Source organism: Pristis pectinata, chromosome 30 (assembly GCF_009764475.1).
Source record: "Pristis pectinata isolate sPriPec2 chromosome 30, sPriPec2.1.pri, whole genome shotgun sequence".
Taxonomy (NCBI): Eukaryota; Metazoa; Chordata; class Chondrichthyes; order Rhinopristiformes; family Pristidae; genus Pristis; species Pristis pectinata.
In genome coordinates this window covers 3,529,161-3,817,518 of record NC_067434.1, presented here as the reverse complement: position 1 = coordinate 3,817,518, position 288,358 = coordinate 3,529,161, and the positions used below count along the sequence as shown (strand labels likewise).

At 46.9% G+C, this 288,358-nt stretch overlaps 3 protein-coding genes across 4 annotated transcripts; all 3 read left to right on the top strand.

Annotated features, from left to right (window-relative positions):
* The first annotated feature begins 10,550 nt into the window (after window positions 1-10,550).
* On the top strand, window positions 10,551-21,301 carry LOC127584730 (fatty acid-binding protein, intestinal-like). Of its 2 annotated transcripts, XM_052041638.1 has the most exons (5): window positions 10,554-10,721; window positions 12,483-12,588; window positions 17,137-17,309; window positions 18,796-18,906; window positions 21,089-21,301. In XM_052041638.1, exons 2-5 carry the CDS (start codon window positions 12,522-12,524, stop codon window positions 21,137-21,139), a joined length of 402 nt encoding a protein of 133 aa, XP_051897598.1. In that variant the 5' UTR covers window positions 10,554-10,721; window positions 12,483-12,521; the 3' UTR covers window positions 21,140-21,301. The 2 variants fall into 2 exon arrangements, with proteins under 2 accessions (XP_051897597.1, XP_051897598.1); XM_052041637.1 differs by lacking the exon at window positions 12,483-12,588 and having other exon boundaries at window positions 10,551-10,721.
* A 26,433-nt stretch (window positions 21,302-47,734) lies between these two features.
* Window positions 47,735-122,555, top strand: tm9sf3 (transmembrane 9 superfamily member 3). The gene is made up of 15 exons (XM_052041606.1): window positions 47,735-47,951; window positions 58,865-59,060; window positions 70,543-70,665; window positions 80,904-81,064; window positions 83,551-83,628; window positions 83,941-84,072; window positions 87,289-87,455; window positions 90,729-90,823; window positions 101,046-101,176; window positions 107,862-108,001; window positions 110,834-110,902; window positions 113,351-113,497; window positions 114,398-114,481; window positions 115,328-115,404; window positions 121,216-122,555. The coding sequence occupies exons 1-15, from the start codon at window positions 47,868-47,870 to the stop codon at window positions 121,281-121,283; spliced, it is 1,752 nt and encodes a 583-aa protein (XP_051897566.1). The 5' UTR covers window positions 47,735-47,867; the 3' UTR covers window positions 121,284-122,555.
* Window positions 122,556-129,976: 7,421 nt separating this feature from the next.
* On the top strand, window positions 129,977-254,207 carry LOC127584610 (tolloid-like protein 2). Its single transcript, XM_052041400.1, has 21 exons — window positions 129,977-130,263; window positions 179,245-179,355; window positions 190,843-190,917; window positions 202,310-202,453; window positions 204,315-204,432; window positions 205,377-205,555; window positions 206,999-207,104; window positions 209,867-209,991; window positions 217,281-217,396; window positions 223,317-223,419; window positions 226,920-227,036; window positions 228,082-228,227; window positions 232,144-232,339; window positions 240,743-240,868; window positions 241,396-241,556; window positions 241,850-242,030; window positions 243,709-243,834; window positions 245,698-245,825; window positions 247,423-247,636; window positions 248,836-249,086; window positions 252,806-254,207. The coding sequence occupies exons 1-21, from the start codon at window positions 130,143-130,145 to the stop codon at window positions 252,938-252,940; spliced, it is 2,979 nt and encodes a 992-aa protein (XP_051897360.1). The 5' UTR covers window positions 129,977-130,142; the 3' UTR covers window positions 252,941-254,207.
* The last annotated feature ends 34,151 nt before the right edge of the window (window positions 254,208-288,358 follow it).

The window sequence follows — 288,358 nt, the reverse complement described above, 5'->3', positions numbered from 1 at the left end:
TCTTGGCATGCTGGCCTTCAGTCAGGGCACTGAGTATAAGAGTTGGGATGTTATGTCCCATTTGTACAAGACATTGGTGAGACCACATTTGGAATATTGTGTTCAGTTTTGATCACCCTGCTGTAGGAAAGATGCCAATAATCTGGAAAGAGCACAGAAGAGATTTACAAGGATGTTGCCAGGACTCGAGGGACTGAGTTATAGGGAGAGGTTGAAAATGTTGGGACTTTTTTCATTGGAGTGTAGGAGACTGAGGGGTGATCTTATAAAGGTGTATAACATCATGAGGGACACAGATAGGGTGAATGGGCACAGTCTTTTTCCCAGGGTTGGGGAATCAAGAACTAGAGAACATAGGTTGAAGGTGAGAGGGGAGAGATTTAACAGGAGCCTGAGGGGCAACCTTTTTACCCAGAAGATGGTGAGTACATGGAACGAGCTGCCAGAGAAAGTGGTTGAGGCAGGTACATTAACAACATTTGGAGAAATACATGGATAGGAAAGGTTTAGAAGGATATTGTCCAAACGCAGACAAATGGGACTAGCTTGGATGGGAATCTTGGTCGGCGTGGACCTGTTGGGCCGAAGGGCCTGTTTCCATGCTGTATGACTCTGTGACAGAACTAGATTATGCCCCTAAGAAATAAGAGAACAAGTTGCCAAAAGAAACTTGCGTGGATGATTAAAGAGTGAATACTTGCAGAGGGTCAGAAGGTCTTGGAAGGCTAGTGAAGAGCAGTGTCTGCGGGGGGGGGGGGGGGGGGGGGGGGGTGTCCCCTGTGTGACCGGCCATGGAGATGCCCAGGGTTACAGCAGGGAGGTCTCTGTAAGGACAGGTGCAGCCTTTGATTAAGCTGCACCGCCCATTCTGCTGCTCCTTTGGTCACATGAAGCCTTCTCTCTTTCGGCCTGGAGTTAGGGTGACACCCCAGCCACCCACCACCACCAACAGAGCAGTGAGTGACAAACCCAGAGATCAGCACCCTGAAATAATCCTGAGGCTGGGAAGCTGAGTCTGACCATGACCCTGACCTCCATGGGCAGGGCATTCAGGATAGAGTCATAGAGTTTTGGAGCACGGAAACAGGCCCTTCAGCCCAACTCATCCATGCCAACCACGGTGCCCACCAAGCTAATCCCAGTTTCCCCCATTTGGCCCATAGCCCTCTAAACCTTTCCTATCCATGTATTTAAATAGCAACATTTAAAATCCAAATGTCTTTTAAATGTTGTTATTTTACCTCCCTCAAACACTTCCTCTGGCAGCTCCTTCCATATACGGACCACCCTCTGTGTAAAGAAGTTGCCCCTCAGGTCCCTTTCAAATCATTCACCTCTCCCCTTAAACCTGAGCCCTCTAGTTTTTAGTTCCCTTTCCCTAGGAAAATGACTGACTGTATTTACCCTATCTATGCCTCTCATGATGTTACACACTTTGATAAGGTCACCCTCCAATCTCTTACACTCCAAGGGATAAAGTCCTAGCCTGCCCAACTTCTCCCAATAACTTAGGTCCTCAAATGCTGGCAGCATCCTTGTAAATCTTCTCTGCACTCCTTCCAGTTTCATGATACCTTTCCTATAACAGGACGACCAAATCTGTACACAATACTCCAAGTACAGTCTCACCAATGTCTTTTACAACTGCAAAATAACATCCCAACTCCTATAAGTGCCCTGAATGATGAAGGCCGGTGTGCCAAACGCCTTCTTAACCACATTGTCTACCTGTGATGCCGCTTTCAGTGAACTATGTACTTGTAACTCCTAGGTCCCTCTATTCTACAACAGTTCCCTGGGCCCGACCATTCACTATATAAGTCCTATCTTTTACCTGCATCTACCTATCACCACCTTATGCCCACCCCCACCTCCCCTCTTTTGTCCACCTATCACTGCTCTGCTTTTCCCTCCTAAATATTGGGCTTCCCCCTTTTCCTATCTTCAGTCCTGAAGAAGGGTCCTGGTCCGAAACATTGACCACCTGCTTTTCTCCACGGATGCTGCCTGGCCTGCTGAGTCCTCCAGCATCATTGTGTTTTTCATCTAGATTCCAGCATCTACTGTCCTTTGTTTCTTTTGTAAGTCCTACCCTAGTTTGACTTCCCAAAATGCAAAACTTCACATTTATCTGAATCGAAAGCCATTTGCCAATCCTCAGCCCACATACCCAGCTGATCGAGACCCCCTGTAAGTTTTGATAACCTTCTTCAGTGTCTACGGTACCACCTATTTTAGTATCATCCGCAAACTTACCAACCGTGCCTTGTACGTTTCCATCCAAATTGTTGATATAAATAACGAACAACAAAGGTCCCAGCAGTGACCCCTGTGTCACACCACTGGTCACAGGCCTCCAGTCCGAGAAACAACCTTCAACCATCACTCTCTGCTTTCTATCATTGAGCCCATTATGAATCCAATCAGCTATCTCTGGATCCCATGCGATCTAACCTTCCAGACTATTCTGCCACACAGGACCTTGTCAGAACTCTTGCTAGAGTCCATATAGGCAATGTCCTCTGCCCTAATCTGTTTTCTTGGTTACTTCTTCGAAAAACACTGAGAGATCTGTCAGAGGCCACCCTCCAGTCTTCCAGAACTTCACCCATGGTTAAAGACGAAGCATCTATCTCTGCAAGGGCCTCTGCAGTTTCTTCCCCAGCTTCCCACAACGTCCGAGAATGCACTCGGTCAGTCCCTGGAGATTTATCCATCTCAATGCACTTTAAAGCCACCAGTACCTCCTCCCTGGTAATTCGTACGTGGTCCAAGACATCATCACTCCTTTCCCTCATTTCTTTAGCATCTGTCATCTTCTCCACCGAAAAAAACTGATGAGAAATTTTCATTAAAAATCTCGCCCGTCTCCTGTGGCTTCACAGATAGACAGCCATGCTGGTCCTTAAGGGGATCTATTCCCTCCTTAGCCACGCTTTTACTCTTAATATACCTATGGAATGTCTTGGGATTTTCCTTAACCCTGCCTGCCAGGTTCATCTCATACCCTCTTTTTGCCCTCCTGATTTCCGTTTTAAGAGCATTCCTACACTACTTGTAGTCGCCGAGGGATTCACTTGTTCCCACTTGCCCAAACCCAATGTACAGCTCCTTCTTTTTCCTGACCAGAGCCTCAATATCTCTCATCAACCAGGGTTCCCTAAACTTGCCAGCCTTGCCCTTCACCCGAGTAGGAACATGCTGCTCCTGGACTCTCAATATCTCACTTTTAAAAGCCTCCCACTTGCCAGTCGTTCCCTTACTAGCAAACAGTCTCACCTGATCAATCTCTGCAAGATCCCACCGAGTGCCTCCAAAATTGGCTCTGACCCAGTTTAGGACCTTAACCTGTGGGCCCGCCCTATCTTTCTCCATAACTATTTTAAAACTATTAGAATTATGGTCACTGGACCCAAAGTGCTCCCCGGCTGACATTTCGGTCACTTGCCCTGCCTCATTCCCTGAGAGGAGGTCCAGTGTTGCACCCTCTCTAGTAGGGCCCTCTGTACATTGATTAAGGAAATTTTCTTGGACACAGTTAATAAATTCCACCTCGTCCAAGCCCCTTGAACTATCGGTGTCCCAGTCAATATTGCGGAAGTTAAATCTCCCACTAATATTCCCCTAATCTACACATCTGCTCCTCTGATTCCCACCAACTATTGGGGGGCCGACAATACAGTCCCATCAAAGTGAACCTCCCCTTCTTATTTCTAAGTTCTACCCATGTGGCCTCGCTGGATGATCCCCCAGGAATATCCTCCCTAAGCACTGCTCTTATGTCCTCCCTCATGAAAAAGGCAACTCCTCCTCCTCTCTTACTTGCACCTCTGTCACACCTGTAACATCTGGATCCTGGAACATTGAGCTGCCCGTCCTGCCCTTCCCTCAGCCGTGTTTCTGTTATGACTGTGACATCCCAGTCCTCAGAGCCAATCCCCACCCTGAGTTTGTCTGCCTTACCTGCAGTCTTTCCTCTCCCTTTGCTGTGCTCCTGGCTATCTTGACTACTAAATTTGCTCTCGTCAGCTACAGAATTATTCCCTGATGTCTCATCAGCCTCTCTACTGCTCAGAGTCCCACCCCCACCCCTTCCAATCTGGTATACACCTTCCTGGATAGTACCAGCGAATCCCTCTGCCAAGATATTGGTCCCCCTCCAGTTCAAATGCAACCTGCCCCACTTGTACAGGTCACCCCTGCCCCAGAAGAGATCCCAATGATCCAAGAGCCTGAATCCCTGCCCCCTGCACCAGCTCCTCAGCCACACATTCATCTGGCCCAACTTTCTTTTCCTGCCTCACTAGCACATGGCACTCCGGAGATCACGACCCTCGAGGTCCTGCTTTGTAACTTTTCCTAACCCCCTATACTCACTCTGCAGGACCTCATCCCTTTTTCTACCTATGTCATTTGTACTAATGTGTACGACAACCTCTGGCTGCTCACCCTCCCCTTTGAAAATGTTCTCCAACTGCTCAGAGACATCCCTAACTCTGGTACCAGGGAGGCAACACACCATCCTGGCATCTCTTCTGTGGCCACAGAATCTGTCCCCCTAACTATCAAGTGTCCTATCACTATTGCCCTGTCTGACTGCATCCCTTCCCACTGAGCCTCAGAGCCGGTCACAGTGCCACAGACCTGACTGCTGCTGTTGCCTCCTGAAAGGCCATTCAACCCCCTCCCCATCAGTATCCAAGGAAGTATACCTGTTAGTGAGGGGAATGGCCACAGGGGAATCCTGCACTCTTGCCTTTCCTGGTGGTCACCCAGCTACCTGCTGCCCGTACCTTAGGTGTGACCACCTCACTAAAACTTTTATCTGTGATGCTGCTGAGGGCGTCCAACACCAGCTCCAGTTCCTTCACTTCACGTGGTCAGTCAGGAGCTGCAGCTGAACACACTTCCCACAGGTGTCGTTACCAGGGCCACTGGCATTCTCCCTGATCTCCCACATCCTGCAGGAGGAGCACGCCACTGCCATTTTGACTGCGCTATGTGTGAAAAATAAAGAGACCTTACCGGTCCTTACCTGTACCTCTGCTCAGCCTCCTCACCAAAGCCTCAGTACTTACCACTCAAACACTGGCCTCTCTCACTATGGCCACTCCAAAATGGCCACTCTGCTATACCTTATTTTCTTTTTATTGGCTGATGTGCCTCAGCACTTCTCAATCCTTGCTCCATAGTCCAAGCCCATGATGTCTGCATGGACTATTACATCAATTTAAACTCATCCCATTTGTCTGCACAAGGTCCATGTCTCTCCATTCCCTGTTTTTACGAGTCCAGGTTGCTACTTGATGAGTATCCCTTTAAGGTGCCTGAATGGTAGTGTGTGTGGCTTTGTCTGACTGCTACGAGTGGGAGCTTCTATGATTGGAATGCTGCAGGTGTCTGAAGGAGGATTAATTGAAGTGCTGGCAACTGCAGATATATCTGTGAGCTGATTCTTGAACCCAGCAACATTGGTATTGGTATTGGTATTGGTTTATTTTTGTCAATTGTACAGTGAAAAACTTGTCTTGCATACCGATCGTACAGGTCAATTCATTACATATTGAGGTAGTACAGAGTGCATTGATGTAGTACAGGTAAAAACAATAACAGTACAGAGTAAAGTGTTACAGCTACAGAAAGTGCAGTGCAATAAGGTGCAAGGTCACAACAAGGTAGATCATGAGGTCATAGTCCATCTCATTGTATGAGGGAACTGTTCAATAATCTTATCACAGTGGCGTAGAAGCTGTCCTTAAGTCTGGTGGTACGTGCCCTCAGGCTCCTGTATCTTCTACCTGATGGAAGAGGAGAGAAGAGAGAATGCCCCAGGTGGGTGGGGGTCTTTGATTATGCTGGCTGCTTCACCAAGACAGTGAGAGGTAAAGACAGAGTCCAAGGAGGGGAGGCTGGTGTCCGTGATGCGCTGGGCTGTGTTCACAACTCTCTGCAGTTTCTTGCAGTCCTGGGCAGAGCAGTTGCTGTACCAAGCTATGATACATCCAGATAGGATGCTTTCTATGGTGCATCGGTATAAGTTGGTGAGAGTCAAAGGGGACAAACCAAATTTCTTTAGCCTCCTGAGGAAGTAGAGGCACTGATGAGCTAAGCACCTGGCCCAGATGGTGTCCCTGGCCATGTGCTGATCAGCTGGCAGAAGTATTTGCGGACATATTTAACCTCTCCCTGCTTCAGTCTCAGGTTCCCACCTGTTTTAAGAAGACCACTATCATCCTGGTACCAAAGAAAAGCAAGGTAACATGCCTCAATGACTACCGAGCAGTGTTTCTATTGTTGCTGGGACGTAACACTGTCTGTTCATGGGTCTTTCTAAATGCCTCTTAAACTTTGCTGTCGTATCTGCTTCCACCACCTCTGGCAGCCCGTTCCAGGCACCCGCCACTCTCAGTGTAAAAAAAACTTGCCTTGTAAATCTCCTGTAAACTTCCCCCTCTTTTCTTAAATCTGTGTCCTGTGGTATTTGACAGTTTGGCCCTGGGAAAAAGCCTCTGAATGAACCTGTCTATGCCGCTCATAATGTTATAGACTTCTATTGCCAATTCTACAGCTGTAAGTCCAGTCTGTTTCCATGGAAATATGTGTTTCTTCAACCCCTTCAAATTCTTGCTGGTGCAATTACACAATTACCTCAACCATGGGGGCGGCACAGTAGTGTAGCAGTTAGCGTAACACTATTACAGCGCCAGCGACCCGGGTTCAATTCCGGCCGCTGCCTGTAAGGAGTTGATACGTTCTCCCCGTGTCTGCACGGGTTTCGTCCGGGTGCTCCAGTTTCCTCCCACGTTCCAGAGATGTACAGGTTAGGAGCTGTGGGCATGCTGTGTTGGTGCCGGAAGCGTGGCGACGCTTGCGGGCTGCCCCCAGCACATTCTCACTAATGCAAAAAGATGCATTTCACTGTGTGTTCTGATGTACGTGTGACTAATAAATAAAATTCTTATATATATCTTTATTTATAAGGTCGCCTATTTGTGCTTTTGCAACTCATCAGACTATCCTATTCACAGGATGTTATTTCTCAGCACATCCTTATCTGCTTGTTCTGTGCTCAGGGTCAGCTGTGTTGGCACAGCTCCACTTTCCCACGTTGATACTGACCAGGTGTCGATCACAGGCTCTCTCGCTCTCTCTCTCTCTCTCTCTCTCTCTCTCTCTCTATTGTTGAGTGCATCCCTCTGGCTGCTATATTGGTGACAGGGAAGATCAAAGTACAAGAAAAGGTACGAAAGGCCGGTGAGATAGAACACAGAACACTACAGCACAAGAACAGGCCCTTCAGCCCAAAATGTTGTGCCAAACTAATTAAACTAGTAATTAAACGCCTAACTAAAGTAATCCCTACTGTGTACACAACGTCCATCTCCCTCCATTCTCTGAATATTCACGTGCCTATCTAAGAGCCTCTTAAATCCTTCTATCATATCTGCCTCCACCACCACCTCTGGCAGTGCACTCCAGGCACCCACCACTCTCTGTGTAAAAAAATTGCTCTGCACATCTCTTTTGAACCTACCCCCTCTTACCTTTAAATGCATGCCCTCCAGTATTAGACATTTCGACCCTGGGAAAAAGATACCTGCTGTCTACTCTATCTATGCCTCTCATAATTTTATAAATTTCTATCAGGGATAGCAGGTATATGGTAATGGTCAATGAAAAGAAATTTGCAAACTGTATTAGGAAAAGAATACTTTCATGAGCAGTGTGGTTCCCCTGATAAATAACAATAAGGAGTTGGCAGCCGGGTTAATTATTTTGTACCATTATAAGAAGAGGTCACTGCACTTTACCTCCTCAGGAAACCAAGGTTTAGACAGCATTAGCACTTGCCAAAATTTATTTAAGCAAAATAATGAAAAATAAGAAATGAGCGATGCTACTGTGACAAATCTTCTGGATCAGACAGCTTCCATCTAGAGATTTTAAAAAAGTAAAATTGTGAAGCCCAAACCACGATCTTCCAGAATTCTCTGAACTTAGGAACCGGCCCTTTAGATTTAAGTTTGCATACGTCCCTCCAGTGTTTATTTGCTTGTTTGTTTGCACAGACTTGAAAAGCATCTGATGAACTGAAGGTTAAGTTTGACAATCTACTCAACCCCCACTGGGCTTGCATGTCACAGAGCCTCGGCAGCTCCTGTTCACACACGGGCCGGTGATGTGATGAACAGATTGCACTTCACACTTGCAGCAGGTCAGTTCTTTCTTTCTTGATGTGAAAGATTCAGCCAGCCCTGCTGTGTGTGTGCTGAATGGGATTGAGCTTCCCATAGCATTTTGTGCAAATTGAAGCCAGGTAGTCTCGTGTGGGGCCTTTGATCAAGGACATTGCAAGTTGGGTTCCACAATTTCTACAATGCAATAGTGAAACAATACAATACTGCTTACGTTATATAATATCATACATTATAAAATTGTACAGATACAATACAATACTGCTCTACTCTCTCTACACTCATGAGTGTGTGGCTAGGCACAGCTCAAACACCATCAATAAATTCGCCGATGACACCACTGCTGTTGGCCAAACCTCAGATGCCAGTGAGGAGGCGTACAGGAGTGAGGTAGATAAGGTAAGATAACATTTCTTTACTAGTCACATGTACGTCGAAACACACAGTGAAATGTATCTGGATCAGCTGGTTGTGTGGTGTCGCAACAACAACCTCACACTCAACATCAGCAAGACCAAGGAATTGATTGTGGACTTCAGGCAGGGGTAGTCGAGGGAACACACACCAGACCTTATTGAGGGGTCAGCGGTGGAAAGGGTGAGCAGCTTCAAGTTCCTGGGCATCAATATCTTGGGCCCAACACATTGATACAATCACAAAGAGGGCACGCCAGCAGCTCTACTTCATTAGGAGTTTGAGGAGATTTGGGATGTCGCCAAAAACTCCTGCAAATTTCTACAGAACATTCAGACTGGTTGCATCACTGCCTGGTGTGGAGGCTCCAATGCACAGGATCAAAAGAGGCAGCAGAGGGTTGTAGACTCAGCCAGCTCCATCACGGGCACAACCCTCCCCACCATCGAGGACATCTTCAAGAGTTGGTGCCTCAAGAAGGAGGCATCCTTCATTAAGGACCCTCACCACCCGGGACATGCCCTCTTCACGTTACTACCATTGGGGAGGAGGTACAGGAGCCTGAAGATGCTGTACTGCTGCCACGAAACAACAAATTTCACAACAAATGTCAGTGATAATAAACCTAATTCTGAGATGGCGTGGGTTCTCAGCAGTGGGGAGGCCCTGACATGATAAAAGGCACTGTACAGAAGGGCCCCCCAACCTTCCCTGTATAAATAATAAGGTTGTGACCTGAGACCCAGCAAGTGGGACTGATCTGACCCCTGGGACATGGCTGGCACATGTAATCCAGCTCAGACCTCTCTCTGGGGAAACACAGACAGGCAGCCCAAGCCCACTGTGTGCCTGAACCACCCCAGGGGAAAATAAACAGCTGATCGGCTTAGAAATAGGAAGCACTTTATTTGAGAGTGAATCAGAGAGATAACAAGTTATTCTAACTGGTCTTTTTATTTGGGTCAAAAAATTCCCATCAGCCATGTGTGATCTTCCTGTGTGTATATTAACCTCATGTTTCCTGCATCAAAATGGTGGCTGCGCCTTGATAACAATTTGGTAACAATTTAAGATTTCCTGAAACTGTGGGAAAATTCCACAGAGATGCAGGTCTCTCTTTCTGCTGTGTGCTGGGATTGCTGCAGAGATTCCGGACTTTGCTAAACTGCGACGTGAGACGGATATTTCTGGGTGTAGTATCAAGTTCAAGTTTATTGTTGTCACAGACATCCATACACAGGGTATAAATGCCATGAAAATTAGCGTTTTGCAGCAACAGAACAGTACATTACAGGACAAGGACAAACAGAAAGACAAACATAAAGTTAACATTAACTCAAATTAACTTAAGTTATACATAACTTACATGTGCGTAAAACAAACAATAATGACACTAGTGCAAGATTGAGAGAAAGAAAAAATATATAGGTAAGGTACTGTTAAAGTTTTTCAGGTGGGTTCAAGCACCTGACGGCACTGGGGAAGAAGCCGTTGATGAACCTTGAGGTGTGGGTCTTCAGGCTCCTGTACCTCCTGCCTGATGGCAACATTGAGAAGAGGGCATGACCCAGAAGGTGGGGGTCCCTGATGATGGATGTTGCCTTCCTGAGCCATCACCTCTTGTAGATGTCCTCAGTGGTGGGGAGAGCTGTACCCGTGATGGAACTGGCTGAGTCCACCACTATCTGTAGCCTCTCACATTCCTGTGCACTGCCAATACCATACATCCGTACACTGGCAACTGTACTAACTGTCTTGCCAACCCTCCCCATGCACCTGTATAGCGAGGGTTAATAAAGTTGGCTGACTTCTGCTTTCCATTCCATTCTGCTGAGTGTTGAACAGTTGTCAATGAAGCTGGTCATTTATTGGAGGATTCAAGTCCTGACAACACAACTCAGCACTGACATCCACTCCCTTCCACCTTCAACTTGTCTCTTGTTGCTTCAAGGTCTGGGCAGGCCAGGACTGGTTGCTGTGTACTTTAGGCAGTTGAGAACAAATGGTGAGCTACAGGTAAATCAGGAATCGCCCGTGACAGCATGATCAGGTGTGAAGCTTGTAAACCTCCCAGATCCCTGCGGTACCGAGGTGTGAGCAGCTGCAGCCGAGGTGAGTACTCCTTTTTACTGTGCTTCCATCGGTGGTGTTCAGCTGTGGCTGCACAGAACCGGCGGGGGTGAGGGAAGGGAAGGGCCCTCTGGGTGCCTGTGATTCCTGCAACGAGGAATGGTAGAGTTGAAAGTACCTGAGACACTCAGCAGGGCACCGCTGGGCAGTAACAGGCCAGCAAGATGCTCGGGGCCACAAATCATTCTTTTATTTCAAAAGTAAGCTTTATTCATGAAAACATATACAAGAAATACAAAAAAAAAGTCCTTTAAGATTAAGGTTAAGATTTCTCTATTAGTCACATGTACATCGAAACACACAGTGAAATGCATCTTTGCATAGTGTGTTCTGGGGGTAGCCCGCAAGTGTCGCCATGTTTCCGGCGCCAACATAGCATGCCCACAGAGCATGCAGGACGTCCCGTGCTGACCACTGCCTGAGGGACTTTTGGTCCAAGGTGTTTTCCTGAAGGAACTTTTTCATGGATAGGTAGTACAGCAAGGTCCAATGGACTGGGACACTGTGTAGTAACAAAATCAGACCCTGTTGTGTGAAATCGTTCTTTTCTGTCTTAAGGATCAAGGACTCTGGACACGAGCTTTGTAGACCAAAACTAGTTTAATCACAAAGGCAAATGTGGGACAGAATGGATGAGAACAGACACACATGCACTTACACGCAGGATACCATGAACAAGAGAGGGGATCGCAACTAGTTTAGGATACACACACACACACACACACACACACACACACACACTAATACACACAAGCATACAGTAACAATGTACAACTTCAGGATATAACCCCTCAATGCCTGACCCACACTAGCATTGGCTCTAATATTACCCGGAGTCTGAGTGGAACACTCCCAGACCATGTGGTGATGCACTCTTACCAGTGATCTCTGCAGCGTTGTCTCACTACTCCTGGGGTCATCAAAAAAGGGAGAGCTGGGGGATTGAAGCCCTTTTTATGGTCCTAGGAGGCTGGGTGGAGCCTCACTGTTGTGATTTAAACGAGCCAATGGTGTGGGAGTCAAAGACAAAGGTTCCTGCCACAGCCAATGGTCAGGAAGGTTCAGAGCCAAAGGGTACTGGTCAGGCAAGTTCAGAGTGGTCAGGCAAGTTCAGAGGCAAAAGGTACTCTCACGCCTGGGGGGGGGGGGGGGCGTGGTTCTGCACCTTGATTGACAGTAGTATCACTTCCGATCAGAGGAGTAATGCTGTCCTCCAGTCAGCGGACGTCAGTGTCGTTACTGTCATGTGACAGCCATGTGGCTTTCTCACAACAGACCCATCCTTTGCAACACCAGGGACAGGTAGAAACTCAGCACATAGTGACACGTGGTGTGTGTGTGTACTTGGGTTCTACGTACAGGTTAATGCAGCCACACATGAGGGGATAGAAACAAGTTATTCCCTCTGAAGTGTGGACCAATAACTACAGATCATAAATTCAAAAATCACTGACAAAAGATCAAGAAGGGAAGATAAGGAGGCTTTTCCCCTCATGTCATTGTTGGGAACTGACATGCTCCTGAACTGATCCATCGATAACTTTCACACTAAGTTCGTGAAATACTTGAGGAGCTTCCAGTACTAGGAACAAAAGGTGGGTGTGTGGGACAAAGCCTTTGAATGAGCCTGCACTGATAGAACAGTCTGAATAGCCTTCCCTTGGGGATATAGATCTGTGATTCCATCTCAGCAAGTTGGACGTGAGCTTCACAAACAATCTTAACTCTGGCTTATTTTACCAGGTCAGCATCAGAGCTTATAGTTCCAAGAAACACTGAGCCATGGCTTTCAATGGAGATTGGAAAGTCTGTGAAAATGATAACTTTGAAGCTTTTCTCATTGCCTTGGGTAAGTCAGTGAAGCCTGACCTCCAGAAAACTACAATCAAAGACTAGTTGGTGTGCTAATGTGTTGTTGATGTACTGGAAGTTACCAAACATCGCCACCTCAACAAAGATTGTCAAATGTCTCAGGGAGAAACTTAACATTTGAGCAAATAGTTAAAATTAAAATGATGTCGCTCAGTGTTTAACAAAAAGTGTAACAACATGGATGAGCTAACAGTATAAGCAGATATAAGTGTGTTTGGTCTTAATTATGAAGATGTGGGATTGTTCCCAAGATTGCAAACTGGATGCTCTATGGTGTTTAACTTTTAGTTCCTCTGGAAAGATAGACAGATTGAAAAGTGGGACATATGCTAATAATACAGGGTTAACTAAAGATAGGAGGCCAAAGGATTTTATTCCAGAAAGTTGGAGTATAGAATCAACCTCACTGAAGTTAAGCAATAACACTACTAGAAGTAGCTTTAAATGTTCCAAAAATAATTATAATGTTGCACAAAGTACAAATCACACAATTAATCAATTGGGGATACGGCAATGTCTGTGGCGAACTTTAATCTTCATGTATAGTTGGCCAACTGAATTGACAAAAGTATTATGGAGAATGAGTTTTCCAGAATGCTATGTCTAAAACTAATCATGGAATGGGGTTACTTGGATTTGATATGTAGTCCTGAGATAGAGTTAATTATTAGTAAGGTATCCTATGAAGAGGAATGATCATATTACATCATAGAATATCAATTTTTGTGTTCAGAGTGATGTGGTCGTCAAAAATAGACTTCTGAACTGAATCCATGCCCACTTCTAAGTTACAAAGAGGTTAAGTTAGATTGGGTTATTACCTTTAAGAACATGAAGACATATCATCAGTGGTAAACATTCAAATAATTCATAATCCTCAATGAATAAATATCCTGATCAGGAATAAACACCTGAGGAAAAATTGTCTGACCATCAGCAGGTAAATGTATTAGTGTTGATGTTAGAGAGGTTCAAGAAATTGCTAAAGAAAGAGAAATTGGAACATGCCAGTAAATTAGCAAAAAAAAGCAAGAGCAGATTAAAATCATTTCTACAAAGGAAGATAAACATAGATCAGCAGGAGTAAATGAGGATCCACCGGATACAATGGCAGGAGAAATTAGAATGGGGAATAATGAAACAGTAGGTATAAACAAATATTGTAATCTGCCTTCACAGTAGAAGATAGTAAAAGTGTAAAGGGTTAAATGGGGAATCACAAATCTAGTGGCAGTGAGGCACTTAGTCATTGATAATTTCAAAGTCAAAGTTATATGCACAAGTACATGTGTGCACAGGTGCAATGAAAAACTTACTTGCAGAAGCATCACCAGCACAGAGCATCAGATAAGCAGCATTCACAAGAAAAACATAAATTAAACATAAATTACACACAATTTTTGCAAGAAAGAACACAATTAGATCAAAAAAAAAACAAAGTCCATTGTAGTGCAAAGTGATCATGGTGTTGCTAAACTGTAATGATTAGGGTTGTGCCGGTTGGTTCAAGGACTGAATGGCTGAAGGGAAGTAGCTGTTCCTGAACCTGGTGGTGTGAGACTTCAGGCTTCTGTACCTCCTGCCTGATGGTAGCTGCAAGAAGGTGGCATGGCCCGGATGGTGGGGATCTTTGATGATGGATGTTGCCTTCTTGAAAAACGTGCTGCAGAAATTAACATCTAAAGGCTTAAAAGTCTATTGGACGCGATGCTCTCAGTTGAAAGAGTAGCTGAAGAACTTGTAGAAGTACTGGTTTCCATTTCCAAAACTGCTTAGATTCCTGCATTGTCCACTTGGAAAGGAGAGAAAACAGCCAACGCTTCAATTACCTAACATCAGAAACAGGGAGGATGCCATTGTCAGATCTATGGTGTGGAGCAATTTTTGAAGAGATCTCCAAACTTCAATACTTTTGACTTGTAGTTGTGTTTCCTAATTTTGTGCACTCTTGAGAGGCCTGACAATAATTTTTAGACTACGCCCTCTAATCATTGATTCCCCAACCAGTAAAAATTATTTATTTCTTTATCTGTTCTCCATTGTGTCTTGAAAACTTTAACCAAGTTGTCCTTTGGTCCAAATACAGGGGCTCCAAACCCAGTTTGTCCTCAAACTTAACCTGGAGTCTAGATGTAATTCTGGTAAAACAAGGGCGGCATGGTAGCGTAGCGGTTAGCGCGATGCTATTACAGCATCAGCGATCGGGGTTCGATTCCCGTTGTTGTCTGTAAGGAGTTTGTACATTCTCCCCGTGTCTGCGTGGGTTTCCTCTGGGTGCTCCGGTTTCCTCCCACATTCCAAAGATGTACAGGTAGGTTAATTTGGGTTTAAAATGGGCAGCGCGGACTCGTTGGGCAGGAAGGGCCTGTTACCACGCTGTAAATAACATTTAAAAAAAACTCTTCACACTCAAGACCAATGTATCCTTTGTAAACCATGATGACCACAGCTATACACAATCCTTTTGGTGTAGTCGAGTTAGGCCTTGTCTCAGTGCAACGTGACTCCTTTCAGACCTTTGGATATAAAGACCAATATTTCATGAGCCTTTTAGATTATTTTTATACCTGTTCAAAATATTTTAATATCCATGGGAGCAGTAGCTTCTTTGGGCTCCAATGGGAGTGGCACAGTGGCACAGCTAGTAGAGCAGCTGCCTCACAGCTCCAGAGACCCAGGTTCAATCCTGACCTCAGGTGCTGTTTATGTGGAGTTTACACGTTCTCCCCATGACCATGCGTGTTTCCTCCAGGTCCTCTAGTTTCCCTCCACATCCCAAAGACATGGTGGGGCATTAATTAGCTCATATACTGTTAATTACCTCCTAGTGCAGGTAAGGATCTAAAGAAGCAAAAGAACAGGACATGATGGACACGTGAATGAGAATAAGTGGCAGGGTTGCAGGGAAACAAGAGGGTGAACAGACTTGCTCTACTGGGAGCTGGCATGGATCCAATAGGCCTCCTCCTGTGTTTAATGAGTAAATTTCTATCTTTTCACCTTAGATATGCTTCCTTTTCCTTTTGACTAAACTTGCAATATCTTTTGCAAACCGGCTGAGATGAAGGGTCTTGACCCGAAACATCAACTGTCCATTTCCCTCCACACATGCTGCCTGACCCATTGAGTTCCTCCAGCTGTTTGCTTTTAGCTCCACATTCCAATATCTGCAATCTCTTTTTCTCTCCAGTTTGCAATATCTCTGGTCATCTTAGGTTCCCGAACCTTCCCATCCTCGTCTTTCTCCCTCACTGGAACAAGCTGTTCCTGAACTCTAACCAGCTGGCTTTTAAAGGATTTCCACAACTTATTAGCACAAATGAAATTTTATTTGTCATTGCTGAATCACTTAGCATGTCACTACACTCATTTTTAAGAGCCCCTGTGGTCCTGAAAATTGCAAAAGAAGCAAAGATTTTGTGTTGTTTTTAAACATCTTCTGAAGTCCTTTCCACTGCCCCCTCGTTCTAGTTCTTACTGTTTATTTTATTATTTGCTCCTCCCCCAGTTTCTCTCCCAGTCACCAGATTTTGCATTAGTTATTGCATTTTTTGGACGATTTTCTTTTACTTTTATGTTGGCCTTACCTTTTTAATTATCCTTGCCTTTTAGGTTCTTTGTCTCATTGAATATTTTTTTAACACCCACCGATCTTCTGTTGATTTACAAGAGGAAATATTTCTGCACACAAGAAGCAGTAGAAAGTTGGAAGTCCTGCAAGTGGCAATTCCTGATGCAATTAAATTTTAATAGATTTTCTAACCAAGTTAAGGGATGCAGGGACAAAGTGGTTCTATGGAGCTAGGTGAAGAACAGACGATATCTCACTGAACAGTGGAATAGAAATGAGGGTCAGAACAGCCAACTTCTGTTCTTGTGTGAAGGTCACCATCACGGAGGATATAATGTCAGGTGATCACTGGGCCAGATAAGGAGGAGTCAGGAGAAGTTGTGGGTGGGTGGTGCCAGGTGTGGTCGCCATCCTGTGGAAGCTGATCTGTTTCCGAGGAAAGAAATGACCAGACTGGGGACTAAACCTTCATCCATGGTCATAGCCCTTCCTCCCCTACCTCTGAGAACCTCCCTGTCCTACAATCTATGGTAATGCCTCTCCTTACCTCTGAGAACCTCCTCCTGCCTATAACCCCACCACATTTCCAGAGCTAGCCTTGGGCATTCTGGATTTTAATCATTCCATTACTTGGCAGTCACTTCTCGAGTTGCCTCACCCTAAGCTCTGTCATTCCCACCCTGAACATCTCCACCTCAACTTCACTCTGCTCCTTTAAGCAGTTTCTTAAAACCAACCTCAAGAACAAGCTTTTCATCAAAGCTTTCCTGGTAAAGGTGCCATGCAAATGCAAGATTTTGTTGTCATATTCCACACTTCTGAATCCCAACTTCCCAGAGAGCCCCTGTTTCAGCAGGTCTGGCCTCAGAGTGCTCTGTGTGCTGTACTCTGACCGTGCACTCAGTCTGCCTCAGGTGAATAACTGGCGTGCTGCTTTGTGCTGTTGTTGTCCAGGTGTTCCTGAGAAGCAGCGAAAGATGGTGCTGGATGACAGGCTAGAAATGGGCATAAAGCAAGAAGGAAGCAAGTTCACAATCGTTGAGAAAAGCTGCCTTTGTACTAAGACTTCGGAGTGGTTTTTGGATGAAGAATTCGAAAACATCCTTGCTGACGGGAGTCAGGTGAAGGTATTCCAGCAGGAATAAACGATCTCCTTCTCCAATGCTCCCCCTTCTCCAATAGCGCTGATGCCCGTTGGTCACCTAGTTCCATGTGGGCAGGGCCCTCTCAGCTTCTCGGCCAACGCTCCACTCTGTGTGAAGCACGGAAAAATTATAACCAGGCTGGTTGGTTAGCCACTCCTCTGGTGTCACTTCATAACTCTCTCCCTGCTGCGATATTTGGTACAGGAAGTCCCCGACTTACGAACGCCCGACTTATGAACATCTGTACTTACAAACCGACCTTCGTAGGCCTGGCCCCCGATCCTACCACGGCGGCGGTACACCTTCTTTGGCCCAACCCCCGGCCAAGTGAGCATGTGCAGTCGGGGAACCCTGGGCCAAATGCGCATGTGTGGCAGGGGCCATGTGCGGCCACGATCCCCGGCCCAAGTGCACATGTGCAGACACTGTTCCCAGTTACACACAAAATCGGGTTACGAACAATCTCAAAAATGGAACTTGTTCGTAACCTGGGAACTTCGTGTATTGGTTTATTATTGTCACACATACCGAGGTACAGTGAAAAACTTGTCTTGCATACCATTCACACAGATCAATTCATTACACAGTGCATTGAGGTAGTACACAGTAAAACAATAACAGAATACAGAGTAAAGTGTCACAGCTACAGGGAAGTGCATTGCAGGTAGACAATAAGGTGCAAGGTCATAACAAGGTGGATTGTGAGGTCAGGAGTCCATCTCATCGTTAACTCCAAGGCCCGATTTAAATCACAATGTGGCTTCCCATCCATTTTAAGCAGGAAAGTAAGAGGAAGCCTGTGGACTAGCACTGTAATACTCCTCTACCCACACCACCCACAGATCTCACAGATCAGATGGAGTGAGTTCACAGATGGAGTGACCTGACCCCCACCTTTACTGTGCTCCAGGCCCTCTTTCATATTGTTCAGCCTGGTTGCAAACTCAAAATTACCGCTTTGTAAACTTTCAGTTGGCCATCGTGACCTGCTATGCTCACGTTAAAAGTGACCCCGCTGGCTTTGTGGAGGTGTCCTTGTTGGCTGCTGAGTGAGGCAGGTTAAGCTCCCAAGGGCTTCAGGGGAATAAATGACCGCACTATAGTGTTACGTGGTCACTGGCTGATTTCCGTCAAGTGGGTAGGGTTAAAATTGCACCTGAGATTAATTCTTGTAATGAGGACTAAATCAACCTGTCAACCCCAGCCAGTGGAGTTGCTCAGCCGTCCCAAGTCACACCTTCTGCACAGCACAGCAACACAGTGCAGCATATTAACAGTGGTGAGCAGTATTTAATAGGGAAGGCAGAGGCAGCGGATGGCCAGAGGGTCTCCCAGCGATCCACAGATGTCCTTATCGAGCCATGTTACCGGACAAAGCACCAGCAGCCAGTAAACCTCAGGGGCCTGTAGACGTCGCCATCAGCCCAGGGCAGGGAGCTCGAGGTATAATCCCCTCTTTCTGTTTCAGGGAACATTTGTCTTGTCCAAGCCAAATTGCCTAACTGGACATTTTAAGAAGCTTTCAGATGGAAAAGACTTTACCATCATCAGAGAGGTTGACGGTGATACACTGGTGCAGGTGGGTCAGTGATGGTTTGTGATTTACTAGAACCCTGAGCAAACAGGAAGCTGTGGGCCTGGTTGGTGGTTTGGGTTGTGGCAGGCAAGGCTGGTGGGAGGAGCCAGGCTGAGCCCCACAAGAGGACTGAAGATCCCAGGAGACTCAATAGGACAAATTTCACTGTAATTGTGGACATCTTATGAAGTGATACTAAATAACTGAGAGGGAGAAAGGATCCATTGCTCACATTACTTGCCAGTGTTTGGGAGAATGAGAGGTAATCTCATTGAAACTTGAGAAACAACAAAGGACTGAGCTCCTCCAGAATCATGGTGTTTTTCATCTCATTGACACTTAGAAGGGCTCAGCAAGTTGTATCCAGAGAGGAGGTTTCTCCTTACTGAAGAGTGGAGAACCAAGGGCTGCAGTCTCAGAACAAGGGGCAGGCCATCTGGGATTCAGATGAAGAGAGATTTCTTTATTCAGAGGGATGTGAAACTTTGGAGTTTCTACCCTGGAAGGCAGTGCAGGTTCAGTGACTGAGTCCATTCGAAACACAAGTCAATGGATTCCTGGATAAAGGGAATCAAGGGCATGAGGATAGTACAGGAAAATGGCACTGAGGTCAAAGATCAGCATGACGAATGGCAGGCAGACTAGGGATGTATGACTCCTCTACCGATCTCTTCTGTTCTGTTCTAATACATGGTTTGCTGTTCCTGAATTGTCCATGTTCTGAAAGCAGCGCCATCCTCATCACGTGAATCAACTCCAACGGCAATACCCACTCCACTGAGAAAATAATACGACCTAAGTTAAAAAGTTAACTCTTCACACCTTCCGCCGGGGAGAGTGAACATTTCCACTCCCTGTCCAGAAGCTTTCCTTCTCAAACTCTTGCAGTGACCACTGTACTTCAGCACATCCACCAGACCGGAAAACCTCACACCTTCACATCCAAGTTCCTGCCTCCACCAAGAGGAAAATCTGGAAAAGAGATGGGTGCAGGGATAGTAACCTGAAGAATCTGATGCATAATGTACCCAGACCGGCTTTTCAAAGAACTTTGAGTTTCCAGTTCACCCCAGAGACAGACCTATCCCCACCGGTACTGTACCCAGTGTATTACAGTGGCAGACCTATCCCCACCAGTACTGTACCCCAGTGTTATACAGTGGCAGACCCATCCCCACCAGTACTGTACCCCAGTGTTATACAGTGGCAGACCCGTCCCCACCAGTACTGTACCCCAGTGTATTACAGTGGCAGACCTATCCCCACCAGCACTGTACCCCAGTGTTATACAGTGACAGATTCATCCCCACCAGTACCGTACCCCGGTGTTATACGGTGACAGACCCATCCCCACCAGTACCGTACCCCAGTGTTATACGGTGACAGAGCCATCCCCACCAGTACCGTACCCCAGTGTTATACGGTGACAGAGCCATCCCCACCAGTACCGTACCCCAGTGTCATACGGTGACAGACCCGTCCCCACCAGTACTGTACCCCAGTGTTATACAGTGGCAGACCCGTCCCCACCAGTACTGTACCCCAGTGTTATACAGTGGCAGACCCGTCCCCAGCAGTACTGTACCCCAGTGTTACACAGTGGCAGACCCGTCCCCAGCAGTACTGTACCCCAGTGCTATACAGTGACAGACCCATCCCCACCAGTACCGTACCCCGGTGTTATAAAGTGACAGACCCGTCCCCACCAGTACTGTACCCCGGTGTTATACGGTGACAGACCCATCCCCACCAGTACCGTACCCCAGTGTTATACGGTGACAGACCCATCCCCACCAGTACCGTACCCCAGTGTCATACGGTGACAGACCCATCCCCTCCAGTACCATACCCCAGTGTCATACGGTGACAGAGCCATCCCCACCAGTACCGTACCCCAGTGTTATACAGTGGCAGACCCGTCCCCACCAGTACTGTACCCCAGTGTTATACAGAAGGAGAATAGATGTTATACAGTGACAAAGGAAAAGATACTGACTGGAAATCCCAGACAAAGGGAAAGGAATGGACTGGGTATCCAGATTTGAAGAGAGTCTGCTTTCAGGACAGAGAGAGGGGGCTGCATGCATTGCTCCAGGTGTAGAAGGCAGGAGGTGAAGGAGATAGAAGGATACACAGTGAGGAAATCATCTCCCTCCTAACTAAGTATCTTTTCTTCTAAATATAGGTCATTAAGATTGACGGACAGGAAGCCAAAAGAACCTTCAAGAAACAGTGAAGGGTACTGATCAGAGATGTCACCAAGATCCTGATATAAAACAGTTCCTGTGTGTGCGATAGTGTTCTGCACCTGGCTGATCAAACTCTGTTTGCCGATCTTAATGTGCAAATTTGTTGTATTACTCTATGTGCAATAAATGACCATGGATTGATAACATTATGCAAATAGGAGAGAACAGATTCCTAACCAATAAAAAGCATAATGAAGTAAAGCCACTGTTGCTTTACTAATTCCTTAAAGGGACAGCCACAGTGCAGTTGTTGCAGCTTTGCTTCAGTTCAAAATCTGCTTCAGGGATGAGCATGCTATTGAGTACTGAGGGACTGCACAGCTGGACAATGGGTTAAAGGGACCTGGTCTGATCTCTGCACCATAATAATAATAATTAAAACAGAAACTCAATCAGTCACCCAAACCATCTTTCCAGGTGAAGCAGTGATTCCCTTGCACTTCTTCCAATCTAGTACACTGCACTCAATGTTCACACTGTGGTCTCCTATACACTGGAGAAACCAGACACAGATCAGGTGACTGCTTTGTGGAGCACCTGTGTTCACTCTGCAGGAGTGACACTGAGCTTTCTGTTGCTGCCACTTTAATCCCCCACCCCACACCCCTCTGACCTGTCTGTGGCCTCCTGCACTGTTACAACAAGACCCAATGCAAGCTCGGGAAACAACACCTCACCTTCCATCTGGGCATGTTACAGTTGTTTGGACAATATTGAATTCTCCAACTTTAGATAACACACTCTTTCTTCCAGTCTATATTGGAACCATTTCCACCTGTCATCCTTTCCTCTCTCCATCTCTGTGTACAGTCTGGTCTGCTGAATATCACAGAGATTCTCTTTGTTTCACACATTACCCTCCCCAACTTTCACTGCTAGCTAGACTAACTTGTTTTTCTCTTTCTCAGATATGATGAAGGGTCCTTCATCTGAAACATTAACTGTTTCTCCCTCCACTTAGTTTTTCTAGGATTTTCCATTTTCTGTTTTATATCACGTTGGTTCAGTTTTCCTTATTCTACTCCCATAAGTCTGTCCTGCTGGGAAGAACCCACCACCTTACCATTGACAACTCATTACACAGACCAGAAAACTTAATGTGCTGGTAACTGTCCCCATTATACCATTTCAACCTGTCCTATCACAGACATCCTTCCCCCACTTTCTCTGCCACTGAAAACTATCTTGTATCTCTCTCTCTTCCTCAGTTCTGATGAAGGGTTGCAGACCCAAAAGATTGACTATCTCTCTTTCCATAGAAACTGCCTGATCTGCTGAGTTTTTCCTGCTTTTTCTGTTGTTACTTCTGTGGTGGTGTCTTATATGTTTAGTACATGCACAGGTCTTGCTTCTGGCCACTCTTGTATTGCTGGACAGGTTTGAGGCACCAGATGGGCTTCAGGAGGAAAGGAAAGGGGGCAGTTGTGGTGGACTTGTGGAGAGGTGAGGGGTCAAAATCATAAATGCTGGAAGACCAGCAATGAGGGGTAGGTTCTTAGCTTAAAGGGCACCAGACTGCAGCCAGTTCCAAGAGCTGTTTAGGAAGGTTCCCTTTGTGAATGTCTAAAAGTAGGGCTCTTGCTCAGTGTGAAGGCCTGCCTCCGCATGTGGATCCTGCATGGGCCACACGTGCACAGTGAACCTCCAAGCAAGTGCCATCCAGATCTGCGTCCAAAACACCGAGGAGCTGAAAATGACTTTACAACCTTCAATACCAACATGTTACGACCTCGTCTACTGCATTCGGTGCTGTCGATGTGACCTCCTCTACATAGGCGAGACCAAGCGCAGACTGGGCTACCATTTCACAGAGCACCTATGCTCAGTCCACAGTGGTCATCCCGAGCACCAGTTCAATTCCCCTTCCCACTTCTACACTGACCTGTCCATCCTCAGCCGTCTCCAGTGCAAGGCCCAACACAAACTGGAGGAACAACACCTCATAGTCCGCCTGGAGAGTCTACGACCCAATGGCATGAATACTCAGTTTTCCAATTTTAGGCAACCCTCCTTCCCCCTCCCCCCTTCTTCCCCCTCCCCCCTCCTTCCGATCCCCCTCCCATTTTTGTCCTCTCTCCCTTATACCCCCACCAGCTCCCCGTCACCCATCGTCCCCCTCCCCCTCCTGGTTCCATCCACCCACTGCACACAGACAATTCACCCACATGATACCCCCCCCACCCACCATCTGGTTCTGGTTCCACCCGCCATCCAACCCCCTCCCCAAACGGTGGTTCCCATTCTCACCTCCTTCTCCAGCACTGGTGGCCCTCTGTGTTCCTGCTTATCTCCGTCCAGCCACAGTCTCCCATCTTCACACTGCTCTCCCCCCAACGTGCTCCATCTGTTTTTTTCCCTTTTCCCTTCTCCCTGTCTCCGTCTCCATCTCTCATTCACCTGCTACTGTCTCCCAGCTCCACCCCCGCTCCCCTCCTCTACCTGACACAACCTGCCTGTCATCCTACACCCCTCCTCAGTCCACCTCAGACTCCTTTCTCACTACTCCCCGTTGCCTCTTTATGCTGGCCATCTCCCCTCTCCACTCTCACTCCTGATGCAGGGTTTCGACCTGAATCATTGACAATTCCTTCCCTCCCACAGATGCTGCTCAACCCACTGAGTTCCTCCAGCAGATTGTGTGTTGCATTGAGGCCCCAACTCCCATCAGTTTTACAGTAGAAATTTATTGCATTGTGCATCTGAATGTAACACTGCATCATAAGATTTCTGCCCCATTGCCCGGTCAGTTTCAGGTATCTTATTACTCAGACATAAACTGCATTTCCAACATCATAACTCCTGCACTGACAGAAAGACTCAAATCAGCATCCAAAATTTATCCTCAGTCCTAAATGGAGTTGAGGGGACCAATTGGAAACCACAGTGCAATTCACCCCTTTGTGTAATCTCACTAACTCTATTTTAAGGACTGGGTTTCTCTTGTAGGTATTGCCAAAGGAGCTTTCGCCTCTAATTACATCAATCCGTCTGTGTGCCTGGTGTCTGACAGAAGCCACTCTATCCCTGCCTGCAGGACTGTTGTAGGCCTGGCGGGAATGCCCCTCAGATTGGCTCTAAGATATTGGAGACACAAGAGACAGCAGACGCTGGAATCTGGAGCAACACACAATCTGCTGGAGGAACTCAGCGGATCAGGCAGCATCTGTGGAAGGAAATAGGCCGTCAACATTTCAGGTCAAGACCCTTCATCTGGACAAAAGGAGCAGAAGGGAGTTGCTGGGGCAGGCTTGTTGTTTCTGTCTGTAGAGTGAACTTCACACTGCCATTGCTGGGCCTCAGTGCTCTATATTTGCTTTTATTTATTACTTTTGTAACTTACATTGCATGATATTAGAAAGTTCTTCAAAACTTTAGCAAAAAGTTACCTGTGTCTATAATGTTGAACCAATGGCTCTCACTGTGAGTGCACTGTACAAACATCACAGTGTCTGTTTTTATGGAAATATATGCAGCTTTAAGTCTGTCCTATTTTTCTGTTTTGAATTTATTTGGACTATTACCTGCACTGCAGACCAGTTTATTTTTCACCTAATTTCCAGTTTTATCCACTTTGCCTTTTAGTTCCTAGTATTTTGTTTCTATCCTTGTTTCTTCCTCCTCAGTCTCCCCCCTCAGGTTCCCCTCCCCCTACCATTCCTATGCAGATCAACAGGCCAGCACCTAAAGTGTCCCTGTGAGGACATTGGTTCCAGTCCTACCCAGGTGTAACCCATCCTGCTTGTACAGATCCCACCTTCCCCGTGGACATCCCCAGGTCCAACCATGTCCCTGCCTTTGCTGAATGAAAACAATGAAAAAATACCCATCTGCCCTGATGCAGAGTTTGGACCTGAAACATTGACAATTCCTTTCCTCCCACAGATGCTGCTCGACCCACTGAGTTCGTTCAGCGGATTGTTTGTTGATCCGGAGACGAGCTGCACGCCATGAGTAGTTCAATTGCACAAGAGGGGATTTAATAATTAGGGGGACAGACAGTGAAGAAGATTATCAAAAATTACGGGGAGATCTTGATCAGCGAGGTAAGTGGACTGAGGAATGGCAAATTGCATTCATTCCAGATAAGTGTGAGGTGTTGTCCTACACTCATCTCTGGAGCATCTGGATAACAAAGACACCTACATCAGACTTCTATTTAATGACTACAGCTCCATCTTCAACACCCTAATTCCAAACAAACTCATCTCCAAACTCCTAGACCTAGGACTCTGCACCCACCTCTGCAACTGGATCCTTGACTTCCTGACCAACAGACCACAATCAGTAAAGATAGGCAACAACACCCGGTGCTCCACAAGGCAGCATCCTTCCTATACTCACTATGCGCTCACAACTCTCTGGCCAAATTCTGCTCTAACTCCATTTATAAGTTTCCAGGCGACACCACCCTAGTGGGTCAGATCTCAAACAACAACGAGTAAAGATATAGAGAATTTAGTCACATTGTGTCACGACAACAACCTTTCCCTCAGTGTCATCAAAACAAAAGAACTGGTCATTGACTTCAGGAAGCAGGGAGGAGCACACGTCCCTGTCTGTATCAATGGTGCTAAGGTAGAGAAGGTTCAGAGCTTCATTTCTGGGTGTAAATATCATCAACAAATTGTTCTGGTCCAACCACATGGATGCTATGTCCAAGAGAGCATACCAACACCTCTACTTCCTCAGAAGGCTAAGGAACTTCGGCATGTACCCAAAGACCGGCACCAATTTTTACAGATGCAGAATATGTGGATGCATCACAGCTTGGTATGACAACTGCTCTGTCCAAGACCGCAAGAAATTGCGGAGAGCTGTGAACACAGCCCAGTCCATCACACAAACCAGTCTCCCCTCCATTAACTCTGTCTAAACTTCACACTGCCTTGAGAAAGCAGCCAACATAATTAAGAACCCCTCCCACAGTGGTCATTCTCTCTTCTCCCGTCTGGCAGAAGATACAAAAGCTTAAGAGCACATACCACCTCACTGGGTGAGTTTGGAATCTCCCTTCACTGAGTAGGTCAAAGACACCACACCCCCCCCCCGCTCTTTATATTGTGTGTCTGAGACAATGCTTCCCAAGGTGGTCTCAAGCTACCCTTCACTGAGTGCGTCTGGGGCCTCCCTTTACAGGTTGACTACCTTCCACCGGATGGGCCTGGGACACTTATCCCCCGGCTGGATGTGAGGGATCCAGGGTAGGGAAGGTTTGGGAGGTGCTCTGAGACCATTTTCACCAGGTGAAGACCTCCCTTCACCAGTGTGGGCTGTAGTAGGCTGGGATCCACTTTCAATGATGAAGGTCAGGTGCTGGGACCATCACCCCTTCTGGTGTCTGGGACCAACTGGCCCTGGAGTCTGGAACCAGCCCCACCATCCTGAGTAGCTGGGACCCCCACTCTCTTACATTTTGTACCACCTTCCCTATTGTGTCTAGGATCACTTCCCACAACACTAACCTTCCCCCCCCCCCACCACCCCACTGTGACTCCACCATATAGGGTCCATGACCACTTCCCACCAATGCAGCCATCCCTGACAGGCTCAGATTTTATGGACCATTTCTGACCTCCCCTGAGAAGCTGCCCTCTTGAACAGTTGCAGTCTGTTTGAAGAATCTGCTCTCACTGTGTTGTTGGGAAGGGAGTTGCAGGATTTAGACCCAGTGACAGAAGGCACAGTGATATATTTTCACAGGAGTGTGATACGTGGCTTAGAGGGGAACTTGGAGCTAGGAACATTCCCATGCCCCTACTACCCAGATGATGCTGGAGGAACTCAGCAGGCCAGGCAGCATCCGTGGAGAAAAGCAGGTGGTCAACATTTCAGGTCAGGACCCTTCTTCAGGACCCTTCTGTCAGTCCTAAAGGAGGGTCCTGACCCGAAACATTGACCGCCTGCTTTTCTCCACGGATGCCGCCTGGCCTGCTGAGTTCCTCCAGCATCGTCGTGTTTTTCATCTAGATTCCAGCATTTGCAGTCCTTGGTTTCTCACCTACAACCCAGGTTTTCCTGGAGGTGGAGCCCATGTGTTCAAAGAGTGAAATCTGATGCCTTCCTCCTGGCCCTCCCAGATTTCCACTATTTACCCTTATTCCCATCTGTGTCTTGCTTTTAGATTGTTAAATGGAATCTCACTCACCAAGCTATGTCAGGCCTTTACCTATATCTGTCTCTTCCACTAAGCTGACTCTAGCATCCTGGTGCCATATCCTGTTCTTTTCATACAGTGTTTACTCAGGCAGCACACATTAGTAATCACTCCACTGTTTAATCACTGAGATCAACAGTCTCTCTGTACTTTGTAAAATTGCATCTTCTCTCAGGCAATGTTCTCCCATGTCATTGAGCATAATGCAACAACATCAATGTCCCTCAGGAGTCATACTCTGCCTCAATAAGTAGGAAGCTCCATCACTGCTCAGAAGGAAACTTTGTCCTTGTTCTCCCCGGGTTACCAATCCTCCTGGGTAGTCCTGGAATCCTCCAAGAATCAATGATTGATTTTGTGCACAGCAGAGGGAAAAACTCAGAGAGGCATAAAGCCAAAATATTTCCTTTTTTTGCATTGAAGAGCATTCAGTGTCCAAATGACCAGGGGAAGGGAATGCCGTGATGAGTGACATCTCAGGCGGCTAATAGTGGCTGAAGATGGGATGGTCGTACAGAGATAAATCCAATCCTGTCTCTGACTGCTTCAAGGTGCAGGATCTGTGGGCAAGGGGTGGCCCAGACACGGACAAAGGCCATGGTTATCTTTGGCAGCATTAGGAGGTAATGCCAGGGCGCTAGAGAAATAATGGAGGGGTGGGACTGTACGTCTTCAGTATGCAAGTGGAGGTTGAGCTCGTATCTACTGCTGACAGTTTTTCCTTAGTGCAGCACGTTGACGTGGATGTGGGGGAAAATGAGAGCTCGAAACTGAGAGGCTTAATGAGCAAGCTTCCTCCTCTTAGATGTAGAACACGTTTCTCCCTGTTATGTGTTCTGTTCTCTGGTAAGAACAGAAAGTAAGCAGCAAAAAATACCTGGCCTAGAGCTTCATCAATACAGTGCAAGTTTACAGCTATCTAAGGCCAGTCCAGGTGAATCCACTCCAGGTCTTCCAGGTCTATCCTTTAAGCAATCACTTACCAGGTGGCTCCACTCCAAGACCGAGGAATCGCAGCCACTTACCTCGGAAGCGTGGCAAGGGGACTGGACTGCAGGTGAGGCTGAAATAGTGTGGCTACAAGACCCCCCTCCCCAGCATACTACTAGCTAATGTCCAAGCCATTGAGAACAAAGTTGATGAACTAAGGGCAAGATTGACATACCAAAGAGAACTGAGGGACTGTTGTCTACTATGTCTCACCGAAACGTGGCTCACACCTGCTTCACCTGACTGTGCCATTCAACCTGAGGGCTTCTCAATCCACCGAATGGACCGTACAGCGTCCTCGGGCAAATTTAGAGGCGGAAGAGTCTGCTTCTTAATCATTAACATGTGCTGCTCAGACGTGACGGTCCTGGCGAGCTCCTGCTCACCCAGCCTGGAATATCTATGGTGAAGTGTCGACCATTCTATCTGCCAAGGGAGTTCACTTCAGCTATCCTGATGGCAGTCTACATCCCACCACAGACGGACATGAAGCTCAATGAGCTATGGTCTGTGGTCAATAACTATGAGACAGGATACTCTGAGGCCCTCTTCATTATTTCAGGTGAATTCAATCAGGCTAACCTCAAGAGCATGTTACCAAAGTACTATCAGCACATCTCCTGTCCCACCAGGGGCCCTAACACCCTTGACCATTGCTATACAACCATCAAAGATGCCTTCTGAGCCCCCCCTCACCCTCACTTTGGTAAATCGGACCACCAGGCTGTGCTCCTTCTCCCCGCATACAAACAGAAACTGAAACGGGAGGGTCCGGTACAGAGAGTCGTGCACTGCTGGTCTGAGGAAATAGATGAGCTTCTACGTGACTGCTTTGAGTCAGTGGACTGGTCCATGTTCAAAGACTCAGCTGCCAGCCTAGATGAGTATGTCACCACCATCACAGACTTTATCAGCAAGTGTGTGGAGGACTGTGTACCAAAGAGGACAATACGGGTGTTCCCAAACAGGAAACCATGGATGAACCGGGAGATCCACTCCCTACTGAAGTCGAGGACTGCTGCATTCCAATCAGGTGACCCTGACCTTTGCAAGAAATCGAGATATGACCTCTGTAAAGCTATCAGGAATGCTAAGAGACAATACCAGTTCAAAAAAGAGTCTCAGCTTAGCCATCAGCTGTGCCAGGGCTTACATGTTATAACGGGCTACAAAATGAAGTCGGGCTGCATAATTAACAACAGCGCATCCCTTCCTGATGAGCTTAATGCATTCTATGCATGTTTTGAACAGAAGGGGAGTGGTTTGTCACCACCCACCCTGACAGCCTCCAATGCAAGTGAACCCGTGGTCACTGTCGAGGACATAAGATCAGTCTTCTGGAGAGTGAACCTGAGGAAAGCATCTGACCCAGATGGTGTCCCTAGCCAGGTGCTCAGATCTTGTGCTGATCAGCTGGCAGGAGTATTTGCAGACATATTTAACCTCTCCCTGCTTCAGTCTGAGGTTCCCACCTGTTTTAAGAAGACCACTATCATCCCGATACCTAAGAAAAACAAGGTAATGTGCCTTAATGACTACCGACCAGTGGCTCCGACATCCACCATCATGGAGTGCTTTGAGAGGCTGGCCATGGCACACATCAACGCCAGCCTTCCAGACAATCTCGACCCACTGCAATTCGCCCACCGCTGAAACAGGTCACCATCTCCCTGGCCCTACACTCAGCTCTGGAGCATCTGGACAGTAAAGGCACCTACGTTAGACTATTGTTTATTGACTACAGCTCCGCCTTCAATACTATAATGCCAAGCAAACTCATCACCAAACTCCGAGACCTGGGACTCAACACCTCCCTCTGTAACTGGATCCTTGACTTTCTGACCAACAGACCGCAATCAGTGAGGATAGGCAGCAATACCTCCGGCACGATTATTCTCAACACTGGTGCCCTCAGCCCTCTACTCTACTCCTTGTATACTCTTGACTGCATGGCCAGATTCTGCTCTAACTCCATCTGCAGGTTTGCAGATGATACCATAATGGTAGGCTGTATCTCAAATAACAATGAGTCAGAGTACAGGAAGGAGATAGAGAGCTTGGTGACATGGTGTCATGACAACAACCTTTCCCTCAATGTCAGCAAAACAAAAGAGCTGGTCATTGACTTCTGGAAAGGGTGCAGTGTACATGTACCTGTTTACATCAATGGTGCTGAGGTCAAGAGGGTTGAGAGCTTCAAGTTCCTTGGAGTGAACATCAACAATGGCCTGTCCTGGTCCAACCACATAGACGCCACGGCCAAGAAAGCTCACCAGCGCCTCTACTTCCTCATGAGGCTAAAAAGAAACTTGGCATCTCTTTGACACTCACCAACTTTTATCAATGCACCATAGAAAGCATCCTATCTGGATACATCACGGCTTGGTACGGCAACTGCTCTGCCCGGGACCACAAGAAACTGCAGAACCGCAAGATGCAACTGCAACAAGCACAGCCCAGCGTGTCACGGAAACCAGCCTCCCCTCCATGGACTCTGTCTATTCCTCTCGCTGCCTTGGTGAAGCAGCCAGTATAATCAAAGACCCCACCCACCCGGGACATTCCCTCTTCTCTCCTTTTCCATCAGGCAGCAGATACAGGAACCTGAGGGCACGTACCACCAGGCTCAAGAACAGCTTCTATCCCACTGTGATAAGACTATTGAATGGTTCCCTTATACGATGAGATGGACTCTTGACCTCACAATCTACCTTGTTTGACCTTGCACCTTATTGTCTAACTGCACTGCACTTCCCTGTAGCTGTGACACCTTACTCTGTATTCTGTTATTGTTCTTAACCTGTGCTACCTCAATGTACTGTGTAATGAATTGAACTGTATGATCAGTATGCAAGACAAGATTTTAATTGTACCTCGGTACAAGTGACAATGATAAACTTATACCAACACTGGCAGCAATCGTGGTCATTAGGAGCCAGGGTGCACACCACACATAGTTAAGGCAAAAGAATCATGTGTTACGAACTAGGTTACTATTGGTGAATGTCCCTTTAAGATAGAGCATAGTGGTTTGTGTGTGTGCGTGCGTGCGTGCGTGCGTGCGTGCGTGCGTGTGTGCGTGTGTGTGTGTGTAGGGCGTGCCGACGACAACAGAAGATAAAGGACGTAATGACGTTTTTGAAGCAGTGAGTCAGAGTCAGTGGGAGAAAGAGCAGAGAGAGAGAGAGACAGCAGCCTGCTAGTCTCTATCGATGGATGAAAAACAGTAACTGTGTCTGTCACTACAATCCACGTATGGATTATTGGAGTAATCCGGTGGAGTCCACGTTGTCGTTAACCTGTAGAGGGAAACAGGTATTTGTGTGGACGGCCACATCTCGGATGCTTTTCGGGGTGGCAGATACTTCGGAACAAAGCAGTGGAGTCCACTTTGTTGCTGACCTATAGAAGGAAGCAGGTATTTGTGTGGACGGCCACGATTCGAGTGCCTTTCGGGGTGAGGCAGATGCAGTGGAGTAGTCACTGCTGAGTAGACACTGAGGTGTCGTATGGGTTCCAAAGTGGAACATTGGGATTTTGTAATCTCTATTTTTTCTCTCTACATCTACATCTTATTTTCAGTCAACGGTGGTTGTTGAAGGAGCCTTTGCTCTTGTTTCACCTTACGGCCTGCTGAATTATTCCTGCACTTGGAGCTTGGGAATTTGCCACACACACACTATGAGTTTAGTTTTTGGGGTTAATGTTTAAGATTTAACATTTTTACTTCTAACATTCTCTCATTTTTTCTTTTATTTTTCTTATTATCATACGTAGTTATTAATAAAGTAGTTTTTAACACTGATACGTGACTCGGTGTATTTCTTTTGTTGCTGGTTCTTAACACATGATGCAGCACCATAGATAAAACAGGCATAAGGACCTTTATACATGTAATTAAGGGGACAACTATTGCTTGAAACCTCCCCTGTGTAAGCTTTGTCCTGAGCCTGCACTTAGTAACACCAAGCTTTCTGATCATCCTTAATGGGTGCTCTTACTGATGCCCTGACCAATTCTCTGACACAACCACCGGTCTCTGACATTACTAGTGAATTCCCAGAGAAAAACACTGCACACGGTCGCCAACCGATCACCACAGTTATTATTAAAACAATACAGAACAACTGATCCCTTGACTTAATGAACAATACCTGGAGTAAGACTGGTTCCCTGTCACAAGTGTCAATTCTCTGATACATGTTTCATTCCCATTTCCCCAGCCATCCTCCTTTCCCTCTCTCCTCAGGGCTATTACCCTGGGATGTGGGGAATCTGATCTGGTAGTCACATGACTTTCAGCCACCTGTCACCTTACAAGAGTCTCCCTCGGCAGCCAATCCCATTCATGTCACTGCCTCAGTCACAGTGATTGCACTCTATGCTCTCTGACCCCTGGCCATGCTTGATCCTGTAGGCCATCATGTTTACAGGTCAGCAGTGCTACTTCAACCAGAACTTCCCAAAGAGTGGGCAGGCAGAGCTGTGAGGGAAAGTCTTCCTACAGATGGTGTCTGGCAATGCCAAGGTGTTCATGGTTTCTGGTTTGAGGAGTTCCTTGAGGTTTAATCATTTCACATGTAATCAAAATGATCTTGTATTTGCCCTTAGAAATTATATACTTATTTTAACAATAATACATTCCCTTCATGAAAAATTCAACCGGTGAATCTCCACAGATACACTGGCCAAAATATAGGCCAAACTCAACACTGCCCTCATGATGGTAGCACTAAAAATGCAACCGTTGCCCATCCCCTAAGATATTGTTTCTTGGCCAGGAAGGTCAGGAAAGGCAAGGACTGAATAGAAATAGTCAGAGAAACAAAGGACTACAGATGCTGCAATTTAGATGAAAAAACAACAAGATGCTGTAGGAACTCTGCACGTCAGGCATTATCTGTGGAGAAAAACAGATGGTCAATGTTTCAGGTCAGGACCCTTCTAGGTTAGAAATAGCATGGCTTTGTGCGTGGGAAATCGTGTCACGCCAATTTGTCTGAGATTTTTGAAGAGGTGACGAAGAGGTTTGACGAGGGCAGGGTAATGGATGTTGCCACCATGGACTTCAGCAAGGTCTTTGAAAAGGTCCCACATGGTAGGCTGGTACAGAAGGTTAGATCACATCGGGTCCAGGGTGAGCTAGCTAATTGAATACAAAATTGGCTTTGTGGGAGGAGTCAGAGGGTGGTAGTGAAGGGTAGTTTTTCAGATTGGAGGTCTGTGACCAGTGGTGTGCTGCAGGGATCGGTGCTGAGTCCACGGTTGTTTGTCATATACAGTATATGAACGATTTGGATGAGAATGTGGTTGGCATGGTTAGTAAGTTTGCAGATGACATAAATTGGTGGTGTAGTGGGCAGTGAAGAGGATTATCAAAGATTACAATGGGATCTAGATCAACTGGGGAAGTGGGCCAAGGAATGGCAGGTGGAGTTTAACTCAGACAAGTGCTGGGTGTTGCATTTTGGTCAGTTAAACCAGGGCAGGACTTACAAAGTAAAAGGTAGAGCACTGGAGAATGTTATAGAACAGAGAGACCTAGGGGTACAGGTACATAGTTCCACAAAAGTGGAGGGACAGGTAGACTAAGCAGTGAAGAAGGCATTTGGCATGCTTGCCTTTGGTCAGAGCATTGAGCGTTTGGCCTCCTTAACTGCCAGAGTGAGGCAAAACACCAGCTAGAGGAATAGCAGTTCATATTCTGTCCACGATGCTGTGCTGAACCAATTTAACTAGTAATTAAATGCCTAACTGTACGTATCCCTTCGGCCTACACAATGTCCATATCCCTCCATTCTCTGCACGTTCTCTGAGCCAATCTAAGAGCGTCTTAAATAAAGTGCAAAACCACACCTATGGCTGGATAAAACTCCATTTGCCATTTCTTCACCCATATCTGCAACTGATCTCTATCCCGCTGTATCCTTTGGCAATCTTCTACACTATCCACAATGCCACCAATCTTTGTATCATCTGTGAACTTACTAAACCACCATCCCCATTTTCATCCAAGTCATTTATATATATATCAAAAACAGCAGAGGTCCCAATATGGTTCCCTGTGGAACACCACTAGTCACAGACCTCCAGCCAGAATAAGTCCCATCGACCACTACCCTCTGTCTTCCATGGGCAAGCCAGTTCTGAATCCAAACGATCAAGTTACCATGAATCCTGTGGATATTAATATTCTGGATGAGCCTCCCATGCAGAACCTTGTCTCACTAAAATCCATGTATTCAACATCCACAGCTCTACCTTCATCAATCACTTTCTCAAAAAATTCAATCAAGTTAGTAAGACATAGCTTGCCCCGCACAAAGCCATGCTGACTGTCCCGAATAAGGCCATGGTTTTCCAAATGCTCATAAATCCTATCCTTAAGAATCCTCTCCAGTAACTTCCCTACCACTGACGTGAGACTCACCAGTCTATAGTTTTCAGGATTATCATCATTTTCCTTCTTGAATGATGGAACAACATTAGCTACTCACTAGTCCTCCAGGACTTCACCTGTAGCTAGAGAGGACACAAAGACCTTGGTCAAGGCCCCAGCAATCTTATCTCTTGCCTCGCTCAATAACCTGGGGTATATCCCAACAGGCTCTGGGGACTTATCCACCTTAAAGTTCTTTAAGAGACCCAACACTACCTCCTTCTTTATCTCAAAATGCCCTGGGATGCATGGGCCACACTGATCTCACTATTCTCCAAGTCCTTCTCCTTGGTAAATACCGATGCAAAGTATTCATTAAGGACCTCACCCACATCTTCCTTTATCCTCGAGTGGTCCTACCCTCTCCCTAGTTATCCTCTTGCTCTTGATGTATGTAGAGAATGCCTTGAAATTCTCTTTAATCCTACTTGCCAAGGACTTATCATAGCCCCTCCTGCCTCTTCTAATTCCCTTCTGGAGTTCTTCTCTAACCTTTTTATAAACTTCTTTAGCTTCCTAAACCTTACATACACTTCCTTTTTCTTCTTGACTAAATTCACCACCTCTCCACATCCAAGGTTCCCTCACCCTGCCATCCTTGTCCTTCCGTCTTACTGGAACATCTCTGTCCTGCAGTTGGTCTTTAAACACCCTCCACATGTCAGATGTGGATTTGCTCAAAAACAGCTGTTCCCAATTAATTCTCCCCAGTTGCTGCCTAATACTCTCATAATTTGCTCTGCTCCAATTTAATGCTCTCCCGCAAGGTCCATACTTATCCTTATCTATAGCTATCTTAAAACTTAAGGAGATGTGGTCACTGTTCCCTAACTGTTCTCGCACTGAAAGGTCAGTCACCTGCCCAGGCTCACTTCCCAACACCAGGTCCAGTATGGCCCCTCCTCTAGTTGGACTATCTACATACAGATTTAAGAAACCCTCCTGGATGCACCTAACAAATTCTGCCCCATCTAAACCTCTTGAACTAGGGAGGTCCCAGTCTATACTGGGGAAGTTGAAGTCACCCACGACAACAACCCTGTTGTTTTTACACCTTTCCCTAATCTGCCTGCATATCTGTTCCTCAATGTCTTGGTGGCTTCTGGGGGGTCTGTAGTATAATCCCATCAGACCTATTGCACCTTTCCTATTTTTGAGTTCTACCCATATAGATTCAGTGGTGAGCCTCCCTTATGACCCCTCTGATTGCAGCTGTGATACTGTCCCTGATTAATAGTGCAACTCCCCTCCCCACCCTCTCTATCTTTTCCAGAACATCGAAACCCTGGAAACCCTTAGGCATCCAGTCCTGTCTCTCTCTCTCTCTCAATTAAGTCTCTGTAATGGCCACAACATCATAATTCCACGTACTGATCCATGCTCTGAGTTTATAAAGTCATAGATGCCCTTAGAGTCATAGAGTTAGACAACACGGAAACAGGCCCTTCAACCCAACTGGTCCATGCTGACCACAGCATCCTCCTTCCTAGTCCCAGTTGCCCGTGTTTGGCCCATAACCCTCCAAACAAACTCCCCTCCATGTACCTATCCAAATGCCTCTTAAATGTTGCAATTGTACCCGCCTCGACAACTTCCTCTGGCAGCTCATTCCAGGTACTCACTACCCTCTGTGTAACGAAATTACCTCTCAGGTCTCTTTTAAATCTCTCCCCTCTTATCTTGCATCTGTGCCCTCTAATTTTGGACTCCCCAACCCTGGGGAAAAGACTATGACCATCCACCAAATCCATACCCCTCATGATTTTATAAACTTCTATGAGGTCCCCCTCATTCTCCTTTGCTCTGAAGAATAAAGATCCAGTGTGGACAACCTCTCCCTGTAACTTAGGCCCTCCAGTCCAGGCAGCATCCTTGTAAATCTCTTCTGCACCATGTCCAGCTTGACAATGTCTTTCCTATAACAGGGTGACCAAATCTGTACACAATACTCCAAGTGCGGCCTCACCAATGAATTATATAACTGCAACATAATGTCCCTGCTCCTGAACTCAGTGCCCTGACTGATGAAGGCCAGCGTGCTGAACACCTTCTTCACCACCCTGTCTACTTGCGCAGCCGTTTTCGGTGAACTGTGCACTTGTACTCCCAGCTCCCTCTGTTCCACAACACTCGTTAGTGCCCTGCCGTTCACTGTATAGGTCCTACCCTGGTTTCACTGTCCAAAATGCATCACCTCTCACTTCTCTAAGTTGAAATCCATCTGTCATTCCTCAGCCTATCTCCCTAACTGATCAAGATCTCTTTACAATTCACTGTAACCTGCTTCACTATCAACAAGACCCCCTAATTTAGTATCATCAGCAAACTTGCTAATCATGCCATGTACGTTCATATCCAAATCATTTATATAAATAGTGATAACAGAGGTCTCAACACTGACCTCTGGGGCACCCCACTAGTCAGGCCTCCAGTCGGAGAATCGACCTTCAACCATCACACTCTGCTTCCTATCATTGAGCCAATTCTGAATCCACCTCGTCAGCTCCCCCTGAATCCCATGGACCTAACCTTCCAGATCAGCCTGCCATTCAGGACCTTGTCAAAGGCCTTACTGAAGTCCATATAGAAAACATCCACTGCCCTACCTTCATCTATCCCCTTGGTTACCTCTTCAAAAATCTCCAAAAGTTTCATCAGACGTGACGTCCCACACACAAAACCATGCTGACTATTCCTGATCAGGCCTTGACTATCCAAGTGATGGTAGATCTTGTCCCTCAGAATTCCCTCCAGTAACTTCCTTACAACTTAAGTCAGGCTCATTGACCTGCAGTTCCCTGGCCTGTCCTTGCTACCCTACCCTTCTTGAACAAAGGAACAACATTAACCACCCTCCAGTCTTCTGGAACTTCACCAGTGGCTAACGATGAAACAAATATCTCTCCAAGGGTCTCCAGAATTTCTCCCTCACCTCCCATAAGGTCCGAGTGGTGGTGGTTGTGGTGGTGGTGGTGGGGTGGGGGGGGTGGGGTGTGGTGCTCTTGGTCAGGCCTTGGGGATTTGGGGATTTGGGGATTTGCCACCTTAATGTGCTTCAAGACTGCAAATATCTCCCTTGTAATATGCACATGATCCAAGACCTCACTAATTACTTTCATTTCTCTGGCATCCACAATATTCTCCTTAGCAAACATTGATGAGAAATGTACCTGTCCAAGTACCTTTTAAATGTTGTTAATGTACCTGCCTCAACCACTTCCTCTGGCAGCTCATTCCATATACTGAACACCCTCTGGGTGAAAAAGTTGCCCCTCAGTTCCTATTAAATCTCCCCCTTTCACCTTAAAACTGTCCATCCTATCATGTAGTCCTGTAGTCAATGATTCCCCAACCCTGGGAAAAAGACTGTGGTCAAACCCCCTATCTATGGCCCTCATAATTTTATACATATCTATAAGATCACCCCTCATTCTCCTACGCCCCAATGAAAAAAGTCCCAACCTGCTCAACCTTCCTCCATAACTCAGTCCCTCGAGTCCTGGCAACATCCTTGTAAATCTCCTCTGCACTCTTTCCAGCTTAATGACATCTTTCCTATAGCTGGGTGACCAAACTTGAACACAATATTCCAAATGCAGCCTCACCAACATCTTGAACATGATATCACAACTTCTGTACCCAGTGCCCTGACTGATGAAGGCCAGCGACCTAACTGCCTTCTTCACCACCCTGTCAACCTGTGACTCCACTTTCAGGGAACCATGTACTTGTACTCCTAGGTCCCTCTGTTCTACAACACTCCCCAGGGTGCTACCGTTTACTGTGAATGTCCTACCCTCATTTGTCTTCCCAAAATGCAACACATCGTACTTATCTGAATTAAACTCCATTTGCCGTTCCTCGGCCCACTTACCCAACTGGTCAAGATCCCTCTGTAAATCCTGATAAGCATCTTCACTGCCAACGACACCACTTATTTTAGTGTCGTCTGCAAACTTACTAATTGTGCCTTTGTATAGATGACAAATAGAAATGAGCCTAGCACCGAGCCCTGGGGAACACAGCTAGTCACAGGCCTCCAAACTGAAAAACAGCCTTCCCCCATCACCCTCTGCTTCCTACCATCAAGTCAACTTTGTATCCAATTCGCCAGCTCTCCTTGCATCCCATGCGATCTAACTTTCCACAGCAGCCTACCATGCGAAACCTGATCAAAGGTCTTACTGAAGTCCATATAGACTACACCTACTACCCTCCCTTCATCGACCTTCTTGGTTACTTCTTCGAAAAACTCAGTCAAATTTGTGAGACATGATCTCCCACGCACAAAGCCGTGCTGACTATTCCTAATCAAAGCCTGTCTTTCTAAATGCTTGTATATCTTATCTCAGAATCCCCCCCATTAACTTCCCTACCACAGATGTTAGGCTTACTGGTCTATAGTTCCCAAGTTTTCTTTAGAGCCATTATTAAATAAAGACACAACATTACCCAACCTCCAGTCTTCCAGAACTTCAGCTGTCGTTAACGCTGATGCATATATCTCAGCCAAGGCTCCCGCAATTTCTTCTCCAGCTTCCTACAGTGTTCTTGGATATACTTGATCGGGCCCTGGAGATTTATCTACCTTCATGCATTTTAAGACATCCAATATATCCTCTGTTGTAATACTGACTATCCCTAAGACATCCCCATTAACTATCTCAAGGTCTGAAGTCTTAATATCCTTCAAGTCTTCAATACCTCATGTAAAAATTGAGGAGAAATACTCAGGGAGGACCTCGCCTATCTCCTGCAGCTCCACACAAAGATGTTCACTTTGGTCTTTGAGGACCCTATGCTCTCTCTAGTTATTCTTTTTCCTTTAATGTAAAATCTCTTTGGATTCTCCTTTATCTTCTCTGCCAAACCTATCTCATTCCCCCTTTTTGCCTTTCTGATTTCCTTCTTGAGTACACTTTTGTATCCCCTACACTCCTCCTGGGATTCTCTTGATCCCACCTGCCTGTACCTGACCCATGTCTCCTTCTTTCTCCTGACCAGAGCCTCAATATCCCTCGTCATCAAGAGGTTCCCTGTTCCCTCTAACAGGAACATGCAGACCCTCAACTCTCGATATCTTACTTTTAAAAGCCTCCCACTTGGCAGATGTCCCTTTGCCTGCAAACAACCTACTCCAATCAACTTGTGCAAGATCCTGTTTAATACCGTTGGTCTTGCCGCAATTTAGAACTTTAACTTGTGGACCTTCCATAACTAATTTAAAACTAATAGAACTATGGTCACTGGTCCCAAAGTGCTCCCCCACTGTCACCTCAGTCACTTGTAAATTAGTAAATTTGCTCAATTGGTTTATTATTGTCACATGTACTGAGGTGCAGTGAAAATCTTTGTTTTGCATGCCATCCATACAGATCATTTCATTACAACGGTGCATTGAGGTAGTACAAGGGAAAATAATAACCAAATACAGAATAAAGTGCTACAGTTACAGTTACAGTTACAGAGAGAGTGCAGGGAGACAATAAGGTGCAAGGCCACAACAAGGTAGATTGTGAGGTCAAGAGTCCATCTTATCGTACTAGGGGACCCTTCAATAGAGTCATTGAGTTGTATAACACGCAAAAAGGCCCTTCCGTCCATATGTGTCCATGCCAACCAATATGTATATTCAAGCTAATCCCGTTTCCCAGCACGTGGCCCATTTCCCCAAACACATACCTGTCCTGTAAATGTATCTAAAGTACCTGCCTCAATCGTTTCCTCTGGCAGCTGGTTCCACGTATCCACCACCAGCTGTGTAAAAAAGTTGCCCCTCAGAATCTTATTAAACCTTTCACCTCTAACCTTAAAACTATGTCCTCTAGTTTTCGATTTCCCAACCCATGAAAAAAGACCACTCACCCTATCTGTGCCCATTATGATTTTACATACATCTATGAGAGAACCCCTCAGTCTCCTATGCTCCACGGAGTAAAGGACAGGCCTGTCTAACCTCTCCCTGTCCACGAGTCCTGGCAACATCCTTATAAATCTTTTTTGCACTCTTTCCAGTTTAATCACATCCTTCCTAAAACATGGTGACCAAAACCGAACACAATACTCCAAGTGTGGCCTCACCAACATATTGTACAATTGCAACATAACCTCCCAACTTCTATATTCAGTGCCCTGACTGATGAAGGCCAGCGTGCCAAAAGCTGCCTTCACCACCCTGTCTACCTGTGACTCCACTTTAAGGGAACAATGCACCTGTACTCCAAGTTGCCTCTGTTCTACAACAGTACCCAGGGCCCTTCTGTTCAATGTAAAAGTCTTGCCTTGATTTGTCGTTCCAGATTGTAACACTTTGCACATCAGAATTTAACTCTATTTGCCATTCCTCAGCCCACCTACCCAGCCAATCAAGATCCCGCTGCAATTCTTGATATTCCTCTTCACTGTCTATGACACCACCTGTCTTAGTGTCATCTAAAAACTTACTAACTATTCCTCATATATTCTCATCCAAGTCATTAGTATAGATGACAAATAACAATGGGCCCAGCACCGACCCTGGGTCACACCACTGGTCACAGACATCCAGTCTGAGAAACATCCTTCCATCATTACCCTCTGTTTCCTACCATCCAGCCAATTTTGTACCAGTTTTCTGGCTCTCCTTGGATACCATGCAATCTAACCTTCCAGAGCAGCCTACCATGTGGAACCTAATCAAAAGCTCTACTGAAATCGATATATACTAAGTCTACCACCCTCCCTTCGTCAACCTTTCTCATCACTTCATCATAAAACTCAATCAAATTCATAATACAAGATCTCCCAGGCACAAAGCTATGCTGGCTACCCCTAATCAACCCCTGCCTTTCCAAATGTAAGTGCATCTCATCCCTCAGAATGCTTTCCAGGGTGTTAGGCTAACAGGTCTATAATTACCAGGTCTATCCTTACAGCCCTTCTTAAATAAAGGCACAACATTTGCTATCCTCCAGTCTTCAGGCACCTCGCCAGAGGATAGCAACATTGCAAATATCTCTGCAAGGGCTCACGCGATTACTTCCCTAGCTTCCCATAGTATTCTTGGATATACCTTGTCCGGACCTGGAGATTTAACACATGCAACTTAACACATGCAACACCTCTTCTACTGCAATATGGACTGCTCCCAAAACATCTCCATTAACTTTGCCAGGTTCCCAATTCTTCACATCTTTCTCCATGGTAAAAATAGTGTTCTAACAACAGGATAGAAGCTGTCCTTGAGCCTGGTGGTATGTGCTTTCAGGATTTTGTATCCTCTGCCCGATGGGAGGGGGGAGAAAAGAGAATGTCTGGGGTGGGTGGAATCTTTGATTATGTTGTCTGCTTTACCAAGGCAGCGAGTCCATGGAGGGGAGGCTGGTTTCCGTGATGTACTGAGCTGTGTCCACAACTCTCTGCAATTTCTTGCCGTCTCAGGCAGAGCAGTTGCCATACCAAGCCATGATGGATCCATGTAGGATGCTTTCTATGGTGCAGCTATAAAAATTGGTGAGGGTCAAAGGGGACATGCCAAATTTCTTTAGTCTCCGGAGGAAGTAGAGGTGCCCGTGTGCTTTCTTGGCCATGGTGTCTACGTGGTTGGACCAGGACAGGCTATTGGTGATATTCACACCGAGGAACTTGAAGAATCAAAATCAAAATCAGAATTAGATTTATTATCACTGACTTAGATGACATGAAATGTGTTGTTTTGCGGCAGCAGTACAGTGCAAAGACATAAAATTACCATAAATTACAAAAATAAATAAATACTGCAAAAAGTAAGGAATAATGAGGTAGTGTTCATGGGTTCATGGACCGTTCAGATGGCAGCAGGGAGGAAGCTGTTTTGGAACTGTTGAGTTTGGGTCTTCAGGCTCCTGTACCTCCTCCCCAATGGTAGTTACAAGAAGAGGGCATGTCCCGGCTGCTGAGGGTCCTTAGTGATGGATGCTGCCTTCTTGAGGCACCGCCTCTTGAAGATGTCCTCGATGGTTGGGAGGGTTGTGCCCGTGATGGAGCTTTTACAAGTCTACAACGCTTGGCAGCCTCTGCAGCCTCTTGTGGTGTTGAGGTTGTCTGGGAGACTGGAGTTGATGTGTGCCATGACCAGCCTATTAAAGCACTTCATGATGGTGGATGTCAGAGCCACCAGGCAGTAGTTATTAAAGCACGTTACCTTGTTTTTCATAGGTACCGGGATGATGGTGGTCTTCTTAAAGCCGGTGGGAACCTCAGATTGAAGGAGGGAGAGGTTAAAAATGTCTGCAAATACCCCCACCAGCTAATCTGCACAGGATCTAAGGACAGGCCGGGGACTCCATTGGGGCCAGATGCTTTCTGAGAGTTCACTCTCCAGAAGACTGATCTGATGTCTGCAACCTTGACTGTGAGTTCAGATGCATTGGAGGCTGTCAGGGTGGGTGGTGACATTCCAATCCCCTTCTGTTCAAAACATGGATAGAATGAGTTAAGGTCATCAGGAAGGGATGTGCTATTGTCAGTAATAGAACATAGAATGCTACAGCACGGTACAGGCCCTTCAGCCCACGATGTTGTGCTGACATTTTATCCTGCTCTAAGATCTATCTAACCCTTCCCTCCCACATAGCCCCCTATTTTTCTATCATTCATGTGTCTATCTAAGAGCCTCTTAAGTGTCCCTAATGTATCTGCCCCCACAACCTCTGCTGGCAGTGCGTTCCACACACCCACCAATCTCTGTGTAAAAAACTTACCCCTGACATCCCCCTTATACTTTCCTCCAATCACCTTAAAATTATGTCCCCTCATGTTAGCCATTTTCGCCCTGGGAAAAAGTCTCTGACTGTCCACTCGATCTATGCCTCTTATCATCTTGTACACCTCTATCAATTCACTGCTCATCCTCCTTCTCTCCAAAGAGAAAAGCCCGAGCTCACTCAACCTATCCTCATAAGACATGCTCTCCAATCCAGGCAGCATCCTGGTAAATCTCCTCTGCACCCTCTCTAAAGTTTTCACATCCTTCCTATAATGAGGCGACCAGAACTGAACACAATACTCCAAGTGTGGTCTAACCAGAGTTCCATAGAGCTGCAACATCACCTCGCGGCTCTTGAACTCAATACCCCGACTAATGAAGGCAAACACACCATACGCCTTCTTGCTGCCAGAACTTCATTTTGTACCCCATTATAACGTGTAAGCCCTGCCACAACTAATGGCTGCTCTGGGACTCGACTTTGGACTGGTATTGTCTCTTGGCATCTCTGATAGCTTTATGGAGGTTGTAGCTCAATTTCTTGAACAGGTCAGGGTCATCTGATTTGAATGCTGCAGTCCTGGACTTCAGTAGGGAATGAATCTCCCAGTTCATCCATGGTTTCCGGTTTGGGAATACCCTGATTGACCTCTTTGGTACACAGTCCTCAACACACTTGCTGATAAAGTCTGTGGTGGTGGTGACATAAGTGATCTACATTGGCTGCTGAGTCTTTGAATACGGAGCAGTCTATCGACTCAAAGCAGTCGTGTAGAAGCTCATCTACTTCTTCAGACCACCACTGCCTGAGATTCTATACTGGATCCTCACGTTCCAGTTTCTGTTTGTATTCAGGGAGTAGGAGCACAGCCTGATGGTCTGACTTACCGAAGTGTGGGTGGGGGATGGATCAGTAGGCGACTTTTGTGGTTGTGTAGCAATGGACAAGGGTGTTTGGGCCCCTGGTGGGACAGGAGATGTGCTGGTAGTACTTTGGTAACGCACTCTTAAAGTTGGCCTGGTTGAAGTCACCGGCTATGATGAAGAGGGCCTCAGGGTATCCTGTCACAGGGTTGCTGTATCCTGTTTCAGGAATACCTCAGGGTTTCCTGTTTCCAGTTCATTGAGTGCAGGCTTCACGTCTGCCTGAGGTGGAATGTAGATTGCCATCAGGACAGGTGAAGTGAACTCCACTTCACTGTTAGATATTCCAAGTCCGGTCAGCAGGAACTTTCCGGGACCATCACGTTTGAGCACCATGAGGAGTTGATTAGGAAGCAGACCTGTGCCCATTTCCCAAGGGTAGGTTGAGCTTTGCCCTCTCCCCGGTAGGGCCTTCAGTATATTGTGTAAGGAAACTTTCCTGAGCACACTTAACAAATTCCACCCCACCTAATCCCTTAGCACTATGGCAGTCCCAGTCTATATTATGAAAGTTAATATCTCCTACTATAACAACCTTATTATTCATGCAACTTTCTGCAAACTCCCTGCATATTTGTTCCTCTAAATCCCACTGACTATTACAAAGCCTATAGTGCACTCACAACAAGGTGATCATCCCCTTATTTCTCAGCTCCACCCATAAAGCCTCACTGGACGATCCCTCAGTAATGCCATCTCAGACCACTGCCGTGATGTTCTCCTTCATCAGAAATGCAACTCCCCTCCTCTCTTTCCTCCACCTCTATCCCACCTACAGGACAATTACCCTGGAAGATTTAGTTGCCAGTCTGCCCCTCCTTTAGCCATGTTTCTGTAATGACTATAATATCCCAGTCCCATGTAACTATCCACGCCCTGAGTCCATCCACCTCACCTGTCAGGTCTCTTGCATTGAAGTAAATGCAATTTAATCCAACAGTCTTTCCTCACTCCCTGCCATGTTGTTGCCTGTCTCGTCTCCTGATCTTACTGTCACTGAATTAGAGTCATAGAGTCATAGAGCACTACAGCACAGAAACAGGCTCTTTGGCCCATCTAGCCCATGCCGGCCTGGTTTTCTGCCTAGTCCCATCTACCTGCACTCGGACCATAGCCCTCCTTAACTTCTGTCTCAACCTTCAGCCTCCCATCTGCCTCAATTCTGCTTTGGATTCCTCCCCCCCACCAATCTAGTTTAAACCAATCTCTTGCTCCACCCTTTCCCCTCACCTCTTTACACTGGCTATCTCCCCTCCGTCTTTTAGTCCAGATAAAGGGTTTTGACCTGAAACATTGACTTGATTTCCCTCCACAGATGCTACGTGGCCTGCTGTGTTCCTCTGGCAGTTTGTTTTTTGCTCCAGATTCCAGCAGCTGCAGTCCCTTGTGCATGAGTACAGGAGTTGGGGTGTCATGTTTCAGCTGTACAAGTTGTTGGTGAAGCCACACTTGGAGTTCTGGTCACCCAGCTATAGAAAGGATGTCACTAAGTTGGAAAGGGTAGAAGATTCACAAGGTTGTTACCTGGACTGGAGGGCTTGAGCTATAAGGATAGGCTGGGACTTAATTCCCTGGGGCGTAAGAGACAGATGGTGACCTTATTAGAGTTTATAAAATCATGAGGGGCATAAATAAGGTGAATGTTCACAGTCTTGTTCTCAGAGCAGGGGAATCCAAAACTAGAGGCCATAAGTTTAGGGTGAAAGGGTAAAGATTTAAAGGGGACCTGAGGAGCAACTTTTTCACACAGGATGGTGGGTGTGTGGAACCAGAGCCAGAGGAAGCTGTGGAGGCAGATATAATTACAACATTTAAAGGAATAGGTATATGGATAAGACAGGTTTAGAGGGATATGGGCCAAACGCAGGCAAATGGGACTAGCTCAAGTCGACAACTTGGTCGGTGTGGACAAGTAGGGCCGAATGGCCTGTTTCCGCGCTGTACGACTCTAGAGCTCTCAGAGGCGGAAGGGCATCTGTCCAGATTCACCCTGAGCAGCTGTACGACAAAGTCACGGAGACTTTGTGCTGGCCTGGCTTGCTGCCATTGCACACAAATTGGTTGAAATTTCCGTTAAAACTTCGTGAACTGTTCACTGTGAGTATGCAGAATGATGACTGATAATGTGCTAATGTTAAGTCATGGAATAACATGTGAAAATATTGACTTGAGCTTCCATGCTTATATCTTTTACAATTTATTATGAATAAATAATATTTTAGAAATAAAAAAAATATGCTGTGCCCAGGCTGCTGGAAAATGATGAACGCAGTGAAAGCCTCTCCTGGTCTGCCCGAAACTCCCCGGCGGTGTGATGTGAGCCGGCTCACTCAGAGGTGCAGGAATGCGAGTGTGTGAGGCAATGGGACAGGGTGCAGGCACTGCAAGGGTGAAAGCTGAGGGCTGCCTGCCCACTGATTGTGTCAAAACTCCTCCTAATGATCACTGGTGACACGGTAATGTTAAATAACAGGGCGACATGACAACGCTGATTTGGATTTGGTGTGCAGAACATGTCTCGGTGGGGTAGGGGTTGGGGGTGGGTGAAGGGGGGTGGGGGGGTTGGGTGAGGGGGATGGGGTGGGGTGAGGAGGGAAGGGGTGGGGTGGATTGGGGGTGTGGGGTGGGTGAGGGGTGTGGGGGGTGGGTGAGGGGAGGGGTGTGGGTGGTGTGGGGGAGATGGGGTGGAGTGGGGGGGTGGGTGAGGGGGGGATGGGGTGGGGGGTGTGGGTGGTGTTGGGGGGTTGGGTGGGGGGGTGGGTGAGGGGGGTGGGTGGTGTGGGGGGATGGGGTGGAGTGGGGGGTGGGTGAGGGGGCATGGGGTGGAGTGGGGGGTGGGTGAGGGGGCATGGGGTGGAGTGGGGGGGGTGAGGAAGGGTGGGGGGATGGGGTGGAGTGGGGGGTGGGTGAGGGGGGTGGGGAGGGGTGTGGGTGGGTGAGGGGGGGTGGGGGGTGGGGAGGGGTGTGGGTGGGTGAGGGGGGTGGGGGGGTGGGGAGGGGTGTGGGTGGGTGTGGGTGGGTGAGGGGGGTGGGGAGGGGTGTGGGTGGGTGAGGGGGTGAGGGGGGGTGGGAAGGGGTGTGGGTGGGTGAGGGGGGTGGGGGGGGTGGGTGAGGGGTGGGGGGGCGGGGGGGTGGGTGGGGGGTGGGGAGGGGTGTGGGTGGGTGAGGGGGGGGTGGGGGGGTGGGTGAGGGGTGGGGGGGCGGTGCTGATGTGGACGGAATCTGCAGAGAACGAGCCCAGGCAAGAGCCGGAAGCGATTAATTCCGCTGCGCCAGCTGGCCCCGCCCCCTCCGCCGTGGCCCCGCCCCCTCCGCCGGCGCCGGCCCCGCCCCCCGCCCCGCTCCGCGGAGCGGCCGATGACGTGGCGCTGCCGGAGCCGCTCGGTGGTGCGCGCCTCCTGAGGCCGAGCAGGGCGAGGCGGGGCCCGAGCCGCAGCCGGAGCCGAGAGCGCAGCGGCCGATCGCCAGCTCAGCGCCGCCGACATGCCGCTCTGGACCGTGCCTCTGCTGCTGGCGTGTGTCGGCCTGAACGTGTGGCGCGGCCGCGCCGATGAGCACGACCACACGGTAAGACGGGTGGGCCCCGGACCGCCTGGCTCCCGCTGCCCGGCCGGGTGGCGCAGGCCCCGGGCCGCCCCCGACCCTGGCGGCCGATCGCCCAGCGCCGAGCCCGACGGCGCGTCCGCTTCCTTCCGCTGACCTTCTGCGCCGGCGGCCCGGGGAGCGGGCCCGCCCTCGGCGCCCGCTCTGGCTTTGGGCACGGCCTCAGGCCCGAGGCCTAGCGGGCGGCCTCAGGCGGCGGATAGTGTGGATGTGGCGGCTGAATGGCCGAGGTCGTGGCTGCGCCCAGGCCCGGCTCCAGCTGCCCGGCGCTGTCGGCAGCAGGGGCCGCGGCCGCGCCGGTGTAACCCCGGTGACAGCGGTGTTGTCGCTGATGGAAGGGCAGCTGGCCTCTCATTCCGGGCATTAATTTTCTGTGTCGAAGGCTGTGTCAGATGTTTGCTGTTGGCTCTTCATTCCCCACAGCACCCACCGCCGTGTGTCTGCTGACAGCTCGGGGACGTACATGTTGAGCGGGAGTTAGTCGGTTCTGTACACCGAGACAATTAAAGGACATTCAAGCTGGCTCTGGTGAATTGCATGTCATCAAACTCAGTTCCTATTGAGTCTGTTATAATGGCTGAGAATTTTTTCAGTTATCCGTATCTTTCCCCATCTTGAGATCAAATAGTATGAGGACAGTCTTGACTTCGAGGAGATATAGTCATACAGCACGGAAGCAGGACCTTTGGCCCATTTGGGTTGGTGAATGGGCGGAAATTAAGCAGATGAAATTTAATCCTGAGAAATTTGACAGTTTGTTAGGAAGAATGAACGGAGGCAGCATAAACTAGAGGGCACAGTTCTGGAAAGGGAACAGGAACAGAGGGTTCTTGGGTAGTTGATGCATACAAATCCAGCCATAGAATGCCACTGGAAGGTAGTCATGATCAACCTTAGTTACAGCTCCAAGATTTGCTCCACTTGTGCCTGAAACTGAAGCATTGCCTCTGGAAACAGGTTTTGGAGAGGTCGAAGATTTATTGAAGTGATTCTGGGGTGAAGGATCTGGATAGATTGGATGTTGTGAAGGGATCCGATAGAATTAGTTTAAATAACTGAGAGTATGGACAGGTGTTGGATTAACAGTTCCATTTGCCACAGGGATCAAAATTAAGGGACACAGAGTGAAGCTGACATGAAGAAACAAATATAAGTAAACAAGCTTTTATTTTTAATTCAGACATTTTCTAAAGTTGGAATGTACTGGAATCTGGGCATTGCTTGCAAAGCCAGCACTTATTGCCTATCCCTACTTTCTTGTCAGAAGCTAATAGTAAGCCATTCTTGCACAACTGATATCCATTATATCAGCACTGTTGGTTTGTTCTGTATGGTGCCTTCTCGAGCATTAGGTGCTGCACATCCAGGCACCTGAGAAACGCTTCATCACATCCAGATTTCACCATGTAGATGGTGGAAAGGCTTTGGGGAGTTAGGTGTTCTTAGGAGTCACTTAATGTAGAATACTCAGCCTCTGAGGTGCTTCAGCTGCAATGTTTATGTGGTCCAAATGAGTTTTTGGTCGATGTTAACCACAAGGATATTGATGGTAGTGGAGATGGATTGATTTGGGATTAAATTTGGTTTAAAAGAGAACTGCATTTGTACCAAGAGGGAAACAAGTTGCAGGGTTCTGAGGGGGGCTTGGGAGTGGGACTAGCTGGATTATTCTCGTTTTGAGCTAATGTGGATCTGACAGAATAAACTTATTCTATGCTGTTACCACTCAATGGTTCTGGGAAATGCATAGGTCGTGACTGTCATTGAAGTAACTGGTCATTCTTAACAGAACACTGATACACTGACTAGATATGTTGCATTAGATATGAAAGTGTTAACTTTTCCTGTTTCTTGATAGAACATTGGAAATGTCTTGTATTTTATGTGTTCAGTTGTTGTTTGTTAACTGAGTTCAGTTCTGGCAGTTGGACTACCTGCAGTGGACTTTGGCAGTGGCTCATCTTGGATTAGCAGATAGCAAAATATCAAATGGTCTGATTACTTGTGACCTCCAACCTTTAGAAATGAGTGTGTTTTGATTTTGTAGAGTCAGAGTTACACGGCATGGAAACAAGCCTTTTGGTCCAACGTGCCCATGCTGACCAAGGTGCTAGTCCCATTTGCCTGCATTTGGCCCACATCCCTCTAAACCTTTCCTGTCCATGAATCTTTCCAAAAGTGTTTTAAATGTTGTAATTGTACCTGCTGCCTCTGCCACGTCCTCTGGCAACTTGTTCCATATACCCATCACCCTCTGAGAGAGAGACTTGCTCCTCAGGACCTCTTTAAACCTTTTCCCTCTCACCTTGAACCTATACCCTGTTAGGCTTCCCTACCCTGGGAAGAAGACTGTCACGATCCACCTTATCTCTATCTCTCATTTTGTAAACCTCTTTAAGGTCACCCCCTTGCTCCAGGGAAAAGTCCCAGCCTATCCAGTCTCTTCTTGTAACTCAAGCCCTCCTGTCCTGGCAACATCCTTGTGAATCTTTGCTGTACCCTCTTTAGCTTAATTGCATTCTTCCTATAGTATGGAGACCAGATCTGCATGTAATATTCTGGGTGCAGTCTCACCAACATCTTGTATAGCTGTAATGTGACATTCCAACTCTTGTCCTCATACCACAACCAATGAAGGCAGGCATCCCATACGTCTTCTTCACCTTGTCTACCTATGTCACCACCTTCAGGGAGCTATGCACTTGTACCCATAGTGGTCACTGTTCTGTAGCGCTCCCCAGGGCCCTGTTATTTACTGTGCAAGTCCTGCACTGGTTTAACTTCCCAACATGCATCACCTTGCACTTGTCAGAGTTAAATTCCATCTACCATTCCTTTGCCTTTTTTCCCATTTGATTTAGATCCTGTTGTAACCTCAGAACCATCTTCACTGTCCACCACAAACCAATTTTGATGTTATCCAAATCGTTAATATAGATAACAAACAACAGAGGACCCAGCACTGATCCCTGCAGCACACCACTGGTCACAGGCCTCCAATCTGAAAAACAACCCTCCACTGCCACCCTCTGATTCTGTATTTTGTATCCAATTTTGTATCCATTTTGCTATCTCCCAGGATACTATGTGATCTCACCTTACGGACCAGCCTACCATGTGGGACCTTGTTAAAAGCCTTGATAATGTTCAAGTAGGCAATATCTACTGGCCTGCCCGCGTCAATACTCTTGGCCACCTCTTCCAAAAAAAATGAATCAAATTTGCTATGCTGACTATCCCTAATCAATCTTGTCTTTCCAAATGCAGATAGATCCTCTCAGAAACTCCTCCAGTAACTTTCCCACCACTGATGTTAGGTTCACTAGCCTGTTGTCCCCTGGCTTGTTCTTGCAGCCCTTCTTAAATAAAGGCACAACGTTAGCCACCCTCCAGTCATCCAGTACCATATCTGTGGCTAAGGAAGATACAAAAGTCTCTGCTAGGGCCCTGTAATTTCTCCCCTTGCTTCCCACAGTACTCCAAGGATGCACCTCATCAGGCCCTGGGGACTTGTCCACCTTTATGCGCCTCAAGACTGCCAACGCTCCTCTTTTGTAATATTGATATGACACATACTCTTCCGTAATATTAATCTCTTGCTTGAGTATAGGGTCAGGCTTATTTTGACAATATATTAATTGATATATTTTACTCCATTGTGTTTGTATGATGCTAGGAATGCTGGCATTTATTTTCTATCTTCTAATCGTCCCTCAACTTGGGTAATAAGAACTCACTACATGAGATTGTCTGAAGTCATATATAGGTCAGGCTAGGTAAGAATGTCCCTGAAGGACATATGAGGACCAAGTGGAATTTTATGCAAATCTGGTAGTTTAATGTATTTTTAAAATTTCTTTTAAAATTATCTTTACTTTTTAAATTCTAGATTTTACTTTGTTGGAAGTCTGCTGGTACAGTTGCATATTTTGCAAGTAATTGGAGCTTTGAAATGGAAATAAAACGTGGAGATGTGACACAAGCTGTGACTTGGTGAATAAGGAATGAACATTGAAGGGGCAGGCCGATGGTTTGGAGGGAGCTAGATTTGGCATTCTGATTTGTTTACAGAAATAGAAACAAAGTCCAATGCAATATGCCAGTTTGCATATATTTTGCTTATAATGGAACAAAATATCTTGCATTACTTTCCTGGAGTATTATGAAGCAAACTTTCTTGAACCACAAAGCCAAAGCTTGGTGTGAGAGGTAAATTTAAGGACTGCCTCAAAGGCAGGAAGGTACGGACACAGGTGGTTTTGGAGTAAGTTCCACAGCTTTGGGTGTTGCCAAATGAAGACATGGCCACTAGTTGTGGAGTAATTTAAATATGTGATGATCCAACAGCCAGAATTGGAGTATCATTATCTTGGATGGCTGTAAGTCTGTAGATCAGAGGTGGGTTGGGTGGTGTTGATTATGTTATAATGGAAAGATTTGAAAACAAGAATGAGAGTTTTACAATTTGGGTGCTGCTGAACAGGAGGGCCAGCATGGTTCCATAAGCACATGGGGGAGGGCAAATGGGATTAGAGGACAATAAGATATAGGAGCAGAATCAGGCCATTCGGCCCATTGGGTCTGCTCCACCATTCAATTGTGGCTGATCTTTTTTTTGTTCTCAACCTCATTTTCCTGCCTTCTCCCCCTTACCAATCAAGAACGTATTAATCTCTGCCTTAATACACCCAGTGACTTGGCCTCCACAGCCCACCGTGGCAACAAATTCCACAGATTCATCCTCTAGCTGAAGAAAGTCCTCCTCATCTCAGTTCTAAAGGGGCATCCCTATATTCTGAGGCTGTGCCCTGGGATCCTAGACTCCGGGCCAGCCAGCACATCTTTCTTTAAATGGGGGCCCAAAATTGTGCACAATATTCCATATGTGTTCTGACCAACACCTTATAAAGTCTCAGCAGTACATCGTTGCTTTTATATTCTAGTTCTCTGGAAATGAATGCTAACACTGCATTTGCCTTCCGTGCTGCCAACTGAAGCTGCAAGTTAACAAGGGAATCCTGAACTAGGACTCCCAAGTCCCTTTGCACCTTCAATTTCTGAATTCTCTCCCCATTTAGAAAATAGTCTACTCCTTTTCATCCTACCAAAGTGCATAACCTTACACTTTCCTATGCTGTATTCCATCTGCCGCTTCTTTACCCACTCTCCTAACCTGTCCAAATCCTTCTGCAGACTCTATGCCTCTGCAACACTACCTCCATCTACCTTTGTATCGTCTGCAAAATTGACCACAATGCCATCAACTATCAAGTTCAAGCATTCAAACCACAACTATCCCATCTATTATAAATATGGACAAAAGAAATAACCAGAATAAATCGCAGGCTGTTCTCGAGGGAATTAGAACTGTGGTCATTGTGCATTCATGGTGAAGGGACTGAATGTTTAGTCATATTAGTCAAATGGAGATACAAACAAAAGTTTTTAGAAATACTTAGCTGCTCAGGCAATATATGTGGAGAATGAAATAGAGTTAAAGTTTTAGGTTGCTTAATCTTTTATCAGATCTAAGAAAAGTTAGAAAACAAGCATGTTTAAGTTTTAAAAGAGTGTAGAGAACATAGGAAATGTCTGAGCGCAAAGATTGACTGAACAATGTGGTGCTGGCTGAGAGGGTGCTGAAGTCTTGTTGATCACAGCTGCTTTCTGGAGGAGTTACAAATAGAGGAAGATGAATGAGGACAGAGAAGCGAATAATAACAAAAACTGCTGGAATTGATAGACATAGGGCACAGCTTTTGCTGGAAATCTGGGAATAAAAGTAGCTGCTGGAAATACCCAGCAGTTGTGGCATATCAGATAGGCTGCTTTGTCATGGATAGTATTGAGCCACTTGCCTGAATGATTGAAGTTTCAACAAGATCAAGTGACTTGAAATAAAAACAGAAAAATGCTCCTCCAGTAGCATCTGTGGAGAGAGAAGCAAAATTACTGTTTCAGTCCATCAGGTCGTTGACTTGCCTCTACGATATATTGAGTTCTGTCTCTGACTGGAAGATCATTGATCTGAAACGTTAACTGTTTCTCTCTCCACAGACACTGTCTGACCAGTATTTACAGAATTTTCGGTTTTCATTTCAGATTTCTGTAACGTGCAGTTTTCTTTGCTTTTCAATCACGAAGCACAATGCATTTCAGGGCAAAGTAGCCAGTTTGATTGGTTTCTGTGACCCTAACAGTTTATGCTGTCCAGCACCAATAGGGCGAAGCTACAGAGGCACTGCAGCATTTACCAAGGCTGCTTTGATAACATTAGCCAAACTTCTATTGTCTGGAAAGACAAAGGCATCGGTTGCCTGGAAATATCCAGGCTTAGATACTATATCTTGACTTAGAAATATTATTGATTCTTCTGAGCTGCTGCGTCATCATGATGGCCACTCCACCCAACAGTATTGCTTTTGCTCCAAGCACTGCAACAAGGTAGGGAGGCAGCTGACTACAGTAAAGCTCCAATAATCCGCCATCCAATTTTTTTTCAGAAATCCTGATACTTCAGTATCTGACTTGCCTGGTTCATTTTCCCATTTTCCTTTAAGATTGCTTGAGGGCCCAGTTCCTGTCCTCCCTTTAAGCTGACACAGATCACTTGAACAATTATTGCCTAATATCTTAAAAATAAATGTTGAAGTATTAATAGGAGGAATTTTCAATATTCTGGAAAATCTGCCCGTGTGGTACCACCAAAGTACTGATTATGCCGGATTATCAGAGTGTCAGTACACCACCTCCCCAAGGGGAATTAGGGTAGTTGTTAAATGCCAAGCTTGCCAGTGATGCCCACATTCCATGAGAGTACAGATAAAAGTAAGAATAATTGCTTAGTCCTAGAAGAGTACACTTCTGCTTGTATTCCTTGTTTGTGGAAATTCTCTCGTATATTGTATTAATAATTCAACTAGTATACCCAGTCATTTATTGTTTAATGTTTACACTTGATTGGCTTGATATCCAGTGCTAATTTAATATAGAGTGGGGAACTTGTGAACTAATACAAAGCAGCTGTTTATGAAGTAGCAGTTATACACCTAGCTTTGGTAGGTGCAAAAGTGTCCAAAATTTTGGAATGTCTTATTTATTCTTCATCCTTGTGTTGTTTTATTTTACATATATTCATTAAAGTGTATTCTTCCTTGCATTTTAAAAGTTTACAAGTACTCAATTAGTTCAGCACAACATTGTGGGCCAAAGGGCCTGTTCCTGTGCTGTACTGTTCTGTGTACGTCATTTTAAACAAGTTTCTCTCTCAGAAATTTGGTGCTTTTGTTTATGAAGTTAATCATGAAGAGCAATATAATTAACTGTGCATTCTATGGGGTAAGTACTTCCTCCACCCCACCCTTGCCTTCATTGTCTCTTAAAAAAAAATCAGGTTAATTTTCAGATGCATAGCAACTGCCACGTGGAATAGAAGCTAATTTCCCAATTATCTGGCAATACATCAATTGCTACTAAGCTGCAAGTTAGTCTGTGTATATTTAAAGATAAGGAGGGCGGGGGAAAATATCACTCAGTGGTAAGATTCAGTAACTCTTGTTCATGCTTTTGTTTATATTTTCAGTAAATTTTCTAGAGAGTGAGATTAGGGATTCAATGGAAAACTAGAAAAAGGGAGATATGTTGAATCATAAATTTTCATGGTGGAGGACACTGCAAACATCCAAAGATTTCTGCTGGGCTAGTTTTAAAGACCGTGGAAGATCTTGTAACAATTAGTATCGTGAGGAACAAGGTATTAGAAAATATAATGGGACTAAATCTAGACAAATTTCCAGGTCCCGAAGGCCTGCAACCAGGGAATATAAAGGAAGCAGCTGTAGAGACAGTGGAGCCATCAGTTGAGGTTTCTCAAAACTCAGTTCCAGGAAGGGACCAGTTGACTGGAAAACCACAAGTGTGACTTGATTGTACAAGAAGGGAGGAAGACAAAAAGCAGATAACTACGGGCCAGTTGGTTTAACATCTGGCAAGACAGTGGCATCTATAATCAAGGTAGAATTAGTTAGTCATTTAGAGAAGCTTCAGACAATCTGCTGGAGGACCTCAGTGGGTCAAGCCACATTTGTGGTAGGTGGGTGATGGTTGGAGGTGCACGTTGTTCAACCTCGGCTACAGCATCTGGTTCTCCTGATGTGGCCCCTTCTACAATGGCAAGACCAAGATTGGATTAGGTGACGGATTCACAGAGCACCTGTGCTCTGTCCGCAATGGCCATCCCGAGCTCCCAGTTGCATCCCATTTCAATTCCTCTTTCCGTTTCCACACTGACCTGTCCATCCTTGGTCTTCTCCTCTGCCAGAATGAGAAGTGACACAAACTAGAGGAACAGAATACGACCTCATTCCAGTTGGGTAGTCTGCAACTGAATGGTATGAATGTTGAATTTTCCAATTTTGGTTAACCCTTACCTCTTGTATTCCCCCACCCCCAACCCTTTTGTCCTTTCGATCCATCTCTGTTCCCCCTATTTTTTGTCTGCTTTCCCAAACCAGCAAAGTACTGAGGGATCTAGGTATTCCTATGCACAAGTAGCAAAAAGTTAAAAGGCAGGTGTATCAAGTGGTTAGGAAGGTAAATGGCATATTGGCTTTTATTGCAAAACATTTGGACTTCAGAAGTGGAGAAGTATTGTTCCAATTGTGCAGTGTACTGATGTAATGACTAGACTAATTCCTGGGATGAGAGGGTTTTTCTGTCATAAGTGGTTAAAATAATTAAATCAAAGTTCTTTGGAGTTCAGTAGAATATAAGATCCTTGGGCACTGACAGGGTAGACATGGAGCAACGAACAGTCTACTGGAGGAACTCAGTAGGTCAAGCAGCATCTGTAGGAGGAAAGGTGCTGCTCGACCCACCGAGTTTCTCCAGCAGATCGTTGCTCCAGATTCCAGCATGTGCAGTCCCTTGTGTCTGTAGGGTTGATGTTGAGATATTTTCACTAATTGGAGAATGGATGTAGTTTCAAGGTTAGGGGCTGTTGTTTTATCACTGAGTTGTACAGTAACTTCTCACAGATCGTTGGGGGTATTTAGAGAAGTAGATAAATTTCTGAAAGATCCGGTAATCGAGGGCTATATGCAACTGGCACAGAAGAGCTAAGATCTGGGACACATCAGCCGTGATCATACTGAAGGGTGAAGCAGGCTTAAGAAGTTGAGTGGCTTACTCCTGTTACTTTCTGATAAATTTTCCTTATGCCTTCTCAATGCATTATACAGCATGGACAATTGAAGTTTTTAGTAATGAAGTTCAGATTCCTGGTAGATTGAAAGCTAAGTAACCAGAACTGTATTGCTATGACATGAAAAACCTTACAAGACAGAGGAAATCGGGCACATCAGACTGTAGTTTGGAGTCGAGATTTGAGGTCAATTATATGCTCAAGAAAGGCAGAAGAATGGTTTCTAATGTAATATGGCATTTAACTGGCATGTATGCAGGCAGTTGATTAACAGAGGAAGACTTTTTAGGGATACCTGCTTAATGAGGCAGAGTTTAAAGGAGCAAGTGGGTGTATTGAATGGGAAATCCTGATTCTGAGTTTTGATTCTGATCATGAAGATAAGAGATGCCAAGTGTGAGAGGGAAGATTCCTGGCGGTGTTCAGGGAAGAACAAACCAATTGTTTTGCTGGTAGTTTGAAGGATATTATGGAAGCGCTTTTGATGACTGATTTTAGACCATAAAATATTGCACCAGAATTAGGCGATTCCATCCAGCGAGTCTGTGTCCATCATTCAATCATGGCTGATTTCTTTTTACTTTTCTCAAACCTATTCTCCTGCTTTTTCCCCGTAACCCTTAACTCCCCCCCCACCACCAATCAAGAACCTGTCAATCTCTGCCTTAAATGAACTCAATGTCTTGACCTCCACAGCCCTCCGTGCCAATGGATTCCGCAGATTCATCACCCTCTGGCTGAAGAAATTCCTCCTCATCTCAGTTCTAAAGGGACTTCCATTCTGAGCACATGCCCTCAGATCTTAGAACACTTACTGAACAATTAGATAAAGCATCTGTACATAAATCTACGATCCGTAGTTTTGCTGATCCTCTTCAGATCGTGGGAGAAGGAGTCCCACATTAAAGAGAGCCAGGGTTGAAGCCTGTACTTGTTGCTAGTTAGCTGTTTGCAGCCTTGTTATTGGTTGGGTGTTAGACTTGGTTTGAGTGTCCTGGTTTTCATTTGGAATTCTGCTTGTTCAGACATCAGGGAGGCAAAGATAAGGTATTAGTTTGAACAGTCCATGCTAAATGGGTTGCTGACACTTGCCCTTGGGTAAGGAGCTCACGGGGTGGAATACTGGTAGGTGTACAAGTATATGATAAAAAGGCATCAAAGCCTTCAAGCTTGGTGTTGAACCTACACTTGCCACTGTAGATTGCACAGTGCAGACTGTGAATTGCTGCACAACTCAGTAATTCAGTGGTTTAAACATCGCAGAGCATTTGTTTCTACATAATGTTGTAATAATTACATTTAACAATACAATTACAGTAATTGTGGTGGGGTAAAAATCTACATAATGCTTCAGTTTAAGATTGTGCCTCTTGGAGGGTTTCCTTTGTTTCTCTTTTTTAACCACCTGCAGTACTGATTTTGTAGTTTCCCCTGGTGTAGAGTTAGATTATAAATGACTGCCGACAAGCCAAAGATGTTCTTCAAAGTGATTATATATGCCCCACTTTTGATGGTTAGCAAAAACTTGCTGTTTATTTGGGAAGTCTGTCTTTAGAAAATTCATAGTATTTTACTAAAAATGTTCAATTGGTCATCTCATATTGGAGAAACCATTAATTTGTCTAAGTATAACTGAACCACTGGTAATTTTAATCTTCTGATTTTTTTTTATTAGTATGAAGATAAAGAAGAAGTCGTCTTATGGATGAATACTGTTGGACCCTACCATAATCGGCAAGAGACATACAAATACTTTTCCCTACCCTTCTGTGCAGGGAAGAAAAAGACTATTAACCATTACCATGAAACTTTAGGAGAAGCTCTTCAAGGAGTAGAGCTGGAGTTTAGCGGTCTTGATATCAAATTTAAAGGTAGGGATTTTTTCTTTCTATCGCTTTCTTTGATATCATTCAAAGTACATGATGGAAAATATCAAATATAAATTCAGTTCCAAAATACAAATCTCGACCCAAAGGATGCAGGCAAAGCTGAAAACAGCCAAAGGACCTTGCTAAGGATGTAGAGGACTGTAGCTCTGATTGATACCCAGCAAAACCAAAAGTATAGCCTAGTCAATGAGCAGAAGGGAAAAGAAACACCAGTGGAATATGAGGCTCAGGACCTCTGGGAACTCCTTCCAGCAAAGAGATGGGCAAAGATGGAAGTCAGAGTTGGAGTTGAGGGGGTGTTGTAGAGTAGAATGACAATAAGGAAGAAACCTCTGGTCTGGAATGCTGGGGATGGATGGGGTATGAAAAGTTGTGAGGCGCACCTGTGTTTCAAGTTCACAAGTAGTAATGAACCTGTCTCCCAACTTTTTATAACCAACTGATACATTGCATTTGGTTTCTTCATCTAAGTCATTGATAGAGGTCATTGTGAACAGCCAAGGCACCAGGACTGATCTCAGCAGTACCCCATCAGTTAGAGCTTCCCAACCTGAAAATGGCTCTGTTTTGTGTCCTTTAATCCACATTGGTATACTACCTTTAATACTATGTCCTCTAATTTTATTTAAATTCTTGTGTGGCAGTTTATTGAAGGCCTTCTGAAAATACACCAGTACACACTTGAACTGATTTGCCCTTATCTATTCTGCTGGGTACAGCCTCAGGAAAAACTAATGCCTTTGTCAGACATGGTTTCCCTTTGTCCACTTGATTCTGCACAATCTTATTATTTTCTAAGTGCTCTGTTACCACTCCCTTAATAGATTTCGGCAATTTCCCACTGCTGATGTGAAGCTAACTGTTCTTTTGTTCTATTTGCTATCTCCCGCCTTTCTTAAGTAATGTGGTTACATTTTGCTACCTTCCATTCTGTGGGAGCAGTTTTAGAATCAGTGGAATTTTGGAAGATGTCAACCAGAGCATTTACTTCCTCCACAGTCACCACCTTCAGAACTCTAGAATGCAGGTTATCAGCTCCTGATAGTTTATAATCTTTGAGTCCCATTAATTTCTCAAGTAATTCTTTTAATGCCAATTTCTAAGGAGTCCCCATTCACTCTGTACCCACAGTTTGACATTGATTTCTGGGGGAGGGGAGGAATCTGTACTTCTCGTCAGTCTAGAGCAGAACCCTGTTAAGTTTAGCCAATTGTTTCCTTTTTGTATATCTATTATTAACTGAGGAAAGATTGGATAGCCATGGCTGGTGCTTGGTTTGCTTTGGAATAGAGAAGGCTGGAAGTGAATTTAATTGAATTTAAGGGAAGTAGATATTAAGTAGACCTATTCTCTTAACATATAAAAGCCAGTGGCCACAGATTTAAAGTAATTTGTTGGAGGATTAGTGGAGAGGATTTTCTTTCATCCCAAGGTCTATAATTCATTGCTGGAAAGGATGTCACGGCAGAAACCTCCTAGGGTTTGATACTTGTATCTCAGAATCAGGTTTATTATCACTGACATATGTCGTGAAATTTGTTGTTTTGTGGCAGCAGTACAGTATAAATTACTAAGTTACAAAAATAAATAAATCAAGCAAAAGAGGAATAATGAGGTAGTGTTCATGGACCGTTCAGATAACTGATGGCGGAGGGAAAGTAGCTGTTCATGAAACGTTGAGTGTGGGTCTTTAGGCTCCTGTACCTTCTCCCCAATGGTAGTAACGTGAAGAGGGCATGTCCCAGATGGTGAGGGTCCTTAATGATGGATACCGCCTTCTTGATGCAGCGCGTCTTGAAGATGTCCTCAGTGGTGGGGAGGGTTGTGCCCGTGATGGAGCTGGCTGAGTCTACGACCCTCTGCAGTCTCTTTCGATCCTGCATATTGGAGTCTTCATACCAGGTGATAATGCAGCCAGTCCAAATGATCTCCACTATACATCGGTGGAAATTTGCAAGAGCCTTTGGTTACATACCAAATCTCCTCAAACTCCCCATGAAGTTGAGCCGCTGGTGTGCCTTCTTCGTGATTGCATCAATGTGTTGGTCCCAAGATACTGTAGATCCTGAGATGTTGACGCCCACGAACTTGAAGCTGCTCACCCTTTCCACCACTGACTGATGTGTGTTCTCCCAACCTCCCCTTCCTAGAGTCCACAATCAGTTCCTTGGTCTTGCTGACATTGACTGCGATGTTTCTGTTGCAACACCACTCAACCAGCCGACTCAACTCAACTGTAAATTGCAAGGTGGCAAATGACAGTAACTGGATGATGGCCTCTTTGAACATTCCTGATTTGAAGCTAGAAATCTGCCAATTTAGGAAACATGTCAGTATTGTGCAAGGCATATGGTTAATAATTTGCTGATTCGTATTGAATAGAAGGTTATTTTGGGGGAATGTTCACTGCTTGCAAAGGCATCATCATCTACCCATTCCTAGTTACCTTGAAGGGGACTACCATCTTCAACTGAATAGAACATAGAATAATTACAGCACAATTCGGGCCCTTCGGCCCACAAAGCTGTGCTGAACACATCCCTACCCTAGCAATTGCTAGGCTTACCCATAGCCCTCTATTTTACTTTGCTCCATATACCTATCTAACAGTCTCTTGAAAGACCCTATCGTATCCGCCTCCACCACTGTTTCCGGCAGCCCATTCCACACACTCACCACTCTCTGAGTAAAAAAAAACTTACCCCTGACATCTCCTCTATATCTACTCCCCAGCACCTTAAACCTATGTCCTCTTGTGGCCACCAATTCAGCCCTGGGGAAAAGCCTCTGACTATCTACCCTATCAATACCTCTCATCATCTTATACACCTCTTTCAGGTCCCCCCTCATCCTCCGTCTCTCCAAGGAGAAAAGGCAGAGTTCCCTCAACCTGCTTTCATAAGGCAATGTTAATGGTGTTCCCATAATGTTTTTTGGGAACAAGTTTGACCAGGGCAGAAATGAGATACAGCACAGAAACAGGCACTTTGGCCCACCATGTCAATTATCCATCTATGCTAATCCATTTACCACCACTTAGTCCGTAGCCTTATATGCATTGGCGCTTCAAGTGTTTAGATACTACAATATTGTGAGAGTACCTGTCTCCACCACCCACTTGGGCATTGATTTCCAGATTCCAACCACCTGAGTGTAAAAGCTCTTCTTCAGATCCCCTCTAAACCTTTTACCCCTTCCCTATGGTCTCCATTGCTCTTCACTCTCAACCGCATTACTGATTTTTGCATCATCTGCAAACTAACAGTCATACCTCCTATATTCATATCCAAACTGTTAACATGTAAAGCAGTAAGGGTTCCAGCACTAATCCTGGTGTACCACTGGTCATAAGCTTCCAATCACAAAAACAACCCTCCAGCATCATCCAGTGCCTCCTGTTACCAAGGCAGATTTGGATCCAATTTGCCCTGACTCCCTTGGGCTCTAGACCTTTGGGACCTTGTCAAATGCCTTACTGAATTCCATGTAAACTACATCAACTGCATTGCTTTCATCAATATATTTTATTACCTCTTTGAAAATGTTAAATTCGTCGCAGACAATCTCCTCCTAACAAAGCCATGCCCAATATCTTTGATTAATATCTGCCTTTCCAATAAATTTCCTACCACTAATATTTGACTCACCAGCCTAGAGTGCAACATATACAGTACCCTTATTGAGTAAGGTCAGCAGGGATAAGTATTACCTGGCTTACCTCTGCTGACCTTATTGCGGCTCGGTGGTCGGGTCGCGCGTTGTCGGAGTGGCGAGGCCCAAGATGGCGTTGGGCCTTCGTCTTCCCCCAGCGACGGGGAGGACCCGTGCGCGGGAAAAGTTTGATGACGTAGCGCATACGTCATGTCCGTTTTCGGTGGGCAGGAACCGTTCCTCTTAAAAGGCCCGCACAAGGCGGGAAAATAAATCAGTTTTTGTTCTGCAGCCCACTGACTAGTGTCTTGCTTTCACATCGCGGTAGCAGCTGCTACATTGGATTTTGGACCCACACAATGGACGACAACGCAGCAGCCAATGCAGTGGCACTCAAGCTGCCCACCTTTTGGACGCTTTGGCCCAGTGTCTGGTTCGATCAGGCTGAAGCACAATTCCAACTTTGGCAGATCACCTCCAACTCCACAAAGTACTACCACGTGGTTAGCTCTCTGGACCAGGAGACAACCGCCCAGGTCGGAGACTTCATCCAGTCTCCTCCGGAGGAGGATAAGTACCCGGCTTTCAAAGACCACCTTATTTGGACCTTCGGCCTCTCCCATCGCAAGCGCGCCGCCCGCCTGCTTCATCTCGACGGCCTGGGGGACAGATCCCCATCGGCCCTAATGAACGAGATGCTGGCCTTGGCTGAGGGACACAAGCCTTGCCTCATGTTCGAACAGGCCTTCCTCGAACAACTACCCAATGACATTCACCTGCTGTTGGCCGACGCCGATTTCAGCAACCCACGTGAGGTAGCTGCCCGGGCAGATGTCCTGTGGAAGGCCAAACGCGAGAGCGGGTCGTCCGTTGGCCAAATCGCCAGGCCGCGAGCCCAGCGCCTACCTAAACCAGTACCAGCAACCGAGCGACCACACCCCAGAAACAGACGATGACACTGGCGACCAGCTGTGTTTCTACCATCAGAGGTGGGGCGCGGAGGCCCATCAACGCCGCCCACCCTGCAAGTTTCAAGGAAATGCCAGGGCTGGCCACCAACACAGCCTCCTATTTGTTCGGGACAAGCAGTCCGGGCATAGTTTCCTCGTCGATACTGGAGCAGAGGTCAGTATTTTGCCCCTGACCGGCCGTGACACTCGTAACAGGCAACGAGGTCCTGTACTTAATGCCGCAAACGGACTTTCGGTACCCGTACAGTTCAATTACAATTCGGCAACAGCCATTTTACCTGGAACTTTACCCTTGCTGCTGTCACCCGGCCGCTCCTGGGAGCTGATTTCCTTCAGGCCCACAACCTGTTAGTTGACCTGTGAGGGAAGTGGCTAGTGCACTCCAGAACTTTCCAAACCTACCCCCTGGGAGAAGCCAGACTACCAGCCTCGTGCCTGGACTCCGTTTCCCTGTCTGGCAATGAGTTCACCAAGCTCCTAGCTGAGTTCCCATCGGATTTGGCACCTCAGTTTACAAATTCGATGCCCAAACATGGGGTGTAGCACCACATCATTACCAGGGCCACTCCTTCATGCCTGAGCACGACGACTACCTCCAGACAAGCTCTGCCTGGCAAAGGAAGAGTTCTGCCACATGGAGGAGCTGGGGATCGTTCACAGGTCAGACAGCCCCTGGGCCTTCCCCCTGCACGTTCCCCAAAGCCACCGGCGGGTGGAGGCCCTGCGGCGACTACCGCAGGTTGAATGACGCCACCACCCCAGACCGCTACCCCATCCCTCACATCCAGGACTTCGCAGCAAACCTACACGGGGCCCACATCTTCTCCAAGGTGGACCTCATCCGGGGATACCACCAAATCCCGGTCCACCCTGACGATGTCCCCAAAACTGCGCTTATCACTACATTCTGCCTCTTCAAATTCCTTCAAATGCCGTGCAGACTTTCCAGCGGCTGATGGACGCGGTAGGCTGCGACCTGGACTTCATGTTCATTTACTTAGATGACATACTAATCGCCAGCCGTGACCGCCAAGAACACCTTTCCCACCTCCGCCAACCGTACTCCTGTCTCTGTGATTTCGGCCTCACTATCAACCCGGCCAAGTGCCAATTCGGACTTGACTCTATCGATTTCCTCGGCCACAGAATCACCAGCGAAGGAGCAACACCCCTACCTGCCAAGGTAGACGCTATCTGCCATTTTGCCCGTCCCAACATGGTCAAAGGCCTACAGGAATTCCTGGGGATGGTCAACTTTTACCATCGGTTCATCCCTGCAGCAACCCATCTCATGCGCCCTTTGTTCTTGCTGATGTCTGGCAAGGGCAAGGACATCGCCTGGAACGACGGGGCTGCGGCTGCCTTCGTTAAGGCCAAGGACGCCCTGGCAGACGCCGTGATGCTGGTACACCCTAGAACAGACGTCCCAACCGCCCTCACGGTGGACGCATCCAACACCGCGGTTGGTGGAGTACTGGAACAACTAATCGAAGGCCGTTGGCAACCCTTGGCATTTTTCAGCAGGCACCTTAGACCACCCAAACTGAAATACAGCGCTCCTGCTCGGGAACTTCTAGTGCTGTACCTGGCAGTCCGGCATTTCCGGTACTTTTTAGAAGGCAGGCCTTTCACCGCTTTCACTGACCATAAGCCTTTGTCCTTCGCCTTCTCCAAGGTCTCCGATCCCTGGTCAGCTCGTCAGCAGCGACATTTGTCCTACGTTTCCGAATTCACAATGGATATCCAACATGTCTCCAGAAAGGACAGTGTCATTGCTGACGTGCTTTCCAGAACGACCATCCACAGCCTGTCCCTGGGTGTTGACTACACGGCCCTGGCTGACGCACAGCAAGCCAACGACGAGCTGCCCAGCTACAGAACTGCAGTCTCGGGCCTGCAGCTCCAAGATTTCTTAGTCGGTCCAGGTCAGCAGACCCTCCTTTGCGACATCGCAACAGGTCAACCCCGCCCTATAGTTCCTGCAGCCTGGCGGAAATGAGTTTTCGACTCGGTACACGGGTTGGCACACCCATCCATCAGACCAACTGTTCAACTGGTCGCCAGCAAGTTCGTCTGGCATGGCCTGCGCAAACAGGTCAGTGAGTGGGCCAGGACTCGTCCGCACTGCCAGACATCAAAAGTCCAATGACACACCAAGGTCCCGCCCCAGCGGTTCGAGTCTACCTGTAGAAGGTTCAACCACATCCACGTTGACCTCGTTGGTCCTCTGCTAGTTTCAAGAGGAGCCCAGTACCTCCTTACCATCGTGGACCGGTTCACGAGGTGGCCAGAGGCAACCCCTCTATCTGACATCACGACTGATTCCTGCATCCGGGCACTGCTCACAACTTGGATCTCATGTTTTGGTGTTCCGGCCCACGTCACTTCAGACAGGGGCACCCAGTTTACCTGCAGCCTTTGGTCTGCATTAGCAAACATGCTAGGGACGCAGCTGCACACCACTACGGCCTACCACCCTCAATCAAATGGGTTGGTGGACGTTTCCACCGCCATCTGAAATCAGCCCTGATGGGCCACCTGAAAGGTCCTAACTGGGTCGACGAACTGCCTCGGGTCCTGCTCGGCATATGCACTGCCCCCAAGGAAGATCTCCACACTTTGTCAGCTGAACTCATGTACGGTGCACCCCGGTCATCCCAGGAGATTTCATACCTGCCCTTCGGGGCCAAGAAGAACAGCCCACGGCAGTCCTGGAAAGACTGCGCGAGAGGCTCGGCAGCTTGGCACCGATTCCCACTTCGCGGCATGGTCAAGCCCCATCCTGTGAGCCCAAGGAACTACGAGATTGTAAGTTCATTTTCGTTCGCAGGGGCACACCCCGGGGACCGTTGCAACGACCATACGAGGGGCCGTTCCCAGTCATCAGGAATAATGGGTCCACCTTTATTTTGGACATTGGGGGCACTGAAGAGGTTTTCACGACCGACTGCCTCAAGCTGGCCCATTTAGATATACAACAACTGGTTGAGGTCCCAGCACTGCGACGCAGAGGCCGACCTCCTAAGCAATGGCTAGCACAGCCCGCGAACCTTGGGGACTGTATCGCCAGTTCTGGGGGGGTGTTGTGTAGCGACTCGCCATCCCAGCAAGGGAACCAGCCCGGCGGTCGGGTCGCGTGTCGTTGGAGCGGCGAGGCCCAAGATGGCGTTGGAAGACCAGTCTTCCCCGAGCGGCGGGGAGAACCCATGCGCGGGAAAAGTTTGATGATGTAGTGCATACATCATGTCCGTTTTCGGTGGGCGGGAACTGTTCCTCTTAAAAGGCCTGCGCAAGGCGGGAAAATAAATCAGTTTTTGTTCTGTACCCCACCGACTAGTGCCTTGCTTTCACATTGTGGTAGCAGCCGCTACAGTACCATATTTGTTCCCCTCTATTCATCTGTGACCAGTGAAGATTAAGAAATCTTTTAGGGCCCAGCAATCTTCTCCTTTGCTTCTTTAAGAGCAGTTTAGGATACATCTCATCAGTCCCTGGGGATTTATAAGCCTTTATGCCCATTTAGGCACCTAATACCTCCTTTTTAATGTTAAAGCTCTGGAATTCCACTGTCCTTCCTAAATTCTCCAACTATGTTCTCAGTGAATACAATCACAAAGTATTCATTTAAAACCTCACCTGCATCCTCTGGCTCCCCACACAGCTTGCCATTTTGGTTTCGAATGAGCCCTACTCTTTCCCCGATTACCCTCTTGTCATTGCTATGTTGTATGATTTGATATAGGCTTTGGAGGTCTGCTGTGAGGAGACTTTAGCTTTCAGGTTTGCATCAAGTCTGTAGAAAGGGTATATCTAGAAAGTTGACTTGGTTTTATTTTGTTAGAGTTATTGAGGCAAGGAGCACCAGGTTCAAACAAACAGATTGGGTATGGCTCTAAATTTATAGCACCACGAATTGTTTAAAATTCATGTTTTATTTGAGTGCTGCCTAAAATGCTGCTTTACACAGAACCAACTGATGAAGTTGGGGAAATACTACAGAATCTTGCTACTTCACTGTTCTTGGGTTATATCAATGTGGACTGGGGCTTGTGCACAAGTTTGTTGCATAAGACCATAAGCTATAGGATCAGAATTAGGCCCATCAAGTCTGCTCCACCATTCAGTCATGACTGATTTTTGTTTTAAACCCTATTCTTCCGCCTTCTCCCTGTAATCCTTAATCCCCTTACCCATCAAGAACCTAACAATGTCTGCCTTAAATACACCCAATGACTTGGCCTCCACAGCTGTCTGTGGCAATGAGTTCCACAGATTCACCACCCTCTGGCTGATGAAATTCCTCCTCGTCTCAGTTTTAAAGGGACGTCCCTGTATTCTGTGGGTGTGCCCTCGGGTCTTAGACTCTCCTACTACTGTACAGTCTTCGACAGTGTATGGAATGTTCCTTGCAGACTTGTATGGCATCAGACAGAAAACAGGTAGGTAGTTAACCAGAAAGAGATCCAGACACTTGTTGTGGATGTGCAAATGGAGTGGGATGCACCCAAGGTTGCAAAAGAAAGTAAAGGTAGAAATGCAGACCTGTTAGCCACAGTCCTCTAATCCTCTAGATAGAATGGCCTGGGAACTAATAGTTGCAAATGTTGCACTCGTTCAGAAAAGGATAAACGTGACAATTCCAAATCGGTCAGCTTATGGTCATTGAGGGAAGCTCTTAGAACAGTAATCGAGGACAAGATTAACATGATTTGGACAATTAGAGTCAGTGCAATTTAAGGAAAAACTGAGATTGAATAACTGTGATGCAGTGACCATGAAGATGGTTGAAGGCAATGCAGTTAATTGGTGCATGCAGTCTTCCCAAAAAAACTGCATGTTAACAAAATTAAAATCCTTGTGACAGGAGGTTATCATGAATAAAGAATGGCTAAGTGGTAGAAAGTGAGTCGAAGTGATTGATCTTGTTTTTCTATTGAAAGAAGTTATGGAAGAGTTCTCAAATGCACTTGCTTGTTTTGATGTATGTTAACAGCTTGGCAAAAAGGCATAACTTAAGATATTAAGTGAGGTGAAGGTATTGTAAATGAAGAGATAACGAACTTCAGGAGTATTGAGACTGTGATGGAATTGGTGCACAATAGACTAATGAAATTTAAAGCAGAAAAGTCAGATGATTCATCAATCAAGACCAGCTGGTCAGAATTCAGGATCAACATATTCCTGTGAGGAAGAAAGACAAGGATGGTGAGGTTTGGGATCTTGGATGCAAGAGATGATGCAAATGTAGTCAAAAACAAAGGAAGCATATCTAATGTTTAGGAAGCTGAAATCAGACGGTGCCTTTGAGGAATATAAAGGAAGCAGAAGAGAACTTAGAGGGAATCAGGAGGCCTAAAAGGGGCCATGAAATGTCTTTGAGTAGGACCCTCAAAGGCAAAGGAAGGAATTTATGCCTGGAGCCAGAGGAAGTGGGCAAGGTATTAAATTAATACTGCATTGGTATTCACCAAGGAGGACATGGAGGATAGCTATCAGGGAGAGGTATGCTGATATTTTAGAGTATGTTGATATCAAGAAGGAGGTGGTGTTGGGGCTCTTGAAGAGCATTAAGGTGGATAAGTCCCCAGGGTCTGGTGGGATCTATCCCAGGTTATTGAGAGAGGAAAGAAGATTGCTGGGGCCTTGACCGAGATCTTTCTATCCTCTTCAGCCACAGGCAATGTCCAAGACTACTGGAGAAAAGCCAAGACTGTTCCTCTGTTCAAGAAATGCATAGAGACAAACCAGGAAATTATAGGGCTGTGAGCCTTACATCTGTGGTGGAAAAATTATTGGAGAAGATTCTCAGGGGTAGGATCTACTTGCATCTGGAAAAGCATAGACTTGTTAGGGATAGTTATCATGGTTTCGTGTAGAGGAGGTCATGTCTTACAAATTTAATTGAGTTTTTTGAGAAGGTGACGAAGATGATTGATGAGGGCAGGGCAGTGGATTTTGTCTACATGGACTTTACTAAAGCTTTCGACAAGGTCCCTCTGCTGTCGAGCCTTGTGAGCATTCTGTGTTTTAATGAGATTTCATCTTCTAAATTCTAGAGAATGGTGAAGTCTCTTTGATCTATATTCGTGCTAAGATCCTACTCATTCGTAGTATTGACTTTTTTTCCTGCTGTTGGAGCTTCAGATTTCCTTTCCATTCTCAATCAGTCCAGATTGCCATGCTTTTCATTGCTAAACATTTCAGTCTCCTTGTCCACTTCATAGATGCTACAGATTCCATCCACTGCTCATCCTCCATCATTCCAGCACAACTTGCAGACATTTCAGTAGTTGTGTCTCTTACACTATGCAATTCCTTTCTTAAATATTTTAGCTTTTTCCCATCCTATCTCAACTTTTTATGTTGCAAAAAAGCCTATCTTTTTGTCAAAACCTTTAATTAGTTCCTCAGTGTCTCTGATATTTTAGATCTTTAATTCATCTTTTTGAAGCCCCTTGAGATGTTTCCTCTTTCAAGATGTGCATTTAATTGCAGGTTTTTCATTGTACTGGTGTAGAAATTGTATTTTGTGGTAGAAAATTAGATAAATGGAGAGACTTTTGGATGCTGCTTCAGATCCCAGAAGTAAAAGGATAGTAATACTAATTGACTGCAGTTGTTTGATAACTTTATGAAACTTGCTTCTGGAATTGTCGGGGGAGAAAACCTATTAAGGTCCAAGTTTTGTAAAATATTAAGGTCCAGATGTAAGAATGATAAAAGTACAATGCAATAGGATACACTAATGTTGTGGCGAGATCAAGTTTTTTTGTATACTAAAATATATATGTGCATGTGTGTTTGTGATGCCAATTGATAAAATTTAATGCATTTTTATTTAGATGATGTCATGCAAAGTACTTACTGTGAAATTGACCTGGATAAACAAAAGCGAGATGCCTTTATTTACGCTATCAAGAACCACTACTGGTACCAGATGTACATTGATGATTTGCCAATTTGGGGTAAGTGACTATTAGATTCAGTTCAATAAAGTATGTTTACAAGGTTGTAAATTAAGTCTTATTTCCTCATTTTTTCATCTATTGCATTTCAAAACATTTCTTAACTTCGTATATAAAAGATCTGGCTTGAAGCTTTCAGCCATATCTCTTCACTTTATTTTCCCAATCAGCAGAAATATCTTTTCTGTACTCTTTCTCCACAAATATCTTAAACCTTAAGTCACCCTTTGCATTTAGAGTTCTAGGGAAATCAGTCCTAGTTTGTATAATTTCTCCTTGTAATTTGCTTCTGATCCAAATCATTTACACTAATCCTAAATTAATCAAACAGCACAACACGTCCTTCCACCTAGTACTGTGCCAACTCATTTACACTGATCCCATTTTATTCTCCCCACATTCCCATCAACTCCCCCTAGATTCTATCACTCACCTACACTCTAGGGGCAGTTTACAGTGGTTGATTAACCTAACATTCAGCTCATCTATGTATAGCTGCTACTGACTTCAAACCACTTGCTTTGTCAAGCTGTAGAGGGAGGGGGAAAAAAAATCAATGTTCCATTAGCCATTTTGATTTTGTTTTCAATACCTGTCCAGGACTTTTAATGAATTATGTGCCTGGAATTTAATGGTTGCATTTATGTTGTTGAAAATGTTACATGTTTTTTAAATCGTTAGTAAATACAAGGTATAATTGGGGTTCCAGCTTATCCCTAGTCACATCCTGCCAGTTGGAATACATGCCCCAAACCCTTCCTGTGTCTTTTGCTATGATGTTAGTTTCCTAATCAGGTTTGCAATTTACTCTCCATCTCATGAGCTTCATCTTTAACCATTTCATTTGGAACTTCATTGAATGACTTCTGAATTACCTTGGAAGTAATGCAACAGAGGTTCACAAAATTGATTTCTTAGGTGAGAGGCAGAAATTGGGCCACGATGTCTTGGAGTTGAAAAGAAAGAGGAAAGGTTCACTCAGGGTTTGGCTGCATGGATGCTAAGGTGCCGTTCCTTGGCTGAAGAGCCTAAAATCAGGGGCTATAATCTCGGGTAGAGATTATCTGTGTATCTCTGAGATGAGAAATTTCTTCAATAAGATGCTGTTGAATCTTTGGAATTCTTCAATCCCAGAAGACTAGCTTCATGGGTAGTCAAAGGAAGCTCACTCGTGTGATTACTGGGATGAGAAGAGATTAATTAGAATCATTGAATATGCTCAAATCTGAGGTTGATAGATGTTGGGGCACTAAGATATGCAGTGGTTGGGTGGGAAAATGGTCGAGAATTTGCCATAATCTTGTTGAATGAAGGAGCAAGATAGAAGGACTGTATGGCTCAGTCTTTCTATTTTATGTTCTAATTCTAAATAATATCCATAGATAACCCTCTGTTCACTACTATAAATACCACCTCAAAGATATTCAGGTTTGTTAGGCATGAAGTGCCCATAATAAATCCAAACTGCCTTTATCTGATCAGTAGAGCATTTCAAGATGTTGAGTCATTTCTTTAATGATAGGTTATTAATAATTTCTCAACAATTCTAGGAAAGACATTGGGAGTCGTCAGTTTAATAGGAATAGATTCAAAGCAGCTGGAAATGAGTGTCATACACTGCAGGGAGCATGGTGAAATTGAGAAAGTGAAGAAAGACCTGGATTCAGGTTTAGAACAGTAGGAAATGTTTGCTTTGGGCATGAGAAAATATATGGATATGAAAAAGTGTTTGTGTGCAGTTTCTGTTGGCATTTTCCCTGAGCCAGTAGTGTAAAGTTGATAATCAGCACACTGAGGCCTTTGGGACTCAACTAGTCAATTTTCCAGACTATTGGATGTTATTAATATCCAAAATATTTTTAAATCACTTTTTTAAGATGTTACACAGTATTATAATAAGTTGCAGCTCCTTTCAAATGGCGTAGATTGGTTGGAGCTGCAGTTGGACTCACTGAGGAACTTGCAGAGGCAGAAAATGTCACAGATAGGAGCTTTGGTAAGAGCTGGATAGTAGATGGGTGACTGCCAGGAAGGCAGTCTATCCTTTGCCCCTCAGTAAATCTCTCAGGTTGTCTTTCTGCCTCTTGCACCAGGGAAAAAAGCCCCGTCTGTCCAGTCTCTCATTGTAACTCAACCACAACCCCCCACCGCCCCCCTGCACCTCCCCCACCCCCCCCAAGTCCCAGCAAGATCCATGTGAATCTTTTCTGTACCCTCTAGTTTAATCACATCCTCACTACTATATGATGTCAAGAACTTCACACAACGTTCCAGGTGCTGTGTCACCGATGTCCTACACATGATGTCCCAATTCCTATACTCAGTGCGCTGACTGATGAAGGCAAGCATGCAGTACACCTTCTTCAGCACTTTGTCTACCTAAACTATGTACTTATACCCCTAGGTGTCTCTGTTCTACAACATTCTCCAGGGCCCTGTCATTCACTGTGTAAGTCCTGTTGTGGGTTAACTTCCTCAAAGGCATCACTTTGTACTTGTCTGAGTTAAGTTCCATCTGCTATTGCTTTGCTCATTTTCTCGGTTAATCTAGATTCTGTTGGAACCTTGGACAACCTTCTTCAATGTCTGCTACACCAAATTTTGTGTCACCTGCGAACTTGCTAATCATGCCATCTATATTCTCGTCCAAATCCTAAATATATATGACAAACAGCAGGGGACCCAGCACTGATCCTTGTGTCACATCGCTGGTCACAGGCCTTCAATCTGAACAACAACCACCCTTTGAGTAGTACCACCAAGGGAATTTTGTATCCAAGTGGCTAGCTCATCCTGGATACCATGTGATCTTGCCCTCTGGACCAGCCTACCATGTTGGACCTTGTCTACCGCCCTGCCCACATCAATTTTCTTCGTCACCTCTTTTAAAAAAAAAACTCTCTCAAAATGGTGAGAGACTGTTTCCCACACACAAAGCCATGCTGACTATCCCTAATCCGTCCTTGCCTTTCCAAATGCAGGTACATCCTGTTTCTCAGAATCCCCTCCAATAACTTGCCCACGACTGATATTAGCCTCACCAGCCTGTAGTTCCCTTGCTTATCCTTGCAGCCCTTCTTAAATCACAACATTAGCCACCTTCCGGTCTACTGGTACCTCATGTATGGCTAAGGAAGATACAAAAATCTCTGCCTGGGTCCCAGCAATTTCTTCCCTTGCTTCCCACAAAATCCTCGGGTACACTTGGTCTAGCCCAGGGGCTTATCCATCTTCATGTGCCTCAAGACTGCCAACACCTCTTTACTAACATCGCTGTTCTCTCTGAATTCCCTAGCTTCCATAAGCTTGTCCACAGTAAATGAAGATGAAAAATACGCATTTAAGACCTTGCCCATCTTTGGCTCCACACATTGATGACCACTAAGGTTCTAACAGTGGGGAATTTTAACTTTGCCAGTATTGACTCGGATTGCCTTAGTGCAAGGGGCTTTCGATGGAGTGAAATTTGTAAAATTTAATCTGAGGGTTTTTTTGAGATGATATGTAAAGAGTCCTATTTGGGAGAGGACTGTTCTTGGCCTTGTCTTGGGTAATGTTGATGTGCAAATAATTGAATTGTACTTGGGGGAGCCATTTGCAAACAGTGACTGTAGATTGATAAATTTCAAGGTAGTCATGGAAACGTTGGAGCCCTAAACTAGAGGATGGTGGATTTCAGTAGTGTAAGGTGGTACCTGGTGGAAGTAGACCGGAAGGAGCTGCTAGAGGGGAAAACAACATCTGATAAATGGGGGACTCTGTGCTCTGCTGTATTAGGGAGCCTCTCTACTAGGGCAGATGCATTTTACATGGGATGAGGGTTTCGCTGTTATTTACTGACACTCAATATTTACCCTTGAATAGCTTTGAACCACTGCAGTATTTATGGTGAAGGTCTTAAAACTAATTTGGCAGGGGGATGGGAACCAGAGTGATAGGTCAGAGGTTGGTGCATTTACTGTACAAGTAGACGCAGAGTGTAGAAAGACTGTGAGGAAGGAGAGGCAGTTGAAAGGGCAAAATTGCAGTCAGTTGGATGGGCTGAAGTGTGTCTACTTTAATGCGAGAAGTATCAGGAACAAGGTGATGAACTTAGAGCATGGGTAAGTACGTGGAACTGTAACGTGGTAGCCATTACAGAGACTTGGCTGTTGCAAGGGCAGAAATGGCTGCTGGATATTCCGGGGTTTAGATGTTTCAAAAGAGATGGGGGCAGAGGTAAAAGAGGTGGGGGAGTGGCTTTGCTGATCAGGGACAGTGTCACAGCTGTAGAAAGGGAGGATGTCCTGGAGGAATTGTCCACTGAGTCAGTGTGGGTGGAAGTCAGAAACAGAAGGGGAGCGATCACTCTATTGGGAGTACTCTACAGATCCCCCACCCCCCAGTAGCAGCAGAGATGCTGAGGAGCAGATCAGGAGACAGATTTTGGAGAGGTGCAAAAATAACAGAGTTGTTGTCATGGGTGATTTCAACTTCCCTAATATTGATTGGCACCTCCTTAGTGTAAAGGGGATAGACGGGACAGAGTTTGTTTGGTGTGTACAGGAAGGATTCCTGACACAGTGTGTGGACAGGCCGACGAGAGGAGAGGCCATACTGGACCTGGTTCTAGGCAATGAGCCTGATGAAGTTTCACATCTCTCGGTGGGAGAGCATTTTGGAGATGGTGACCGTAACTCCTTGACCTTTACCACAGCCTTGGAGAGGGATAGGAGCAGACAATATGGGAAAGTATTTAACTGGGGGAGGAGGAATTATGATACTACTAGGCAGGAACTTGGGAGCGTAAATTAGGAACAGATGTTCTTGGGGAAGTGCACAGCAGGAATGTGGAGGTTGTTTAAGGAATACTTGCATGGGGCTCTGGATAAGTTTGTCCCATTGAGGCAGGGTAAGGATGGTAGAGTGAAGGAACCGTGATTGACACGAGATGTAGAATATCTTGTCAAGAGGAAGAAAGACACTAACCCAAGGTTTAGAAAGCATGGATCAGACAGGGCTCTGGAGAGTTACAAGGTAGCCAGGAGGGAGCTCGAAGGGGGCATGAGAAGCCCTTGGCGAGTAGGATCAAGGAAAACCCCAAGGCGTTCTACACATATGTGAAGAATAAGAGGATGACTAGAGTGAGGGTAGGACCGATCAGGGATAAAAGAGGAAACGTGTGCCTGGAGTCGGAAGAGGTAGGGGAGGTCCTTAATGAATACTTTGTTTCGGTATTCACCAGAGAGACCTTGACATTTGTGAGGATGGCGTATTACAGACTGATATGCGAGGGCATGTCGACGTGAGGAAAGAGGATGTGCTGGAACTATTGAAAGACATTAAGATAGATAAGTCACTGGGGCCGGATGAGATATATCCAAGGTTATTACGGGAAGCTAGGGAAGAGATTGCTGAGCCTTTGGCGACGATCTTTGCATCCTCACTGGCCACAGGAGTAGTGCTGGATGATTGGAGTGTGGCAAATGTTTTTCCTTTGTTTAAGAAAGTGAGTAGGGATAACCCTGGGAATTACAGACCAGTGAGTCTTACTTCAGTGGTGGGCAAATTACTGGAGAAGATTGTAAGAGACAGGGTTTATGAGCATTTAGAGAAGCATAGGCTGATTAGGGACAGTCAGCATGGCTCTGAGGGGCAGGTCGTGCCTCACGAGCCTGATTGAATTCTTTGAGGATGTGACAAAGCACATTGATGAAGAAAGAGCAGTGGATGTGGTGTACATGGATTTTAGTAAGACGTTTGATAAAGGTTCCTCATGGAAGGCTCATTCAGAAAGTCAGGAGGCATGGAATCTTAGGGAAACCTGGGTGTGTGGATTCAGAATTGGCTCGCCCATAAAAGACAGAGGATGGTGGTAGATGGAGCGTATTCTGCCTGGAGGTCGGTGACCAGTGGTGTTCCGCAGGGATCTGATCTGGGACCCCTGCTCTTTGTGATTTTTATAAATGACTTGAATGAGGATGTGGAAGGGTGGGTTAGTAAGTTTTCTGATTATATAAAGGTTAATGGTGTTGTGGATAGTGTAGAAGGTTGCTGTACATTACAACAGGATATTGATAGAATGCAGAGCTGGGCTGAGAAGTGGCAGATGGAGTTCAACCCGGATAAGTGTGAAGTGATGCACTTCGGGAGGTCGATTCAAAGGCAGAATACAAGGTTAATGGCAGGACTCTTAGTGTGGAGGAACAGAGGGATCTTGGGGTCCACGTCCATAGATCCTTCAAGGTTGCCACGCAGGTCGATAGGGTTGTTGAGAAGGCATATGGAGTGTTGGCCTTCATTAACCGGGGTATTTTCAAGAGCCGCAAGGTGATATTGCAGCTCTGTAGAACTCTGGTTCGATCACACTTGGAGTATTGTGTTCAGTTCTGGTTGCCTCATTATAGAAAGGATGTGGAAGCTTCAGAGAGGGTGCAGAGGAGATTTACCAGGATGTTGCCTGGATTGGAGAGCATGTCTTATGAGGATAGGTTGAGCGAGCTAGGGCTTTGCTCTTCGGAGAGGAGGATGATGAACCGTGACTTGATAATGGTGTATAAGATGATATGAGGCATAGATCGAGTGGACAGTCAGAGACTTTTTCCCAGGGCGACAGTGGCTAACACGAGGGAACATAATTTTAAGGTGATTGGAGGAAGGTATAATGGGGATGTCATAGAAAACCTACAGCACAATACAGGCCCTTCAGCCCACAAAGTTGTGCCGAACATGTCCCTGCCTTAGAAATTACTAGGCCTACCCATAGCCCTTTATTTTTCTAAGCTCCATGTGCCTATCCAAAAGTCTCTTAAAAGACCCTATCGTATCTGCCTCCACCACTGTTGCCAGCAGCCCATTCCATGCACTCACCACTCTGAGTAAAAAAAAAACTTACCCCCTGACATCTCCTCTGTACCTACTTCCCAGAACCTTAAACCTGTGTCCTCTTGTGGCAACCATTTCAGCCCTGGGAAAAAGCCTCTGACTATCCACACAATCACTGCCTCTCATCCTCTTATACACCTCTATCAGGTCACCTCTCATCCTCCGTCGCTCCAAGGAGAAAAGCCGAGTTCACTCAATATTTTCTCATAAGGCACACTCCCCAATCCAGGCTACATCCTTGTAAATCTCTTCTGCACCCTTTCTATGACTTCCACATCTTTCCTGTAGTGAGGTGACCAGAAATGAGCACAGTACTCCAAGTGGGGTCTGACCAGGGTCCTATATAGCTGCAACATTACCTCTCAATTCCTAATTTCAATTCCACGATTGATGAAGGACAATACACCATATGCCACCTTAACCATAGAGTCAACCTGTGTAGCTACTTTGAGCGTCCTATGGACTCTGACCCCAAGATCCATCTGATCCTCCACACTGCCAAGAGTCTTACCATTAATACTATATTCTGCCATCATATTTGACCTGCCAAAATGAACCACTTCACACTTATCTGGGTTGAACTCCATCTGCCACTTCTCAGCCCAGTTTTGCAAACTCTCTATATCCTGCTGTAACCTCTGAAAGCCCTCCAAACTATCCACAACACCTCCAACCTTTGTGTCACCTGCAAACTTACTAACCCATCCTTCCACTTCCTCATCCAGGTCATTTATAAAAATCACGAAGAGTAAAGGTCCCAGAACAGATCCCTGAGGCACACCACTGGTCACTGACCTCCATGCAGAATGTGACCTGTCAACAACCACTCTTTGCCTTCTGTGGGCCAGCCAGTTCTGGATCCACACTGCAATGTCCCCTTGGATCCCATGTCTCCTCACCTTCTCCATAAGCCTTGCATGGGGTACCTTATCAAATGCCTTGCTGAGATCCATGTAAACTACACCTATTGCTCTTCCTTCATCAATGTGTTTTGTCACATCCTCAAAAAATTTAATCAGGCTCGTAAGGCAGGACCTGCCCTTGACAAAGCCATGCTGACTATTTCTAATCATATCATACCTCTCCAAATGTTCATAAATCTTGTCTCTTAAGATCTTCTCCATCAACTTACCAACCACTGAGGTGAGACTCACTGGTCTATAATTTCCTGGGCTATCTCTACTCCCTTTCTTGAATAAAGGAACAACATCCGCAACCCTCCAATCCTCCGGAACCTCTCCCATCCCCATTGATGATGCAAAGATCATCGCCAGAGGTTCAGCAATCTCCTCCCTCGCCTCCCACAGTAGCCTGGAGTATATCTCATCCGTTCCCGGCGACTTATCCAACTTGATGTTTTCCAAAAGCTCCAGCACATCCTCCTTCTTAATATTTACACAGTTTTTTTACACAGAGTGGTGGGTGCATGGAATGCACTGCTGGCAGCGGTTGTGGGGGCAGATACATTAGGGACATCTAAGAGACTCTTAGATAGACACATGAATGATAGAAAAACAGGGGGCTATGTGGGAGGGAAGGGTTAGATAGATCTTAGAGCAGGATAAAATGTCGGCACAACATTGTGGGCTGAATGGCCTACTGTGCTTTAGTGTTTTATGTAATCCTACAATGTTAGATGAGTTCCAGGATTTTGTGACAATGAGTCAGGATGGTGTTCAACTTCAAGGGAAATCTGCAGATGGTGATATTGCTCTGAGCCTGCTCCTCTTGTCTCAGTGGGTTTGAGAGGTGCCATTGGAAAAATATAGGCAAGTAACTGCAGTGCTCTTTGCAGATGGTACTGCAATCAAGGGGCAACCATTTATGATGGTGGATGGGGTCTTAACCAAGTAGGCTGCAGATAGTCATACAGATGGTTGGATGATGGATACAGGCTAATCCAGTTCTAAGGCATTTCTTCAGCACCAGAAGTGGAATGTTGCTTGGTTCCACAGTTTTTGCTGTATCAAGTGCTCTCATCTGTTCCTTTTGTATCACTGGAGTGAATCAAATAACTGAAGACCAGTGAGGACCCCAGGATAAAATTGAGATGGGTCATCCACTTAGCCTTTGTGGCTGAAGATGGCTGTAGATGGTCTTTGGTGCTCACAAGCTGGGCTCCTCCATTATGAAGGATTGGATTATTTTTGGAGCATCATTCTCCTATTGGATATTTCTGCCACTGCAGAGCTTTTATTCTATTTGCTAGTTCTGCGGGATTGATAAACTCTGTTTCTTCTTTGCTGGTAACTTTGTTTAGGGTGCTTGGAATTCTGAGTTGTAGCTTTGCAGGTTAACCCCTTAAATATACACACCCTCCACTGTAGGCCCAACATAACAGCAGTGTGTACCATCTACAACGTACACTGCAGCAAGTCACCAAGGCTTCTTTACCATGCTTAAAATACCACATCCTAGATGGATAAAGACAACAAGCATATGGGGAAAACCAAAATTTTCAAGTTCACCTCCCAAGTTGCACATCATCCTCGTAGAAATATTGCCTTTTCTTCATTATCAAGTACTTTGTAAGCCTTCCTACAGGACATTTATTTCTTGATTGCCTTCCAATTGCTAAAGGTTAGCAGTTGCAAACTGGAATTTAAGGTTGCTTTGCATGGTTAAATTATGTGCACAATTAGTGCAAAGATGTACACAATTAGCTGGAAGGTCTGCACAAAAACTTGAGAGTCCTTATTTGCGAGGCAGCTGTTCCTTAGCATTATATCAACCACGTAGATGTGCTCATTTACTTACCACCAGGTACATCATGTGCAATAATATGTTGAAGGAAATATTTATACCTTCTGTTTCACATTCTAAGGAATATCTGAAAATGCTTCATCTTTTGATGTGATGCTGTTTAGTAAATGTGACCATGACTTTGTACGTTATGAACCACCCTCTTAATCTGCAGTAAGTTTCACCCCTATAGCCATTCGTGATGTGTGTGCTTAGACATTGGTTAGGGTTTTGAGTATAATGAGCTCCGTGGTTAAATCTGATCCTACTTTTCATTATCATCCACCATTATGTACTCTCCAACATGTATTACTGGACTGCATGTAACATCAGGAATCTTGGTGTATTTTTGTTTTCTCTCCCATGCCTCTGTGCACTGAAATCATTTCTAGTAGCCCAACTGCTTTGCCTGTTCAGATCAACTAATTCAGCACAGACAGGGCCTGGACGTGTTATTCTTTTGACCTGGATGACACATTGTATGATGTGCATTATATTGCTACGTGCAGTTGTATTTGGAAAGTATATGTTACTCAGAGGTAAAGAGATATTCAATAAATTTAACCATTTGCAAAGAGGAATGAAAATGCTCTCTAAACCGCAAGGTCTGGTGCATTTTTCTGTTTTTGCAGGGATTGTAGGTGAAGCGGATGAAAATGGAGAAGATCATTTCCTCTGGACCTACAAAAAACTTGAGATAGGTTACAATGGCAATCGAATTGTGGATGTTAACTTAACCAGTGAAGGAAAGGTCAAGTTGGTGGCTAACACAAAAATTCCAATGTCTTATTCGGTAAGTATAGTTTTAAAAAGAAAATCTGAATTTTTACAATTGGAATAAAATATTACTGAGAATGTGACTAGTAATTATTTTGGGCCTGTATTGCATGTTACAAATAAAGCATATCCTTTCGCAGTGATGCAAATTGTAAATTTGTGCTCCAAATTGTAAATTTGTGCACCAGCATAGATGCTTTCTGGGACTCTTGGCATTTTTCTGTACCTGAGGCAACTGCGCCATCCTATTCACTCTGAATTCATTTGAATGTTGCTCATTTTCAAGTAATATCTAATTCCATTTCAAACAGCGAATACTGCTTTGATATTTTAACACCCATTGTGTAAAGGTACTTTTATAACCTTGTGCTTCTCACTACATTTGTGTCCACTTGTCATTGTCTTAAGGCAAATGCAAAGTATGTAGAGCTTCAGAGTCCTTGGTTAATAACGTTGAAGCAGAGAACCTAGTCTCTCCCTTCCTCCCCCATTATGTCATAACCTGTGGTTTTTAATTGTCAATCTTGTTCTTTTTAGTCATATGGCTGGATGTCCTGGACACAGAAAATATGGTTAGAACTCCAATTGTGATTGTTTGAAGCCAAGAGACCTTGCAATCTCTATTTGTCACTGTACTTTAACATCTCTTCAGTGTAGTTACAGTTTATTGTTCCAGCTTGCTAAATTTTAGATCGGACTAAAATTAGTTTTTTCAAGCAGAACTCAGGTAGCATTGATGTCATGATACTGGATGAGCAAACTAGCAGATAGGAGTGCACAATTGCAGATTTAACAACTCGTTAGAACACCTTGAGGAAGGATAAATGCCATTTCCATCCCAGGCTGCTCTTTGTGGATTTCAAGCCACACAGTAGTTATCATTTAAAGTGGCCTAACAAGAACATAGAACAGTACTGCATGGGAACAGGCCCTTTGGCACATGCTGCCAGTCCCAACTAATCCCCTCTGCCTGCACATGGTCTGTATTCCTCCATTCTCTGCCTGTTCATGTGTCCTTTTAAATTCCTTTTAAATGTTGCCCTTTTATCTGCTTCCACCGCTTCACCTGGCAGTGTGTTCTAGGCACCTACCTCTGTGTCAAAAAAAAACTTGCCTCATGAATCTTCTTTAAATGTTCTCTCTCTCACCTTAAATCTATGCCCTCTAGTATTTGACATTTCAACCCTGGGGACAAAGATCATCTACCTTATCTATGCCTCCATAATTTTGTATACTTCTATCAGGTCTACAAGCTCAGTGGTTAAAGTAGTCACTTAAGATGTGCAATGAATGCAGCATTGCTGGCAACCACAGAACAAAAGTGAAAAAAAAAACTAGATCATGATGGGTTTAGATAGAATAAGTTCCCATTTCCAGATGTTGTGAGGAGGCACGATGTGAGTGAAATCTCTATCACACATGGAGTGGTTTTAATCGGAATCTCAGTATGCAAGATTAGAAGGAGTCACTCAGATTATAGATCGCCACAGGAGAAAGTAATTTGCAGGGCAACAGGGGAAAGATGGTGAAATGAAATTGCATGGATTACAGGGAGCACTCTTGGATTCAATGAGCCAAGTGTCTGTCTCCTTTACTGACATGATTCTATAATTGTACCACTGTGTGCTAATGCTGTTTCCTGTACCAAAACTGCAGTTTAAAAACCTATTCATTGTGCTGATAGTGAGCAATTCAGTTGCGCTTTAGATTTTTCTTATTCACAGATCAACATTTACTATGTTCTGGAATTCACGTATTGGTATTTTAATCCAATGCAGTCCTTGCCTTTGTTCTTAACTGCAGAGAGGTTATTTATGTTAATACAGTCTGTGTGTTAGTGCAAGCCTGTATAGGAATTCTGGCAGATTTCCTAGTGTATTTTCACTAGCTATTACTCTAGCAAGGCATTATTGATATATGGTAACTTCAAATGAATTAATACCTGTGGCTATCTCTTCATTGACGATACCTATTTCATTGGGCCGTTGAATAAGGGACCACTTTTAAAGGGTTCCAGTTCAGTCTTAAAATGGATACCCAAGAATTTGTAGTTGAGAAGGTTAGGAATCAGTCAGCCTGTGTTTGGTAGTGACATGTTACACACTGCAGCTAGGTCAGTTGGAACACCCCAGAATCACAAGGCTTTAGTTTGTTGCCAGAGCTCTGAGTTGTTAAGGAACATGCCATGTTTTGATAGCTGTTAGGATAGGTAGATACTACAACTAAAATTATCTCCATTATGTTTTCTTTGGCTTGAATGCCCGTCCATATTCATGCTAAGAAAGATAAATTACTTAAGCATTGTAAGATTGATACTTCAGTGGAGTAATGTAATTTTAACAGAGGCAATATTTTAGATGTTAACATGAATGACATGAAATTTTATGCACAAATATTTCAGACATATACAAATTGTGAAGATATGTTCCTATTGAACATAATTCTGCCAAATTCATCTTGTGCATTGTGTGTTTTAAACTTAATTTGTTTCCTGTTTTTAAGATGAAATGGAAGAAGTCTGATGTGAAGTTTGAAGACCGATTTGATAAATACCTTGATCCATCCTTCTTTCAACACAGAGTACGTTGCATTTACAAATTACTGTTCTCATTTTATCCCCCAGTTTATTCCCTTCCCTAAAGTCCTTGAGTCGCTGAAGCGTAATTATACTAGTAAACGTTTGCCTCAGTCTATTTCATCCAAGTGCCCTTTTTCAATCTTGGTAAGTTGCATCCTGCATTTAAGTTCAGGGTGCAGGTTGTTCCTGTAAGTGTTTGTTAATTTTATTGAATGTTTGTCGGCGGATATTTGTTTGAGATTGTTAAACTTGCAAGTTCTGTAAACAAGATATTTGGATTTTAAGCCAGAAGATACTTTTTTGTGTATTGACAGATTCACTGGTTTTCCATCTTCAATTCTTTCATGATGGTTATTTTCTTGGTTGGATTGGTTTCCATGATTCTAATGCGTACATTGCGAAAGGATTACGCTCGATATAGCAAGGAAGAAGAAATGGATGATATGGTAAGGATAACTCCTGAGATGTGATTATTTTGACAATGGTGACCATTCCCCCTCTGCTAGTGGAAACTTTTTTTGTCTTTTCCATCTATGCCCTTCATGTTCTTTTAAAAACCTTTATCAGATCTCCTTGTAATCCCTTCAAATCCAAGGAGATCAATCACAGCCTCTACAATCTATCCATGTAAGTAAATCTGCCCCCACCCCCTTCAATCCTTGGGCTTATTTTGTTAAATCTCTTTTGCACCCTGTCCGTAATTGCCACATTTGATTAAAAGGGTAGCATCCAGAAATAAACAGGAAATGTAGAAATGTTGGTAATTCAGCCGCCTTTCCTGCACTAACCCCATAGCCTTTGATTCCCTTAATGTCTTACCGATTTCTGTTACGGATGTACTCAGCAACTGAGCATCCACAGCCATTTTGAGACAGCAGTTCAGTTGTAGCCAGATTGGTGGTCATAAAGATTCTCATGGACTCTATGCCTCTGCCTATGAAGCCCAGGATTCTGCATGCTTATTGTTTAACCCTTTGTATCCCAATTACTGTCATTAGTCTGCTGCCAGCCTACCACAGCCCCCTCCCCCACCCCACCCCACCCCAACCATCTGCACCTTCTAATCACCATGTTAAATATTAAGGGGCTTACAAATCTGCCATTGCACTATTTCTTCACATGCCCCCACTGGAGAAATCCTGCATTCTGCCCAGGTACTGAGATCACTTCTGGGGAATGAAGGCTGGACATCAAACAGTACAACACAGTACGGGCCCTTCGGCCCACAATGTCGTGCCGATCTATATAAACCTACTCCATGATCAATCTAACTCTTCCCTCTTACACAGCCCATACCCCTCCATTTTTCTTACATCATTGTGCCTATCTAAAAAGTCTTTTTTAGATGTCCCTATTCCATCAGCCTCTAGCACCACCCCTGCCAGTGTGTTCCAGGCACCCACTAGAAAAAACCTACCTCTAATATCTCCCCTAAACTTCTCTCATCTGACCTTAAACTGATGTCCTCTGGTATTGGCCATTGCTGCCCTGGGGAAAGGTGCTGGCTGTCCACTCTATCTATGCCTCTCATAATCTTATACACCTCTATCAAATCACCTCTCATCCTGCGTCGCTCCAAAGAGAGAACTCCTAGCTTGCTCAGCCTTTCTTCATAAGACATGTTATGTAATCCAGGCAGCATCCTAGTAAATCTCCTCTGCACCCTCTCTAAAGCTTCCACATTCTTCCAAAAATGAGGTGACCAGAACTGAACACACTGCTGTAAGTGTGGTCTAACCAGAGTTTTGTCGAACTGCAATATTACCTCATGGCTCTTGAACTCAATCGCCTGACTAATAAAGGCCAGCACACCGTACGTCGCCTTAACCACCCTATCAACAGGCGGCAACTCTGAGGTATCAATGGACTTGGGCCCCAAGATCCCTCTGTTCCTCCACACTGCTAAGAATCCTGCCATTAACCTTGTACTCCACCTTCAAGTTCAATCTTCCAAAGTGTATCACTTCATACTTGTCTGGATTGAACTCCATCTGCCACTTCACTACCCAACTCTGCATCCTGTCTCCATCCTGTTGTAACCTACAACAACCTTCTACACTATCCACAACACCTCCAACCTTCGTGTCATCTGCAAACTTACCAACCCATCCCTTCACTTCCTCATCCAAGTCATTTGTAAAAATCACAAAGAGCAGGAATCCCAGAACAGATCCCTGTGGAACACAACTAGTCACTGACCTCCCGGCAGAATACACTCCATTTACTACCACCATCTGCCTCTGCCATGCCTCATAACTTTCTGGATGAGCCTATCATGGGGAACCTTGTAAAACACCTTACAAACATGTATATACACTACATCCACTGCTCTGCCTTCATCAATTTGTTTTGTTACCTCTTCGAAAAACTGAATTAGGTTCGTGAGGCACAACCTGCCCCTCACAAAGCCATGCTGACTATCCCTATTAAGACTATGCTTCTCCAAATGCTCAAATCCTGCCTTTCGAAATCGTCTCCAACAGTTTGTCCACCACTGACAGAAGACTCACTGGTCTATAATTCCCAGGATTATCCCTGTTACCTTTTTTGAACAAGGGAACAGCATTTGCCATCCTCCAATCCTCTGGCCAAGGAGGACGCAAATATTATCAACGCCCCAGCAATCTCTTCCCCCTCTTCCCGTAGTAACCTGGGGTATCGCATCCGTCCTCGGGAACTTATCTATCCTAATGTTTTTCAGTAGCTCCAACACTGCCTCTTTCTTAAACTCAACATGCTCCAGCCTGTTCTACTCTGACCTCACATTTGTCAGTCTCTCTCCCTACTGAATACTGAAGTAAAGTATTCGTTAAAGACCTCCCCTACCTCCTCCACCTCCAGGCACGTGTTTTCCCCCTTTATCCCTGAGCGGTCCTATCCTCACCCTAGTCATCCTTCTGTTCTTCACGTACTTATAGCATGCTTTGGGGTTTTCCTTAATTCTGTTCGTCAAGGCCTTCTCATGTCCCCTTCTAGCTCTCCTAAGTCCCCCCTTAAGCTCCTTGCTGGCTACCTTATGATTCTCAAGAGCCCTGCCTGACTTTTGTTTCCTAAACCTTAAGTACGCTTCCTCCTTCCTCTTGACTAAATGTTCCACCTCTTGTCAACCATGGTTCCTTTACCCTGCCATCCTTTCCCTGTCTCACTGGGACACCCATGCAATTGTTCCCTAAACAGCCTCCACATTTCTGTTGTGTATTTCCCTGAGAGCATCTGTTTTCCAATTTATGCTCCCAAGTTCCTGCCTAATACCATCGTAGTTAGCCCTCTCCCAATTAAAAACTTTCCCATATTGTCTGCTCTTATCCTTATCCATGGGTATGCTAAAGGTCAGGGAATTGTGGTCACTATCTCAGAAATGCTCGCCCACCAAGAGGTCTGTCACCTGACAGGGTTCATTGCCTAGTACTAGATCCAGGCTAATGTGCTGGATGTGCCACAACTTTGGAGCCTTCTGCAATGTTAATAAAATGTTCATTTTGTCTTTAAAATTTAAAAAAATATATATAATTTTGCAGCTTCCAAATAACATAGGCTCTCCAAATCAGCATTTGGCAGTACTGCTTATAATTGTGCAGGCTAGGACTTAATGAGAGTTCTTTGTACATAGTTTCCAAAAATGTGCTCAGCTGCTAACCCGTAGTAAAATGATGTTTTAACAGGACAGAGATCTGGGAGATGAATATGGATGGAAACAAGTTCATGGGGATGTATTCAGGCCATCTAGTCATCCATTAATATTTTCATCACTGATTGGGTCTGGTTGCCAGATTTTCTTTGTGTCCCTTATTGTCATCATTGTGGCAATGATAGAAGACTTGTACACAGAGTAAGTATATATATCTTGCATTATTGGTCAGTTCCTTTGTCAATGTTTTATATAGTAAGCGCTTCAGCAGAAATCTTTTGTGCATTGTTCCTTTTATACTGAGAAATATATAATTCTAAGGGGGAAAACTGTATGCTTTGAACACAACAGTTGGTTTTGACAAGCCTGAATCTCATTTGGTAGGTTTCTTGCTGCTTAGTGGGTGATTGTACTTCACAAGCAAGAAGCTCCCAGATTATGCAGAGCATAAAGACCTCAGCATAGGAAGTACTTGATAATGGCTAGATTGCCCTTCATGCCCTTGATGTGCTGGGTATAGTGACCAAGGATGATTTAAGTAAGCTTTTGTTCTTATTCTTTATCCCACCTATCTAAACCTGGAGAGGAAAATTTGTTGTGTTTGAATGTTACTTCCAGCCACACCTTGCTAAACTTCAGAGCTGACTGAGGTAACTTCCAGTAGTTTTACAATAGCTGATAGGAAACTACATCTTTGTTTACCCCTTATCCACATTTGTAATACCCCAATTATTGCAATATCCCAATAATCCCAATGTTACCTTGATGCTATCAAGTCTCTGATCCTCACTTTATCCTATGTAACGTGGGCTGCTTCTCAGAAGATTGCTTCACTGCCAAGTTGAACCTGTTGTCGACAATTTTCATGCATGCACTTTTGGGAGTCATTGACTATGGGTGTTATGATGAAATGATGTAACACTTGGGCAGACAGCCACACCTTGTACCAGGTTTAGTTTTCTGATGCACAAGAGTGTTCAAGTGTTCCATGCAGTGTGGGGGGGGGGGGGGGGGGGGGGGGGGGTGGGGAGGGGAAAGGGAAAAGAATTTTGCATTTGGGGATGAATGTTTGAAGACCTGATTGTACTGAGGTCAGTATAAATGTCATTAGAGGGGGAAACGTGTTTAGGGAAGGAAAATTTGTAATCCTAAAGGGAAAGCTATAAAAGTGGATCGGAAGTGTGTCTTTCTTTAGCTACATTATGAATGGTAAAAAATGCATGCAATATTCTATGGTAGGATTGTTGCAATATTTGAAATGAAACAAATAATATCCCCATAATTTTAAGCAACTGGCCTTAAAACCATCCCTCTGGCTCAAATTTACGTGCCAAACAACTTGTACGTACAGGTAATGTGCATTGTACTGTTGTTGGTTAATCAGTTCTCCGCCCTCCCCTTCAGTGAGTAGTATGCCATCAGTGTATTCCTGCTGCCTACTTTCAATTCTAAACGTGCATGTTAAGTGGATGTATTAAGCAATTACAATGTGTTGAGCAATTGACAGTTGAATGACTAAGGTAAATAATGAATCCATAGGGAAGATCAGTTTGGAACAGACACCCTGACAGCTGGACAGCAGAGCTTAGATTCAAATTACAGAATGACCTATATTTAGAACTAAGTAAGAAAGCTGTTTACACAAGCTCTTGAAATCTCATGTGTGTCCTTTCCATCTTCCATCAATGTTTGTGATACCAAGCAGGAAACTAATTCTTCACCACCTCAACGTATTTCCCTTTTGTAATAAGTGGACATGAAGGGTTGTTGATGTGCCTTCACTACTCTCCTGGTACAAACTGGTTTCCATCATTTCAGTAGCTAGCAAAATCTAGATTTTGTTATCAGAGATTGTTTATTGTATCGTCCAACAGAGGGCACCAGTAGTTCATGGCGCAACCACGTGTTGCACAAGGCAGCATTTTATGAGCTGAGTTGCTGTAACAGGCACCTGTTCTTTTAGCAGAGGAAAGCAGAGCAATAGCCAGGGAATTTCACTTTTGATCACTATCTCCCGTGCTAGGAAGTGTGTCATTGCAAGAGCCACCAATTGCAGTCTTGACGTCTCTTTGGCTGAGTTACTCAAAATAGCCGCCAGAGCTATCAGAGTAGTGACTGAGCCAGGATCTTCTGACAGCTACCCATATCTCACCATGGTGTCAAGGAGCAAATGGGGAAGGAGACAGTTTCAAAGCTGGTGCATGAAATTAACTTTGTTCTGATTGTTGTTTTCAGTGCGTCTGGTGCTCTGGAGGCTTGCTGTATGAGATTTACAGTTGAAAAATGAGACATTTAAACTATCACATTTTTCCTAAATGGCTTAAAATAGTGCAATCCTTCCTATTCTTGGATGCTGCATGCAATTTCTGTTAGAAAGGCATTCTGGATCCTTTATTGGATTTTTTTTCTAATGTCACTAAACTTTTGCATTTTTTGTTATTAATACGTCCCATTGCTTGGCTGTTTTGTCAAAACTTCAAAAAACTTAAATGCTTTAATTGTTTTAGTAATATCTACTGTGAGATGTTCCTGACGGTTTTGTGACCTTTTTTTCCCATTGCTGAGCTGGATAAATCAGGATGGTCCTGGGCTCAAGCCAAGCTTGTACTAAGTTGGTTGCCTGCGCAGCTGTTGTGCTACTACAAATGACTTTGGTGTTCTGTTACAGAAAAGGAAGATCATGAAATTCTGATCTGATTGAAATCCTAGAATCCTTATAACACATTCAGCCCATTATGTCTGTTCTGGTTCCAGTGAGAGCAACCCTGTCAGCAACATTCACCCATTCCTTTCTCAGTTCTCCAAATTATTTTCCCTCAATTCCTACCCAATTCCTGCTTAAAATTCCTGCTTAAAAGTCCTGCCTGATCCTTGCAGGCAGTGAATTCCACATCCTAACTGCTGCCTGTATAAAACAAAGACTATGTTTATCCTGCATCTTCTGTCCAAAACTTAAAACTGTGCCCTGCTGATCCTTGAACCACCAGCTAATAGGAACATTTTTTTATCCTATTGAAACCAGTCATGATCTTGTATACTACTGTTAAATCTGATCATCATCCCATCATCTGTGCTGGGGCCAGATCTGGGCAGCGGTGGCTTCATGTGTTGAATAGCATAATTTTCACTGTTGAACTAATGTGAAAACTGTCTGCTTATGATGAAGTACTCTTGCTTTATCATTGATTTTCTGTTCCTCATGTTGCTGTAGTTGTACCAAGAAATGTATTTGAACAAAGAATGCTATTTTATGATAGCTTTCTTGTCATCTACATGTCCCAAAGCATTTGCAGCCTATGGATTAATACAAGCAGCTGTGGCTGGAAAGATTTAGTTATACTCGAAGAAAGATTAAAATCAATCGTTTAGTATTTCGGGAGGCAGCCTTCTCCATGATTCTGTGAAAAATCCATGTTACTTGTAAATGTTTTCAGTTATTAGCTCTTGTCTATTTTCTGTTTTTCCCTTTTCCAGGAGAGGATCTATGCTAAGTACAGCCATATTTGTGTTTGCTGCAACATCGCCGCTGAATGGCTATTTTGGAGGGAGTCTGTATGCTCGACAAGGAGGTACTTTTTATATTTGATACTTTTTGCAATTTCTCAGTTTCCGTCCTGAGTGTACAGATTGCACTTGTATTTCAGGTGTTTCACTATTGACCAATTAATGTGTGAACTAAAAGAGAGAAATTAACAATCTCCCTCTGTCCATCCAAATGTTTGTTTACTTGTTATTGCTATGCAAATCATTCTTAGCCTTCCAGCACACATCTTTCTTTGTTTTCCAGATCAGAGCTCCCATTTCTTTCTTTGCTTGTTGATATTTATTCCCTTGCCTAAATATTAGTTTTTAGTGCCATCTCCCCATACCAATGCCACAAAAGCACCCCTCCTTGTGCCAAACTTAACACAAAATATTACTCTTGACAGTCTTTTATAGAGTTATACAGTGCAGAAACAGGTTCATATCCATGTTGTACATCAATTACCCATCTACACTAATCCTATTTACCAGCAGTTGGTCTATAGCCTCTGTTTTGATCATTCAAGTACTTATCTAGATATTTAAATATATTGAGAGAGTACATATTAATCCCATTTACCAGCACTAGGTCTGTAACCTTCTATGTCTTGGTGACTTAAGTGCTTGTCTAGATACTTAAATATTGGAGAGTCTCTGCCTCCATCACCCTCTCAGGCAGTGCATTCCAGCATACAACCACCCTCTGGTTGAAAAAAATTCTTCCTCAGATCCCCTTTAAGCCTCTTCCCCCTACTCTAAACCTATGCTTTAGTTTTTGACACCTATTATGGGGAAATCTTTCCTGCTTTTACATTGTCTATGCCCTTTTATAATTTTGTAGACTTCAGTCAGGTCCCTCAGCATCCTCTACTCCAAGGAAAACAAACTCTGCCTATTCCAGTCTCTCCTCATACCTGCAGTGCTCCATCCTTGGCAACACCCTGGTGAGTCTCTTTTACACTCTCTCCAGTACAATCACATCCATTTTATAGTGTGGAGACCAGAACTGCACCGAGTACTCCTGCAACCCGACCAATGCTTTGTAAAACTGCACCATAATGTCCTGCCCTTATATTTTTCTTATACAGAGGTATCTAGAACCAGAGTATAGACTTAAGCAAGGAGTAAGAGGTTTAGAGAAGATACAAGGAAGTTTTTTTTCATCCAGAGGTAGGGTGGGATTTGGAATGCACTGCCTGAGAGGGAAAGACTCTCCAACATTTAAGAAGCATCTAAACAAGCTCTTAAGTCGCCAAGGCATAGAAGATTGTGGACTAAATGCTAATAAATGGGATTAGTATGTTTGGGCACTTGATGGTCAGGATAGAGTGGACAAAAGGCCCTGCTTCTGTGCTTTAAGGTTCTGATCTATATTCTGTGTCCCAGCTAATGAAGGCTTGTGTCACTTACACCTCATTCACCACCTTATCTACCTGTGCAACTATCTTCAGAGATCCTTAGATTTGTATACCAAGGTCCCTCTGTTTCTCAGTACTCTCAGGGCTGACTATTCTTTATATAAGGCCTCCCCTTATTTGTCATTCCATGTGCATCACCTTGCACTTATCAGGATCAACTTCCATCCGCCCATTTTACCAACTGATCAATATCCTGTAACCCATGCCTCAGCTCCTCATAATTAGCAACGCCAATTTTCATGTCATCTGCAAAGTTACTAATTACATCTGCATTTATATCCAAATCGTTGGTGTATTTAACAAACAGTAAGGGTAGTCTACTGTACTATAACAGTAACACTGATCTCTGTGGCACACCACCGCTCACAGGCTTCCAATCTCAAACAACATTCACCACTACCACCTTCTGCCTCCTATCACTAAGCCAATTTTGGATTCATTTTGCTAACCTGCCTTGGATCACATTGGTTGTAACTTTTTGGGCTAGTCTCCTGTGTGGGATTCTGTTAAAGGCCTTACTGAAATCCATGTAGGCTACGTCAACCACACTGCCCTTATTGACACTTCTTACCTCTTCAAAAAAAAGTCCAATCAAATTGGTCAGACATGATCTCCCCCTAGTAAAGCTATGCTGACTATTTTTCTTTCCTGTAGTCAGATTTTACTTTGTATTCTGCCTGGGTGGTCTCTAATCCAATGGTATGAACACTGAATTTTCCAATTTCTGGTGACCCTTATCTGCTGTGTTCCCCTCTCTCTCCTGTCAATCCACCTCTGGTCCTCCCATTTCTTTTGTTCCCTTTCCCATTCCCTCCAGCTCCCCCATCACCCATTTTCATCCGCCTTCCCCTTCTAGTTCCATCTGCCCTTCTTCTCTCCCCTAATGGTTCCCATTTTCACCTTCACCTTCCTTATCAGATTCCAGCACCTGTAGCCTTTGTGTCCCTGCTCGCCCACACTGCAGCCTCTACCACCTTCCAGCTCCCCCACCCTGGCTCTATCTGCCCCTTTTTCTGTTTCTCCTTGTCTGCTTCCACCTTATCACCCACCTGCCTAAGTCTCCCAACTCTACCCCTCCCTCACTAGGCTCCTCCTGCCCATCATCCCTCACCCCTCCTCGGTCCACCAATCTGTCTCGTCCCTCCCCTCTGTATACCGACCACCTCCCCTCTGCACACTCAGTCCTGGTGCAAGGTCTTGACCCACAACTTCGCCAATTCCTCCCCTCCCCACTGATGCTGCTCGACCTGCTGAGTTCCTTTCGTCTTTTTTTTGCTCCAGATTTTAAGCTGTTCTTATTGGTATCTTTGACTCTGCATGTTCTGACCTTGATTACAAGCACACAAAAAAAATTAGCAAACTGTTCTCTTTGAATCGCAGGAATTCTGCAATTAACACTTTTGTTATGAATGAAATTCCAGTCTTGGGCTGTGGCAAATTCTGGGCTACTAACCCCAGGAAAGATGTCAAGACTCTGGTGAAGGTGCACAGAAAATTAACTGAAATGGTACTGGGGATATATGAATTTAGAGTAGAGATACTAAAGGTTGGATTTTTCTCATTGAAACACAATGTTAAGGGGGGATTGGACAAGTGTTCAAAGTAGAATGGCAAAGCTGATGCAGGCAGTTGATTAGCTTTGAGCATTTTCCTGAATGAATCGGATTCATAAAATTTACAAAATAGAAGGAGGCTTTGTATTTTTGACTGTTGAAGAGCTACCCAGCATGATTCCATCTTCTGAGCAGCACAAGGACAATGTGTCCCTGCCAACCATCAAGTATCCAATCTATACTAATCCATTTACCAGCACTTGGTCCAGAGTGTTTCATGACTTGGAGATTCAAAGGCTTGTCTAGATGTTTCAGCCTCCTCCACTCCCTCAGGCAGAGCGTTCCAGATCCCAGGTGCTCTCTGGGTGAAAAGCATAACTCGTTTGATCCCCTCAAGTTCTTAATCCCAACCCTAATCTTATCGCCTCTTGTTTCAGAGCATTCTGCTTTGGGGATGAATATTTCCTATCATCTACCCTATCCATGCCTCTTATAGTTTTATATACCTGTGAGGTCTCCCATCAGCATCCTCTGGTCCAAGGAAAGTAAACTTGAGCCTATCCAGTCTCTCCTCATAGCTCAAATGCTCCACCCAGGCATAATCTTGGTCAATACCTTCTGCACCCTCTCCACCACATTCACGTTCTTCCTACAGTATGGCAACCAGATCTGCACACAATATTCTAGCTGTGGCCTGATCAATATTTTATAAAGTTGTATCTTAACCTTCTTGCTCTTGTATTCAATGCTCTACTAATGAAGGCAAGCATCCCATGTGTCTCCTTCACCACTTTATCTGCCTGAGCGACTATCTTCAGGGACCCTTGGACTTTGCACTAAGGTGCCTCTTTTCCTGAACATTCCCTAGGGCTCTACCATTCATTGTGTATGTCCTACCCTTATTAGTCTTCCCAAAGTGCATCGCCTCACACTTATCATGATTAAATTCCATCTACCATTGCTCTGATGACTTTACTAACTTTATAAGTATCATCCTGTCACCTACAGTGACCTCACTACCAGCAACATTACTTTTTATGCCATCTGCAAACTTACTATTCACCCCTCCTACATTCATGTCCAAGTTGTTAATATATGCAATAAACAGCAGGATCCCAGCACTGGTCCCCATGGCTCACCACTGGTTACAGGCTTCCAGTTACAAGAACAAGCCCCCCAATGTCAGACTTAGCCTTTTATTTTCAAGCCAATTTTGGATTCAGTTTGCCAAATTGCCTTGGATCCCATGGAATCTATCATTGGACCAGTTTCCCATGTGGAACCTTGTCAAATCCTTAAGTCCACATAGACTACATCAGTTGCACTGCTTGCATCAGTGCATTTTTCTACCTCCAAAAAGCTCAAATCCAACTGGTCCATAAACCCGCAGATCATGTTCTTCAAGTACAGGGTCGTAAAGAGAGCTTTTGGCATATTGTCCTTCATAAATCAGGGCATTGAGTACAGGAGTTGGGATGTTATGTAGAAGTTGTACAAGATCTTGGTGAGGCCGAATTTAGAGTATTGTCTGAAGTTCTAGTCACCTATCTACAGGAAATGTATCTAAGCTTGAAAGAGTGCAGGGAAAATTTAAAAGCATGTTGCTGGGACTTGAGGACCTGAGTTATAGGGAAAGGTTGAATAGGTTAGGATTTTATTCCCTGGTGTGCAGGAGAATGAGGGGAGATCTTTACAGAGGTATACAAAATTATGAGGGGTATAGATAGGGTGAATGAATGAAGGCATTTTCTTCTCAGATTGGGTGAGACTAGAACTAGAGGTCATTGGTGTAGGGTTAAATATTTAATGGGAATCTGAGGGAGAACAACTTCACTCGGTGGTGTGAATGTGGAACGAGCTGCCAGTGGAAGTGGTGGATGTGGGTTCAATTGTAACATTTAAGAAAAGTTTGGATAGATACATGGATGGGAGGGGTTTGGAGGGATATGGTCCGGTGCAGGTAGATGGGACCAGGCAGAAGATCAGGTTGGCATGGTTTAGATGGACCGAAGGGCCTGTTTCTGTGCTGGAGTACTCTGACTCCACAGATCTAGGCAATTTTTAAACATGAAGGTCTCTGCCTTTCGCACTCAGGCAGTGAACTCCAGCCCCCTGCCTCTCTCTGGGTGAAAATGTATTTCTTCTTCTTCACCCCGCAACCCCCCCCCTCCCCTCCCCCAACCAATGCTACCAATCACTTCAAATCTATTCCTTTTGATTTTTGACTGCTCAGTTAAGGTATACAAGTTGGAATATTGTGTGCAAATCTGGTTGCCAGACTATAGGAAGGACGTGAATGTGGTGGAGACACAACCCACTCAGGACCACCTGAAGATTTCATCAGAATATTAATCTGCAGATATGTTTTCATTTTAGTTGTTAGTCATGTTTTTATCTTCATGTCTCTTCTCACTTTACTGGATTTAGCCTGATACGTACTTCAAGAATTCATTCTTCAGCTCACACCTTTTTCTTTGTCTCATCAGATTCTCTCTCCCCCTCACCACCAAGGAGCTCTGGCTTTGTTTCCCCTATTCTGTCCTCTTGTGAGAAATACCTAACCTGTACCTGAAGCACCTTCTCAAGGATCACTCATTTTTTTTTTGTTTTTCTGTTACTATTTGTCCGTTGCCATTCCCTGTTACTAATATTAATCCTATGATAGGACAATCACTCTCAGCCCATTGTTCTCCTACTGGCACTTGGTCAATTTAACTAATTTCCCCAATACTAGATCCAATATTGCTCTTTCCCAGTTGAGCCCAGATCTTAACTGGTCAAGGAAGTTCCCCTGAATGCACTTTAGAGACATACAGCATGGAAACAGGCCCTTCGGCCCTACTCATCCGTGCAGACTGTTGCCCAATGAGCTAGTCCCATCTGCCCGCGTTTGGCCCATAGCTCTCTAAACCTCTCCTATCCATGTACTTATGTAGATGGCTTTTAAATATTGCTAACGTGTCTGCCTCAGCCACTATTTCTGGCAGCTCATTCCAAATACGCACCATCCTTTGCATGAAGAAGCTGCCCTGATGTCCCTTCTGAATCTTTCACCTTTGATCTTAAACCTATGCCCTCTTGTTTTTAGCACTCCCTCTCCGGGGAAAAGATTATGTGCTTTCACCCTGTCTATGCCCTTCATGATCTTGTATACCTCTATCAGGTCACCCCTCAATCTCCTACGTTCCAGGGAATAAAGTCCCAGTCTGCACCACCTCTCCTTGTAACTCAGATTCCCAAGTCCAGGCAACATCCTGGTAAATCTTTCCTGCATTCTTTCTAGTTTAATAACATCTTTCCTATAACAGAGCGACCAAAACCGTACACAATACTCCCAAGTGCAGCCTCGCCAATGTCTGATATAACTGCAACATAACTTTCTAACTCCTATACAATGCCCTGATTGAGGGCTCACATGCCAAATGCCTTCAGCACCCCATCTACCTGTGACGCTGCTTTCAGCACTTGTATTCCTAGGTCCCTGTGTTCCATAACATTCCCCAGGGCCCTGCCATTCACTGTACAAGTCCTACCTTAGTCTGATCTCCCAAAATGCAATACCTCACATTTATCTGGATTGAAAGCCATTTGCCAATCCTTAGCCCACATACCAGCTGATCAAGGTCCCCCTGTAATTTTTCGTAACCATTAGTAATTCTTCTTTATCCTTCTCCTGTATCATCTTCAGTTTGATTTTCGGGTAATTCAATATTCCTTAATATAACCAGTCTGGATGACTTGCACATCTCTATTACGTCCTTGTATATTTGATCATCTGTTTTTCTTTCACACTTTGGAGATCCATAGAACATCCTCAGTATTGTGCTCATACCCTTATTTGCTTCTGAACTTTTAAGAATTCTGTCCTTGGCCCCTCAAGGACATCCTATCTTTACAACATTATAGTGTCTTCCTTGATCAGTACTGTAACGTCTACTCCCTTTACTCTTTCCAGTTTTTAATCTTCTGTGCGCTTTGTATTCTTGAATGTTAAGTGCTCAATCTTCAACATGTATAAGCCATGTTTCCTTTTTCCGCACATCTATTTGTACAATTGGTTCACCAACCTTATTCATCTTAGTCCATTAGCGTGTGTACAACTTAAATCTATCTTTGTATTCCTTAAATCCTTCCTAATCTGCTATCTAATATGCTGCTACCACCTCCTCTACTGATATCCAACAATTTCACTGCTTGATCTTTTCATCCCTATTAAACTAAGTTGGTCCCAAAATACATCACCTCGCACTTGTCAGGATTAAATTCATCTGCCAGCACTCCACAACTTTCCACCTTGATTTATATTCCGCTATAGCCTTAAAAAAAAGAGGCATAGAGTAGATGTTCAAAATCTTTTTCTCATAGTAACGGTATCAGAAATAAGAGGATGTGGGTTTAAGGTGTGCGGAAGTTTTAAAGGGGATTGAAGAAAAAGTGTATCAGCGATGTGCTGCCAGAGGAGGTGGTGGAGTTGGGTAGAATCACTGCGTTTAAGAGACATTTAGACAGGCACTTGAATAGGCAAGGCGTGGAAAAATACAGACCTAATACAGGCAAACGGGATCTGTGTAGCTGAGCAAAAAGGTTGGCATGGATGTAGTGACCTGAAGGGCCTGTTTCTGTGGTGTACAGCTGACTGTAAAAACCATCAATTGAGCGCATCTTTGCTTAGAGGCCCTAAGAAATAGGGAAAATTCTTGGGAATAGATAAATTGATGGATTTTTGGAAGAGAATTGAGGTAGCTGAATTTGCATTATAGAATTGAGAGGAAATCAAGATAATTAGCCCAAGCATAGTTACTGAATCAAAGATTCAAATAAAATGTGCTAAAAATGGGGGAATTGGGAAATACCTGGTACTTTTTTTTTCCCACAAAATATTTGAAAATTGTTGCTCTGGGCAATTGAAGCAGATAGTCCTCTCCCTAGAAATTCTCCCTGTATTATACTATGGTGAGAAGGTGAAAGTTGGTTAAAGAAAAAGGGTGACCTGTTAGGCCAAGGGGTGTCTTTGAGTTGCAAACTTTGTTTTAACATTAAACACTGGTTTTCTGTCACGAGTGATGTTGATCAAAAAGATAATGTGAGGAAAAGCTGGATTTTGGTAAAGCAAGGTTTGCATTTATTGCATGTGGCAGCCATACTTGTTTGTGCTAATACATCAACCCAAACAGTTTCTTAGAATTTTTACAGTTAAGTTTGGTACTTTGGTTCCTCTGCATAATAAGGATGTTTGATAAGTAGGTCCATGTGCAGTAAACTTGCTGAATGTGGTATTGATTCAGTGGATCTTTATTGCTTGTATTAAAGTGGTCAGACTGTGTGATTCTGAGTGCTATTATGCTGCTCCCTGTGCTCTTCACTATCATGAAGCAGAAACAGAAAATGCTGGAAACTCAGCAGGTTAGGCAGCATCAATGGAAAAAGAGGGAGTTAACTTTTCAGTTCTAAGAACTAGTTCTGACAAAGGGTCTTTGACATGAATGAAACGTTAACTCTTTCTTTCCACAGATGCGGCTTGACCTCCAACATTTTCTTCATTTTGTTTCAGATTTCCATCATTTGCTTGTTCTGATTTTCATAACCTGGAAAATTGATTGTACCCCATATTATTAATTTGTAACCCTGATTGAAATGTTAATTCATAGGCGTGGAGGAAGTTGAATACCTGCATATTTTACCAAAGCATTTCTCAGATGGACATCTCTGATGCAGTGCTGAAGCTTGACTGTTAGAATATCTTTGAATCTGCTGCTAGAGTTCTGTACTTCATGTGTATAAAATCATGAGAGACAGAGATAGCGTGAATGTGCACAGTCTTTCTCCCAGGGTTGGGAAATCAAGAACTAGAGGGCATAGGTTTAACGTGAGAGGGGAGAAATTTAATAGGAACCTGAGGGGCAACTTTTTCACCCAGAGGGTGGTCAGTTTATGGAATGAGCTGTTAGAGGAAGTGGTTGAGGCAGGAACATTAACAACATTTAAAAGGTACTTGGACGGGTACGTGGATAGGAAAGGTTCAGAGGGACATGGGTCTGTCCTGTATAACAATGCCCATACAGCCCATCAGTATTTGCTCATCCCACTAGGTGGTGCAAAAGCACTAATTCTCTCCAAGTTTCTAACACCATGATAGGCAAGGACATTGGGAAATATGGGTTATTCCTTGCTGTATTTATGCATAACCTGAAAATAGTGACTTTTCCTTTGTCTTGACATAATTCTTTTTAGATGATACTTGCTTTTTTGACCTAAATGTGCATATATTCTTACCAGGAACTGGAAAAGGATGTGGAACCAATGGCAGAGGCAGAATAGGTCAGATCACAGATTCATGGAAGTCTGTGGTACTGGAGGCCATTCAACCTATTGTGTTAGAAAATAGGTTGCTTTAGTCAATGAAACTTCTTTCTTCTTACAAATCCCATGCTTTGACTTCTTGATAATGTGATAGTTTTCCCTCAGATCTTGCCACCAGTCATTCTTTACATTAACAGAGGAGGTTCCTTTACTTAGTCTAAAAGACATATGGGTAGGTTAATTTGGGTTTAAAATGGGCAGTGCGGACGTGTTGGGCCGGAAGGACCTGTTATCACACTGTAAATAAAATTAAAAAAAAAATAGTAATTACTGTGATACGCTGGTACCAACCATTACTGAATCAGCTGTAATACTCTGATTTCCCACAGATAGTTGGTAACTTTTTACAGTTTCTCCCCTCTGCAGAAGTTGCTGTCAATTGCTGGGTTTGGGTTTGCAGCTGCTGCTAGCCCTCTTATACAAATTGGACCTGAGGCAAGGGTAAGAGCTCTGAGTAATTTAGAGGAAGCTGAGTGGAATCTTTGTTCAGGGAAGAAGCACAGGGTGTTTGGATCGTCCTTGTGGTAGAAAAGGGAGTAGAGGTGGAGGTCTGACTCTGTGGAGAAAAGTTGATGGCTAGGACCTCAATTGTCAGATGAGGCACAGCTGTAAATGAGGAGAAATAGGATAGGAAAATACTTGTTGGTGTAACTGGTCCAGGAGGAAATAGAGAACTGGTGTTCAACCTCCACTAGGTGGAGGTCAGAGAGAATGGAATATACACGTTGAGAAGAGTCCTTAATTTGCTGCAAGGCATTTTTAGTCATCTTTGGCTTTGAGGTGCTGTGTAAATTTAGATGCTGACATTCTCTTCTAAGTTAATATTATCGTGCACTAATTCATAGAAATGTGACACCAAAATACAAATCTGTTAATGCAGTGTGAATGCTGATACAACTGAAATTAATATTGAATTTGTACTTTTTACATTTAAACAGGCAGAAGATGGATAAAACAAATGTTTATTGGGGCTTTCCTGATCCCAGCTATGGTGTGTGGAACTGCATTCTTCATAAACTTCATTGCGATCTATTATCATGCATCCCGGGCTATTCCTTTTGGAACAATGGTAAGCATGGCAGCACTGAACAGGAGCGTTAAATGGTAATGGGCCTTTGTGAAGATAAGTGTAGATTAGATTTGCTCTTCAGCTTGTCCTTCCATAGAAAATTGTTACTCCCCTGCATCAAAATCTGTGAATAAAAGCAGAAAACACTGGAAACAGCTAGCAGGTCTGTCAGCATCTGTGGAAAGAGAGTGGATACATTAGGCCCTTAAGGATTAAAATAAATTAGTTTGCAGTTGCAGGGGTATGGGGGTGGGGGGAGGAGGGATGGATGTGGCAAAGAAAATGATAGAATATAGCCAAGGTGCCTATTGCGATATGCTGCTTACAAAGTCATTTGGTAGATGAATAAGGGCAGTTAGAAAGAGAGAAAAGCAAAGGGATACGTCAAAGCTGTGAAATGCAGCTCCGAGCTGTTACAAAGGACTGAATCCAAAAGAATGCTGGAAATGCCCATTGGATCAGGCAGCATCTATAGAGACAGTCAAGAAAACTGAGTTTATATTATAGGTGGATAAGCTTGCATCAGAACTAGCAAGTTCAAATACAAGTAGAGAAAGCAAATTACCTGAAATTGTTAAAGTCAATATTAAAACTCAAATGCTGCAGAGTATTAACTATTGAAGAAAATGAAAGTTCCCTTATATCCCTAAATTAACAAATGAAATAAAAAGCTCTCCTCAAAATTTGTGAACAGGGACAAAAAGATGAGTCAGCAATAATCAACCTTGCTCTTATCTCTTGGAGGACAGCAGAATGCGAAGGGGGTTCAATACATGTTGGGGTGGGGTGGGGTGGAGATTTTCATTGGCAGAGTGTCAGCAAAACCTTTGGAGTCATTCCTAAGACGGACTACCTCCCATTTTTTCCTTTGTTATTTTAACTCAAAGGAGTAAAGAGGCAAGTTATCTTCAAGTTCCCAATGGTTCCAGGTATTCAGTACCCTTTTGTATTTCTGCTTCACATTGTACTATTTGTTTAGCCTAGAATTGTTGCTCCTTAAGTGTTCTTCTTCCATTCTCAATAGTATGTCGTCAAGGCTAATCCTGGTCCCAGGCTGGGATTTTTTTGAATATCAAGTAAACATTTTTAAAAATGGTCTTGATTTACAATTCTCCTTGTTCCAAAACAATGGAACGTTTGGGTCATTTCGGCGAACTTCGGAGCAGCTAAGCTTTTTTTTCTCTAATCGGGAATAGTGGGGCAATACTGCGCAGGTGCGTGATGTAAGTGGTTAGCGCGTGAGCAGTTTAAAAAGAAGACCGCCGTATCCAGCGGGCAACAGAGGGAGAGCAGAGTGATTGGGCTTTGGCTCAACGGGCTTAGGCAGTGATGGGGTGAGGCGGGATCCACTTATCTATCATTCTTTTCGGCATCAAGAAGCAGAGGCTATCTGCAACAACACTGGTGAGTAGCTGGTAAGTAAGGGTAAGGTTTACTGTTATTATTATAGATTTTTAAGTAGACACCAGCTAGGGAGGAGAAAAAACTATTTCAGGTGGAGGGCATGGCGATGTGCTGCAGCTGTTTGATGTGGGGGCTAGTGGACCCTGCTGTGGTGCACAGTGAGTGTTTGAGGCTGGAGGAACTTTGGCTCCGAATTGATGAGCTGGAGTTGCAGCTTCAAACACTGCGAAGCATCAGGGAGGGAGAGAGATACGTAGATCTCTTCTGGGGAAGGTGGGACCTGTACAGAGTGGATGGGTTACACCCAAACTCGCGGGGGACCAATATCCTTGCAGGCAGGTTTGCTAGTGTGGTTCGAGAGGGTTTAAACTAGTTTGTGAGGGGAATGGGAGCTGGAAGGATAGGTCAGTGGAAGAAGTGCATGGAGTAAAGTCAGATCTAATATAGAGGCTTTGAGGAAGGAGAAGCAGAGTATAGGGTATAAAAGTAGAAAGGTGGATGGGCTAAAGTGCATTTACTTAAATGCAGGAAGTATCAGGAATAAGGGTGATGAACTAAGAGCCTGGATAAATACGTGGAACTATGATATTGTGGTTCTTGCAGAGACTTGGCTGTCACCAGGGCAGGAATGAATATTCCTGGATTTCAGTGTTTCAAAAGGGATAGGGAGGGGGGGAGAAGATGAGGAGGGGTGGCGTTACTGGTCAGGGATACTATTACAGATGCAGAAAGGGTGGATAATGTAGATAATGAAGAGTCAGTATGGGTGGAAGTTAGGAACAAGAAAGGAGCAGTTACTCTACTGGGAGTATTCTATAGGCCCCCTGGTAGCAGCAAAGATACTGAGGAGCAGATTGCGAGGCAGATTTTGGGAGGGTGCAAGAATAACAGGGTTGTTATCATGGGAGATTTCAACTTCCCAAATATTGATTGGCATCTGCTTAGTGCCAAAGGTTTAGACGGGGCAGCGTTTGTAAAGTGTGTTTAGGACGGATTCCTGTCACAGTATGTTGACAGGCCGACTAGAGGGAATGCCATATATTAGATCTAGTATTAGGTAATGAACCGGGTCAGGTGACAGATCTCTCAGTGGGTGAGCATTTGGGGGACAGTGACCACCACTCCCTAACCTTTAGCATTGTCATGGACAAGGATAGGAGCAAAGAGGACGGGAAGATATTTAATTGGGGAAGGGCAAATTATGAGGCTATAAGGCTAGAATTTGCAAGTGTGAATTGGGATGACATTTTTGAAGGGAAATGTACTATGGAGATGTGGTCGTTGTTCAGGGATCTCTTGCAGGAGGTTAGGGATAAATTTGTCCCGGTGAGGCAGAGAAGGAATGGCAGGGTGAAGAAACCATGGGTGACGAGAGGTGAAACAACTAGTTAAGAAGAAGGCAGTATACATAAGGATTATGAAGCAAGGATCAGATAGGGCTCATGAAGAATATGGGTAGCAAGGAAGGAACTTAAGAAGGGGCTGAGGAGAGCAAGAAGGGGACACGAAAAGGCCTTGGCGAGAAGGATTAAGGAAAATCCCAAGGATTTTTTCACTTATGTGAAGAGCAGAAGGATGACCAATTACAGACAAAGGTGGGAAGATGTGCCTGGAAGCTGTGGAAGTGGGTGAGGTCCTCAATGAATACTTCTCTTCAGTATTCACCAAGGAGAGGGGTCTTGATGATGCTGAGGACAGTGTTGGTAAGGATAATGTTCTGGAGCATGTAGATATCGAGAGAGGATGTGTTGGGAGCTGTTAGAAAATATTAGGACAGATAAGTCCCTAAGGCCTGACAGAATATTCCCCAGGCTGCTTCGCGAGGCAAGGGAGGAAATTGCTGAACCATTGGCTAGGATCTTTGAGTCCTCATTGTCCACGGGAATGGTACCAAAGGATTGGAGGGTGGCGAATGTTGTCCCCTTATTCAAAAAAGGTAGTAGGGATAGTCCAGGGAATTATAGACCATTGAGCCTTATGTCTGTGGTGGGCAAGCTGTTGGAAAAGATTCTTAGAGATAGGACCATGGGCATGGTCTGATCAGGGACAGCCAGCATGGCTTTGTGAAGGGAAGATCATGTCTCACAAGCCTGATAGTGTTCTTTGAGGAGGTGACCAGGAAGATTGAGGGTAGTGCAGTGGATGTGGTCTACATGGATTTCAGTAAGGCATTTGACAAGGTTCCACGTGGTAGGCTTCTTCAGAAGGTTAGAGGGCATGGGATCCAGGGAAGCTTGGCTGTGTGAATTCGGAATTGGCTTGCCTGTAGAAGGCAGAGGGTTGTGGTGGAGGGAGTGCATTCAGATTGGAGGGCTGTGACTAGTGGTGTCTCACAAGGATCGGTTCTGGGACCTCTACTTTTCGTGATTTTTATTAATGACTTGGATGAGGGGGTAGAAGGGTGGGTTGGCAAGTTTGCAGACGACACAAAGGTTGGTGGTGTTGTGGATAGTTTGGAGGATTGTCAAAGATTGCAGAGGGATATTGACAGGATGCAAAGCTGGGCTGAGAAGTGGCAGATGGAGTTCAATCCAGAGAAGTGTGAGGTGGTACACTTTGGAAGGACAAACTCCAAGACGGACTACAAGGTTAATGGCAGGATTCTGGGTAGCGTGGAGGAGCAGAGGGATCTGGGGGTTCATATCCACAGATCCCTGAAAGTTGCCTCACAGGTGGATAGGGTAGTTAAGAAAGCTTATGGGATGTTAGCTTTCGTAAGTCGTGCGATCGAGTTTAAGAGCCGCGAGGTAACGATTCAGCTCTACAAAACTCTGGTTAGATCACACTTAGAATATGTGGTCTGTGTCCATTTCCGGTCGCCTCATTATAGGAAGGACGTGGAAGCATTGGAAAGGGAGCAGAGGAGATTTACCAGGATGCTGCCTGGTTTAGAGAGTATGCATTATGAGGAGAGACTAAGGGAGCTAGGGCTTTACTCTTTGGAGAGGAGGAGGATGAGAGGAGACATGATGGAGGTATACAAAATATTAAGTGGAATAGAAAGAGTAGACAGTCAGCGCCTGTTTCCAAGGGCACTAATGCTCAGTACAAGAGGGCATGGCTTTAAAGTAATGGGTGGGAAGTTCAAGGGAGATATCAGAGGAAGGTTTTTTACCCAGAGAGTGGTTGAGGCATGGAATGCGCTACCTGGGGTGGTGGTGGAGGCAGGTACATTGGTCAAGTTCAAGAGATTGCTAGATAAGCTTATAGAGGAAGTTAAAATAGAGGGATATGTGGGAGGAAGGGTTTAGATAGTTTTTAGGCAAGGTTTAAAGGTTGGCACAACATTGTGGGCCGAAGGGCCTGTATTGTGCTGTACTTTCTATGATTCTATGAAAATCGCATCACTTCTAATCATATCTGGTTGCTGTTGTCTAAGGATATAGTCCATTCCCAAAGTGTTTATTACTGAGGAGTTTTGCAGATTACCCTGACTGCGTATCAGAGGTCATTAATGTATAACAATATCTAGTTATTTTTGGTGTTCCAATTTGTCTTCGATTGATTAAACTGCTGTAAGAAAATGAATCATCACTTTTTGGTGTACCCTACCTCTTTGTGTAATTGCTTGTCATTTTTATTACAACCCGATAGCTGTGCTGATGGCTTGATAATATTTTCAGCTATATGGCAAGTTGGAAAGTTTCTTATTGAAAGACCTAAAATTTGACATCTAGTAAAATGACATTAAGTATTTTTAAAAAAAGAACAATTTCTTAAAAATGAAGATGGAATGTGCAGAGGTGAGTTGGGATCCAATACTTCCATTTGTTTAACAGTGGTGACCAAAGACAGATTTCACTCCTGTTGATCTCTTGTGTAAAGATTTGAAACTATCAGTTTATGTGGAGGAAATGTGGAGATCAGCAATTTCTGTGGCGAAGCCTGAAATCATATTCCATGTATGTGCCAGATCTGTCTCATCCCTTTCATAAGGTGTTGATAACCAGTCATGTTACCTGAGAACGTTCCAGATTTGCCCATCATTGGCGTGCTATGTACATGTTGTAGCTGTGCTTACAACATGAAGCATCTCAGGACTGGTCAACAGCAAAGGTTCCCAGGTATGCCTGTCCTTGAGAGGCAAGTGGTATGTAAGTTTGTAATTAACCTGGCACACTTTTTAAAATTTTTTTAAAAAGTTTATTTACAGCGTGGTAACTGGCCCTTCTGGCCCAACAAGTCCGCGCCGCCCATTTTAAACCCCCAAATTAACCTACCCGTACGTCTTTAGAATGTGGGAGGAAACCGGAACACCCGGAGGAAACCCACGCAGACATGGGAGAACGCACAAACTCCTTACAGCGACGGGAATTGAACCCCTATCGCTGGTGCTGTAATAGCATTGCGCTAACCGCTACACTACCGTATGACAGAGAATGAACCAGATTGCTGTTGAGGAGGATTCAACTTTGGGCCAAGAGTTGCTGTAAGAGCAGATTTGTTTTAATATTGGTTTTAACATTGTGGGCTTCATCGGAAGTTGCACATAAGAAATTAAAGCAGGAGCAGGCCATTCAACCCCATGGTTTACCATTCAATAAAATCATTACTGAAGTCTTGCCTCAGCATCACTCCTGTATCTCACTACTTCCCACAATATCTCCTGGTTCTGGTGCTAATTCCTTCTGGTTATGTTAGTAACAAATGAAGACGGCAGTGGTTGAATAATTCTGAAAGCTCAAGTGCCAAGTGAAGCTTGCAAAATTGAAATTCTATTAATGTTAAATTGCTCCCTGTGCCACATTTAAGCTGAGTAATAAACACACCTACATTTATATGTTTGCTGCAATTATGAAACTGAATTAACATTAGACATTTGTCTATTGCCTTTCATCTGGAAGAATGTTTCAGTTCTTAACATTCAGGAAGAATGTTAAGAATGCTTAATGTAGAAGAACCTAAATACAGTTTTGTACATTAAACCTTGGATTGGAAGGATATTGCTCAGTAATTTTTCTCTTCTGGCTGTCAACATTACAATATTATGTTCTGTCTGTCCATCTTAATGGGCTATATTTTAATTGGTCCACAACACCTATTCTGACATCATGCAAAGAAAATTTCTTAGTTTGGAAATTTAGCGGCTACTACGTTGTTTTGGATCAACTTGTCTTATAAATATTCTGCAACGCAAGTGGCAGCACTTTTTAATATCTCACAATGTTTTTAGATCTTATGCAAGTTATGGTTTACAATTTGTTAAAATATTTTAGTGGTGCAGTATGAAGAAGCAGCAAAGTTGAATTAATCTTTAGATGCTTGTTTTCCTCTTTCGAAGGTTGCTGTTTGCTGCATATGTTTTTTTGTCATCCTTCCACTGAACTTGGTGGGGACGATTCTCGGCAGAAATATGTCAGGGCAGCCCAACTTCCCTTGCCGCGTAAATGCAGTACCACGTCCAATTCCAGAGAAGAAATGGTAAGTAGATGTGAAGATTTATGAACTATTTATTCAATTGCACATTATATGATTTGAGAAAATGAGTATGTTAAACTCAGTTAAAGCTGCAGCTTATGCGAGCAGTGGAAATGATTTGGGGGAGAAAACTCGGTAGATAAATCAGTGCTGCTAGTTCCAGACACCCCTGTACTGGTGAGATTGAAATGAAGTAATGTCACCAAACTCTGCCATTCAGACTCAATCATGCACTAAAATCTAATCACAGCAACCTGTCATTTGAGAGACCATTCTGATACTCAACTGAAATCACTTGGGAGAGCAGCTAACTGGAGAAATGCGGTCTCCAGCCTGCTTTAGCCACCTACCTTGAGTCTTTCTTGCATTTATGAATATGCTTGAGCCCTAATGTACATTTCTTTTATTATTTCCTCTTGCTGCCCATTCTAATCATTTTGAGTATTCAATCTTCGCTGCTATGGTGTCTTCTTTGCCTCAATGCAGACAATTGAAGTCTGTGAAGCCTAACTTGGAGTTTCTGTACAGTCACAGAATCTGTTTCCATTCTTCTTATTTGACCATCCTTGAAGGTTGAATGAAGACTTCATAACAGCAGCAAAAATGCTTGCACTTACATGGCACATTTTTGTGTTGTAAAACATCAAATGTTTTCAACAACAAAAACAGGGAATGCTGGAACTCTGTCAGTTAGGCAGCGTCGGGGGAAAGAAACCATTTAACATTTTGGGTTAGAGACCCTTCCTCAGACCTTGGTGTATGGGGTAGTGTTACTGTTATGTTTGCAAACACAGCTTTTATTTCTCTCTCACACGTGCACACGGTTAATCATGCAGTACTTAGGGCTCGGGCAGGTAGTTAGAGCCTACACAATATCCATTACACTTGACTGGTCACAGGTGTCTTTGCTGGGCTCCTGGAGTCCACGTTCTCTGCTCTTCACAGATGTTGGTCTCCTGACTCGGGTGGTGCCAGTGCCATCTTCACTGCCTTGGTTGGAGCTCTCAAAGTAGACCTTTGCTGCCTACTGTCACAGTTCTTCACTGCTGACCACCAGGACAGAATTATCACTGCTTTGGCTTGCTGAACGGAGTGGGGGTGGTGTAATTGTACTCCTGCTGTGACCTTTCAGAAACTCCTCCTGGCGTGACCAATCGGATGGCAAGACGGGATGGCCACTACTCGTCACTTCAAAGTATAACGGAGGGGGTGGGGGGAAATCTTTGAATGCAACCCTCCAGACCAGGTAGGGCCAATAAACTGAGGGTCCATTTAGTCTGCCTCTTATTGTTTTTCTTTCCCTGGACTGATACTTGTGTTAAATATTTAATCAGTTATTGACGGACCTGCATTTTAGTCATTGTCACCTATTCTTGCCATGGGATCACCAACGTGAGTTCAGATTGAATGTCTGGTCCAGCGAGTTTTTGTGTTTGGATCCCACACTAGTCCAAGGTCAACTTGGCCAACCTTCCCATCATACCCAGCTGCCTGTTCCGAGGAGCTGCTAGGCCACAGTAGGTTTTGAGTAACACTTCAGTAGGAGAGAGATTCAAAGGATGAATTTCAAACCCAATGGTCATGTTTTCTGAAGGCACAGTCATCAGTTTGAGCAATGACAATTGGGTAAGAAGACAGATTTTGGAACTTGAAAGACTGGAGTTTACAAAGACAGAGGCGAGAGAGACACAAGAGACTGCAGATGTTGGAATCTGGTGCAAAAAAATCTGCAGAAATTCAGCAGTGTGAGCAGCATCCGTGGGAGGAAAGGAATTGTTGACGTTTTGGGTCGAAAGTGGAGAGGTGAGATAGCCAGTATAGAGAGGGGAGGGGGAGTGGAGTGACAGGAGTCAGGGGTGATTGGTGGGCTGAGGAGGGCTGTAAGATGACAGGCAGGTTGCACCAGCTAAGGCAGGAGGTGGAGTTGGGAGACGGTGACAGGCCCCCACCACCTACCTTCACAGCCCTCCCCCTTCTGGTTCCATCCACCCACAACACACACAATTCAACCCCCCACCCTCCCAAATCTGGTTCTGGTTCCATCTGCCATTCACCCCTCCCCTCGTGATTCCCATCTCACCTCCTTTACTTATCAGATTCCAGCACTGGTAGCATTTGTATTCCTGCTCATCTCCCTCCAACCTTTACACTCACCTTCCCCCATCTCACTCCTTTCACCTCTCATTTTTTTCTCTCTGTCTGCCTCATCCTATCATTCACCTGCCACTGTCTCCCAACTCCATCCCAACCCCTCCCCTGTCCTGCCACAACTCCTTTCCTGATGTTGCTCGACTCGCTGAATTCCTCTGGCACTTTGTAGGGAGAGGCAAGGCTCTATGCTCTACCTACCTTTCCTGTCAGATGCCATCATCTTTGGCCTTTTGTCACTTCCACCTGTTAACTCTGATCTTTTGGTGCTATTCCACTCCCACATCCACCTATCACCCCCCTCACCTGGATCCACCTATCACCTGCCAGCTCTTGCTCCATCCCTTCCCTCCACCTTTTTTATACTGGCCACCTCCCCTCTATGTTTCAGTCCAAATGATGAGTCTCGACCTGAAATGTTGACAGTCCATTTCCTTCTATAGATGCTGCCTGACCTGCTGAGTTCCTTCAGCTTTTTGTGTGTTGCTCCAATTTCCAGCATCTGCAGTCTCTTGTGTCCCCAGGTTTTTATCTTGGCAGGTGAAATGATACCTTGGAGGAAACTTGCTCTTAGAACCAAACTAAAAAGTTTCTTCCTAGTGGAAATATCAAAAAGTACCACATCAGTGGATGAGGCTTTCTGTTGTAGCGTTGTTGGCTGATGCTTACTTTGACTTTGTATTGCAGGTTCATGGAGCCAGCTGTTATCGTATGCCTTGGTGGAATCTTGCCATTTGGTTCTATTTTTATTGAGATGTAAGTTTTGTTTTACTGTTATACCTCAGCAAAAAGTTTTGCTGGCCTGGGTTTTGTAGACTCTAGTGGAATTTTTAGACATTGGCCAAAAGTGATCTCGTGATTTCTGTGGCATGGATTTCACCTTTCCTGATGGCTGTGTTGTGTGTTTGTTCAAAGGCAGACAAAACAGTGAAGAAGGCATAAGGCACACTTGCCTTCATTGGATGCGGCATTGAGTACAAGGGTTGGGACATGTTACAGCTATATAGGGCATTGGTGAGACCGCATCTGGAGTATTGTGTGCACTTCTGGTCCCGTACTATTAGAAGGATGTGATTAAGCTAGGGAAGATTTAGAAAAGTTTCACAAAGATATTACCAGGACTAGAGAGTTTGAGTTATAAAGAGAGACTGGATAGTTGGGGATGAAGGGGTGACCTTACAGAGATTTATAAAATCTTAAGGAGCATATATGTAAATGATCAGTGTTTATCCCAGGCTAGAGGAGTCTAAAACTAGAGGGCATTGGTTTACAGTGAGGGAGGAAAGATTTAAAGGGGACCTGAGGGGCAACTTTTGCACACAGAGGGAAGTGGGTATATGGAACGAGCTGCCAGAGGAAGTCTTGGAGGCAGGTATAATGCTTAAAAGGCATTTGGACGGGTACGTGGATAGGAAAGGTTTAGAGTGAAATGGGTCAAACACAGGCAAATGGGACTAGCTCAGGAGGGCATTTTAGTCAGCGTGGATGAGTTGGGCTGAAGGGCCTGTTTCTGAGGTGTTCAACTCTATGGCTGTCTGACATCGAGTAACACAAGATGTCGTCAATCTGGCTTAACAGCCAACCACATCAAAGTTCTCAAACAGTACAATTTTTAACATTCAGAGCATGAAACAAAGATTGTAATGTGCAGATAAGATTAAGATATAAACTATTATAAACAATTTCTTTTGAAAATAGTTGTATTTAAAGCACAGGATTTTGAAATAATTGAGGGAATGAAAATTTACACAATTACTTGAGAATAAGTAGTGGTCAAACACTACTTTTGTTTAGAATACTGTTTAGAACAGGAGTAGACCAAGTGTAGTGGAGCTGTAAACTGAGTTTTACCAGTATAAATCATTGCAGGTATAAAAGCTGTGTCATTTTATTGTGTGGTTTGTGGCTAAATTTATAATTTGCATTGTTTCAGAGTGAATGATTAACACTGTGCAGAGTAAAACTATCTAGAAAAGGAAGATGTAAACTGAATTACTACTTTTTAAAAAAGTGAAATCGCAATAGCTTAGATGAAATTGTTAAAAGTGAAAACTCGAGTATAGTGAGCCACATTTAAACACAAGCAAAATGTTGCAGATGTTGAAGGTCTGAAATAAAACGAAATATTGGAGATACTTGAGCAGCATCAATTAGAAAGTCATCCTCTGGAAGCATTGGTTTGTTTTCCAAATGTGATCTGACCTTAGCATTTCCAAGATTCTTTGTTTCTGAACAGCATTGAAGTCCTATTATAAACATATTTGTCTGCTATCTGCAAAGAATGGAAATAGATATTCTGTAGTGCCTGCTTTGCGGCATTGTTGGTTCTTAGCATGACAAACACACCAGAGGGATGTTGCAATGTTTCAGAAATTGTGTAGCATACTACTAAATTAATTCACTCAGTTCATTAGCACAGTTGCTAGTTCCACTTCTGTTTGCAACTTCAACAAAACCAGGAACCACCAAACTTAAACAGCTCTTGCGTTTTTGTCCAGAATCATGCCAGGTTTAAACTTGCTTTTTTTTACTATTTAAGTGAAAATGTCACACTACCATCTTTATTGATGTAATTTTAATGTTAACTGCAATGATGTATTGAATTTCCAGTCATTGTGTGGAGTTGATTTTAAGTTGACATCTAGTATCCTCTCCCCTCCAAATTGTTCAGTGTTGGAAATGCCATTTTGTCAGTTTGTATTCACAACATTTTGAAATTCTGTGCAGTTCAGGGAATGGTTTATTCTTAGCCATTCTGTTGTAAATAATTAAATTTAAATTGGTCCTTTGCACTTAAATACTGGAATGCAGCATTCTTGTTCTGCATTAAAATGTTATAGTACCTTTATTTACACATAAATATAATGCTTTGTGGAAGTGAACTGGAGGATGTGCTGGGATCATTTAGCAATACCAGTACTGAAGTTCGTAAATCCAGACTGATGATTGTTATACAGAGCACATTGCTGATGGGTGCATGGCGGTCAGTGGAGACGGCTCTGAGATGAGTGCAGAAGAAATGCATCCCACATTGTTGAAAGGAACTGTGTCATGGTGTTAATGCACTGAATTAATCGCAACCTGTGTAGAGAATGGATTATATGAATTTGTGCAGTTGTCACTAACACTCTAAAGCTACTCTGTTCACTGAAGTTTAAGCAAATAAATCAAAAGAGCAGTGTTTTATTATTTTTCTCTCCTTAGGTATTTCATCTTCACTTCTTTTTGGGCTTACAAGATATATTATGTATATGGTTTCATGATGCTTGTCCTGGTTATTCTCTGCATAGTCACGGTCTGTGTTACCATTGTCTGCACTTATTTTCTGCTAAATGCTGAAGACTACAGGTGGTAAGTTATCTCCAACCTGTCTGTTTGAATGTTGGTTAAATGTTCTTCTATTTGAGTCTGAGAGAGGCTTTAACACAAGTGTTTCCTGCCACCCTAGTGGACCAGACTCCCAAAGAACCTGATGCTGTTTTTTTTCTTCTGTTGGGCTCAGTTCTGTTGATACCGGGTGCCTCCAGTACCTTGTCCAATTGACTGTTCATGTGGGGAATTATCGGTGCAATTCAGCAAGTTTTGTAACCATGAAGGGCTTTGTATCCTGAGTGTTGATCTGTGCTCACCTACAGCACATTGGGGATATAGGTTGTAATGTTGAATAGGAGCCATGGTCTTTTTGAAAGTCCCATATGTTCAACTGTAACTGCCAGTTTTGTCCTGTGGTAATACGGAATTAATTTTACTTTGTGCCAAGATCAGCTTGAAACATCAAAATACTTAATAGATTAATATAATGAATTGTTAAACTGAGATTATAACAGTTTGTTTCAGAAGCTGACATTTTGTATGAAAAATGTGTTGTTTCGTCAATTTTCATTGCAGAGGCCTTGAACCATCCACCTTTTTCAGTAGTGAATCCCCATAGAGAGTGGGGTTACACCTTTGTCATGTGACTCCCATTTCTGACTCAGCTTTTGGTTCAGGACAAAAACTGTAGTACAAAATCTGTTTCTAAGATTAAAACCATCTGCAGCTATCAGAATTTGGACTATTTTACATTATAAAGTAACATCTGATTTAATACAATTACAGCACTTCTCAAAGTGGCACATATAAGTGCATTTTCTTAAGACTGCGTTGTCTTTAAGGTGTGTTCCATTTATAGAATGCTTTAATGCCCAGAGTGATGTTAAACATTATGATTTAAGGAGTCCTTTTTCAACATTTCATGTACGGCTTTTGCAGGCAATGGACAAGCTTTCTTTCGGCAGCATCCACTGCAGTCTATGTTTACATGTACTCCTTCTACTATTATTTCTTCAAAACAAAGTAAGGAAACAAGTTTATTTGTCTAACATATAGTTGAACTGTCATGCCAAATAGTGGTCTCCACGTTCCTTGATAATTCAGAATATTTGATCTAGATAGAGGTAAATTGGTTAAATGAGCTTTTTATTAAATTAAAGCAATATGCTTATCTTTTCCTATTTTCTCTTTTAAAAAAAATTCAAATATTTCCAAGGCAGTAATGAAATAAGCACAGGTCTTTCACTGGAGATACAAGGGACTGCAGATGCTGTTGTCTGGAGTGACAAAACAAACTGCTAAGGGAACTCAGCGGGTTGAGCAGCAAAGGGATAGTTGCATTTCGGGTGAAGATCCTGCATCAGGGCTGAGAGGGTAGTGGGGAGATGGCCAGTATAAAGAGGTGAGGGGTGAGGCAGAAACAGACAGGCAATAGGTGGAACTGGGTGAGGAGGGGGATGATGGGCAGATGGAGCCAGGCGGGAGGAGGGGAGGGTAGAGCTAGAGACAGAGGTTGGAAAATGATAAATGGAGACACTAGACTGCAGATGTTGGTAGCTGATAAGTAAGGAAAGTGATAAGTGGAACCAGATAAGGAAGGCAGATAGAATCAGCTGGAGGAGAGGATACAAGACCCAGTAGGTATAGTGTGTGGGTGATAGGCAGAAGGGAACAGTGGGGGAGGGGAGAACCTGGGTGGATCAGACCACATACAGGCAGATGGGATTAATTTAAATTGGCATTATGGTTGGTACAGACATCGTGGGCTGAAGGGTCTGTTCATGTTCTGTTCTAAGAGTTGAATGATTTTCTGTAAGATTGTTAAATGTTTGTATATTGTGCACTAATAAATATTCTTTCATGCTAAAGGATGTATGGACTGTTTCAGACGGCATTCTACTTTGGGTACATGGCAGTATTCAGCACTGCACTTGGGATCATGTGTGGTAAGTGCTGTGTTGGAAGCATACAGAGGCTAAATCAGGGTCTGGGTGGGTGATATACCCAGCATTGCAGGCATTGGATTTGCTTTGTCTAAACGTGGATTATGGATTAGAATGAAACCATGAACAATCCCAAATCCAATAGTCAACATTAGTTTCAATTCACCCTTAGACATAAAAGCTAGTAATGCTTTCTCTAAATAAGGAGCTGTGATTTGTTTGTCTGTTATACCTGGGTTTTGCCATTTATTACCAAGTATGTAAAAGGTACCAAATATTGTGTATGTCTGGTGATAGCAGGATCTAGCTAGGCACTGAAATTGACTGTTTAGTAGATTGTTGAGACCAGATGTCAAGGTTCAGCGAGTAGCCTATTGGGTGAGGATCACCTGAGCAACAATATCCCATTTAGAATCAGAGGAAGAAGTTGCCTGCAGCCCCACAGAGGTGACATCCATCCCGCCAGTCTCCAAACACTCGGCCGTATGTAGGGGCTGCCATATGTCGGGAGTCTGTAACTTTGGGGGGTGGAGGGTACTGTATCTGGTCTTTATCACTTTGTCTGTGGGAACTTGCTGAGTGCAAAAATGGTTGCAGTATTTCCTACCTTACAACAGTGAGTGCAGTTCAAAGAAAAAGGGCTTAATTGGCAGTAAAACACTTTGGGACTCCCTGAGGTTGAGTCTAGCTGAAAATTTGAAGCTTTTTTTTCTTTTATTAGGCAATTAAGCATTTCGGGGTAATTGGAATGGAAACATACATAAAGATTTTTATGTAACGTTTTACCTGCTTCAGTGGACGTGGACTGTGATATATATGTATATCTGAAACCACTTAGCGAACGTACATCTAAACCAGATTTACTGCACTTAAAATCTCATGTTGCCCATTATGTTTGAGCTATCTGTTTAATAGGTTTAAAATTCTGATCCCTTAGTCTCTTTTTTTCCTTCCTCACATTCTGCTTCAAATATTAATTATTTTCTCTGCCTCCCATCCTGTGGTACTGCATTTCACACTCTAACTAAGCATCTGTGAAATTTCCCCAAATCCTTTCCTCAGCCTCCCTATGACTTTATATTGATATTCCTCCATAGTTGACCACCCAACTTTTAGGAAATTGTTTTTCGAGACTATATTTATGTAATAGAGTATTTAACAATAAAAAAGCCAAAGTATTAACTACCATGAATTGCTGATACCAAACTAACTTTCCTGGGAGGCTCTGCTTTTAAACTCAGCCATCCTAACTTGCAAATCCTTTCGTTCCATCGCCTCCATCAAAATGCAATAGGTCTAAATGTAACTTTATGTACAACATTAGGTTGTTTCTATAAGCAGTGGAACAGGAGGATTTTCCTGGCATTTGACCTATTTTTATTCGACCGACATTCCCAAAGCACATTATTTAGTGATTATTATATCGCTTGTGCAAGTTGATTGCTGTACTTGTATGTTATTATTCCTCTGCTATAAAGGGCTCTGGCATGACCAGATATCTATTTTTAAAAGACTTGTCACATTATATCAATATGACAGCAATAGAGGTGGAATCTGGAGCACCCAGGATGTCCAAGATCTTGCAGGTAGTATTGAGACAACATATTCAAACCATTTCCAGGCATTTAACTTTTGCTTCCCAAAAGATTTCAGCACCATAGGGTTTTTACCCATTCCGTGAACGAGTTTCGATGAAGATTGATTGCCGTGATTAGTCAAGCACTCCAGTATTTTTTTCTTGCTTTTCCAAGATTGTAGAAGGTGAATTAGATGGACCTTGGTCCAGCAATTCATTTATTCCACTTCACATCCTTTTCTTGTATCACTCTCTGCCCCCATTGCCCACACAGCCTTACTTTATTCTGTCTCTACCCCAGAGAAGAAAAACCTTCCCAATTCATGTGTATTTGCATGCAAAATCTCTGCTATAGAACCTATGATCCCTCTTCCATTAGAGAAATTCTTCATTTACTGAACATGATCCCTCTTCCACTTTTTATCCTAAGTACCCATTACAGCATTAACCTCTCTCGTCCTGAAGTCTTCTCCCGATTCACCCACCCCAGTTCTTTCAGGAAATGACCAAGACCCACCTAATTCACATTCAAATACCCTGGATCTCTGACAAAAAGATGACAATGGTGTTGATGACTAATTATGGCAATCTCCATCAAGATGTGAACAGATACGGTGGGCATGAAATGAAAGTCACAAATACTTAGATGTGGGAAATCTTAAAAACAGAAGCTGCTAGAAGCACTCAGCAGGTCAGGCAGCATCTGTAGAAAGAGAAACAGTTAATGTTTCAGGTCAAAGACCCTTCATTGGAACAGATTTAGTGGGCAGCTGATTTAACCATTCATCGCCAGATCTGACTGTAATCTGAAAACGACTCCTGGCTTCTTTTCTCTTCTGCAAACCATCTTATTAGATTACACTCCCTCCCTCTCCCCTACCCTTGCCTACAGTAAGTTCAAGTCCTAAATTTGTCTTTTACTTCTCTCTCTTTTCTAGGTCATCACTGCAAACTTCAAAAACTCTCCTCTGCCCTAGCCCTGAAAGTGCCCTTTCATCCTTCCTACTTCCTCATGTCCTCTCCAAGTTCATCATTCCTCATCTGCGGTGCACAAAACCACTGACCGTCTGGCTCTGCTTGCTGCAGGAACAGGCCCTTTGGCCTACAATGTCTGCACCAACAATGATGCTAATTTAAACCAATCCCATCTGCCTGCACGAGTTTTGTATTCCTCCAATTCCCTGCATGTTTCTGTGCCTGTCTAAATGCCTCTTCAATGTTGCTACAGTATCTGCTTCCAACCACCCCCCCCCCCATGGTACCTACCACACTTTAAACAAAAAAACTTGGCTGGCACATTTCCTGTAAACTTTTCCCCTCTAGTATTAAGGCTGTGCCCTCTAGTATTTGACATTTCCACCCTGAGAACCTCATCATTGCCTCTCATAATTTTGTAAACTTCTATCAGGTCTACCCTCAGCTTCTGATGCTCCAGAGAAAACAATCCCAAATTTGTCCAACCTCTGACAGCTAATCCACCAGCATCCTGGTGAATATCTTCTGCATCCTCTCCAAAGCCTCCACATCCTTCGTGTAATGCAGTGACCAAAACTGCACACAATACTCCAAATGTGGCCTAACTAAAGTTTTATACAGCTGCAACATGACTTCCTGACTTTTATACTCAATGCCCTGACCGATGAAGGCAAGTATGCATACACTGCCTTTTACCACCCTATCCACTTATGTTGGCACTTTCTGGGAGCTATAGACTTGCACTTCAAGATCCCTCTGTGCATCAGTGCTCTCAAGGGTCCTGCCATTACTGTATACTTTCCTCTTGTATTTGACCTCCCAAAGTGAAACACCTCACACGTCCAGATTAAACTTCATCTGCCATTTCTCCACCCATATCTGTAACTGATCTATATCCTGCTGTATCCTTTGATAACTTTCTTCACTGTCTACAACTCTTCCAGTTTTCATGTCTGAAAACTTACTGATCAGTCCATTTACATTTTTGTCTAGAGGTCCCAGCAACTATCCTTGTGGAACACCACTGTCACAGGCCTCCAGTAAAAATAAGCCACCTCCACCACTACCCTCTGTCTTCTATGGCCAAGCCAATTTTGAAACCAATCTACCAAGTCACCATGGATCCCATGCATCTTAATTTTCTGGATCAGCGTACCATGATGGACCTTGTCAAATGGCTCCATATAGACAACATCCACTGCCCTACCCTCATCAGACATCTTTGTCACCTCCTCAAAAAGCTCAATCAAATTTGTAAAATATAACCTGCCCCCCCCCTCACTGCTGACTGTCCCTAAATACTCCAAGCTTTTCCTATCCCTAAGAATCCTCTACAATAGCTTCCCTACCATTGATATAAGGCTCACTGGCCTATAATTTGCTACATTATCCCTGTTGCCCCTCCTTTATTAATGGATATTCATCGTTTTTATTCCTTGGATACTATATCCCTGTCCTTAAATCTGTCAGTTCCTCGGTTCTTGCAAACTATTACCCCAAACCTATCTGCCATTTCCTCTGCAGAGTTGTTGAACAGACTGTACATTTCCATAAATTCGGTGCCTGTTTTCCCTCAAGAGTCCGGCAACAATTGAATTCCTGTAGGTTTCCACCTCTATGGTACCAAGTCACCTCTGGTCAGAGTCAGTAAGAATGTCCCCTGTAACTTCAATGTATTCTTTGACCCTGTCCAATTAATTACACCACTTTGCACCATTGTCTGGGTGCCTGCCTGCCTGCACTCAGCTGGTTCCATCTTTATCTCTCCTGCCCCCATCTGAAGATCACATCAGGTGGTGTTATTCCTGCTCCTTCTACTGCTACTGGTTCCCTGCTCCCGTCAGGATCCTCTTGTCTGCGTTCTGCTCCTCAGCAAAAGCAGCGTGATTTCCTGCCTGTACAGATATCCACCGTCACCAATTTTCTTGAACCCTTCAAAGTCTCTGAATTTTAGGCATTTATCAGGTGTCCAGTATGGGAAAAGCAGATACCTGCAGCATGCCAAAGACTGAGTTCAATTCCTGCAGTCACCGTCACAGCTCTCAGCCCCACTTAGGAATTACCTGCCCATTAACAACCTTAGTCCAGTATTGAATACTGAGGGAACTGGACCATATACATAGATCACTAAGATGGCCTATATCCTTTGCTGCAGCATTACCCACCTCCACCCCAATTGATTTCTCTTGTTTGTGAAACACTCACTTATGCCAATTACCAGCAGACCTGAGAGCAGTGCTCTACTGACTGCTCTTCCAACATTTGAGGTCTGTGTCCTAACTGGTACCAAGTCCTATTACTGTATCACCCACCTGTTCCATGAGGGATAAGCTCCATTTTAAAGCTTTGATTTAAGTTCCCGTCATGGATTTGCCTCTCCCTGCCTCAAATCTCCTCCAGCCTTGTCACCCCCTTTAACTTGTATGCCATTTCTGGCCTGTTTCCATTCCATATGGCCCTGTGAATCTGAGCCTTCAGTTGCCAGGACCCTAGAACTTCGAAATTTCCTCCCTAAACCCCTCTTCCCTCATACTTCCCTTTCCTCCTACAAGACCTACATTTTTAACTTGGTATATCTGTCCTGAGTTCTATTTGTTCAGGCAGGATGACAGATTTCCTTTGACACCCCTCCTGTGATCTGCCTGAGATATTTTGCTATGTTAAAGGTGCTGTATTAGTCCCTCTTGTTACTGCATCTGAAAATGAGACATTAACCTGAGAGGTCTATAATGTTTCAAAATGTAACCCTTAGCAGCAAAACCGTCCATATCCATGCAACAAGAACTATACAGAAATTTCCTCCGCTTCTCCCTTTTGGATACAATTTTAATTTCATACCCTTGTTACTGACCATCTTGCACCCTTTCCCTATCCCAGATCAGAAGTGGCCCTTTCCAATTCAACATCGACATCTGACATTTCTCTACCACTTCAATCCCCTTGTATAATGGGATGCCCGTGCCTGCAGCAATGCTATAGGAGTGATATTGCCAGCCACAAAAAGTAGCTGGTCACTCATCTCGATGCTGTTTGTAAAGTGGCTACATTTTTGTTTTACACTTAAAAATACATTTCACTGTATGTGCACCATTTTGAGATTGTGGTGATAAAGAAATTTATCCTGTATCTGATTACTTTTGCTGAAATATAGGTTTGCCAGAATTAGGCACTGTGCTGTTATGAATGGTATGTTATTGATAATAATCATACAGTTTTTAAAACTATATGCTCTTTCTTCAATAGATTTTTTTTTTCCCCGCCAGGTGCTGTTGGTTATATGGGAACAAGTGCCTTTGTCAGAAAGATCTACACAAATGTGAAAATTGACTAAGAAAGGCCAGAGACCAGGGGAGCTGAGGATCATTTGTTTGTTTGTTAAACTGGAACTTGCACAGTTTAAACTGCAAGGAGACATTGGGTTAACACTGGGTAAAATGTGGGTTCCATTCATGGAAGTTTAAAGCAACATCTGTTTCCCTTGATCCTGAGCTCATTGACTGCTTTAACCAACTCTTCAGTAAAAGCTTGGATTATATGCAGTAAGCATTACTACAACACAGTGCTAATCTTCCCACACAAACATAGCTCATTAATGAAGAATAGACTAGCTCTCTTCAGTGAAGAGGACAAAGTTTATTTAAAATTATTTGTTCCATTGTAAAGGAGGGAAAAATCTGACTACTTAAAGGTTATTCGAGCCTCTGTTCTGAGACTGTTAGTTTTCTGAACCAAATAGAAAGGTAACTCCAGAAAAGCTGTGCATTCTAGTTTTTGTGACCGTTACTCAAAATCTTGCTATGTTTTTGTATTTTATCAATGTTGGGAACTTGCTGCATTTATTTTAATTTGTGTAAATTTGAAGGTTTATGTATACAGTAATAGAGTGCACATCAGCCATGAATATAATTGGACCAACTCAACTTCTCTATCTTCTAGTCTGAGACACAATTAGTTCTCGGCTTCAGTCCATCCAAAGAGTGAAGACTAAGGACAGAGGTGATCATCTGCACTGAAATTCACAGTAGTTAGTGTATAAGAAATGATTAGGCTGTTAGGAAGGCTGGTGATCTGTTGATGTTTTATTAGACAGGTCGAAATGAAATATTATAATTGGGCTTGTAAACTAATCTTATTTTCTTTTCCTCCTCTCCAAGAGTTAGTCTTGCAGCTTAGTCTTGTTTTATGTTGCGGTGGGAATGAAGGCTTACATAAGGTAATATGAAAGGGGGTAATAAATGTATATAACCTTATAATGTAACTTTAGACGTAGAACCCAAATTTATTTGGATGTACAGATTTATTACATAGTACTTTTTCTGATAACAAATTAATTTGGTGTATAAATGTGTGACAATTTTTGGGTGGCTTTTTACATCTTGCCTGCCATTGCATGAAGATGGTACCTCCATTATATGTGTGGATGTTACTCTGACTCCTTTAGTATTTTTCCAATTCTGTCTCTGAAGGCTCAACAAAATTGTAATTTAGAATCTAAAATTTTGTTAATCCTACCTGAGCACTCAACACGTGCAGCGTCAGGAGCATTACCGCTTAAAGGAATGTTCAGGAATAATGAAAACAAAATAAAACTTTTCAGACATAAGTCTTTTCGTTGTCCTTGTAATGAAATGTTTGCACAGCATGAAGAGTGATAACAAAAACTGGAACTGGAGAGATTGGCTAGACTGGGGTTGTTGAGAACATGCCTGCCCGTTGGAGCTGATGGTGTAAATAGGTTATCAGTCCTGGGGATGTGGTCCATATTTCAGATCGCTACTGTCCATCAGTCCATGGGATTTTTCCCAGGTTTCGGATCTTGAATTTCGCTCTTCCTCAGATGCCCAATGACTGTGCTGAGGCATTGAAGGCAATCGGTGAATTTTATGATTGACGTCTATCTTCACTGAGAACTTTCTCAGATATGGCAAATGGTCTATGTTTTCTGGGGTTTCATCATGATCTACATTGTTGGTCATATTTGTTTTACAGCCGGGCAGGTTGGAAGATGACATTTGTGTCTCTGATGTTGAGTGTAAGACCCATCCTCTCATATGCTCCAGTGAATGAGTTGACAGTGACCTGGAACTTGGCCTCGATGCATATTGGAGCTCGATGACCGAAGCTGGGCTGATGTTGTAACTGAAGTAATGTAGGTTGAACAATTTGCAATTTGTCCTGTAGACCAGTTCCAAGATCTGTTAGGGTAAGCTGCAGCATTGTGGCAAGAAAGGCTGAAGTGGGATGATGATATGCCTTGCCTGACACCAGTTTGCATTGAGATTAGGTCTATTTTGGATGCGTTGGTTCCTGAACATGGCATCCTGAAGTTGGCAGAAGATGGGGATGAATTTCTGTGGGCCAGATTTGAGAATGATGCTCCATAGATTTGCAGCCAAGTTGATAGCTGTTACAGGACGAAGAGTTATATACAATGATGTCGCTGTCTGCACTTCCCTTGAAGTTGTTGAGCAGCGAAGATTGTATCCACTATGCCTCTAGCTGGATCAAATCCGCAATGTGATTCAGGGAGCAGCTCTTCAGCCATTGAGAGAAGGCAAATGAGAGCCCTGGCAATGATTTTCCTTGTGGTAGACAGCAGGGATTTCCCCCGTCATCTTTGCAATTCAGGAGCTAATTAGTCATGAGTACAAAGCATTCCCAGTTTAGAAGCACGACTGTGCCTTTGGGAAAGCAATACTGAAGGCTGAGATCCAATGGAAAACCCATGAGCCAAAGGACGTGGTGGGTGGGAAAAGTGCAGGAGGTCCAACATTGGATCTTCAATGGTGTCATGGTTGTCTACAGCCAGATACCCTCAACAGCCTACTTACTGAGAGCCAAAAGCAGAGCGAGTTTATCAAGGACACAGAGGTGCTTGCTGGAAAGAACACTTAGGCCTCTGCAATTGTTACTCTTCATTTGAGCACCCTCGACTCCATTCTACAACAAACTGTGATCCCGCTACCAACAAGATAAAAACAGCCATATGCTCACCCAAAAACAGGCTGTGGGAGCAGATGGTATCCTTGTTGAACTAATTAAACGTGGTGGAAAGGAATTTCAGTCACAAGTTTCCCATGTCTGTGAAGAGGACAGATGGTCTCGCAAGACAGGATCTCAACTGTTGTAACTTTATATTAGAGATATGAAAACAGACAAACAAACGGGTTATTCCTTCAATCCTTTTTTTTAATATCTCTATATCTACCTCTTGGTACAGAGATCATGTTCATAGGTTCATGTTCATAAAGGATACCATGGCACTATGAATAAGAGCCAGGGAAGTTACTACTGTCAGTAAAGCAAAATACTGCATACACTGTAAATCTGGAAGACAACTGCGTAATATTAAAAGTACTCAGCACATGGGGCTGACCTGGGACGGCACACTATTGGTTTATTATTGTCACTTGTACCGAGGTACAGTGAAAAACTTGTCTTGCATATCGATTGTTCAGGTCAATTCATTACACAGTGTAGTTACATTGGGTTAGTACAGAGTGCATTGATGCAGTACAGGTAAAAACAACAGTACAGAGTAAAGTGTCACAGCTACAGAGAGAGTGCAGTGAGAAGAGCTGCTGCCTCAGCCCCAGAGACCTGGGTTCAGTCCTGACCTCTATATCTGTGTGGAGTTTGCACATTCTCCCTGTTACTGCATGGAGTTCTCACACATTCCAAAGATGCGTGGGTTGGCAGGTTAATTGGCTTCTGAAAATTGCCCCTAGTTTGGAGGAGAATGGTGGAATCTTGGGGAGGTTTATGGAAAGTGCTTAGTGGTCTGCCTTGACTTAGTGGGCAAAGGGCCCGTTTCCATGCTGTATCACTGCAAGAAGGCATTAATGTTTCATCACGATTTGGGAGGGCATGGGATTAATGGTGGCTGAACTATTATCGGGTGCTGGACTGAGCAGCTAAGGCTAGACCATAAGATATAGGAGCAGAATTAAGCCATTCAGCACATTGACTCTGCTCCATGAGTGGGATCAGGCTGTGCAGGATATTAAAATACAAACAAAATGCTAGAAACCCTCAGCAGGTCAGGTGGCATATGCGGGAAGAGAAACAATTAACATTTAAGGCCAAAGGCACTTTGTCAGAACTCAGGACATTTAGAAGAGAGCATGAGTAGGACTGGATTGGTCAGAAGCAGGAGCACTACCTTTGCCACTTCCCAATACATTGCACCTATTTTCAGCCTTGCCATCATGATGCTTATTCCATGGCCTTATCAGTTCCGTTGTAAAATAACATGCAGGCCTAGACTCACTTGAGTCTGGTAATATCCTTATGAATCTCTGCACCATTTCTGTTGCATTTACATCATTAAACAATTCAAAGTAATTTTAACTGTGGAAGTTTCCTGTTACATCCTTGGTTTCACTATTTTTTGCCTCTGGACAAAAGCTCTCTGATCCTTTAAAATCACACGCTGTTTAGTGTGGCAATGAGCTACAAATGTATTATTTTATGTAGTGCACATGGAACCATTTTAATTTTGGATTTCTCACCCTTACTGATCGAGATGCTGTGTTTAAGCAGCATCTGTTGTATATTTGTGCAAAAAACATTGGACAAATCAATGAGCTCTTGTTCCCTGACTCCTACGGAAATGTTTTATCCATCTGGGATGTGGACATCACTGTATATCCTGATTATGTTTGAACTGAGGCAGCAGTTGAGACTTAACCACATGATTTGTAGAGAAATATATACGGATTTCCTTTAAGGTACAAAAACACAATAGGAAAAGTGGTTGGTCTGTGGCTGATGAAGGCAATTAAATATTTTGTTAAATATTTAATTAAGGAAGGGACTTAAAGTTGCCAGAAATATTAGTACGCTGAGTTTTGGGAGCATGTTAGAATGGCCCTGCCATTGCTCTTTCAACAGCCAAGTCGGGGCTGCAAGTGCTCATTTCAAACCTACGACTGCCCAGGTAAATTCTGCAATGTGTCTTCACTGGAACCAAAATCTATTTGGTACTTGCAGGTGCTGAGAGGTCTTCAGTATAAAATGACAACACACCTCCACAGACATAGAAGTTTAATAAATTCCCATCCCATCATTTAGTTTCCTGGAAAACATTGTGGACAGATGTCCAGGTGCATCAGAGCTGCAGTTTGGAAGAAAGCATAGAATCATCCTGCAGAAACACACAGTCTCTAACCCAAGAGTGAAGCCCTGTGTTTTTACCCTGCCCTTTGAAGTACAGGAGGCTCCAGATCTGGCTGCTGTGGGCATACTGCACAAGTGGCAGGTTAGGAGCTCTGGAACCGTTGTAGGGTTGAGTGGAGATTGGTATCTGGGGAGGGATAGATTAAGGCAGGGGTTTCAAGGCAGTGAGGGAGTGTTGAGCAGAAGTGCACATTCATGCAGAATGTGTAGAGTATCACTGGATGGTTGTGTGTGCAATCTCACTTTGTCAAGTCCTTGGGCAATGGCCATCCCACCTTAAAAGGATTCACACACGGGCACCTTCGTCCTGAAGGACTGTCAAAGAAGAAAGTCACTTCCATAAATGATGCTGTTTTGTTGACTAGTTTGCTCCAGGAAGCAAAGGTCTTATTTGGCTTAATTCCATCTTCCAGCACCCATTCTGTAGTCCTGCAGGTCACAGTTCTTCAAGTACATAGTCAACCATCCCACCCTTTCAGTCAGTGGATTCTGGACCATATCCCCCAGTCCCACAGTCTCTTCATGAAACTTGAGGAAAAAAAAACCTGCAGGTGCTGGAAATATGCAGCAGGTCAGGGAGCATGTGTGGGAAGAGAAACAGACACTTCGTCACAACTGGAAAAGAGAGAAAAATATTTGGTTTTGGTAGCAGAGCAGGTTCGGGAGGGAGGGAACTAGAACAAGTAGGGTAATGTGGCAGTTAGAAGCACATCGTGCACTGTTCAATCCTGTACAGTCCTTGTATCCTGTCCCAGGTGAACTTTACCATCCTGCACAACCTGTCCTTTCATTTGTTTAAATAGGGCATTTTTTTTACAGAGAGTTTGCTTCTCCCACATTATCAGAGCTGAATGATGTTGACCGTATCCTGAATTTCCCTGCATCGGGTGGCATTCCGGCGCCATTCATAGTCATCATTCCATCCCCATCTTTCTTGTCCCAATCTTCAGTGACATCCTGGTCTTTTGACCCATCCTGGTTTCTCTGTCTTGGCCGGGATGCTCTGTCCCATTCCATCCCAGTCTTCTGCCCTGTCCCAGGTGCTTGGTGCCATCCTAGTCTTCTCTGTGGCCCCATGTGTATGCTCCTGTTTCCAGTGCACTGGTACCTCCTGCTCTCGTGTCCTGTTTTAGGTGCCCAACCCCATCACTGTCCTAATATCTGGCCTGTACCAGGTCTTTTGTCTCATCCTGGTTCCCGTGGCTTGTCCTGGTCTTCTCTCCCAAGCCTATTTTGAATCCAATTTGCCACCTTGCCTCAGATCCCATGTGCCCCAACCTTTTGCATTAGTTTCCCACATGGGGCTTTGTCAAAGGCTTAGTGAACTTCACACAGACCATATTAACTGCACCACTCCCATCAATACATTTTGCTGCTTCTTCAAACAAATTCGGTCAAATTATCTCCCCCTAACAATGCTATGCTGGCTATCCTTGAGTAATCCTAAATGTAGATTAATCCTGTCCCTCAGGTCTTTTCCCAATAACATTCCTACCACTGACACTATGTCCACAGATGTCTAACACCTGGTTTATCTTTGCTGCTCTTCATCTGTGACCAGGGAGAATGTAAAAATCTCCTCGCTGGGGACTTATCCATCTTAAGCCAAGGCATCTAATATCTCCCTCCTTTTAATGATGGAGTAGACAGCCAGCGCCTCTTTCCCAGGGCACCAATGCTCAATACAAGAGGGCATAGCTTTAAAATAATGGGTGGAAAGTTCAAGGGAGACATCAGAGGAAGGTTTTTTACCCAGTGGTTGGGGCATGGAATGCGCTGCCTGGGGCAGTGGTGGAGGCAGGTGCATTGGTCAAATTCAAGAGATTGCTAGATAAGCATATGGAGGAATTTAAAATAGAGGGATGTATGGGAGGAAGGTGTTAGATAGCCTTAGGCGAGATTTAAAGGTCGGCACAACATTGCGGGCCGAAGGGCCTGTATTATGCTGTACTGTTCTGTTGTTTATGATAACCCGTTCTGGAGTTTCACCGACCCCCTCCTTGAATTCTCCAACAGCACTGTCCTACTCTTCAGCAGAATAAGGAAAGTATTCATGAAGATCACCCACCTCCTCGGGCTCCGCGCACACACTGGTCCCTCATAAACTGCTCTTTCCCCGGTGATCCCCTTGCCCTTAATATACTTATAGAATGCTTTGGGGAGTTTTCTTAATCTTATTTGCCGGTGATATTTCATGCCTCCTTTTCCCTCCTAATGTTTTAGGTACCCTTCCACACTTCAGTACTGTGCATCTGCCGTGTGCTTCCTCTGACTCTCAATATCCCTTCCCATCCAGGGTTCCTCGGACCCGCCTTCCTGACCTTTCACCCTTACTACTGAACTCTCATTACTCTTTCATGTTTAAATGATTCCCTCTGGTCAGATGTAGATTTACCTGTAAGTAGCTGTCCCTGTCTACTTTTGGCCAGGTCCTGCCTTTTAATATTGAAATCAGCCTTCCCCCTATCCAAGACCGTGATGTCCGGACCATCCGTATCCCACCTTGAAACCCGCCAGATTGTGGTCACTTTCCCAGAAATGCTCCCCCACGGAGGCTGTAACCACTGGCCCGGGTACATTCCAGCACTAACCTTCTCCAGTAGTTGCTGGTTCAAAAAGTTTTCCTGGAAACACTGAAAGTTCCACCTCTCCAGGCTTTTCACTAAGGTGATCCCAGTTAGTACTGGGGACGTTGCAATCCCTTGCACAGTAACCCCGCTGCTCTTACACCCCTCTCTGATTGTCGACTATCTGTGCTCCCTCCTGCTGACAGCGGAGGCCTGTCCTGTCCTGTCCCGGTTGTCCCGCCGTGTCCGGGGTATCTCTCCCGTCCCGGTCTCCCGTCGTTCCACGGCTGCACGGTGCCGCGCCGTCTTCCATCCTGCCCCATCTTCGGTTCCCTTCCCCTTTCTGCCCCGTCCCAGGTCACTTCTCTGAAGACCTTCCGTCCTGCCCCAGGTAACATACCTTGTCCAGGGTGCCTTGTCCCCTCCCATCCTCTCTGCAGTCCGGGTGCACCGACCCATCCCAACTCTTCTGTTCGCCCGTCCTGCCCCGGGTGTGTCTCCCGCCCTATCCTTCTGTCCCGTCCGCGGTTACACGGTCCTGTCCCGCTCTTCGGGCATCAGTCCGCCTCCTGTCCCAGGTTCTCCGTCCTGCCTCGGATCCTGCGTCACTCTGGGGGCACCTGCCCATTCCCAGTCCTCGGGCTCATCCATATTCAGACATCGGAACGTTGGCGGAGGAATATTCGCCGATGAGGCACTATCAGATGTTCAATAAAATGGATTGTTATGCAGTTTTCAGACATAATAGGGAACACACATTGTGCAGATGTGTTCTGATTAAACATAGTTCTTCCAAATTCGTGTGTATTATTGTGTGTTGTTTTAAAAATAATTTATATTCCCGCTTTTTTGGTGTAAGAAATCTGATGTGAAGACCGATTCGATAAGTACCTTGATCCATCTTTTTAAAGATTGCTCTGTTCTTATTTTTTTTCTCCAGTTTATTCCTTTCCCTGTAAGTCCTTGGGTCGTTGAAGAGTGATTATACCAGAGAGCGTTCGCCCCGCTCTGTTTCACCCCAGTGCCTCACTCCGGTAAGTTGCATCCTGCATCTGTGCAGGTTGTTGAAGTGTTTGTTCATTTTATTGAGTGTTTATCGGCGGAAATTTGTTTGTGGTTGTAAAACTTGCAAGTTCTGCAAACCGTGTCCCGTGCACGGTCCTGCCCTGGGACCACCGTCCTACCCCGGGACCACCGTCCCATCCCGGGCCGGTGCACCGTCCTGCCCCGGGACCACCGTCCCGCTCCGCTCCTTGTCCCAGCGGGGTGCCCGGAGCCCGGGAGCGCAACGTGCGCTGATTGGTGGAGCGGGCCGGTGATTGACAGGGCGGCAGCGCAGGGAGCGGAGCCGGCGCTGCAGTCCCGGGCCGCGCATTGACCGGGAGCGTCAGCCGGAGCGCGCACCCGTCCCTCCGCCCGGCTCCCGTGCTCGCTCCCGCTCCGCCATGAGCCCCTGCCGCCTGCTCATCGCCCGCCTGCTCATCGCCCACCTGCTGCTGGTGTGGCGCCGCGGGCTCGCTGCCAGACCGCCGGACCCCACCGACTATAAGGATCCCTGCAAGGCGGGTGAGTGCGGGACCCGGGGTGGGGAGTGGGGAACGGGGAACACTGGGTCCCGGTCAGAAAACGGGGAACGTTTGGGAACCTTCCTGTGGGTCGGTCTATGTCTGTGTCGGCGGGGTCACTCGGCAGTACCTCAGGGTCAGTGGCTCCGTCAGGACCCACGCTGCACGGTGTGATCAAGGTCACCGGCCGTGGGTGTGAGGCTGTCACCCAATGAATGGGTCACAGTGACTGTTGAGTGTAGCTGTCTGTATCTACTCGCTGGGTGTGCTGAGCATTGTTGTGTACACCAGTGTTCATCTCTTTTGTCAGGACTGTTTGACTTTTTTTAGTTGAAGTTGCTCAGATTTGTTTCACAACTTTAAATGAAAGCAGGCGAGTGAAGTGTCGGTGGGGAACACACTGGGAACAGTGACCATAACTCTGCACGTTTCAAACAATCTGCTGAAGGAGCTCACAGATGCTGCTCGACCCGCTGAGCTCCTCCAGCAGTTTGCTCCAGATTCCAGCGTCTGCGGTCTCCTGTGTCCCTGTAAGTTTCAAGATGGTTATGGAAAAGGATAAGTCTGGTGCTCAAGTTACACCTCAGATTGGGGAAAGGATGTGCAGGAAGTAGATTGGGAGCAGATGCTTGCAGGTAAACCACAACTGACTAGTCAGGGTCTTTCAAAAGAAAGCTAAGGAGAGTTTGGGGCCAACATGTTCCAGTAAGGGTGAAAGGCAATATTTGCCTTTTTAGACAACCAGAATCTGTTTCCCAGGGGAGAAATGTCAAATGTCAGAGGGTATAGCTGTAAGGTGAGAGGGGGAAAGTTGAAAGGAGATGTGCAGCGCAAGTTTTGTTACACAGAGTGGCTGTAACGTGCTGCTGGGGTGGAAGCACTAGGATCAAGAGGCTTTTAGCTAGGTGTATGAATCTGTAGGGATGGAGGGATAGGGATCATGTGCTGGCAGAAGGTTTAGTTTACTTTGGCACCGTGTTTGGCACAGACATTGTGGGCTGAAGGGCCTGTTCCTGTGCTGTGGCAAGATTAGGGAACCTTGGATGATAAACGTTTGATCAGGAAAAAGAAGCAAATGACGGGTACAGGCAACTGGAATTGGGGAAGTCTCTTGAGGAACATAGAGTGTAGGAGAGAAAACAAAGGAGGACGAGAAGGAGCTATGAAATATCCTTGGCAAGTAAGATTAAGGAGAATCCCAAGGCATTCAAGTACAGGGCTGCCTGGGTTACAGAGTGACCCGACTACGGAATTCAGAGCTTATGCAAATTCTCCCAAACATTTTTAATGCACTTTTCAAGATAATAAAATGTTTTGTGGTATTCATCAATGACTGGATACACTACACTGATTATAGGTAGTGTTGGGGGTAAATATTCCATGAAATGAAGGAATTATAGCAGATGTATGTTTGATATGTGTAGCTGTGGAAAACGGTCGTTTCTGACTGACAGAGGAATTACCTTACAGACAGTTGTCAGGAACGGAACCCTTACGTAACCCAGGCACTGCCTGTATATCTGGAGTAGTCAGGGAAAGGGTGGATCCCTTAAGGACCAGAGGGATAATCTGTGTGTGGAGCCGGGGATGTGGGCAAGGTCCTCAATGAATACTTCACATCTGTATTCACCAAGGAGAAGGATGTAGAAGATGGTGAGTTCAGGGAGGGTACGTGGATAATCTGGAGCGGGTCAGTGTAAAGGAGGAGGAGGTATTAGATGTTATGGGATGCGTTAGGGTTGATAAATCCCTAGGGCTGGATGAGATCTATCCCAGGTTGCTATGGAAAACACAGGAGGAGGTAGTTGGAGCCTGGACGTGTTTTTGCATCTTCATTAGCCATAGTTGAGGTACCAGAAGACTTGAGGATAGCTCATGTTTTTCCTTTATTTAAGAAAGGCAGCAGGGTTAAGCCAGGTAACTACAGGGTGGTGACCCTTAATCAGTTGAAGAGAAATTATCAGAGAAAATCCCATGGGATAAGAGTATGTATGAATGGAAAAGCAGGGGGTGATCAGGGTGGTCAGTGTGACTTTGTTGGGGGGGAGGAGTGGATTCCTTCCTCAATCATTTGCTTGAGTTGTTTACAGGAGGCAGCAAACAAGATTGGTGGAGGCAGGGTGGTAGATGTTGTCGGTATGGACTGTTGGAAGGCATTTGACAAGGTCCTACGTGGTAGGCTGGTCCAGAAGATAAAGGCACATGGGATCCAAAGCAAGCTGGTTAATTGGATCCAAAATTGGTTTGTAGGAGGTAGTAAGCTTGCGGATGACAGGAGAGTTGCTGTTGTAGATCGTGAGGAGGCTACAGCAGGGTATGGATCAGGTGGAAGGTTGGGCAGAGGGGTGGCAGGTGGAAGTTAAACCCAATGAATTGACGTGTTTGGGAAGTCAAATAGGGGTAGGACTTGTACAGTAAATGTTAGGGTTGTAAGGAATGTTGATGGACAGAGAGACCTTGGAACTCAAGTTCATACCTCACTGAAAGTGGCAACACAAGTAGATAGGGTAGTGGAGAAGGTGTACAGCATGTTTGCCTTCATAGGTCATGGCTTAGAATATAAAAGTTGGGACGTTATGTTGCAGCTTTACAAACCACTGGTTAGGCCGCACTTGGAGCGGAGGAGGCTGTATGCAGTTCTGGTAACCACACTTTGGAAGGATGTGGTTGCACTGGAGAGAGTGCAGAGGAGATTCACCAGGATGTTGCAGCATTGGAGGACTTTAGTTATGGAGAGAGATTTTCCCTAGAGCAGAGGAGGCTGAGGGGGGACCTGATGAAGGAAGTTTAAAGGGGATCGGGGGTAGGTTTTTTTTTCACGCAAAGTGGTTGATTCTGGAACTCGCTGCCAGAGGAGGTGGTGGAGGCAGACACATTTACTACACTTAAGAGGCATTTAGACACCACTTAAATAGTCAAGGCACAGAAGGATACAGTCCTAATGTGGGCAAGTGGGATTAGTGTAGATGGGAAAAAAGGTCGGCATGGACATGGTGGGCCGAAGGGCCTGTTTCTGTGCTGAAAGGCTCTGTGGCTCTATTCCCTGGCTCCACCAACTCTTCCCACTTCCTCCTCCTGCTCCCCTAATGGGTGATTTCAATCTCTGGATTGCGCAGTGTCTGTTGATATAGGGGCTCCTCAGATTCTCAGATTTTGTTCAGCTGTGACATCCATGACATTTCTTTCACAGCGTGGAAATGGCCCTTCAGCCCAACTGGTGCATGACCAAGGTGCCTTTCTTTGCAGGGTTGTCCCTCAAAATTGTAGACGTCGAATTGTAGATTCTTTGTAGATGGTGGGGTTGGTGGTGAATCCAGCAGTAAAGCAAATGGGATTGTTGGCTCCTCCTGTGCCCCTTGCCACACCCACCCCTCCGCCACAACCTTCCTGGGTTTGTACTAACTCATCAGTGCCTGTAGCTGTGGGCTTGGATCAGATCCAGAGACATCCCCTCCCCTCCCCCTCCCCCTCTGTTTATTCTATCAAAATCCTTCAACATTTGGAACAGTTCCAAAGCATCCCCACTTAACCTCTGCTCTAGGGAGATTAATCCCACCTTTCACACTCTTTCATGGCAGTCTCCCAAAACCCCCTTAAACCATCCTTGAGGCTTCTTTTTTTCTGGATCTAGAATCTCTACCAAGGCCAGCGTTCACTGCCGAGCCCAACCTTCCCTGGAGAAGGTGGGGATGAGCATTCATGAACGCTTCAGTCCCTCTGGTGAAGGTGCTCCCACAGTGCTGGTGGGGAGGGAGCTCCAGGATTTAGACCCAGTGACAATGAAGGAGTGGTGATACATTTCTAAGACCGGATGGTGTGTGATGTGACCAGGAAGTTTAACACAATGTAAAATCACTGTTGAAGTCAGCCCAGTTTACCCAGTCTGCTGCCAGGATGTTGGGGGCAATCTTTGCCTTCCCTCCACCCACCAAAATATCCACAGCCAGCCTTCAGGTCTCCAGTGGTCCTATGCTGCCTCGCACCCTCACCCTGTCAGGGGCTCTCACCTGTCCGCCCAACACTGAGCCATTAACATTCAGCTTCACCCTTTCACCTGGCAATCACCCAACACCCACCCCCCCCCACCCCGTTCCCCGCTCCCCTTCCACCCTGACCCATTCCTCAGATCACCCGTCCCAGCTCATTCAAATTGCTGGTTCTGATGTGCACAGCTCGGCTCTTCAACCAGGACTGTCTCACTGTCTCCCCGGAGCCTTGTCCTGCCCATGAAATAATAGGAAGTTGCAAAGAAGACACTGCATCATCTGGGCATCTGTCTTCGGATAGATGGGACAAATTAGCAAAGGTGACGGAGGATTGGTTCATAAAGTGTAATCAGGGCAGTTTTTAAGGACAACACATTATGGAGCCAACTAGGGAATAGGCTACTTGAATCTGGCCAAGTATAATGGTACAGGGTTAATTAATGCCATCGTAAGCAATCCTCTGAGGGAGAATAATCATAATTTGATAGAAAGTTGGGACTTAAACTAGTGTCATAAACTTAAATAAGGTCAACTACCAAGGTATGAAAGCGGGATTGGCTAAAGTGGACTGGGAAAATAGACTGGGTAGATAACTGGGTATTTAAGGAGGTAGTTCATAATTCTCAACAAAATTAAATTCAATTAAAAACCAAAGACTGCTAGGAGGGTGATCTACCCATGGCTAGCCAAGGAATTTAAGGATGAAAGCAAATTCAAAGAAAATGCGTACGATGTTCAAATTATGAAGGTAACGTAAATATTAAGAAGGAGGAAATGTTGAGTTTCTTGAAAAACTATAAGGTGGATAAGTTCCCAGGACCTGATGGAATCTTTCCCAGGATATTGAGGGAGGTCAGGGAGGAGATTGCTGGGGCCTTGATAGAGATCTTTGTATCCTCTCTAGCCACAGGCAAGGTTCTGGAGGACTGGAAAATAGCTAAAGTTGTTCCTGCTAGGTCTTGACAAAGGGCCTCAGCCCAAAACATTGACTGTTCATTTCCCTCCATAGATGCTGCCTGACCCACTGAGTTCCTCCAGCATTTCATGTGTGTTGTTCCAGATTTCCGGCATCTGCAGTCTCTCTTGTGTCTCTAAAGTTGTTCCTTTGTTTAAGGAGGGTAGCAGGGACAAATGAAGAAATGATAGGCTGGTGAGCCTCACATCAGTGGTAGGGAAATTAATGGAGAAGATTCATATGGGCAGAATTGACTTGCATTTGGAAAAGCATGGACTTGTTAAGCACAGTCAGCATGGCTTTGTGTGGGGGAGGTTAGGTCTTACAAACTTGATTGAGTTTTTTGAGGAAGTGACAAAGGTGATTGAGGGCAGGGCGGTGGATATTGTTCACTGGGACTTCAGTAAGACATCTGACAATATCCCTTGTGGTAGACTGATCCAGAAGACTATGGCACGTGGGATTCATGGTGAGGTGGTAAATTGGATCTGAAATTGGCTTGGCCATAGAAGACAGAGGGAAGTGGTGGGAGGGGTGTTATTCTCACTGGAGGTCCGTGACCTGATTAGTACTGGGACCTCTGTTGTTCATGATGTATATAATGATCTGGATGAAAATTGGATGGAGTTCTGGATAGTGAGAGAGGTTGTCAAAGAATACAGAAGGATTTGAGACAGTGACCATAACTCCTTGGAGCCTTGGAGAGGGATAGGCGCAGACGATATGAGGAAGTATTTAATTGGGGGAGGGGGAATTATGATGCTTTTAGGCAGGAACTTGGGAGTGTAAATTGGGAACAAACATTCTTGGGGAAGTGCATAATGGAAATGTGGAGGTTGTTTAGGGAGGTCTTGCATGGGGTTCTGGATAGGTTTGTCCCACTGAGGCAGGGTAAGGATGACAGAGTAAAGGAACTGTAGATGACAACAGACGTAGAATATCTTGGCAAGAGGAAGAAAGAAGCTTACCTGAGGTTTAGAAAGCATGGATCAGACAGGGCTCTGGAGCATTACAAGGTAGCCAGGAGGGAGCTTAAGAATGGACTTAGGAGAGCTAGAAGGGGGCATGAGAAGTCCTTGGTGAGTAGGATTAAGAAAAACCCCAAGGCGTTCTACACGTATGTGAAGAATAGGAGGATGACTACAGTGAGGGTAGGACCAATCAGGGATAAAAGAGGAAATGTGCCTGGAGTCGGAAGAGGTGGGGGGAGGTCCTTAATGAATACTTTGCTTCAGTATTCACCAGTGAGAAAGACCTTGACGTTTGTGAAGATGGCGTATGACAGACTGATATGCAAGAGCATGTCGATGTGAGGAAGGAGGACGTGCTGGAATTTTTGAAAAAACATTAGGATAGATAAGTCGCCGGGGCCGGACGGGATATATCCAAGGTTATTACGGCAAGTGAAGGAAGAGATTGCTGCATCTTTGGTGATGATCTTTGCTTCCTCACCGGCCACAGGAGTAGCGCCAGATGATTGGAGGGTGGCAAATGTTGTTCCTTTGTTTAAGAAAGGGAGTAGGGATAACCTTGGGAATTACAGACCAGTGAGTTTAACTTCAGTGGTGGGCAAATTACTGGAGAAGATTCTTAGAGATGGGATTTACGAGCATTTGGAGAAGCATAGGCTGATTAGGGACAGTCAGCATGGCTTTGTGAGGGGCAGGTCGTGCTTCAAGAGCCTGATTGAATTCTTTGAGGATGTGACAAAGCACATTGATGAAGGTAGAGCAGTGGATGTGGTGTACATGGATTTTAGTAAGAGCGTTTGATAAGGTTTCTCATGGCAGGCTCATTCAGAAAGTCAGGAGGCATGGGATTCAGGGAAACCTGGCTGTGTGGATTCAAAATTGGCTCGCCCATAGAAGACAGAGGTTGGTGGTAGATGCAAAGTATTCTGCCTGGAGGTCGGTGACCGTAGTGTTCCTGCTCTTTGTGATTTTTATAAATGACTTGGATGAGGATGTGGAAGGGTGGGTTAGTAAGTTTGCTGATGATACAAAGGTTGGTTGTGTTGTGGATAGTGTAGAAGATTGCTGTAGGTTACAAGACATTGATAGGATGCAGAACTGGACTGAGAAGTGGCAGATGGAGTTCAACCTGGAAAAGTGTGAAGTGATACACTTTGGAAGATTGAATTTGAAGGCAGAATACAAGGTTAACGGCAGGACTCGGCAGTGTGGAGGGACAGAGAGATCTTGGGGTCCATGTCCATAGATCCCTCAAGGTTGCCACGCAGGTTGAGAGGGTTCTTATAAGGCACATATGAAGTGTTGGCCTTCATTAGTCGGGGTACTGAGTTCAAGAGTTGCGACGTAATGTTGCAGCTTTATAGAACTCTGGTTAGACCACACTTGGAGTGTTATGTTCAGTTCTGGTCGCCTCATTATAGGAAGGATGTGGAAGATTTAGGGAGGGTGCAGAGGAGATTTACCAGGATGCTGCCTGGATTGGAGAGCATGTCTTATGAGACTAGGTTGAGTGAGCTAGGGCTTTTCTCTTTGGAGAGAAGGAGGATGAGAGGTGACTTGATAGAGGTGTACAAGATGATAAGAGGCATAGATCGAGTGGACAGTCAGACTTTTTCCCAGGGCAACAATGGCTAACCCGAGGGGACATAATTTTAAGGTGATTGGCGGAAGGTGTAAGGGGAGTGTCAGGGGTAAATTTTTTACACAGAGTGTGGTGGGTGTGTGGAACACACTGCCGGCAGAGGTGGTGAAGGCAGATACGTTAGGGACATATAAGAGACTCTTAGATACGCACATGAATGATAGAAAAATAGGGGGCTATGTGGGAGGGAAGGGTTAGATATATTAGAGCAGGATAAAATGTCGGCACAACATTGTGGGCTGAAGGGCCTGTACTGTGCTGTTATGTTCTATGATATAGATCAGTTGGAAATATGGGCGGAGAAATGGCAGATGGAGTTTAATCGGGACAAGTGTGAGGTGTTGCATTTTGGGAGGTCAGATAGAAGAGGAAAGAATATAGTAAATGGCAGGACCCTTAGGAGCTTTGATGTACAGGGGGATCTTGGGGTGCAAGTCCATAGCTCCCTGAAAGTGGCAACACAGGTGGATAGGGTAAGAAGGCATATGGCATATTTGCCTTCATTGGTCGGGCCAATAAGTATAAAAGAAGGGAAGGTGCAAAAAAACTTTGGTTAGGCCACAAATGGAGTATTGTGTGCAGTTCTGGTCACTGCACTACAGGAAGGATGTGGAGGCTTTGGGGTCAAAAGAGATTCATTAGGATATTGCCTGGATTGAAGAGTATTAGCTACAAGGAGAGGTTGGACAAACTTGGATTGTTTTGGTAAAAATAACTGCAGATGGTGAAAGCATTTAAAAACAGAGTAGCTAAGCTGATGTTGGTACCTCACAGGATAAGACTGGGAGTATGGAAATGGCAGAGACTTTGAACAAATATTTTGTATCTTTCACAGTAGAATACAAAAGGCATCTCAATGGAAGGAGAAAGTCTGAGGGGAAAGGGAGGGATGAATTTAAAACAATCAAGTGTAGGCAAACTAATGGGACTAAAGGCTGACGTCACCTGGATCAGATGGCCTGGATTCTGTGGCTGGTGGAAAAATCACAAACTTAGCACCTCTGTAGAATGAAGGAAGCAGCCAGAAAGCAGGAAACGACAGGCCCGTCAATCTCAGCTCTGTCATCAGGAAAATGCTGGAATCCATTATTAGGGAGCGACCAGCAGGAGATTTAGAAAATCCTAAGACGATCAGACAGAGTCATTGTGGTTCGGTGAGTAGGAAATTGAGTTTGAGTCTGCAATGAGCAGGGTGAATGAAAAGGAGCCAGCAGGTGTAACGTCTTTGGATTATCCAGCGAGGCTGATACTGCAGCTTGGAAGGAAGAGAGGTGATCTTGTTGAAATGATGAGCCTCTGGGGGGGGATTGAGGGGGGATATGCTGAGATGATGTTTATCCTGGTGAGGGTAACTAGAACTGGGCAGAGGTTCGGTTTAAGGAAACACCATCTAAGGTGAAGTTCCTCTTCACCTCCGAGGGTTGAGAACCTTTGGAGTCTCAACCCCAGAGAGCTGTGGAGGGGAGAGGAGGACTGTGGGGAACTGGCAGGAAAGTGGAGCTGAGGCGAGGATCAGACGAGCCATGGTGTTGAACAGTGGGGAGGGGGGAGCAGAGTGAGGAGAGGTGGAGTCTGTGGTGGTCCATCAGGGTTTGGAGTCACGTGGAGCCATTTATTCAGCAGAGGCACATTGTCTCTCATCTGCCACCCCATGCATTTATGGCCGTGCTCCTGGCCAGTGTCTCTCACACCGGGTCTGCCCAACCCTGCTCCTCCATCCCCCCACCCCACCAGATCTGCTGTGGAGTTGGGTGCCTTCAGGCAGAGCAGAGACCCATCTGCCTCCGTCAGTCGGGATCCCGTTCCACCCACAGGTGGATGTGATGGTTCTGACTCATCCTGGGAGTAGGGAGCATGGCCAGCACTGCCCGCCCCTCTGGGGATGAGGGGGTGGGTTCCCACAACCAATGGTGGAAGTGTCTGGTATGGCGTATCACAGAGGGTGCGTCCCCACCATTCTCCCCCCCACCCACCCCGGGACACCCCCTCTCCCCCGGCACATGGAGCCCCTGTCTGGGATGTGGATCTTTTCCCTGCCACTGGGTCTGATCCAGGGTCGGGTGGGAGACCAGGTTTGGGTCTCTGGGTGGTCCATCCGCTCCTTTTGATGCCGCTCTTTAATTCACAGCTCGGCACTTTGGTAGGTGTTTCACAGGTGGATCAAAGATTGTGTTCTGGCCGGGTGCCTCCCAGGAGCCGGGGAGCACAGCTTTGATCAGGAAACCTGTGTGTCCAAGGAAAAATCCAGCTGTTCCTGCAGCTGCCAGCCGTTTGATGGGTCTCTTTATCAGCATGGCTTCAAAGTAACACTGCTTCACAAAGTTCACAATGCTTCAGGAGAAGCTTGCTTTTAACTTCATTGCCATATAAACAACGGCTTCACTCAAAGTGATCTTGGTGTCCACCACTCATGAACAAGGGACGGGCTCTCTGGGCCGCAGTGAAATCGTTTGGTTCAGTGGAGGGGTGAGATTGTGGGGGAAGAAATTGAGAGGTGATGTGGTTTTAGAATTCGAAAAGCAAGATGTCAACATGACCAGGGGTAGGGTCTGATCCCAGAGAATGATTTCAAAACTGGCCAGTGAATATTGTGGGCAGTGAGTGGGACTGGGTCCATGTGGAGGTTTGGTACAGGTCATGTTCTTTCAGATGCAAAATACACGCTTTGTTTACAACACAGCATTTGGGGATTCTGTGTGTGCACTGTTCTCGTGAGTATAGATGTGGTTCCCAAAAGCTGGAGTTTCCAGTGCCCCTCTGGGCATTGATGTGGCAACAGGTCCATCACTGCGTGGTTGTAACGAAACCTCACCAACCTGAAACGTCGGCCGTTTCTCACTCTGTTCATACTGTCTGACCCACGCAGCTTTCTACTTTGTTGGATGTAGGAGGGTGAGATCTGTGCCTGCTGGGTCTGTGAGGTTGGGGTGAACTTGTCCCATGTGGAAGGGTTGGGAGAAACGTCATGTGGATGAAAGGTCCACCCCTGTGTCCTGGAATTGGGGATGGACATTGTGGACTAGTGCGGACAGGAGAGGATTCAGTCAGAATATAAATGCCACACGGAAATGAGGAAGCCAAGCCATGCCTCCCCGTTCTGCCGTGTCCTTGACTTTGCATTTGTCTTGAAATCAGTCTGCATCTGTCGGCCTCCTTCACATGGTAGTTCAGTCTGCCTTCCAAACTATTCAATGTGCTGACTGCTACGGTGCTATCAGCAGCCTTGGATATTTCTCCCTTGATTTTGCTACATCATTAAATATAGTGGGACAGCATTCATCTCTCTCCCCCCAGTTCAGACACACTGTCCTTTGCTGCTCAACTCATTTGCTATCCGTATCGTTAACTTGTCTTCGTTTCACATGGCTGTAATCTTTGTTAACAATCTCCTGTGCTGAACCTTATTGAATCCCTCTGGATTTCATATAAACTGTACCCATGGACAATTTCCACCCTGTAACTTCTGTTCTGCAAAAATTAAATTAGGTTTGTTCAACACAACCTAGTCTTCGCAAATTCATGAGGCTTCCTTAATACCCCAGAGGCGGAGGCGGTGGCTTCAGTGGGCTAGGTATTAGCAGGCAGCGGCAGCCTCAGCGGACGGTATGCCAGAGGTTTCCAGTGTGGAACAGTCAGCTGCTGTTGTACTGCTTGGGTTCCTCTGTGCCCTCTAATGATGTAACTGTCATATACCAGTCATATGCATAAGTGCTCTCTACTTCCTTTAGTTATTTATATCAATAACATGTTGATAACAATTTCTTGTTTTCTTGACAGTAATGGAATAAAGTTTGTAGTTTCCAATCTGAAAGTAGTGACAGTGGACAGCCACTGGCCAGCATTTAAAGTAATAATACAGGATTTGCAAAATAAAAATTCTTTAAGGTACAGCTATAGGGGAGGAAGAGTGGTCTGTCTGTGGCTGACGGGAAAGCAGACTTCATTCAATCAAAGGATTATAAAGTTGCCAGAAGTAGGCATTTGATAAAGTACCCCATGCAAGGCTTATTGAGAAAGTAAGGAGGCATGGGATCCAAGGGGACATTGCAGTGTGGATCCAGAACTGGCTGGCCCACAGAAGGCAAAGAGTGGTTGTTGAAGGGTCGTATTCTGCATGGAGGTCGGTGACCAGTGGTGTACCTCAGGGATCTGTTCTGGGACCCTTACTCTTTGTGATTTTTATAAACAACCTGGATGAGGAGGTGGAGGGATGGGTTAGTAAGTTTGCGGATGACACAAAGGTCAGATGTGTTGTGGATAGTATAGAGGGCTGTCAGAAGTTACAGCAGGATATAGATAGGATGCAAAGTTGGGCTGAGAAGTGGCAGATGCAGTTCAACCCAAGTAAGTGTGAAGTGGTTCATTTTGGTAGGTCAAATATGATGGCAGAATATAGTATCAATGGTAGAACTCTTGGCAGTGTGGAGGATCAGAGGGACCTTGGGGTCCGAGTCCATAAGACGCTCAAAGCGGCTGCGCAGGTTGACTCTGTGGTTAAGAAGGCATATGGTGTATTGTCCTTCATCAATCGGGGAATTGAATTTAGGAGCCGAGAGGTATTGTTGCAGCTACATAGGACCCTAGTCAGACCCCACTTGGAGTACTGTGCTCAGTTCTGGTCACCTCACTACAGGAAGGACGTGGAAGCCATAGAAAGGGTGCAGAGGAGATTTACTAGGATGCTGCCTGGAATGCGGAGCATGCCTTATGAAAGTAGGTTGAGGGAACTCGGCCTTTTCTCCTTGGAGAGACAGAGGATGGGAGGTGACCTGATAGAGGTGTAGAAGATGATGAGAGGCATTGATCAGGTAGATACTCAGAGGCTTTTCCCCAGGGCTGAAATGGTGGCCACAAAAGGACATAGGTTTAAGGTGTTGGGGAGTAGGTATAGAGGAGATGTCAGGGGTAAGTTTCTTACTCAGAGTGGTGAGTGCGTGGAACGGGCTGCCGGAAACGGTGGTGGAGGCGGATACGATAGGGTCTTTTAAGAGACTGTTAGATAGGTACGTGGAGCTGAGTAGGATAGAGGGCCGTGGGTAAGCCTAGTAATTTCTAGGGTAGGGACATGTTCGGCACAGCTTTGTGGGCTGAATGGCCTGAATTGTGCTGTAGTTTTTCTATGTTTCTAAGTAGCGGTAGGCTGAGGACTGGGAGCATCTTGGAACCTAGCAAAGGAGCAGTAAGAAATTGATAAGGTAGACAAGGTAGAATCTGAGAGTCAATTGGCGAGAAACATTGGCAGACTGTACAGACTTCTACAGGTAAATGAGAAAAGGGTAATAAAGGCAAATGTGGGTTCCATACAGGCAGAGAGGGAACAAAGAAATGGTAGAGAAATTGAACAAATACTCTGTGTCTCTTCATCAATAACTTCAGAAATATCTGAGAACCAAGGGTCCAGCAAGAATGAGGAATAAAATGAAATTAGCATTCCAATGTACTGGAGAAGTTGGTGAGACTGAAACCCAATAAATCCAAGGACCTGAGCTGAAGGAGATGGTGAATGCTGTGTTTATCTTCTTACAAGGCTCTGCGGAATGGTTCCTGTGAATGGGAGAGCAGTAAATGTGACTCCCGCTGTTTAAGAAACGAGGCAATGAGAAAACAGGGAATTACTGACCTGCTGGCCTGATGTCTGTGGTAGGAGAAGGGCTGGGAATCTATAATGAAAGATGTAATAACAGGAACACCTTGGAGTCAGTGAGAGGTACAGCATGGAAATGGACCCTTCAGCCCACTGACTCCCTGCCGACCATCGACCACCCATCCTGCATTAAACCCCGTTTGTTACTCTGCCCACATTCCCATCAACTAACCCCCCCCCCCCCCCCCCCAACATTGTACCACTCACCTAGATATTCTGGGCAACTTACAGCAACCAATTAACCCGTCTTTCGGATGTGAGAGGAATCTGCAGCACCCGAAGGAGATCCACGTGGTCACAGGGAGAACGTGCAAACTCCACACAGACAGCACACAAGGTCAGGATTGAACCCAGGTCTCTGGAGCTGTGAGTCTGTGAGTCAGTGACTCTGCTACCTGCACCACCATGCCCCTTGTAAAGAATAATAGCACAGAGCAGAGTCAGCATGGATTTATGAAAGGGAAATCGTGATTGACTAATCTCTTGGAGTTCTTCGAGGATAAGGGCAGCCAGTAGATGTGGTGTATTGAGACTTTCAGATGGCCTTTGATGTGAGCCCTCAGGTGTTTGGTCAGCAGGGTTAGAGCACATGGAATTGGGGTTAATGTACTGGCATAGATTGAGAACTGGTTAACAAAGATTGGAGATAAATAGGGTCTTTATCAGGTTGGCAGTCGGCAACTAGTGGGGTACCATAGGGATCGGTGCTTGTCGTGATCTATATTAACAACTTGGCTGAGGAAACCAAATAATATGTTTTCAGCTTTGCTGATACCAAGTTAGACAGGGTTGTGAGTGCAGAGGAGGATGCGAAGGGGATATGGACAAGGTGAGTGATTGGGCAACAACATGACAAGGTCATCCACTTTGGAATACAAAACAGAGCAGCAGAGTATTTTTTAAATGACAAGACTGGGAAAAGCTGATTTACCAGGACACCTGGGTCACTTGCAACACTGAAGGACAATCTGCAGGTTGCCACAAGTAATTGAAAGACAGATGGTGCCTTTATTAAGGTTAGCCTTTATTAAGTGAGGATTTGATTACAGCAGTATTGTGTGGAGCCTCAGAGAGTCTATACTGCACATACTGTGTACGGTCTGAGTCTTAGTGCATACAAAGGATATACTTGTCATTGAGGGGTGCAGTGAAGGTTGGCCAGACTGGTTCCAGGGATGGTGGGTTTGCCAGATGAGCACAGATTGAGTGACTGGGGCTATATTCTCTAGAGTTTAGTAGAGTGAGAAGTGATATTGAAATTTGCAAAATTCTTGCATGCTCGAGGGCGGATACAGGGAGGGTTTCCCCTGGCTGGAACAACAGAACTGCTAGAAGAACTCAGCCAGTCAAGCAGCATCTGTGGAAGAAGAAACACATCTAGATAAGATAAGGTATCTTTATTAGTCACATGTACATCGAAACACATAGTGAAATGCATCTTTTTTGTAGAGTGTTCTGGGGGCAGCCCACAAGTGTCGCCACACTTCCAGTGCCAACATAGCGTGCCCACAGCTCCTAACCTGTACGTCTTTGGAATGTGGGAGGAAACCGGAGCACCCGGAGGAAATCCACACAGACACAGGGAGAATGTACAAACTCCTTACAGACAGCGGCTGGAATTGAACCCAGGTCGCTGGCGCTGTAATAGTGTTACGCTAACCGCTACACCATTTGGGTCAGCAACCCTTCCTCAGAAATGCGACAGGGAGAGGAGGGGTTCCAGTTTTCAAAGTAGAGCTGGGGGGAGTGAGGTGTAAGATGAAGGACCATGTGGAGATGGATTAGGACAGATCAGGTGATAAGCAACATGAATACTGACTGTTTGCAAGGCATTCAAAAGTAAAGGGGTGAGAAGGGGATATCGGCATGATAATGAGAAACAATGAGACAGCAGTTCACCTGAAGTTGAAGAATTCAATGTTCATTCCAGGAGGTTGCAAAGTGTCCAGATAGAAGAGATGTTGTTCTTCCACTTTATATTGGGCCTCAGTGCGGAGGTGGGGAGGCCGCAGATATGTTGGAAAGGGACTGGGATTGAAAATTAGTGGCAACTCCTCTGGCTAAGGAGGCTGGAACGGTCTGAGAATAAAGTATACGCTAGCTGTGAAGTTTCTGTGCTTCAGGTGATAAATCTTTGTATTATTTACCCCAGAGGATTACGAAGGATCAGTCGTCACATTCATGTAAGAACTAGAGAGAAATACCTGGATATCCATGGAATTGAGAACCATCAGGGTGAGATAAATGTAGATCAGCTGTAATCTTGATGGATAGCAGAGCAGACTTGGACAGAATGGACCACCAATTCTCAGGTTCCTGTTCTAAACAGCCTTTACCTGGACTAGGGCAGTTGAAGTATCTGCATCAAGCTCGCCTTTCCCCTGGGGTGGAAACAATGAGGTCCATGGGATTTATCATTTGGTGTCCTTGTTCTTTCCTCAAACCATCCTTTGAACACGTTTGCTGTTTTCTTATTTTGGTTTGCATCACTATGGAGATTAGTTTTAGGACTTGGCTACCCTTTCTCCTCTAAGCGAACTGTAAACTGCTGGAAATGCTCAGCAGGTCAGGCAGCATCTGTGAGAGGAGAAACGGTCAATGTTTCAGGTCAAAGACCCTTCATCAGAACCGGGAAGGAGACAGAAGAAGCTTGTTAAGCTCAGGAACGGTGGGGGAGGGACTGTCTGTGACGGGGTAAGACTGGGGTGACCATGGGGATAAGGTGTAAACAAGGTTACCCGGGCAATGAGTGAGTGGGAGCAGTCAGAGAGTGAGAACATGGACAAAAGAACAAGCCGGACTGCCCTGACTGACCCATAGTTTCAGCCTGCTCTTGCCCCATTGAACATTTCTTCCTACCTTGACGCTATCCTTTCTCCTCTGGTCCAGTCCCTTCCCACTTATACCCGTGATATCCCTGCACTTTAACAGTTTCCAATTCCCTCATCCCAACGGGCTCATCCTCACCGTGGACCTACAATCCCTTTACGCCTCACTCCCACATCAGGATAGTCTGAGTCTCTGCTTCGTCCTGGAGACCCCCGACCTGTTCCGCTGCACCAACACCCTCACTGGCCTGGCTGAACCTATTCTCACATTGAACAGCTTCTCCTTCAACTCCACTCACTTCCTCCAGATCAAAGGTGCAGCCATGGGCACTCGAATGGGTCCAAGTCTTGCCTGACATCTTGTGGGATACGTGGAACAGTCTGACCTGGGCCCATTCCTTTAGCTTTCTTTCTGGTACATCACTGACTGCATTGGTGCTGCCTCCTGCACTCATGCAGAACTCAATGATTTAATTGCATTTACTGCCAATTCCTACCCTGCCCTCACCCCTTCATGGTCAGTCTCTGACTCTCTCCTTCCTTTTCTGGGAGTGTGTCTCCATCTCAGGGTAACTACTAAAATCCATTACCGCCGACTCCCACGGCTATCTCCACCTCTTTGTCCCACCCTTCCCCCTCTGTAAGGACTCTGTTTCATTCTCCAAGTTCCTACCTTGTATTTGCTCCGATGTTGAGACTTTTCTCTGATGTTTTCCTTCTTCCTGAACCGTGCCTTCCTCTCTACCATTTTTAACAAAACCCCTGACTACATCTCATCCATTTCCCACACCTCTGTTCTCACCCCCCTCTCCTCCAGGACAGAACAAGGATAGAGTTCTCCTGGTCCTCACCTTCCACCCCACCAGTCTCTGCATTCAACAGAACATTCTCCACAATTTCTGCCCCCTCCTAAGAGATTCCACCGCCAGACACATCTTCCCCGCGCTCCCCCCTTTCAGCATTTCACAGGGGCCGTTGCCTTTGTGACTCCCTGATCCACTGTTCTGCTCCCACCAATGATCCCCCTTCTGATGACACTTTCCCTTCCAACCAGAGGCGATGCAACACTTGACCTTTCACCTCTTCCCTCCCCACCGTCCAGTCTTCCCAGGTGAAGCAGCGATTTACTTGCACTTCTTCCAATCTGGTGCACCACCATTGTGCACCAGATCACAAAGTGATCAGAAACAAGTGATCACAACTGCTTTACGTTTTAAGATACAGTATCTATGAATAAGGATAAGTATGGACTTTGTGGGAAAGTATGAGAACGTTAAACAGTACAGTGCAGAAACAGGCCCTTCAGCCCACGATGTTGTGCGAACATTAACTCAACAAGTAATTAAATGCCTAACGAGTCCCTTCTGCCTACACAACGCCCATATCCCTCTGTTCTCTGCACATTCTTGTGCTTATTTAAGAGCCTCTTAAACGACCGTTGTATCTGCTTCCTCCACCACTCCTGGCAGCACATTCCAGGCACCCACCACTCTTTGGAACAAAAAAAACTTACCCTGCACATCTCCTGTGAACTTACCCCTTCTCACCTTAAGTGCCTGCCCTCTGGTATTTGCAATGTGGACTCTTCCACACTAGAGAAACCAAGTGCAGATTGGGCGACTGTGTTCATTCTGCAGGGGTCACCCTCATCTTCCCATTGTCGCCACGCCTGGTCCCACTCGGTCAGTGGCCTCCCCTGTACTGTTACATTGAGGCCCAACACAAGCTCGAGGAACAGCACCTCATCTTCTGCCAAGGCAGGTTGCAGCCTTCTGGACTCAATACTGAATTCGACAACTTCAGGTAACCTGATTTCTCGGTCTGCATCAGTCATCCATCCATGACATTGAACCATAGAACCATACAGGCCCTTCGGCCCACAATGTTGTGCTGACCTTTAAACCACACCTAAGACTAACTAACCCCTTCCTCCCACATATCCCCCTATTTTAAAATCCTCCATATGCTTATCTAACAATCTCTTGAACTTGACCAACGTACCTGCCTCCACCACCACCCCAGGCAGCGCATTCCATGCCCCAACCACTCTCTGGGTGAAAAACCTCCCTCTGATATCTCCCTTGAACTTCCCACCCATTACTTTAAAGCCATGCCCTCTTGTATTGAGCATTGGTGCCCTGGGAGAGAGGTGCTGGTTGTCCACTCTATCTATTCCTCTTAATATTTTGTATACATCTATCATGTTTCCCCTCATCCTCCTTCTCTCCAAAGAGTAAAGCCCAAGCTCCCTTAGTCTCTCCTCATAATGCATTACTCGCCAAACCAGGCAGCATCCTGGTAAATCTCCTCTGCACCTTTTCCAACGCTTCCACATCCGTCCTATAATGAGGCGACCAGAACTGGACACAGTACTCCAAGTGTGGCCTAACCGGAGTTTTGTAGAGCTGCATCATCACTTCGCGGCTCTTAAACTCGATCCCACGGCTTATGAAAGCTAACATCCCATAAGCTTTCTTAACTACCCTATCCACCTGTGAGGCAACTTTCAGTGATCTGTGGATATGAACCCCCAGATCCCTCTGCTCCTCTACACTACCCAGAATCCTGCCATTTACCTTGTACTCCGCCTTGGAGTTAGTCCTTCCAAAGTGTACTACCTCACACTTCTTTGGATTAAACTCCGTCTGTTACTTCCCAGCCCAGCTCTGCATCCTATCAATATCCCTCTGCAATCTTCGACAATCCTCCACACTATCCACAACACCACCGACCTTTGTGTCGTCTGCAAACTTGCTAACCCACCCTTCTACCCCCTCATCCAAGTCATTAATAAATATCACAAAAAGTAGAGGTCCCAGAACCGATCCTTGTGGGACACCGCTAGTCACAGCCCTCCAATCCGAGTGCACTCCCTTCACCACAACCCTCTGCTTTCTACAGGCAAGCCAATTCTGAATCCACACAGCCAAGCTTCCCTGGATCCCATGCCCTCTAACCTTCTGAAGAAGCCTACCACGTGCAACCTTGTCAAATGCCTTACTAAAATCCATGTAGACCACATCTACTGCACTACCCTCGTCAATCTACCTGGTCACCTCCTCAAAGAATCCTATCAGGCTTGTGAGACATGATCTTCCCTTCACAAAGCCATGCTGGCTGTCCCTAATCAGTCCATGGTTCTCTAAATGCTCATAGATCCTATCTCTAAGAATCCTTTCCAACAGTTTGCCCACCACAGATGTAAGGCTCACTGGTCTATAATTCCCTGGACTATCCCTACCACCTTTTTTGAATAAGGGGACAACATTTGCCACCCTCCATTCCTCTGGTACCATTCCCATGGACAATGAGGACTCAAAGGTCCTAACCAATGGTTCAGCAGTCTCCTCCCTCACCTCGCGGAGCAGCCTGGGGAATATTCCGTCAGGCCCCAGGGACTCACCTGTCCTAATATTTTCTAACAGCTCCAACACATCCTCCCTCTTGATATCTACATGCTCCAGAACATTACCTTTACCAACACTGTCCTCAGCATCATCAAGACCCCTGTCCTTGGTGAATACTGAAGAGAAGTATTCACTGAGGACCTCACCCACTTCCACAGCTTCCAGGCACATCTTCCCACCTTTGTCTCTAATCAGTCCTGCCTTCACTCTCATCATCCTTCTGCTCTTTACATAAGTGAAAAAAGCCTTGGGATTTTCTTTAACCCTACTCGCCAAGGCCTTTTCATGTCCCCTTCTTGCTCTCCTCAGCCCCTTCTTACATTCCTTCCTTGCTACTCTATATTCCTCACGAGCCCTGTCTGATCCTTGCTGCCTACACCTTACGTATGCTGCCTTCTTCTTCCTAACTAGTTGTTCCACCTCTCTTGTCATCCATTGGCCCAGCTTGTTGGTGTTTCCCCTTTTCCCTTCCTCTCTGGGAGTGGAGGCCGTGCCCAGCCTGACCTGCTGGACGGGTCTCCCTTCTCTGCATTTCACATCTCCAACATTTTTTTGTCTGTGTTCTCGCCCTCTAACTGCTCCCGTTCACTCATTGACCAGACAACTTTGTTTGCAGCTTATCCCCATGGTCACCCCAGTTTTACCCCACCAGAGACATCCCCCCTCCCCCACCCTCCTGCAGCCTAACAAACTTCTTTTGTTTCCTTCCCAGCTCTGACAAAGGGTCTTTGACCTGAAGCACTGACTCTTTTTCTCTTCCCACAGTTGCTGCCTGACCTGCTGAGTGTTTCCAGCATTTTCTGTTTTTGTTTTAGACTTCCTGCATCTGCAGTTCTTTTTTTATCTTCACTGAATTGTAACCACTTCTTGTGTTTGATTTGTTCCCCATTATAAACTTATTTCCATGTTAGCTTTTCCCTTATTCCTCTTTGTAGTGGCAAGTTGCAGCCCGCTTGAATTGTCTGGGCTGTGTTCGGACTCCCACAGAAATGTGCAAATGATACTTCTGACCCTTGGTTTGGGCATTTGCTAGCAACGTATCAGTGCTTTCTCTATGGTTCAGGAAGAAGGAAGATATCAGAGGCCCCTGAACATAATGGGAGCTGCCCTTCAGGAGTGCTAGTCTGAAGTTGTGAGCCAGTGGAGGTACCATGTATGATGGAGAAGTGAATCCAATGCCAGGACTGAGCTGGTGAGGAGTGAATTCAGGAACATGATGTTGGTTAACGGCTGAACATCAACACTGTCCTGCTCTTCCTGAGAGCTTGCCTGTAATTCCAGGGGCTTGCTGGCAGAGGACATACTCATGGAACAGAGAACAAGGGGTTAGAGAGAGGTCAGTGTGATGTGAGACAAGTCCTACCATTCGGTTAAAACAACTCCAGCTTCCTCCCTAGGTCCTGCAACTTGTTATCTGTACTTGAACCCCTGCTCCCGACATCATATAGAAAATCTTTCTTCAGATCAAAATGGATGACCTTGTACTTCCTGGAATAGCTCTGTGTGTGGGTTTTCTTATCCCAGCTGTAACTTACCAGCGTTACCATGGTTGTGTGATCAGCAAGTCGTTGGATCATCACTAGGCGTTGCACGTCATCTGGTTGAGCTGGGCTTTGTGACTGTGTTTTTCCCAACTCAGGATAATAGAAGTGATTTTTCAATACTGGGAGTTCCCAGCAAACATTCCCCACTCGTTGGGCATCCTTAACGCTGAATTAATGAAGGTAAATAGTTTAATGAAAATCCTGCTGTCACTTCCAACAATAACGGCAGGTGCTGTGGGAGGGAGAGGGGGTTTACATCAGAGTCAAGATGTATAGAGAAATCAGGAAATGGCAGACATCGTAACAACGGAAGTTGGTTCCATCAACCAGTAATAATGAAGGTTAGAAGGCTGGTAACCCCAACTCTCCCCCACCCTGAACCCCACCACTACAGCAAGAACCTTGTGCTGATGAAAGAGCTCACCTTTGGAAAGAACGTTCCAAAGCTCAGGACATCCCAAAAACTTCCCAGCCAATGAAATACCTTTGAAGTCATGTCAGAGTTGTAATGGAGGAAATGTGACCGTCAGTTTGCAAACAGCAAGATCCCACACACTGTCGTAGAGTTATGGTGTAATTGTTTTAGTGGTTGGTTGAGGGGTGGTCTGGAATGGGTTTTACTGCTTTGCTCTGCCTTGAATAGGAAGGAGCTGTTGTTCCTTCTGGTAGGTTTGGTCTCAACTGAAAGTCAGCACGTCCACCAGGGGACTTCCACCAGACAGGGGAGTCATGAGAGGATACAGGAACTGTGGTGTACGAAGGCTATAATAAATCTAGTCAAAAGGAAAAGAAAAGCATACAAAAGGTACAGAGAGCTAGGTAATGTTAGAGATCTGGAGGAGTACAAGGCTAAAAGGAAGGAACTTAAGAAAGAGATTAGGAGAGCCAGAAGGGGACATGTGAAGGTCTTGGTGGGCAGGATTAAGGAAAACCCCAAGGCATTCTACAAGTATGTGAAGAGTAAGAGGATGAAATGCGAAAGGATAGGGCCTATCAAGTGCAGCAGTGGGAAAGTGTGTATGGATCCGGAAGAAATAGCAGAGGTACTTAATGAATACTTTACGTCAGTATTCACTACGGAAAAAGATCTGGGGGATTGTAGTGGCGACTTGCAGCAGCCTGAAAAGCTTGAGCATGTAGATATTAGAAAAGAGGTGGTGCTGAAACTTTTGGAAAGCATCAAGTTAGATAAGTCGCCGGGACCGGATGAGATGTACCCCAGGTTGCTGTGGGAGGCGAGAGAGGAGATTGCGGAGCCTCTGACACTGATCTTTGCTCCATCGATGGAGATGGGAGAGGTTCCGGAAGATTGGAGGGTTGCGGATGTTGTTCCCTTATTCAAGAATTCAAGAAAGGGCGTAGGGATAGCCCAGGAAATTATAGACTGGTGAGTCTTACCTCAGTGGTTGGTAAGCTGATGGAGAAGATCCTGAGAGGCAGGATTTATGAACATTTGGAGAGGTATAATATGATTAGGAATAGTCAGCATAGCTTTGTCAAGCGCAGGTCCTGCCTTACGAGCCTGATTGAATTTTTTGAGGATGTGACCAAACATCCTGAGGATGAAGGGAGAGCAGTAGATGTAGTGTATATGGATTTCAGCAAGGCCTTTGATAAGGTACCCCATGCAAGGCTTATGGAGAAGGTGAGGAGACATGGGATCCAAGGGGACATTGCAGTGTGGATCCAGAACTAGCTGGCCCACAGAAGGCAAAGAGTGGTTGTTGAAGGGTTGTATTCTGAGTGGAAGTCGGTGACCAGTGGTGTACCTCAGGGATCTGTACTGGGACCCTTACTCTTTGTGATCTTTATAAACAACCTGGATGAGGAAGTGGAGGGATGGGTTAGTAAGTTTGCAGATGACACGAAGGTTGGGGGTGTTGTGGATAGTTTGGAGGGCTGTCAGAGGTTACAGGGGGACATAGATAGGATGCAGAGTTGGGCTGAGAAGTGGCAGATGCAGTTCAACCCAGATAAGTGTGAAGTGGTTCATTTTGGTAGGTCAAATATGTTGGCAGAATATAGTATTAATGGTAGGACTCTTGGCAGTGTGGAGGATCAAAGGGATCTTGGGGTCCGAGTCCATAGGACGCTCAAAGCGGCTGCGTAGGTTGACTCTGTGGTTAAGAAGGCATATGGTGTATTGTCCTTCAATCGGGGAATTGAATTTAGGAGCCGAGAGGTATTGTTGCAGCTATATAGGTCCCTGGTCAGACCCCACTTGGAGTATTGTGCTCAGTTCTGGTCACCTCACTACAGGAAAGATGTGGAAGCCATAGAGAGGGTGCAGAGGAGATTTACAAGGATGCTGCCTGGAATGCGGAGCATTCCTTATGAAAGCAGGTTGAGGGAACTCGGCCTTTTCTCCTTGGAGAGACGGAGGATGAGGGGGGACCTGATAGAGGTGTAGAAGATGATGAGAAGCATTTATCAGGTAGATAGTCAGAGGCTTTTCCCCAGGGCTGAATTGGTGGCCAAAAGAGGACACAGGTTTAAGGTGCTGGGGAGTAGATATAGAGGAGATGTCAGGGGTAAGTTTTTTACTCAGAGAGTGGTGAGTGTGTGGAATGGGCTGCTGGCAACGGTGGTGGAGGCAGATACGATAGGGTCTTTCAAGAGACTGTTGGATAGGTACATGGAGCTGAGTAAAATAGAGGGCTATGGGTAAGCCTAGTAATTTCTAGGGTAGGGACATGTTCGGCACAGCTTTGTGGGCTGAAGGGCCTGAATTGTTCTGTAGTTTTTCTATGTTTCACCCTTGCAACTTACCTCTAGGGCTGCACTGGAGGGTTGGCCTCCGCTTTGTGCTCAGGCCTCTGGAGTGAGAATTGAAACCATGGAATTCCAATTCCAAGAGCACCAGTTGGAGAGCTGTGGACGGCCCATGGGTTCAGACCTGGATCAGTGTCAGAGGCTGTTTGGCAGAGTGTTCAGTGAGCACACAGACACACCCTCAGCCCAGCAACCTCCAGCCATTGGCTCTGTGATTGTACTGAATTGGAAGTGTACCCAGGAGAAAGTTCAGCCAAATGGGGAGGCGGCTTCACGATCACATAATGCAATGGTCCATTTGCTGAAACTTGTTTTCTGTGAATCCTGTGGGTCAGCAATATTCAAGATTACCGCGCTCCCCTCACTGGACTCCTGGTTGGTTTTGGACCTCGTGGGAAGGCCAGAGTGCGTTGGCCATCACTGACGGTGAGAGACCTCTGGTGCATCACACTGAACATCTGCAGTTGGTGGGGTGCTTCAGGATAGTGACCAGAGCACGGGGAAAGGGTGTGGTAATGAAGGAGGTAACAGCAACCCATTCACAGCAACGTGGTTGGGCACTTCCTCTCCACTCTGCTCAAGCCTTTGTTGTACCTTCCCCGAGGCCCCTGGGTATAAGACCAATTCAGCTGTGGTTTCACTCAATAAGTGCAGTAAACCTTCTTTACTTGGGTACTTCCGTTTCTTTGTAATAAAGGCATACGTACCATTTGCTATATCTGTGTTGACTTCCTGTTCTTTGCTTATGAGAAGACCTGTCCTCCTCTGAACACTGACAGTTCCCATTCTCTCACCTTTTGAAGAATATTCTTTCTCTGTAATTTTCCCACCAAAGGTTATCACATCACTTCTCTCCACATTTTATCCCACCTGCCGTAATGACCCCGTTTGCTTTGGCAGTCCCTGCCGCCCTCGCTGCCGGGCCTTGTCCCTGCCGCCCTCGCTGCCGGGCCTTGTCCCTGCCGCCCTCGCTGCCGGGCCTTGTCCCTGCCGCCCTCGCTGCCGGGCCTTGTCCCATCAGAAAATCAGGTCTGTTACATTCGTTGGTTGTTGAGGTAATTTGTAAGGAGCTGAGGCTCAAACACTGCTCCTTGTGTGTGTGAACCACCAACCCTGAACTGGGACGGTGATGTATCCAGGGTGGGATGTGGTGCTACGGAGGAGAACCTGTAGAGGGTGTGTCCCCATGTGCACCCCTGCCTTGTCCTGCAGTCATGGGTTCAGGTGACACAGTGGAAGAAGCCTTGTCAGGTTGTTGCACTATGTTTTGTCTATAGCCCAGGCTGTACAGCATCAAAGTCCCTTCATACTGAAAGATGAATGGGAATGTGAATTGAGCACTCATTAGGTGATCTGGTGCTCTGGAAGCTCCGTGCTCTAAGAAGATGCTTGGATGATTCTTGGCCTTTTGTTTTGTTCCTCAGATAGAATTGTACAGCACAGAAATGGGCCGTTTCAGCCCACCTGGTGCGTAGTACCTATCTCCACTATCTCTACACCTTTAATACCATATCTCTACACCCTTCCTATCCAAGTACCTGCCCAAACGCTTTGTAAACACTAATTGTATCTGCCTCCACCACCTCCTCTGGCAGCTCGTTCCAGATAACCACCGCCCTCTGTGTGGAAAATTTACCCCTCAGTTCTCCTTCCAGTTTCTCCCCTCCCACCTTAAACTTGTGCTCTCTGGTTCTAGGCTCTCTGGCCCTGGACAAGAGGTTGTGACTATCTGTGTGACATGAGTTGTCAGTGACTGTCATGTTCAGTTTAAAGAGGAAAATGCACTTTCTGGAATGTTGGTTTCTCTCTAAGCTTGAACCCTTTGATTTGGCCATTTAAAGGTGTGTCCACCCTGTAATTAGGGTGCTGGCTGCTATCCCCACGGTCCAGTTAATGGACAAGAAAGAGCCGGCAGTCTCTGAACCTGAGTCTGGTAAAGACATGTTGATCTTCCTTCTCTGGGGTTTCAGATGCAGCGAATGAGACATAACAACAGAAAATTAGGAACAGGGTCCATGTGACCTTTATCAGTATGATGGAGCTGATATTGTGCTTGTACTTGGGAAAAGCAGGCAAATGGGACTACCTCTGAAAGACATGGATGAGTAGGACTAAAGGGTCTGTTTCCATGCTGTATTATTCTAACGCAAGAGTTGTATTACTTTATAACTGTGCTTCCCTGCTCCATCCCTGATTCCTGATTTTCATGGATTCCCAAAGTCTCATGGTCAGATGTGAATGTTCTGGATGACTGGCCCTTCAGAGGTCTGTGGAGTAGAGGACATATCACAGCCCTCGCCAAGAAGGAGTTCCTACTGATGAGGTTGCAAAACTTCTACTGGGCAGTCAGCAGAGGATTCTCCTCATAGTTAACCAGAACTGGTCCCGCTATTCTGTGCCAGAACTGTGATGTCATTTGATTAGAATATACTGTGAATGTTTGACTTCTGAATTTTCAGGTATTCCAGGATCTTCGGATGTGTTTTTGCCCTCCTGTGGGAGGGGAAAGGGTTAGAGTTGCTTTCAAGAAATTGTGGAAAGCAATAGACAAGGAAGGGTCAACATCTTAGCCTGCTTTCTCTATACCCTATGACTGTGTGGCTAAGCAGAGCTCCAGTGTCATCTACAAATTCACCAATGACTCTGCCCACAAAGGTACAGGAGTGAGAGATGTCAGCTGGTTGGGTGGTGTCATAACAACAACCTTGCTCTGAATGTCAGCAAAACCAGGGAACTGACTGTGGAAGGGGAAGTCAGGCAAACACGCACCAGTCCTTATTGAAGGGTTTGTGGTGGAAAGGCTGAGCACCTTCAAGTTCCTGAGTGTTGACATCTCGGAGGATCTGCCCTGGGCCCAGCACACAGATGCAACCATGAAGAAGGTGCACCAGTGTCTCTACTTCCTTAAAAGTTGAAGGAGATTCAGCATCTCATCGAAGACTCTGACAAACTTCTACAGACGTACAGTGGAAAGCATTCTGACTGGTTGCATCACGGCCTGGTCTGGGAGCTCCAGCGCACAAGAATACAAGATGCTATGGAGAGCAGTGGACTCAGCCGGTTCCATCACAGGTACAGCTCTCCCCACCATCGAGGATATCTACAAGAGGCGATGTCTCAGGAAGGCGACATCCATCATCAGGGACCCCCACCATCTGGGCCAGGCCCTCTTCTCGATGCTACCATCAGGCAGGAGGTGCAGGAGCCTGAAGACCCACACCTCAAGGTTCAACAACAGCTTCTTCCCCACTGCCGTCAGGTCCTGAAAAACCCTGACACTACCTCAGACTATATTTTTTTCTTTTCTCTCTCAACTTGCACTAATGTTGTTATGTTTGTTTTGTTTATTTTGTCGTGTACGTTAGAGTCATGCAGCATGGAACCAGGCCCTTTGGCCCAACTGGTCCATACTGACCAAGATACCCATCTAAGCTAGTCCCATTTGCTTGCATTATGTATAATGTATGTATAATTTATATTATTTTCAGTTTAGGTCTGCTTATGTTTGTAATGTACTGCCCTGCTGCTGCAAAAGGCTGATTTTCATGGCATTTATACCATGTGTGCGCACCTATGGCAATGAACTTGAACATGGAAGCTGGAACGCGCTGAAGGTACTCAGCACGTCAGACTGCATCTGTGGAGGGAAAAACAGATTTAATGTGTCAGGTCGGTAAGCTTTTATAGAAAGAGGTGTTTCATTTGGGGGGATGGATATTTCATGAATAGCCCTGACTGTTGGTTTTGAAGGTTTGAAGTCCATCACCTTGGGAAAGCTCCGGTCCTCAGGTGTCTTCTTCACCCTCGTTGGACTCGCCGGTGTCCTGGTATTCCATAGTTATTACACCATGAATCATCCTACTTTATTTGATTTCTATTACTGTAAAATATTTCACAAAATATGATGTTATGAATTCTAAAGTATGAAATATATAAGGCAGTTCTTGTTTAAGACAAATCCTACTTGATCAGGTTTGTAAATGACAGGAGAACAGCTGATTCAGAAGCTACAAGTCCACGTGGACGTTACAGTTTCACACAGTTCAAGTTGACGATGACACTGAAAGCCCATTGAATCCATCACAACTATCCAAGAGCTACCACTGACCTTCATCCTGAGTTACAGAGTGGTACAGCACACAAACAGGCCCTTCAGCTCACCACATCCATGCCAACCTTTTTGCCCATCTACACTAATCCCAATTGCCTGCATTAGGGGTGTATCCTTGTATGCCTTGCCTATTTAATAAATATCTCTGAAACATGGTGACCGTATCTGACTCCACCACCTCCCCTGGCAATGAGTTCCAGATATCGACCACCCTCTGTGTAAAACAAAGCTCTCCCCTCAGATTCCTTCCTCTCACTTTAAACCAACATTCTCTTGTTTTTGATACCCCAAACACGGAATAAAGATTCTGACTATCTACTCTATCTATGCCTCTTATAATTTTATACACCTCTATCAGGTCACCCCTCAACCTCCTTCACTCCAGAGAAGACAAGCACAGATTAACCAATCTCTCCCCATCACTGAAGTCCTCAATCTAGGCACCACCCTGGTGCATCTGCTCTGCACCCTCCACAGTGCAACCACATCCTTCGGATAGCGTGGCGACCAGAACTACACACAATACTCCCAAGTGTGGTCTAACCAGTGTTTTGTAAAGTGGCAACTTATGTCCCAACTGTTATATTTTATGCCCTGACCTATGAAGGCAAGAATATCAAGAACATCATATTCCCTCTTCATTACTCTATTTACCTGTATTGCCACTTTCAGGGGACTATGGACTTGAACCTCAAGGTCCCTCTGTTCATGAACATTGTTTAGTGCCCTACATATCCTGTCCCTATTTGACTTCCCAGGTGCATCAACTCACATTTGTTGGGATTAGGTTCCATCTGCCAACACTCCGCCCAGCTTTCCATTTGATCTATATCCTGCCGTAGCCTTAGACCTTCCTCACTGTCCTGGGACGTATCAGTCCTTGTGCATCCCATAACATCTAATGCTTCCAGCTTCTTAACACTCACCTGCTCCAATTTGTCCACGTCCTCCTCCCTGAGCTCTCTACCTTCCATGTCCTTCCTGTGAATACGGGTGAGAAGTATTCATTTACAGCCTTGTTAACATCACCTGGCTCCACACACAGATTACCCCTTCGGTCCCCAAGGGCACTCGCTCTTTTCCTGGAAACCCTCTTGCTCCTGATATACTTATAAAATGTCTTGGGATTCTCCTTAGTCTTACATGCCAAGGATATTTCATGGCTCCTTTGTGCCCTGTTAAGTTCTCTCCTACACACTCTATATTCCTCAAGAGACTCCCTTTCTCCCAGTTACCTATACTTGCCATCTGCCTTTTTTCCCCTGATCAATATACTACATCAACCAATGTCCCCTAATCTTGTCACCTTTACCTTTCTCCCTTGCCAGAATGTGCTGGCCCTGAACTCTTGCTAACTCTTTTACAGGCTCCCACTTGTCAGATGTTGTTTTACCCACAAGCATCCGCTAGCCACCTACTTCCCCCAGGCCCCTTCTTACCTTGCTGAAATCAGCCTTCCCTCAATTCAAGACCTCAACTTGAAGACCAACCTTATCCCTTTCCGTAACTACCTTGAAACTTGCAGAATTAAGGTCACTTTTCCCAGAGTGTTGCCCCACTGTCACTTCCACAACCTGCGCAGTCTCATTTCCGAAGGTAAGCTCAAGTACTGCCATCTCTCTAGTAATATTGTCTCAGAAAGCTTTCTTGAGTGCACTGAACAAACTCTGCCCCATCTAAGCCTCTTGCACTAAGGCAATCCTCTTCGATTTTGGGAAGGTTAAAATCCCTCACTACTACAACGCTATTGCTCCTACGCCTTTCTGTGACTAGTTTACATACCTATTCCCCTAATTCCTGCTAACTATTGGGAGTCCTACAGTATAACCACAGTGACATAATCACCCCTCTCTTATTCCTATGTTCTCATTGGTCAATCCCTCCAGGACGTCCTCTCCAAGTACTGCCATGATGTTCCAATTAGCTCAGAAAATGTCTCCTGTTCACCAACTATCACAGATCTCTAACCTCACTCCATTATGTTGCTACTTTGCTATCATTTATTATTTGTATTTTGCCCAGTTCAAGACCAGAAGCAAGTCTTTGTTGAATTCCTGACGTTAGACCCTCTATCAGAATGCTGCCTTGCCTGAGGGTTAACCACTGACCGTTTGCTCTTTTTTGAATTCCGTTCTGTTCTACTTCCTGTCAAGTTTTACAGGGGGCCGGAGAGAGTTCGGCCACGCACTTGGCGACATAATGAGCTTGGTGAGCGAGCTGTGGGGGATGGAATACGCAGAGGAAACATTGCTGAATTTGTCTAGAGTCTTGGCCGGTGACTGTCTACAGTGACTGATGAGTTCCAGCCATCATGCCACAGGAAGGAGATGTTGTCCAGGTTCACCTGGATAATTTCAAGGTTGAAAGGGTTGATTAGACTTCTTTCATATTGGAACTGGCTTGGATGAGCTAATTCAGTACTCAGTGGGGCTGTATGATTTAATTGCCACCAATCAGTCCACGTCTGGGTGTTGGGACTGTCTCGTACTCCCCACTCCATGGCAACACATTTAATGCTGAGAGGTTTGGTGGTGAGGCTGGTATGATGTGTGACACCACTCCCCAAGTTCCTGCATTGTTGGATTACGAGGAAGTTGTAATTCAGATGCATGTAGTTTGTTCAAGCTGGCTCCCAAGAATAGAATTTTTCATTGTTTGGAGATTGGTGACAACAGGGAGAAGGTGCACTCCCATTGGTTCATCAAAAATCGTACCACCTATCTGACTTCCTTGGTGTTGCAGTGACTGGTGATGGTGCCCACATGTGGCTGGGATTTGGCATCATCAGGCATCGTAGGAAGAGGGCAGAGTGCCAGTGTCCAAAGTGTGGGATCCGCATCCAAATCGGCACCAATAATTGCTTGAGTGATTTTTCTTTAACTCGATATCTTATTCTTCATTCAGTGTCCCATCTTCACCCAGCAGCTGTGGAAGGTCGGGGGAGTGGGGATGGGGAAGGAGATATGAGAGTGCTGTGGTTTCTGTAGAGAGTTGTCCACGGGACCTGGGTGACCCCACTTCCCCAACAAACTCTTCATAGGCCCCAAATAATCCTTCCAGGTGAGGCAGCACTTCACCTGTGAGTCCGAAGGTGTCATTTATTGCATCCGGCACTCCTGGTGTGGCCTCCTGTACGTCAGTGAGACCCGACGCAGATTGGGTGACTGCTTTGTCGAGCAACTTTGCTCCGTCTGCCGCAACAGCCCAGACCTCACAGTGGCCACACACTTCAGTTCCACACCCCATTCCCACACTGACACGTCTATCCACGGCCTCCTCTACTGCCACGTTGAGGCCAGGCGCAGGTTGGAGGAGCAACACCTCATGTTCTGCCTTGGGAGTCTCCAACCTGACGGCCTCAACATCAATTTCTCTAACTTCCAGTAACCCCTCCCCTTCTTTTTCTTCTCCCCCCCCCCCCCCCACTCCTTTGTCTTCCCTTATTCCTGTGGCTCCCTTCCCCTGCCTTGATGACCTGCCCATCCCCTCTCCTCCCCTCCCTTTATTCCATGGTCCACTGCCCTCTCCTACTGGATTCTTCCTTCAGCCCTTGGCCTCTTCTACCTATAACCTCTCGGGTTATTACATCTTCTCCCCCTCCCCCACCCTCTACCTTCCCCCTCTCGCCTGAACTCACCTGTCACCTGTGCTCCTCCCCCTTCCCCCACCTTCTTATTCCGGCTTCTGCCCTCTTCCTTTCCAGTCCTGATGAAGGGCCTCAGCCCGAAACATCAACTCTATTTCCCTCCATGGATGCTGCCTGACCTGCTCCAGCACCTTGTGTGTATTGCTCCGGATTCCAGCATCTGCAGAATTTCTTGTGTCTTCAGAGTTTTGGTCGGGCTCGGCCACGTGGTTTGAAAGGATGAGCTGAAGGAGCGACTGTTCCTGTTGCCTCTCTCTATTCTTCATTGTTGGTTCCACCTCCCCAGAAATCCGTGTTACAGGACCCAATGGAATTGGTTGGGACCTTGGACGACAAGGTCCGTGGCTGTGACACAGCACAGACTGTGTGTGTTGTGGTTGAGGTGCACAGGGTGGGAAGGAGAGCCTGTAGGATGTAGTGACATCATGTTAAAGTGAAGACCAAATTGATCAGAGGGAAACGTTCTGATGGTTTAATTTGGGGGTTTGAATTCAGTTTTCCACTGTGACCTTGTTTGATCTCTCTTTGTAAGGGGAACGTGGAACATAAGAGCAGTTGGGCCCTTGCTCCTGCTCTGCCATTCAATGAGGTCACGGCTGATCTTGAATCTCAATATCATTTGTTTGCACTGACTCCATATCCCATGGTTCATGATAATGAAGTTTGTTCTCACTTCAAAGGCACTCACTGGACTGTGAGCCTCCGACCCTGGTTCCAGAAGCTCTGCCAAGCAAACCACCATCCTTGTATCTTTGCTCAGGCACTTTGTGTGTTTCACTGCTCAGTCAGGTTATGGCTGTCTGTTCTCAGTGCCTTTCCTGGGGATCGCTGATGGGATTTCCTCATAATTCTTGAAATCTATCTGGAACTGGGAGATTCTGTGAAATAGTGACAGATCCATGTCCGAGCTCCATAAGTGTCCCAGCCTCGCACTTCTGTGACAAGGTCTCTGTCCAATGGCACGGGAGGGGAGGTTTGGCATTTCTGGGCCAGGTAGCAGGATTGGTGCGCCTGGTACCTATGGTATGCTTGGTGGAGGGAGAGGGGGCGCCTATGGCTCTGTGTTGGGTTGGCACAAGGGAATTTTCCTGTGGTGCATTGTGCTCACAGGTGGCGTGTGAGCTCATCACCGACTCGTTCGGTCTTTGGAAACAAAAAGTAAAAGGAATGGTCAGTTTTGGCTTTCTCTGCATTGGTTTATAGATTGGATCAACTTGGACCGCAAATATGATTGTCTGAATCTATCATTGAGGATAACTAAGTGAGCACTGAGACAGACCCAACCAAAGCTGCCTGTCTCAGATTCAGATTAGTTTATTGTTGTACACACCAGGGCGCAATGACATTCCTTGTTTGTGTGAAGCTCACAGAGTGATCAATGTACACGGTAATAATTGATACAACACGGGTGACGGGTGCAAAGCAGCAGAACGGTGCAGATTGTTGTGCAATCGGTAGTAGTGCAAAAAGAAATGCTAAAGTGATGATGATAATGGAATAACTGGGAGAGGGAGATCTAGGAGGTTGAGAACACGGCAGCACCACCGGGAAGGGGATTGAGAGAGGTGACTGGTTCAGGAGTCTGACAGCAGTGGGGAAGAAGCTGTTCCTGAGTCTGGGCGTCCGGGCTTTCAAGCTCCTGTATCTTCTCCCAGAAAGTAGGAGAAAGAAGGGAATGGCCAGGGTGGCAGGCATCCTCGACAGTACTATCAGCCTTCCTGAAGTAACTCACTGTGAAGACGGACTGGGTGGAAGGAGGTGAGGAGCCTGTGACGGACTAGGCAGTGTTCACTGCTCTCTGTAGGTTCCTTCAGTCTAGAGCAGAGCAGCTGCCTTACCAGGCTGAGATGCAACCCATCAGGATACTTTCCATAGAAGCACATCTGTAGAAGTTTTAGAGAATCCCCGTGGACAAGCTGAATCTTCCCAGATGCCTAAGGAAGTGCATATGCTGATACACTTCCTTGATCACTGCATCAGTGTGGCGGAACCGGGTGAGGTTGCTGGTGATATGGATGCTAAGGAACATGAAGCTGTTGACCATCTCTACAGCAGTGCCACTGATGAGGACAGGGTTGTGTTTCACCTCTACTGCTTTGCTGATGTTAATGGCTAGGTTGTTGTTCTGACACCATAACCCAAGGTTCATGATCTTTTTCCTGTCGCAGTGATTGAACTGATTTATTTTTTTTTAGAGTCATAGAGTAATACAGCATGGAAACAGGCCCTTCAGCCCAACTGATCCATGCTGACCATGGAGCCAACCAAGCTGGTCCCATTTACCTGCATTTGGCCCCTATCCCTCTGAACCCCTCCTATCCATGTACTTATCCGAATGTCTTCTGAATGTTGTTATTGAACCTGCTACAACCACTTCCTCTGGCAGCTCGTTCCATATACCCACCACCCTCTGTGTGAAGAAGTTGACCCTCAGGTCCCTTTTAAATCTTTCACCTCTCATCTTAAACCTGTGCCCTCTAGATTCTAGTTCCCCAACCCTGGGAAAAAGACTGTTCACATTCACCCAATCTATGCCCCCCATGATTTTACACACCTCTATGAGGTCATCCCTCAATCTCTACACTCCAAGGAATAAAGTCCTAGCCTGCCCAACCTCTCCCTGTAACTCAGGCCCTCGAGTACTGGCAGCATCCTCATTAGGCCACTTGCATTAGTAACATCTTTGAAAGTTGACCTCGTGGGTGAATCTGAGTAGGTTCTGCAGGAGGTTATTAAGGAAAAAACGAACATGGGAATCTTGTGAGAGAATGCATTGGAAATTTGTTGGAGGATGGAGGTAAAAAGAATGTCCCCGGGATCTACACTGGGTGTTGGCTTTTGATCGTATTTATCAATGATCTGGATCAAGGGTTAGCAGCAAATTCTGCAGATGGAGGAGGAGGTTATACTTTTAATTGTTTAGTTTTCAGGCTACGAGTGGTGCTGGCAAGGCCCAGCATTTATTGCAGATCCCTCACTGCACCTGAGAGGTGTTACTGAGCCACTTCCCTGAGCCGCTGCAGTCCTTCTGGTGAAGTGCTGTTGGGTAGGGAGCTGCAGGGTTTAAACCCTGTGCCGAGGCTTTGGAGAGGGTGCAGAAGAGGTTTACCAGGATGCTGCCTGGATTAGAGGGCATGAGCTATGAGGAGAGTTTGGACAAACTTGGGTTGTTTTCTCTGGAGCGGCCGAGGGGAGACTTGATAGAGGTTTATAAGATTATGAGAGGCATAGATAAGGTAGACAGCTGGGATCTTTTCCCCAGGGTTGAAATGTCTAATACCAGAGGGCATGCATTTAAGGTGGGGGGGGGGGGGAGGAGTTCAAAGGAGGTGTGTGGGGCAAGATTTTTACATCGAGAGTGGTGGGTAGCTGGAATGCGCTGCCTGGGGTGTTACGATACGATAGGGGCATTCAAAAAGTTCTTAGATAGGCACATGAATGTGAGGGAAATGGAGGGATATGGACATAGTGTAGGCAGAAGGGATTAGTTTCATTGGGCATTTTATGGCTCAGCACAACATTGTGGGCTGAGGGGCCTGTTCCTGTGCTGTACTGTTTCATGATATGTCTCCAAGTCAAGGTGGTGTGTGAAGTGAAGGGAACTGCAGGTGATGGTGTTCCCAAGTGCCTGACGCCGTGGGTTGGGGAGGTGTTGCTGAAGCTGGTAAGTGCAGTACACTTTGCGGATGGTGCACTCTGAAGTCCCGGTGTACTGGTGATGGACGAGTGAACGGTGGAGATGAAGTGGGCAGCTTTCAGCTGCACGGCGCTGAGCTTTTTAAGGGTTGTTCAAGGCAGTGGAGAGTATTCTGACACACTGACGTCATCTGTAGATGATGGAAAGGCTCGGGGGAGTTTAGAGGTGAGTCAATTGCCAGAGGAAGCAGATTAATTGAGTAAACGGAATGAAGTTTGAGTTGCAGTGAAATCACAGATGTGTACGCTCACCAAGGAGTTGAATAAAGTGAATTTAATTCCCATTGAACTTGAGCAAGCTGTGCGTGGATGAAACGAGGCAACCCTTTTACCCATGAATATGCACAGCATCAACGCTGCAACCTGCTGACAGGTCCATGGGCACAAGCTTCATATCATCGTGAATGACACAGTGACGAGCTGAGGTGTGACTGGAAAGAGGAGGGTTCTGTCTGATGCTGTACGGTTCTCACTGAACCCAGCAGGAGCAGGTAGATTTACTGAGGGAAGAAGACAGAATCTGCCACCTTCCATACTTCCTCTGACTGCTTACACTGGGGCAGGACCTCCTAGCTAGTTCAGCAGCTGCACCCCTTGCCACTGCAACCGTTACTGAAGCCCACGTGGCCAGTCCGAGCAGTGAAATGGAACTTGCTGAGCAGTCAGATCTGACGGGAACTTTATTCCAAATGCACCTTTAATGCAGCCTTTTGGATAGTGGATCAGGGGCTGGGAAATGGGTGGGAGCACTTTGTTGTTGTGTGTGTTTTTTCTCTGACTACTGCAAGTCTTTGGGGACTTCTGAAGATTGTCAAGGGTTTGCAGTCAGTGCATTTAGTGGCAGGGATTTGCCCAGTGAAGGTCACATACTGTAAATACTTCTGGTATGTGACTTCACCAGAGGCCACACTTCTTCCCCCGAATCATTTCCCAACAGCATGAAATTGTATTTATCATACAGAGAACCATCTTAATGTGCTTCACACAGGAGGCCACAAAACAATATCTGGCACTGACCCAGATAAGGAATATTAGTCAGCAAAGGCTTGGTCAGAGAGGTCATGTTAAGGAGCATCTTAAAGGAGAAAAGAGGTACAGAGACAGAGATACTTAGGGTGGGAATCCCAGATCCATGAGTCTTGGCAGTAGAGGTATAAGCAACACACGAGGGTAGTTTGGAATCAGGTTGTGAAGGAGCCCAGCATTGGAGGAATGGAATTATCCAGAATGTAGAGTTGGTAGAAGTTACAGGGGTTTGGAGGGATTTGAAACCAGGTTTGATAATTTTGTAATTGGAAATGAAAAAACTGCAGATGCTGGAATTGTGAAATAGAAAGTGCTGGAAACTCAGCAGGTCAGGCAGCATCTGTGGGAAGAGATAGAGGTAATGACCTTTCAGCAAATTAGTAATGTTGTCACTGCTTCAGTAGGAACCCATGCATGTCATGAGCATGGGAGGTAGAGTAAATGACCCTTGTGGGAGTCAGGACAGAGCTCCGCAATAGCCAAGGTCCAGGGTTAACAAGCAGAGATGAGCATTTCAACAAGAAATAAGCTGAGGCAGGCAGGGTATTGCGTGATGTGATGGAGTTGGGAATAGTGTAGGGATGTGGTTGGCAGCTGATTTCAGAGTCAAACAGGATGCCAAGGTCATGAACAATCTGATTCAGCTTTGGAAGTTGCCCAGGAGACGCGTGGACTTGGAGGCTGGGTAACTGAGTCTGTGGCAGAGATTTTCTTTGTTGCCAGTTTTAAAGAATAAAAAGTAAAATACATAGTCAACAGATGGTCTTGGTGTCTTCCTCTTTGAAATGTTTTAAGTTTCATTGTGTGTTAGCTTTTGCTTCTAGTTGGACATTCTAACTGTCCCTTGGTCCTATCTGTATGGAGGCGCTTCAGTCTTTTCAATGTGTCGGCATGTGAGAGAGTTGCTTGGAATCCCTGCTGTGTGCTGTTATTTGCATTATAATATCTGATAGTTGACAATCTTTTTGGAACCAGTTCCTATCCTCAAACATTCACCAAGTAACAAAGGCTTCAGATATTTTTGAAAGATTTGCAACAGTAAAAATATAATTGCCAAGTCTACACTGGCTTTGAATCAGACCAACCCTTCCTCATTAATCATTTATAACGATGGGCTCCAAGCCAACATTTTGCAACCTCACGCTGGCTGTGTGGGATGGTTTGAGTTGAGTGTGGTTTGATCTAGAGCCACATCTTGTAAAAAAAATCCCATAAACCACCATGTTTGTCACATGCACACTACTTTCTGCCCACAGCTTTGAGTAAAAACCTCCAGGGTCGATGAAATTGGCATTCAGTCAATCGCTCAATGTGCAAAATGCATGGACTCCCCAGTTCATCTGAGGGAATGTTCAGCCCCGATACAGGGAGTCCATATACTGGTTAGTTCACCAATCTCTCATCCTCCTGACCGGTCCTCACAGCTGAAGCTTGGAGGGAAAATATCTTCCGTTAGAACCACATAATGCTGGATCTCACAGGGTCTGCGCTTGTGGGAGGAGAGTGGGATTACATAACAATATCAGAAGATAAGAGGTGCAAGCAAGAAGAGGCCATTTGGTCCCTCATGCCTTCTCTGAGATTCAGTCTGATCCTGGCTGATTCTTCACTTCAGCATCACCTTCACACACTAACCCCTTCTCACTTGGTTCCATAAATATCCAAAGATACCTCAGGCTTGGCCATGAATATACTTGGAGATTGAGCCTGAGTAGAGAATTCCAAAGGCCTCTGCCTTTTAGGTGAAGAAGTTTCTTCTCAATTGTCCTGAATTATTCAACCCTTTATTTTGAGACTGAGTGCTGGTTTAAGACACCCAGCCTGGGGCAATGTTATCCCTGCATCTAACCTCTGTCCCCTGTCAGAATTCTGTATGTTTCTAAGATCACTTCTTGTTCTTCTGAGCTCTAGAGAATATCGACTCCTTGTGCTCAACCTGAATGTGGCAAATCAAAGTGGACACCCTTGAGCCCACGTCTTCTCCCACTCACTGAGCCTCAGGGATTTGGGGAAACATTTTTTTCATGACAGAGGATGGTTAGAATCTGGAACAGCTACTTCCCTTCAACCATTCGGTTCTTGAACCAACCGGCACAATTCCAAAGACATATGGGTTAGTGGGTTAACATGGGTGTAACTGGGTGGCGTGGGCTCATTGGGCCAGAAGGGCCTGTTACTGTGCTGTATAAATAAAGTTTTGAAAGTTCCAATCTCTAGGGTTTAGCGACAACTATGACTTTGATCACTTTGCACTAAAATGGACTTTTTTTGTTCTAACTGTGTTCTTTCTTGTAAAAATTGTGTTTAATTCATGTTTTTCTTGTGAATGCTGCTTATCTGATGCCTGTGATACTGCTGCAAGTAAATTTTTCATTGTACCGGTGGATATGACAATAAGCTCGACTTTGGGTGGTGGAGGCAGGTGCTTACACAACATTTAAGTGTGCAGATACGCACTTGGAACACCGTGGCTGAGTGGTGAGAAATGGGATTAGTTTCGAGCGGTACTTGATATGTGGCATGCAGTGGGGCCTGTTTCCCTGCTGTCTGACTGTAACCCTCTATATCCCCCAAAACATCACTGAAACCTTCTGACAGCACAGACTGGCACCAAGCTTTGTATCATTGAGCTTCCTTATATTATCACCACACTAGGTCTCATTGCTACAGTAAACAGCTGAACCCCAGCACCCACCAGTCACAGCCTCCCAACACAAAAATGACCTCTTTATTCCTACTCCGGTTTCTGTCTGTTAACTTCCCGTGAGTCCACGTCAGTACATTGTCCCCAGTCCTGTGTGGGCTGATTTTGTTTAATGATCTCATTTAGCAACTTACTGAGGGCCTGCTGAAAGTCTGAATACACCTCACACCCTGGTTCAACCTCATCTGTTCCACCAGCTGCAACCTCAAAACAAAACCTATTGGATGTGGCAAACATGCTTTCCTGTTCATAAGTCCATAGTGAAGTTGCATGATCTTATTTTCTTTTCTAATTGTGCTGTTACTATTAACTTCATCATAGATTCTCGCATTGTTCCTACTCCTGATGTCAGACTAACTGTTCTATAGTCCTGTGTATACTCTCCCTCTCCTTTCTTATATCGTGGAGTTACCTTCCCACCATCCATTCTGTGGGAACAGTTCTTCAATCTCATGAATTTTGGAAGGTGATATCCACGGTCTCCATAGCCGCCTCCTTCAAAATCCCAGGATGTAGGTCATCGGGTCCTGGGGACTTATCACTGTACAGTTCCTTTAATTACTCACTGTACATTTTTGTTACTAATACTAATTTCTTTGATCCCCTTATTCATTCCAGACCTATTGTGTCCTCTGTTTCCAGGGGGCTGTTCAGTGTCTTCTATGAATAGAGCCATAGAGTCAAACCGCATGGAAGCAGGCCCTTCGGCCCAACTGGTCCATGCTGACCAAGGTTCCCATCTAAGCCAGTCCCATTTGGCTGCGTTTGGCCCATATCCCTCCAAACCTTTCCTGTCCACGTTGGTACAAAATGTTTGTTTAATTTCCCTGCTATTTTCTTATTCTTGTCTTAGTCTGCAGGTGACCCACAACAACCTCTGCTAATCTCTTCCTTTTTACTTGCCTGTAGAAGCTTTAACTTTCTGTTTGTTTCCTGCTGGCTTGTTCTTGCATTTTGCTTTCTCTTCCTCAATTTCTTAGTCCTGCTTTGCTGGATTCTGAAATGTTCCCAATCATCAGGCTTGCTGCTCTGTTGACGACATTCGAACCTTTTTCCTTTCTTCTAATGCCAGCTTTAACTTCTCGTGTCAGCCACGACTGGACCACTCCTCCCGTTATCTCTTATAGGAAAATACATTTGCTATAAACTGTGTTAATTTAGAACCATAGAACAATACAGCACAATACAGGCCCTTCAGTCCACCATGTTGTGCCGACCTTCAAACCACTCCTAAGACTATCTAAATTGTTTTGTGTATGACCTTTTAATGTAGTTTCGCAATCTATCATGGCCAACTCGCACCTCACAGTTGTCATTGTTTAATTTAAGACCCTGGTTTCAAATTGAATCAAATCACTTTCAATCTTTCTATAAAATTCTATCATGTTGTGATTGTTGTTCCCTAAGTTTGTTAATTAAGTCTTTCTCATTGCACAATACTAGATCTAAAGTAACTTGTTCCTCGATGGTTCTTCAATGCACTAATTTAGAAACTCACCTTTTGCATACTGCATGAAGTGGGCCTTCACCCCATTATGACTGATCTGGATTACCTAGTCTGTTACCCACATAAAGTCCTTGACTATTGTATTACCCTGGTTACATGTGCCTCTACTTTCTTGATCTATGATGCTGTATGCTCTACGTTCCCACCAATGTTAGGCGGTGTATAGACTATTCCCACTATCCTAACCATTGCTGTTTCTTAGCCTCACCTAGACTGATTCCACATCCTGATTTTCCAAGCTAAGATCCTTTCTTTCCATTGTGGAAATGGAGTAGGACTGGCAATGATGGAACGGAATGCTTCCTTGCTGATCCTGGCAAGTGCACCATATCCTCTTGTAAAGGAGTAGGTCAGCCCTGCCTGTAATGGGAAGACTTGAGTTGATCAGGGATAGCCAGTCTTCCCTGAGTAGTTTACTGGAGTCTCCCGGGTAATAGCAATGTGTTGGTAACACAAGTGCAAGGTATGTTGTGGGTGTAGATCTTTAAAAGGCATTTAATGAGATGCCATGTAGGAGAATAGTAGGAAAAAGTGGAGGCACGTAGGGATGTGTCTGGTTGGATAAAAAAGTGAAGGGTGTCTACCAGATCTCTGCCAGTTGTGGTAGAAGTTTGTACTCTATGATCAACTTCTAAAACTTTAAAGCACAGTGACTGGCCCTTCCGGCCCAACGAGCCTGCGCCACCCAATTACACCCATGTTAACCTACTAACCTGTACTTCTTTGGAATGTGGGAGGAAACCTGAGCACCCGGAGGAAACCCACGCAGACACGGGGAGAACGTACAAACTCCCTACAGACTGCGGTGGGAATTGAACCCATGTCGCTGGCGCTGTAATAGCGTTACGCTAACCGCTGCACTACTGTCACTGAAACATATTTGGATGACGGTGGTGTCCTTTTAACGTAACGAGCGTGCCGGTGTGCCTGTTGATTGGTGTATTCATGAGTGATTGAAAGTCAAAAAAAGCTCCGGGTGCTGGAAATCCGAAATAAAAAATGCTGGGTACACTCAGATGTGACGATGGGTCTTCAACCTGAAATGTTAACAGTTTCCCTTTCTACAGACACTGCCTGACCTGGTGAATGTTTTCAGCATTTTCTGTTTTTATTTAAACCCTTCTAGTGCAGCAGACTGCTCTCAAAGGCTTGTAACTGAATGTCCACCTGGTGAAGGGCCTCACTCATCAAACACTGCTCTCTGCAATCTTGCTTTCGTGGAGTTGACTTTAAACATTGGTGTTTTTGTACTAATGGCTCGGTATGTTTGCAGTCATAGTCCTGATGCAATTAACTTTCATTTTGAGAGTGATAAATTTGGAGTCATAGAGTTATACAGAATGGAAACAGGCCCTTCGGCCCAACTCGTTCCTGCCAACCGAGGTGCCTACCTGAGCTAGTCGCATTGGCCCATATCCCTCTAAATCTTTCCTGTCCACACACCTGTCTAACTTGTGGCTTAAACTCAGACTCTGATTTAAATAATCAACACTTAAGGATGGAGCCAGTGTCCCTGTGCTCTGCAGGTTTACTGTGGAACACATTGCTGTGGTTCCCACAACAGGAGGGAAGGTGGGGGAGGTTTTAGGAAGGAAAGGGGGAAGTGAGGAGCAAGGATGAGGAAAGTGAGTGAGAAGCAGGGAAGTGAAAAGAGGGAATGGGGGTGGGAGAGAGGAAAGGTGGGAGGAGGGTGGGAGGGAGGGGAAATGTGTAAGTGGTGGGGCAAGGAGACCAGAAGAGGAAATGAGGGAAAAGCGATGTTGGGCTGGGAAAAGAGGGAAGAGTTTCTGCTCAATTCATCCAGGTGTAAGAATTCCAGCCCCAACCTTCCTGTACGGCACCAAAGTCCACCCTTCCTCACGTCGATTGAAGGCTGTTGAACCACACCCAGCATTGGAGCTAGACCCAGTGTTGTCCTTGTACCTCTAGGTCTGTCCCAGAGCATTACCCTGATTCAGTAGCTGTGGATTTAATTTTTTTTCCAAAAGCTCAGCTGTGATCAGACAGGGGGAGAGACTTGGTTACTGGATTCTGTGTCAGCCTTAGAAGGAGTGCCTGGCTCTGTTCCCACAACGCTGCAAACTTCTCCCTTGGGGCACTGATCCTATTCCATTATGAAAATTACAATGAAGGCTCTTTCTCCACCCGAGAGGAAGTGCATTCCAGGTCCTAACAAGTCACTCCTCGTCACCCCTTTGGTGTTTTTGTCAATCACCTTAAAACCACACCTTCTGCTCACTGAGTGTTTATCTCTATTTATTCTACACAAACCCGTCACCATTTTGACCACCTTTAAATCTCTCTGTGGCTCCTCTGCTGTAAGACTCTTCCCGACTTCTTTAATCTCGCCACAGGTTAAATTCCCTTCCAGTCCCTTGGAAGCTTTGAGACCCCAAAGTGTGATGATCAGACGGGACGTGTTTCCCCAGCTAGAGCTTGCCCTGCGACTTGTGTAGCGAAGTGTCCTGGATGTCTTTCATGACCTCCTCAACTCATTTTGCTACTTTCCAAGATTTGCGTTTCTACAGACCCACTGCTCTTCCTGCTTCTCTTGTAAAATTGCAGGGTTTATCTTCACTCAGACTCTCCTCATTCTGCTTACAGTGTTCCACTTCACACCTTCTGCATGAAACTTCACCTGCCCCATGTTTGTCCTTGAGTATGTGTTTGCCACGATTTTGAGTCTGATTATAATCCACATACCCACATGAAGTCTGGTCCAAATGGTTAAAGCCCATGGGGATCCAGGGTCCATTGACAAATTGGATCCAAAGTTGGCTTGGTAATAGGAGGCAGAGGGTGATGGTGGAGGGTTATTTATGCTATTGAAGCCCGTCTCCGGTGGTGTACTGCAGGGATTGGTGCTGGGTTCTTACTGTAATGTAAATTAATGATCTGGATGTGACTTGTCAAGAGGTATGATTAGCAAGTTCACAGATGACGTGAAAACTAGTGATGTTACTGATACTGAGGCAGGAAGTCCGGCTACAAACTGATAATGATGGGTTGGTAACATGGTCAGAACAAAGGAAGGTGGATTTAAATCCTGAAAAATGTGAAGTGATGCATTTGGGAGGACCAATAAGGCTAGAATATATAGAATGAATGCTTGGACCCTAGGAAGTACTGAGGAACGGAGGGAACTTGATACGTGTGTCCAAGGATCCCTGAAAGCAGCAACACAGGTAGATAAGGGGAATGAAAATCTTTAAAAAACTGCAAATGCTGGAAATCTGAAGTTAAAACAGAAAATGCTAGAAATACATAGCAGGTCAGGCAGCATCCGTAGAAAGAGAAACAGGATTAATGTTTCAGTTCAGAAACCATTTGGGGTAGTTAAGGTGGTTGGGAAGACGCATGGAGTACTTGATTTCATTAGCTGGGACACACATTATGGAGCAGGGAGGTTATGGTATGTTTTCCACAACTGGAGTTACTGAGTACGGATCTGGTTTCCACACTGTGGGAACGACGTGACAGCACTGGAGAGGGTGCAGAGGAGATTCATCAGGATGTTGCCCGGGATAGAGCGTGTCAGTTATGAGGAGAGGCTGGGTCTGTTTCCCTTGGAGGGAGGAGGCTGAGGGGTGACCTGACACAGGTGGATAAAATAATGATGGGGTAAATAGGGTAGTTAGTGAGAAACATTTCCTGTTAGCAGAGCTGTCTATATCCAGAGGTTTAAGGTAAGGGGTAGGAGATTTAGTTGGGATTTGAGCAGGAATTTTTCACCCAGATGGTGGTTGGAATCTGGAACACAGGGTCGGAAGGGGTGGTGGAGGCAGAGGCTCTCACATCACTCACTTGAATCACTTGTGCTGCAAAGTGGGTTTCGTGTAGATCTGTACTTGGTAGCCTGACTCCATGTTGTCTGATCCTATGGTCTTATAGCCCAGCATAGAAATCATCATCTTCCTGGGATGGAGGATGACTTGCTTCTACTCTGGTTCCAAGTCTAGGTCCAATGGCAAGGAGATTTTCGACTGTCAGCGACCAGGCTGTGCTGAACAGAACTACATGCCCCCACAGACACACTCTGACCATACACTCACCAGTTTACAGACAGCATCTGTGGGGGGAAAGGAACTGTCGACCTTTTGGGTTGAGACCCTGCATCAGGACTGAAGAAGTACTGAATCTCTCTCAGCATGAGTCAGACTTGGTCTGTACAGAAAACGAACAGAACCGTCAACCAGAGGTAACAGTTCCACTGGCACGGTCCAGGATCCTGATACCCAAAATAGAAGCCAGGAGAATTACACCAGAGGATACCACACGGTGTAGAGAAATGCCCACTGAGAGCCAGATTAGCCATATACTGAATTAGCATCATCAAAGGTAACACCGCGCCAAGGAATCGGGTTCAATCCTTACTCTGGCTGAGTTAACCTGTGAATGCACGGGTGTCCCTGGGTTCTGTGGTTTGTGGAGTGGAGGGGTTACAGTTTCCAAAAGAGAGCTAAAGAGGGGAGTGAGCTTGTAAATCCAAAGACTATATGAAGATTGGATGGGACAGATTAGATGATAAGGAGCACAAATACTGACCTTTAGGGAGGCATTTGTAGAAATAGGGTGAGAAAGGGAGATGATAATGGGATGCAACACACACAAAATGCTGGAGGAACTCAGCAGGTCAGGCAGCATCTGTGGAGGGAAATAAACAGTTGATGTTTTGGGCAGAGACCCTTCATCAGGACTGGAAAGGAAGAGGGGAGAAGCCGGAATAAGGAGGTCGAGGGAAGGGGAGGAGCACAGGCTGGCAGGTGACAGGTGAGTCCAGGTGAGGGGGAAGGTAGGTGGGTGGGGGAAGGGGGAGATGTAAGAAGCTGAGAGGTGATAGGTAGAAGAGGCAAAGGGCTGAAGAAGAAGGAATGCGGTAGGAGGGGGCAGTGAACCATGGAATAAAGGGAGGGAGGTGGGGAATGGATGGGCAGGTCAAGAGGGTGGGAGAGGGGAAAGAAAGGGGGAGGGGCCACAGGAATGAGGGAAGACAAGGGGGGGGAGGGAGGAAAAAAGGGGATAGAAGAGGAGAGGTGCCAGAAGTTAAAGAAATCGATGTTGAGGCCGTCAGGTTGGAGACTCCCAAGGCGGAACATGTGTTGTTCCTACAACCTACATCTGGCCTCAACGTGGCAGTAGAGGAGGCTGTAGACAGACATGTCAGTGTGGGAATGGGATGTGGAATTGAAGTGGCTGGCCACTGGGAGATCCTTGCATTTGTGGCAGACAGAGCGAAGGTGCTCGACGAAACGATAATGAGATGCTGTGAGTGAGCAGTTTGGAGAATTCAGTCTTCGTTCCAGGAGATTGAAAAGTGCCCAGATAGAAGAGACATTGTTTGTTTAGTTTGTGCTGGGTCTCACTGTGGCAGCGGAGGAGGTAGCAGGCAGATTAACGTGGTGTGGATGTAGAAGTCCACTCAGAAAGAGATGATGACTACTGAGAGAGCACTAGGACCACAGCTTCCCATAGGACCTGACTTGTTCTCACACAACTAAGGGGCCTCATAATTATAGACTAAGATCCCATTCTTCAGAAGGTTGGAAGGCTCGAGAGACACAAGTTACTGCAGGAGATCGAATATGCAGAAACTAGTTTGTGACAATGGAACAGAGTTCACAGAGAGATAGGGGGAGGGAAAAGCTCAGGCCTTGCCATATTGTCAGCTGGGTGAGATCTCAAGACTGATGTGAAAGCACCCTTTGAGACACTGACTGGTAGAACAGACAAGAAACTTTCCTTCACAAGACCTGAGGAATGAAGGCACATTTATAAAACCATGAGGGGCATAGATAAGGTGGATGGTCACAGGGTCGGGGAGTCTAAAACTAGAGGGCACAGGTTTAAGGTGAGAGGGGAAAGACTTAATAGAAACCTGAGGGGCAACTTTTTCACACAAAGAGTGGTGGGTGTGTGGAACAAGCTGTCAGGAAGTGGTAGAGGTGGGTACAATTACAACACTTTAAAGGTATTTGCATATACATGGTTGGGAAAGCTTCAGAGGGCTGTGGGCCAAGTGCAGGCAAATGGGACCAGCTCAGGTGGGCATTTTGGTCAGCATGGACCAGTTAGGCTGAAGGGCCTGTTTCCGTGCTGTATAACTCTATGACGCCATAGCATTTCTTCCTGCTCTCCAGTTCACAACTCAGAATCAGGTTTATTATCACTAACGTACGTTGTAAAATGTGTTGTTTTGCGGCGGCAGTACAGTGCAAGACATAAAAATTACTACAAGTTACAAAATAAATAAATAGTGTAAAAGAGGAATAACGAGGCAGTGTTCGTGGGTTCATGGATCGTTCAGAAATCTGATGGCGGAGGGGAAGGAGCTTTGAATCATTGAGTGTGGGTCTGCAGGCTCCTGTACCTCCTCCCCAATGGTAGTAACTTGAAGAGGGCATGTCTCGGATGGTGAGGGTCAGTGATGGATGCCACCTTCTTGAGGCACCGCTTCTTGACAATGTCTTCGATGGCAAGGAGGGTTGTGTCCGTGATGGAGCTGGCTGAGTCTACAACCCTCTGCAGTCGCCTTTGATCCTGTGCATTGGAGCCTCTGTATCAGGCGGTGATGCAACCAGTCAGAATGCTCTCCACCGTACATCTGTAGAAATTTGCAAGAGTCTTTGGTGACGTACCAAATCTCCTCAAACTCCTAATGAAGTAGAGCTGCCTCCATGCCCTCTTCGTGATTGCTTCAGTGTGTTGGGCTCAGGATAGACCTTCTGTTACAGACTCAGTGAATGTCCCTTTAAGATAGAGTGTGTGTGTATGTGGCATGCTTACGTCAATAGAAGATAAAGGACGTAATGACGTTGTTGAAGAGGTCAGTCGAAGGAAGAGAGAAAGAGAGAGAAGGGAGAGAGACACCAGCCTGCTAGTTTCTCTATTGATGGATGAGAAACAATAACTGTGTCTACCACTGAAATCCATGTATGGAAATTGGAAGTAATCCGGTGGAGTTCACTTTGTTGCTGACCTGTAGAAGGAAACAGGTGGACGGCCATGATTCGAATACTTTTCGGGGTGAGGAAGTCACTACCGAGTAAACACTGAAGTGTCATTTGGGTTCCATCGTGGAACATTTGGATTTCGTGATTACTCTCTCTATGTTCTCTACATCTACGTCTTATCTTCAGACAATGGTGGTTGTTGAAGAAGCCTTTGCTCATGTTTCACCTTATGGCTTGCGGAACTGAACTTATGAACCATTCCTGGACTTGGAGTTTGGGACTTTGCCACACACACACGAAGAGTTTAGTTTTTGGGGTTAATGTTCAAGGTTTAACATTTTTAATTCTAACATTCTAACATTTTTACTTTTATTTTTCGTATTATCATAAGTAGTGATTAATAAAATAGTTTTAACACTCAGTGTGTTTCGTTTGTTGCTGGTTCGTAACACTTCCGAGATGTTGACGCCCACACTCTTTTGCTCTCATTCTCTCTCTCTAACTGCTTCCATTCACTCATTGACCATTCACAACCTTGTTTACAGCTTATTTTTTTTAGTTTTTAAATTTTTTAAAAATTTTATTTACAGCATGGTAACAGGCCCTTCCGGCCCAACGAGTCCACGCCGCCCATTTTAAACCCATATTAACCTACCCGTACATCTTTGCAATGTGGGAGGAAACCGGAGCACCCGGAGGAAACTCACGCAGACATGGGAGAACATACAAACTCCTTACAGACAGCGACGGGAATCAAACCCCGATCGCTGACGCTGTAATAGTGTCGCGCTAACCGCTACGCTACCATGCCGCCCATGGTTACCCTGGTTTTACCCCAACAGAGGCAGCACCCTCCCTGCAGCCTTACACAACTACTTTTCAGTTCTGACCAAGGACCTCCAACCTGAAACGTTGATTCTGTTTCCGTTCCTACAGGTGTGACCCAACCTGCTGAGTATTTCCACCATTATCTGTTCTTGTACCTTGGGGCTGTGATAGAGTAGTCAGGTATATTGTCTCTGGGGTCTGATTCTGTGCATACAACTGTGTCGTGCTGTTGGTGGACAGCAACTCTGGGGCAGCTTTGCCAGTTTAGACACTGGAGCCAGTGGGCTTGGGCCATGTTGCTGGGTCTGAATCTGGTGCCAGAGTCAATGTCAGGTGATCTGTCTGGTTTCCTCCTCATGCTTCAATATCTGGGTATAACTGAATGGTTTGCTGGGCATTTTCTGAGAAGTCACACATCGGTCAGGCCAGGTGAGAGCATCAGATTTCCTGCTGTAAGGGGGAGGGGGTGCTTTAGGATCATCCACTTCTCCAATAGTTTTCAAAAAGAAATCTCGATATTTAATTAACTGAAGGTAAGTTTCCGCCTGCCATAGTTGGTTTTTGAACTGAGGATCACCAGTCCAGTGACTTAACCACCAGACACCGCTCCCTAAGCCTGCATCTGATTTTTTGAAAATGGACCTCGTTGATTTAGAGGAAATGAAAGTCTCTGTTCCATACCACCCTCGCATTCTCCCGGTTATCCTTGTGCAGTTCAGTGTGCGGAAAGATCCATTCATTGATACTTTTGTTGTGTTTTACCAGTGGCGTTCTGGGGAGATATTGCTCTGGATGAAGAGGATCTGAAATATTTTCATAGTGATGGAAGCTCAGATTTAATGGGACAGGAAACTGACAGAACAGGACACACATCTGGTAAGTGTTGCTAAACTGAGATTGTAGTGATGCTAGATATGGACAAATGGCCACAAGTAAGGTCATTGTGAAGGGACAAGGATAATACAGCCCAATAAAATGGGAAACTTTTTGTTCTATGATGCCTTATTTAAACAGGGATAAGACATCAGTCAAAACTGAAGAGAAAATGATAACAACAATGAAAAATAGAAGTTAACAGAATCATTCAAGAATTGTAAAGTGTTTTGACCACCTGTCGGCAGGAAGAGGGTTGTTAGAGGGAAGAAGCTGAAGAATTGGAGATAGGGATAGAATCTGAGTGGTGGGAAGTGTCATGGAATTGTACAGCACAGAAACAGACCCTTCAGCCCATCACATCCGTGCCGGCTTTTTTGCCCATCTACACTAATTCTATTTGCTTGTACTATGCCTGTGTCCTTCGAGACCTTGCCTATTCGAGTGCCTGTTTACATTCCCCTTAAACGTAGTGATTGTATCTGGTTCCACCACCTCCTCTGGCAGTGAGTTCCAAATATTAAACCACTCTGCGTAAAAATAATTTCCCCTCAGACCCCCCTTAAAGAGACAGGTGAGAAGTCTCACAGCTCTCATCTCTGTAACCAATCCTGTACCCTGTAAATGTCACCAAATTGTATTCAGCTCTGGGGAAGTGGTGTCGGGATTCACAGAAGATCCCAGGTTGGTTCAAGGGAGCTATTGTTAATTCTGTGAAGACCAGAGGAATACTGATAGTATAGAGCAATAGGCTTAAAAGACAGCAGATGAAATTTGCAGCAATTCTGGTGTGAGAGGGTGTGTTTTGGTAAAATAGATACAAGTGACATTTATAGAACATAGAACAATTACAGCACAATTCAGGCCCTTCGGCCCACAAAGCTGTGCCGAACATGTCCTTACCCTAGAAATTACTAGGCTTACCAATAGCCCTCTATTTTACTCAGCTCCATGTACCTATCTAACCGCCTCCACCACCGTTTCTGGCAGCCCATTCCACACACTCACCACTCTCTGAGTAAAAAACTTACCCCTGACATCTCCTCTATATCTACTCCCCAGCACCTTAAACGTATGTCCTCTTGTGGCCACCAGTTCAGCCCTGGGGAAAAGCCTCTGACTATCTACCCTATCAATACCTCTCATCATCTTATACACCTCTATCAGGTCCCCCCTCATCCTCCGTCTCTCCAAGGAGGAAAGGCTGAGTTCCCTCAACCTGCTTTCATAAGGCATGCTCTGCATTCCAGGCAGCATCCTTGTAAATCTCCTCTGCACCCTCTCTATGGCTTCTACATCCTTCCTGTAGTGAGGTGACCAGAACTGAGGAAAATACTCCAAGTGGGGTCTGACCAGGGACCTATACAGCTGCAACAATACCTCTCGGCTCCTAAATTCAATTCCCCGATTGATGAAGGACAATACACCATATGCCTTCTTAACCACAGAGTCAACCTGCGCAGCCGCTTTGAGCATCTTATGGACTCGGACCCCAAGATCCCTCTGATCCTCCACACTGCCAAGAGTCCTACCATTAATACTATATTCCGCCAACATATTTGACCTACCAAAATGAACCACTTCACACTTATCTGGGTTGAACTGCATCTGCCACTTCTCAGCCCAACTCTGCATCCTATCTATGTCCCTCTGTAACCTCTGACAGCCCTCCAAACTATCCACAACACCCTCGACCTTCGTGTCATCCGCAAACTTACTAACCCACCCCTCCACTACCTCATCCAGGTCGTTTGAGTGGCAGTGGGCTTCAGTTGCACCATAAGTGGCTGAGGTAGAGCATATATCAGTGGTATTGGAGGGACTGTGGTTGAAGGAAAAGATCAAGGGATCTGGGAAGAGGATCAGCCAGAGGTGTGTCAGTGGGCAGCACCTTGGTGATCATCAGGAGGCTGTGACCAGTCCTATTCCTGGAACACTTAGTCTTGGCCAAGTTCAGTCCAGCACTGTGGCAGCTGTGTTAATAACAACAGAGATTCCAAGGAAAATCAGGCAGTTTTCCCTGGAATTGTGTGGAATCTCCTGGACTATGTTTATCTCTGAATCAGCATCATTTGGAAGCCTAGTCACCTGTTCATTACATCACTGGGTGGAAGTTCACTGCTGTTTTACATCAGAAGATCAACAGAACTTTAAAAGCAACTTCACTACAGGGAGCAGTTTTACAATGTCCTGAATCTGGGAAAGGCCTGTAGAATGCCAGGCTTAATTTCCCTTTCTACTGGAACAATTTTACATGTCAATGTGGGCATCATGGTTACTGGAACAATTTTACATGTCAATGTGGGCATCATGGTTAAGAAGTTTGCCAATGACACAGAAATTGGCTGTGCAGTTGATAGTGAGAAAGGAAGTTTGAGACCCCAGGAAGGTATCAGGTGAGGCAGGTTAAACGTGCCAGCAAATGAAATGCAGTTTGGATAGACAATGTGTTTGGGGAGTGAAAGCAAGTCGACGTGAGTGTCTGCAGATGCCTGAAACTGGAAGAGCAGGAAGATATTATCCAGGGCCTGTCACACAAGAGCAGAGATCTTGTCACAACTATGTAGAGGGCTAGTTAGGCCACAGATGGAGTACTATATACAGTTTAGTTACCACATCTCAGGAAGGATGTGGCAGCACTGGAGAGCGTGCAGAGGAGGTTTGAGGATGTTGTCAGGATTATGGAATTTAGTTTGAAGAGATTGGCTGGGCTGGGGTTGTTTTCTTTGGAATATAGGAGACTGAGGGGAGAGTTTGGTGTACCAGACCTGCCTGTGGAGGGCTTAACACTCCCTGCCCTTGTATGTTGTACTGGGAGGATGTGGTGCTTTAAAGGTTTATGTCAAGTAAGAAAACATTTTGATTTCTGTGGCACCATTCACAACCTCATGAGGTTCTAAAGCACTAGTAGCCACTTTTGAAGTTTAACTGTTTTAATGTGGGCAGCTCTGTGCAGAACAGCAAGTTTCCAAACAACAGTCTGAAAGAACCTTTGTAATTATGTTATTTACTATTTAAACATTGCCAGGACATTGGGGAGAACATTTTGAGACCTGTGGAGGGGCAGTGCTTCAGATTAATCTCTCTCCTCACACAGCGTATACTTGGGACGGCATAGGAGTGTCAGCCGAGGTTCTCACTCAAGGCTCAGCAGTAAGGTGGCCGTTCCCAGTGTTCTGCGTGCCAGATTTTTCAGAACACAGGGTGGTGTTCACAGGAAAAGGACAGGAGCCCATGGGCTTGGAGCTGCTTGATTACTTCCCATGAGATGTTAAAGCTCGGCTGAATGTTCATCCAAGTACAACTACAGCAAACTCGACAACAATGTCCACAAACACACAGAGCTCTGCAGTTGTTCCGTTCCCCCTAATTACCCACTTGGTCCATTTTGAATCACTCAGGATCTGCATCTTTGTTAAACGATATTCAGGATGTCTCTCAGTTTTACACAAAAGCCATAACAACATTAATAAGCACCCTCACATTCCAGAACACTCCACGCTACTTCAAAGGGAAGTCATCGAAGAAAAGTATCCCCAGGGTTAGAGCAGAGGGCTGAAGGCTTGATTTCCTGCAGCCCTCACCGCCCCCCATGGCTCCGCTCCGCACATTGCCCCAAATCGGGCACAGACTTGGGTGGGATCTTGAGGTCAGAATCCGAGGAGAGTCATAAGGTCGTAAAGCCACAAGGGATCAGAGACCAGGAGAGATGACAACAGAAAGGTTGAAAGTGATGATTAAAGTTGGAGCATTGCTCAGGAGCTGGAATTGGTTGGTGAAGTGATTGGAAGTGAAAAGTGTTAGAGCACAGGGACCAGCGGACAGTGCTGTCAGTGCAGAGCTCCCAGACTAGTGACCCTTGCACTGCAGAGCTCCCTCAGTACTGACCCTCACACAGTGCAGAGCTCCCTCAGTACTGACCCTCACACAGTGCAGAACTCCCTCAGTACTGACCCTCACAGTGCAGAGCTCCCTCAGTACTGACCCTCACACAGTGCAGAGATCCCTCAGTACTGACCCTCACACAGTGCAGAGCTCCCTCAGTACTGACCCTCACACAGTGCAGAGCTCCCTCAGTACTGACCCTCACAGTGCAGTGTGTAAAGAAACCACAGAGACAGTATAAACTGTGTTGTAGGTTTTCTATGTTTCTATGTAAATGAAACAGTTCTCTAGTGTGTGTAGAGGGAACAAAGGTGTATGTACGTGTTCTCAGTGTGTCTTTTATATACTCCGGGTCTTGGGATTTGCAAGTAGAGGCAGAGAGTATTAAAGTGGGGTAGTTATGTTGAACTGGTATGAAAAGCTCTTTGGGTCACAAGTGGATGATTGCATTGAGTTCTGGTCACTGTACTTCACGAGGCAGTCCTTACACTCTGCCTAATGTCTCACTCAACCACTGTCATGGATGCTCCTTTTGTCGAATTCTGAAATATTCCCAGGCTTACTGCCCGTTTTGACGACAGTGTGTGTCTTTTCCTTTGAGCTACCATTACTTTTACTTTCAATTTTGTTACCCAGGGCTGTTGGGTTTTTGCATCTTAAAGCAGTATGTGTTTGTTGTGCACAGTGTGTTAGTTCTTCACATTCAGCCATTGCTTATTTCCTGTCCTATCTTTTGAAGTCATTTCCTAATCTACCATAGACAGCTCGTGCCTTGTATCTTCAAAGTTTGTTTTGTTTGGATATAAGACCCTGGTTTTTGATTGAACCAAAGCAATTTCAATTTCTACATAAAATTTAACATGGAAGCTGTGTTACGCAGAGTGAGTTTATGACGTGCAAGGATGGTGAAAAGGGAAGTGAGGGGGGACGAGTGGGCAAATGGGACTGAGCAACTGTTGTTTGTGAATGACTTGCACAAGAATGTAGGTGGTCTGATTAGTAAGTTTGTGGGCAACATGAAAATTGGTGGAGTCACAGATAGTGAGAAAGTGTTTAACAACATAGTGGGACATAGATCAACTAGAAAGTCAGGTGGAGAGATGCAGATGGAGCAAAGGAGAGGTGACACGTCAGATACTAACAGAACATACAGAGTAACTGACATTGACTGTGTGAGTGTTGATGTAAAGAGAGAACTTGGGGTACATGGCACAGATGGAAAGGGTAATGAAGAAGGCATTTGACATGCTTGCCTTGGTAGACCAAGGCATTGAATAGAAGTATTGGTACAGCTGTACAAAACATTGGTAAGAGCACAAGATCTAGCAGCAGAATCAGACCATTCAGCCCATCAAGTCTGCTCCGCCATTCAATCATGGCTGATTTTTTGCCTCAACCCTATTCTCCTGCCTTCTCCCCGTGACCCTTAACCCCCTTGACAATCAAGAACCTATCAATCTCTGCCTTAAATACACCCAGTGACTTGGCCTCCATCATCCTCTGTGGCAACGAATTCCACAGATTCATCACCCTCTGGCCGAAGAAATTCCTCCTCATCTCAGTTTTAAAAGGACATCCCTTTATTCTGAGGCTGTGCTCTCAGTTCCTAGACCCTCCTACTAATGGAAACATACTCTCCACATCCACTCTATCCAGGCCTTTCATTATTCAGTAGGTTTCAATGAGATCCCCCCTCATCCTTCTGAATTCCAGCGAGTACAGGCCCAGAGACATCAAACACTTCTCCTATGCTAAGCCTTTCATTCCCAGAATCATTCTTGTGAATCTCCTCTGGACCCTCTCCAGGGCCAGCACATCCTTAGATATGGGGACCAAAACTGCTCACGGAACTCCAAGTGCAGAGTATTTAGAAACCAACACCTTATAAAGCCTCAGTGCAATGAATGCTAACATTGCACTTGCCTTCTTTACCACTGACTCAACCTGTAAGTTAACTTTGAGAGAATCCTGAACCAGGAGTCCCAAGTCCCTCTTCACCTCCGATTTCTGAATTTGAAGTGCAGTTGGACCACACTTGGAGTATTGTGTACAGGACTGGTCGCCACATTCCTGGAAGGATGTGGGAGCAATAGAGAGAGTGCAGGAGAGATTCACCAGGATGTTGCCTGGAATGGAGGGCTGTGGTATTAGGGAGACGTTGGATAATATTGGGTTTGTTCTTACTGGAACGTAGGAGGCTGAGGGGTGACCTTATACAGGTTTATAAAATTGAGCATCAAAGGTACAATAGAGAGTCTGAATCTTTTTCCAGGGCAGGGGAGTCTGGAACTAGAGCGCACAGGTTTAAAGTGAAAGGGGAGAAATTTAAAGGAGATCTGAGGGGTAAATGTTTCCCACAGAGGCTGTGTGTGTATGGAACGAGCTGTCTGAGGAGATGGGAGAGGCAGATACGGTTACAACATGTGGAAGGTATAGAGGGATACAGGCCAAATGCAGGCAGTGTAGATGGTCGTGGTCAGCATGGACGAGGTGGCCAAAGGGCCTGTTTCTGTAATCTGATGATTGCTCACGAAGGAGCTGGCACAGACTCGACAGGCTGAATGATCACCAACTGGTTCTTCGTACCTCTGGTGGCACTCCCTCATTACAGCCCCGTCGTGCAAGGTGAGACTATGGACACGTGAACTGAAGCATTATAACTCTGGTTCGGGGGGAAAGACCAGCCACGTGTATGTTGGAGCTTCACCCCTGGAGCTCCCCCCACACGGGTCCACCCCTGGAACCGCTCCCCCCCCACGGTTGCCCCGGAGCCGTTCCCCCCATGGTCGCCCCTGGAGCCGACCCCCCCCACCCCCAACAGTCGCCCCAGAGCACACCCGGATGTATAAAACGTACACATTGCAGGACTTGGGTTACAGTATTACACTCTATCAGCATGATATCTCCCTCTTCCACGTTCATTCCACAAGTGATGTGAAGGAGAGGCCCAGCCTGTCAGTGTAGGGGTGGGGGTCTCCCTCGTCCGTGGCCTCTCCCCACAGGGCCCCTGTGATGGTTGCACCAGGCCTTGGTCTGCTCTTCCTCAGCGTGTTGCCCCAGACCTTGCACTGTGCCAGTCAGCAGCATTGCCTCACAGATGTAACAGCAGGTTTGGGCAGACCAGGGTGCCTCTTTCGCCTCATCCATTGTCTTCCAGCGGCAGTCACTGTTTGCCTCGTGCCCATCTCTGGGATCAGCCTGGAGAGCACACAGCCCCGTCTCACGTAGCTGCCTGGGAAGCTCTGGAAAGGGAGGCAGTGTCCACCACAGGGACACTGCCTCCCTTTCCAGAGCTTCTAGCCATACGTACATTCCAGGAGGCTGGAATCATGTGTCATGGCTTTGCCTGTAAGCAGGTTGTTCGGGGTGAGGGGAGTTGGTTGTGCTCCATCCTCAGACTGATCCTGGGGTAGGTTTGGGGGGTTGCTGGGACCAGACTAACCCTTGCTGCCTGTGTAATCAGTGTGCATGAAGCAGACGGAGAAAGACCAAGCTTTAAACAGCCCTCATGTCCCTGGAGTGGTAGATTGGTCCTGAGCCAATGAGGGAGACCTTTCAGGTATCTCACACTTCTAAGTCTAAGGAGAGTCTGGGTGCAGAGCAGAGTAGGGATTGGGATAAGATGTAGCAGCTTGAGCCCAGGTGGCCAGTGGCACAGCTGGTGGAGTCGCTGCCTCACAGGAGACCCGGGTTCAATCCTGGCCTCGGGTCCTGTCTGTGTGGAGTTTGCACGTTCTCCTTGTGACCACGTGGGCCGTTTCCTCCCATGTCCCAAAGATGTGCAAGTTGGTAAGTCAATTGGCCGCCACATGTTGCTCCTGATGTGTGGGTGAGGGGTAGCATCTAGGGGGGAGTTGATGGGAATGTGAGGAGAATAAAACGGGTTTGGCTAGGATTAGTGCAATGGGTACTTGATGGTCGGTATGGACTCAGTGGGCTGAAGGGCCTGTTTCCTTGCTGTACCTCCCTCTGACTCTGGCCGAGAGAATCGGGAATGTGAGTGAAAGTGGACTTTGTGGAGGGGAGGGGGGATCGGTGAGAATCTGATCGCTCGGGGACAATCCTCCTCACCAGCTGCAAGTGGCCAAGGCCCCTCCTGTACTCAGCACGAACTGGGGAAGGGGATTGGGGTGGGGGTGGGTGCTGTGGACGTTCCCAGAGGGAGATTCTCCTGAGCTACAGAGGTCATCAGGAAGGACTGAGAAGAGTGAGATAAGATATTTATTTATTAATCACATGTACATCGAAACACACAGTGAAATGCTTTCTTTAAGCATTACTGAGAATGTGCTGGGGGCAGCCCACAAGTGTCAACATGCTTCCGGCGCCAACATAGCATGCCCACAACTTCCCAACCTGTGCGTCTTTGGAATGTGGGAGGAAACCGGAGCACCCGGAGGAAACCCACACAGACACGGGAGAAGGTACAAACTCCTTTCAGACTGCGGCGGGAATTGAACCCAGGTCGCTAGCGCTGTAATAGCATTGCGCTAACTGCAACAAGAGTGCCCTTGAACGGAGATCCAGGTTCCCCTTCACTTTGTGTCCCTTTGCAGAGTAACTGCTGCTGTCTTGCAGCACCTGAAGTAGTCCCGGCAGCAGCTGGTGTGTGCTGTCACCGATTCAGGAGCTGCTCATAAACACGGCCAGGAGCCGAGCTTTGGTCTTCACAGGGAGTTGGAGTTGATGATGAGCTGCAAGATGCTTGTTATTTTCCCTAATACATGTTTACCAGGAGTGCAGACACTGCAACGACCACCGTCTCCCCAGCCTCACTGCTTATTTAGCAGCAGCGACCCAGCCCCCTGCATCCCCAGCCTTTGAAATGTTTACCACGTTGGGTATTAGAAGTTGGGTGTTTTACACATTTGCAAGTGCGGAGTATGATAATTATCAGTCCAGCTCAGACACACAGAGCAGCATTCCAAATACCTCAATAAATACCTTCCTGAAATTGCTGTGAAAGTCTCAACACAGCAACTTGTAGCAGTTCCAGCTCAGTCATGTTAGAAATCACTGCACCATGTCCGTTCCAGCGAGCACACCCCGCCCCTCTCCCCTTCACTGACTTCACCAGAACACATCGCACCCACCTCTACCTCTCGCTCCCTCACCCCCTCCCTCCCCCCCAATTCTCTGCCTATCTTGAGTCCAATACTAGACTCAACTAGTTAGCAACTATCGGTGCTGTGGGTGTATTGGATAGTGTAAACCCAGGCTCCTCCAGTACCACAAGTCACTCTGTTTCTGCACACTCCTGGGAGTGAAGTTCCAGTTTACTGTGGGCTGGGTGTAAAGCAGACTATGGGTGAGGGTGGAATTTCATTGACATACCCTCACATTTTATCTCATCTCCTTATGAGATGAAAGGAGACCTTTCAGCCATTGAATCTGTGCCAAGTCTTGGAGCAATCCCATTCCCCACTAATTTCCCTGTCTCCTATTCTCTCCCACATACCCACGAACTCCCCCGATCCTTCCACGGACATGGGGGCAATTTACAGCAGCCCTTTAACCCACCTAAACGCCTTTGGCATATGGGAGGAAACTGGAGCACCCAGGGCAAGCCCATGGGGTGATGGAGAGCAGGCAAACTCCACACAGGCAGCACCCAGGGTCAGGATTGAACCTTGGTCGCTCAGAGCTGTGAGGCAGCAGCTCTACCAGCTGTGCCACAGCCTGGCTTAGTCATCTGCCGTCTAGCCTGGAGCAGAGAAAGCTCAGTCTGGAAGTAAAGAGAATCTCTGCTGGCCCCCCAGTGCAGCACTGAAGGGGCTGTGATACAGGCTCTTTTTCAGAAGAGGTTTTAAGCTGTCTGTCTGCCTGTTCTGATGGAACAACCCCAAGCAGAAACTAAACTACTCCTGCTTTTATGTTCTTATGTTACCAGTGGAGGGCAGGACAATTAGTTCTCCCTTTCCTGATCATTGCTTCTTCAGCCAATATCACAATAATTAAGCGGTTAATCATTAATCTGTGTCTGGTCAGTAAATTGGGCCCCACTTTTGGTCACCTCTTCTTTCACTGAGAGTTCATTTCCTTCTATGGAGACCCTGGGGCTGTTTTTTTTCTCTGAAGGAAGGGTGCTCTGTAATTCAAGAGGTTGTTCTTATTGTGCTGGCTGTGACACAGATGTCTCAAATGATGTGAAAGACCCATTGAACAAAAACGACTCCATAAAGACTCTCATTGCCATCCACAGAGTTGGAGTCGAGCCCATCTACAGGAGTGGCTTTCCGCTTGAGACAATCCTGCTCCCATCGGCTGAGCTGGTGTCAATGTCCCTCCATTCAGCAGACACAGTTCTTGTGTCGGAAGCTTATTCAGTTCAGGCTGCTCGGACTATTAAAAACTAATGGCATAAACAAACAATAGACAAAGGTCTTTGAAAGGCCGTTGCTGGATCTTTTGTTGCCCTGACTGAAAGGGCTGGGGCTGGTTAGCAGCTGAACTGTGTCCTTCTGCGATGCTAGCTGTTGCTTCACTGACCGTGCCTTAGTGTCACGACCATTGACAATGAGGTTTATTGCACGTCTCTCAGCTTCACCTTCCAGCGTTTACTGGGTTGCTGCTTCCAGTGTTGGCCCAGGGGCCCCTCAGCCTCCTGAGGCAGATGTTCCAGCCACAGTCCTTTACACAGGAAGGGGAAATCTCTCTGCTCTGCTCATTTGCTTCACTGAAGGCAGCAGTGCAGTCGGCCTTGGTCTACCCATATAGCACAGAAACAGGCCCTTCGGCCCACCATGTCTTTGCCAACCATCAAGTAGATAAGATATCTTTATTAGTCACATGCACATCAAAACACGCAGTGAAATGCATCTTTTGCGTAGAGTGTTCTGGGGGCAGCCCGCAAGTGTCGCCACGCTTCCGGCGCCAACATAGCACGCCCACAGCTTCCTAACCCATACGTCTTTGGAAAGTGGGAGGAAACCAGAGCACCCGGAGGAAACCCATGCAGACACAGGGAGAACATACAAACTCCTTACAGACAGCGGCAGGAATTGAACCCAGGGCTGGCACTGAAAGACATTACGCTAACCGCTACACTACCGTGCCTGCCTATACCTACCTATAGTAATACCATTTATCAGTGCTTGGTCTAGAGCGTCTCATGCCTTGGTAATTCAAGCGCTCATTCAGGTGCTTCTTAAATGTTGTGAGAATACCTGCCTCCTCCACTTTCTCAGGCGGTCTGCTGCCTCCCCGGCCCGGGGCTTGGGCCTGCTCTCGTGGGTACACCAGGGGAGTGAGCAGGCTGTTTCTGCCTCTGAGCCCACAGATCCTGTCTGTGTCCCTATGGTGTCTCTGCTCTGGACCTGTTGTTCCCTGACCAGATATCACCGGCTGTGTAGTCAGCGTGTCCCACAGGACCTGTGTAAAACAGCAGCCCTCAAAGTGCCTCCAACCAGGTGTAAAACTCCCAACAGGCCAAGAGTAACAACACAGATATTTCCTTCATTTCCTCTCCATTTTTCGAGCTGCTTTCGTCCAGGGGCACTGAGAGTGTGTGAGCATTCCTGGGTGTAGGTAAGTGCTTACCTTTCCCCTCTGGCCTCAGGCCATGCGGAAGTTCCTAACCTTTGCCCTTTGGCCGTTGTTTTTCAGGTGGGATGACAGAGTTGCTGAGAAGGCCACATGACAACACCATGGCAACCGGAGGCAGCAGGACACTGAGAGAGGGTAATGTGTTCCCAGCCACGTGTGTGTAGTTTTTGTTTCCAGTTGTATTGCCAGCTCCTTGGTAAAGACCCAACACAACTATCCACATCGTTTACAAAGCATCTGATTCCTCAGTAACTCCTGACAGAACTCGCAGCACAGTGAGGAGTTCTTCTGGTCCATAGTATCCATGCCAATCAAAAATGGAGCCATCCAGGCAAACTGATCCCAGGTCTCAGTCCATAGTCTTGGAGTTTACAGCTCTTGTCTTTATCCAAGTATTTTTAAATGTGGGGAGAATTTCTGTCTCCACCACCCTATCTGGAAATGAGTTCCAGAACCCACCGTCCTCTGGGTGAAAAGTTATTTCCTCAACTCTCCTCTAATCCTTCTACCGTTAACTTCAATGTATTTTGTCTGGAGATTGTTCTCTCTGCTGAGGGAAACAGGACCATCTTGTTCACCTTGTCTGGGCCATGTGTAAGTTCAGTTAGCCTGTTTTGCCTGCTTTTTGTCAACCAGTAGGTTGAAGGAGAGGGTGTTTGACAATGCTGAGGATGGCAGATTGGTCAGTGAAGTGAAAGCCCTCGGGATCCGAGGGAAAGTGGCTGGAAGGTGTGCAGTCAGTAGTGTTTTGACTTCGAGCAAAGACCATCGCAGCGTGTACACGCATCAGACACAAGGCAACATGTAAGTCAACAGCTCCCCGCTGGAACGGGCCCTTCGGCCCACCATATCCATGCCGACCATGATGCCAATCCGAACTGATCCCATCTGCCTGCATGTGGTCCATATCCCTCTAACCCCTGCCTGTTTATGTGTCTGTCTAATTTCTCTAAAATGTTATTATCGTATCTGCTTCTGGAGCTTTCTACAAAATGTTGCAGCCCAGAGTGCAGTTAGTCATGTGAGACAGTCTTTAAAGGGGTGCATGTCTTGTTGTAAGAATTGTTATTCATGGCCCATTTTATGTTGAGGCTCCCCCGGAAAACAAAAACAATGTCTCCTTTAGCGAGCACACCAACCTATCCACTTCCCTATCTGCAGCTGGGTGTTCAGGAGAAGTGAAGTGTTTGATTTCACTGCACTTCATTGACCGTTCAATGTGAAACAAGCTAAACTCTGGAGTGTTCGTAGGATCCTAGAAACATACAGCATAGAAATGGGCCCTTTTACTCACCTCTTCCGTGCCAACTGTTCTACCTGTCTACACTAATCCCATTTGCCTGCATTATGCTTGTATCCTTCCACACTTTTCCTATCTAAGTACCTGTCCAAATGCCTTTAAAAACATTGTAATTGTATTTGCCCCCACCACCTCCTCTGGCAGTTCATTCCAAATATTCACCACCTTCTGTGTAGAAAAACTTACCCCTCAGATCTCCTTTCAATTTCTCCCCTCTCACTTTAAAGAACATAGAACATAGAATATTATAGCACAGTACAGGCCCTTTGGCCCACAATGTTGTGCCGACATTTTATCCTGCTCTAAGATCTATCTAATCCTTCTCTCCTATATAGCCCACCATGTTTCTATCATTCATGTGTCTATTCTAAGAGTCTCTTAAATGTCCCTAATGTATTCTGCCTCCACCACCATTGCCGGCAGTGCGTTCCACGCACCCACCACTCTGTGCAAAAAAACCTACCTCTGGCATCCCCCCAGTAGCTTCCCCTAATTGCCTTAAAATTATGCCCCCGTGTGTTAGCCAGTTTCGCCCTAGGAAAAAGCCTCTGACTGTCCACTCGACCAATGCCTCTTATCACCTTGTACACCTCTATCAAGTCAGCTCTCAACCTTCTTCTCTCCAAAGAGAAAAGCTCACTCAACCTATCCTCATAGGACATCCTCTCCATTCCAGGCAGAATCCTGGTAAATCTCCTCTGCACCCTCTCTAAAACATCCACATCCTTCCTATAATGAGGCGACCAGAACTGAACACAACACTCCAAGTGTGGTCTGACCAGAGTTCTATAGAGCTGCAACATTACGTCGCGGCTCTTGAACTCAATACCCCAACTAATGAAGGCCAACACACCGTTTGCCTTCTTAACAACTCTATCGACCTGCGTGGTAACCTTGAGGGATCTATGGACGTGGACCCCAAGATCCCTCTGTTCCTCCACACTGCTGAGTCCTGCCATTAACCTTGTACTCTGCCTTCAAATTCAATCTTCTCCAGTGTATATCACTTCCCAGTTTTCTGAGTTGAACTCCATCTGCCACTTCTCAGCCCAGTTCTGCATCCTATCAAGGCCTGTTGTAACCTACAGCAACCTTCTATATTATCCACAACACCACCAACCTTTGTGTCATCTGCAAACTTACTAACCCACCCTTCCACATCCTCATCCAAGTCACTTATAAAAATCACAAAGAGCAGGGGTCCCAGAACAGATCCCTGCGGAACACCACTGGTCACTGACCTCCAGGCAGAATACGCTCCATCTACCGCCACGCTCTGCCAGGTTTCCCTGGATCCCATGCCTCCTGACTTTCTGAATGAGCCTTCCCTGAGGAACCCCATCAAACGCTCTTACTAAAATCCACGTACACCACATCCACAGCTCTACCTTCATCAATGTGCTTTGTCACATTCTCAAAGAATTCGATCAGGCTCGTGAGGCACGACCTGCCCCTCACAAAGCCATGCTGACTGTCCCTAATCAGCCTATGCTTCTCCAAATGCTCGTAAATCCCATCTTTAAGAATCTTCTCCAGTAATTTGCCCACCACTGAAGTTAGACTCACTGGTCTGTAATTCCCAGGGTTCTCCCTACTCCCTTTCTTAAACAAAGGAACAACATTTGCCACCCTCGAATCATCTGGCGCTACTGCTGTGGCCTGTGAGAATGCAAAGATCATCACCAAAGGTGCAGCAATCTCTTCCCTCGCTTCCTTTAATAACCTTGGATATTTCCCATCCGGCCCCAGTGTCTTATCTATCCTAATGTTTTTCAAAAGTTCCAGCACATCCTCTTTCCTCACATCGACACGCCCTCGCATATCAGCCTGTTGTATCTCATCCTCACAAATGACAAGGTCTTTCTGTCTGGTGAATACTGAAGCAAAGTATTCATTAAGGACCACCCCTTCCTCTTCCGACTCCAGGCACATTTCCTCTTTTATCCCTGATCGGTCCTTCCCTCACTCTAGTCATCCTCCTATTCTTCACATACGTGTAGAACGCCTTGGGGTTTTCCTTAATCCTACTCGCCAAGGACTTCTCATGCCCCCTTCTAGCTCTCCTAAGTCCATTCTTAAGCTCCCTCCTGGCTACCTTGTAATTCTCCAGAGCCCTGTCTGATCCATGCTTCTTTCTTGCTCTTGACAAGATATTCTACATCTCTTGTCAGCCACGGTTCCTTCACTCTACCATCCTTACCCTGCCTCAATGGGACAATCCTATCCAGGACACCATGCAAGTCCTCCCTAAACAAACTCCACATTTCCGTTGTGCACTTCCCCAAGAACATCTGTTCCCAATTTACACTCCCAAGTTCCTGCCTGATAGCATCATAATTCCCCCTCCCCCAATTAAATACTTTCCCATATTGTCTGCTCCTATCTCTCTCCAAGGCTGTGGTAAAGGTCAAGGAGTTACGGTCACTGTCTCCAAAATGCTCTCTCACCCAGAGATCTGAAACCTGATCAGGCTCATTGCCTAGTACCAGGTCCAGTATGGCCTCTTCTCTCGTCAGCCTGTCCACCCTAACATACCTAACAAACTCTGCCCCATCTATCTCCTTTACACTTTGGAGGTGCCAATCAATATTAGGGAAGTTGAAATCACCCATGACAACAACCCTGTTACTTTTGCACCTTTCCAAAATCAGCCTCCCGATCTGCTCCTCAGTGTCTCTGCTGCTATTGGGGGGGGGGGGGGGGGGGGGGGTCTGTAGAATACTCCCATTAGAGTGATCGCTCCCTTCCTTTTTCTGACTTCCACCCACACTGACTCAGTGGACGATCCGTCCAGGACATCCTCCCTTTCTGCAGCTGTGACACTGTCACTGATCAGCAAAGCCACTCCCCCACCTCTTTTACCTCCGTCCCTGTCCCTTTTGAAACACCTAAACCCTGGAATATCCAGCAGCCATTCCTGCCCTTGTGACAGCCAAGTCTCTGTAATGGTCACCACGTCGTCATTCTATGTACTTACCCACGCTCTAAGTTCATCACCCTTGTTCCTGATACTTCTCGCATTAAAGTAGACACACTTCAGCCCATCCAACTGACTGCAATTTTGCCCTTTCAACTGCCTCTCCTTCCTCACAGTCTTTCTACACTCTGCGTCTACTTGTACAGTAAATGCACCAACCTCTGACCTATCACTCTGGTTCCCATCCCCCTGCCAAACTAGTTTAAACCCTCCCCAACAGTTCTAGCAAACTTGCCCACAAGAATATTTGTCCCCCTCCAGTTAAGTCCCTTTCCATAACTAGTTTAAAACTAATAGATTTATGGTCACTGGTTCCAAAGTGCTCCCCCACTGACACCTCCGTCACTGCCCCACCCTATTACCCAAGAGTAGGCCGAGCTTTACCCTCTTCCTGGGAGGGTCTTCAATTTATTACGAGAGGAAACTTTCCTGAATACAACAAATTCCATCGCATCTAAGCACTGTGGCAGCCCCAGTCTATGTTAGGATGGTTAAAATCCCCTACTATGACAACCCTATTATTCTTGTAACTTTCTGCAATCTCCCTGCATATTTGTTCCTCTAATTCTCATTAGCTATAGGGGGCCTATTTGCCTTCATTAGGTCCATAATCCCTCTATGCCTTTCCTATCCAAGTACCTCTCCAAGTGCCTTTTAAACATAATTGTATCTGCCTCCACCACCATCTCTGGCAGCTCGTTCCAGATAACCACCACCCTCTGTGTGGAAAAACTTACCCTTCAGATCTCGTGTAAATTCCTCCCCTCTCACCTTAAACCTATGCTCTTTAGTTCTAGATTCCCCTGCCCTGGGAAAAAGGTTCTGACTATACTGTCTATGCCCCTCATCAATTTATAAACCTCTAAGAGGTCACCTTTCAGCTTCCTAGGTTCCAGTGAGAACAAACCCAGCCCATCCAACCTCCCCTTATAACTACAGCCCTACATTCCAGGCAACATCCTGGGAAATCTGTTCTGCACTCTGTCTGCTCCCACATCCTGGAGCGTGCTGACCAGAACTGTACACAATACTCGAAGTCTAGTCTAACCAATGTTTTGTACAGCTGCAACATGATGTCCCAACATTTATACTCAATGGCTCAGCCGATGGAGACAAGCATACCAAATGCCTTTTCACTCCCCTATTCACCTGTAACGTCACTTTCAAGAAGCTATGGACTTGCACTCCAAGGTCTCTCTGTACATTAGTGTTCCTATGGTCCCTGCCATTTACTCTATATGAACTATCAGAATTTGACTTCTCAGAGTGATTTACCGCTCACTTGTCTGGATTAAGTTCCATCTGTCTGCTCCATCCAACTTTCCAGCTGATCTATGTCCTGCTGTATCCTCAGACGACCTCCTTCACTATCCACAACTCCTCCAATTTTTATGCTGTCTGCAAAACTTAATAATCAGACCACCCACATTCTCATTCATTTATATTTATTACAAACAACGAAGGTCCCAGTACCGATTGCTGTGGTACACCACTTGTTACAGACTTCCAGTCAGATAAACACTCATACATCACTAACCCCTGCCTCTTGTCACCAAGCCACTTCTGGATCCAGTTTGCCATCATACCTCCGATCCCTTGTGCTTTAACCTCTAGAACAGCCAACCATGTGGGACCTTGTCAAAAGCCTGACTAAAGTCCATGTAAACCACGTCGACCACTCTGCCTTCATCAATTTTCTTAATTAACTCTTCAAAAAAACTCAAGCAGATTTGTGAGACATGATCTCCCCTGCACAAAACCTACTCTTTCCCTTGCTACCCTCTTGCTTCTTATAAAAGGCTTTAGCATTCTCCTTGATCCTTCTTGCCAAGGTCATTTTTTGGCCCCTTTTTGCCCTCCTAATTTCTTTCTTGCGTTCTGTCCAATATCCCCTATAAACCTCAAAGGACTCATTCAATACTAATTTCCTGTTCCTGACATACACTTCCTTCTCTTCCCTGATGAAACCTTCAATATCCTTTGTTAACTAAGGTTCCCTAAACTTACCATCTTTGCCTCTTACCCTGACAGGGAAATGATCCCTTTGAATTCTTACTAGCTCGCTTTTGAAAGCCTCCCACCTAGCAGATGTTGTTTTCCCCTCCGGCAGCTGCTCCCGACCTACCTCCACCAGGTCCGTCTTACACCACCGAAATCCATCTTCCCCCAGATTAGGTCCCCAACTCAAGGACCAACCTCATCGTCTTCCATGACTACCTTGAAGCTTATTGACCTAAGGTCACTGTTCCCAAAGGGTTTCTACGCAGACTCTTCAATCATTAGACCCCCCCCCACCCCCTTCCCTAAGGTACAGCCCCCTCCCTCGTCGGATTCTCTACCTGCTGCTTCAGAAAACCTTCCTGAATGTATTTTATGACTTCCTCCCCATCTAAGCCCCTGTCAACATTGGGAAAGTTAAAATCCCCCGTGACTACAACCCTTGCACAATCAGCCTACACATCTGTTCTTCTAATTCCCACTGACTATTGGGAGACCTACATCATGGCCTCATCAAAGTGATCACCCCTTCCTTATTCCTAACTTCTCCCCAGATGGCCTCATTGGCCGATTTCCCCCCAGGAGATCCACCCTGAATCTTGCCATAATGCTCTCCCTGCTGCAAACTCCCCTCCCCTTTTGCACCCCTCTGTCGCACATGACACGCCATTACCCCTCCTTTGGCTTTTGTTGTTTACGTCTGAGGTTCCCAATCTGATATCTTAGTTCACTCTGAATGCCCTTTGTAAAATGTTCTGAAGGCATGAATTAGTTTGTATGAGGGTGTGCTGTGTGGGTGCAGCTTTCTGCTCTGAGTGGTGAGTGGTCCAGGTGCTGCTCTGAGGCTGGTTCTAGATGACGAGCTTTTCCACTGGATGTCAGTCAGCTTGAGCACAGGCAGATTCACCTTGGGGTCACTCCCTGACTGCAGTGTGGTGCACTGAGTGCTGCTCTTGCTAACTTTACCCTAGTGAACTCCTGATGCACCTGGAACTTGAGGAATTTGTGACACAAGAGATTCTGCGGATGCTGGAATCTGAAGCCATACACGCACAATACTGGAGGAACTCAGCAGGTCAGGCAGCATCTGTGGAGGGAAATGGACAGTCGACGTTTCAGGTCGAGACCCTTCATCAGGACTGGAAAGGAAGAGGGCAGAGCCAGAATGAAAGTGGCGGGGGGGGGGGGGGGGGGGGGGGAGGAGCACGAGCTGGCAGGTGACAGGTGAGTCCAGGTGAGGGGGGAAGGTAGGTGGGTGGGGGAGGGGGGATGAAAGGGAGTGATGTGAGAAGCTGAGAGGTGATAGGTGGGAGAGGCAAAGGGCTGAAGAAGGAATCCAGTCGGAGAGGACAGTGGACCATGGAATAAAGGGAAGGAGGTGGGAGGGGATGGGCAAGTCATGAGGGCAGCGGAGGGGAAAGAGAAGTCGGGTCTCACCAATGTAGAGAAGGCCGCACTACCATTCTATCCATGGCCTCCTCTGCTGCCACCTTGAGGCCAGATGCAGGTTGGAGGAGCAATACCTCATATTCTGTCTTGGGAGTCTCCAACCTGACGGCCTCAACATCAATTTCTTTAACTTCCGGTGACCCCTCCCCTGTTACCCCCTTCCCCCCCTTTATTTTACCTCATTCCCATGGCCCTCCCACCCCTTCTCTTTCCTCTCCCCCACCCTCACGACCTGCCCACCACCTCCCTCCTGTTCCCCACCTCCCTCCCTTTATTCCATGGTCTACTGTCCTCTCCAACCAGATTCCTTCATCAGCCCTTTGCCCCTTCCACCTGTCACCTCCCAGCTTCTCGCCTCACTCCCTTTCACCCCCCCCTCCCCCACCCACCTCCTTCCCCCCTCACCTGGACTCACCTGTCACCTGCCAGCCTGTGCTCTTCCCCTTCCCCCTACCTTTTTATTCTGGCTACTGCCCTCTTCCTTTCCAGTCCTGATGAAGGGTCTCAACCTGAAACGTCGACTGTTTATTTCCCTCCATAGATGCTGTCTGACCTGCTGAGTTCCTCCAGCATCTGTGTGTGTTGAGGAGTTTGTGGCATTGTCCAGTCTTCTCTGGCAGTCCCTCGAGGTCGAGGGTGACTTGCTTCCACTTTGGTCCCTGTGGCTTCTGAGGTAGCTGATGAGGCCACTCAGGAACTGCAGACTCCTACAGATAGGGTAGATGGATAGGTAGCGAGGTGATGTGCTTCGTGGCTTAACACTGGGCTTCTGAATGCTTGTGATGCGCAGCCTCAATGTTCTCAAAATCATCCCAAATCTCCTGTGAGTGATTGGGCCAGGGATTCTCAGGAGAGTGTGGGGTTGTTACATTTCTTCAGTAGGTTTTTAGGACATCCTTCAATCTTTTCCTCTGGCAATCTCTTCCCATAACAGGGTTGGGAATAGTGCGTCTGTGCAGGGAGTCTGGTTTCAGGCGTGCCCTGCTGAGTGTCACTGAGGCCTCAGTGCTGGGGGTGTTGGCCTGGGAGAGGACACTGATGTTGGGTTGCTTTTTCTTCCAATGAATTTGGGGGATTTTGTGGGAACAATGCTGATGGTGTCCCTCCAGTGCCTTGTCATGACTGCTGGAGGTAGTCCAGGTGTCAGCAGCATCCAGGAGGGCATGAATTTTGTACCAGGTCTGAGGTCTTGATCTTCAAAGATCCTTTTTCCTCAATTAACTGAAGGCTGTCCTGGCGGTGGTGAATTTCATCATCAATCTCTGCCTTCACCAGGAGGTGGCTCTTGAGATATGGGAAGTGGTCCAGGTTTTACAGTATCTGGTCTTGAACTTTATTGTCAGAGGGCAGTGTGGTGCAGTGAGGGCAGGTGATACAGGCTTTAGTCTTGGAGATTTTCAAGCATATCCCTTCTTGAATGCCTCAAGCTTCCTTCACTCAATTGGATAATTCGGGAAAAGGTTATCTCGGCATATTTGCAGCAACTGTTACCTCCTTGGGATACTTCAAAATGCTTTATGGCCAACTAAGTATTCAAGATATGGTTGCTGTTTTAATGGGTTATCACAGCAAGTTCTCACCATGTACAATTGACCCAGTAGTGTGTTGGTGACGTTGGTTGAGGATAAACGTTGGTCAGGCTGCTGAAGTAAGTCTTCTGTATAATGGTTACGTTACTGGACCAGCAAGGTTCAGGGGCATCGGTGCAGAGACACACGTTAATTCCACCGTGGCAGCTAAGGAATTTAAATTCAAACAGGACAGTAGTGTAGCAGGTAGCATAACACTATTACAGTGCCAGCGACCCAGATTCAATTCCAGCCGCTGTCTGTAAGGGGTTTATGCGTTCTCCCTGTGTCTGCGTGGGTTTCCTCCCACATTCCAAAGACGTACGGGTTAGGAAGTTGTGGGCATGCTATGCTGGCGCCGGAAGCGTGGCGACACTTATGGGCTGCCCCCAGAACACTCTACACAAAAAGATGTATTTCACTCTGTGTTTTGATGTACATGTGACTAATAAAGATATATTTTTTTAAAAATCTGTTTAAAAACAAGACGTTAGACTCGGTCACAGTAACCAATAAACTACCAGACTGTTGTAAAAAAAAAACATTTGTATAATGAATCTTATACATCCACCTGATAAAGGAAGGGGAAGCCGCAAGAAAAATTGTCTGATGTAAAGATGATGCTCAAGCGGACAAGGGAGTAGCGGGGAAGATGCCGGAGTCTCTGGGGGGTGGGGCTGCACCCCAGAGACGGGAGTGCTGCACATACCTGAGACGTCTGAAAGTGCATAAAGCCAAGTTACAGCTCTCCCGCCCCAAATGCCGGAGTGGTTACTGTGCATCAGGCAGCAACACCACAGGCATAGACCAGGTCAGTACCGGACCGGGACAGGGAGCTTCACCCATCACAGGTTTCCCATGTCTCTGTGTCCATTAGCCTGCACTCAGTCCTGAACGCACATGTCTGAGACTCTCCACACATTTGGAGAGAGGCGTAAACCCACCTCCTTTATCCTGGCCGCCTCACAGCCCAAGAAGGGCAGGTCCAAAGGTTCGAGAATCTTGCTGGCCAAATCTTTGGATCTTTCAGAGGCTGTGTTTCCTTCGTCCAATTATTGTTTAAAGAAAGCTGCTGAATTGTTAAAATTTCACCTGTTCATTAAACAGTAATCCGGAGGATTAGCAGTAGTCTAATGGTGAAGTTACTGGCCTGTAACCGAGCTCAGGAGCGTTGATCCAGAGAGGTGTTAATCCCACTATGGTAGTTGAGGAAGTTAAATCTAAGTAATTAAATCTGCAGTTAAAATAACAAATGTGACTCCATAGTGCTGACTAATGAACTACTCGATTGTTTCAAAACCCCTGTATTTAAACTTCTATTATTGGCATCTGGGCATCACCGAAAAGGCCACCGTTTATTGCCCATCATCTGTTGCCCTCAAAGGTGGGAGTGAGCCATCTTGAACAGCTGCATCCGGTGTGGTGAAGGTGCTCCCACAGCGCTGCTGGGGAGGGAGTTCCTGATGACAGCGAAACATTTCCAAGTCAGGACGGGTGTGTGACATGGAGAGGAACCTGCAGGTCGTGGCGTTCCCATGGACCTGCTGCCCTTGTCCTCGGTGGGAGAGCTTCTGGTTTTGGGGGTGCTGTTGGAGTAGACTGGGTGAGTATCTGCAGTCCGTTTGTAGACGGTGCACGTTGCAGCCAGTGGTCCAGGGAAGTCGATGCTGTGGATGGTGTTGAGCTGGTTTGAGTTGTTGGTGCTGCACTCATCCAGGGCAAGTTCCATCACACTCCCAACTTGTGTCTGTGCTGTGAGATATTCAACCCCCTCACCACTCGTTCCCACTGCTTTGCACCTGGGAAAGTCCCGATGGATCACTACGCGGGTAACCTCCTGAGATGTTCCTCCAGCAGCTTGATCAGGAGGCGGTGGAGTCCCTTTCTCATGCCCACGTTGCAGAAGGAAGCACCGTCAGATCATCCAGCTGGACAACGGCCCCTCCCTCAGGCTGAGACCAGAAACATTCTTGGCAGTTCACATTTTACACTGGATTAAACAGAGCACCACTTCCTCTCCAATGTGTACAGTGTGGTGTACACAATATCTTGCCCACTATAATGGTGGAAAATGCACATCGTGTCACGTAAGCTGCAGTGAGTGTACACCATAGCAGGTACATGACATGTATCACAGAATAATTACATATGTGTGTGTTGTGTGTGCCTGAGTAAGAGGGAGATTGTTTAATAGAGATCCTACCTGCAGTAAAATCAATGCTCCTGCCCTTGTAGGTAACCGGGTCAGAGTGAGACGGAGGAACCAGCGTCGGCAAGCGGGAGCTTCTCGGAGAAGAGTCAGCCGAGCCGCAACGTCGAAGGCAGAACGGATCTGGCCTGGGGGAATAATTCCCTACGTTATAGGGGGGAATTTCACGGGTCAGTGTGAGTCTGAAAGATAAAGTCTAACTTTTACTGCAACGTTTCTGTTCTGGATGTAGCAGTGGCAGACCCGAGCATTGTTTTACTTCACATCTCGGTGTCGGCGTCAACAGCAACCGCGGCAGCTACCGAGTGGTTGGTGTTGACGGGACAGTGTAGCCTGACCCTGTATTCAACCCAAACTCCACCTGTCTTGACAGCGTTTGAGGAGGAACACACACAAAGTGCTGGAGGAACTCAGCAAGTCAGGCAGCATCTATGGAGGGAAATAAACAAGTCGACGTTTCGGGTCGAGTCCCTTCTTCAGTCCTGATAAAAGGTCTTGACGCAAAATGTAGACTGTTTATTTCCCTCCATAGATTGTGCCTGACCTGCTGAGTTCCTGCAGCATTTTGTGTGTGTGGCTCCAAATTCCAGCATCTGCAGAATCTCTTGTGTCTGGTGCTTGAGGAGGCAATGGGTAGTGGGCAGATCACTCAGTATTTTACCTGTGCTGTATCTGCCCTCAAAGAGTGTTCAGTGGAACTTTGCAGAGGGTGTCTCAACTCCCTACAGTACCACCCTGGGAATGATTGAAAGGGTAGTGTCAAAGACTTTTTACTCTGTACCAGATACCTCTTTGCAAAAGGCAGGAGTCAGAAATGGATAATTAAACAGGTATCAGTTCTAGGAAACAGAAGCCAGGCTGAGGCGGTATTCTGGTGTGTGTACCCAGTGGTAACAGCTCTGCACTGTTAGTTACCAACTCCATTTGTATATCCTGGGTTGATTGTGATTGGAACTTGCTCTGGGCAGTGGTTTAAATTTTTTTTTAAATTCTATTTACAGCGTGATAACAGGCCCTTACAGCCGAAAGAGTCCGCGCCGCCCATTTTAAACCCAAATTAACCTACCCGTATGTCTTTGCAATGTGGGAGGAAACTGGAGCACCCGGAGGAAACCCACGCAGACATGGCAGAACGTACAAACCCCTTACAGACAGCGACGGGAATCGAACCCCGATCGCTGGCGCTGTAATAGTGTCGCGCTAACCGCTACGCTACCGCGCCGCACATGGTTGAGTGTTACAATGCAAAATCTGCGGAATGGGATTTGCTGATGAGTTTTACTGACATTAACTACACCCATGAGGTCATTAAACTGCTCCTGGCACTGGGACAAGGTCCCAAAGGCTCAAGTCCAAGATCCTCCTCCTTGGCAACCTCTTCCCATTGTCAGGACATCTCTGCTTCTGTGGAAAGCCTTCTGCCTGCGTTCTCCGGTTTTTACAGCTCCTGTATCAGCACCAGCTCCCGTCACTGCTGCTGCCATGGTAACAATGTGATTGGCACTGCTTAAATCATAGAGGTGAAGGGCAGGGGTGCACATCTGGGCAGGGTTCCTGCATCTCACCATCCTCCAACTGGGAAGATTGCTATACCCCATGACGAGCAATGGTGGGCAGGTGCACACAGACACAGCTGGCAGACAGCTGAGGTAGAGTTACAGAGGCATAGATAGGGAGTTTGAAAGGGGATGTTTTATACAGAGAGTGGTTGGTATCTGGAACTCGCTGCCAGAGGAGGTGGTGGAGTCAGACTCAATCGCTGCTTAAGAGACATTTAGACAGGCACTTGAAATAGGCAAGGCGTAGAAGGGTAATGGGATTGGTGTCAATGGGCAGAAGAGGTCGGCATAGGCAGGGTGGGCCAAAGGGCCTGTTTGTGTGTGGTCTGTGGCTTCAGTCTGTCTGGCTGCGCTCATGAGCAAGTAAAAGATAGTCTAAAACTGGGGAGTTTAATGGGACTTACTGCCATTGTAGTTTGTGTGTGTGCGTGGGCGACCAGGCTAACTGAGCACTTTGTTTGCAATGGTTCAGGAACCCAGAGAGCCATATTTAAACAAGCCATGAGGCACTGGGAGAAGTTCACATGCGTCACGTTTGTGGAGCGATCGACTGAGGACAGCTTCATCGTCTTCACTTACAGACCGTGTGGGTAAGTGACTCGCGTTTCGGGAGTAGGAAACCCAGAGCCCAGGAGGTCAGCAGATGTGGATTTACTTCCGGGGACTCTCTGGCACTTGAGCTGTCACTGCAGAGATTCTTTGTGCACTGAAGTGCCGTGTCTCGACTCTGGGGCAGCACTTTGTGGGTTTGAGCTACACCACAGGACATGAGCCCACAATTAGCCACAGTAGTGAGGAATGCGGTCCTGGTGCTGACTGCCCAGGTCCCACAACATCTCCCGTAGGGAATCTCACCTGTGCCCTGAACAGTGTTCCTACCAAGTTATCTGGCTGCTTAGTTCATGTGTGGGATCTTGCTGGGTGCACAGTGGCATCTCCTACATTGCACTTGTGAGGGGCGTCCTTGACTGTGAAGCACCGTGCGGGTCCTGAGGTCGGAAAGGTCTGGAACCCGAGTTCAGGAAGGTGGGAGTCCCGAGGTTGGGAAGGTGGAGGAAATGAGGTTGGGAAGGTCCGGAACCTGAGGTGGGGAGTCCCGGAGTCGCAAAGGTGGAGGTTCCTGGGGTTGGGGAGGTGGGGGACCCTGGGGTCGGGGAGGTCTGGAACCCAAGGTCGAGGAGGTGGGTCACCCCGGGGTCGGGGAGGTGGAGGACCTCAGGTTGTGGAGGTGGGGGACCCCGGGGTCAGGAGGTCTGGGACCCAAGGGCAGGAAGGTGGGGGACCTGAGGTCAGGGAGATGGGGGGGTCCCTGGAGTCGGGGAGGTGGGGGGGACCCTGGGGTTGGGAAGTCTGGGACCCACAGGCAGGAGGTTGGGGGGGGGTGGTCCCAGGGTCGGGGAGGTGGGGGGTTGAGGTCAGGGAGGTGCTGCACTGCCACAGGTGCTGCCTTCTCCAGTGGAGGAGGGCCATGTGTTGGGGGTGGGGGAGGCATGTTGCCTGTTGTGGTTGAAGCCCCGCTGTGACCGGTCCCCAGGTGTTGCTCGTACGTGGGCCGTCGAGGAGGCGGACCTCAGGCCATCTCCATCGGCAAGAACTGCGACAAGTTTGGAATCGTGGTGCACGAGCTGGGCCACGTGATTGGGTTTTGGCACGAACATACCCGGCCTGACAGAGACGCTCACGTCAGCATCATCAGAGAAAACATACAGCCAGGTAATGCAGCCCATCCGCCCAGCCCCACCAGTGTAGGGCAGCTCCCAGCCCAGGGGCTGCAACCGGGCAACATCTGCATCACACATTCACCGCAACATCTGTACGGAGCATCACTGCATCACCTCACTGGCCCAGGGGACACCTCATCACAGAAAGTTCCACAACACAGCAGCTCCAAAATCAGCACTGGGACCAGGGAACATATCTGAACTGACCCATCATCGCCAAAACCCAGGGAACACATCTGCCTCAAAATCTGGGGGAACATCTGCACTGGGTCTAGTGAACATCTGCACGTATGGTACCTGAAGTATGCAGAGGAACATCTGCATTGACCCAGGGGAATATCTGCATAGAGGGAACATCTGTGTATCTGGAACCTGGGGGATATATCTACACTGAGCTGTGTCCCAGTGGGACCAGGACAAGGGGTGGGGTGTGAAACACCTGCACAGAGACACAAGGGATCCGTCTCCATTGATAAGGAAGCACCGACCTTGGTGTTAAAGAACACGTGAAGCTCTGCAGAGGCTTGGCTGCAACATGTCAATGAAGAATCTGCCCATCACCCACACACTCCTCCCACTGGGTCTCCTCCCCCCACTGTTCCCATCTGCCTTCCCCACCCCACTTATTTGGTTCCTCTTCACCTTCCTTTCTTATCAGATCCCATTCATCTGCAACCCTTTGATGCCTCCATCCATCATCTCCCAACCTCTATGACTACCTCCACCTTCCCTCCCCCACCTGACTCCATCTGCCAATCAACCCCTCCTCACCTGGATCCACCTATCGCCTGCCACATCTTGCCTCACCCCTCCCCCTCACTCCTTCATACTGGCCATCTTCTCTCTAGTCTCTCGGTCCAGGTGAAGGGTCTCGACCCAAAACATTGACTGGTCATGTCCCTCCACAGGTACTGCCTGGCCCACTTGGTTCCTCCAGGTAAAGCCTGACCCAGCAACTGAAATTTCAGCTATACTTAAATTGAGTCCAGGCTCCACCAGGAGTGTAGGCCATGTCAGCGGGGATCAAGTTCTCCTCCAGTACAAACCATTTCATTATAAAGAGCTTCACTGAATAACAGTTAAATTTGCAGCCAGGGGAAATTTTGAAATGATTATCCTTACAAAATTCTAACAATTTGTTTGGTCATTTCCTGCCACTTCTCAGCCTAGTTTAGTTAAGAAAAGACTTCTTGGTTAAATTTTCTGCTGCCATTTTACCCCTCACTGGCAAAGATCAATGTAGTCCCAGGGCCGGGTGTTCTGAGCTATCACCTCCATGCCAGCTGGGCATCACCACACAACGGTGCAGCCAGACGTGCTGCCTTTGGAAAGTGTGGTTCATGAGAAAACTTTCAACCTCAACATTACAAAGTGTGTGGTTCCCAATGATACCTCTCCCAGTTACACAGTAACGCTGATTGTTGTTGTGTCATAGGGCAGGAATACAACTTCCTGAAGATGGAGCCTGCTGAAGTGAATTCCTTGGGAGAGACTTATGATTTTGATAGCATAATGCACTACGCTAGAAACACCTTCTCCAGGTTGGACTTTAAGGTTACGTGGATTTAGTTCTTCACACCTTCTGTCAATGGTAACAAGGAGTTACAGAACACTCACAAATCCGTAATGACTGACCCAAGACGGTTTAGATACAACCAACCCAGCCTGTACAGGTCCCACCTCCCATGGTTCTAAATCCCTCCGTCCTGCCCTACCCCCCAGCCACACCTCCATCTCTCCTCCCGTTCCTGTGCTAACTGGGCCCAGCTCCGACCAGAAGTAATCTGGACTTTGCTTCCTTTGGCTCCTGTGGTTCAGTCTCCTCCCCAGCTCCGGGTTCTCTGCCTGAGGCACTCATCCTCCCTTCTACCATGTTGTGAGCCCCAATTTAGTCCAGGACCTCTGGCTGGTCACTCTCCCCCTCAGTGTCCTGCAGCTGCTCAGTAAGGTCCTTGACCCTGACACCAGGGAGACAAGGTACCATCCTGGAACCACATTGGCTGCCACAGAAACCCCTGTCTACCCCCCAACCATCAAGTGTCGCTCTCCTTCCTTCCTCCCCAATAGAGCTCTGCCTTCACTTACCACCGTGTGTCCCAGCTCACCAACATCCCCCACACTAAGCTGCTCCTCTGGTTTAATTGATTAAATAATTGTTATTTTCTGATTAATTTAACATAATTTAACAGAAGGGATTAGTTTAATTAAGTGTCATTGGCTTAATTAGTTTGACACAACATCATGGGCCGAAGGGCCTGTTCCTGTGCTGTACTGTTCTGTATTCCATGTTAATTTAACTCTATCAAAAATACTGTCACAAACTGCCTCCCAATTTCACTCCTAAATTCCCATCCTTTACACAACATTGAAATTGGACTTCCTTTTGCCTTTATTCACAAACACAACGTCAGATCCCAGGGAATGCCTGGGATTCCCAGAACATTGGTCAGGATTCTCTTCTGCCATTGGTTGGATGGCAGTGCATCTGACCAGGAACCCCAGCAGCGTGGGCACAGATTTGTAGTCTTGTCCTCTCTGTTGGGGCCACCCCTGCTTGTGCTACCTCGACCACCCTGGAGATCTCTCCACCTCTGCCCTGGGATCTGCTGAAACTGAAACCTGCTTGGGTCAAGGCAGCCATGAGCCCCGTGGGTGTCAGTGAAGCTTCCGTCTCCGAGTCCTAAGGTTTTAGATGGCAAGGGTGATTAACCCAATCTTTGGGCCATTTTTGTCTGGAATTGGCTGTTTGTTTTTAGGATGCAGGCGATCTCTCCTATGGAGTCCAACTAGGAAACCACGTGTGCTTTTCCGCCCATTGCTTGGTTTGGGTGGGGGCTAATTCAGTGGGCTGGGACTCCTGCATCTGTGCAAACTTTCCTAAAGGGGAGTCTTTGGGCATCAAAGGAAAAACTGTCCAGCCAACTTATTCGAATCTATTCCGGTTAACCTGTTCCAGAATTCGGACCATGTCTCCTGGTGGAGCCTCCTGCTCCCAGTCTAAGTACGAAGAAAGCAATATCTCAGCAAAGGCATTATGCCCATGGAGAACGTGCAGCACAGGTTTATCAGGCTGACGGCAGAGCTGGAAGGGTTAAGTTTTAGGGCTAGATTGTTTTTAGAGAGATTGTGGGGGGTGGGGGGAGGGGTGGTCACAGACCTAGTTTGTAAATGCTGAAAGGAATTGAACATGAAGGTTGAGCGAAGTCCAGAACAAGAGCTTAAAAGTCCAGTGTGATGTGAAGCCACTTTTTCCTGGTGGTTATTTTGTGGTGCAAATGTGGGACTGCCCCGCCTGCCCCAAGAAGCTGATGCCCAGTGACTACTGAAAGAAGACCAACATTGCCAGAGTTGTGTCAGGCTAAGACCCTCAAGGAATTTGAGATGAGGATCAATCAGCTTAACAAATGCCAGGCAGCTTGAAAGAGCAGAGGTGAAACAGATTTAACCGCGCAAACTCTAGTCTCTGGAGAGGGTGCAGAAGATGCTGCCTGGATTAGTGGGTGTGCGCTATAAGGAGAGGTTGGACAAACTAGGGTTGTTTTCTCTGGAGCGGCAGAGGCTGAGGGGAGACCTGATAGAAGTTTATCAAATTTTGAGGGGCATAGATAGAGCAGACAGCCAATATCTTTTTCCCAGGGTTGAAATGTCTAACACCAGAGGACAAGCATTTAAGGTGAGGGGAAAAGTTCAAAGGAGATGTGTGGGGCATGTTTTTTACACAGAGAGTGGTGGGTGCCTGGAATGTGCTGCCAGGGGTGGTGGTGGAGGCAGATACGATAGAAGCGTTTAAGAGGATCTTAGGTAGACACATGAATGTGCAGAGAATGGGGGGATATGGACCATGTGCAGGCAGAAGGGGTTAGCTGTCATTAGCTTAAATAGTTGGGCACAACATCATGGGCGAAGGGCCTGTTCTGTACTGGTCTATGTTATCCAAATCCAATGTGCCACAAATGCTTGAAGCCTGCAGATACATGGAAAATGCTGGTATAGTTAGCAGGTCAGGTTTAATGTTTCCCTGCTCCATGACTCTGACTATGAAGGAACCTGAAAGTTCTTCTCCGAAGATCACTGAAAATGTTTTGCATGTCAGTCAGATGACATGTAAATGGCAATCTGCCTGACGTACAGTGAGTTAATCAGCCATTCACTAGTTGCTTCAATGACATTACACTTGCTGCTCCCAACACTCCCTAATTACCAAGTAAACCTCAACCTGATTCATCCAAAGCCTAATATTTGCTATGTCCTCGGCTCCAGCTTTGCCATATTCACAGCCTGTTGCTCTCTGTTCGTTTCAAAGGGGTGTTTTTCTGGATACCATCCTTCCTCGGAGAGATGATCATGGCATGAGACCAACTATTGGGCAAAGAGTAAAACTGAGCCAAGGAGACATCAGCCAAGCCAAGAAACTATACCGATGCCCAGGTAACTTGACAAGAATCTGGCTTCTATTTTCAGAAAGAATTCCATTATAAAAATTCCAACTGTAAACGTCAGTATCCTGTGAGGTGGGGACACAGCCGCTGGAAGACAGGGTGATTGGGCAGCCCATGTCCAACCTGTTATAGTCAACGGAAATGAATGAAACGGCATGGATTGGTGCAACAGGGTTTGCATCAACATTAATCAACTGAACCAGTGTGAACTGGGTGTCCACAGGTAACGTAGACAAACGTCCAGACGTGGGAACTAGGAGATGGAGTAGGCCACTCAGCCCCTCAGTCCTGCATCACCACTCAATTAAATCGTGACCTCAGTGTAGCCTCTGTCTCTGTAACTCTTGCCTTCCTGACTACCAAGGGCAACCTTCCACCCCTTTGCTTATTAAAAATCTCCCTCTGCTGTAAAAATATTGAAAGGCACTCTACTTCCTCTGCCCTTTGATCTGTGAAAGAAAAACAATCACCTCATCTGCCTTAAATCCCTTTGTTTTTCGAGTAACCCTAGTTCTAGATTATCCCACATTCACACACCCTACATCCACCCTGGTAGGATCTTGTATGTTTCAGTCAACCTCTCATTCTCTCCCTCACCAGATACCAGCCTGGACTGAACAGCAGTGCCTCTTAAGACAACCTGCCCATTCTAGATATCAGTGCAGTAAACTTTCTCTGAACTGCTTCACAAGAACACAATAGGAGCAGCAGACCCCTCAAGCCTGTCCCTCCATTCAATATGATTGTGGTTAGTCTCTACTTCCTCAGGAGGCTAAAGAAATTTGGTTTGTCCCCTTTGACTCTCACCAACTTTTACCGATGCACCATAGAAAGCATCCTATCTGGATGTATCACGGCTTGGTACGGCAACTGCTCTGCCCAGGACCGCAAGGAGCTGCAGAGAGTTGTGGACACAGCCCAGCGCATCACGGACACCAGTCTCCCCTCCTTGGACTCTGTCTTTACCTCTTGTTGTCTTGGTGAAGCAGCCAGTGTAGTCAAAGACCCCACCCACCCGGGACATTCTCTCTTCTCTCCTCTTCCATCGGGTAGAAGATACAGGAGCCTGAGGGCACGTACCACCAGACTTAAGGACAGCTTCTACCCCACTGTGATAAGACTATTGAACAGTTCCCTTATACGATGAGATGGACTCTGACCTCATGATCTACCTTGTTGTGACCTTGCACCTTATTGCACTGCACTTTCTCTGTATCTGTGACACTTTACTCTGTACTGTTATTGTTTTTACCTGTACTACATCAATGCACTCCGTACTAACTCAATGTAACTGCACTAGTAATGAATTGACCTGTACGGTTGGTATGCAAGACAAGTTTTTCACTGTACCTCGGTACAAGTGACAATAATATACCAATACCAACCTGCTGCAGGCCTCAACTCCTTTCCTCTGCCAGTTTCCCATGACCATCAATTCCCAGATCTTTGATTAACTTATCTCCTCTTTAAATACCTCCAGTGAGCCAGCCTCCTGACCCTATACCTCCCGGGTAGAGATTCCAGAGATTCACCAACCTCTGTCAGAAGAAATTCCCATGTACCTTAAATAACCACTCCCTATGTTGTAACTCTGTCACCTCATTCCAGACTCTCCCACTAGTGGTAACATCTCAACGTCTGCCCTGTCTTGCCCCCTTGAGATCTTGTATATTTCAATAACTTCACCCCTCATTCTTCTAAACTCCAAAGAGTACACATCCAACTTCTTGAGCCGTTGATGATATGACAGCTCTCTCCTCCCACCGTTTAGCCTAGCGAATCTCTTGGACTGCCTCAGATGCATTAATAGCCATCCTTAAATGAGACCAGTACTGTGCACTATATTCCAGAGGTGGCCTCACCAATGCCCTGTATAACCAAATGTAATCCCCCAACCTTTATGCCTCTAACAATTAAACAATAATGATCAGTTAGCTTTCTGTAGCTGCAGGCTAGCCTTTTGTTATTCTTAGAGCTCTGCAATCTCTCATTGTTTAGATAATATACTGTACATTTTTTTTAGTTTTCCTGCCAAAATGGACCATTTCACATCTTCTGACATTAATACTCCATCTGCCAGATCATGGACAAACATACGCAATGGTGTAAAACTGGTGTGTATACAGCAGGGTATGTCCCCATGCAGCAACAGTAAAACAGGTGCAGAGAGGTAAAACTTCTCTATGTAACAGTGTGGGTTTTAACATTTTCAAAATTCAGCACCAGGAAGCCAAGCAATAGAAAATACCACAGGATTGGGCAGTCAGTGTGGATATATGAAAGGAAAATGATGCTTCACAAAACTGGTAGAGTTTTTCGAGGTTCTAACCAGTGAACCAGTGGATGTGGTGTGTTTGGACTTTCAGAAGCTTTTAATAAAGTGCCTTATGAGGTTATTAAATAAAATTAGAGCACACAGGATCAGAGCTGAGATACCTGCATGGGCTGAGGACTGGTTAATGGATAGATAATAGAGTAGGAATAACCATTATTGGGTTGGGAGGGTGTCTCGTGGTGGGAGATAAAGGAATTGGATCTGGGGCCCCAGCTGTTCACATTCTATATCAATGATGTGGATGGAGGGACCAGGTGCAATAACACAAAGCTGGGTGGCAGTGTGGGTGTGAGAGAGCTACATTGAGGCAGTGTAGGCTAAGTGGACAAGCACATGGCAGATGTCTTAAATGTGCCTTTAAATGAGTCAGGGGTATGGGAGCGAGCAGGAGAGTGGGGTTGAAGCCAAGATTGAATCAGCCGTGGTCTTACTGTATAGCAGAGCAGGCTCAAGGGGCTGATTAGCAGACTCCTTCTATTCCTAATGTTCTTGCGGAAGGATATTATCCAAGTAGTCAAAGTGCTCCATGTTTTCCTGTTGTGCGTTAGTCTCAGTCCATGGTGGGGTTGGGGGTTGTCCAAACACTGGTAGATGTAACCACTTGTTTTCTCAATATTGATCGTGAGTCCCAGGTGTCACGAACCAGCAACAAAAGAAACACACTGAGCATGATTCAGTGTTAAAAACTATTTTATTAATCACTACTTATGATAATACGAAAAATAGAAGTAAAAATGTTAGTATGTTAGAATTCAAAAATGTTAAACCTTGAACGTTAACCCCAAAACTAAACTCTTCGTGTGTGTGTGTGTGGCAAAGTCCCAAACTCCAAGTTCCGGAATGGTTTTTAAAGTTCAGTTCCGCAAGCCATAAGGTGAAACATGAGCAAGGGCTTCTTCAACAACCACCGTTGTCTGAAGATAAGACGTAGACGTAGAGAAACATAGAGAGAGTACATACGAAATCCAAATGTTCCACGATGGAACCCAAACGACACTTAAGTGTTTACTCGGTAGTGACTTCCTCACCCTGAAAAGCATCCGAATCGTGGTCGTCCACACACAAATACCTGTTTCCTTCTACAGGTCAGCAACAAAGTGAACTCCACCGGATTACTTCCAATTTCCATACATGGATTTCAGTGGCAGACACAGTTATTGTTTCTCATCCATCGATAGAGAAAACTGGCAGGCTGGTGTCTCTCTCCCTTCTCTCTCTCTCTCTCTCTCCTTTTTCTTCTTCTGCTTCTTCAACCACGTCATTACGTCCTTTATCTTCTATTGACGTAAGCACGCCCCACACACACAAACACACACACTCTCTATCTTAAAGGGACTTTCACTGAGTCCGTAACACAGGCATTTGAGTGTATTGAAAGAGTTTCATGTGGTCAGGTGGCCTTCCTTTGTGTGTGTCACCAGCGTACTCGGGTTTAATTAGTGATGACCTCTGTGTTGGGCTTCACATGCACGTGGGCAAGATTGATGTTTCCCTGTCATTGGGACTCAGATGTAAGGTCTGGTGGGAGGTGGTCACCAATGAGGAGCGGGATTGTTACAACACAGGGGCCACGACACTGGGCAACAACACAGCCTTGCTTGATTGCGGTGCTGATGCCCAAAAGGTGTGTCTCTGGGCCATTGCCAAGGTCCAGAGTCGCAGGTGTTTTGAACTTGGCAGTTCCATGTAGATAGATAGATAGATATCTTTATTAGTCACACGTACATCGAAACACACAATGAAATACATCTTTTTGCGTAGAGTGTTCTGGGGGCAGCCGGCAAGTGTCACCACGCTTCCGGCACCAACATAGCATGCCCACAGCTTCCTAACCCGTACGTCTTTGGAATGTGGGAAGAAACCGGAGCACCCGGAGGAAACCCATGCAGACACGGGGAGAACGTACAAACTCCTTACAGACAGTGACCTGAATTGAACCTGGGTCACTGGCGCTGCAAAGAATTACGCTAACCGCTACACTACCGTAGTTGTGTATTTGTCAGGTTATCTGAAAATTGCGTTGCTGATCACAGGATCATGTTCAACACAAAGCACAAACTACTGGAAGAACTCAGTGGGTCAGGCAGTGTCTGTGGAGGCAAAGGGTCAGCATTTTGAGTCAACATCATACATCCACTGCTGCTGCCTGACCCTCTGAGTTCCTTCAGCAGTTTGTTTTTTGTTCCAGGTTCCAGCATCTGCAGTTTCTTCTGTCTCCATCATGTTGAGCATCCCCATTGAGAGGGGACTGCCTTGGAATTAGCCTTTCCTACTCTGCACCAACTCTGTCAGTCCAGTCAGTTCTTGCACTGGAGGCTCAAAAATAATGGCTTTGTCTTCTTTAGGGATGGTGAAGAAGAACTTTATTGAGACTGGCATAAAACTGCTCTTCTTGTGCTTGTTCAGAGTTGGAGCAGATGCACTGTGAGGGCTGCAGGTCACTGACTGTCGGCTTGAGTTTAAATCGAGTGTTGTTTGTTAATCCCACAACTGTGGGTTTAACCAGTGCAGTGAGTGCACTTCTTGTGCTGGTTATCATCTCCAGCGGAGGGCGATGGCTCCACTCCTTTCCGTGAGTCATTCTGTCATTGGCGATTGTCGATACTCCCTATGCCAGTTCTCATGCAACCATTGCTTCTCCTGGCTCGGGTCAGTACTGCCAACGTTATTCGGAGTTTGTGAATTCCAGGTCGTGAAGTTGATCATTTGTTTTGGATCACAGTGATCCCACTGGGGGCACCTATGCAGCCCCTGCCTCATGTAGGTGAGCTGAAGGTGATCCCAGGACCCAGTGTCAGGTGACCATGAGACACACACCAGCTATGGCCGAGACGGGCAGTGCGCCACAGGGTGTTCCAGGCTCTGCAATATCCTGGAAGGAGAGTCTCAGAGTTTCCCAGGGCAGCCTCCAGCAGAAGGAAGGAAGGCAGGCGTGCAGGGTTTGCAGGGGGTTGTCATTTGATAGCGTGCAGCAGTTTGATCCTGGCCATCGACAGGTTGCTCATAACCCGAGTACACAGACGGTGTCAGACACTTGATCTCCATGTGTTGCTCTTGTTCACGTCTGGCAACAGCCCACAGAAAGTAATCGGCTGTTGTGAGCTCCACACAAATGCTCTTTGAACATTTCCTCCTCATTAAGTTGCCCTAATTGTTGTAGCCTTCTCATGATGTTCTTGTAAAACACTTGATCAAAGTGGAGCCCACTTTCCCCTCCAGCTGTGTGGCTGGTATTGACAGGTGTCTGGTGTGAACTATCGGCTGTTAGAGTATCAAAGCACTGCCCGGAAGCTTTAACAAACCCCGGTCGAATCGTGAGGCAGCCCAGCAACCACGGCGACAGGAGGGGCTGCTGCTGCCTCTGGCCTTTTGTTGTTGCCCAGGGAGGTGTGCACTTTGAGCTTCCTGCAGCGTGGTGGGGAATTTGTTCCACTGCTTTCCCGCTGTTTCTCTGCAGTTACAGGGCTGTAGCATTGCTGCCTTGGGGCTTGTTCTCCCTGTGACTCGGGGAGGTGTATGAGCTGACGGTTTGACATTGGGTCTGGTGGACAGGGAGCCCAGCCTCTGAACGTGTGGACCTTTGAGCTGACACTGCCTACTGGATCTCTCTGTGACCCCGGCTCAGTCACCAGCACGCTTGGAAGGGTCACAGAGAGATACAGCAGGGAAACAGGCCCTTCAGCCCATTGAGTCCATGCTATCAATCACCCATTTACACTAATCCCATTTTAATCCCATTTTTTTTATTCTTCCCATGTTCCCAGCAACTGCCCCCCAAATTCTACCCCGCACCAACAGACCAGGGGCAATTTGTAACGGCCATTTAACCTTCCAACCTGGAGACAAAGGCAGGGGGCTGTGAGGCGTGGGGCTGTGAGAAGTGCCTGTTCCTTGTGCCACCCCTTCCCCAGCCTTTGCCAGTTACACAGCAGGGTGAGAAGTTTGACCGGACGGAGAGCCCCTTCGTTAGAAGACAAAACGAGAGAGGCATCCCCCAGGAGTGGGAGGTGAGTGTGGGTGTGCCTGCTCCCTGCCAGTCACAGACCAGGCAGCCTCACCTCCCTCATTCTCCTCCCATTATCATGATGACATGTTCCGGGACACCAGAGATTGTTGGAGAACGCTGGGAAACCTGTCGGAGCGATGTGGCTGGAGCCGGCATTGCTGACGGCTGGAAAGCTCCACAGGTGTGGAATGTGGGGAGAATTAAAAGTGGAGTTGGAAGTAGGGTGAGTGTGAATGTTGCTGGTCGGCACAGACTGGATGGGCTAAAGGGCTGTTCCCTGCTGTGTCACTCTGAGGTCTGGCACGACAGGTACAGATCACTCCTCACAGCCCACTGCCTCTCCCCACAGGGAAGTGACTGATAGCTGGAGCTTCTCCCCAGAGCTCCAACCCCGACGCGGGCTCGAACACAACAACCGGTCACTCCTCTCCTCAGAGTTCCCCTTTGTTCTTTAGTGGATGGAGTCCGTGTGTGGACGGTGTAGCAGGGTCAGAACAATGGTCTGGCTCATTCAACAACCACCCACCTTCCCAAACTATCACCCCCAGCCTCCCTCTAATCTCACCTAAACTGGACTCGTGACCTCATGATCTACCTTGTTATGACCTTGCACCTTATTGTCTGCCTGCACTGCACTTTCTCTGTAACTGTAACATTCTGCATTCTGTTATTGCTTTTCCCTTTTTCGATGTACGCATGTGATGAAATGATCCGTATGGGTGGCATGCAAAACAAAGTTTTTCACTCCCGCCCCGCAATCCCACACCAATCTCCCTTGCTCCTTCCCTCCTGGCCCCTCACTCTATCTCACCCACTTCCCTCTCTCTCACCCCTCATTTCCCCCTTACTCTCAATGTGAGTGTTACCCTCTCTTCCTTTCTCCTTCATGTTTTTGTCACTTTAACTGCAAAGTGTTCCTTGATGTTTTGTTTTTCAGCCTGTGGTGAAAGTTTGCAGGACTCTGTTGGGAATTTCTCAACCCCTGGGTTTCCAAACAGCTACCCATCCTTTTCCCATTGTGTGTGGAGAATATCAGTGACACCCGGAGAGAAGGTGAGGCCAGGCCAGGGGCTGGGCTGGGGCGGGCTGTGTCTCCGCTGGGTTCCATGTGTAGTCTTGCTGCAGGCTTGAATCTGGGCCCCCTGGGCTTGGGTCTTTTGGAGCTGTGTGCATTTGGTTAGCAGCCAGTGGACCATGCAGTGGACTGGGCTTCTCGTGCTTGGGCAGAGGGGTGATGCTCACAAAAGTGGATGAGTTAAACCCACACATCCCTGCAGGTAGAGTGATTCGAGCACCCCTCCTCTTGGGTCCTTGGTTATCCATCTGAAAGTTCTTTCCAAGTGTTTTTGACTCTTACCATGAAGGACGATCTTTCCTGAATAAGTTCTCAAATTACTTTACATCCCCTTTAGTCTAAGTCTGCACCAACAATTCAATGTTATATGGGTTTAGCTGTTGTTTTCATGTATCATGTATTTCTTTATTCCACGCAGCTCCTCCTGTGGACAAGGAGCCACCTTTGTCTGGTGTTTGCAGTGGGTTGTCCACCTGTTGTGGAACCCCTTCCATCTCCAGCTGCTACTTCCCACTGAAAAGAGCGAGGTGGGCTGTACAGTTGCCCCCACCCCCTACCCTGCCCACGCACACGGAGCGATGCCTGGCACACCACTCTCACTTCGGAGTTTTCCCAAATCCCTTGTTCTGTCCTAATCTCCCTTGAAGAAATGCAGATAAATCAGCGCTGGACACAGGAAAATGGGAGTGCGGTTCGGCCCCTCAAGCCTCCCCCACCATTCGACGTGATCGTGGCTGATCTGCCTCAGACCTCATCTCCTCGTCTGTGCCAGGCCCCCAAAGCCCTCAGTTCCCTGACCTTTCAGAAAGTTACCAGCTTCCTTTTTGCGTGCCCTTAATGTTCCAGCCTCCGCAATCCCGCTGGGCAGAGGATCCCAGACACTCACCTCCCTCTGCTGATCAGTTGCACAAGTCTTTCAGTGGTTGGAATTAATGAGTTGTTGCATGCCAGGGCTGGGAGGGGATTGTACATGTTCACCATCACATCCTTCTGGGGCAGGTGGAGCAGGGGTCGGATAGAGTGATGCTCCAATGGAGTGGTTCCTCAGCCCTGACTGCAGAAGTATGTGTACGTGAGGCTGCTCCCTATCTGTGCTGCATGGCCTTTGTAACCCTTCGTGTCTGCCATGTGTGAATAATTGCGGCAGTTTGTATGCAGATCGTTGTCTTTCAGCTGTTCAACTGATGTGGTTTATTTCACTGCTGTCACTGAGTTGTTCGAATTTATAAACCACTGATTCCCAGGAATCTGTTGATGAGCTCAACCTCACATCGGATTGGTTACTGCAGACAGAGAGGCCGTTCAGCCCCTTGTGTCCATTCTGGATCTGTGTAAGAGCTGGCCAGCCAGTCCAGTTCCCCCCACCCTCTCCCCACACCCCTACAAACTCTTTCCTTTTAAGTATTGTCACTTTTGAACACACAGACCATCGAACAGTACAGCACAGGACAGGCCCTTCAGCCCATGATGTGCCAAACTAATTAAACTAGTGACTACACACATACCTAAACTAATCCCTTCTGTCTACACAATGTCCATACCCCTCCATCTCTGCACGTTCACGTGCCTATCTGAGAGCCTCTTAAATGCCTCCATTGTATCTGCCTCCACCCCCACCCCAGGCAGCACATTCCAGGCACCCACCGCTCTGTGTGTGTAAAAAAAAACTTGCCTCACACATCCGCTTTGAATTTACCCCCCTCACCTTAAATGCTCGCCCTCTGGTATTAGCCATTTCTATGGACTTGGATCCCAAGATCCCTCTGTACATTAACTGCGTACTGTCCCTTTACATTTGAACTCTCAAAGTGCAACACCTCACACTTGGCTGGATTAAGCTCCATCTGCCATTTCTCTGCCTATAGCTGCAACTGAGCTATATCCTGCTGTATCCTTTGGCGATCTTCTACACTATCCACAATGCCACCAATCTTTGTGTCGTCTGTGAACTTACTAACCAACCCATCCACACTTTCATCCAAGTCACTTATATATGTCACAAACAGCAGAGGTCCCAGTGTGGATCCCTGTGGAACACCACTAGTCTCAGACCTCCAGCCTGAATAAGTCCCATCGACCACTACCCTGTCTTCTATGGGCAAGCCAATCCTAAATCGAAATGGCCAAGTCACCGTGGATCCCTTGCATCTTAATCTTCTGGATGAGCCTACCATGAAGACCCTTGTCAAACACCTTACTAAAATCCACGTAGACAACATCCACAGCTCTACCTTCATCAATCACCCTCATCACCTCCTCAAAATAACTCAGTCAAGTTCGTAAGACATGACTTGACCCACACAAAGCCATGATGACTGTCCCTAAGTAGGCCATGGTTTTCCAAATGCTCATAAATCCTATCCCTAAGAATCCTCTCCAATTGCTTCCTGTCGTGAGACTCACAGGTCTATAGTTTCTAGGATTATCCCTATTTCCCTTCTTGAACACCGGAACAACATTAGCTACTCACCAGTCCTCTGGGACCTCGCCTGTGGCTGGAGAGGACCCAAACACCAAAACTAAATCCGTCTCCACCCCCCAACAGCAGTGCATTCCAGATCCTAACCATTCCCTGCAGACAGAAGTTCCTCCTCCTGTCATTCTTTTTACGTTTTCCTAATCACCTTCATTCTTTGTCCTTTGGTTATTGACCCCTCCACCAATGAGAACGCATTCTTTTTTTCTACTGTGTTCATGCCCTTCAAGATTTTAAGTGTCTCCAGCAGATCACCTTGCAATCTTATGTTCCAGGGAGGACAACCCCAGCTTCTCCAGCCTTTCCACAGAACCTCATCCCTGGAATCACTTTGCATATGGATCAAGCAGCTTCTCCAAAGCCGCCTCATCATTCCTAAAGTGTGGTCCCAGACTGGACTCAGTACTCCACTTGTGGCTGAATCAGTAGTGTTATAAGGGTTAACCAAGCCCGGGGAGCCCTGTGTGCTTTTGAACCACTATCTCAACCTGCCTGGCCTCTTCCAACGATTGATGCACATTTACCACCGGATCTGTCAGCTTGTATCCCCTGTAGAATCGTGCTCTCTGGTTTGCATTTGTTCTCCTTTTACTTCCTAGCAAAATATTGCACTTTGCAAAATGTCTGCATCCCACATGTCTAAACATTTCAGCTCTATCCTTTATTGCTATCTTCCACGCTATACTTCCAGGATTAGATCTTAGAATAAGTTGCTGAAGAGGAAAGTTCAATAATAGTGGAGTGAGGGAGGCCGCTGTCACCGGGTGGTGTATGTGCTGTCTGTTAATGGTATGGGCTGCCTGACCATTGATTGGCGGTGGGAAGAATTGGAAATCTGACCAAACGTGACACTTTTCACCACATTACTGCTAAACAACAAATCTGAACTCTCTTCCCACAACTTACGATTTGTGTGGGGCAACATAGTGGAGGATGTGATGGAGTGTCAGAGAAACTTTCTTGATCCGTATGCTTCTGGCCCAGTGAGGAAGGCAGCATTCTCACAAAATGAGGCAAGTCAAGAAGTACCATAAGAACACAGGAAAATCAGAGCAGGAGTAGGCCTCGGCCTCTCAAGCCTGCCCCACTATTCAATATGATCATGGCTGATCTGCCCCAGGTCTCTTCTCCTCTTCCCAGTTTCCCAGAGCCATCAGTTCCCAGAACTTTCAAAAATCTATTTCCTCTTTAAATACCCCCAGTGATCTACCTTCACAACCTTCTGGGGTATAGAATTCCAGAGATTCACTGCCCCCCGTGAGATGTTGTTCCAATGCATCTCAGTTTTATATTACAACCCCTAATCTAGCATCAGTGGGGGAGTGTCTTAGAAACAGCCATCACAATATCATTAGGTTTCAGTGGAGAAAGATGTGAAGCACTCCAAGTTTAAACATCAGTTGGAGAAGGGCCCAGTTTCAATGAGAACAGATCTCCCTCGGGTAAAATGGAACCGAATTTAGGCAGAGAAAATTGTAACTGAACATTGGGAGCCTTTTAAAATGGTGATGCTTTGGTGACAATTGAAGCACAGTTCCTGGAGGAGGGAGGGAGAGCTGCAGGGATGACCAATGAGTAAATGAGAGCAGAAGGAAGGAAATATGACATGCCACATTGACGAATTTTAGTGAGAGCCCAGTCGAATTCGGAAGGTTCAGAGAAGAAGGATTGTACTATAGGCCTCCAAATAGTCAACAGGAATTAGAGGAACTAATATGTAGGGAGATTACAGAGAGTTGCAAAAATAATAGAGTTGTTATAGTAGGGATTTTTAACTTTCCTATTATAGAATGGGTCTGCCATAAAGCTAAGGTTTTAGATGAGATGGAATTTGTTAAGTGTGTTCAGGAGAGTTTCATAGAACATAGAACAACTAGAGCACAATTCAGGCCCTTCGGCCCACAAAGCTGTGCCGAACATGTCCCTACCCTAGAAATTACTAGGCTTACCCATAGCCCTCTATTTTACTCAGCTCCATGTACCTATCTAACAGTCTCTTGAAAGACCCTATCGTATCTGCCTCCACCACTGTTGCCGGCAGCCCATTCCACACACTCACCACTCTCTGAGTAAAAAACTTACCCCTGACATCTCTATACCTACTCTCCAGCACCTTAAACCTATGTCCTCTTGTGGCCACCAATTCAGCCCTGGGGAAAAGCCTCTGACTATCTACCCGATCAATACCTCTCATCATCTTCCTGTGTGGTCTTCCACAAAACGTGTGTAGAGAGAGAAAAATGTTTCAGGTCAATAACCCTTTGTCAAAACTGGAAAACACGTTTAAGGTGTAGAGAGGGTTGGAAAGAACAGAGAATCTGCCTGCAAAAGGGTGGAGATCAAAGATGTTTATCAAAGAGATGTGGAGCGGCTGGTGAAACGAGTGGACCTGTGGCAGGTGATATGTGAAGAGTTACGTTGTGGTAGGAAGTGAGAGAAATGATTATAAAATGGATAGAACAGAGGGATCTGGGGTTAGTGCGTATGGTTTGTTGACAGTGGTTGAGAAGCTAGTTTAAAAAGCATAAAGAATCCTGAACTATATAAATAGATGCATAGATAACAAAAGCAAGAAAGGGGAGCCACTACTTAGGGAAGACAGAACGTACACAGTTCAACACAGGAAAGGCCCTTCGGCCCACGATGTCTGTGCCGACCATGATGCCAATTTAAACTAATCCCATCTGGCTGCAGGTGGTCTATAATGACGTGAAGACTTTGGGGAGGGTGCAGAGGAGGTTTACAAAAAGGGGGGATAATTTTTCATGGACTGGAGCAGCTGGGGTTGTCCTCATTGGAACAGAGGAGGTTGAAGGAAAGGATTTAAAATCGTGAAGGTTATAGGCAGAGCAGACAAAGAGAAACTGTTCCCATTGGCAGAGGAGTCAAGAGCCAGGGGATGTAGAACGAAGGTGATTGGTAAGATCACCAAAAGTGATCTGATGAATGACATCTTAACTCAGTGAGCAGTCAGGGCCTGGAATACATTGTCGGGGGACTCGTGGAGGCAGATTCAATCATCGAGCTCGAAAGGAAATGGGGTAAGTATCTGAGAAGAAAGACGTGTGGTTTTTAGAGGGAGTGGGATTAGCTGGATTGCTCTTGCAGAGCCTGTACAGACTGGATGGGTTTAGTGACCTTTCATGCTGTGGTCCTGCTATCTCACACACTCCTGGACAGGTGGTGTGCCATCTGCCTTGGCACTTGCTGAACTGACAGAGGTCACGGCAAGCAGCGGGCCAGGAGGGAGCCATGTTACCACCACACCTTTCCACTGTGAAGGCAGGGGTAACACTGGTATTTATACAGTGCCATGGTGCAGTAAGGTAATGTTCTCAGACAATAGACAACTGGAGCCATGTTGGGATCTCGGGAGGTGGAGGTGTGTGCATGGTTTGAACAAAGTGCTCCATGTTTTGCAGATCATTTTAAACTTCACCACCATGGACCTGTTTAAGAGTCGTCTCTGCTGGTACGATTACATTGAGGTACGGAATGGGTACTGGAGGAAAGCACCACTCTTGGGTACGATTTCTCATGCTGGCTTTGACCAGCTCAACCTATTCCTTGTGTGATCTCTCTTCTTGTTACCTGTTATTTCTGAGCTGGCAGCGTTCCTTGGTTCCTCCCTCCTCGAAGTGCTGGTTTGTGTGGGATTCAGCACTTCTTCTCTTCCCCTCCCCTCTTCCAGAACTGCATGCAGTCTGGCCTCACCAGCATCTTGTACAGTTGTAACATGACAGCCCAACCCCCCGTACTCAGAGCCCTGACCGGTGAAGGCAAGTGCACCAAACACCTTCTTCACCACCTTGTCTTCACTTTCAGGGTACGGTGTACCTGTACCCCTTGGCCTCTCTGTTCTACAACACTCTCCCGGGTCCTACCGTTTACTGTGTAAGCCATGCTCTGATTTAACTTACCAAAGTGCAACACCTCGCACTTATCCAAGTTAAACTCCATCTGCCATTCCTTGGCCCACTTTCCCAGTTGATCTAGATCCTTCTGTAATCTCAGACAACCTTCTTCTCTGACCACTACGCCACCAATTTTGGTGTCATCTTCAAACATACTACCCATGCCGCCTACGTTCTTATTCAAATAATCTATATATATATATATATGTATTATAAAACGTGACAAACAACGGAGGACCCGGCACCGATCCGTGCGGCACACCACTGGTCACTGGCCTCCAATCTGAAAATCAATCCTCCACTGAGTCCTTCCACCAAGTCAATTTTGAATCCAGTTGGCTAGCTCACCCTGAATCCCATGTGGTCTCATCTTCCGGACCAGCCTACCATGTGGGACCTTGTCAAAGGCCCCGCTAAAGTCCATGTCGCCAACAACCACTGCCCTGCCTTGCCAATGCTCTTCATCACCTCTTCAAAAACTCAATCAATCTCATCAAAACTCCACCAGATCTGGGAGCCTGTAGCCACTAATCCTCTTCCACAACCCCGTCCTGCTCAGTGGTCGACATCCCCTGATGCTGCACCCAAGCCTGGTGCTGTGCCCTGGGTGGTTGGTACAGGGCTCTGGCTGCCCTTACTCGGGCACTAGGGGTAGCAGCAACGTGGCCACCCAGCTCTGCACAATGCACATCTGCCTGCCCGCCGACACCAGTGGAGGGGGTTGTCTCCCTGTGGCGTCGTTCAGTGTCTGCGCTACAGACAGGGTTGTGGGAACAGGCACAGCACCGTGGTGCGTCAGTGATGTGCCTGTTGATCGCTGGACAGGCAGAACCTGTGCATTGCAACAGTTTCATTGGTTGGGTCATCAGCAGAGAGTGACAGTGTGTGCGGTTTAAGCCAGTCCCTGGGGCTCAGCTCACCTGCACTGAGTGAAGGGGCTGGGACCAGCCTGTGCCCCCTCGCCCCCACCCTGTGCCCCCACCCCGTGCCTCCCTGCCCCTATACTCACTGGCAGGAAGTGAGCCCTCACAAGCAGCCCACCCAACCTGGGCACACAGACTCAGCACACACCTCCCTGGAGGTAAGCGGAGCAGGACTTTGCCTCTCCAAACCTCCATGGCGCTGGTATTGAGGGGGTGGGATACAGCAATGCCACTCTCCTTGTCTCCAGTCCTCACTCTCACATCCCACCAGCTCCTTCTCATCGGGTCGTACAGCCCAGAAACAGGCCCTTCGGCCCACTGTGTCCCTGCCGACCATCACGTACCCAATCACACCCATACCATTCGCCAGTCCACAGCCGACTGTGCCTCAGTGATTCACATGTTCACCCAGGTCCTTGGTGGTGAGTCTCTGGGTCCACCAGCCCTCTCACAGAATGTTCCAGATCCCAGCCACCCGCCGAGTGAGCAAGTTCTTCCTCGGATCCCCCTAAACCTCGTACTCCTACCTTCACCCTGTGCCCTCTGGACACAAGCCTCTCTCAGTCTGGGGGCGGTGTGAGCCCTCCCCCCCACCCCCGGTCTCGTGCCTTTCACCTGACCTGCTGCTGGGGCAGTGCGGGAGCTGGAGGTGGCGATGGTAAAGGCACAGCCTCTCTTCTTCTGGTGCTCTGAGCCACAGCCTCTGTCCGATGGTGGGTGGAGGCGGCATCACCCCTGGCCTCTGCCCCGCCAGGGGTCGTGTGCAGGTAAGGTGTGACCCCCACCCCCCTCCATCACACCTCAGTCTGTGCTCCCAGCAACTCCTCCTGCTCCGGGGGAGTGGTGGTTGGGGGGGGTTGGTGGGGGGGGTGGGGCTGCAGGTGCAGTTCTGTGTCCTCCTGATCTGGTAGCCACTCACCCCCCCACCCTTGCTCTGCCCTGCCGCCCGCCCCACCCTTACCCCCACTCACTGCCACCCCGCCCCACCCGTCCGTCTCCAGCCCTCCACACGACCCTGATTACCCCTGCCGTTTACTTGGCTGTGACAAGGCTCATCCCTCCCCGACCTTCTGAACTGACTGCAGCCGTGATCCCAGGGTCCTGGGGCTGCGTCCCCACCGTCCGCCGGCATTCACTCCCTGTCCTGTGGTAGCCGGAGAGTCACCTGCAGGGGCTTCTCCTCCACTCCCACCACTCTGTGCCCAGTGTGCCCCTGGCCCCTCCTGTACCACCACACACACCCTGACCCAGCTGTACCCCCTCCCTCCCTCCCCACTGCCGTGCCTGTGCTTAATCTGCCAGGACACCAGCAGTAAGGCAGGTGCAGCGAGCTGGTGTCTGTTGGTGAGCCAGCGTCTGCCGGTGAACTGGTACAGAAGGATCTCCCCCAGAGTACCGCACTGGAGTTGGATGAGAGGCTGGCTTTCCCACAGGGTTGTGGGGAATTGGTCCTGAAGCCAGGTTAAAGTCGGTTTATGACCCCCTGGGGCAGTGCACGTCATGTGGAGATTTGGGTGTCACGGACCTCCTTCAGTGGCTGGTAACTGATCGGCTGATCCCCAGACACTCACAGGAGGTGACACCAGCACCCAGAGTATCCCCAGAGGTCCTGAGGTAACGGTCTGTCTCCTGTGCTGCGGCTCACCAAGGGTTTGTGTCCACCACCCTGGCGGTGCCCTCTCTCTGTGGTGTTGGTGACTCTGTGCTCCAGTCTGACACTGACCAACAGTCCCACGTCCCTGTGGAAGGGAGCTAACTGCAAGTTAACTGTGATCCAGAACTTTGGGATTTTGCCCCAACAAGGCTGCAGTACCTTCATCCCAAACACAGGTCCTTCCTGTCCCGGAGAGCCTCACTGTTGGTGAAGTTCATTGGGAGCGGAAAGACAGGATGTAGTCACCTCTCCTGACCCTTGACTGAGGGATGGACACTGCTGCAGACCCAGGGAGAGGTCCCCTGTTGTCCGGAGTGGTTGGTGGAATCTGTGACGTTGACCAGCTCCTGCTGCAGGGCCTCAGTGCATGGCCTTGCCTCTGGCACTGTGGCACTCCCCCAGTCCTGCAGTGGAGCCCATGCAGGGGCCACACCACTGCTCTGTGGTGTGTGAGGTGGTGACCAGGCCTGGGCGCCTGTTTCTGCGGTGCTGGGGTCTCGTGATGACTGATGGTGCCTCTGTGTCCTCTCCCAGGCAGGTTCTGTGGTGGGAAGATTCCAGAACCCATCGTGTCCAGCGACAGCCGGCTCTGGATCGAATTCCGCAGCAGCAGCAACTGGGTGGGCCGGGGATTTGCTGCCGTTTACGAAGGTATGGACCCTCCCGATGGGAACCAGCTCCGGGGGAGAGACGGCCAGAGGCCCCGGTGTAAAATACACGGCTCGGGACCAGAGCTGGCGGTAGCGGGGTGGGATTGGTGGGATACCCCAAACCGGGGAGCCTCAGGTGGGCGGCGGGCGACGGGAGCATTAATGGGGCAAGGTGGCAAAGGCTGGGGTGTTCACTGAAGGAGCCAGCGCCCAGTCTCCTGGGAGCCATGCTTGGTCAGACCCTGGGGTGCTGGAGGTGGGCAGGGGGCAGCGGGGCGGAGCGGGGTGGGGCGGGGGCAGGGGCCAACAGGGCAGGGCAGGGGAGACTGCAGTTCTGCATCAGAACCCGGGGGAATTCCCAGACCCAAGGGCCGGGGGAGTATCCTCTGACCCAGACTGGAGGGGGGGCAGGGGGTGATATTGTCCTCACCCGGGACTGACTCCACCTCCCCTCCTCGCTATTGATCCTCTTTCCTCACCCTCCCCTCCCGGGGATCGATCTCATTGCCCCCCCCCTCCCCCTGGGGGGATTGGGAAAGACGTGTCCATGCCGCCGAGCCCGGTCCCCATTGTCCCGGGACGTCCAGCCGTTGGACCCAGACGTGGCCCGTTGTCCGTGTGACGGCTGGAGTGTAGAGACCACCTCACTGTTGATGAACTGAAACCCCGTCATCTCCCACGTTGGGGAAACGTCATCCCTTCCCGAGGGGTTCCCGGTAATAAAACCCCCGGGTAACACCGGTGTTGTAGCCACAGCCAAAGTTAGCACTTTTATTCCTCTGTCAGGCCTGAGTTGCCCTTGGTGCCCGTTGCTTCCTCACCCACCCCACCTCTCTGATTCCCTCCTCGAAGCCCCTCTCCCATTAGGTGTTCTTGTTCCCTGTGGGCCTGGTCTCAGATTGTGTCAAACCATCCCACCAGGAAAGCCCCTCGCAACAGTTTGCGGTTGACGGCGCTGGATAAATACAAGCTGTTTGTTTTCAAAGTCTGTAAGTAACATTTGATGAAGAACATGGCAGATCTGACCTTCTCCTATTGTGTTCCAGCGATCTGTGGAGGAGACCTCCGCAAGGACACTGGTCAGATTCAGTCTCCCAACTACCCTGATGACTACTGGCCATCCAGGGAATGCATCTGGACAATCACTGTAGCAAAGCATTTCCACGTGGGCCTGGTCTTCCAGGCCTTTGAGGTAAATCTGTTCCCATTGTTGCTGACCATAGTTTGCATTTTCAGAAGACTTCAGATAAAGTCTCATGTTAGGTATCTTTGTGAAAAGTGAAAGCACAATTGGGGGTGATGTGTTGGCACAGATTGAGAATCGATTAGCAGGTAGAAAACAAAAAGTAAAGATAAATGGATCCTTTTCAGAGGAGGCTGTGACTACTGGGTTACCATAGCAATCAGTGCTTAGGCCGCAGCTATTCATGATATGAATGATTTGGGTGTGAAAACAGAAGATAATATTTCAGTATTTGCCCATGAGACTAAACTGGGATTATGAATTGTGAAGAAGATCCAGAGAGGTTTCAAGGCAATTTAAACAGACTGAGCACAAGAACACAAGAAAATAGATGATAGAGTTACACAACACGGAAACAGGCCCTTCAGCCCAACGGCCATTCTGACCAAGGTGCCTATCCTAAGACAATGCCATTTGTCTGCATTTGCCCCTCTCTAAACTTTTCCTATCCATATACCTGTCCAAAGGTCATTTAAACATTGTAACTGTACCCACCTCTACCACTTCCTCTGGCATCTCGTCCCACATACCCACCACCCTCTGTGTGAAAAATCTGCCCCTCAGGCCCCCTTTAAATCTTTCCCCTCTCATCTTAAATCTATGCCCTTTAGTTTTAGACCCCCTGGGAAAAAGACCGTGATTATCCTATCGATGCCCCTCATGATTTTATAAACCTCTATAAGGTCACCCCTCAGCCTCCTTCGCTCCAGGGAAAACAGTCCCAGCCAATCCAGTCTCTCCATATAACTCAAGGCCTCCAGTCCCAGCAACATCCTTGTGAACCTTTTCTGCACCCTCTCTAGCTTAATCACATCCTTCTATAGAGTGGTGACCAGACGTGCACACGGTACTCCTGGTGAGGTCGAACCAACGCTGAGTACAACTGCAACATGATGTCGCAATATTTGTACTCAGTGCCATGGCTGATAAAGGCAAGTGTGCCATATGCCTTCTTCACCATCTCGTGTACCTGTGTCTCCACTTTCATGGAACTATGTACTTGTACCCCAAGTTCTCTCTGTTTGACAACACTCCCCTGAGTCCTGTCATTCACTGTGTGCGTCCTGCCCTGGTTTAACTCACCAAAATGCATCACTTCACACTTGTCTGAGTTGAGTTCTATCTGCCATTCCTTTGTCCACTTTTCCAGTTGGTTAATATCCTGTTGTAACCTTAGACTACTTCTTCACTGTCCACTCGACCACCAATTTTAGTGACATCTGCAAACTCACTAATTATAGCACCTGCACGCTCATCCAAATCATTCCTATCTATGACAAACAACAGGGGACCCAGCACCAATCCCTGCAGGACACCACTGGTCACAGGCCTCCAATCTGAAAAACAACCCTCCACTACCAACTCTGCCTCATACTACCAACTCTGCCTCATACTACCAAGCCACTTTTGTATCCAGTAGGCTAGTTTACCCTGGATCCCATATGTTCTAGCCTTCTGGACCAGCCTACCATACAAGATCTTGTGAAAAACCGTGCTAAGATCCATGTAGACATTGCCCACTGCTCTGCCCTCATCAATCCTCTTGGCCACCTCTTCTAAAATTCATAAGAGATGATTTCCCATGCACAAAGCCATGCTGACTATCCCTATTCAGTCCTTGCCTTTCCAAATGCAAATAAATTCTGTCTCTTAGAATTCCGTCCAGTAACTTTCCCACCACTGATGTTCTGCTCACTGACCTGTAGTTCCCCGGCTTGCCCTTGCAGCCCTCCTTAAATGAAGGCACATTAGCCGCCTCCCAGTCTTCTGGTACCTCACCCTTGGTTCATGAAAATATACGAATCTCTGCTAGGGCCCCACGATTTCTTCCCTGGCTTCCCATAACATCCTAGGACACACCTGGTCAGTCCCCAGGGATTTATCAAGTCCACCAACACCTCTTTCATAATGTTGATGTGCTTCAGGATATCACCGTTCTCTTCCCTGAATTCACGGGCTTCCACGTCCTTCTGCATGGAAAATACAAGCAAGAAGTATTCGTTGAAGATATTTGCCTCCAACGCTAGTATATCTTTTCTCAAATAAGGGGATCTAGTACTCCAGGTGTAGCCCTACTGATGCCTTGTATCTTGTAACAAAACTTCTTTATTTCTAAACAAGACTCTTTGCAGTAAAAGCCAATGTGCCCTTTCCCTTCCTAAGTACTTGTTGAACAGACACTAAAATGTTAGTGTACAAAGCAGTGGTGACCCCAACACTCCTGTATGCATCAGAAACTTGGACAACATACCGACGACATCTGAAGGCACTTGAAAAGTTCCATCAACGCTGTCTTCAAAATATCTTAAATATCAGCTGGGAAGATAGAAGAACCAACGTCAGCGTGCTAAATGGAGCAAAAACAACAAGCATTGAAGCCTACGTTATCAAGAACCAACTAAGATGAAGCGGTCGTGTTGTTCGAATGAAAGACGAACGTCTGCCGAAACAAATCTTCTACTCCCAGCTTAAAGTAGGCAAACGTAGAAGAGGCGGACAACAGAAGAGATTCAAAGACGTCTTAAAAGCCAACATGAAGAAATGTAACATCGACATCAACAATTGGGAAACCAATGCCAAGGACAGGAAACTCTGGCAAACCATCATCCGAGAAGGAACAACAACCTTCGAAGCCGACAGATGTGCAGAATTAGAGGAAAAGAAAAGAAAATGGAAAGTGAGGCAGCAAGAACCGAAGCCTGACCTGCCATCTGGAACCACCTGTCCTGAATGCGGAAGAACTTTCAGAGCCAAGATTGGACTCATAAGCCACTTGAGAGCCCATAAATAGATCAACGGAACGAAGACCATCATCCTTGACCTCAAGGGATAGCCACGACGACGACTTGTTGGACCTGCCTGCAAACATTTTTGGTTTATACACAAGCACACCAAGATCCTCTGTACTTCACTCGTTTGCAGTCTCTCTCTGTGTAGATCATCACCTTTTGAAGGAGGAGAAACATGACGGGTGCAGTGTAACGCAGGTAAACATGGAGTTAACAGTTCTGTCTGTTATTTAAATGGTGTTGATGTACACCAGCCACTCAAAGTGCACATATAGGTGCAGCAAGCATTTAAGGCAAATGTTATGTTGGCCTTGGTAGCAAAAGGATTTGAGTGCAGGGGCCTTAGACTACAGCTAACTATTGTGTGCAGTTTTGGTCTCGTTATCCAAAAGAGGATAGATTTGCCTTGAGGAGAGACAGAGTGCAACAAAGTTCCATCCACATGAAGGGTCCTGCCCCAAAATGTCAACTGTCCATTTCCCTCCACAGACAGTGCCTGACCCACTGAGTTCCAACAGCAGTTTGTTTTTTGCAACAAAGTTCCCCTGACTGATTCCTGCTGCAGTGTTTTATGGGGAGAGGTTGCATCAACTAGGCCTGTATTCGTTCGTGGGAAACAGAGTACTGCAGATGCTGGAATCTAGATGAAAAAACAACGAGATGCTGGAGGAACTCACCAGGCCAGGCAGCATCTGTGGAGAAAAGCAGGTGGTCAACATCACGGGTCAGGACCCTTCCTCAGGACTGAAGGTAGGAAAAGGGGAAGCCCAATATATAGGAGGGAAAAGCAGAGCAGTGATAGGTGCACAAAAGAGGGGAGGCGGAGTGGGCAGTCCTCGGCCTCCTCCACTGCGCAAACTGGAGGAACAGCACCTCATTTTCCGTCTTGCCGTGCGGCTGGTGTTGGCCATCGGTGTCAGAGGTGCATACAGCAGGGAGCTGACCCTGGGGTGCAGCGGATGGTGTTGATGAGATGTCAGAGACCTTCATTAGGTAAATTATCAACGGGTGTTGCTGGGATCCCCTGCTGGTTCTCCACACACACACCTCCCTTTCCAGCCTCTGCTGTTTTCCAGATGGAACGACACGATACCTGTGCGTATGACTACCTGGAGATCCGTGATGGTGGCGGCCCAGACGCTCCCCTCATTGGCCACTTCTGTGGTTACACTAAACCCAACGATATCAAATCCAGCTCCAACAAGCTCTGGATGAGGTTTATGTCAGATGGTTCAATCAGCAAAGCAGGATTCGCCGCAGACTTTTTCAAGGGTAGGTTTGATGGGTTGTGTTTTCACCCAATGCCTTTGACAGCGGGCAGGTCAGACGGCCATCCAGTGCCGCACACTATCGCTCGCTAACCTGTGAGCTCACTCGGGAAGGAGGGAGAGGTGGCTTGAATGATAAGTGTAGGGTCCTGTAGGGTCTTTATGGGTGGCTGTGGTGAGGCTGCTCAACCACAAAAAGCGTCACTGCCTTTCCAGGACACTGGCATTGGTTATGGTGGGTGAGAGAGTTCATCCCACTTTCCTCTCAAGGCTTCACCTTACTTTCCATATTCTCCTCTTTACCAGAGTCCAGTTGTTACATGTATAGCTGCCTACCACCACCCACCCCCCACGTTAACATTCTCACCTGTAACAACTCCAACTTGTATTCTTGATGTTCCTTTGATTTGTTAGTTTTTAACAAGTTTACCTTAAGAGCTCAATCTAAGAAATAGGGGCAGGGTCGACCGTTGGCTGTTTGAGCCACTCATCGAGATCATGGCTGATCCTCCACCTCAGTGCCGTTTCCTGCACTATTCCTATGCCTCTCGATTCCCTAAATATCTGAAAATCTATTGACCTCTGTACTGGATGTTCTCAGCGACCAAACCTCCACAGCCCTGCAGGGTAGAGCTTTCCAAAGATTCACCAACCTCTGAATAATAAATGGCCCGTTCCTTATCCTGAAACTCTGACCCCTGTGTAGACTCCTTAGCCAGACGGAACATTCTCTTCTCATCCATCTGATCTCCAGTCCAAGTCTCTCTTCATACGTCAGACCCACTATCACACTTTTGATGTACAGAGGGATCTTGGGGTCCAAGTCCACAGCTCCCTGAAAGTGGCCGTACAAGTTAATACGGTGGTAAGGAAAGTGTACGGCATGTTTGCCTTTATTAGTTGAGGCACTGAGTTCAGGAGTTGGCAAGTTATGTTGCAGCTTTATAAAACTCTAGTTAGGCTGCATCTGGAGTATTGCACTCGATCCTGGTCTCCCCATTAAAGGAAGGATGTGGAGGCTTTGGAGAGGGTGCAGAGGAGGTTTACCAGGATGTTGCCTGGATTAGAGGGCATGTGCTTTAAGGAGAGGTTGGACAAACTTGGGTTGTTTTCTCTGGAGCAGTGGAGGCTGAGGGGAGACCTGATGGAAGTTTATAAGTTTATGAGAGGCATGGATAGGGTAGACAGCCGGCATCTTTTTCCCAGGGTCAAAATGTCTAATACTAGAGGGCATGCATTTAAAGTGAAAGGGGGAAAGTTCAACGGAGATGTATGGGACAAGTTTTTTACACAGAGGGTGGTGGGTGCCTGGATTGCACTGCCAGGGGTAGTGGTGGAGGCAGATGTGATAGAGGTATTTGAGGCTTTTAGATATACACATGAATGTGCAGAGAATGGCAGGATGTGGACATTGTTTAGGCAGAAGGGATTAGTTTGGTTCTGCACAACATCGTGGGCCAAAGGGCCTGTTCCTGTGCTGTATGTTCTATGTTCAAACCCAGGAACCCGACAGGTGAATCTTTGTTGCCCTCCCTCTGTTACAATCACATTGTTTTTTAGGGGAGGAGACTACAACTGTATAAAATACACCAGTTTAAAGTTGATTGCTGTAAAGGCCAATGTATCATTTGTCTACCTACCTGTCCGCTAGACCTGCACGTTAGCCAGCCAATCTTTGTCCACACCAAGGTATTAACTCCTACACCAAGATATTACCTCCTACACCAAGAGCTTTGACCTTACACAAGAACCTTTGATGAAGCTCTTCATCAAGTGTAGAAGGACATACAGGTCCCTTTGGACAACAACAGTCTCTCACCATTTCACAGATACTGTCCTTTTCTGTCCTTTCTACCAAAGTGATTTGAGTTTGCCCACATCATTCTCCACCTGTCATGTGGATGCCCCTGAAGTCCCCTTTGTCCCAGTTTGTCCCCTGAAGCCTCATTGCATCCTCACACAGTTTTACGTCACCAGTTACTTGGTCCCTCAGCCTTGTACCACTTTTAAACTTTCTCTTCTCTCAAACTTTATTTTTAGGGGTTTTACCACAAGAATGCAACATGACACACAGAAGCAGGAAAAGGCCATTCAGCCCCTGAAGTCTGCCCCACCATTTACAACCACCAGGGCAGTGGGACCGAGCAAGTCTCTGGGTCCCTGGTGGACTCACCCTAGGGTCTGAAAAGAAATGGCAAGTGAGGTAGTTGATGCCTTGGATAGGAGTTTCCATTGGATTGGACAATAACAAATGCAACTGCTTTATTTAAAAACAACAGGAGACAGAAAGCAGAAAACTTCAGGCCGGTTAGTCACACTTGTCAGGGAGAAAATGTTAGAAACTATTAAAGATGTTACTGCAGAGCACTCAGGCAAAACCAACATGGTTTTGTGATGTAGAAATCTGGTTTGACCAATCTTTGGAGGTTCTTTAAAGAAGTAACATGCTGTGGATAAAGAGGGACCAGTGGATGTGCTAGCCTCAGATTTCCAGAAGACATTTGACGAGATGCCTCATCAAAGGTTATCGTGTAAAGTTAAAGCTCTTGGTGTTAACAATAGGGTATAAAAATAGAAATGTGGATGGGCTAAAGTGCATGTACTTAAATGTAAGGAGTATCAGGAATAAGGGTGATGAATTGAGATCTTGGATAAATATGTGGAACTATGATATTGTGGCTATTTGCAGAGACTTGGCTGTCACCAGGGCAAGAATGGATATTGAATATTCCTGGATTTCCGTGTTTTAAAAGGGATAGGGAGGAGGGGAGAAGAGGAGGAGGGGTGACGATACTGGTCAGGGACACTATTACAGCTGCAGAAAGGGTGGATAATGTAGAAGGATCCTCTCTAGAGTCAGTATGGGTGGAAGTTAGGAACGAGAAAGGAGCAGTTACTCTACTGGGAGTATTCTATAGGTCCCCCAGTAGCAGTAGGGATACTGAGGAGCAGATCGGGAGGCAGATTTTTGGAAAGGTACAAGAATAACAGGGTTGTTATCATGGGAGACTTTAACTTCCCAAATATTGATTGGCACCTGCTTAGTACCAAAGGTTTAGACGGGGCAGAGTTTATTAAGTGTGTCCAGGACGGATTCCACCAGTCTCCCCTCTTGGACTCTGTCTTTACCTCTCGCTGTCTTGGTGAAGCCGTCAGCATAATCAAAGACCCCACCCACCCGGGACATTCTCTCTTCTCTCCTCTTCCATCAGGTAGAAGATACAGGAGCCTGAGGGCACGTACCACCAGACTTAAGGACAGCTTCTACCCCACTGTGATAAGACTATTGAACAGTTCCCTTATACAATGAGATGGACTCTGACCTCACGATCTACCTTGTGACCTCGCACCTTACTGCACTGCACTTTCTCTGTAGCTGTGACACCTTACTCTGTACTGTTATTGTTTTTACCTGTACTACATCAATGTACTCTGTACTGACTCAATGTAACTGCACTGTGTAATGAATTGACCTGTACGATCGGTTTGTAAGACAAGCTTTTCATTATAGCTTGGTACAAGTGACAATAATAAACCAATACCAATAATACCAATACCAATTCCTGTCACAGTATGTTGACAGGCTGACTAGAGAGAATGCCATATTAGATCTAGTATTAGGTAATGAACCGGGTCAGGTGACAGATCTCTCGGTGGGTGAGCATTTGGGGAACAGTGATCACTGCTCCATAGCCTTTAGCATTGTCATGGACAAGAATAGGAGCAAAGAGGACAGGAAGATATTTAATTGGGGAAGGGCAAATTATGAGGCTATAAGGCTAGAACTTGGGAGTGTAAATTGGGATGACATTTTTGAAGGGAAATGTACTATGCAGGTGTGGTCGTTGTTCAGGGATCCCTTGCAGGATGTTAGGGATAAATTTGTCCTGGTGAGGCAGAGAAGGAATGGGTGACGAGAGAGGTGGAACATCTAGTAAGGAGGAAGAAGGCAGCATACATAAGGTTTAGGCAGCAAGGATCAGATAGAGCTCATGAGGAGTAAGAAGGAACGTAAGAAGGGGCTGAGGAGAGCAAGAAGGGGACATGAAAAGGCCTTGGTGAGTAGGGTTAAGGAAAATCCCAATGATTTTTTCACTTATGTGAAGAGCAGAAGGATGACGAGAGTAAAGGTAGGACCAATTAGAGACAAAGGTGGGAGGATGTGCCTGGAAGCTGTGGCAGTGGGTGAGGTCCTCAATGAATACTTCTCTTCAGTATTCACCAAGGAGAGGGGTCTTGCTGATGCTGAGGACAGTGCTGGTAAGGGTAATGTTCTGGAGCATGTAGATATCAAGAGGGAGAATGTGTTGGAGCAGTTAGAAAATATTAGGACAGATAAGTCCCCAGGGCCTGATGGAATATTCCCCAGGCTGCTCCGTGAGGTGGGGGAGGAGATTGGTGAACTGTTGGCTAGGATCTTTGAGTCCTTGTTGTCCACAGGAATGGTACCGGAGGATTGGAGGGTGGCAAATGTTGTCCCCTTATTCAAAAAAGGAAGTAGGGATAGTCCAGGGAATTATAGACCAGTGAGCCTTATGTCTGTGATGGGCAAGCTGTTGGAAAGGATTCTTAGAGATAGGATCTATGGGCATTTCAAGAATCATGGTCTGATCAGAGACAGCCAGCGTGGCTTTGTGAAGGGTGGATCCTGTCTCACAAGCCTGATAGGATTCTTTGAGGGGGTGACCAGGCAGATTGATGAGGATAGTGCAGTAGATGTCCATATGGATTTTAGTAAGGCATTTGACAAGGTTCCACATGGTAGGCTTCTTCAGAAGGTCAGAGGGTATGGGATCCAGGGAAGTTTGGCCGTGTGGATTCGGAATTGGCTTGCCTGTAGAAAGCAGAGGGTTGTGTTGGAGAGAGTGCATTCAGGTTGGAGGGCTATGACTAGCGGTGTCCCACGAGGATTGGTTCTGGGACCTCTACTTTTCATGATTTTTATTAATGACTTGGATGAGGGGGTAGAAGGGTGGGTTGCCAAGTTTGCAGATGACACAAAGTCGGTGGTGTTGTGGATAGTGTGGAGGACTGTCAAAGATTGCAGAGGGATATTGATAGGATGCAGAGCTGGTCTGAGAAGTGGCAGATGGAGTTCAATCCGGAGAAGTGTGAGGTGGTACACTTTGGAAGGACAAACTCCAAGGCAGAGTACAAAGTTAATGGCAGGATTCTGGGTAGCGTGGAGGAGCAGAGGGATCTGGGGGTTCATATCCACAGATCCCTGAAAATTGCCTCACAGGTGGATAGGGTAGTTAAGGAAGCTTATGGGATGTTAGCTTTCATAAGTCGTGGGATCGAGTTTAACGGCCGCGAGGTGATGATGCAGCTCTATAAAACTCTGGTTAGACCACACAGAGTACTGTGTCCAGTTCTGGTCGCCTCATTATAGGAAGGATGTGGAAGTGTTGGAAAGGGCGCAGAGGAGATTTACCAGGATGCTGCCTGGTTTAGAGAGTCTGCATTATAAGGAGAGTCTAAGGGAGCTAGGGCTTTACTCTTTGGAGAGAAGGAGGGTGAGAGGAGACATGATAGAGGTGTATAAAATATTAAGAGGAATAGATAGAGTAGACAGCCAGCGCCTCTTTCCCAGCGCACCAATGCTCAATACAAGAGGGCATGGCTTTAAAGTAATGGGTGGGAAGTTCAAGGGAGGTATCAGAGGGAGGTTTTTTACCCAGAGAGTGGTTGGGGCATGGAATGCGCTGCCTGGGGTGGTGGTGGAGGCAGGTACATTGGTCAAATTCAAGAGATTGCTAGATGAGCACATGGAGGAATTTAAAATAGAGGGATATGTGGGAGGAAGGGGTTAGATAGTCTTAGGTGAGGTTTAAAGGTTGGCACAACATTGTGGGCCGACAGGCCTGTATTGTGCTCTACTGTTCTATGATTCTGTGAAAACAATTGGCTGGCTCACGGGAAACAGAGAGGGGGCCTGAATGGGCCTTTTTCTGAGTGGTAAGATGTATTGAGTACCAAGGCACAGGGATCGCTGCTAGAGCCTCAGCTTTTAATAATTTATATAAGTACTTGAAAGAAGGCAAGCATACTGTTGCTGAATGTACTGATGATGCAGATAGCTGGGAACACAAGTTGTGAAGAGGACATAAGGATGCTACAGGGGGCTATAAATGGGTTCGGTGAGTGGGGATAATCTGGGAAATGGAGTATGATGTAGGAAAAGGCAAAATTGTCCATTTTGGCAGGAAAAAAAAAGCAGCATATTATCTAGAGAGTGCAGAGCTCTGAGACGCAGTGTTCTGGGTGTCCTAGTAATTTGCCAAAGGCTAGTATGTAGGTACAGCAAGTAATTAGGAAAGTGAACCACATATTATTGTTTGGTAATTGGTTTATTATTGTCACATGTACCAAGGTACAGTGAAAAACTTAGTTTTGTCTGCCATCCATACAGATCATTTCATCACATCAGAGCATCGAGGTAGTACAAGGGAAAAGCAATAACAGAATGCAGATTGAAGTGTTACAGTTACAGAGAAAGTGCAGTGCAGGCAGACAATAAGTTCATCTCATTGTACAAGAGGACCGATTGTTCAGTAGTTTTCTAACAGCGGGATAGAAGCTGTCCTTGAGCCTGGTGGTACGTGCTTTCAGACTTTTGTATCTCCTGCCCATTGGGAGGGCGGAGAAGAGAGGATGTCTGGGGTGGGTGGGGTCTTTGATTAGGTTGGCTGCTATACTGAGGCAGTGAGAAGTGTAGACAGTGTAGAAGTGTGAGTACATGTAGGGGAGGCTGGTTTCCGTGATGTGCTGAGCTGTGTCCACAACTCTGCAGTTTCTTGCAGTCTTGGGCAGAGCAGTTGCCGTATCAAGCAGAGATGCAGCCCGATAGGATGATTTCTGTGGTGCATTGATAATAATTGGTGAGGATCAACAGGGACATGCCAGGTTTCCTTAACCTCCTGAGGAAGTAGAGGCACTGGTGAGCTTTCTTGGTCATGGCATCTACATGGTTGGACCAGGAAAGGCTATTGGTGATGTTTACACCTAGGAAGTTGAAAGTTTCAACCTTCTCGATATCAGCACCATTGATGTAAACAGGAGCGTGTACACTCCTCCACTTCCTGAAGTCAATGACCAGCTTTTTTGTTTTGCTGACATTGAGGTTGTCACTGGGCTTTCTGTCTCCTTCCTGTACTCTGACTCATTGTTATTTGAGATACGGCCCACTACGGTGGTGTCATCTGCAAACTTGCAGATGGAGTTAGAGCAGAATCTGGCCATGCAGTCATGAGTGTACGGGGAGTAGAGTAGAGGGCTGAGGACGCAGCCTTGTGGGGCACCAGTGTTGAGAATAATCGTGCTGGAGGTGTTGCTGCCTATCCTCACTGATTGCGGTCTGTTGGTCAGAAAGTCAAGGATCCAGTTGAAGAGGGAGGTGTTGAGTCCTAGGTCTAGGAGTTTGGAGATGAGTTTGCTTGGAATTATGGTGTTGAAGGCTTATAGCTGGAGGAACTGAATTGAACTAGGCTTCTGTTGTCCAGGGTGCTGGTGAGACAATGTCTGGAGTATTGTGTATTGTAAGTGAAATTCAAAAGCTGGAAATGTAAAACTTGGTGAAAACACTCAGCAGGTGAGGTGGGATCTGTGCAAAGAGAAGGGACTCATGTTTCAGGGGGACGATCCTTTGCTGGGACTGGGAAAGGGAGAAGAGAGGTGGGTTTCAAGTTGCAGAGAGGTTGGGGGAGGGATAGAGAGAACAAAGTGAAAATCTCTGATAGGGTGAGGCTGAGTTGCCATGGGGATAAACTGTGAACAAGGTCATTTGATCTGTGAGTTAACGGAGGTTAGAGAGGGGATGTGGACCAATTAAGACAGATGCAATGAAATGAGGAATTTAGACAGGAGTGTAAAGGTTCCCGTTTGTAGGCTGGATCGCCCCTTCAGGGTGGGGCCAGGGTCACTTTAAGGAGATGCACTTTGAAGGTTATTGTGACAGCAGCACTTGGAGCTCTGGGTGCAGGGAGTGGGGAGGGTCGGTGACTGCAGCCTCACTGGGAGCCCCGGGTGCAGGGAGCGGGGAGGGTCAGTGACTGTCGTCTCACTTGGAGCCCCGGGTGCAGGAAGTCGGGAGGATCGGTGAATCGGTGAATGCAGCCTCACTGGGAGCCCCGGGTGCAGGGGGTGGGGTGATGGGGGCTGTCAGGTGTTTCTTCTGGGGACGGTCGGCCGGTTGCATTAACAGCATGGAGTTCCTCGTTACCGTAACACCAGAGGAGAACCTGTCATGAAACAACAACAGGCTGCATTTATGTAGCTTCATTGAAGCAGTGACCTTCACACGGTGCGGAGGGGTGGTGGGTGCTAGGTCGAGGCTGCGTCTGGGGGGAGGGGGATGGTGGGGAGGGCTGCGGAGGGCACAGGCTGATCCCGCCATGTTCTCTCGCAGAGGAGGACGAATGCGCCCGGCCGGAGCGCGGTGGATGTCAGCAGCGCTGCATCAACACACTGGGCAGCTACAGGTGTGCGTGTGAGCCGGGCTATGAGCTGGCGGCAGACCGCAGGAGCTGTGAAGGTGGGTGTCCGTGTCCCCGTCTGCGTCACCCCACCCCCCCCACCCAACCTCTATCACCCAGTCACACACCCCTCCACCCAACCCTTATCACTGGGTCACCCCACAACACCTTCCCACTCCTCCCTTTCTCCCTCGCTCTCCCACCTCCATCTCCCTGCCCCACCCTCTCCGGTGTGTTGCACCACAGTTGAGGGTTTGACAAGACACGGGCCACACTGAACCCTGTGCTCTGGGATTCAAATGCACGTCCTTACATTCATATGTGAAAGACCAGGCTGATGGTTTGCACCGGCCTTCTGTCCGCGATCGGTTGTTGATCTCCAGCACGGCTGTGGATGGTTGGTTGCGTTTCGTGTGCTGGTTCCAGCATAACACTGGCCTCAGCCCAGCTGTAACCTTGTCTGGTGTGGGGGTGCTGTTTACCCCGGGCGCTGGGGTTGTGTCGGGTGCTGTTTACCCCGGGTGCTGGGGTTGTGTCGGGTGCTGTTTACCCCGGGCACTCTGACCACTCCTCTCTTGTTCCACAGCTGCGTGCGGCGGTTTACTCACCAAGCTGAACGGCACGGTGACCAGCCCAGGCTGGCCCAGGGAGTACCCAACCAACAGGAACTGTGTGTGGCAGCTGGTCGCCCCTGCACGTTACAGGATCTCCCTGCTGTTTGAGGCCTTTGAGTTGGAGGGAAATGACGTAGGTCACTGCGGGTGGTCACGTGTGGGGAGTATCACGTGTGGAGCAAGTGACAAATGGCGGGGGAGGGACGTGCTGGGGCGGTCAATGTGGGGGGAGCAGGGTGACGTGCAGATGTGTTCTCTTACTCCACGATCTCTTACCCCACACGCGCTCCCCCGATGCAACCCCCCCCATACACACACTCACTCCCCCTCCCCCCCCATGCACACACCCGCACGCACCCACAGGCATGTACACTCACCCATGCCCAGGGTGGAGGCTGTGTCTGACAGAGCTGTGCTTCTCCCCAGGTGTGTAAGTATGACTATGTCGAGGTTCACAGTGGGCTCTCCTCTGGATCCAAACTACACGGCAGATTCTGTGGCTCTGAGAAGCCGGACATCATAACCTCACAGTTCAATAACATGCGGATCGAGTTCAAGTCTGACAACACCGTGTCCAAGAAAGGGTTCAAAGGACACTTCTTCTCAGGTGAGGGCTGGTTGGGGATATGGGGAACTCCAGGGGAGGTGGTTTTGGGAAGTGGCAGATGGGACTCCCTGTGTGAAGAGTTCTCCAACCTGCTGTAGCTGGAGACGTTGGTCTACTGATGCCATCCATTTCACAGCTGGACGTTGGGCACCTTGACCTCCAGCAGGAGCAGTGCCCTCGGACTGTGGGGCCTCCCCGCTGGATGGGTGTGGCCCCTACATGTTGGACTTCACCTGCTGACGGTGCAGTGAATGAGCTCTGGGTTCTGCCCCAGTGACAAGTCGTGAGTCATGGGAAAAGTTGTGACATCCTTAAAGAAATCCTTGATCTGCTGCCTTCGAGAAGGTTTGAAGCCAGCCTTCAGCCTGAGCATCAGGCTGTGTATCACCAGAGTGTTTTGGTGCATAGCATTCATGTACAGATTTTGTTTATATATTTATTATATAAAGTTTATCATATTAAATTTATTTGTATACCAATATATATCTATTTATCATATATTTACAGTGCATATCGCTTGCAGCGCAGTGTAATGACCATGGAGAGCAAACAATGGGGAGGGACTCAGGAGGCAGGGCCTGGGTAGGGCGTGCAAGCGGTTGTTGAGGCCGAGGCCTACCTTGATCAGGATGCTCCGGGGCCACACTGGTGCCTGAGGGAGTATGGATGGTGTCGGGACAGGGGATATGTGCACGAGTCTCCCACTAGAGCCCCTGTGCTGTGGGAGGCCAAGCACTGTGGCAGTGGTATCAGCACAGGACCTGAGTGGGAACTGTGCTGCCACTGCAAGATGCTAATATGGAGAACTGATGGATGGATTTAAATGCAGAACTACGCGACTGTGTGCGTCTGGTGTGATAAACTCATTAACAATGGGCCTCAGAGATTGTGACCTTTGCTCCAGTTTCTGTCAGTGAGTTACCCACTGCTGATGCGAGCATTCATGGTGCCAGCGTTTGGATAAATCACAACTGCAGACTTCAACAGGAAATGTGGTCAAAACTTCAAACCACGTGCCAAATGCTTTTGTGCATGGTTGAGTCCTAACACACCAGCCTCTGGTGGGTCCAGTTTCAAGGCCTGGCTCTCGAGCACAGCTTCACAGCTGTAAAGCGAGTTCTGTAGGCTGCAACAAAGGGTGGGCTTGTAAAGAATCCCACGATTGCCCACCCGGTCAGTTGCATGTTGTTCACACAGGGTCCCTGCTCCCTACTGACTAGTTCCTCTTCCCCAGGCCATTTCCTGGACTGGTTTTGATGATGGCTTTGCCAGTGAGCTCCCTGGAGTGTGTCAGTCTGGTCAAAGCCAGACAGATGGTGCACTTTGTGGGGTGAAGTGGACTTTGTTTTCTTGAGGAGAGAGTTTTCCGTAATGTAGCTCTGTTGTCTTGCCAGGGACCTGGTGACACTGTGAAGACCTTGGGCTGTGTCCCTCCATTCCCACAGCTGCTCAGAGCACCTCTTCACCTGCCGTGTCCTTCCCCAGCCCCTCGCCATGAGTTGTTGATCACCTCACCTCCCCCCGCAAGGTTCCAGCTGGATCAGGCGGTGTTAACGTCTGTTGACTTTCCTGTGCCATGCACTACTCGTTGAGCCCACTGTCCTTGTCATCAGATGCTCATCGACTCCCTCAATGAAGGGCATGTTTCCATCTGACAAGTTAATCTTTCTGCCCCCAGATAAAGACGAGTGCTCGGTGAACAACGGGGGCTGTCAGCACGAGTGTGTGAACACTGTTGGGACCTACATCTGCCAGTGTCGCAATGGGTTTGCCCTGCATGAGAATGGCCTCGACTGTAAGGAAGGTCAGTGGCTTGGTGTGCACCCCGCCACCACCAATTTGTTCCCCCCACCAACTCGTTCACTGGTGTTCACCCCATACCAACTCCTCTTCCCCTCACCAACTGATTCATTGCAGGACTGAGGAATTCGTGCCATGCAGGTAACCGAGGGAGAACAGCAGAGGAAATCTCTTGTGTTGACCTCGTCTGCAGTTCCTGATTTCACAGTAAAGAGGTGTCTTTATAGGGAGCTTCCTTCCATCTTCCACCTTGCTGTGTAGTTATGTCAGCAGTTCTTCTCGACAACTTGTGTTTATATTGCATCTATAATGTGAAAAGACATCCAAGGCTTTTTACAGAGAAACAGGAAAAAGATACAATGCCAGAGAAGAGCTCAGATACGTCCTTGTCGTTGAGCTGGTCTCTAAGATGGAGAAGGCTGGTTTGGTTTGGCAGGGAGTTTGAGTGTTGGCACATGGGATGGGGAGAAGAGGCCAGAGTCCAAGGAGTGGAATGTTTGGCTGCGGGAGCTGGCAGAGATTGGGAAGGCAAAGGAGACTATTAACACAAGGCCTGACAGGTGAGCTTTGGAATACCCTATCTGGGGGTGAAAGGTACAAGTGGGCATTTCAGGGGAGATGGCAGGAGCTGTTAGTGCCCATGGAGAAGATAAGGCAATGGAAAATTCAGGAGAACTCACTTTGATGTAATGGGATGCAGTGGGAATGCTGGGGCACAGAACTGACAGAGGGAATGAAGTTTGTGGAAGTGGTAGTGTCAGTGGTCTTTGACCTGGTTACTGTTTGATCAGCACCCCGGGAATGGATAGAGCTGCATTCAAGCGGAGCCATGCAACCCGGCTGGGAACTCGTTCGTGCAGCGCAGCAGGAGGGCACACAGCATAGTACTGGCTGCACAGCTTAACGGCAAAGGTTCTGTCATGATCCAGGCTTAGAGTTGCAGCAGTGTATTCTGTGTGTACATGTATGTACAGCACATGTGTGTTCTATGACATGTGGACATGTTGGCTTAAGATGTGATGCCTTTCCTGACCGAGTAGGTCCCTGCATCAGCTGCTGAGATTTCTGAGCCTGGATGGACTGGATCACTGCTCAGGACATGGACTCGATCCTGTCCTCCAGTGATGTCCGTGTGGAGTTTGCACGTTCTCTCTGTGACTGCGCTGGTTCCCACTGGTGCGCTGGTCACCACCCACGTCCCAAACATGTGCGGGTTGGTGGGTTAATAGTTCATTTTAAACCATCCCGTGTAAGGGTGACAGGAGAATCGCGGGTGGGGGTATGTGAGGGGGAACAGATGATAGGGTTACATATGGGACTGGGACTGATGGGAAGCATAGACCTGAGGGGCCGAAGGGAAGATAAGGGTCTGGGCATCAGGTGCTGGGGACCCTGGCTGGAGCTCTGCGTCAGGAGAGCCTGCAGGGATGGAGTCCCATCACAAGCTGCACAGGGCTCTTCACTTGGACTGTTTCTGGAACTCTCCGGCTCACTCGGCTCAAGGTAAGATTTCTTTATTACTCACATGTACATGGAAACACAGTGAAATGCATCTTTTGTGTAGAGTGTTCTGGGAGCAGCTCGCAAGTGTCACCACGCTTCCGGTGCCAACATAGCATGCCCACAGCTTCCTAACCTGTATGTCTTTGGAATGTGGGAGGAAACCGGAGCACCCGGAGGAAACCCACGCAGACACAGGGAGAACATACAAACTCCTTACAGACAGTGGCCAGAATTGAACCCGGGTCGCTGGCGCTGTAATAGTGTTATGCTAACCGCTACACCACCGTGCCTGCTGTGCCGAATTTCTAAACTGACCTTAAATAGAAACAACATGATCCTTTCCTTCCTTCCCCTTGCCCTACAGCCGGCTGTGGACATAAAATAAGCAGCGTGGAGGGAGTGATCGCCAGTCCCAACTGGCCGGACAAGTATCCCAACCGTAAGGAGTGCACCTGGACTATTTCTGCACCCCCTGGGCACAGGGTCAAGCTGGTAAATGTTTCCGTTGTAACTCCAGGTGGCAACCAGAGAGAAGGGGCTCCCTTGTCACAGCTCCGAGGCATCCTGACGTTTTACGGGCCTGCACACAGCAAGATCCCGCAAACAGCAGTGAGATTGGCCCGAAGTCGTGTGGTGCCTGAGGAGACGCAGTGAAGCGATGACATACAGTGACTGTGGAAGCTCCACTGTATTCTGTAGTGTGAAGGGCTGAGGCACTGGGCTGGATCTCTCGTTCTGTGGGCAGTGGTCTGGGTAACACTGGCACTGTGTCCACGGTGCTGCATCATTGGGAGGGGGAGCCCGCAGGACTGGGAATGTTGGAGAACGGTTGGGGTGAGGTTTGGGAACGTGGGTCAGGGTGGGGGTGGGGGGGGGGGGGGTTGCCTAGATCTGGTCTGGGGATTGTAGGGCTGAGAGGGAGGTGGGATCAGTGAGGGGGTGGAGGATTACAAGGGATCGGGCTGGTCCTGGGGACAGGGTGGTGTTGGAGCTCTGGTTGAGGGAGGAGGGGGTTGGTGTAGTTCAGTAGACTTACCTGAAACAAGTTTCCCCTGCTGGACTGTGCAGTGAAGGGTGCCCTGACCCGGGTGCTCCCTGCCGTGCACCAACCAGAATCAGGTGTGCATGCAGTCTGCTGGGCACCGCAGGACCTGTGTGTGTTAGTGTACACACGGGTAACCTGACTGGGAATCTACAGACTGTGTTCAGCACCTCAGCGGTGGAGCTGACCCCCAGTACCCCCAGCTCCAGCTGCTGTGTGTGGGACTGGAGCACACAATGTGGCGAGTGCTGACCCCATCTCAGGATAGTGCTTGGAGTCTGCCTGTCGCTCCCTCCGTGCCTCACCCACTCACAGTTGTGCAGCTTGTGTGGAGGGAGTCAGCCTGTCACTGCTCAACGGGTTGGCTCACTAACGGAAGGCATCGGGCTTTATCTTTGAGCATGACCTCTCAGTTCACCGTCAGACCGACAGGGCATGTGGAACCGTGTCCAAATGATTCAGACCCTGGGCCACTGCTCTTGTGTTCTGGCTCACACTGCCAGCTAATTAGATCCGGAGACCTGTGCCTGTACTCCAGTGCTTCCGAGACATGAGTGACAGCATCCCCGAGTCCCAAACCGTTCATTGGTTACTTCAGCTTATAATGGACTCATGGCTGAGCAGTACATGTGGGTGAACTGCTGCTGGTTAGTTAATCTGAAAATGTTAACTGCACCTTGACTTGGTCTCCACGTCACTTTATCTGTGGGCCACAACCTGTTATTCCCATTAAAGCAACTTGTGCCATAAATACCACTCCTGTCGATTCTCTTGCAAGCTGGTCCCACTGATGCTTTTGTTGGTGTCCCACCGTCAGACTTGGTCTCAAGAGATGCAGGATTTATGGGGCTCTACAAGGTGAGCAGACCCTGTCTTCCCCCAATTCCTTCAAGCCCAGCTCAAGAACGGCACTAAACTGGAAACGTCACACAAGTGTGTGGCCTTGGGTTTGGGAAAGCATTGGTGTGGGGAGTGGCTGGTGCTGAAACCGAAGGAATCTATCTTCGCCAGTGCTCGGACTGAATCCTTCCAACTTGCATCCATCAGGCCTTCAACGAGTTTGAAATTGAGCAACATCAGGAATGTATTTATGACTATCTCGAGGTCTACAATGGTCTCAGTGAAAGGTCCTCCTTCCTGGCCCGGTACTGTGGGAGCAAAAAACCAGAGACTGTCGTCACCACAGGGAATAAAATGTTCATCAAATTTTTCTCTGATGCATCGGTACAAAGGAAAGGATTTCAGGCAAAACACAGCACAGGTGAGATGTAATTCACAGGAGAAACTCTGGTCTTTGTAAGTGTCCAAAAGCAGATTTCCCCGGGCGCTGCAAGTCTGAAATAGAACAGAAGATGTTGGAGGGTAAAGTATCCCCAGCCTGAAGCCCCAGCCCTACTTCTCCCTCCAAACGCTGCCTGACCTGCTGCACGTTTCCTGCATGTTGGGCTTTCTGTGTGTGTGTGTGTCTTTATCCCAAAGCCCCATGTGATGAGCAAAGTTGGTGATTCCAATGTTTAGCCTTGCCCACTGTCTGGAGATGGCTCAGGCTCACTGACCTTCTTCCCACATTCCCTCCCTTTCCATCCACCCACCCAGACTCCCAGCCCCCAAATATCTCCCATGAGGGATTGTTGCCCTCTCACTGAATCTACTCCCGTCTCCACAGCTGCTCAGGTCTTTCGCTTTGGGCATTGCTGGCGGAGCTGAGGCCAGGTGTGTGCAGTGTCGGCAGCCGAACCCTCTCACTCAGCCACACGGTGTGGGGTAGGCTTCCTGCTGTCCTTTACTCACACCTATCCCAGTACAACACTGGTCAAGGCTGTGATGAAATGTTCCACATTGTCTAGGCTGGGTACACCATCACTGAGGACAAGACATCTACTCAATCAGCCCAAGCACTCACCCTGCACCACCAGCACATTTGGTAGCCTAGTGGTAAAGTTACGGGGCCAGCAGGTAGAGCTGTGGAATCTTATTCCAGGGGCATGAGTTCAAAGCCCACCACGGCAGTTGGAATATTTGAATTCAAGTAATTAAATAAAATATAGATTCTTTAATAAGAAAAGCTGTAACAGTAACCACTGTCAAAGTCCCACCGAGTTCTCCAATGTCTGCAGGGAGGCAGTCAACCATTCTTATTCGGTCTGGCCTATTTATGATGGCAATGTGGGGAAAATCAAAATGTGAGTGGGCAGATGGGATTAGTGTAGGGCAAAAGGGTCGGCATGGACGTGGTGGGCCGAAGGGCCAGTTTCTGTGCTGTACAACTCTGTGACTCTCAGGTTGGTGTAGGATTAGCGTAAATGGGTGCTGATGTGGCCCAAAGGCCCTCTTTCCGTCTCTGTGACTCCTGACCCAACAAAATGGTTGACTCTTAAATCCCTCCTGAGCTAGGGATGGGCAGCAAGCGCTGGCATTGTTGGTCTGCTTCATACAGTGCAACAACTCATTGCTTTCCAGAGTGTGGCGGGCATCTCAGAGCCAAGGTCAGAACCAACGACTTGTACTCGCACGCACAGTTTGGAGACAACAACTACCCTGGCCAGTTGCATTGTGACTGGGTGATCATGGCAGAAGATGGCTATGGGGTGGAGTTGATATTTCAGACGTTTGAAATCGAGGAAGAGGCTGACTGTGGATACGATTACATGGAGCTATACGACGGGCCTAACAGTGCGGCTCCTAGACTCGGGAGATTCTGTGGATCAGGGGTAAGATTTTGGGGATCAGTGGGAAGAACTGTCTGCTTCTAACGAGAAAAGTGACCCATATCCCACGCACACGAACACTGGGGAGCATTGGGTGGGGCAGGACTGGACATCTACGTGTGGAGCTGCAAAAGATGGGCAAGGTCCTCAATGAATATTCATCCTTTGTTTTTACCGTGGAGAAAGACACAAAGACTTGAGAACTAGGAAAAGTTAATGGGGATGTCTTCGGGATAGTCCGCATGACAGTAGAGGAGGTGCTGGACGTCTTAAAATGTATAAAGGTAGATAAATCTCCAGGGCCTGACCGGGTATACTGGAGAAGATTCTGAGAGATAAGGTATACATGCATCTGGAAAGACAGGAGTTGATCAGGGGTAGTCAGCTCAGCTTTGTGCATGGGAGATCGTGTCTTAAGGACTTGAGTTTTTTGATGATGTGACCAAAAAGATCAAAGAGGGCAGGGTGGTAAACATGGTGTACCTGGACTTCATTGAGGCCTCTGATAAGGTTCCACATGGTAAGCTGCTGTGGAAGGTTAGATCACATGGAATCCAGGAAGAGGTGGCTAATTGGATGCACAATTGGCTCAATGGTAGAAAGCAGACGGTGATGGTGGAAGGTTGTTTCTTGGACAGGAAGCCCGTGAGCCGTGGTGTGTCTCAGGGCTCAGTGCTGGGCCCGTTGTTGTTTGTTATCTATATCAATGATTTGGATGAGAATGTACAAGGCATGGTTAGTAAGTTTGCAGATGGCACTAAGTTATATTGCTATCGTCAACAGTGAAGCAGGTTATCAAAAATTACAAGGGATCTTGATCAGCTGGGTAAGTGGGCTAAGGAATGGAAAGTAGAGTTTAATTCAGATGTGCGAGATGTTACATTTTGGAAAGTCAAATCAAGGGAGAACTTTCACAGTGAGCGGTAGGGCCCTGGGGAGTGTTATAGAACAGAGGGATCTTGGCGTTCAGGTACGTTGTTCCCTGAAAATGGAGTCACAGGTATACAGGGTGGTGAAGAAGGCTTTTGGTATGCTGGCCTTCATCAGTCAGGTTGTGGTGTTTATACAAGATGCTGGTGAGGCTACACTTGGAGTATTATGTTCAGTTTTCATCGTCCTGCTATAGGAAAATGTTATTAAACTGGAAGGAGTGCAGGAAAGATTTACAAGGATGCTGCCAGGACTCGAGGGACTGAGTTATAGGGAGAGGTCCAACAGGCTGGGACTTTTTTTCCTTGGAGTGTAGGAGACTGAGGTGTGATCTTATAGAGGTGTATAAGGGGCAGACATGAGGGGCATAGAAAGAGTGAATGCACTCAATCTTTTTTCCAGGATTGGGGACAGGTTTAAGGTGAGAGGGGAAAGATTTAATAGAAACTTGGGGGACAAGTTTTTTTACACCAAGGGTGGTATGTATGTGGAATGAGCTGCCAGAGGAAGTGGTTGAGGCAGGTACAATAAATACTTTTAAAAGACAGTTGGACAGGTACGTGGAGAGGAAAGGTTTAGAGGGATGTGGGCCAAACGTGGGCAGATGGGACTAGCTTGGATGGGCATCGTGGTTGGCATGGACCAGTTGTGCCGAAGGGCCTGTTTCCGTGCTGAGTGACTCTGAGTGGACCCTGGGGAAGGAGGGAGGGTCAGGTGAACTATATGCAGGAGCATTCTGTGATTGGTTGGTTGGTCATGTGCCCTTTGTTTATTTTATTGTGAGGAGCACTGTTTAAGAAGCAGTGTTCAATTCTGTTCACATTACTCATGTGTTTATATAAGAGGATAGTTTAAACAGATGATACATTTTCAGGAAGCACCATTGTTCATTTTCCAGTCTGCTAATGCACAGATCAGAGCTCTGCAGCACCACCACATCTGGTCATGAATGGTGGTGACATGGTGAGGAGGCAGCTCCAGACATCCCAGGGCCCAGCTCATGAAGCGAAAGAGAAAGCTCAAGGGTTTGTGATGATTCAGCCAGAAGTGCTGGGTGGGTGATTCATCTTGGCTTGTCCTGAGATCACCACCCTCACATTAGCCTGTCTCCAGCTTATTCAGTTCATCCATGTGATATTAAGAAATGGCTGAAAACAGCAAAGGCCATGGGACCAGACCATGTCCCATGTGGTACTGAAGACCTGCACTCCAGAACTAGCTGTGCCTCTACACCAACCTATTGCATCCCATTTACTATCCTGGCACCTACCTGAGAACGTGGGGAATTGCCCAGGTATGTCCTGTCCACTAAAGACGTGACAAATCCGATCAAATACCACCCAGTCTACTCACAGCCACCAAAGGAAGGATTGGAGTCGTATCGACAGTACTACCAAGCAGCACTTATTCTCCAATACGCTACTGACTAATGCCCAGTTTAGGTTGTCGAGGACCACTTGACTCCAGATGTCCGCACAGCCTGGGTCCAAACACGGATCAAAGAGCTGATTCCAGAGGTGAGGTGAGAGTGACTGCCATTGACATCGGTGCGGCATTTAACCAAGTGTGGCATCAAGGAGCCCTGGTAAACCTGAAGTCAGTGGGCATGAGCAGGGACACACTCCAGTGGTTGGAGGCATCGCTCCCCAAGTGGACGATGATTGTGGTTGTTGGATATCAATGATCCCAGCCCCAGGATATCACTGCAGGAGTTGCCCTGGATGGAGTCTTCCACCCAACCATCTTCAGTTAGTTCAACGACAACCTCCCATCAGTGTCAGGTGGGGATGTTTTCTGATGACTGCACAATGTTTCATTTCCTCAGCAACTGAAGCGGCAAGACCTGGACAACATTCAGGCATGAGCTGATAAATGATGTGCCACAAAAGTGCCAGGCCAGGACCATCTCCAGTGAGAGAGAGTCTGAACACCTATCCTTGACATTAAATGGCATTACCATCACTGAGACCCCACCATCAATATCCTAGGGGCCACCATTAACCAGAAACTTACACAGTAAGGGCAGATTAGGGGCTGGGTATCCTACACTCACCTTCTGACATCCAAAGCTTTTCCACCATCCTTAAGGCATGAATGAGGGAGTACTTGCCTGGATGAGTGCAGTGCCACCAACTCTCAAGAAGCTGAACACCATCTAGGACAAAGGAGCCTGCTTCATTGGCACCTCATCCACTCCCCTAAACAATCATTCCCTCCAGCTCTGGAGCACGTCAGCTTCAGTGTGCACCATCCACACTGCCGTTACTCGCTTCAGTGAATTCAGCAATACCTCCCAAACCCACGACCTGTACCACCAAAAAGGGCAAGGACAGCAGACACATGGGATACCACCACCTACAGGTTCCCTTTCACGTTGACATCACCTGAGCTGGGAAAGTATTACTGTCCCTTTATGATCATCAAGGAACTCCATTCCCAGCAGCACATGGCAGTTCCTTCACCTGAAGGACCAACCAGTGTGAGGCAGTGGTTTACCAAAGAAAGGGGTGAACCAGGAGCAGCAGCCAATCAGCCTCTCAATCCTGCTCAACCAGTTAGTGAAGTCATGGTTCATCACCACCACCACCTTGAAGACAGTTCGGGATGGGCAATAAATGCTGGCCTTCCCCACGGCACTCACATCCCCAGTTCAAACTCCAGCACCAATGTAAAATACCCAATTTTAAAATAGTTTCTCCTGAATCCAACCATGAGCGGTTTCTGTCTGTTGGAGGTTAAACTAATTAGCCTACCTTAACCAGCTTGACTAATTCTCATTTCTCTTTCCCCAGCCCCTGGAAGAGATGTACTCTGCGGGAGACGCGATCATGATCCGACTCCACACCGATGACACCATAAATAAGAAAGGCTTTCATGCTCGATACACCAGCACAAAATTTCAAGATGAGCTGCACATGAGGAAATAACCACCCACTGGTTATATAATGGACTTTAAAAACATGGCTTACTTCGACTGTACTTTGGCCAAGGAGGGTCGAGAGCCATTTCTGCTTTTGGTTCAAATTGAATATGTTTCAGAAACAGGAAACAAATCCCACTTCATCCAAGCTAGTGTTTCAGTGTTAGTTACCCTTCTATTCTGAAAGATCTGCCCTATCAGACAGACATCTCTGTCCCCAGCCCCATCCATCCCTCCCTGTCCCTTTCCCCATTCCCCACTCCCATCCTTTCCTGTCCTCCCCTTCTCTGCCCTTCCCCATTGGTTCCTTCCTCCCATCAACACTTACAAGTGCATCTCCTTTTTGCTTTTAGAACTTGCTTTTTGCTTAAATATGAAGGCAAAATGTTTCAAACGGCCTCACTGGCTGTGAGGTTTACACTGCTCTGACGACTGGAACACACTATTTATGGATCCCTGTTGGCAAATTGCATGGGAATATGAAACTTTGAAGAGCTGGGAACCTTTGAAACATTACAGGGAATGGAGGTGGGATTCACTTGTCATCTTTAAAAATGTTTGTAGTGTGGTCAGACTTGAATATTTTGCGAACTAGGTGCTATTGTATTCAAAAAACAGTTGGAGATAGTTTGCTGAAAATAAAGTGTGATTATTCTGTTCAATCAAAGAATTGAACAAAATAATGCTTAGATACTTCAGAAATCCAAAATTTCAAAGGACCTTTCCATGCATGGAAGCCACTGACGATTCTATTAACCCTATCTGCAGGAAATGAGCAGAAATGTAAGCCTTCTAGTGAAATATTCAACTGTACAGTCTGTTGCTTCTGTATGTCTGAATTTGTATTTGAAGCATTTGGTAGTTGGTTGTAGATGGTTAACGTAGATTAATAACATTCTGTCTGTTATTTATTGTTAAGAAATGCAGTGTGATAATGTATGGCTGGGTCAGAGCCGGTACAATGGCACTCCCTACATTACTGTGTTGCATATGAAGCAAAGCTGTGTCTGTGGCAAGTATGCATTCAACAAGAAATTCACCAGACCTTTACCTATGACCTTCATACAGAAGCAGTGTCCCTGTGCATCACTTACTCGCTGATCTGAAGTTTAGAAAGAACTCTGGGACTATGATCTTGTGGCCTTTTGTGAAGTGCCTGAAAAGTACTGTTTACAAAAAAAAATGCATCTATTCTGAATTTATAATTTTTCTGTTGAAATTAAAATAAAGAATTGCTATTTTAAAAAGTGCAATAAAGAAATGAAGTAGATCGTTCAATGGTATGATTCAAAATGCCAATGTCCAATAAAATTTATTGCTGCCATCGCAATGTTCCATCTCATACGTAGAATTTCATAAATTCTAAATTTCCATAAATTTTTCGTAGGATTCTAACCAATCCTAATATTTGCTGATTGCTGTGAAACCACTTTCCTAATAATAGATTCTAGCATTTAGCCTCCTGATATCAGACTAACTGGTCTGTAGTTTCACAGTTTTGCTCTCCCTTTAAACAGTGGGGTTCCATGTGCTACCTTCTAGCAGTGGGAACGGTTCTAGGATCTGGAATTTTGGGAGATGACAGTCAGTGGGTCCACAGTGTCCGTGGCCTCCTTCACATTTCTAAGATCCAGATCATCAAGTGCTGGAAATGTCAACCCCATTACTGATCGTTATAAGGTAATAGTGAGGTGGATTTTTTTTTCTCTCTCAGGTTTGTGTATCTTTGGAAAACTTTCTCAGAGAGTGGTGAAGCAGCCTTTAATTTTTTTTAAGGCAGGGGTAGATAGATTCGATAAGCAAAGGGCTGAAAGGTTACTGCGGCAAGACGGGAATGTGGAGTTGAGGTTATAATCAGATCAGCCATATATTAAATGCTGGCACAGGCTTGAGGGACTGAGTGGCCTACTCCTGCTCCCCGTTGGTAAGTTTGTATGTTAGTTCTTCCATTCTATCATTTTACTGAAGCTAATTTCTTTCAGCTCTTCATCCTCCACTGTATTCAGGAGGTTTTTCGTTTTAGAAACATAGAAAAACTGCAGCACAATTCAGGCCCTTTGGTCCACAAAGCTGTGCCAAACATGTCCCTACCCTAGAAATTACTAGGCTTACCCATAGCCCTCTATTTTTCTCTGCCCTATGTACCTATCTAACAGTCTCTTGAAAGACCCTATCGTATCCGCCTCCACCACCATTTCCGGCAGCCCATTTCACACACTCACCACTCTCTGAGTAAAAAACTTACCCCTGACATCTCCTCTATATCTCCTATGTCCTCTTGTGGCCACCATTTCAGCCCTGGGGAAAAGCCTCTGACTATCTACCCTATCAATAACTCTCATCATCTTATACACCTTTATCAGGTCCCCCCTCATCCTCCGTCTCTCCAAGGAGAAAAGGCCGAGTTCTCTCAGCCTGCTTTCATAAGGCATGCTCCGCATCCCAGGCAGCATCTTTGTAAATCTCCTCTGCACCCTCTCTATGGCTTCCACATCTTTCCTGTAGTGAGGTGACCAGAACTGAGCACAGTACTCCAAGTGGGGTCTGACCAGGGACCTATTTAGCTGCAACAATACCTCACGGCTCCTAAACTCAATTCCCCAATTGATGAAGGGCAATACACCATATGCCTTCTTAACCACAGAGTCAACCTGCGCAGCCGCTTCGAACGTCCTATGGACTCGGACCCCAAGATCCCTCTGATCTTCCACACTGCCAAGAGTCCTACCATTAAGACTATATTCTGCCAACATATTTGACCTACCAAAGTGAACCACTTCACATTTATCTGGGTTGAGCTGCATCTGCCACTTCTCAGCCCAATTCTGCATCCTATCTATGTCCCTCTGTAACCTCTGACAGCCCTCCAAACTATCCACAACACCCCCAACCTTCGTGTCATCCGTAAACTTACTAACCCACCCCTCCACTTCCTCATCCAGGTCATTTATAAAAATCACAAAGAGTAAGGGTCCCAGTACAGATCCCTGAGGTACACCACTGGTCACCGACATCCACTCTGACCTTCTGTGAGCCAGCCATTTCTGGATCCACACTGCAATGTCCCCTTGGATCCCATGTCTCCTCACCTTCTCCATAAGCCTTGAATGGGGTACCTTATTAAATGTCTTGCTGAAATCCATATACACTATATCTACTGCTCTCCCTTCATTGATGCGCTTAGTCACATCCTCAAAAAATTCAATCAGGTTAGTAAGGCAGGACCTGCCCTTGACAAAGCCATGCTGACTATTCCTAATCATATTATACCTTTCCAAATGTTCATAAATCCTGACCCTCAGGATCTTCTCCATCAGCTTACCAACCACTGAGGTAAGACTCACCGGTCTATAACTTCCTGGGCTATCCCTACTCCCCTTCTTGAATAAGGGAACAACATCTGCAACCCTCCAATCTTCCAGAACCTCTCCCATCTCCATGGACGACACAAAGATCACTGCCAGAGGCTCTGCAATCTCCTCCCTCGCCTCCCACAGCAACCTGGGGTACATCTCATCCAGTCCCAGCGACTTATCTAACTTGATGCTTTCCAAAAGTTTCAGCACCACCTCTTTTCTAATATCTACATGCTCAAGCTTAAGTAAAGGAGATAGAATTATGATCACCATCACCAAAATGTTCACCCACTGAGAGATCTGACACCTGACCAGGTTCATTTCCCAATACCAAATCAAGCACAGCCTCTCCTCTTGTAGGTCTATCTACATACTGTGTCAAGAACCCTTCCTGAACACACCTAACAAACTCCACCCCATCTAAACCCCTCACTGTCTGGAGATGCCAATTGATGTTTGGGAAATTAAAATCCCCCATCACAACAACTCTGTTATTCTCACACCTTTCTACGATCTGCTTCCCTATCTGCTCCTCAATAACCCTGTCACTAATTGGGCGGCCTATAAAAAGCACCCAGTAGAGTTATTGACCCCTTCCTGTTCCTAACCTCCACCCACAGAGACTCCGGAGACAATCCCTCCACGACATCCACCTTTTACGCAGCCGTGACACTATCTCTGATCAACAGTGCCACTCCCCCACCTCTCTTGCCTCCCCCCTGTCCTTCCTGAAACATCTAAAACCCGGCACTTGAATCAACCATTCCAGCCCCAGAGCCATCCAAGTCTCAGTAATGGCCACCACATCATAGCTCCAAGTATCGATCCAAGCTCCAAGCTCATCCACCTTGTTCACAATACTCCTTGCGTTAAAATAGACACATCTCAAGCCTGTCTGAACACGTCCCTTCTCTATCAGCTGTCTATGGTGCTTGCTCCGAGCTTCCTCTATTTGAGAGCCAAACAACTCTTCCCCAGTCTCTCCAGTACGGATCCCACCCCCCAACAATTCTAGTTTAAACTCTCCCCAGTAGCTTTAGCAAACCTCCCCGCCAGGATATTGGTCCCCCTGGGATTCAAGTGCAACCCATCCTCTTTGAACAGGTCATACCTGCCCCAAAAGAGGCTCCAATGATCCAGAAATCTGAATCCCTGCTCTTTACTCCAATCCCTCAGCCACGCATTTAACCTCCTCCTCATTCTGTTCCTATACCCACTGTCGCTTAGCACAGACAGTAACCCAGAAATTACTACCTTTGAGGTCCTGCTTCTCAACTTCCTTCCTAATTCTCTATAGTCTCTTTTCAGGACCTCATTCCTTTCCCTACCTATGTCGTTGGTACCAATATGTACCACTACCTCTGGCTGTTCTCCCTCCCCCTTCAGGATACCTTGGACGCGATCAGAAACATCCCGGACCCTGGCACCTGGGAGGCAAACTACCTTCCGAGTTTCTCTCCTGCATCCACATAATTGCTTGTCTGCCCACCTAACTATAGAGTCCCCTATCACTAGTGCCCTCCTCACTCCTTCCCTACCCTCCTGAGCCACAGGGCCGGGCTCTGTGCCAGAGACACTGCCACTGTTGCTTCCCCCAGGTAGGCTGTCTCCCCCAACAGTACTCAAGCAGGAGTACATATTGTCAAGGGATACAGCCACAGGGGTACTCTCTAGTACCTGACTCTTCCCCTTCCCCCTCCTGACTGTGACCCAATTGACTGATTCCGATGGTCCCAGTGTGACCACCTGCCTATAACTCCTCTCTATCACCTCCTCACTCTCCCTGACCAGACGAAGGTCATCGAGCTGCATCTCCAGTTTCCTAGCACGGTCCCTCAGGAGCTGCAGCTTGACACACCGGGCGCAGATGTAGCCCTCCCGGAGGCAGGGAGACTCCAGGAACTCCCACATCTGACACTGAGTACAGGAAACCGCACTCATACTGCTTCCCTAACTCAAGTCACCTACCTTTCCCCGCCCCTTTACGCCGAAGCCCCTTGAGCCAAAGCCCAGAACACTCTGCTCCCTCTCACTCAGCTGCCCGCTCCGACGCTGCCCACTGTATAGGCTGTTTGCTTTTTAAACTGCCCGCGCCGCGCCTGCGCAGTCCAGCCCCCACTCTACCAATTAAAACTTTTAAAACACTTATAAAAGTACTTTATAAAAAATCTAACCCTAGTAATTACAACCTATTAAAAACTAACCCTTATAATTAATACCCTAATAAAAATGATAAGAAAGAAAAACTTATCTGCTCCGAAGTCCTCCGAAGCGAAACCCTATGAAGAAGGACACAAACTATTTGTTTAATTTCTCTCTGTTTCCTTATTCCCCAGTGTAATTTCTGCTGCAGTGTGTCTTCAGGGGACCCACATTAGTTTATACTAAACTTTTCCTACAGAGGTTTTCACCGTATGTGTTCATGTTTCTGACAAGATAATCAGAATCAGGTTTATTATCACTGACTTGTACGTCATGAAATGTGTTGTTTTGAGGCAGCAGTACAGTGCAAGACATAAAATTACTATAAATTACAAAATAAATAAATAGTTGCAAAAAAAAGGAACAACGAGGTAAGGTTCAGGGACCGTTCAGAAATCTGACAGCAGAGGGGAAGAAGCTGTTCCTGAATCATCTGGGTCTTCAGACTCCTGAATTTGTAACTCGTATTCTTGATCTAACTTCTGAAATTTTCCCAATTTGAAGCTTTTATTAGATTTTTTGGCAATGTTACAAATCTTTTCCTTTAATCTACTATGAAGTTTGAGTTCTTTTATTAGCCACAAATGAACCACTTCCTGTTGAGTTTTTGCAGCTCAGATGACAGTTTGTGTTGGAAGCTCTGCATTGAACCCTAGCTGTTGCTAGTTTACTGTCATACTCCGAACACGGTTTCCCGAAGAATTGCTGTAGTAGTGAGCTGAAAATGGGCAAAATGGCCTCCTACACTGCAATCATTCTATGACTGAATATACTCACAGCTCACAGCCCCTGAGTACTATCGCATCACCTTTGTTTGTTGGTCCCAATCTTCTTTGTCAGGACCAGCCTGCCTCCTCCTCCATTTTGTTTCTCTCTTAATGAAGTTAAGTATTCTGGAATATTTGATTCCCACTCACTGGTCACTTTGTAAGCACTTCTCTGCGATGGCCATTAGATCGTGCCCATTTATTTCTCTTTGTACCATTAGTTCACTAACCTTGTAACGAATGCTGTATGCATGTCATCTTTAGCCCTGCTCTGACTCTGGCTGGTACTATGCTCTGCCCCTTCCTATCATACTCTAGTTATCATCAACCATTTTGCCTTACTATCATCTTTCTTTAATTTTCTAACTGACCCCACAGCCACCATCCTTCCCTCTCTATTGTGTTGTAATCACACCTACCTTCTCTACAGCCCTAACTATTTGATTTGCTCAGTCTCTGGTCCCAGAATAGTTCAAATGAAGCCCATCCCAACTGAACAACTCCCTCCTTCCCCACTCCTGGTGCCAGTGCCTTTGTGAATTGAAACCAGTTTCCCCCACGCCAATCTTTCAGCCTCCAACTCACCTCTTGGATCTTTTGACCATGTGACAATTTGTATGTGGCTCCGGTAAGAATCCAGAAATGATCCCTTCTGTGGTTCCTTGGACCCTCGCTGCTCTCATTCATTCCTTCAGCAGAATCTCCTCCTCTGTCCCATCCATGTAACTGCTTCACAAGTGGACCATGGTAACTGGATCTTTCCCCTCCCACGTCCCTCTCCAGCCCTGAGGAGATGTCCTTAACCCTGGTCTCACGTAGGGAAGCTTGGGAACCCTCACTTGTGGCTGCGGAGGACACTATCTCCTTCCTGAGCCATACAGTCCACTGTTACCACCCACACAATTGCCAGACAAGTGTAAGGGCCAAATCTCCACTGATGTCACCGTCTAGATCCCCATACCTGCCTCTCACGTGGTTGCAGCTTCTGATCCCTCTCGACTGACCAGTTCTACGGTGATTGCTCTGCAGGTGTGTGATTGTACCATTGCCCTCTGTCTCCTGTTACCTTTCCGGCCACACTGCTACAGCTATTTTATTCCATGAGCTTCAATTTTGATCATGTGGCACCTTATCAAATGCCTTTTGAAAGTTCACATTAACCACTAACGTTCCCTGTTACTTCAAGATAGTCAGATATCACGTGTCTAACAAGTCCTTGCTGGCGTTCTCCGATCAATCCACACTTGTCCAAGTGCCTGCTAAATGTTGCCCCTGATTATTGTTTCTAGAAGTTTCTCCACCACCCAGGTTAACCTGACTGAAATGCACTTTATGTATTTATCCCAAACATTTGCCATTTTGCAGTCCCGATTCCCACCACCACTGAACTGGAAGACGTCTGAAAGATTATGGTCAGAGCCTCTGATATTATCTTCCTTTCTTCCCTCAGCGACCTAAGATGTATCCCACCTGGACCAGGTATTGGTTTATTATTGTCACTTGTACCGAGGTACAGTGAAAAGCTTGTCTTACAAACCGATCGTACAGGTCAATTCATTACACAGTGCAGTTACATTGAGTCAGTACAGACTGCATTGATGTAGTACAGGTAAAAACAATAACAGTACAGAGTAAAGTGTCACAGCTACAGAGAAAGTGCAGTGCAATAAGGTGCAAGGTCACAACAAGGTAGATCATGAGGTCATAGTCCATCTCATTGTATAAGGGAACCGTTCAATAGTCATTTCACAGTGGGGTAGAAGCTGTCCTTCAGTCTGGTGGTACGTGCCCTCAGGCTCCTGTATCTTCTACCCGATGGAAGAGGACACAAGAGAGAATGACCCAGGTGGGTGGGGGTCTCTGATTATGCTGGCTACTTCACCAAGACGGTGAGAGGTAAAGACAAAGTGCAAGGAGGGGAGGCTGGTGTCCGTGATGCGCTGGGCTGTGTCCACAACTCTCTGCAGTTCCTTGCAGTCCTGGGCAGAGCAGTTGCCGTACCAAGCCATGACACATCCAGATAGGATGCTTTCTAAGGTGCATTGGTAAAGGTTGGTGAGAGTCAAAGGGGACAATCCAAATTTCTTTAGCCTCCTGAAGAAGCAGAGGCGCTGGTGAGGGTTCTTGGCCGTGGCATCTATGTGATTTGACCAGGACAGGCTGTTGGTGATGTTCACTCCCAGAAACTTGAAGCTCTGAACCCTCTCGACTTCAGCACCATTGATGTAGGCAGGTGCATGTACACCGCCCCCTTTCCTGAAGTTAATGACCAGCTCTTTTGTTTTGCTGACATTGAGGGAAAGGTTGTTGTCATGACACCATGTCACTAAGCTCTCTACCTCCTTCCTGTACTCTGACTCATTGCTGTTTATGATATGGTCTACAACGGTGGTATCATCTGCAAACTTGTAGATGGAGTTAGAGCAGAATCTGGCCACACAGTCATGAGTGTACAGGGGGTAGAGTAGAGGGCTGAGGACTCAGCCTTGTAGGGCACCAGTGTTGAGAATAATCGTGCCGGAGGTATTGCTGCCTATCCTCACTGATTGCGGTCTGTTGGTTAGAAAGTCAAGAATCCAGTTACAGAGGGAGGTGTTGAGTCCTTGGTCTCAGAGTTTGGTGACAAGTTTGCTTGAGATTATTGTATTGAAGGCAGAGCTGTAGTCAATAAACAATAGTCTAACGTATGTGTCTTTACTGTCCAGATGCTCCAGAGCTGAGTGTCGGGCCAGGGAGATGGCGTCCACTGTAGACCTGTTTCGGCGATAGGCGAATTGCAGTGGGTTGAGGTTGTCTGGGAGGCTGGAGTTGGTGTGTGCCATGACCAGCCTCTCAAAGCACTTCATGATGGTGGATGTCAGAGCCACTGGTCAGTAGTCATTGAGGCACGTTACCTTGCTTTTCTTCGGCACAGGGATGATAGTGGTCTTCTTAAAGCAGGTGGGAACCTGAGATTGAAGCAGGGAGAGGTTAAATATGTCCACAAGTACTTCTGCCAGCTGATCAGCACAAGATCTGAGCACGCGGCCAGGGACACCATCTGGGCTAGGTGCTTTCCTCGTGTTCACTCTCCGGAAGACTGATCTTACATCCTCCACTGTGATCACAAGTCCAGCTGCATTGGAGGTTGTCAGGGTGGATGGTGACAATCCACTTCCCTTCTGTTCAAATCGCACATAGAATGCGTTAAGTTCATCAGGGAGGGATGCACTGTTGTTAACTATGCAGCCCCACTTCATCTTATAGCCTGTTATGGTGTGAAAGCCCTACCATAACTGACAGCTGGTCAGGGACTCTATTTTGAGTCGGTATTATCTCTTGGCATCCCTGATAGCTGTCTGAAGGTCATACTTCGATTTCTTGTACAGATCAGGATCACCAGATTTGTGTGCAGCAGTCCTCTCCTTCAGTAGGGAGTAGATCTCCCAGTTCATCCATGGTCTCCTGTTTGGGAACACCTGTATTGTCCTCTTTGGTACACAGTCCTCCACACACTTGCTGATGAAGTCTGTGATGGTGGCAACATACTCATCAAGGCTGGCAGCTGAGTCTTTGAACATGGTCCAGTCCACTGACTCAAAGCAGTCATGGAGGACCTCATCTGCTTCCTCAGACCAGCACTGCACGACTCTCCGTACCGGATCCTCCCGTTTCAGTTTCTGTTTGTATGCAGGAAGAAGAAGCACAGCCTGGTGGTCTGATTTCCCAAAGTGAGGACGAGGGGTGGCTCGGAAGGCATCATTGATGGTTGTATAGCAGTGGTCAAGGGTGTTAGGGCCTCTGGTGGAGCAGGAGATGTGCTGGTAGTACTTTTGGTAACACACTCTTGAGGTTGGCCTGATTGAAGTCCCCTGCAATGATGAAAAGGGCCTCAGGGTATCCTGTCTCAAGGTTGTTGACCACGGGGTATAGCTCACTGAGTGCAGACTTCATGTCCGTCTGTGGTGGGATGTAGACTGCCATCAGGATAGCTGAAGTGAACTCCCTTGACAGATAGAATAGTCGACACTTCACCATTAGATATTCCAGGCTGGGTGAGCAGGAGCTCGCCAGGACTGTCATGTCTGAGTACCATAAGTTATTAAGCAGACCCCTCCGCCTTTAACTTTGCCTGAGGACTCAGTACAGTTCATTCGATGGATTGAGAAGCCCTCAGTCAGGTGAGGCAGGTGTAAGCCACGTTTTGGTGAGACACAGCACTCAGCAGTCCCACAGTTCTCTTTGGTAGGTCAATCTTGCCCTTAGTTCATCAACTTTGTTCTCAATGGCCTGGATGTTAGCTAGTAGTATGCTGGGGAGGGGGGTCTTGTATCTACACTGTTTCAGTCTCGCCTGCAGCCCAGCCCTCTTGCCACGTTTCCGAGATACGCGGTGGCGACTCTTCGGTCCTGAAGTGGAGCCACCAGGTAAGTTATTGTCAAGGGTCAGACCTGTAAGACCTGGAGTGGATTCCCCTGGACCGGATGGTAAGTACCGGACTAAACATACTATATTTAAATGCACGTAGCATTAGGAATAAAGTAGATGACCTAGTGGCACAACTACAGGTTGATAAATACGACATTGCGGCAATCACCGAGTCATGGCTTTATGATGGATGTGATTGGGAACAGAATGTCCAGGGGTACACAGTGTATAGGAAGGATAGGTGGGTAGGCAGAGGGGGAGGTGTGGCCATGATGGTTAGTAGTGATATAAAATCAATAGAAAGGAAGGACATTGGGTCAGAGGACGTGGAATCCTTGTGGGTGGAGCTAAGAAATAGCAAGGGTAAAAGGACAATAGTAGCAGTCATATATAGGCCCCCTAATAGCAGTCAGCAAGTGGACGATAAGTTGCAGTTTGAGATAGAAAAAGCATGCCAGAGTGACAATGTGAAGATAATTATGGGGGATTTTAACAGGAAGGTGGACTGGGAAATCCAGAATGGCAGTAGTACTCAGGAGAGGGAGTTTGTGGAATGTCTAAGGGACGTTTTTCTAGAGCAACTTGTTGAAGGGCCCACCAGGGGATCGGCTGTTTTGGATTGGGTGCTGTGTAATGAACCGGAGGTGATTAGGGAACTAAAGGTAAAGGAACCACTGGGAACCAGTGATCACAATATGATTGAGTTCAGTTTCAAGTTTGAGATGGAGAAGCTGATAACTGGTGTATCGATATTTCAGTGGAACAAAGGAAATTACAATGGCATGAGAGAGGAGTTGGCCCTAATTGATTGGAAGAGTAAGCTGGCTGGAGGGACGGCAGAGGAGAAATGGAAGGAATTTCTACAGGAAATAACGAAATTGCAGGATAGATATATTCCAAGAAAAAATAATGTTTTTAATGGAAAAAAGGCACAAATGTGGATAACGAGAGAGGTGAAGGCTAAAATAAAAGCAAATGGGGCGGCGTACAAAGAAGCAAAAATTAGTGGGAAAACAGAAGACTGGGAAGCTTTTATAAACCTGCAGAGAGAAACTAAGAAGGTCATTAGGAAAGAAAAGATGAATTATGAAAGGAAGTTGGGGGATAACATTCGAAAGGATACTAAGAGTTTTTTTAAATACGTAAGGTGTAAAAGAGAGACACGGGTTGATATAGGACCAATTGATAACGGTGCAGGAGCTATTATAATGGATGATAGAGAGATGGCAGAGGAATTGAATGAATATTTTGCATCGGTCTTTACCATGGAGGACATCAGCAATGTGCCGGTTAGTCAGGAGTCTCACGAAATGGAATTGAGTTCAGTTAAGATTACTAGGGAGAAGGTGCTAGGAAAACTAAATGGGCTAAAGACTGATAAGTCTCCCGGACCGGATGAGGTACATCTCCGGGTTTTGAAGGAGGTGGCTTTAGAGATAGCAGAGACATTGGCGATAATTTTCCAGAAATCGATAGATTCCGGCGTGGTTCTGGAGGACTGGAGGGTGGCAAATGTAGTTCCGTTGTATAAGAAAGGTGGGAGGCAGCATAAAGGAAATTACAGACCTATTAGTCTGACGTCAGTGGTGGGAAAGTTATTGGAATCTATCCTCAAGGATGGGGTTACGGAATACCTAGAGGCGCAAGGCAAGATAGGTCCTAGCCAACATGGTTTTGTGAAGGGAAGATCCTGCCTGACCAACCTATTGGAGTTTTTTGAAGAAATCACAGGTAAGGTGGATAAGGGAGAGGCAGTAGATGTTGTGTATTTAGACTTTCAAAAGGCCTTTGATAAGGTGCCTCACAAGAGACTGATTAATAAGATGAGAGGTCATGGAATTACGGTAGGATAACAGAATGGGTGGAGCATTGGCTGGTTGACAGGAAGCAAAGAGTGGAAATAAAAGGATCTCATTCTGGTTGGTTACCGGTTACTAGTGGTGTGCCGCAGGGGTCGGTGTTGGGACCGCTCCTTTTTACCTTGTACATTAACGATTTGGATGATGGAATAAATGGTTTCGTGGCTAAGTTTGCGGATGACACCAAGATAGAGGGAGGAGTAGGGAGTATTGAAGAGATAGGAAGGTTGCAGAGGGACCTAGACAGTTTAGGACAATGGGCAAGGAAATGGCAGATGAGATTCAATGTAGGGAAATGTGCAGTTGTACACTTTGGAAGCAGAAATAAGCGGGCAGATTATTATCTAGGAGGAGAGAAAATCCAAAGCACGGAAGTACAAAGAGACTTGGGGGTACTCGTGCAGGATACCTTAAAGGTTAACCACCAGGTCGGATCGGTGGTAAAGAAAGTGAATGCTATGTTGGCATTCATTTCGAGAGGTATAGTGTATAAAAGTAAGGAAGTGTTAATGAGGCTCTACGGGGCACTAGTGAGGCCTCATTTGGAATATTGTGCGCAGTTTTGGGCCCCACATCTTAGGAAGGATGTGTTGACGTTGGAGAGGGTTCAGAGGAGATTTACAAGGATGATTCCAGGAATGAAAGGGCTTACGTATGAGGAGCGTTTGTCGGCTCTTGGACTGTACTCACTGGAGTACAGAAGAATGAGGGGGGACCTCATAGCGACATTTAAAATATTGATAGGAAAGGACAGAGTAAATGTGGCTAGGCTGTTTCCCTTAGTGGGTGAGTCCAGGACCAGAAGGCACAATCTTAGAATTAGAGGGTACAGTTTCAAAACAGAGATGAGGAAAAATTTCTTTAGCCAGAGGGTGGTGAATTTGTGGAACTCCTTGCCACGTACAGCAGTGGAGGCCAGATCAGTGGGGGCGTTCAAGGAGGAGATAGATAGATATCTAAATAGTCAGGATATCAAGGGATATGGGGATAAGGCAGGAAATTGGGATTAGAATAGTTTTTTGTTCTTCTTCTTCTTCCCCCATTCCCCATTTCTCATTTCTATTTCCCTTTCCTTGGAGCAGACTCGATGGGCCGAATGGCCTGCTTCTGCTCCCTTGTCTTGTGATCTTGTGACCTTGCTAGACTTTGAAGACCTGGAGTGGAATCATTTGGACTGGAAGGTAAGTGACTGCCAGCGAACAGACTTGGACGACCTGGAGTGGATCCACTTGGACTGGGAGGTAAGCTTAGAAGACCTGGAGTGGATTCTGCTGTCTACCACTAAGCTCAGATACCATCTGTAGTCTCCTCTTTGCTGATTCTTAGCTCATCCAGAACCTCAGTTTCATTGCACTTAATGAGGCCTCAGCACCATCAATATCAGTGATGACTGATGTTCTCACCTGTGATCTGAGCCATGCCCTCTGCCTCCATGAATAGACTTCCCTTTTGATCACTTATGGGCTCTCCTCCTCTTGCAACCTTTTTCCTGTAAACCCATCAGGACAATGTTTTTGGATTCCTGTTCTTATTTGCTCTCTTTGTGTTTCCTTCCTCCTTCCCTGCTGATCTTTCTGTAATCTGCCTGAACCTTGCTTGTGTTAACAACCCAGCATCTGTCATTAGCTCATTTAATATTTTACTCGTTATCCTTTTGGTCAGCGATGGGGCAGTGGCTTTAAATTTCCTTCACGGGAACGGAGCTGGATAGTAGCTGAAACATCTCCACCTTAAAGCCTTCCCTTGTTCTAGCTTTGCCTGTCAAACTTTGCCTCCAATGTACCAGTCCTCAGCCCATTGAAGTAGTCCCTTCCCCAAATGACCATCTTGACCTTGGAGTGACCCATATCCTTTTCCATATCAAATCTGAACTTTGATATTATTTTTCCTGGAGGTTCCCCCAATCATACTTGCTCTTGTGGGCATGGCTCATTTCCCAGAACCAAGCCACATTCCTCATTGGGCCAGAAGCACACTGATCAGGGAGGCTCCTGAACGTACTTCAGAATCTTCTGCTCTTGCCTCTCGTTGCTATTTTGGACTATCACTGAAGTCTTCCATTATCACGATGTGGCCTTCACCTCCCTCTGCTGCTTTCCTGCTGATTTGCTCCATGATACCTTATCCACTGGGGACTGGCGTGAACAAATGTCACACCAAAGTCTGCAAAACTCTTTAAGATAACGGGTGGAAGGGTCCAGTACAGGCAAGAGGTCACTGCTGGGCCAACCTGAGGAGCAATCCAGCTCAGGTGGGCCAAGGTAAGTGCTGAGCCTGATCCCCACACAGATACTGAGACAATGCTGGCAACGTGCTCCCTTTTCTCAGCAACAGCCACACAGTCGTGAACCCTGCCCAGCATTTCAGCACACCATTCACTGATGGGATGGAATGTGACGTAAAATGACAGCATTGTTGTGCAGATAGACCCTCAAACCCTGGTCACCTGCGGACGTCACTTGCTTTGGGAGCAGTGGCATGGTGCCTGGGGAGAAATGGTTGCCGTCGCTCGCCACAGAGAACACACTCCATAACTCCCACTGGGGAGGCGGGAGGAAGGGAAGTGGTTGGAGGACGGGCGTGACCCACTGTGGAACAGTGAAGAAACTGGGAGTGGATACAGAGCTCATTGGCCTGAACAATGGGAAGGGCTGCTGGTAACCTGAATCAGATCCTGAGTTACCGAACATCTAACTGTAATCACTGTTGTTTCAGATATAGGAGCAGAATTAGGCCATTCAGCGCATCAAGTCTGCTTCACCATTCAACCATGGCTGATTTTTTTCAGCCCTATTCTCCTGCCTTCTCCCCGTAACCCTTACCAATCAGGAACCTATCCATCTCTGCCTTAAATACACCCAATGACTTGGCCTCCACCGCCCTGTGTGGCAATGATTTCCACAGATTCACTACCCTCTGGCTGAAGAAATTCCTCCTCACCTCAGTTCTAAAAGGACGCCCCTTTATTCTGAGGCTGTGCCCTCGGATCCCGGACTCCGCCACTGATAGAAACATCCTCTCCACATCCACTCTATCCAGGCCTTTCAATATTCGGTAGGTTTCAATGAAATCCCCCCTCATCCTTTTGAACTCCATTGAGCACAGGCCCAGAGCCATCAAGCACTCCTCATATGTTTTGTGGGCAAACACGGGCAATTGTGTGCACAGCAAGATCCCACAAACTGCAAACCTAAGTGACATGCCTCCACAACAACAATAAATCAATTTTCAACATTTTTCAGTTCTGATGAAGGGTCAGCCACCTGAAATGTTGTCTCACCACAGATGCTGCCTGACCTGCTGAGTGTTTTTCCAGGGTGCCATGCCTGCAGTATTCTGTTTTTGTGGTGAGCTGTTCATGCTTAGTTGACTGGTTTCAGGCAGTGCATTTGGTAGGGGATGTAGTCTCAGGCACAGAGTTTCCATGTCTGGTGAGTGTTGGGTACGATCCAACCCTCTGGCACCCAGACCTGGACTGGAACACTGCCTAACACCCATCCAGAGTTGGTGTCTGCCTACTGAGGATGCCACTCCCGGCACCACTAAAGTCTGCACATCTACCTGTGTGATTCTGGGCACAACATTGACTAAATACCAGAAGCTCTTTGCTTCCTGATACTGAACAATGTTCCAGGTGCATTGTTCAGAACATTTTGCAGTCATTTCATATGCAAAACATCTTAATAATGTCCATACTCAGTCACACAACTCCAGTGTTTAACTTCCTTATTGGTTCAAATCTAGTTACTCATTTTGTGTTTGGATTTTCAGCTGAGTGCTGTTCACTCTGTGTTCTTCCATCGCTACAGCTTCCAATGTCTGGCAATGGTGAGTTACCAACTCTTTCCGAGGTTCATTGATAACTGAAGGAGACTGTGTGTTTCTGCTGGGCACTGAGCAATGTTAGTAAGCCACGGATTTTAACAAAACAAGATGTGTCGGTCTTCCTGTGTCGTTTTATCCATTCCTGCGACACAGGGGAAAGTCGCAGTGCTGAAAGTGAGCATCTTCTTAAAGCTCTTCATCCCACGTCTGAAGGTTTCCCCACAGCGACGACGGAGGTAGGGAAGGCCATTCAGCCCCTCGCGCCTGCTTCACCATTCAGTACGATTGTGGATGATCCTTTACTCGGGCACCTCTTTCCTCAGAAGCACCATATTCTTTAGCTCCTTAATCCCTCAAACCTACCAGTCCTTATGTTGAATATTCCCAGCAGACAAGTCTCCACGGCTCTCCATGGCAGAGAATTCCAAAAATTCTTCGCCCGGTGGCTGAAGAAATTTCACCTCGTCTTTGTCCTGAATGACCACCCCTTATTTTCCTAATCTGATCTCTGACATCTCATGGGAAATGATCCTGCACCTCGTCTGTCAAACCCCATAAGATCTTTATACATCTCAATGAAACCACCTCACATCCATCTGATGTAGACCCAGCTGCTTTATCAATCCTCATGGGACAAACCCCATCCCGAGAATCACTCTGGTGAACCTACGTTGTCCTTCTATCGCAAGTATATCGTTCCTCGGGTACAGTCAACAGACGAGTATTTATGTGACTGGTCCAGTTGAGTTTCTGGTCAATGGGCACCCCAAAGACAACAATGGTAGAGAACTCAGTGATGGTACTGCCACTGAATGTCAAGGGCAGTGGTTGGACTCTCCTGTTGGGTATGGTCAATGCCTGGTGTGACACAAATATTACCTGCCACTTACCAGCCTGTGCCTGAAAGTGGTCTCGATCTTCCACAGCCTTCAGTGACCCTTGGAAGGCCCATTGCATAAGGTCCTGCTTATAACTCAGTTTAATCTGGTCCTGCCATGTCCTGCTCCTGGTGTTACACAGCCCCCAGAGGATTGAACTGCCATCGTTTTGTCCGTCGCAATTTATGTTTCCCTGTTTGTTCATTCCTAATATTTCCAACTGATTTCCAGGGGCTCATAATCTGCTTTCCATTCTCACTGTCACCTCTACACCAACCACCTGCCCATCGTTGTGACCTCCCTCACTCCCTCACACTCCTCCCCTCCCTCACACTCCTTCCCTCCCTCCCTCACACACTCCCCTCCCCCACACTCCCTCCCTCCCTCACACACTCCCCTCCCCACACTCCCTCCCTCACACAATCCCCCCCACACTCCCTCCCTCCCTCACACACTCCCCTCCCCCACACTCCCTCCCTCCCTCACACACTCCCCTCCCCACACTCCCTCCCTCCCTCACACACTCCCCTCCCCCACACTCCCTCCCTCCCTCACACACTCCCCTCCCCCACACTCCCTCCCTCCCTCACACACTCCCCTCCCCCACACTCCCTCCCTCCCTCACACACTCCCCTCCCCCACACTCCCTCCCTCCCTCACACACTCCCCTCCCCCACACTCCCTCCCTCCCTCACACACTCCCCTCCCCCACACTCCCTCACACACTCCCCTCCCCCACACTCCCTCCCTCCCTCACACACTCCCCACCCCCACACTCCCTCCCTCCCTCACACACTCCCCTCCCCACACTCACTCCATCCCTCACACACTCCCCTCCCCCACACTCCCTCCCTCCCTCACACACTCCCCTCCCCCACACTCCCTCCCTCCCTCACACACTCCCCTCCCCCACACTCCCTCCCTCCCTCACACACTCCCCTCCCCCACACTCCCTCCCTCCCTCACACACTCCTCTCCCCACACTCCCTCCCTCCCTCACACACTCCCCTCCCCCACACTCCCTCCCTCCCTCACACACTCCCCTCCCCCACACTCCCTCCCTCCCTCACACACTCCCCACCCCCACACTCCCTCCCTCCCTCACACACTCCCCCCCACACTCCCTCCCTCCCTCACACACTCCCCTCCCCCACACTCCCTCCTTCCCTCACACACTCCCCTCCCCCACACTCCCTCCCTCCCTCACACACTCCCCTCCCCCACACTCCCTCCCTCCCTCACACACTCCCCCCCACACTCCCTCCCTCCCTCACACACTCCCCTCCCCCACACTCCCTCCCTCCCTCACACACTCCCCCCCACACTCCCTCCCTCCCTCACACACTCCCCTCCCCCACACTCCCTCCCTCCCTCACACACTCCCCTCCCCCACACTCCCTCACACACTCCCCTCCCCCACACTCCCTCCCTCCCTCACACACTCCCCACCCCCACACTCCCTCCCTCCCTCACACACTCCCCCCCACACTCCCTCCCTCCCTCACACACTCCCCTCCCCCACACTCCCTCCTTCCCTCACACACTCCCCTCCCCCACACTCCCTCCCTCCCTCACACACTCCCCTCCCCCACACTCCCTCCCTCACACACTCCCCTCCCCACACTCCCTCCCTCCCTCACACACTCCCCTCCCCACACTCCCTCCCTCCCTCACACACTCCCCTCCCCCACACTCCCTCCTTCCCTCACACACTCCCCTCCCCCACACTCCCTCCCTCCCTCACACACTCCCCTCCCCCACACTCCCTCCCTCACACACTCCCCTCCCCACACTCCCTCCCTCCCTCACACACTCCCCTCCCCCACACTCCCTCCCTCACACACTCCCCTCCCCACACTCCCTCCCTCCCTCACACACTCCTCCCCTCCCTCCCTCACACACCACCGCCCGTCAGGTGCAGCCTCAGACCCCTGCCCCTAGGTTGGGTATAAGTTAAGGGTCTATGTTCAGTGGTGGTGTTGCCTCCTCCAGCTGTTCAATGACTGCGGCGGGTCCCTGGTGGATCCTGCCTCTGGTTAGGACGTCTGTGTCTGGTGGCTGTGGTACAAAACCTCGTTACTGTTTGTGGTCCGTATCCATGACCCCTCTGCTCAGGGTGAAGGTCCCGAGGATCAACCAACACCACCACATCTGGTTCAGATAGTGAAACCTCCGCTCCACATCTGTACGGGAACAAGTTAGGGCTTTGTGTGAGGTGTGTTTTCCATCCAGAGGTTCACAGCATATCGTTCCTTCCTCCTTACCCACACTGAGGGAGTTGAGAAGACTGTTCTCCATCTCACTCCCCTCCTTGTGGGAGGTTCTCGGGAGTAGGGGTACCAAAGTTGTCCCAGCGCTCCCTCCCAGATCCTCATTATCCTGAACTCCTGGGTTCAGCAGCCACCCTGCTGTGGTTGGGGACATCCTGGCCCCTTCCATTCTTTGCTCTTCTCTTGGTCCTGAGGTCAGTAAGCTGACACAGGTTGGTGAACATTCAGTTTGCTTCGACTGTTGTCCAACACACTCCATCAGCTGGCATCATCCACGTCGGGCTGTGTTTTAACCCTTTATGTAGCCCTGAGGTACGACCCACACCTGTGCCCTGGCTGCTATTGCTGCCTGTGTCACTTGTTCCTCAGCCATTGACATTCCTATTGGAAGGACGTCTGGAGTTGAAGCCCAGTCGATCCCCCCTTCCTCACCTGACTGTGGAGTGAGTGGGCTCTCCACAGTCCTGCCTTTATCACCTCATTCATACGGTGGCTTGAAGCTGCTTCCCTGTTCCAGGGTCCTGTAGTACGTGTCCCATACAGCCTTCTGACTCTGGACGTCCCATGGTACACAGTCCATGGTCACCTTCCTGGTGTGACCCTGTTTACATCCTGCATACAATGTCCCTGCATGGCCTCAATACGCCCATAGTGAACTCTGCAGAACAGTTAGATTGAGGGGAAAGAATTCTGTTGTCAGAACATGAACTGTGGACCATCCCTTCTTTTTCAAGGATACCTGCTGTCTGCCCCAGGTTTTCTGCTCTTCTACCACCCCCTACCCTCCCCCCCAACCTCCTCAGCACACAGTAGTCAGTGTGATCCACCGGTATTGTGTGTGTGTGTGTGTGTGTGTGTGTGTGTTGTGGGGCAGTGTACAGCCTGTGTTGTGTGTTGTGGGTCAGTGTATGGTCTGTGTTGTGTGCTGTGGGTCAGCATATGGACTGTGTTGTGGGTCAGTGTACAGCCTGTGTCATGTGTGGTGGGTCGGTGTACAGCTTGTGTTATGTGTGGTGGGTCAGTGTACGGCCTGTGTTGTGTGTTGATGTACGACCTATGTTGTGTGTTGTGGGTTAATGTACGGCCTGTGTTGTGGGTCTGTGTATGGCCTGTGTTGTGTGTTGTGGGTTGGCGTATGGCCTGTGTTGTTTGTTGTGCGTTGGTGTACGGCCTGTGTCATGTGTTGTGGGTCGGTGTACGGCCTGTGTTGTGTGTGGTGGGTCGGTGTACGGCCCGTGTTGTGTGTCGATGTACAACCTGTGTTATGTGTTGTGGGTCGGTGTACAGCCCGTGTTGTGGGTCGATGTACAGCCTGTGTTATGTGTTGTGGGTCGGTCTACGGCCTGCGTTGTGTGTTGTGGGTCAGTGTACAGCCTGTGTTATGTGTTGTGGGTCAGTGTACTGCCTGTGTTATGTGTTGTGTGTTGATATACGGCCTGTGTTATGTGTAGTGCGTCAGCGTACAGCCTGTGTTGTGTGTTGTGGGTCGGTGTACGGCCTGTGTTGTGTGTTGTGCGTCAGCGTACAGCCTGTGTTGTGTGTCGTGGGTTGGTGTACGCCTGGGTTATGTTTGTAGGTCGGTGTACAGCCTGGGTTATGTGTTGTGGGTCGGTGTATGGCTTGTGTTATGTGTTGTGGGTTGGTGTATGGCCTGTGTTGTGTGCTGTGGGTCGGTGTATGGTCTGTGTTGTGGGTCGGTGTATGGCCTGTGTTATGTGTTGTGGGTCTGTGTATGGCCTGTGTTGTGTGTTGTGGGTCAGTGTACGGCCTGTGTTGTGGGTCGGTGTATGGCCTGTGTCATGTGTTGTGGGTCAGTGTATGGCCTGTGTTATGTGTTGTGGATCGATGTACGACCTGTGGTATGTGTTGTGGGTCGGTGTACGGCGTGTGTCATGTGTTGTGGGTTGGTGTATGGCCTGTGTTGTGTGCTGTGGGTCGGTGTATGGTCTGTGTTGTGGGTCGGTGTATGGCCTGTGTTGTGTGCTGTGGGTCGGTGTATGGCCTGTGTTGTGGGTCGGTGTACGGCCTGTGTTATGTGTGGGTGTGGATTTGTGTTGTACATACATAGGTGGGATCGCACTCCCCACAGCCTCACTACACCCCCACTGTTACCTCCACAGCCCCTCCCCAGGTTATGGTAGGGTTCTGTGTTGCTCTGAACTCCCGGTCACCGGTCAGAAATGTGCCCACCGCCCGCAGGAGATGCCTGCAGCCCAGCAGGGCCGGTGAACCCTCCCCCGGCTCCCAACCACTCGCTGTGAGCGGGTGTACATGTCGGGCACTGGGGAGCTGGGCGGGACCTGCACCACACTGGACCAGTAGAAAGGTGGTCCGATTATTGGGGAGCCGTTGTCTTCAGTTTCCGAGACAAACTCCATTCCGGACCACCAGCCCCGTCCCCGGCCAGGGTCCCGTCTCTGTTCTCACCCCCTCCACCCTGGCCTTCTCTCCTCCCCTCACCCGAGACCTGGGGCCTCTCATCCCTCCCTCCTTTGGCCCTTGCATCAGGGTTGCTTTGATGACAACATTCTCCGTGGCTCCGTCCTCCAGCCCTGCAGGAGCCATGGTTGCTGCCTCAGACGTTTAATGCTCCATCACCCGTTGTCTTTGTCTCCCAATCTGTGTTGTGATTGAACTTGGGTTAGATTCTGCCCCTGGTAACACCTCGGGGCCCTCACTGCGTTGCATCAGTTGGAGTGCCGTCTTCTGTGGAGACAGGCGCTGGGTGCGGGCGGAGGGCAAGTGGTGGCAGGTGCCCTCAGCGAGGAAGTTGTGCATGGAGCAGATGTACAGGGAGGAAAACCACTGAACTGCGGGAACTGGTCCCAGCCCAGAAATGGTCAGGTTGTGGCCCCCTGGGGCAGGAGCGGGCGTTGAACCTGACTGGAAGGGAGTGGTGGAGTGTCCGTTTGTTGCAGATCTGAGGTTAGGTCAGGAATGGGAAGGTGAGTGGGATGTGGCGAGTATTGGAGTGAGGACGGTTGATGAAGATCCTCCTTTGGTGGTCCTGGGGAGGTCATTAAATGTTCATGTGTCCCGGGACTGATCTGGCCCCACTGGTCCTTTCCATCGCCCCCATCCCTTTGGACTGGGATCTGCTTCTGCTAACAGAGTTCCTCAGCCAGCACCCACACCACACAGTTTCTCTGACCAGTGACAGTTCCCCGACACCAGCCTCCAGTAACGTACCTGTCCCTCAGTCACGTCTCCAGCCACCAATGGCAGCACCACAGGTCTGCTGTCCAGGACCGGCCTCTCCCTGCTCACATTGAGAACTCTGCCTCTCCTTTAGGATGTACTGGTTAGTTTCCACTGCCCCCTTTGTACCCACTGCTGTATCCCACAGGATTAATTTTACCATCTAGGTGTTCCCTCTGTCCAACCTGTTCCCACAAATCAAGATGTCCCTCACTGAGGGCTGAAGGGACCACAACCCATGATTTAATTTCCCCTGAGTGACCTACCCATGGACCCTGCCCAACCCCTCACTGCCGAGACCCTGCCCAACCCCTCACCGCCGGGGCAGGAGATTCAGAAAAAGCCAAGCACAACTTTTGGATCTTTTGTTAAATGACACGGTTGTGTTGTACTGAACACAGAGGTGTCCAGCACCCTCACCATCCAGTTAGTCAGTGAAATGCCAGCCTAAAATGTGACTCAGACTTAAATTACAAGATCTCCCGGATTCTGAAGTGACAGCCATGGAGCAGATAAAACCAGAGACAACTCCTGCAGTGTTTGATAACGTCCTCCCTTAACCTTCTCCCAGCTAACGTCTCTCCACCTCCTCATGCTGAGGTAATGTTGTATAAGGTTCACTCACTGCTAATCTAGTGCCAGTACTTTTACAGTAACAAGTGCTTATTAAAGTTTGTCAGCTCTGATAATGTTCCCAACTAGTTGTGCTGCAATGTGTTAGTGCAGAGAGGAGGGGTTGGTGCCCCCTTCCACTGTCGGAGCCCCTCGCTGCTGCTGGATGCCTTGATACGTGCCAGGGCCGGCCGGTCTGCACCGAGAGGTCTTCATTGACCATGGACGTGAATCAGGCAGAGAGCTCTCCTGGTTAGTACATGCCTGCAGTTTTACGTCTGGTCTTGGGTGACAGGTGATGCTGCGAAGGGTTGTCTATCCTGTTGGTCTTGAGGTCTGCAGACTTGTGACAGCATTAGGTTCAACCCAGTAGTGTGGCACTGAGGAATTGCTGGAAGGTTCCTTTTCCCCAGTGACATATAAACAGGGCCAGGAGTAATCCAGTGGAGCTTGTTCCACATCCGAACAGCTGTTCCTCTGCCTCACCTCGACCACCTTCCCACCCAACCCACATTTCCTCCGATCCTCCATGGTCCAAGGCCCACTGATGTCGGTCTTGGAGTGCTCACAGGGGCCACAGGTTACTGGGAGAGAATTCCAAAGGTTCACAACCCCCAGGACAGAGATTTCTCCTGGCCTCAGTATTTATCTCACTGACCTGCTTCAGTGAGGTCAGGACATCGCCAACCCACAGAGCCCCGCGGTTTTGGTCGCACCAATCCCATCATTTCCCTGGTGAATTATTTGAAGAACGTTTTGAACATTCTGGAACATGGTCACATCTTGGTTTGTGGATGAGAGGGATTCTGAGCCAGGAGACCAAGCTCGACACACTATTCCACTGGCCAGACTAGTTTCTTGGCCTCTTGCCCCTACAGGACTGCAGGATGCTCCTCATCCTGGTGTGTATAAATGGTGCAGGAGGTTCCTCTTGTTCTACCTCAATGACCTGCCATTGGCTGTGGGAAAGAGGCAGCAAAGAGTGCACGTTCCCTTGATGGAGAGACAGGACCCTGTGGCAGTCCCCAAACCCGTGCGTCTTCCTCCTGGGGGCAGTCCCCGGGTCTCCTCACTCACACACAGGCGCTCCGAGTCCGTCCAACAACTGCTGCAGAACTACCAGGTGGGGTTTGACAGATCCCCAGAGGTTTGATCATGTGCCATGTGGTCACATGATGCTCAGTCACACATGGCGATATGTGACGTCAGCAAATGTTACTGTATTGACTTCAGTTTGGTGTCTCGGTGTCACTGACCTGTCAAGAAATGATTTCACTTTGTGGTGGGGTGATGCAAACCAGCTGTGTTTATTGGGCAAGGTGACAGGAGACTTTCTTCTCTGCTAGTGGTTAGCACCTAGAGTTTACGGCCTGGCAGCCTGCTCATGGCTTGGAAGATTTACAGGTAAAACTACTTTTTATGTCGTGTCTTATGTGCTTGACTGAGGTTTTTGAGGAGGTGAGAAATCTGTCTGATGAGGGCAGGGAAGTGGATGTGGTCGACATGGACTTTAGTAAAACTTTCAGCAAGCTCCCTTGTGATTGGCTGATCTGGAAGATTAAGGAGATCCAAGGAGACTTGGTAGTTTGGACTCAAGACTGGCTGGGCTGTAGAAGACGGAGGGTGGTGGTGGAGGGATGTTATTGTGACTGGAGGTTGGTGACCAGTGGTGTTCCACAGGCCTCTGTTGTTTGATTTTTAAAAATGATTTGGATGAAAATATAGGTGGGATGATTCGTAAGTTTGCAGAGAAAACAAAATTTGGCAGAGTTGTAGATAGAGAAGTATGTCAAAGGATTCCGCAGCATATAGATCAGTTGGAAATATGGGCAGAGGAGTGGCAGATGGAGTTTAATCCCAGCAAGTGTGAGGTGTTGCACTTTGGGAGGTCAAATGCAAAGTGTACAGTAAATGGCAGTACCTTTAGGAGCATTGATGTACAGAGGGATCTTGGGGTGCAAGTCCATAGCTCCCTGAAAGTGGCAACACAAGTAGATAGGGTGGTTAAAAAAAGGGTTATGATGTAATTGCCTTCATCAGTTGGGACACTGAGTACAAAGTCATGCTGCAGCTGAATAAAACTTTGGTTAAGCCACAGATGGAGTATTGCGTGCAGTTCCGGTCACCGCATTCCAGGAAGGATGTGGAGGCTTTGAAGGGGGTACAGATGTTCACCTGGATGCTGCCTGCATTAGAGAGTGCTAGCTATAGGGAGAGGTTGGACAAACTTGGAGCGTCAGAGCCTGACGGACAAGCTAGTGGAAGTGTATAAAATTATGAGGGGCATAGACAGGGTCTTTTTCGCAGAGTGGAAACGTCAAATACCAGAGGGCATGGCTTTCAGGTGAGCGGGGAAAGTTTAAAGGAGATATACGAGGCAGGTTTTTTACACAGAGAGTGGTGGGTGCCTGGAACACACTGCCAGGGGAGGAGGTGGAAGCAGATATGATAGCAACACTAAAGAGGAACAGACATGTACAGGCAGGGAATGAATGGATGTGGACCATGCGCTGGCAGATGGAATTAGTTTAAATTGACATCGTGGTCAGCACAGACACTGCACGGGGAGAGCCAGCAGCACTGCCCCGTCTCTGTGCAACACAAATGTGTAGTACAGCACCGGCCCACCTGTACACCTCTCTCTGCTCCCCTCCTTACCCTCCTCCTCTCCCACGCCCTCTTTCCCCCACCTTCCTCCCCCTCCCCCACCCTTCTCCTCTCTCCCACCCTCCTCCTCCCCTCTCCCACTCTCCTCCTTCCCTCCCCAACCCTCCTCCTCCCCTCTCCCACTCTCCTCCTCTGCGGTGCACTCCTCTTCTCCCCCCTCCTTCCCCCTTGCCCCTACCTCACCCATCACACTCCCGTATGTGAATTTCCCTCCCCGCAGTGTGTACCAGACAGCTCAGCGGAAGCCATTACCTGGCAACTTTCAGAAGACCAAATATCCAAAAGGCAGAGAATAGTTGCAATATAATGAGCAGAGGGCTGACCTGGGTGTGATGGACTGAATGGCCATTTTCTCTACGGATGTGACAGTCAGTAACAGTGGTTTTGTTTTTATTTTTTATAGTTTTCCACGGAAAGTACAACTTCATATCAAAAGGTGAGAGAAACCTGCGGCAAGGGCTGAAGGTTTGGTGAGAGATGTAACCAAATGTAACCTTCCGAGTCCAGAACCATTGTGTGGAGCAGGTTTGTTTGTGCAGGACAGGTGGATATTACCGATGGCGTTGTGTTTCGGGGAGCTGGTTTTACCAGGACACTGCACACCCGGTGTCAGTGTAATGGGTCAGGCCCTGGAGAGGGCTGGAAGCCAAACGAACCGTCAGGTCCAGTTGGAACTGTGCTACAGTCAGCAGCAGTGCAGACACCACCCCATCCTCCCCCAATGTGCTGATACTGTGAACACAGTGGAAGCTTTCACTGGTCTGAGAGAAAGCCAGTTACCAGTGACGTGAATTAACACAGGGTGTGAGCTTTGTGTGTTCTGGGTTCTGTTGTACTGACCCGAGGCTCAATGCATTAAACCTCCTAACGTCCCTCAAAGTGTTGAATACTGTACCCTGGAACTACGTTCTAAGAGGAGATAAAACTCTGTTTTGGGTGGTAAAAATCCCACAAAATCAAGGTTCAATTTGGAGCTTCAGAGAACGGCAATGAGGTTTCCCCGAGTCAGTTTCAGCACTCGGTTGCCGGTTGATCGATTGGAAGTTCTCACAGCTGCCGGCTTCAGCTCATCAGCTGTGATCTCTGCAGCCAGCTCTTAAAGGAAAATATCTTAATTACTGACAGCACTCTCCCAGCTACTGGCAAGTGTTGCTACCTATTGAGTGGATCCTGCAATGAGAGGAGGGGGAGGAAGCGTGCCCCGGAGGTTCAGAGAAACCACAAGAGATGTGTCCTTTGTCCTTTGCTCTCTGTGATGGTGGAGACCAGCAGGAGGGTGCAGCCTGTGGAGGTCGGTGTTGGCAGGTTCAGTACCTGGTCCCTCTGCTCCCTGGGCTGATGGGAAAGCAGATAATCTTTTCTCCATTGCAGTGGTGTGTGCATGAGCTCTGTCACACAGGAGTGAGCAACAGTTGGTGAGATTAGCAGCACCAGGGAGTGGTCCTGAGGCCAAGAAGCTATGAGTGAAGGTAACCCTCACCTGGCCAACAATATTCTTGAGCGGGAAGACCACCGTCAGAATGCACAGGCACTGCAATAAAAGACCCAGTGTAAACTATAAGAATGGAGAGCCATACAGTTGATCTGGCTCGGAGGATTACAACCTTAACGGCACCAGAAAAACCAAAGAACTTTGTGCATCATCAGGCAAACCCACGTGTTGTCAGAGACAGTATTGGAAGCTCCATCCAGAGGCAGGGTCAGGACCACACAGGAGCAAATGGTGTAGCTACTAGCTCCAGGCGCAGTGGTAGCAATTCACCACATGCCGGTCCCTTCAAGGGGACAAAGTGCCAGGAAAAAGGCGCACATGGCAACAGTCTGCAAGTCACACCCAGAGCAATGATACCAATGCAACAGCTGCACTGAGAAGGAGCTTCTCCAACAACAAAACACAGAGTGAGTTGGGACATCGTCCACACTGAGGCAGAAGTTAATTGTCACAACACCTGGCCCTCCGGAGGCCATGGACGGAGAGCCTGAGCTCTGCGGATAAACTGGAGGAGCTGGGGCTGTTCTCATTCCCACGGAGAGAGTGAAGTATTGAACGCAATGAAGGGGACAGACAGAGAAAAAGCAAAGAAACTGGGGGAGGGTCGAGGACCAGGGTCACAGAAGGAAGACTATGGATACTGGGCTTCAGTGAGCCTGTGATGTGCTGGTTTCACTCACCCTTCCCACAGTGGTTACTTGATATCACCCCCACTCCATTATGTTCAGCTGCTGCAAGCTGACGTAAAGCAAGGGCTGGTTTCCACACCAGGTGTAAACGGACCAATGGGATCGGGAACAAGGAGAAGGTTGAAAGTCTTCGACGGGGGTAAATGCTGTAATATTTTCAGTGGTGCATCACTCAGTTGATGTGACGATGGGCCAGAGGTTGTCTGTGTGTGATTCTCCACTGGAGATGGATGTCACGGTTCAGTGTCTAATGTGTGCGGCTTTTTAATATTTCCAGACCCTCACCACTGGAGTGAACCTGACAAGTACAGAGGTAAGGAGGGCGGGAGTGTGTCCTCTCCCCGACACCCTGTGTAATTACCCCAGGAGGGTGGGAGTGTGTCCCCTCCCCAACACCCTGTGTAATTACCCCAGGAGGGATTGTGTCCTCTCCCCAACACTCCGTGTAGTTACCCCAAGAGGGGCTCCAGCAGCCACACTCTTCCCACCAGCAGACGCACTTCAACAGTCAGTCACCTCTGCCCCCACCTTTGACCTGACCGTTAACCCCTGCCCACGTGGGCACCGTGACCAGTGCTCAGGGGGGTCTGTGTGGTGTCACCTGCCCCCCAGCTCTGTGCCCTCCTTCCTGGTGTCAGGGACCCTGCTCCATGTCCCCAGTCCTCAGTCCACCTGTTGCAAACCCCAAGTACCGATCGGTGCAGAACCGGCTGCATTTGGGAGGGAATGATTTCTGTTAGTCTGTGTGGCTTTTGACAGCAGGGAGAGTTACGGTTCAACAAATCCCAACTGATCGCCCAAGCTAGTGGTTAAAGAAAGGGAGAATGTGTTGGAATGAAAAGCGACTGTCCGGTGCTGTCCTGACCGGCCCAGGACGTGCTGGGTGTGTGCTGAGCGATGGGGGCTGCGGAGGTGGGAAATCACGGATGAAACCTCCGATGCCGTCTACAGGGCAGTCGACAGCCCCAGTGTCACACAGCACGATTTGTCTTTCCAAAATGCAGCACCTCGCACTTACACAAATTAAACTCCATTTGCCGTTCTTCGGCCCACTGACCCAGCTGATCAAGATCCCTCTGCAAGTCCTGATAACTGTCTTCAATGCCGATGACACCACCTATTTTAGTGTCATCTGCAAACTTACTGACCATGCCTTGTGTATTCTCACCCAAATCATCGACATAGATGACAAAGAGCAATGGGTCCAGCACCAAGCCCTGGGGACACCACTAGTCACAGGTCTCCAGTGCAGTAAACAACCTTCCACCATCAACCTGTGCTTCCCACCATCAAGCCAATTGTGTATCCAATTAGCCAGCTCTCCCTGGATCCCATGCAATGTAATTCTCTGTAGCAGCCTACCATATAGAACCTTACCAAAGGCCTTACATATAGACTACCCTCATCGACCTTCTTGGTTACTTCTTCAAAAAACTCAGTCAACTGCGTGAGACATGATCTCCCGCACACAGAGCCGCACTAACTATCCCTAAGCAACCCCTGTCTTTCCAAGTGCTTATATATCTTATCTCTCAGATACCCCTCGAGTAACTTCCCTACCACAGATGTTAGGCTTACTGGTCTATAGTCCCCAGGTTTTACTTTGCAGCCCTTCTTAAATAAAGGCACAACATTCGCCACCTTCCAGTCTTCCAGCACTTCACCTGTCACTAACACCAATACATATATCTCAACCAGGGTTCCCGCAATTTCTTCTCTAGCTTCCCACAGTATTCTTGGATACTCCTGATCATGCCCTGGAGATTAATCTAACTTCGTATGTTGTAAGACATCGAGTACCTCCTCTGCTGTAATGTGGACTATCCCCAAGGCATCCCCATTAACTATCTCAAGGTCCAAAGTCTTCATGTCTTTCTCCAAGGTAAAAACAGAGGAGAAATATTCATTGAGGACCTCGCCCATCTCCTGTGGCTCCACACAAAGATGTTCACTTTGGTCTTTGAGGGGCCCTATTCTCTCTCTGGATACTCTTTTCCCCTTAACGTACTTATAAATCTCTTTGGATTCTCATCTTCTCTGCTGAAGCAATCTTATGCCCCCCTTTTGCCCTTCTCATTTCCTACTTGAGCACATTCCTGCATCCCTATAGTCCTCCAGGGATTCACTTGATCCCATGCCTCCTTTTTCCTGACCAGACCCTCAATATCCTTCGTCATCCAGGGTTCCCTACTCCTGCCAGCCTTGCCCTTCACCCTAACAGGAACATGCAGATCCTCAACTCTCAATATCTCACTTTTGAAAGACTCCCATTTGCCCAAAGTTCCTTTGCCTACAAACTACTCCAATCAAATTTTGTAAGTTCCTGTCTAATACTGTCAAAATTTGCCTTGCCTTGATTTAGAACTTTAACTTGTGAACCAGTTCCATCCCTTTCCATAACTAATTTAAAACTAATAGAACTATGGTCACTGGTCCCAAAGTGCTCCCCCACTGACACCTGTCACTTGTCCTGCCCCATTTCCCAAGAGTAGGTCAAGTTTTGCCCTCTCCTTAGTAGGGCCTTCTATATATTGCCTGAGGAAACATTCCTGAACTCACCATCTAAGCCCTTGACACTATCCCAGTCCCAGTCTAGATTAGGAAAGTTAAAATCCCCCACTATGACAACCCTATTATTCTTGCAACTTTCTGCAATCTCCCTGCATATTTGTTCCTCTAATTTCCGTTGACTATTAGGAAACCTACAGTACAATCCCAACAAGGTGACCATCCCCTTCTTATTTCTCAGCTCCACCCATAAAGCCTCACTGGACGATCCCTCAGTAATTCCATCTCGGACCACTGCCGTGATGTTCTCCTTCATCAGAAATGCAACTCCCCTCCTCTCTTTCCTCCACCTCTATCCCACGTACAGCACCTGTTCCCTGGAACATTAAGCCTCCAGTCCTGTCCCTCCCTTAGCCATGTTTCTGTAATGGCTATAATATCCCAGTCCACGTAGCCATCAACACCCTGAGTCCATCCTCCTCATGTGTCAGGCCTTTTACATTGAAGTAAATGCAGTTTAATCCAACATTCTTTCCTCGCTCCCTGCCATGTTGTTGCCTGTCTCGTCTCCTGACCTTACTGTCATTGGATTCTGTCTCAACTTCCAGTTCCCATCTGCATCACTTCTGCTTTGGAAATCTCCCCCCTGCCAATCCAGTTTAAACCGTCCCGAGTAGCACTAGCAAATCTCCCCGCCAGGAGATTGGTCTCCCTCCAGTTCAGGTGCGGCCTGTCCTTCTTATACAGGTCACCTCTGTCCCAGAAGATATCCCAATGGTCCAAAAATCTGAAACCGATTAGTTTGTCGGTGGGGGGGGTTCTCAGTGAGTCTTGGGTTTTGGTACAAGGGGGTGTGATCCTTTGATATGGGGTGATCCTTTGGTGTCCGGTGACTAACCTGTGTCTTTCCTCTCTATGTTCCAGCCGCCAGTTAATGGGACGAGCTCTGAGGTAAGGATGCAGGAGTGCTGCTGGCTGTGGGTGTTCTCCCGTTTAGTGGCGGAGGTACGAGGAAGGGTTTCCCTTGCCGAGGAGGTCCATTTCCCATTGGAAACCATAACCAGCCCTGGCTACTGGTCCACAGACTGGACAACTGGAAGCTTGTGGTTCATCCACTAGGGGAGGGTTGAGGACCAGGGTCACAGAAGGAAGACTATGGATACTGGGCTTCAGTGAGCCTGTGATGTGCTGGTTTCACTCACCCTTCCCACTGTGGTTACTTGATATCACCCCCACTCCATTATGTTCAGCTGCTGCAAGCTGACGTAAAGCAAGGGCTGGTTTCCACACCAGGTGTAAACGGACCAACGGGATCGGGAACAAGGAGAAGGTTGAAAGTCTTCGACGGGGGTAAATGCTGTAATATTTTCAGTGGTGAGTCACTCAGTTGATGTGACGATGGGCCAGAGGTTGTCTGCGTGTAATTCTCCACTGGAGATGGATGTCACGGTTCAGTGTCTAATGTGTGCGGCTTTTTAACATTTCCAGACCCTCACCACTGGAGTGAACCTGACAAGTACAGAGGTAAGGAGGGCGGGAGTGTGTCCTCTCCCCAACACACCGTGCAATTACCCCAGGAGGGTGGGAGTGTGTCCCCTCCCCGACACCCTGTGTAATTACCCCAGGAGGGTGGGAGTGTGTCCCCTCCCCAACACCCTGTGTAATTACCCCAGGAGGGATTGTGTCCTCTCCCCAACACTCCGTGTAGTTACCCCAAGAGGGGCTCCAGCAGCCACACTCTTCCCACCAGCAGACGCACTTCAACAGTCAGTCACCTCTGCCCCCACCTTTGACCTGACCGTTAACCCCTGCCCACGTGGGCACCGTGACCAGTGCTCAGGGGGGTCTGTGTGGTGTCACCTGCCCCCCAGCTCTGTGCCCTCCTTCCTGGTGTCAGGGACCCTGCTCCATGTCCCCAGTCCTCAGTCCACCTGTTGCAAACCCCAAGTACCGATCGGTGCAGAACCGGCTGCATTTGGGAGGGAATGATTTCTGTTAGTCTGTGTGGCTTTTGACAGCAGGGAGAGTTACGGTTCAACAAATCCCAACTGATCGCCCAAGCTAGTGGTTAAAGAAAGGGAGAATGTGTTGGAATGAAAAGCGACTGTCCGGTGCTGTCCTGACCGGCCCAGGACGTGCTGGGTGTGTGCTGAGCGATGGGGGCTGCGGAGGTGGGAAATCACGGATGAAACCTCCGATGCCGTCTACAGGGCAGTCGACAGCCCCAGTGTCACACAGCACGATTTGTCTTTCCAAAATGCAGCACCTCGCACTTACACAAATTAAACTCCATTTGCCGTTCTTCGGCCCACTGACCCAGCTGATCAAGATCCCTCTGCAAGTCCTGATAACTGTCTTCAATGCCGATGACACCACCTATTTTAGTGTCATCTGCAAACTTACTGACCATGCCTTGTGTATTCTCACCCAAATCATCGACATAGATGACAAAGAGCAATGGGTCCAGCACCAAGCCCTGGGGACACCACTAGTCACAGGTCTCCAGTGCAGTAAACAACCTTCCACCATCAACCTGTGCTTCCCACCATCAAGCCAATTGTGTATCCAATTAGCCAGCTCTCCCTGGATCCCATGCAATGTAATTCTCTGTAGCAGCCTACCATATAGAACCTTACCAAAGGCCTTACATATAGACTACCCTCATCGACCTTCTTGGTTACTTCTTCAAAAAACTCAGTCAACTGCGTGAGACATGATCTCCCGCACACAGAGCCGCACTAACTATCCCTAAGCAACCCCTGTCTTTCCAAGTGCTTATATATCTTATCTCTCAGATACCCCTCGAGTAACTTCCCTACCACAGATGTTAGGCTTACTGGTCTATAGTCCCCAGGTTTTACTTTGCAGCCCTTCTTAAATAAAGGCACAACATTCGCCACCTTCCAGTCTTCCAGCACTTCACCTGTCACTAACACCAATACATATATCTCAACCAGGGTTCCCGCAATTTCTTCTCTAGCTTCCCACAGTATTCTTGGATACTCCTGATCATGCCCTGGAGATTAATCTAACTTCGTATGTTGTAAGACATCGAGTACCTCCTCTGCTGTAATGTGGACTATCCCCAAGGCATCCCCATTAACTATCTCAAGGTCCAAAGTCTTCATGTCTTTCTCCAAGGTAAAAACAGAGGAGAAATATTCATTGAGGACCTCGCCCATCTCCTGTGGCTCCACACAAAGATGTTCACTTTGGTCTTTGAGGGGCCCTATTCTCTCTCTGGATACTCTTTTCCCCTTAACGTACTTATAAATCTCTTTGGATTCTCATCTTCTCTGCTGAAGCAATCTTATGCCCCCCTTTTGCCCTTCTCATTTCCTACTTGAGCACATTCCTGCATCCCTATAGTCCTCCAGGGATTCACTTGATCCCATGCCTCCTTTTTCCTGACCAGACCCTCAATATCCTTCGTCATCCAGGGTTCCCTACTCCTGCCAGCCTTGCCCTTCACCCTAACAGGAACATGCAGATCCTCAACTCTCAATATCTCACTTTTGAAAGACTCCCATTTGCCCAAAGTTCCTTTGCCTACAAACTACTCCAATCAAATTTTGTAAGTTCCTGTCTAATACTGTCAAAATTTGCCTTGCCTTGATTTAGAACTTTAACTTGTGAACCAGTTCCATCCCTTTCCATAACTAATTTAAAACTAATAGAACTATGGTCACTGGTCCCAAAGTGCTCCCCCACTGACACCTGTCACTTGTCCTGCCCCATTTCCCAAGAGTAGGTCAAGTTTTGCCCTCTCCTTAGTAGGGCCTTCTATATATTGCCTGAGGAAACATTCCTGAACTCACCATCTAAGCCCTTGACACTATCCCAGTCCCAGTCTAGATTAGGAAAGTTAAAATCCCCCACTATGACAACCCTATTATTCTTGCAACTTTCTGCAATCTCCCTGCATATTTGTTCCTCTAATTTCCGTTGACTATTAGGAAACCTACAGTACAATCCCAACAAGGTGACCATCCCCTTCTTATTTCTCAGCTCCACCCATAAAGCCTCACTGGACGATCCCTCAGTAATTCCATCTCGGACCACTGCCGTGATGTTCTCCTTCATCAGAAATGCAACTCCCCTCCTCTCTTTCCTCCACCTCTATCCCACGTACAGCACCTGTTCCCTGGAACATTAAGCCTCCAGTCCTGTCCCTCCCTTAGCCATGTTTCTGTAATGGCTATAATATCCCAGTCCACGTAGCCATCAACACCCTGAGTCCATCCTCCTCATGTGTCAGGCCTTTTACATTGAAGTAAATGCAGTTTAATCCAACATTCTTTCCTCGCTCCCTGCCATGTTGTTGCCTGTCTCGTCTCCTGACCTTACTGTCATTGGATTCTGTCTCAACTTCCAGTTCCCATCTGCATCACTTCTGCTTTGGAAATCTCCCCCCTGCCAATCCAGTTTAAACCGTCCCGAGTAGCACTAGCAAATCTCCCCGCCAGGAGATTGGTCTCCCTCCAGTTCAGGTGCGGCCTGTCCTTCTTATACAGGTCACCTCTGTCCCAGAAGATATCCCAATGGTCCAAAAATCTGAAACCGATTAGTTTGTCGGTGGGGGGGGTTCTCAGTGAGTCTTGGGTTTTGGTACAAGGGGGTGTGATCCTTTGATATGGGGTGATCCTTTGGTGTCCGGTGACTAACCTGTGTCTTTCCTCTCTATGTTCCAGCCGC

What these genes read in the sequence shown, in the direction of transcription:
- LOC127584730 (XM_052041637.1), top strand. Translation starts at nt 10,652, where the DNA reads ATGATCAGGTGTGAAGCTTGTAAACCTCCCAGATCCCTGCGGTACCGA. An exon ending in TGTGAGCAGCTGCAGCCGAG is followed by an intron (nt 10,722 to 17,136) that starts GTGAGTACTCCT and finishes GTTGTTGTCCAG; the next exon opens with GTGTTCCTGAGAAGCAGCGA. An exon ending in CTGACGGGAGTCAGGTGAAG is followed by an intron (nt 17,310 to 18,795) that starts GTATTCCAGCAG and finishes TTTCTGTTTCAG; the next exon opens with GGAACATTTGTCTTGTCCAA.
- tm9sf3 (XM_052041606.1), top strand. Translation starts at nt 47,868, where the DNA reads ATGCCGCTCTGGACCGTGCCTCTGCTGCTGGCGTGTGTCGGCCTGAAC. An exon ending in CCGATGAGCACGACCACACG is followed by an intron (nt 47,952 to 58,864) that starts GTAAGACGGGTG and finishes TTTTTTTATTAG; the next exon opens with TATGAAGATAAAGAAGAAGT. An exon ending in AAATTCCAATGTCTTATTCG is followed by an intron (nt 81,065 to 83,550) that starts GTAAGTATAGTT and finishes CCTGTTTTTAAG; the next exon opens with ATGAAATGGAAGAAGTCTGA.
- LOC127584610 (XM_052041400.1), top strand. Translation starts at nt 130,143, where the DNA reads ATGAGCCCCTGCCGCCTGCTCATCGCCCGCCTGCTCATCGCCCACCTG. An exon ending in GAGGAAAGCACCACTCTTGG is followed by an intron (nt 223,420 to 226,919) that starts GTACGATTTCTC and finishes GTCCTCTCCCAG; the next exon opens with GCAGGTTCTGTGGTGGGAAG. An exon ending in CAAAGGACACTTCTTCTCAG is followed by an intron (nt 242,031 to 243,708) that starts GTGAGGGCTGGT and finishes TTCTGCCCCCAG; the next exon opens with ATAAAGACGAGTGCTCGGTG.